Raw genomic sequence first — 288358 nt, forward strand, 5'->3', positions numbered from 1 at the left:
ATGATAATACGTATCAATAATCATTAGGGCGTGGTATGGAGCTAAATTATCATCTGAAATTGGAGGAAGCTTTTTGGAACGTAGGGATACTGTGTGATAGGAAGAAAAAGACTACTATTTTTAGGGTTATTTTTATTTTATTATTTAAAAAAAGGATATTTCCAATATGAACATTTAATGTACCTGTAACACTCATCAGGTCCAGCTTAGAGTGAGAATATGCTCATGATGATGATGCCCTGCTCAACCATACTTTGACAGGAGGTGTTAAAAAGCAGGTGAGAAAGGTGAGAAATAGAATCTGCTTAATTTGTGCACAAATGTAATTTAATTTCATTTATTAGGATGTCCATTAGCTTTGTCGAAAACAAGGCAATTCTCACTGAGATCTAATCACACACCTCATTTAAAATCACATTCCAATACACTATACGGCATAACAGACTGGAAAATAGTAAATTAACAACACAACAAAAGCTGCTCCATAGATAGGTAATATAATATTGCTAACTGCCTTGGATCTCTGCAAGTGTCTATAAATAGACTGAATTTGTGTCCACTAGCTGCCAGCTACAGTGATCATGTTCACCCTGGCTGAAAGGAAGTTGAATGAGGATTGCAACAACAGTCACACAAATGCAGGCACCAAGGGACAAAAGGTAAAATTAGCATCAAGTCAGCAGAGCAGAAGCAGCCGCAGCTTCAGGAGATAGACGACGGAAAAACTTTGCTGAGTCGCTTCCTGTGTCGTCTGTGTACGTAGCATTGAGCTAATATTAGGTAGTTGGCTCTTAGTCATTAGTTGTGCATGTATTTGGTCATAAACCGTACTGGACAAATTAAGAGTGTGGCCTGATGGTGATGCTACAGAGAAAGTCATTGCAACTCATGTTAAGGGAGGAGGTAAATTCATCCTATAGTTGTTATATTTCACTAAAAAACAAAACAGATTCCAAACTCATGATTGCTCTGGAGTTTAGGTCAAGTGTTCACCAAGTCATTAGAATACATGATGTGCAAACATGGACTGTTTGACCTGTTATAGCATGGCTAAACACTACTTTTGTTAAGAGTTTAAGGTCAGTCTACCCCAACATTATAACAAGTACTAAGCTCTTCTGCTGTCCAAGGGTAAGACAGGATGTGCATCTCAGTTACAGCTAAAGTCCATTTCCACTGGGACAGAGTAAGCTTCAGTTCGTACGTGGCCTGCCAATATTATAAGCAACTAATTTTTAGGGTCATAGATCAGAGGTCAGGGCACACATCATAAGAACATTTTTTGGCTAACAAGACAGGATTATGAACATTTTCAAGGAATTTAAGAAAGTCAAGAGGAAAAGAAGTGTAATTTAGGGGAGAGTGGGACATTTTCCAGGTCTCCATATTAACAGTGGAACGTCCTCATGCATGAGCTTACAACACCGAGTAGACAGGGGTTCAGTGTGTTTTTGCTGGAGGACACTGCACCAGAGCACATGGCTGTTGATGTACATGGTAACCGCCACGGGAAAAGACATGAAAGGCAGCGAGAAGAGAAAAAAAACATTACCGCATTAAGCCATGCATTATCTGAGACAATTAGCTAGTTTCATAATTTGTCAGTTATTTCTCTTTGAGTTCATTTCACTACAAATGACATCCTAATTAATTGCAGGCGAGCTGATAATCACAATTTGTCTCTTTCAAGATTGCCATTGTTTGAAATGTCTCTGGACAAACGTTTGATGCCTTATCAAGATCTAAGCTTTAAGGCTGAAAATAATCCATTGTGCTGTGATGAAAGAGCGGCTAAATCTGGGGACTAAATAAATGGTGAGAAAGTGGCATTAAAGGGAATTGGGTCTTTAATTGAGGGATTTTATACTAAAATCACTGTAATTGTGTTGGAGGAAAATAATCATTACTTTAAGTTGAACTTGGTACTTCATCATATTTTATTTCTTTTGCTGACCTTAAAAGACCTGATTATTAAGTCTTTTTTGGAAATATTAAGTCTTTCTCTTCTTATATAAACCTTGTCCTCCTCTCCACACTGCATCACATTCCCTCATCTTCTACTTGTACTCACTCTAATATACTCTTATCTGGATAGAAAAACTCCTTTACCTTTCTCAGTGCTTCAGTTTTCTTTTTTCTCACTAATTTCTTCCTGGACCTTCTGCTTCACATGGTCATTCACTGGCCTGGTGCTCTACATTAATGGGATATGTTAAGACATTATATGTCCCTGATTATTACAGTAATGTTCTTGATGTAGAAATGAAGCCCTCACTTTCTATCTCACTCAACCACTTTAGATAAGAGTCAAATATATATCGACCAAAGATGAGCACTTCAGTCATGCACAGACAGTCTTTCAAAGATTGGTATGGCACAGACAGGCGTTCTGACTTTGACAAACCTTCCTTGCCCACATTTCATTGTATTTCTATCAGACAGGTGTGTGACCCTGAATCAACAAACACAGCAAACTGAGCTGGTCTCAGAGGAGCTTCCATGGGATCTGTACCACACAGTGACTCTAAAACCCTTGAGCTAAAGTAAACAGAAGAAGTGAATTGTAGCCGGTATACAGAAGGTGGAGAAACAAAGAGCTCAGACTAAGAGTTAGGGCAGGACCAGGGCAGGACCAGAGTCCGAATGATAATATAATATATTAATTTCACAGTTAAAAATACTTTTAAAATATCTGGGTTGAATGATTGTGTTTTGCCTAGTCGTGAAAGCAATCTAAAGTAAGCATACTTGTGAAATCAATAGGCCCATCATCATATAATATATATATAATATGATATATATAATATATATTTACCTTTAACCCATTTTAAAGACTAGACCTGATGTTAACTCTTGACTTGACATTTGGCTGCATTCTGTGAGAATCTGCCTCCTGCACCACAGCATGTACAAAGAGAACAGAGGTTTCCAAAACCTTGACACAAATGTCAAGAAATGGCAAAATTTCTTGTATTTCTCCACTTCTTGCTTGTCGTAGTGCAAGCACTAATGAAATGTCAACAATGTAAATGAAATCAGTCTCTAAGTGATGCTTCTCCAGCAACATCCTGTAGAAAAAAAAAATCTAATTTGGATGATGATGATGATCAAATCATAGCATACTACCTCCAAGCTGACAGATATATAAAAAAAAAAATGAAAATAATAATTTCACTATTATCTTTATTGCTTACGTCTAAAAACAAGAAATGGTTTGAGAAACTCCACAGTTAAACACTGGCTTCATCAGCGGTCACAGCAGTAGATTTATGAATTAAGCATGGTAGGGTTAGCGACCCTCATTTCCATGACTACTGTTCCTACTGGCAGCGGTTGCCCTCACTGGGTGGCAAGGCTGGAAGTATGTGTGTGTGAGTGTGTTTGTGACAGAGTCATTCATCTCACTGACGCCTGTCAGAACCCAGCTGACCTACTCCCATACAAAGGTTTTAATGAGCGAATCCATAATGTGGCCAACCTCTGCCAAGGGCTTCTGAATACCCGTCACCGGTTGGATGACCTCTCAGGTCTCCCGTCATGTGACTCCGTGGATCACAGCCGTAATCAGGTTGTAGCTGTGGTCAAAGAAGCCTAGATGTAAACAAAATAAAGATGAGATTGAGATTGAGATTAAGACATCACGTGTTTGGTTTAATTTTCAAAAATGCATTTTACAGCAAAGCCCAGATGTTCTTTATTTATCACACAGCAAAACGCAGTATACAAGTAATGTGATGTGTGTTCAGTCAGCCTGAAATAAAAATGGCTGTATGTGTGACTACATAAAGGCAGCCATCAATGACTGTAAAATCCCACTGTTGTAGAGTCAACAGTAAGTCACATTTCTACCTTATTATGTGTTTTGTCACAAACATTCCCACTTGTGTTACTTGCTCTCTCTCTCTCTCTCTCTCTCCCCCTCTCTCTCTCTCTCTCTCTCTCTCTCTTTTTGCTCCTATCATGATGAAATCTTTGAGGTGAGGAAATTCAGTCAACTATTTCAGCCCAGCCAAAAAGGGTTCAGGGGGTCTGAGAGACATGCTGCCGCTTTGAGCTTTGGGTTGAAGTCATTTCAGAACGGTAATTTCCACCCTTTCTCTGTGAGCAGGTTACCTATAACCACTCTTTCAGCTTTCTGAAAAATCCTCAGCAGGGGATTGCCAGCTATAAAGTGTGCATTAAACAGATCTATCACGGAGCCAGATCATTGGCTGGGACTGGCACTGGTGTCCAATAATACAGTCTGCTCTCTCCAATTTCAAATGACAGACAGGGAGATGGGGACAATAAACACATTTTACCTCCTCACACACACACTCTCTCTTTCTCTCCGTCTCTCTCAGACCAAGGCTTTCTCTTGTTACGGTTTGATCATCGGATCCATCTCTTTCACAATGAACACTGAAGGTTTTCAATTTAGCCAAGCTATGATTATGTTTCCTATTTCTATTGTCATGTGAAGAAAAAAAATCACAAGTGTTGATGGCCTGTTTTGTTCTTTCATTGTATCTCTGCACTCGCTCTAACCTCACCACTGGGACTGATTTGCGTATGAATGTGTTTCCCTGTTTCACCATTTTAATTTTGCAGCAGGACAACCTTGGACTATCTGAAATGGGCCCATGGAACATTCATATGTGTGCTTCTCCAACAAAATAATGGATTTGCACGGGCGGGGAGGAAATAAAGGCCTCTTCGTTTCAGGTGAAAGGAGGTAGGCTGTTTGAGACAGGCTGCTTCGAGAGGTTTGGGATTATTCCACTGTTTCATGTTGAACGTTATCATGGGCAGGCAGACTGATGTGGGCTAAAACCAGCAATGCATCACAACACCTAACCAAGGTCAAGCACTTTCTCTCTGTCTACCTGCCATTCTCTCTGCCTGTCTCCTCTAGTCGTAGGGAGATTTGTTCAGGAAAAAGTGAGATGAAATGTCAAGAGCAGAGTGATTGCCTGGGAAAGGAGATCCTAATTAACTCTCTCTGGTGGAGATCTCCCTCTACCTCTCTCACACTGCGTGTGCCTGTATGAATCTTTCATCTCGCCTTGCCTCCGAGGACATGGCTCTGTTCGCAAAGCCAACCAAAGGACAGATGGATACGACGAATGCAAAGGTCAAAAAATAAACAGTTCAGCTATGAATGACAGACTCTCTCTTGGGGACACAGGCAGACAACAAACCAATCCCTGCAGGAATAAATCTGAAACAACAAGCAAGTGGCGCAGAAGAAGTGGCATCAACTAGTGGCCTGTCATCAGGGGCTCAGACTGGAAATTTGACTCCATCACAGGCTCATGTAAAGGCTAATCTTATTCGTTGATGTAACAGGTACCAGAATTGACCACTTTGTTCATGTGGGAAAAAAGTTATCCCCTTTAGAAAATAGAAACATTTAATTTAATTTGATCACCATGGGCAAGACCCATAGGTTTAAGGCCTTTCCAATAAGAGGAATCTTCCCCTGGAGTCTAGACACTGCTGGTGGTGATGAGGAATGGAGCTCGAGAATAGGAACGTTTTCATGAGGGAAACTTCTGACAGGATGGTTTGATTGGAGATGGTCTGGTGTCCATGGTTGAGGTGGAGAAGGGGTGGAGGTGGTTCGCAGATTCTTCACGGTGCTGAATTGACAGCTGGATGACAACAGAGAGAGAGATCATTTTTAAAGTTTGACTGCTTACAGGTGATTGGCTGAAGGCCACTGTGTAAGGTTGTGATTGGGTGAAGATGTGAATGAGCGGGTGGAGCTTATAGATAGCGGGAAACTTTGCTTGTGACTTAGAAGGCGTGCATAAGGAGATAGTATTCCTGACTGAACTTTCGCACTAAGCTTCATTTGTGACTGACCAACCAAAAAATATGTTCTTTATAATATACGTTTATATAATATATATATATATTTAGAAATTGCATGTTCTTACAGGAGAAAGTGGAGGCCAAATTTGTACTATAGTCATAGCAGCAAAACCCATGTAGACTATAATTATATTATGTCAATAAGTTAATAAACAGTAGGTGGAGGTCAGAAGTTTTCAAGTGTGCTCTCTCTCTCTCTCTCTGTCTCTTGTGCTGGTAAACAAGGTGAACAAAAATCAAAAACTGCTTTCTGGTTACTGACTGCTCATCAACAATGGATAATTATTATTATTGATGGCCATTACCAAAGGCAAACTCAAAGTAGAAAGAGAGGGCTGGCAGTAGCAACACTGCAGCAGCAGTGTGTGGACACACACTGCGAGCCGCAGCACTTCAGGTAGCCGTCATACACAGGTGAGGTGATGCAAGACATCCGTCAACTCGCTCCTGCTCAACTGTTCACGGCGCAGACCAAAAGGAGCCTCAGGCGACGGGGAAATGTCCTGGTGCTCCCGGTGGGTTCCCAACAACGACCTGTCATTCTAAAACATTATATCGACCAATCAGTGGTTTCCATGGTGAACACTAGGGATGTCATGTGGTTTGTTTGGGGGAAACAAAAAAAAAATTACTTTGGAAAAGGAGCACAACCAGAATTGATTTATGCTCAAGTGGTTTTGCTTATTAAAGTGACAGTTTGGATTATTTTTTGCGGGGTTGTGTGAGGTACTTATACATAGTCAGTGTATTACCTGCAGGACATTCGGATCGACATGCTCCCAGTTTGGAGAGGCGTCCGAGGAGTACAGGGCCAGCTGCAAATATGTGTTTTGGCCACCAAATGCCCTTTGTCTTGACACTATAGTTTGTGAACCATTGAAATAGCATATACCTATGCATAATCACAGCTATGCACCTATTGCACTGTATTACACTGCAGATCTGCAATTTGAGTCATCAAGAGCTTGGCATAAGTGTGAAAGTGGAAAGCACTGTTTGACAGCAAGATGAATCTGTGAGAATATTACCTTAGTTACAAGCATTACTTATAGGTCCCCACATTCACATTACGAAAAAATTAGGGACATTTTATTAAAACATTTTATATCTAAATCTCAATTTAAAAGGGCGCAAATTCCAAGTTGTAAGAGGTGTGAGTTTACTGCAGTACAGATATTATCTGCTTCTTTTCATTCAGAAACATGATAAATGCCCATTCTTGGTACAAATGTATCTCTGAAACAAGACTCAGATGCAGATAAACTCACTAGATGCAAGGCTGAGTTCAAAAAGGCAAAGTCTTTACTGATGGTCCAAAAGGTCATACATAGGTAGGCAGTCCAAAAAAGTCAAACAAAGCAGACAGAGAGTTGGCAAAAATCCATGACCTGGTGAAACTATAGCAAAGTCAAACAGGACTAGGCCAAAAACTACTATAAGGCTGGACAGTGTCTCATATTTGCATTCTGCCTAGTGTTTGTCAGATTCAGCCCTGGTTTTTCTCCCATTATCTGTGCTGACATAAAGTATTTTAATACAGCCCATTTTCAAATAAAGCTTTTTCTCTTTTACATATTTTTCTGTTTTTGTTTAGACTATGGAACACATATGAAAAAATTAAGATACATGTTAACCAGCAGTCACATTTCAAGGCTGCTGCTCTGCACTGCCAAAATCCAGATTTTATAACTGCGATGTCTGACAAAATCACCATAAGAACATACGCATAAGTTAAAGAGGGAAGAGGGAAAACCCTACCTCAGGTTCTTGGAGTAATAAAGGCTCTCTTCTATGGAAAGTTGCTAAGGTTTGTCCAAAATTATGCTAAGTTCGTTTGTAAGTTCTTCTTAGAAAAAAAGTCAGTCATAAGGTCTGAAAAGTCTTTGATCATCCATTACAATCTTGTATTTAGCCCGGTTGTTTTCAAAAACCTAAATATACATTTTCTCCTCTCCATCAAGCACATCTTTAATCCTGATCTCCACTCATCCGAGTCTCTGTAGCCGTGTTATCATTGTCCTTCTCTCCTCTTCCTGTTTCCTGCATGAAATCAGGACTGCAGTACTGCTTGTTTGTGCTAAATCATAATGAAAGAGCAACGATCAATGAGGAAATTCCAACACTCGACCAGCTGTAGCAGTCCAGCCAAAAACTACAGAAGAAAATGCCAGGAAAAAAGAAAGCAGTGAACACATAAGGGGACAAAGACAATCTGGCAAGGGGGCATGGGAAACAGGAAGTATATATACACAGGGATGACTGTGAGGATAATATGGGGCAGATGATTAATTGGCAACAGGTGTGGCTGATGAAGGGCGGGAAGCACATGAGGACAGGAAACTGTCCTTTGACAAGAGAGGTGAGTACTACAAAATAAAACAGGAAATGCATAAAAAAATGCAGAATGTTAGAGTCTCATTTAAAACTATGTGGACTTCAACCACTTATGCCCCTGGCTATTTTATAGAGAATAATTCCAGAAATTGGCAATTACAAACAGATTTCCTCTAAATGTTCGGTCTTTGCTTCGACCCTAGACAGTAGGCAAAATATAATGAAAATATAATTTGGGAAAAAAAAATGGATTAAAACGTTCTAGTCCTAGCATGGAGGTCCCACTTCGGATCATCAAGAGAGAAATTGAATTCCGGTGCAAAATATCAGCTAGTGGAAGCTTCAGGCTGAAAAGACAGTTGTTGACCTTCAAATATCAGTGAAATCCTTACATCAGAATAAGCTACTGGGTGTGTTGTCTTCGATTCTGGAAAACGATGAGAACCAGGAGGTTTCAGATCCGTCGGAGGCCCACAGAGGGGGTTCCTCCGGGGACGGATCATAAGCAGCCTCCTGCAGAGAGCAGAGATCAAAGACAACCAATTATAAAAGAACTTAACACCTCTCTGACTGTAACTCCACCATTGCTAGTGGCTGCTGTATCCCAGGTATTGTTATTACAGCGTCTTTCACCTCTCACAGTCTGTGTACAAATTCTATATGTGTACATTTGCTTGGTAAAAAGAGGGATCTCGGTCCCATTTAGATGTACCAGCTAGATTGTCTGATAGTGGAAACAAGCATTTGTCTAAATAATTGCATGGGTTAAAATCATTGACCTGCATTTATTGTAGGCGTACACGCTAATCTTTTATTCATTCTTCTACTGTTTAACATTCCATTCATCTTAAGAGTTCTTTTAATTTCATTCATTTAGCAACACGGTAGCCACATAAATCTAAACAGATCTTCACTCATGACCAGCGCAGGCTTTTGATGAAACCAATCATGTATTAAATTGAAGGAGCCCCTCATTGCTTAGTATATTGAAGTGGGTCGTATCGATAAAGGTCAAGTGCTTCACTGATATGTACTGAGGTGCCAAGAAGTTATCCATCAAACTAGACATGGATGTGACATGCATAGTTAATGAAGGCAGGGCAGCCATCACATGTATTATCTGGGCTTTGTGTGTTGATGGATGGGAGCTGCACAGATTCCTGTAAAAAGCATCTCTATTATTATCATTCATTTAAGTACAGTGGAGATTATTTCACAGGAGACAAAGGATTTGGAATAAAAAAGTCTTATTTATATAAACGATTAAATTGAGTTTCCTTATCTATCTATTATTTGGAGGGTTTATGTTACTGACTGTACCTGCGTGGATTGACAAAGTCATTTTTCTAAAAACATGCAGAGATGAGTCAAATGAGCGGGTTTTTCCTTCTGCTTGTTGCTCCATGCACATTAAGACAAAATAAACGGTAAAAACCCAGTAAATTACTGCCCAGTCTCTGGTCTAAGGTAGCACTTGATTGAATGAGATTCTGTCTGGAAAGCAAAGAGTCTTCCACTGATGTTTATCGAGGATATTGAAATGGGAATGGGCTCCGTATTATTTGATTTTCTGACTGAACCACATTTTCTCCCTCATTGTGAAATTGTATTTCCTGCAACTGGGTATACTTCATCAAAATCTTGGCTTTCAATTTGCGTCAATGTCCATTGTAGGCAAAGTCTGTACATATACAATAACTGAAATGAAATGTTACATTTACATTTTCCTTGACTTTATTTCCTGTTAAGTCGGTTTGGTTATGGATGCCTCATAAAATCATACAGAAAAGCAGCACAGACCAAATGTGCAGTTGATATACACTGTATTATATAACAATATATTTCATGTTATATTTTTATGATTTTTGCTGAAAGCATTCTAATACATTACAATGTTTGCTTATATTGTCTTTCTACACATCTACAGCTATCTGTAATTTCAATCTACAACGTACAAGCATCTTTTACTTTGTTGCCTTCCATACAAGCCTACTGATTATTAGCATAAACCCTGTGTTTTCACACTTGTGGTGAGCGGTGCTGCGTGTGAGCAACACACTTTTGTAGTGATGTTAAAGTGACTTTGACTTCTGTGTCCTGTCATTCGTGTGGAGCGGTTCCCACGCATCTGCAGGACTTCAGGAGCTGCCACTATCAGCATCAGCCTAGCAGGGGATCTGCTTTTGCGTATGTATTTTCCAGAATTCAATGCCAGCGAACAAACAACTTATGGAAAGAAAAAGAGAATAAAATAGTACCTGGCCTAGTCTTGTAGGCTTTGTTCACCACTGGATATGCCTTTAGATTAGAGACTGCATATGCTGAAAGAAATAAAAGAAATGCAAACATATTTATTATCTGCTAACACAGTGCATTATCCTTGAGAAAACACGGCTTTTATTTTTTACTAAAAAGGATCAATCTAGGCCAATCCTTACTGTGGTTAGCTTTTAATTTGGGGGTTCCCAATTCTCTGGGTGTCTGTATTCATTTATCTTAGTGAAATACCATCTTCAGTCGGGACTAACTGCAGATGTAGTTGTTTTGGCACTGTGCCTCACACTTCATCATGCTGGTAGAGCCCAGTTTAATTTAACTCGACTGTGGTATATTTGGCCTGTTGGTGGTTTTTTTAGATTAGAGAGCTGGGCTGGTGAGAATGTTGCCAATTAGAGTCCACAGACCAGCTTGATAAATGGAAGTAGAGAAGGCAAATTTTCCCTCTGCTTTTCCTCACATACTGTCGGAGTCCTTTAATACGAGGCATCTGCTGATGCTGAGACCGATATGAGGAGAAGATACGCAGTGCTAAATAAATATGTATCTGACTCGGTGAAGTGACAGATGTAGAATGCTAAATTTGGCACAAGCTCCTCCATCAAAATACTGATGGTTGTAGTTCAAAATGATCATGTTTATAACCTTAAATTATTGATATGAGAACTACAACATTCAATACACTTGCACTTGCACTTGTACAGTGGTTGGTACCTTATAAATATCAAATCCTACACATGTAGTGGCGTTAACCATTAGAAAAAATGCATCAATTGCCTAATGATATCAATTTTTAAAAAGCTGTTCTGTCTGATCAGTTGTGTAAAGGAATAGTTTAACATTTTATTCACCTGCTTGCTCCAGTAGGTATGCAGCATCGTTCCCCTAAACTGTGCTATTGCAAAAAAAAGTTGCATATGAAAATAATTCTTGGGAAATAAGGATTGAATGGAGGAAGCAACAACGCAGTGCTGCTGAAACACTCAGGCCCTGTTCAGACCTGGCGTTAACATGCCTCTTCAGTGATCTGAGCAAGTACACTGATCTAAGTTCATCAGTTCAAACCTGGATTTAAAATGCGTCTCCACATGCGTCTCGACTGACCACTTGTGTGTGTGTGTGTGTGTGTGTGTGTGTGTGTGTGTGTGTGTGTGAGTGAGTGAGAAAGAGTGAGAGAGACAGAATGAGTGAGCGAGAGAGAGCAAGCAGGGCAAAGAGGGGTTGAGTGAATTAATGCTTTGGGCACAGGTCTTACAGTGAAATTAAGTTTGATCCATTTGAAATAGTAAAATATTTTCTGTTCATTATGAAACTGTGTTGGGACTAATCAGACTGTGTCAGAGGACGTCAGTAGAGTAGGCGGTCCTTCAATGTGGCCCAGGACACAATTGTATTCACACTACTGAAAGAATGTGGTCACCTGTGGTCCAGACCACCTCTGAATGCGGGGTGATGGTCGGATCTCAAATGTGTCCTCAATGCATCTTGCTCACCAAATTTACACTAGAGCTGACCACTTGAGACGGATGTTAATACCAGGTTTGAACAGGGCCTCATGTCTGCAATCATCAGCGTGCCCTAACATTGACAAACTGACAAACATGAAGTTCATACCTTTCCTTGGTTCATTTTATGAAATGTAGAAAATAGCCAAATGACGCAGAAGTCTTTTGAGAACAGGTTGGTACACAGAAAATGTCATACAACACCAAGAATGCACTCTGAGGTCTGAAACGTGACTCTGAGGCTGGGACTGTCCTTAAAGGACCCATATTGTATGAAGTGAGATGTCCATGTGTTGTTTGATTATGAAGCAGGTCTAGGTTCTATATTATTACTGTGACAGTATCAAATGCACACAGATTGTATTCAGAAACTGAGCCTTAAAACGAGCCGTCAGGACTTCTGTTACTTTGTGATGTCACAACAAAGCAGTTATTGCCCCATGCCCCAAGCCCCGCCCACCTGGACCCACCATCCAACCTTGCAGGATTTGGTTTACCTGAAATCTGCTATATTTTTATTAGATCACTCAGAAAACAGGCTGACTGACCTGTTGTTACAAGAGCTTCAAAGAGAAGCCTGCGAGAGAACTTAGTATATCTTCTTATGGATCAACACTTCAAATAAAACACAGGAAAATTGTAAAATATGGGACCTTATCTGTCCGGCTTAATTAACTTTTTCAGAGGTGTGAGGCTAACAGAAGAAAAGACTGAAATGCAGACTGTGGTAGTCTAACCAGAGTTAACCCCCTCAGTAGTTTCTGCCCTCACCAGGGAGTACTGTTAAGAAACTGCAACTACGTATGTTTCCTCTCATCTCCCTTCCCCTCTTTAATCTCTACCTGAGTGTTTGGTTTTCCAGTGAGTGAATTGTGTCTCCTAAGGCTTGGTGAAGGAGAGACAAGGTTCTTAAAGTCCCAGCAGACCTGAAATCTCTCTGACGAGACCCCTTAACAACCTACACCCTTATTTTAAGCTCCACATGAAGTGAGATACTGACGTCTGCAGGAAACGATAGCAACACGCTTCTCAGTGAACTTTTTGTGAAAGTTTTCTGTGTTCATTATGATTATTTATTATCCAGGATGATAAAGGACATAAGGACAAAAAATGGGCAAACAGGAAACTGAGAAAGATTGTTTAAAAAAATATCTTTAAATATGTTTAGATGTCATCACATATGTTTTGTTTGATTTCTTTGGAATTGATTTTCTAACACCTGTTATAAGCATTTCGATCACAAATATTGATTAAGTACAGAGACAGAGTGATGCATCTCCCTGTTGGATAGCTGTATACCCAGTATCTCATTGCTTTCCTTTACGAGAGAAGAAGTCTTACATTAATGAGGCCTCTGTAACCAGGATGCTTCAGGCCAGCTTTGACTTTTAGCTGTTTACTTGATCGTCTTCCATGGAAAGCGGTCGGGCCAGACAAGACTTTATCATGTCATTAAACACTAGCATCAGACCGCTGAAGGACCTAGTCACTTTAACTGAAGGCAAATTGGCAGCGAAGCAGACAATGAAAATGCTCCAGGGCTTCCAGCAGTGTCAGACGTTGAGGGATCGGACCTTGCTTCTGTGGTTCCATGCTTTACAGTGTTGCCTTAATAAAGAAAAGAAGAAAGAAAAGAAAGATTCAGGCACTTAATTGAGGTCGTTCAGGTGACCTACGCACTGGCCATTGTAAAGGTTAATGCTCTTGGGAATAGGGGTCTCAATACAAAAAGGTTCACTTAATGTTGTTTTCCACCAGGAACTGGGATCCGCAAAAAAAAAAAAATAGGATTCAGCAGAGCAAGAAGATTAAATTAGACAATGTGATTTTGGAAGACACACAGTCAGTCATGTTGAAGCTATTGCTCCTGGTAGTCGCACAATGATGCCCTTATGAACAGAAAGTTACCTCAGCGAGTAACAAGCCCAGAGCTGTTCTTAAATCCAGTTATGTCATAAAGTAGGACACATTAATAAACAAACACAGAGAATACTGTCCACACTCATTGTGATGTGTGAAATCATTAAGGGCAAGAGCTCACACTTGTCCTCTTTTGGTTGTCCTTTCTTTTCCTCTCTCTCTCTCTTGTGTTGCATTACAGTCCTGCATTTTTCATAGTTTCCACATAACTGAGACAAAGGGGAAAAAAGCCCAGTAGACTATGCCTTAGAATTACAGTCATATTAAGAGACTTTGCACCTCACAATTTTCATCCAGTGCCAGCGTTCAGTGCTAACACAGGACATAGTACTCTATGTTTTAACATGGAAAATAATGGTGTGGCAGTCAGAATGGCAGATAGGTATGCATATCAACTTGTTGGAGACTGGTGTTCATGTCCAATCACAGCAAATTTGTCTTTTCCATTAACCATAAACATAATCTTGTCCTAAGTGTTTTAATTATGTAACCCTAGCCATACCTTAACAATATTTGCCATTACCATAATCTCTTCCTAACCTGTTGTTGCCATGTGCAACAACAGGTAATTGTAGAAATAGAGAATTTGTTATTTTTATTTTCATTTTTTTAATCAACATCTCATGTTATAACACATATAAACATATAAATATCAGAATAGTATACTATTCTGAGCCTATATAACATTATATTCATTAGAACTGATTTCACAATGGTATATTGAAGGGAAATACAGCAGATCAATGACCTTGCAGCAAGACCCAACCCAGCCAGGCCCTGCTGCGTGTGTGTGTGTGTGTGTGTGTGTGTGTGTGTGTGTGTGTGTATGTGTGTGTGTTTTCCCCAGGCATTTTGATTTCTTCTCACAGTCGAGTTAATGAACGCTCTGTATGTTGAACAGTTAACTGAACTTTTAAATAACAATATGTGTTTGCCTGCAATAGCCTTCTGACCTATCCAGCATGCTTTGCTGCCCCTTTGCCTGTTACCCAGTGCATGCTGGGATAAACTTCTGACCACTGCCATCCCACACATAAAGCTTAAAGGTCCACAGAACTTGAAGTTCAGTACCCAGAAAGAATGAGAGACTTAAAAAAAAAACCCAGCCAGTGGGTGATGCTTTAAACCAAAACATAAAGAAAAAGAAAAAGAATGAAAAGGAACAGCACCACTGTTACACTTAGTGCTCTCTCTGAGCGAGTAACTCACTCACAGCTGATGCAAATAATGTTTGCATTTCACTCTTAATTATTGAATGTCACTTCCTGTGGGGAATAGATTTGCTGCTGTATCAGTGTCCATACCTGACTCTAATTTAGGCAAACAAGGTAAATCAATAGCATCTAGTCAGAGGTATTGAAATGCTTTTCTCTGTTAGAGCCCAAACCTTTGATTTAACAAGACGGGTGCTTCTTTACATACAAATTTGCCTCTGTGCAGCTTTAAATGCTACAGATGAAAACAGTCAGTATTCGGCCATGGTCAGACAGCATGTCATTGAGAACATGTTTTCTTGGTTGATCTGTTAGCGGACAATCCCTCGGGCCTCTTCTGATGTCCCTCCGACACTATCTGCTATACTGCAGTCAGACAAGCAGACTACATGACTAGGAAATCAACCAGGAGAGACTATTTTTTACCCCCGATAATATCTCCCTGTTGCTTTGCTAGCCGCCATACCATTCAGCAGCTGCTATTCAGCACTCCATCCTATTCATACACAACCCACGGAGGATAAGAGACGGACAGTGTGTGCCACATGCATGTGAAAGCAGCTGAGTGTGAGACTCATCTGATATTCTGCTCGAAATGGTGTAGGAGGGGCTATGTTTGGTAATAAGCTACTATACCAGCTAATACTGTGTATGTGGATAAAGACAGACAACCAAGCTAACATGAAGCAGCAGTGAGATGAATAGCAGTGATACAGAATTAGCCATCTGCAGGTTCACCTCTCAAAAGTTTTTATTTTTTCAGATTCTGTTATTTAAAACAAAAACAGTTCTCATTTCTAATCGGAGCCAGTTGATTTTGCCATCTGTAATAGGCGAATGCTGGCAGATTTTATTAACAGTAGGCAGTGAGCTACTTAAGCTAACATGAGCTTCATGATTGGTCCCAAGCCGTTATTACCAGCTGGTCCATGTAAAAGATGTTGAAGTAAGGAAACGGCTTTGTTTTGTATTGCAGTGTAGAGCTAGCTAGTGTTAGTAATATGTAAAATGTTAGATCAAGATGTTACTTCATTATAACATGATCCTGTTTAGCTGCTTGTCTTACATACTTAGACAGGACAGGTCATTTAGATTTTCTTTTTTGTAATATTAAACAATATGTTTCAGCTTTCATTTTACAAGACAAAACTTTGTTTGGTGAAAGTAACACTATCAAAGGTAACAATTGGCTAGGGTGAATTGCTGAGGCGTAAACTTCCCTAAATCCATAAATTGGAAAACCTTGTCATTTCCTAAATATAAATATAAAGAACAAAACAAATCTAAATAAATAACTAAATAAACGTTGGCACATTGTAAATAACCCACAGCAGAGCTAATCAACACATGACGCTTAATTTTGCTATTGAAGTTTGATTTTATTTTGTCAAAACAGACAGGGGTAACAATATTAATTAAGTCCAGTGCTTTATTCATGAACTTCAGTTACACCGTCTGAACAGCAGCCTGAATAAAACAATTTTTTTTTGAGTGTTAGATTTAGATGAGATCCTTGAAAACAATAGCTAATTATATAAAGAGTTACAGTCAGTTTAGTTTAATTATCTTTAAATTTAAAAAACAAATCTTTTACGTATGTGCGGCTTTACTGAAAGTAGTTCCAGGAAATGACATGGGGCCCCTTTAGGGAGGTTACTTCTGATATGTCATTGAAAATCATCCATTGGGTGTTTAAAGGGGAAGGAACTGCATTTTGAGACATTATTGTGGAGTTAAAATTTGCCAGCCTTTGGGCCCCCCAAACAGCCTGGGGCCCCAAGCAGTTGCCTGCCTTGTTCACAAGCTGTGCCTGGGGTGCTGTTGGGAACACAGCTTCTTAAAAATAACCCACAAAATACTGTTAACTAATTAAATGCTTCACTGCCTTCAAAGTAATGCTGGCTTAGGTTACTTTTGTAGGTAGTAACCTTGTTATTTTTCATCATTCATCATTTCCATCTTGCGTTTATCTATTACACTTTTTTTCTTGTGTTTTTGGATTTTGAAAATATAAAAAAGAGTGAGGTTGCTGTAATATGACTGAGGCAGAGGTTTAGTGAATGGTCAGTTACAAAGTGCACACATGCTCAGCCATTTCCCAGAAAGAAAAAAGAAAAAGAAAAAAACCCACTGAGAGAGAAGAATTGGGATGATATTTAATTGGGCGTGTTGTTTTATGTCTGTGGTGCTTAATCCCGTCAACTCACCAACACTTGGCTGAAGTCTAAGTCTCAACTTCGTGTGCTATATCCAAGTGTCCATTGTCCTGAGGACTTCTGGCCCAGATGAGACAGCTTAGGTCTTTGGCCTTGTAGTCTGACATTGGATGAGTTTTATTTTTGTCAAGCAGCATGAGCCCTCCAGGAGCCTCTCCAATGAAAACACCAGCCACGTTTTTTTATATTATTTCCCAACTTGAGAAGGTATTGTTGAAGCGTGTCTTTACCACTCGGAGCAGCCCTGTTCTAAAAGTTAATATATTATAACTAAAAACAGGATTTCAGTGATCGCTGAGCAACAGCAGGAGCCACAGCCACTTTCTCACACACATGTCTCAACCTTTGCTAGACATTCAAATAAAAAACAGATCTTGGTGGATGCAGCATGGTTTTTTATTTGGGTTCCATGACTCTGTCACTTCCCTTTGCAGACCCTCCCTTTCAAACACATGTAAACTGTCTATCTCATCTCTAACCAACACTCATCCCTTTGTACATCAGCATGTTTATTCATGACATGACTCTCACTGTGGCACATCAAGAGGTTGCTGGAGGAAGAGTGGCAGGTTGCTGTGAATTTCCACGCTGACAACATGTCAAAGGCAGACAGACACAAAGGAATAAAAAATACCCAAATTCAATTGCTGTACAACGCTTGGGATTGTGATACGAAATGAACACTCTAGGCATTATACTTGATATGTGCAGTGGCGGTACATACAAATCATCAACCAGGTGATGGCTGGTGCACTACACATTTCAGAGAAATAAACACACTGTGTTCTCCATGGCTGATTCACAGAGACAAGCCAACATAAAAAGACAAGGCAGATCAAAAGCAAGCAGAGCAACAGTGTCACATCCTGTAGACAAATATGACGAACCTTGGGACTCTACTGCCTGTGGCAGTGCATGCTATCTGTAGCTCACAGCTATGAAATCGTGCCTTAATTTGCCAAAAGAGGGCAGAGCAAAAGATAGAACAGAGAGAGGGGGAGGCCATGTGACTCATAGTGGGTTTCCACCTTCTGCATCTATGTTGGATCTGTGTTTGAACATGAAGAGCTGAGGAAATAGCTCTACTTCTCCAATGCTAATGGGGCCTAAGGTTAGACATGCTGAATAAGTAATATGGGGAAAGTAACACCACTGTGGCCAGGGAGTGTTTTCTAAGCCGCTATACATAATTCAATCCAAAATGGGAAAAGAGGCTCTTTTCTACAGCAGAAGGTGCTGTCAGGTTGTTGTTATTCAGCTAAGTTTGGCAGTGGCAGAAAGCAGTATTCTCTTTCCTAACAAAGGGAAAGTTGGATTGTAAATTTCAATCTCTGAAAGAAGAGGGCAGTTGAGGATAAAAGATAAAGAATCTGTCTGAGTGTGTGTGTGTGTGTGTGTGTGTGTGTGTGTGTGTGTGTCAGTGGCGGGGGGTGTTTTGGCTCTGAGGAGGACAGTACTGTATCGCTACTGAAGGATTTACAATAATGTCACAGTCAAGTCTGAGAGTCGCAGGAGAAAGGGAAATTTATAGTTAATGCAAAATCTTATTATTACACTGACATAAACATATGTGCATGTGCACGGCCACACACACACACACACACACACATGCATGCATGGATGCACGCATGCACACACACACACACACACACACACACACACACACACACACACAAGTGATTGTGGTTAAGACGCTGGAATTACTGAGCTGTGAGGCTATTTGAATTTAGAGCATGTCTAATCTGTATATCACCCAAAATATGAACCAGCGCCTTCACATCCATACAGAGTGGGCAGTTTGCAGCACACAAACATGCACATACACACACTCATGCACACTTTTGTTCACAAACACACACACACACACACACACACACACACACACACACACACACACACACAGCAGGAAGGGCAGAATATCTACCAAATGCCTGTGGGCTGTCTGAGAAATGATTTGTTGAAAATCCTACTGTTAATAGACTATAGATCTTTAAAATATTTGCACTAAGGCATCGGTGCTCCACTCCAAAGAGGCCGAAGAAAGAGAAGGAAAGTTTTCAAACATCATCATCATTCACAGCCCTCAAGTTAATTGGGTCTTAATCCTACCATCACACATCCATAATCCCAGATCAAAATGCCTTTACAGGTTGAAGGCCTGGACTTCTGCACAGCAATAAATTTGTGTGGACATTTAAGACCAGTGTGGTTAGACTCCAAACTTTATGGTCTGGTGCAGGTAAATATATTAGAAGACCAAAATAAAGAGAACAATCTCTTGACATAACTCTACAGGACTGTACAGTCTACAAGAGTGACATTCAATCTCCTGAAAGGCCTGAGCTGACGACTAATATTCACAGTAAACCCTTCTCATTAGTCACCACTAGACAATATCCCGCATGATCCAACAGAGGAACACATGCTCCATCAAACTTTGAGTACCTTTAGCACGAAGTGGGTTCAGTGTTGCTAGGGTCATTTAGTATAAAACTTCCACTGCATGTCTTTCACAGCGTGAGCAAATTCAGTAAATTTAACTTTGTTGCAAATTTGAATTTGAGGTGCATCTAGTGGCCGTAGTAATCATGACAGTAGCAAAGGAAAAAGGCGAGGGATGTAGTATATAGAGCAGAGTAACAAAAGCTGTCTCCCAGTTCAGGGGCCGCATCCTTCGGAGGACGCAATCTACGTCATCTAAGGTGTGGCCCTTCGTGGTCTACGACGGCACCACGTAACTTTTTTTCACAAAAACTTGAGGTTTTAAGGCTCTTGGTTTTAACAGTTGTACTGTTAGCTGTTCAACTGAGCTGAAACCCAATATTTACATCCAACAGTGTAATCCTCAGGCTCTCTGTCGGCGTTGTGACTGCCGTATCATATTCATTACCAGCTCCCAATGAATTTTTTGATAGGTTGGAAAAGGCAGGAAAAGAAGGCTGCAGTTGAAGGAGCCTTGGAAATGGCACAGCCTAGTCACGCCTCTGTGACACAGTCAGTCTTCAAATTCAGCCTCAGAAAGATGTGGCCCCTGAACTGGGACACAGCTGAAGTAAAGGATATCACACAGGAGAGCGCCGTTTGATTCCCATGTGAAAGTAGTAGTTTATGTCGTTTTTATATCCGTGACTGTTCAACAAATTTGACCATGTTGTTAAGTTTGTAACCATGTTCACAAAGATTGTTTAATGTTAAGGAAGCACTTATTTTAACCCAAACTACAATCTTTTCCTAAACCTAACCAAGCCATGACCGTTGTAACGATGAAGGTGCGGTACGCAGCTGTCGGTACAGTCCGACAACAACCTATGGTTCCGGTTGGAGGACTTGTTAGAGTACAGAAATGTTTAAAAATAACAGGACTATATAGTGGGACACAAACAGCTTTCAGACAATGTCTTTATGTTGGAAAATTGAGCGTTGGGCATCAAATATATGATGATCTCATGTTAGCTCAAATCTCCCTGCAAATCATCACCCCATGTCTCCACTGACTCTGCTGTAACTGTACAAGCCATTTCTGCACCTCTCTCAGGGCAGGCTGAGGAGCCAGTCACTGTGCCTGTGGTACTTTGGCACAATATCATTTACATTCAGCTGACTAATCAGAGTTCAGTCAGCATAGTTGCAGAGCGCTCGCTGCTCACACACGCCTCAGTGAGTGCACCAGTAAAAAAAACAAAACAAAACAAGTATAGTTTCATTTTAGCATTTACTGATACTGGTTGGCCTAACAGTGTCACTGCCAAGAGGAATGTAATTAAATGCCTTCTAATACTGATAATACTGATGCGTTCAGTATGTATTAATGTGTATAAATGTATGGCGTGTTTTTTTAACCTCAGATATTTGAAACAACATTCAAAACCTCTCCTTTCAGTCACAGCACCACCAAACACCTCGATCTGACGCAGCTGGCTGTTTCCAGATGTTTGCTTGAAAGAGTTTGTTGAATTGTTGCTAGATGTTTTTTAAAAAATTGAATGACACGACTGAGATCATGTATGATCTGGACATATGCACACAACTGATATGAGGGAAATATGACAGATACAAGGTCTATAAAACATTTTAACACTTAAACTGGATGTAGTCAAATGTTTGGAGAAATTATATCTGAGGCCCTTTCTACACTGATCAATACACAGAATATCAGATAATGTAAGGGTTTTTTTTTTTTTTTTTGATGAAAACTGAGCTTTTCCAAACTTTCTCCAGCGTCCACCAGAGCAATTTTTTCAAAAATCTGGACGGTAACTTCAGTGTTTTCTGAGCAAATCCACCATAATAAATACATGACAAGTGAGAGACAAATCAACCTGGAGACATTTTGAGTCTTTGATTTGAAGTTACTGCTCACCACCTTAGCAACAGTTCACTTGTTGGTTGATTAGTGATTAGTGGAACAGCATGGAACCAAAGGCAGAATGTGTTTGGTGGTGTGTGCTGTGTGGTGATGAGACACACTTGTAAAAACATGTTCAACTATAGCAATACAATTGATCAAAAACCTTCACTGGGTAGCTTAAAAAAAAAACAACTTTAGTACAATGAAATAAATTTGTGTGAAATTGTGTGAGGAGTTGGGACTTTTTTAATCCAGAATGGTGCTTATTGGCTACTCCGGTGATCTGTTATTGCACCATTAAGTTTAGGGATTCAAGATGAAAAAATAAGAATGGTGAAAGTCGAAGCAGTAGAGGACGATATACCCTGACTTTTAGACTTTACTATGGGTCAACATTGGCTCCTTTATTCCCCATATTGCAACCAGTAACATCATTCTGTCAGACCCTCCCTGCCTTGTAAATGCCCATGGCTTTCAAATTCAATGCCCCCAGTTTAACATGGACAAGGAGAGGACTTTTCAGAGCTTTAGAGCTCAAAGAGTTGTTGTATTCTCTGGCTTTGATGGACAGCTTAGATTGTAAAAGGTGGTTGTGCAACGCGTCTAAGAGCTAGACACATGTATCTGTCGATGCATATGAAAAAAATTATGTGGTCAGTGGGGTTAGGATTTAAAAAATCCTGTAATCTGAGCCTGGATTTATACCCGGAGATTGTGTGCGTGTGTTGACTCTCAGCTATTGAAACTGTATTCTTTTCCCAGTTTAAGCCGACAGAGCTGTTTTAATCAAAAACACACAAAAATATGTTTATCACTCTCTCACAAGTAGCATTTGTTCTCAACTTTGATTCATCCTCATGTAGAAGGACAGAATGTATATTGTTACCCGTACTTATCAGGAATCATCAACATCCCTATCCCAAATGCCATTTTCTGAGTTGCTATGGCAACAGGTTGTGCAACTTCCACTGTGGAACTTATGCGTACCAGAGAATATTAATTCAGTTTCGCAAGTTAACATGCGTGCCATCAGCTGTAGGAAAGTGGTGTTTGGTTTCAGGTGTATGGGTTAATGAACAGACATATGGTTGTACTATGGGTAAAACAAAACAAAGCTGATAGTCTCCATGGAAATGTCAGACATGTTGCTCAATAAGCTCATCACAGCTGTGGGTGAGAGCTACAGAGAGGGCTCCACGTCTGCCTGCACTGTCATACAGTTTTCAGTCATGTGTTTCTGCTCAAGAACCGTGATGAAATGAGGGAAGAAATCATTTTTACCTCCGCTTATATTTGTTTTGATGCCATCTTTTTGTTAATAATTATTTGTATCCTACACTATATCTGTTGTAATCCATAATAATATTATTGCCCATACTTGTGCATTACCTGTTGTGCAGTATTGTCAGTAGTCTGCAGTAAAGCTCCTACTACAATACCAAGTCTTCAAGTAAATGCATATCTTTGGTTTTCATAGACCTGGGATCATATTACACTAACCTGGTACCAGACTAGATCACTGCCCATAAACAGTGTCCCCAGTTTTTTCCGTGTTTGAAACAGAATGAATAAAGAGGTGATAAAATGGAAATTCAGTAGGATTATCAGGCTTATGTTACCTCCCTTCGCATTCATTCAGCCCTGAACTCCCAGCTATTCCTCCAAATATTCATTTTTTAGCCACACTGGAAGTGTGGTTTTAGGGAAAACAGTTTCCATCTGGTGGTTAGTCACTTGGTCTACCACTTCGGTCCAGAGTGAAATATGGATGCATGAACATGAAAAATGAAACAGACATATATATTGTTCCTTACAAGATGAGTTGTAATAATTTTGGTGGGTTTTTTTCAAGGCCAAAATCTTTTGTTGTTTGTTCAATATTTTGGATTACGACGAAATACCTTTGAAACTACTGACACTTCCATCAGCCTGAGCTGTACTGTTTTCAGTGCTAATGCGCTAATGTTAGCATGTGACTACGTTAGGTTGACAGAAGACTTTTCAACAGTTGGCAGGTAACTGCCAGTGAAAGCAGGTATCATCATGCTGACCTGCTTGGGGACACTGTTGTGTTGTTGATACTACAGGGATGAAGAAGTTTGTTTGAGGTAGCTTCCTGTCAGAGTAACACGATGGCACGGAGCCAGTGTGTCATGCACTCTGCAGAGCAGCACCTTCTTTGAAATTGGAAATTGGATGACAGTAACTTTGAAAATGAAAATGTGTCTGAAGCAACTAGTGATGAGGATTATATGGTAGGTGGCAGCCATTAAAGCACACAGCAGCCTGTGTAATGCTTTTCAGTGTAAAAATAAAATACAATAGGCTACACTGAAAAAGAAAGAGGCATTTATGGCGTCTATAAATAGCTCAAAAACATATATTTTGTTGTTATTTGTTATTTTGCAAGTTCTCAAAAGGTTACAAGCAATATTTGTATTCGTAGTTGAATCTGCGTTATGTAAGTGATGGGATCAGAACGTGAGGTACAGCGTAATGCTTGTATGTGATTCATACTGAGTTTACCTTGTGGCGTTGCTCTCTCGAGAATGAGCCGGATAAGCTCCTGTAGGAGCAGTCAAGGTAATATGAATTAGGGGGGGACTCAGTCATTGTTGGGTTAAAAGTCCCAGTCAGCTTCCAAGCTTCCCACGTCCCTGCAGCAATGCTCTGATGACCCTTTGATTGACAGGCCAGCAGATGAGGGGCAGTACCTTGGCGCTTTAGAAGCCAGGGATTGGATATGAGCTCTCAGTGTGCATTCTAATAAGACACTGCCTTCCAGAGGAATTGGACTCACAGCAGTCCAAGGTTAATCTAGATGTCAACACCTGCTGAGTGTGCAGCAGATTGCTGTGGGGTGACATCCCCCATCTTCCCATCCACTGTGGAAACTTAATGCGGCAGCTGATTCCTCTCTTCCTGCAGGGGGAAGCGTAGAGGTCGGTATTTCAGCGCTGCTGTGCATGACTGTTCCTCCTGGCTCTTTGGCGCTCTTTGGCTGCTGACCTGCTTACTTGCTTGCTTGATTGCTTCATATCCACTATGGCCATACTGCCAACTTCTTCTATGACTTTCCCAAAAGCAATTGATGAGTTCATGTTTTAGGGTGGTGTAAATCAGGGGGTTTCAACTGATTGGGGACCAGGGACCACCATTCTCACTGAGAAGCAACCTGGACCACCGTGATGGAGGTTTTCTGTTACTTTTCACAGAAATTGCAAAAAGTCTTTTTCATTGACAATGTCAAGTAGCATTTCTTTTAGATGCTGGTCTGTAAACTATTATTTCTGTGTGCAAATCTGAACATTATGCATTCGAATGTGACATTAGGGACGCATTTCAACACTAGCAAAGCAAAAGCTACCAAGAATAATGGGCACTGTTTTAATCCTGATAGTCACATTGGCTTTTTCTACATTTGCATGGAAATGAGTAAAAAAAAAAAAAAAAAAAAAAAGAAATAAAAAATTGTGATTCCCACACTGAAACTATGTTATTGAATGCATTGTCAGAGACGACCTGCTATGTCTTCACAGACCACCAGGGGGACGTGGACCACTGGTTGAAAACCCCTGGTGTAAATTAATTTGGAGAAAAGACAAAAACATCATCACCAACCTTTGTTGATAGTTTTAATTTACAGTTGTTATATATCATAAGAAAGTAGACTGAGCTCTGTCCTCTTTTCAAGCAGGTTTATAATCCTTAAGATTACAGTTCTGGTTGATTTGGTGACACCTGTGGTGACTGGAGGTAACGCTAAGAACGTCTTCACACCAGTCACCAACTGTCATTTGAAATCATACATTTATCGATCACTGAAGGGAGGAAATTCACTTTGAGCTGTTTTCTTTTCTGTAAACGTGTGGCTGTGAGTTTTTTTTCTTTTAAAATTGTTGTGGTCATACTACTTCAGACACTACTATGTTTCCTTTTCAAAATGCGTGGGATTGGCTGCTCTGCTCTTCTGGGTTACATCATTACGTGAAAGATGCACATGTGCCGATCTTGTCTTCCAAATTTCATCCTGTACATGCAGCTTTTTTATGGATCTCTTGAGCGTTTGTGAACCACTTAAATGGTGGATTCTGTCACTGACAGAGAAGTAGAGAAGACAGAGAAGGAACAAATGAGTGTAAATACATTTAATTTGCCATAGCAAAGTGAATGGCATCAAAAACCATTGAGATTGAAGGATTATAACTTTGATAAATGAACTAACTCTAATCAAGGAAATAAATACAGTCATTACCACAGGACAGCCATTTGGTCATGGTGTGGCCAATGTCCATACAGATATTTAAAAAAATAATTGTGTCAGCTACAGCACTTTCACAGTAAAAGACAAACTGGAACAAAATGCTTTCTTGAGCCAGAGTCCATGAAATTACATGAAAATTACAGCCTGATTTTCAGTAAATTGTTTCTTAATTGCTGTCCTCTTCCTTACAGGGAGTGACTTTTAAAGAGCTTTAAAATACTCTGAAATGGTTCTGAAAAACAACTTAATGCAGCAAATTATCAATTATCATCCCTCTTTGCTCAACGGCTGCATCTTGCAGCGTTTTTATTCTAATCAGCATTGGCACTTGCCCTCTAGACTGCGAACACCCTTTAGTTTTCAGTTATAATGAGGGAATTCCTTTGTATGATACACCAGCACTTCATGTGCAGCCTGGAAAAAAAAGTAGCAGATACCCTTTTTAATACTGTGCACATGATAGTTTGTTTGAAGTGCAGGGGATCAAGAGAAGCAAAGTCATCCAAAGCATCATCAGTGAGTACCACCCACCAGACTGTGGACAATTACGTTGACCAAACGCCATATTTAGGAGGCACCTGAAGTCACAAAATCTCATTTCAGTGGTAATTGTCACCCATTCCCCAACAGTGGAGTCACTTAACCCCCAGAAACCTTCAGAACCCCCCCCCCCTCCTTTCTCACTCCCTTGTCTAATTCTCCCAGCACACCACCTCTTTTGCATTTTGTCAAAATTCATTTATTTTCTCCGCAGATCAACCTAATTAGAAGGAAGGCTTGTGGTGAAAATACGTCTTTATTGCTGTCATCATCAATATCACACTCCTTATCTGGGTCACTGCGCACGGATTGGCTGCATGGCAAATGGAGTGGAAATTTCCCATTTTGTTCGGAGCCTTTCATGTTTCAAACACACGCCCACCGGGGAAACGACGTGCATACTGGAGGGGGTAAACAGTTAGCAGGTCTCCTTTCCCCACAAACACCTTGTTGTGGAAGAGAAAAAAAGAAAGAGATGCAGAAATAGAAAATAGGCAAGATAAAGGTTAGCCCCGTCTTCTGGGGACTGAAGGCTCTATTCAATCACACTTGATAAGAAAGCCTTAGGGATTAGTCAAAGGCGTTCTCCCTGGGTGGTGAGAAAGCAGCTCCGGGTTCAGGTACTCAACAAAAACACTGTTTACAGTGCGATAGCTCCGCAGACGGCTTTGAGGCACAACAGAAGATTCTGATTTCTCAACTTATCATATGGAGGGAACCATTTTTGATCAAATAGCGGTGGGCAGTTTTGCATTCAAGGTCAGTTCATTTGCCTGCGTGTCTGCGGGTAAGAAAATAGCAAGGTATTGGATTAAATAATGAGCTTCAGTGTAGCTTCTCTTTTTGTTTGTACAAGCTCTTCCTGCACAAATGAGCTCACCTCCTCATCTTTGCACCACAGAGCAGATGGAGAGAATCTTCAGCCCTCATTTCCTGTCATGGGGTTTTCTATAAAAGCCGCCGCAGTTATCGATGAAGTTCAATGCAATGACCTGCTTATCCAAGACGGGCTGACACAACTGAATACAGCCCAGAATTATTTTGACGAAAGCAGATAGACAATCTCCAGCGAGGAGAGTGAATCATTTCCTTGTGGTTGTTTTGTGTGTTTTTTTTTTTAAAAGACACTAGATTGAGTCAGATACTGTGAATGAAAGACTTGAGAGTGAATGCACTTTTAAAAGCAATTTAGAAGTGACGTGAACATTTGGATTGTGCCACAAATGGCTTGGTTGTGTTGCAGCACTTGACAATGACAAGCAGTACTGGAGTACCAAGACGCAATTTGCCGAAAAAGAAACACAATATCCTGTATTTAAATACATTCTCAACAGCAGCTTTCATGTCACAAGCATGAGTGAGGCTCTTCAGTGCCGAGGCCAGATGGCTCGTATGAGAGGGAAATACTAATCACCACAAAGTTCAGCATATAGATACTGCTTGGCAACTGACTAACCAGCAGTAGCTGAAGAGATTCATCCGTCAAACGTCAAAGTAGGAAACAGCTGGAGTTGCCCCCCCCCCCCCGCCCTCTGTTGAATTAGCTATTAGTTCTTCCTGTTTGCAGTGGATGAACGACTGGATCTGTATTACATTGTTATTATAAATGATCGCAGGTATTGTGATTGATTTTCATACAGCAGGAAACACCCACTGCTCTGTGACTCCTATGCACAGTCATGATCTGATCTGTACTTTAAGAAGCTACAACAACAGCAGCAATGACAACAACACATTTCTCATCAGTGGTCGACACCAACATCACTGGGTCTTTTCATGTCGTTTCTGCACCTCCTACAGTAATAAGGGATTTTTCAACCACTTGAAACAGCATTAAACTCCAACAACAATGAAACTTACACAGGAAGAAGTCAACCAACAGTCACTGTGATGGATCATCTAATGCTGTACTGAAGTAACTGGAAGCCGACAGCTACAGTCCTATAATGTGCTGTGGATAATTATGAGGAAGTATATGGAATATGATTTGTATTCAGTTGTCTAAAACTGTCTTTAAAGCTCCACCTCATTTGCCAAAAACATTGCACCTGACTGTGTTTGAACTAAAACACCCACAACAGACAAAAAGGTAGACTACAAATGCACTTTGGATCTTCTTTCAGTGCCATGAAACATTTTCCTCTAAGTCTGCTTACACCAGTAGTTTTGTGCTGTTCATTGGTAATACATTTCACTATGACAGAAAACTGTGATTTTATTTTCAGTCATTAATCTGTGGGGCATGAAAATAAAACCAAAAAACAATTTGTGATCAACTAAAAGGTCTATAACTCAATACTTAGGATAAATAATAGTTACCAGCAAGTCAGACTGTATGATGCCTAGTATACTGTAACATATAGATCATGAGTACAGACTGTATGCATTGCATGTCTCTGTGTGTTTACTTGCATTTGATGCCATTAGTTGTCAGTTAGAGCTCAGTTAGTTGTCTAGTATTGAACATTTGAGCTCTTGGATATCTTCCAGAATACAGTCATTAGCATTTTAGTTAGCTGTGTGTGTAACTGACTTGTAGTTAAAATGCTTTACCTTCCACCACTTCCATGTGGTGTATATCTGTCAAGCTGATATTACAGGCTGCAGTCAGAGCACAGAAGTTGAAACTGGACACTTGAGACATTCAAGACTAAACCACAAATATGAGCACACACACGCACGCACGCACGCACGCACACACAGAGAGAGAGAGAGAGAGAGAGAGAAACCTAAACACACAAAACACTATGTAATTGTAAATCAATAAACAATTACAGTACCATCATAACACACTGCTTACTGACCTCAGGTCCCTCGGCGCTGACTGCGTCTCCATTTTCCTGCTGTTTGTAAGAGTGGGCAACTGAAACAATAAAGGGTCGGCTGTCGTCTCATGTCTGGACACTCGTCAATTCTTGGACTGGCGGACTGCAGAGTTGTTTACACTTCATGTTACTGCACAACAACAGTACGTTCATACAGATGGACACAAATTACACAAAGTTCTCAAGTGAAGGCTCTCCAATGGTTTCATGTGATTTCACATCTCTTCCCTTGAGAGGGGCAGGTCATGCAGCTCAGAGTTAGGCACCTCATGTAGGTAGTGAGTTTAGCTATTGCAGATTATCTTGTAGCATGTACCAAGTCTCATTGTGCTAATTCTCAAGGGGTGTTGGTTTGGTTTCGGAAAGTTGGAAGAGACACAATAAAGTAAAAATAAAGACAAAAGAGCTAATGGCATATTAGGATTATTGGCGATTGTGCTTTTCATAATCATGGTAGTATAACCGATAATGCAGTATGTAATCCTCTGTATTGTAACTCTACAACCATTGTGGCCTTTATAGATACTTTGAGACAATGTTTACAATAAACTTTGCAGCAAAGAACACTGTGCTATGGACTAATGTGCAATTCTAGCATACTTGTAGTAAAATAACTGCAAACTGCAATGATTGCAAAATTGGTTAAATGATTCAAAAAGAATAAGCCCAGGATTTTGAAAGAAAAGAATAAGAACTCTCCCGTTTGACCAACAAGTGTTCAGACAGAGGGATTTCTCATTTCTTTGCTTGCATTCACTACTGAAGTATTTTTAGTATTGTGTTGATTTAGTGTTTGGCTACAGGTTTACGGTACACCATAACTATCTGTACATGAACAGATAAAGAGAGAGTGAGGGGAGAGGGGAATATGTGGGACATTCTGAGCTTTACAAAATAAATAAATAAAAAAAAATCATATCACTCTTACTTTGATACTTTTCCTTATTTCTGTTTTAGAAAAACACAAAACATGTTGTGTTTTGGGATGACAGTTGGGTGATGTAAGCTGGAGGTATCCCGTTGCCATGGAGTCAGTGAGTCAAAGTAATTGTGGGCTGCACCTTGAGCCCACCTGTTTTTATCCTACATTTGCTCCTGTTTGCACTGTTACCATGGATGCACAGACATAATGAACTGGAACTTAAAGCTATAGGGAGTGTTTCTTTTTTTTTTCATCATGTAGAAGCTGATCTATAATGGACAGAAGAGGAGGAAAAATGACTTGTGCTGATTTTGGCCTTATGTGGTTAACTTCTGTGTTTCAGAATTGGCGGCCCACAGTTATTATAAGACACACAATGACTGGGCCACAGACACAAACAAAAGATGGTCTTTCAAAGTGTGGCGTTATATTAAGAAAGTTTGTCCTGCTGGAGTAAAAATAAACACTAAATCCATACAAACTCCACAGTGACTGTTCTGCAGCCAGTCCTGACCTCTGCCAGAGAAGAAAAGACATGTTTCTAACCACTTGAGGAGTGGATAGATGAAAAGCAGATAACACAGGTGCACACTGAATGCATGCCGTTCAGCTGTCTGAGAGATTTAGATGAAGACAAGATTTAGTCAAATTCACACATCTTTATAAGACAGGACAAAATGGAAAAGGAGATCGTCTGATTGTTTGAAGACATTTTCTTAAGAGAGTCACATTAATACAAAGATCTATCATGGAATACCAGTATTTTATATACTGCAGTTGTTATACCACATTTTTATATTCTGTAACATGTGTACATGGTAATACTTTGCTTCAATACTTTGCAACTTTGCTTCAAAAAGTGATCAGTTAGTTCATCCAAGAAAAGAAAAAAGAACAAAAAAGAAAAACTTTTTAAAACAATATTCAACTCACCATGAAAGGATTACAATACCCTGCAAATGCTCACAGTCTGTGTCATAATGTCTTTAAGCGTTTATCTTTACCACAAGAGAATACACAAAAACTGAATGCTTTGGGTAACTCATTGGATTTGATCCTGCCTTTCATATAAAACACTTGAAATAACCGAATGCTCATTAATGATTTACATAGTCCCGAGGGGAACAGAGACAACACTGTGATACTGTGAGAATTCATGTCAAGATAATAAGGAAAAGATGTGAAGAGTTCCACTCCAAAACGTTACGTATCCAGATACAACATAAAATAAAATCGTTGCCTGAGGTTTTTCATTCATGTCGCAGAAATCTACAGGACCCCCCCCCCCCACGTAAAAATAAACTAATTCTGTCAACTGAGCATTTCATCATGAATGATTCTTGTAATATCATTTGGTTTGAGTTTCTTTTTTTTTTTTTTTTTGCTGTTAAGCTGTTTTTGGGGTGGGGGTCAGGGGGTCATGCTTTTTGGTCACATTTTGGAACAAAACTCTTCATGTTTTTCATGTTCATTAATACTGTAATTATCAAACATATGGAACGCATACCACAGAGTTAGCTGATCCATGTCCTTGATTCTTATTTTTGATGTACCGTCCATGAACGAACACAAGTTTCAGTGGCTCCTCTCTGGTGTAGAACCTCGGCAGCGCTAAACATGCAAAGGCCACGAGTGCGAGGAAGAAAAGAGTGACTGTGAGTCAAGTACAGTTGATGGAAAACAAATCAGAATAGTAAAGAGGAAATGTTTTCATTTTGTTTTTCCAAATGGAACTGTGAGGGAGGAAGCCATCGCGTTTCTTTTCATGGCTTGTGAAGTGGCAGGATGCTGATGGTATCCTCCTAGAATACTTTAAAGCAATCGTTCAGCATGGTGGAAAATACAATTATTTGCTCTCTTGTCAAGAGTTAGATGAGAAGAACGACACCACTCTCGTGCCTACAGGGTAAATATGAAGCTCAAGCAGCTGCTTAGCTTAGCTGAGGACATAAACTGGAAACAAGAGGAAACTAAAGCCGCTTTCATACAGAGATCCTGCTATATTGGCATTTAGAAAACCTTTGTGTGTTTTACATATCCTGCCAGCGTTCAGGAATCAGAGGCGTGACCTGTAACATAACTAATTTAAAACATAAACATAATAATTTTCCAATCCATGGACTCTTTTGTTGAACCTCTTATTGTCTTATTGGACTTTTTGGGAACGCTGTTTGTTAATGGCAGATAAAAAATATTCAACAAACAATGAAATTAGATCTTTCTTTTCTTTTTCAATATTTACCATATCTTAAATGTCAATGTGAATTTGAAAGATGTTTTCTTAGCCCAGAAGCCTTGATTTCACTTCAGCTCACTAAAGCATATTACTAAAAACCTATTAAAACATATTGATTTCACAGGAGCTTTCGAGGTGTTTGGTGGGTGGATTTTGTTTGCTTTAGGCAGAGCTAGCTGATTTCCTGTTCCAGGTCTTTATGCTCAGCTAAGCTAATTGTCTCTTGGCTTTAGCTTCATTCTGAGCTGACAGATGATGAGAGTGGCATCAAACTCTTAGCAAGAAAATAAATAAGTGCATTTTCCCAGAACATCAAACCATTTCCTTATGTTACAGATTTCCTTAGCCTGTCTATGTTAGCCACACTCGTGTGCGAAACAAATGATTTATACTCTCAGTTACAAAAATGTTTTCTTTAGAGTGGAAAAGCAGTTTTACACCAAAAAGCCTGAAGATGACAGAACAGTTTCTCAAAGCATGTGTATGTGTCTGAGGGCTGTGGCGTAAGATATTACTCATCAACACATTGTTCTCACCATCAAAAGCAAATGAACTGGGAAGTGAATGTGAGGCTTCATCACCTCTTTGGAAACGTGTTGTGTTGACCCATGGCTCCGAGTCCCCCCGTTCTCCAAAGTCTGTGATGCAGTGTCAGTGGGCTTTTCAAACTGCATTCGCTGCCGTTCACCTTCAACACATAAGACAACTTACCAGCACTGACACAGGTAATTCCCAAGAGAAATCCCCTCTGGATTAGGATGAAAACAAATACCATAGCTTTAAACTTTAGCCACCCAGATCACAGTCAGAAAAGGAACCAAAATAACATCCGAAAAAATAAGTTAACATAATTTTGACACATAGAATTTTACAATATGTACATTATTTTTTAAATTAAAATAGATTTGTCAGTTGTCTGATTGGGTAGGTTCTCTCCAGAGCGCTCCTTTGTTTTGTTTTTTTTTTGTTGTTTTTTTTTCAACCATCCAGTGTTCTTCCACAGAAGCAGAATTCCCATAAAAGCTGAGTGCCGGCCAATCAGAGTGCAAGTAAGGCTTCCTTCGTTAAGTCCCTGCCAATAGTTTGTCGGTGATGTCTTCGGACAGGGCCGAGCCCTTAGCAACACACATGGCAGAGCCTCCAACACCTTGACAAAAAGAAATAAATATAAAATATATGTAATATTTCTATATATATTCATAAAACCAAACCCAGGATAGATTTTAACTCTGACGTGTTCTCTCTATAATATAATCAAACTATGGCCATTTTCCAATTGCCAGTCCACATACTTCTGTTTTCGTCTCCATTTTTGTGTATTTTTGCAGTTTTTTTCGAGGGAAAAAAAAGTCTTCAAACCTGTACATCTTATACGCAAGTAAACAAAATGTAAAAGTGCGTGTTTTTTGAATACGTTTTATCCACTATATCCAAAAGTGTTGCAGGCACTTAAGTCCTTCCCAAACATTTGTAGATGTTTTTCGACAGTGGAGCAGGTTGGTTTGGTTATTCCTGGATTCATGTGGGTCGGTCTGTCTGTATGTCTCTGTCGATCTGTCCGTCTGGCGAGGAATGGGCCATCCGGGGCTGCTGCTAGCCCAGGATGTCCAGGTAGACCGGCGTGGCTTTTCCCATGGCAAACAGAACCTTCTGAATGTCCTTAATGTTCAGTCGCTGCTGCGGTTCCCTCTGCCAGCAGCCCAGCATGATGTCATACACCTCCTTAGGACAAATCCGTGGCCTCTCCAGAACCCGACCCTGGGTTATGCACTCAATAACCTGCAAAGGAGAGAGGGCAGTGGAGTGAGACAGACGATTTTCATTGACTGATTGCTTTGGTTTGCTCATAATGAGAAACCAGTGACACTGAGCAGACTGTCCTTTGAGCTTTGAACTAATGAAACCGAGATGAAAGAAATAAACCGAGTGTATTCAGTCTTAAATTTGTTCCATATTAGGGGGTAAACAAGATTTTCTTTTCTGCCCCACAGCACAAAATAACAATAACACTGTGATATGTGATTGATCATTTCTTTGGACTTGTGCACTAATTAGCCAGATGACTTGCTGCTGCTGTGACAGGTTGACTTTATTATTTGTGTCAATTCCAGGACACTGTAACTTGTCTATTTGTATGTAATCACTATGGCTGCACTAAAAAATTGCATTTAGAAAGTGTTGTTTTGAGTTTTTTTGTTTGCTTTAAACATTGTCACCACATAATATTCCACACTCAGACACTGATGCCGGCTCAAATATGTTGTTCTTTGTTAGCTTTTTTATCTTTTACAGGTGTAGAATAATTACCGGCACAGCTGAAAAGGAAAAGCAGCGACATATTATGATGTCATGCAATTTCATGCTTTTACAAGCAGGCAGCACAACAGCACGGTGTCAGAACAAAGCATTTCATATTCTGCTGCTATCTGAAGCCTAATTTTCTTGAAAGAGTGTACAACAAACCTAATCTGTGTTTAAATAAATATAATTTTCTATGGTTTTACACGCAAGAGTGTCAACAAAAGGGAAACAACACAAAATATTAAAGCAAACCATGTGGGAAGACCCTGTTCTGTTGTTCTACCTGTTACATCTGTTTACTGAGGTAAGGTCTACGCTTTTTTTTTTCTCCCTGTTACTTTCAGTCATATCTCCTCACCAAAGGAGAGCAGACCTGGCAGACAGGCTGCCATGAGACTGAGATGATGAAGCATCAGCTCCTGCAAAGACATATGGAGCCTCTTTGCATAAATTCCCAGATTACAAACTTTACAATGAACCAATAATAAAGGGTGCAGTGGCCATGGCAACAGTAGCAGATGAAACACATGTGAGAAAATAATCATGTTACGCCATGAATGACACTGAACCCAGCTCAAGCTTAATTCAGAGCTGGTTTTGTAACATGTGGAAACTTTTCTGATAATTTTACGACCTACCAAGTGACAAGGTTGTGGTTATAGATTATGGTGGCAATTTATTTTCCTGCACTTCCTATTACAGACTTACCGAACCGCAATATTATAATTATGTCCTCTACCTACCATTTCCAGTCAGTCATCAAATTAAAATATGGCGACAGGTTTAGGGTTGAGATTAACACAAATAATGAACATTTCCAATGATTATATTAGCAGCACATTCAGAGTTCAATGCTGTTTTCTGAAATGTTCCACACACAATGATCTATCTTTTTTCTCTCTTAAGCTTTTTCTTTTGTTGGCGTTGACTGTACTGTACTTCCCCTTTCTTTGGTTGCCCCTTGGCTCTATATGTGAAAATAATGTAAGAATAACTTTTTTTTCCTTTTCTTTTAAAACTTATTAAATCCCAATAATTAGAGAGAGACTCAAGTGGGTACCCTTCCCTTAAACACATGCTGAGCTGAAGGTGACAAAATACAGACAATAGATTTCATCAAAAGGGGACATATGCCTTGTTTTTTATGTTTGATTTCGGTTATGAATGAGCAAATATGTTTCTTTTGTTTTCTTTTGATTGCCAAAACTCATTCACAGACACAATAGTTGACCTACAAAGTAACACTGATTATATCTGGGGTCAGTTACACCCCAGAAAGGTCGAACTCCTCGTCCCAAGAATAGTGCTGCATAAAGTATTGTAAGTACCAATCACAGATATAGAGCATTTGGAAATCCTTAGTATTTACAGTTAGGGTCTGTGCGACTCTAAACATTATTTTCTGTAGCAGACTTCTTAATATGTCATCAGTTCTGCTTTTTGAGCTGTTACAGGGGGCCCACAGTCTCAAACAGAACATCAGGAACTTAGGTCTTCATTAGAAGTCAATATGGCTTCATTTGTGGTTTGATTTTGTCCCCAGCTGTGAGACTTCTGCTGACTGTGATCATGGAGAACAAGCCAGCAGTTCACAAACTAATATGACTGCAGGATAAACTTTGTGGCATTTTAACATGTGCAAATGAAAATCTAAGACTGTCACTGTGCTTTAACTGTCCAGCAGATTATTTTTCATCAAGGATGACTCTATGACCAGACGTGCCGGTGCTGGAGGGTACTTAATAAAGAGCTTTAGTGTGTCGTGCGTATCCTTTGTAGAAACAATATATAACTGCAAATATCATTACTTTTGCTCTTAGCCAAGGTAGAGGGAAAACAAGGTTGTGATTTGTCACCCTTAGCTCTGTGATCGCAGCTGGAGCCTATGATCATAGTACAAGGCCTGAGCGCAGCCCCTTTTAAATTAACAAGCCCCTCAGATGGACAGATAATCGGCGGGATGCTCAGCTACAGGCTGATGTCACAGACTGGACTGGGAGGCAGGAGGAGCAGTGTTAAACAGAGGAGGTGGAGATGCAACATCCTTGAAGTGCATTATTATATCAAAATGTGAAGACACAATATAGTTACCATATCAGCTTCAGGGTTGTTAAATATCATCTTACTCCACCTGTCTTACAGTGTCTTGTATATATTCTGTACATATCTCTGTTTGAAATGCACAAACCTTGGCAACATCTTTTTATGGCTGCGCTGCTACGTTCTCCACGTCTCGTACATCGTTTTATACACGTTTCCCCATAAATTACACATATTTTATATCTTTGGAAGCTCCTCTAGAACTGAATAACGTTTTGTTGGTTTGAGCACTTGTAAACATCAGTCGTGCAGCTCCACACAGGAACGTGGTGGAGCCTGCAGGGCCTGTTTGAAAACATGGCCTGTTTGAGACAAGTTCCTATAGCACGCAGGTAATAATTTATCATTGTCACTGATGCCCAATTATAATTGTTGGAGTAATGTATCACTGTGTAATGTGTTAGACGAATATGGATAACTGAATAATAAGTACAATATTCCAATCTAACACCACCTGAAGACTTTTAGCTATGACAAAATACTGTACTCATCTGATTACATTGTGATAGACTTTGGCAATGTAGTTTAATCAGCTGAGTGTTTCATTTAGAGTGTCTCAAAACTCCTTATGCTCAAGATACATAGAAAAGTGTCAAGCCCAAGAACATATTGATGTTTCAATTGAAATACTTATAAGTGCTGCGCACGCAACATGCCAGGTTATTCTTTTAGGTCAATTTAATTTTCTCAATATGCTCGCTTTACAAGAGTAATCCTAATTGAATTTTATTGATTCAAAGCAGAGCCTCCAATGAAAAAACAAACCAATCATGGGTGTTATGTAATGCAGCATCTTGTCTGGTGGCAAAGCGGCATCAATTTATCACCTCGTTGGGCCAGTGTGAGTCTCAGAAAGAAAGAAAAGAAAACAACATGAGGCAGTAGATTAAAATCCAAAATGGCAATGTTCATTTAAATCTACTGTTTGAGAGCTCATGCTTTCACTTTGACTAAAGCAAAGTGGAGTATTTTCTCACCCGATATGCTCAGTGAGGGTAGGGCCAATCTATTCAAGATCATCCTACTTCTCTCCTCGTTAATAGCACAAGATCAATTAGGTTTACTGTTTTTATGTTTTTGCAATAAACGCCTTTAGTTTGTGTTTCGAAATGGATAAATAGATTTCAACATTTACCACCAGATAACCTACAATTTTCAATGTGTACACGAATGCCTGCGGCACAGTCTTTGCCAATATATACGTATTGTATCTTGTTGAGGTTTATCTACAAGCTTCAGGCTCTTTGTACCTCATTGTTACCCAGCTGAAACCAAGGCTGCTTCCCATAGGTAAAGATCTCCCACAGGATGACTCCAAAGCTCCAGACGTCGCTTTCCGTGGAGAATTTCCTGTACATGATGCTCTCGGGGGGCATCCAGCGAATAGGTAGCATGGTATGTCCTCCAACCTGAGGAGAAGACACGAGAAGAGATGTTTTAATGCAAATGGAAATGTTGTCGCTAAAACACAGATTAGAAAATTCAGTCATCAACACAACTCCCAGGCGCCCGGGGATTAACTGTCCTTGTATGTAACTGATACGACGGGCTTAACATCTCATGAATGTGTGCTGTGCTGCTGGATGTTGACAGTGATGCGATACAGGAAAATGCTGACTTATCTGCCACCTGCTCTGTATGCATTGAATCATTGGATGTGAAATTCTTGAGGTTTAAATCGCCCCTTTGTTCTTGATGAAAAATAGCAATCTGCAGTCCCTTCTCTGCAGAAGTACCGGCATTAAGCAGAGAATGAAAAGCTCTCAAAGCTGGAAACTCAATGTATTCTAATCATTTTTAATAAAAGACCGTCTCAATCAAAGGGTTAAGAAAATTACTGGAAGTCTGCTCATTTGGACTCTGCTAGTAAAGAAGTTCATATGGCTGGAAATGTGAATAGCTGAATTTAGTTTTCTCTGCTCAAAGTAGATGCTAAATATCAAAATACAAACCTTCTGTATTCACGAGGTTTGCATGAAGCAAGGTAACAGCTGAGGCGCAGGAAATATCAGCTGTAAGGGAGTTAATGTCTGCAAACCAGTAGAACGTGAAATGAAGTCTCCCTTACTGTAAACCCTCTGAGGCTGGATATTAATCAATTAAACAATCATCCATTAATCATCCTTGCTCTCAGCTTCCATTAGCAGGCATTGTTTTAAAATCTATTTCCCATTCATGTCACTGGCTGTGCTTTAATCATGGCGGAGATGAGCTGGACAAGACCGATGTGGGAATGAGTGGGTGCGTGTGTGTGTGTGTGTGTGTGTGTGTGTGTGTGTGTGTGTGTGTGTGTGTGTGTGTGTGTGTGTTATTGGAATGAGTATTGCAAGTTTCAGCTCAGAATCCTCGGACAGCATTAATTACAGTGATTACTGTGAAGATCAGGAGTCCAAGTACACTTCGACAGATGACGTTATTAACATGCTGCTGTGATTTCATGCGAAGGCTGCCGGAGCTGGAGCCAACGTACACTTCCCTTTGTTACTGCGCGCTGAACTGTTGCTGTGCATTATGTCTCTTCCTGAGAGAATCACACAAAAAGAATCTTCATTTACAGGCCATTTAACGTTTCCAGAACTTTCAACTGCGCAACTGTCATAACCGTATACGACCACCTGTTATTAATGAGAGCAAAGTTCTTAGATGACACGATGACAATTGAGCTGTTTCCATGAACATTGAGAAAATTCCATCTGCTGACAGAGACCATGAGATGTGTTTTAAAGCCCCAAGGAAAAGAAAAAAAGCCAGTGGGCCTTTAGTTTTTTTTTTTTTTTTTGTCAAGGTTGCACTAAAAATTAAATCACTTTTACTTTTGCATATATAAGAAATCTGATGGGTGGTCATTCACATTAAAACCACACAAAGTCCCAAAAAACAAAGCACATGCAGTATATAGTATATTAAAAAAAATGGATTGGTAGTTCAAAAACTAGACACAGATAATGAAATGTGGAGAGTACTAATTGAATACAATGAACAAGATAAAAACTGTGAAACAGAATTGATAGACTTGAATGAACACTAATAACTCTCTCACTGTATGTATATGGGTAAAAGCGTGATTTAATAATGAGTAAATGTAGATGTTAAAATATGGAAAATGGATTTGCACTTATATAGTCTTACTGACCACTCAAAGCGCTCTACAATACTTGCCACATTCACCGATTCAGTCACACATTCATACATTGATGGAACAGTGATCAGGGGCAATGTGGGGGTCAGTATCTTGCCCAAGGATACTTCGTCATGCGGCCTGGGGGAGCCGGGATCGAACCACTGACCTTCTAATTAGTGGACCACCCACTCGACCTCCTGAGCCACAGTCAATAGCATGTTTACTTTGCCAAATAGAACCTAATACATATGAGACTACATACTGATAACATAGTAGCAGATACAAGTGACCTGCGGGTTGAGCGGGTTTGGTAAGCTGACTAGAAAATATCTCACACGAGTTGGGTCAAAAAGGGACAAAGTGGCGTTCCAACTAGATTACTTTTAAGATGTGAAGAACGCATCGTTTTTGTGTATCTGTGTGTGTGTGTGCGTGTGCGTGTGTGTGTGTGTGTGTATGAGAGAGCGAGAGAGAGAGAGAGAGAGAGAGAGCTACAAGCTGGTGGTTTGGTTTGGGTTTAGGTCAGTTTTGGACATTTTTACAGGCTGGACGGTGAGGATTGTCTCTCTTAATGGCTCGGGTGTCTGTGGGATTAAAAAACACTGACATATCACTACTCGCCATTAATTGCCACTAGTGTAGACTGCACACAAGATAAAAATATAATTATTGTTCTAGTGTATGTACTAATCCTACCTGATAATGCAAACAAATTAAGAAATGATAGACTTTTAATTCCAAATGTGATTTTATAACACCGCAGACTTATTGTATAGAATTTGTTGTCCTCTCACTTCCTGCTGTCATTTTGTTTTTATCTGGTTCAGCTTTTAGTCTTTGCTCTTGTTATCTTGATAAAAATGTCAAGATAACAACAATCTTTTTTGTCAAGACAACAAGGTGGTTTTTTATGCCTCTTTGACATATTTTGTCCCTAAGTCAGTGGAAGTACGCTTGCAGCATATCAGACACACCTCTACCATCCATCCATCCATTCATCTGAGCTCATTTTCTATGCATAAGGACAAGACCAAATCAAATGCAGTCATACATACCATAAACTCTGAAGTCATCATTAGGACAACCTCTTAGCTTGTAGCTGTATTTACCCTCACATGGCTCTATACGTCTTGGTTACAGCACAATCACGTTCATTTTATTCATTCTCTCATAAAAAGTTCTATTCCCAACTCCATTTATCAGCTCCAACATCTGTGTGCCTTCAGCTGTGAGCACTGTGTGGCGTTTTAAATATGGAAAAGACAAAACAGAATAAAACAAAAAAAACTCAAGTCTTACTAATTACCTCCTGGTTCCGTAGTGCAGTCATGCTCATTTCATTTGAAAGTCAGCAGATGAATCTCATTTTATTGGTTATTTTAAAGGCTCTGTAAATGTGATTTTAACATTATAATAATATATTTTAATAATATAGCAGCAAACAACTATTTTCTATGTAAGGAAGTCACACACCCGCTTTGTATTGCAATCTGTTCTCAATTCTCTGTTCTTTGTTTTGTAGTTGGTCTGGCCGTGTGTGTGTGATCGTGAGTCCAACACATGTGGGCCACCCACATACGAGATGGCACAGTGCCGTACGCAACGTTCAGATGAAAGTGACCTCCCAGAATTTCCTCCTCTGAGCAAACCACATTTTCCAACTATACAGATCTTCAACAAAGAAAAAGGCAAGACCAGAACACAGGCGGACTAGCCATGGGCTCAAACCCCCACATTAAAACATCCATACATTTTTTAAGTTTTTACCGACCACATCAGTATCTTTACTGGCTCCGTCATTCAGTGTTGACTGTTTTCATTAGTGACCGGCAACAGTTGGCATGATAACATTAGCTAACTTGCTGTTACCAGTAAGCCTGTTATGAATGTTGCTATCGCTAGTTGGCTTAATACCAGCACTGCTGTGCAGCATATCATATAGGCAATGCCAACGTGGGCTAATGGCTGTCACTACATTGTTTTTTGTTGGCTTTCATACACAGGGTAACTCTATTCAGTTGTGCTTCTTGTTGTGTGTTTGGTGGCTGAGAACATGTTCAGAGGGGAGGGGGAGTTGTGGCTAAAGGGAGGCCTATTTAGCATTTGTTTTGATCTGACTTCAGATAAGTGTTGGTGTGTAAATGACATTTCTGCATCAGTTTGCTGACTTGTGGGTCTTCCCTATTTGTGCTACAGTGACACAGCATTTTAGTCAGGTAATGTCACTTCTAGGGCTGAACAATTATTCTCATTTAATGATAAAATCACAATATGATAAAACAAGATTTTCTATCCATAAAAGGCTGCAGTTACACTCCGGTCATGTGGCATGCAAGTGAGAGTAGAGCAGTCGGCTAAAAGAGGGAGCGACAACTTGGCACGCTACACTTTGACCTGTTGTATAATGGCTTCAGGCTCGACAGAACCTGGCACTGCGGAAACTTTAGTCTCTAAGAGGAGCAGTACATCGGTTGTGCGGAACTATTTTCATGGTTAAAATGCCGACTACCAGTGTGTCAGGTAAGCCAAATACCACGCGACAAGGATCACTGACCGAGATGTTTGAAAGCATAACTCCATGTGAACGCATTTAAAATGGCACGGGGAAATTACTCGGGCAATAACAGAGTTCATAGGGAAAGATACAATGCCTCTCAGCATGGTGACCAAGCCTGGGTTTACGGCTTTGATAAATACACTGGATAAGCGGTACAACATGCCCTCCTGACATATTTTAGCCAGGCTGCCATACCAGAGCTATATAAAAATGCAAGCTGAGAGTCGCAGTGGAGTTTTTCGCTACTACAACTGACCTGTGGTCAAGCCGTACAGCAGAGCCCTGTCAGAGTCTTACGGTGCATTTCATTAATGAAGACTTGATGGATAATTTTACACGCTTACAAGGCTGTAAACAAATCAGTCAATATACTACTGTGACTGAAGTAGTTAAATAAAAATGTCATCCATATCTATTCATGCATCATCTATTTTCATCATGATGTGATGAAATATGGAATATGCCTGGCCTGCAGGAAAGAACAGTTTATGTTATATCTAATATTGCATTAGTCATAATATAGAATGATTTATTGCTTGTTGTTGTTTGTTGAATAATACAAATTGGTATATAAAAAAAAGAAAATTACAATTACATAATTTTTTATTACATTACTTTAAAAAAGACACAGCTTTAAATAACTATTCTACAGTGGTGTTACTACAAAACTCAGAGAACCCAGGACATTGCCTTGAAGAACTAAATGGTTCATAACCCTTGGTAGTACTTTGACCAAGCAATCATTCTTTATGGAAAGCTGGCCACTCACAAAAGAAAACCTCAAGATATTTTATATCTTGCCTCTTCACTGTGTTTCTGGGTATTTTGTGCCATGTTGGACCTTGGAGCTCCTCATGTAAAGCCTTGAGTGCCTTGAATAAGTCGATAACTGGTGAGTAGTGTAGAGTGTTTACTGCACAGTGATATCATGATGCTGTATGCCTCCCGTACATTAAAACCAAATCGATATTGTACACATGGCCTGGAGGTCAACAAGACTGTTAGAGGCAGTTTTCTACAATAATACCTAAATGCTGACTGTGAATCAAAATCACACATCATTAACTTCCTGAATATCCAGCTTTTGGTCTTTTTGGTGTTTCAGCAAAAACAAATGGAGGGCATCCTTTCACTTCCCTCCGTCTCCCGTCACTGAAGAAGTGTAATTTCATACTGTAGTCAGTCTTTAACTATTTTGTCTCTTTGAACAAGTCACTGGATGTAAGTGGAACTACGAAAATGACCTCAAAACAGTCTTTAAACATATATCAAAATAAGTTTACTTCACAGACAGACTTTGATTCCCTATTTGTTCTGACAGATTTGCAAAATGTCATTATGTTGACTTCTTTTACTCCTCAGCACACTGTGTTTTAAAAACTTTTGTTTTCTATCTTTTTCCATTTATCTAAAAGTCCAGAATTGGGATGCTCAGCCCACACTTATTTTTCAGCCCCATCCTGCTTCACATTAATACATTTACACACATTTACACCTCAGAGCTGCCCAGTACAACCACAGTCTAACGCTAATCCCACGAGGGGTTAAGTGCTCTTCTCAACTGCATCTCAGTGTAGAGTTGTAAAGTGAGGAGAGAACACTTTTATGTCATTTTACCCGGATCCTCCAGTCATAATTCTGCCTCACGATAACTTGCCCAAGGGCATCTGTGGTATTAGCAGAATCTCAAAGAGAGAAACATCCTTTAGCTCCTAATTTTTCTGCGCTCCTCCCTGCCAGATCGCTCTCTGGCTGAGTCCCAGCCTAAACAAGTATTATCCACCGCCACAGCCCTCGAAGAACAATTGAAGCCGTTGGTGTTTTTCTTCAATGATGGGACAGATAAAACAGTAATTAAGGTAAACATAAATTTGAGAATGGTTTCGAGTAAGGTGCCCTTTCTCTATATCTTGAACACACACAGTATTTATTGACAGTCCCAGAGTAAATTTTGTGGCATTGAGGAGGGTTGGCAGTAGTTTTCTCTTTCGCGTTCACCCCCAACCTCATTTGCCAGGGTTCTACTGCAAGCTAATGGCCAAATGAATACTGACTTATGCACCACCTGTTCTCATTAGACATGACACGTTTTAGTACAGTACACAACATTAAGCCAATATTGATGCCGAGACCAGTTGCCCCTGTTGTGTAAAACCTCTGGGCCGAGCCAAGCTAGGTGGGCTGAAAGTGAGGTGAAGGAGTTGGCGAGGGGCTGTATACCAATCTGTCCCCCTGTGGAGCTTTATAAAGATTAAACAGAATTAATTAAGTTCCTGTTAGCCTAAATGACTTATCTGAGGTCCACCCTGCCCATTGCACGCAAGGCTAAACCTCATCAGATGCATACTAATGATTTAACCGCCGCTGCAGTGGCGAGGGGCATTAAAACTGGCTGACTCTCTACTTCCCAAATGACTGCATGCTATCACCTTGGGTTTTTGTGACAAGGCCATAGCAATTAGTTTGGAACATGGGGGAAAAAGAAAAAAAAGGCTGAACACATAATAAAAATAAAATAATTGCCCCTGTAATTATCCTCATCTTTCTCACTCAATGTCATATCGAGAAGCTGGCAATGCTCTGCGGGGAGTGAGGAATGAGTCTGGGGCTTTTTTTTTTTGTTGCTGTGTAAACTGGATTAGTGCTCTGCCTGTCCCACCGTGGCAGGGGAGTGATTGGATTAATGGCGTGGAGAGCACAGCAGCATGGCAGGGGGATAGATTACTGGCCCAGTTGGGCTCTTCGATGGGCGCTCTGTGGCCTGCAGGGAGCCCTGGGAGGCCCCAGACATCTTAAAGGGCCCTGATAACCATCTAGACACACTTTCTCTCCCTGCTCTAACCACGCTGATATCTCTGCTCTCCCAGCTCAAACAGCAGCGAACACAAGTTCACTTTTAGAGGCTATGATGTCCATTAGGTTTCTACCTGCTGCGCTGCTGCCAAGTGGAGATAAAGTGGTATCTACTCTGGCTGCTGCATGCCGGTGGGTGGTGAAAGTTTCTGAGGGTTTTCAAAACACGTACATACACGCATATACGCAAACACACACACACACACACACACACACACACACACACACACACACACACACACACACACACACAACACTGCGTAGTTGCTATCATGCAATTTTACATTCACATTTTTAGTATTTAGCTCACAGTACAATACCATGTGTACGTAGGTAGCTTCTTAGTGTTGCTGCTGACTTTGTAATTGCGGTCTGAATATGAGATTATTTGCAGTAGCGCCTGTGTCATGCTGTTATGTGTCAGTGGAGAGCTTTTGTACATATTGTTAATATAAAAGTCATTATGTAAACAAAATCAGAGCAATAGTTGACATTTTGGGAAATACACTTATTGCTTTCTTGTCAAGAGTTAGATGAGAAAACTGATACTCTGATATCTGTTCATTAAATATAGGGCTAAAACCAGCAGCCCATTAGCTTATCTTAGCATAAAGCTAGGCTCTCTCCAGACATAACAAAATCTGCCTAAAGCCAACTAGTTAACATGTTAAATGTAATTTTCTACTGTAATATTGTTAACCTCTGTTGGCTAAACGAAAGCAACAACAATCGCAATCATATTACCCTTAATATAATAATGCACTTTTGCATTACTGACTAATGGCTGTTTCTTCACTGGTTTCCTGGCAACAAGACGAAAAGAGTTTCAGAAGTTACTGCTTGTAACTAGGAAACACTCCAACACATAACCTCCAGTAAAACTGCAACCTGTTGATTTTATACATTTTTTGATATTGTACAGATTAAACAATTAAACAAACAAGATAATTAATGAGCTTTTGAGATGCTGGTAAACAGGTTTTGATACCTCTGGAAAGAGCGAGGCTAGCTGTTTCCCCTCTGCACCCAGTCTTTATGCTACGCTAAGATGCAGGTGGTAACATTTACCAGACAGTCATGAAAGCGGTAACAATCTTCACATGAAACTCTCCTCAGGAAAGCAACTAAGCATTTTCCCAAAATGTTGAATTAGCTCCAAAGAATGCAGGAACAGCATTTCCTGGACTCACTAAAGCCACAGAAGTCCTCTAAGGTCAACAGCAGCATATCCTTCATTTCTTAGATTTATTACTCCATAAGAGTGATCATGTAAGACAGCAGTGCTAGGCTAAGAGAGAAAAAAAACAAGACCAAAGGGGAGGGGCAAAACAGACTTTTTTTCCTACAGCAGTAATAAATATGGCCTGTGTACTCATTAGCACCAAGCTGCATACAGTTTTGAGGAGCTTGTGCTTGATAAATAATGCAGCAGAGGAGCGTCTGTTTGATCCTTGAAACAGTACAAACCTGGGGACCATTTTTCTTCAAAGCAAAGCAATGCAGGTAAGCACAGGCTTCCTGGCAGAGACACAAAGAACATCAAGTCCTTGAAACCGAGTCATTGGATTATAACATTGTTACAGCATTTGATAGTCATTAGTCTGGGATTCAAAATTATTTCTATTCTATATCCAAATATTAAGGATAGGATTGCAATTGTTGTTGCCCTTTTTTTTTTTTTAAAACTAAGGTTAACCAGACACATGTTTTTTGTCAGCGCGATCCTGCTTTACATTCAGACAGTGTTGCACTCATTGACGAAGAACAGAACAATCCCGTTGCTAAATGAAAACACTCAGGCTGCAGGCAAACCTCTGGAGAAAAGTCTGAAGAGCGTTTAATTTTCTCTAGCAAAAGAGTAGAAACTGTAAACTTCTACATCTCATCCTTTGACAAGAACATATACAGTATACGTCAGTGCTCATATTTTGTATATTTTGTATTTTGGCTTAAATGAGCTGCTTTGAAGCCACTATCACAGTGGACCTGCAGCTTTAACAAAACCGAACAAAAAACTTTTCTAGAATGCTTTTCATGACACCAGAAATTAAATTTACCACTAACCAATGAATACTATAAAAAATGTAACTGTTTTTTATGAGAAAAATGACAGAAGGAATTTATCTGTCAAGGGCCATTAACTTTACTGCAATGCATATTGTCCTGATACTACTCTTTTTTTCTGTATTAAAGAGGACATGCAATACAAAGAAACCTGTTATTACACTGTGAGAAAATAATACATCTAATATTGATATTTGAGACCGGGTTGACGGAGCTCCCTTCTGTTCGCTGTTCGTGAAACATTTCTGGTAAAAACAGTTCTTCACTCCATCTGCCTTATACCGCCTTTAATGCATAGGAACCTTTAGAGCATTCACTGTCATTTATACCTACCCAAACATGCATAATTCAGTGTTTCACTCTCTGAACTCGGGAAAATATTGCCTGATGTTCCGTGAGGCAGTGGTATAAGACACCTACACAACAGGCAGAGGTGCTACCATCGGCCTGTGCAGGCTCTCCAGTTGTCTCTTTTGAAACAACACAAAGGCGTATTCATCACAGGTGGAGCAGAAGGATATGACAGATAGATGTGATTTGGGACAATATTCGTCTCTTTCTTGAAGTTGTTCCCTTCTGCTGCAAAGTGTCTTGGGAGTCCCAGAGGGCAACAAGCGTCAATACAAGTAGTCAGCGATGGGAGGATTGTGTTCTTGGAAGGGTGCTGCTATTTATAATCACTCGACACAAGGAAAGTGTCCAATACTGTTAGGAGCTTCTCATCTCTGGGCTCTGTCAATATTCCTCTGTGCAGGCGGGCAGTGATGCTATCACAACGCACCAAACAGCAGCTTCTCACACTCACACGCACACACGCACGCGCGCGCACACGCACGCACGCGCGCGCACACACACACACACACACACACACACACACACACATAAACACACACACACACGCGCGCACACGCACACACACACACACATATACATAAACACGACACCCCAAATTCAAACTGACACTGTCTCTATTTACAAACCATTTCTCTAGTTTATGCTTAATCCAACATACAGATTTGCAAGAACTATTCTCCCTTTCTCACTGCAGTGTGTTAGTGTGTGTGTGTGTGTTTGTGTGTGTGTGTGTGTGTGAGCTGAATCAGTAAATTATTCAATAAATTATTCAACCGTCTAAAATTTCCTCAATAAATTCAGCACTGAGTTTGATAGAAGGAACCAACATTTGACTGAAAAAGCTCCCTCAGACTGCTCCCTAGTACACTATTACTGCAAGGTCTATTCACGCTTCTTCTTCACATGTATTTAGCTCCTTGTAATCACAGAATTTGTTTAGGTTTTTGGACACATACACACAAATACAGGTACCCAATTTGCTGAGTAAATAAAGCAATTTTAAGTTATTGTTATTTTTTTATACATATTTTTACAGTTAATGATTTTAGATTTTTCTCTGTCCTTTCTCCTGGCCATTTCCTTTTAAACTGATTCTTTTCAGTGCGGACTCCATTGTTAGCAGAACATGTGGTCACCAGCTGTTTCTTTTCACCTCTCAGTGAGTAGCATAATGTGGTCGGAGGTTTACCCATGGACTGTATATAAAGATGGACGTAGCCTCTGTTACATGAATCACAGGTTTCTGAAGAGGGGTTTTGAAGCTCAGAGCGGGCTGTTCCGCTGTCACCATCTTGGCTGTGTCTGACTCCACCTCACACCCAGCTAATCCAAAAACTTGCATTGTTAACACAGCTGGGCATTTTTCTTAAAGGCTAACCTAAGGCTAATTCATTCACTGGCTAATTAGCTGGTTAATGAGCTAAGCTAAACAACTAGGCATGATGAGCGCACACATCAATACCTGCTTATTAGTGCTAACATCCATCCATCCATCCTTCCATCCATCCATCTTCTTCCACTTATCTGTGGCCGGGTCATATGGCAGCAGGCTTAGCAGGGCATTCTAGTCGCCTTCTCTCCAGCGAAACTTTCCAGCTCCTCCTGGGGGATCCCAAGGCGTTCCCAGGCCAGATGGAATATGTAATCCCTCCAGCGAGTTCTGGGGACCCTGGGGACTTCTACCAGTTGGACGTGCCCAGAGAACCTCAGAACCTCCAAAGGAAGGCATCCAGGAGGTATGGTAATCAGATGCCCGAACAACTTCAACTGGCTCCTTTCGACATGAAGGAGCAGCGGCTTTACTTCAAGCTCCCTTCGTTATTTACATGAAAAATCCTCCAAAGGGCACCAACACAAACATTCAGTGATTCATATTACCTAAGGTGATGTCTGGCAGACAGCTAGTGGCTAGACACCCAGTGGCCAGCCAACTGTGACTGCATCCATCTGTCAATCAGAGCGGCCACACCTTCAACCATGCATAACTTTAAGACTTAATAAAATTCAAACACGTGAGCTATATAAAAACACCTGCCGTACAGTTTTCATAAATATGGGAAATTACCTATAGAGACTAAAATTGGCTTTTGTAAACATGTTTATTTCTGCTGCAAAGTTGGGCATTTTAACATTGGAATCTATGGCGATTGACTCGCTTTTGTAGCCAGCATCAAGCTGCCGTTTGCAGAACCTGCAGTTTTTGGCACTTCCATGTTGGCTTCTTTTTTCAGGTTGCTGCTTGAGTTTATGTGTCTCTAGGCCCACCCCTCTCTGCACAGACAGTATGACCAACCAGCAGGAGTCTGTAGCATAATGTCAAGGACATGATCCTTCACTGGCTTCCCACTCATGAATGTTGCTTGTGGGGCACTGCGGTGGTAGGTAAGTAGTTTTACCCCTCAGCACCCTGTCACTCCCTTATTAATAAACTCATAACATCAGAGTGTATACACATGTGAATACAGTACAATACCCAGCTTACACTGCTCCTAGGTGCCCTATTCTTAAACCGAAGCAAGTGAGTGTCTGTCCTTTGACTGAGGAGTTAACTCTTACTGCGCTTATATATTAGGCTTATAATTGTTCAGAGAACAACAATCAACTGAACCATTTATTCTTCCAGCTGAGCAGCATCTGCTAAATCGGCTGTGACTAGGTCGTAAGAGTCAATTAGAAAAACAAGGAAGCACACTAAGTTTTATCCTTTATTTATCCAGAGAGGCCCATGTGAAACTGCCCAGCACACCCACAGTCATACTGGTTGTCAAACTGGCAGTAGATCAAAAAGGACAAGAACTGTCAGCCGCATCATTCTGAGGATCCAACTCTCCAGTATGATCCAGTGATTTCACTGGGTTATGTGCACAGGCTTTCCCATCGTCCAATGATCATCTTGGAGAATGTTGAAACCACCTTACCTATGTTGGTTCTCTGCTGCCACTGCAGTTCATGCCGCTCGCAGCTTCACCCCTCCAACACCCCACCGCAGCCAGTGTCAAGGCCCCATCTAAAGCTCCCTCTGGCAATCTCAGATGGATGATATTTATAGGGCTCTATCTCTACGCATCTCCTTAATGGACAACAGCAAAGTTCTATGAAATAAAGTTTCTGCATTCATGTTAATTTGCTCCTCTCCTGATTGAAACAAAATTACAGAAAATTCTGCTCCAAAAACTAACCCTGTCTCCAAATAGCTAAACACCCACTAGTATACCTGAAGCTGTGTGAATTTTACTGGCATGAAATATATTAGTTGGCTGCATTTTTCCAAAGCAAACATAATGTGAATCATAATTATGCTGAACAGCAGAGAGGACATGAATCGAAATTTGAAGAGGGAGGGCAATGCCAATGTATGTATAATTGGCATTATAGAAACTGCTGCCCCAACCTAAATATGTTTTCTAGACTAACTTTCCCTTAGCAGAGGAAGTTTGTTAATAGTTTCCATGTTTCACAGAATTTAAAGAGAATGTCAGAGTTCTATTGTAAACTGTCTTTAAGCTAAGCTGTCTTTGGACATTAGAACAAAATCATTTGCAATGAAATGACATTTCACTACTGCAAATATCAAAATGTCATGATAAACAGGGATTACACTCATGTAGCACTGTAACTGCGATATTCACCTCAACATAAACACTCACTTGATAAAGCCAATTCAAAAAGTAAAGACTAGAATGAAATCATATTCAGGCTACAGTGAGCACAAACTGCCGTGGGATGATAACGAGATGACAAACTTAAAATAGAAATCACACACACAAAATCCATACATTCATTTTCGCATTACAGACACAGGGAGACTCGATGTTGCAAATTTTGCACAACCTATGTGGAAGATTTTTAGTACAAGATCTGACATGGTTACCAAGAAACGGGCCTGCTTGAAGCTGCCAGTGTCTAAACGTCCAATTATTCTCCACCACAAAGAGCTTTTAATGAGTATTCCAGACTGTAAGTAGAGTATTTATATACCCTTTATGCTAATCCCACAATAAGCTTTGAATATTATGTTTCACAAGTGTCATGTCATTAAAATATGTCACAGAGCATGAAGAAGATCTGTGATATTCTTTAATTTAAATATTTTCACAAAATCTAATTCAGTGTGAAACTGACTTCAGACAAAGACAATGTTGGAAAATGTATGAAATGTACAAATGTTTGTTGTTATAAGTGTTATGTCGGTTTTAAAAGCCTCCAACTGCAGCTTCTCTGCTGTGATCATAGATCTTTAAACAGAATTATGCATGACTGTTTTTAATAAAGTCAGAGTAATGATCTTCTGTTCCCACTGAAACACCCTCACCTCATTACCAACCTGACACTTCTATATCCACTGAGGGCCAAAACAGTTAGTAGGCTTGATTATACTGATACGCACTCAACCACATCGCAGACATGCACTGAACAATACATATTCAAAGCTTAAATAATATACGAGCCGCACATATGGTGTGCACGGAGGAGCCTCGCTCAAAACACTAAAGAGATCTCGCTCAAATGTCCTAACTAATTATTTTATGTGTGCAGAGATGTTCACCCAGCAGGCAAGTGCTTCATAACTGCTGGCGTTGCCCCCAGCAAACTCTGAACTTGCCCGGCTGTTACGTTGGGAAAACAGAATTAGGCGCACCTGAAGTCTTTTCACAAGACCTACCAGCCAGATCTATACAGCCATCACTCCATAATATCCACTTATTTATTCAGCAAAATGCTAAATTCTTCAGCCCAACAGTTTGGAGCCTGTTTTGCAGCATTCAGAGTTGCTAATCGTGTTAAACAGTAGAGACGACATGAATCGAAAGCTATATAAACAAGCCTCTAAGCATCAAGCTGGAGGCTCAGCAGGCTCATCTCCTACCACACTGCTAAACCTCTCCATCCTCGCCTCAACGTATGAGGTCTGGTGTGGGGGCTTGGGGCTGCACTGGGGAGGGAGGGAGAGCTGCTATAAGTCTCCTTAGGAAAAAAAGATAAAAACAAAAATAACAACAACAAAAAAAAAAAAAGGTCACAGGAGAGAGCAGCAGTCGTCACTCCTTCTCTTTCTCACTCACTTTTTTCGTTAGCAGCATCAGAGGATTTATTTAGGGCTGTTTTGGACCGAGTTGCAAACCAGGACAAAAGAATTGTGAACGTCCATAAGTAAAATTTACTTTTTGTGATCTGTCACACAGGATAGTCCCAGGTCTGATATACAGGAAGCAGCGTGGTAAACAAAGTGTGGGGACAATGCAATAATTATTTGAGAAGTTATATGTATGTATATATATGGCACTTGTCTAGCTCTCAGCACTGAGAGACACAAAATGGCAGATAATCCTGGTGGCATTTGACAAACAAAATAAGGATCTTACCCTGTAGTAGTCGCTGCTGTAGATGTCCCTGGACATGCCGAAGTCTCCAATCTTGACCAGCAGGCCATTGCCCACCAGGCAATTGCGGGTTGCCAGATCTCTGTGGACAAAGTGCTGGGAGGCCAGGTAGACCATGCCCGAGGCAATCTGGGTGGCGATGTGCAGCATCTGGGAAAGACCCAGCTCTCCGTTGGACTGCAGCGGCTGGCCGTCTACCAGGATCATGGCGTCTGGGCCGTGGGCTCTGGGTCACAAAGTGAATAATATTGCTCAATTCGTGGAACTGACATTGATGATAGACAGAGGTTTCTGTTTTAAAGGGTGATGATGTCTTTTTTTTTTTGGTGACCAGCAGCCACTGTGACACCAAGAGGTAATTACAGGATAATAAAATGTTTATTTAACAATGATCATTTTACGACCACACAGGTAAAGAAGAGTCAAAAAGTCCATGATCCAACATTAGGAATCAACAGCTAGCGGTCATACCAGACCAACTAAGGCTGTGGCAGTAAATCTCGAGAGTGGACTGAATTAAGCAAGAGCTTGTTTTATCGCTCTTGAATTCACCTTTTCATTTGTAAGGAGAAGATTGTGTTGTGTCTTCTTTTGTAAGTTTCACAGTCTTGCTTCAACAACTGGATGTAGTAACCTTTAATACTTTTTCAGCATGGCAGACTATAACCTGACCGACCCTTTAATAACCCTTACAGTACTAATAAACCCTTACCATTACCTAATGAGAATAATTAGCATAATAAAGAAACACTCTTAGAAAAATTAACAAATTAACTACAACTTACAAGTACTCAGGCAGCTTTAATAGCAGCGTTAAAGTGCTAAGTGTCTGGGCTGTTTATTTTTTATTAATTCTGTGACTGTTACATGACTCTTTGGTTTTAAAGCAGCTTTTTGCAACATTTTTATGTTTTCAATCCTGTCAGTTTTAACCAAGGCTCAGGTCATCATCAAGGTATTGTAAGTCGCACATTTACCAAAACAAGTTGACTATGGGCTGTGAGCTCTTTCCCTGCTTAGCATATCTGGGTGACGCTGAAGAACTCATTTCCTGTGAGACGTTCCCGCTGTTCTCATCACCCTCTCGTCACTGTGATTACAGGCACTGTGCAGGGATGACTACAGCTATCTCACTCTCTCTTAGGCTGCCTTTCTTTTTCCACCTCTTACTTTTAGTGCAATTCAATGTTCTTTGCTTTATGTGTGTATGTAATAATTTTCTTAGACTGTACCTTTTAGTCTCTCTACTTCACACACATGTGGCGGTGGCCAACTGAGTGCAGGCCACACACAGTTTATCTGAAGGTTGAGATGGACCTGCACGTCAAATCCTCTATTCACTCCTGTTGATTCCCTACACAGCTCATCTGTTAAATGTGACCAACAGGACCAATAGACCAAAAATCAGCCACATCTTGCACCTTGCATGAAAGAATTTCATCATTCGCGACATTGCCTTTCATTTCAGGAATGATTTCCCAACAGAAAGTCTTCACGCACTCTTGAATCCACATGCACACACTCACACACACACACTCACACACACACACACACACACACACACACACACACACACACACACACACACACACACACACACACACACACACACACACACACACACACACACACACACACTCACACTCACACACACACACTCAATTGCAACATGTCATTTTTTCAACTATTGCTCAAGCTTCAAAAACAAAGTAGACCACACACACACACACACACACTGGTGCTGTCAACGCGTTTGAAATAGCACACTTCTATCCCTGACTCCTCCTTTGCACACTGACATCAACCAGTGAAGCTTCCCATTACCAAAGTGCTCGCTGTACCGGCATCGTGTCGCTTTTGTTGAGGCTTATCAGAGGTCACTTCCCCCGGTACAGTCTGACATTACAGCACAAAAGCACTAAAGCACTCATGTTTGCTAAACCAGAAAGCTGTGAAGTTTGCTAGATATTGTATCAGCAGCAGGATTTTCACGAAAGAAATGTACTTTTCTCCAACTCTTGAAGTTTACATTTACATACTGGTTGGTGGCCACTTCCATCTAAAAGCTCTGACCAGTACCTCGAGTGAAAAAGCTCCTAGGTAGCACACATACATATTCACACTGCAATATGCTTTCACCCACTGTAGTTTGCTTCTTTCTGTTCATATGATCACTATCTAATTTGCTCAGCCAGCACTATCCAGGTGTATCAAGGTTAAACTGACTGAACCTTCAGTGAAAAACTGACCTGAGGAATTTGTTGAGGTCTCCATGCTTCATGTATTCGAACACCATGATGAGTGGGTCTCCGTCTACACACACGCCGTAGAATTTAACAATGTGGTCGTGCTGCAGGTTGGTCAGCAGCTCTGCCTCCCTCTGGAAGTCCTTCCTCGCTGACAGGTTGGGATCTTTCAGCGTCTGAAAGGGGAAACGGTGATCCAGATTTACACAATGCTATGTGTTCATTTGTTGATGCAAAAAGTTTACTACTTTGGTGACCATATGAGGGCAACATCCTTGACACAAGGAGCTCTTGAACACAACATTATTCTTGGCCTCTGCGAGGCAATGGTCTAAAAATGTTTCTCCTCGGGCTAGACCTCCGTCATTGTGTCCAGCCCCTGAATTGCACTGGCTTGTCTCACATCTTCTACTCTCTCTCTCTGTCTCTCTCTCTCTCTCTCTCTCTCTCACACCACTCCCTCTAACAGTAATCTAAGTTACTCACTGCGCTCCTCCTTCTCCTGCGCTCCTCTATAATCCAATTAGTAAAGTCCCTTTTGGTTTCAGACATCCACTCAGTGTGCCCATTTGTCCTTCAAGTTTTAACATTGCTCCAGGAATGGCAGTGCTGTTCAGCTGTTCGGTCAGTCCACCACTGAAATATTTTAATAAATCTTGGATGGATTGCCATGAAATTTTGTAAAGACATCCATGGTCCCCAGAGGATGGCTACTGACTTGTTGATCACCTGACTTTTCCTCTACCTCCATCATGACTTTGACAGTTTGGGTTGTGAGTGACATGGCTCGACAGCTGTTGGTTTTTCCACTAAATCGTGGTGCTGGGATGATCAAGTGTGTTGATGCTCCAAATACGTTGTATCAGCATTAGAAAATAACAAAATACAATGTGGAAACAATAAAACTTTACAACTATTAATACTAACTCAGTCTCTCTCCAAAGTCTGTGGATAATAGCCACAGGCTAACACGCTAACAGGCACTGCATCTACTGTCTGACTTTGTTATATGAATGAATCCGCCAAGCGCCAAAATTCCTAAGCAGTCTCTACGGCATTCTCCGGCACACGGGCTGCAGCTCAGCATGTACATGAAGGACAGAGTCGAGTTGAGTACACAGGTTTGAACAGGGCTGCATGAAAAACGAGTGGATGGAAACACACTTCTAGTCTAGTCTTACGCTCAGAAAACTGTGACTTTTTTGTCACTGCCTCCAGCCGGTCCACACCTGCACCAGGACTCCATAGGAAGGAATGGAGGAAATGACAAGAGGAATCTGTTGCTGTTCAGGTACTGAGTTATTGTGGTAAACACAACACCGAATCTACACAAAGTTTACTCATATTTCCTTTATCTTTAACAACATAGCTTTGAAACTGTGAACGAGTCCGTCCAGATTCAATGGCATCTTGGTATAGTGATACAGTATACAGCATCTATGCATTATATCCACCTAGTAATCCTGTGCATTGCTTTTAAGGCAGTGATGACTACAGCTGTAAAGCTCAGGCAGAACAGGTGCAGCCAGCTGGAACAATAACTGTACACACAACAAATTGATCTGATTGGTAATAGCATCAAGTAGCGAGTCCCTCGAACTCTTTTCAAGTGAAGGACACATGAAATATCAAATCTTGATGGGATGTCAGTTGAAGCCGCCGGTATTAGAAAAAAAGGTGGGAAAGAAAATCAAATAACAGCAATAAGGCGCATTATTGCAGCCTCAACTGGAGGAAAAAAAAGACTCTTGACACTTCATCAGCAACAGGAAAATAAAGCAACTTGCTCCTCTTGATCTTCTCGGCCTTGAGTCCTGCTTTCCCAGCCTGCTGCTGACATACAGATGGAAAGACCTTGGGATAGAAATACATTTACCCGTATGTGCTCTTCCTGCAGTGAAATGCTGGAGGTGGTTGAGATGTACGGCAGAGTAGGTAAAATGGCCATAAAATTCTATTACCAAATCAAACCGCACTCTTAAGGAAATGTTTCTTGTCTGGGCATCCCTCCAAAACAATACCTTCAAGTGCTCGACTACAATAAATTGAGGGAAAGGGCTGCAGTGAATTTTCCCTTTGTTGACCTTTAAGAGTATTCAGAGAGCCTCTTCCTGTTTTATCACAGACAGGAACATGTTCAGATGAAAATGCACATTGCATTGTGTTTTAAAGCAAAGAGATAATTGTGGAGGAGGCTTATTATGAAACAGCTTTTTGTTAATCCTGTAATACTAAGGAAAGGAAGTGACAGCCAGACACTCCATCATCTTCATCTAACCTCTTAGGCGAGGGTGGGTTTTTTCTTTTTCTTTTTCAGCTGTTTCTGACTTTCTCTCCTGGGGAGGTTTGCTGAGTCTGCAACCTCTTAGTCGGTCTCACCCTGCTTCACATTCATACCGTTTCTCATATTCACACTGGGAGCTGCCAAGCACAACTTAATGGTGAGCGCTGTAAAAGCACTGAGAGCTGCCACACAAGGACAATTGCTTTAGTGCCTTAAAGTCTTTAAAAGAAAAAAGGAAGTTCACTTGTATTAACTTTGTTTGACAGTAAATGCTGGTTCCTGCCACTTCAACAGGTGTTGGGTGGATACAAAGACAGGTACAGCTCGGAGCACCCAGTGGCTATTCATAAGTCTAGTGGAACCAGGTATTCAGTGATGGTGGTCGGACACCTCAGTGGGCCATGGCGTGGCATTCAAATGAAGTTGCCTATTCAGTCACGTGGACCAGCCAGTAGTGCACCTGGGTCAGGATCAGCTTTGTTTAGGTGAGGATAGGAATCAGTGATCCTTTAAAGATGCATCAGGTCAGTGAATGGTGATTTCTGATGTACACTAAGTAGTTACTATTTGTAAGACTAGTGGAGCTACACAAGCAGGAATGATGGTTATACCAGTGCCATGGCATTCAGAGGAAACTCCCTGTCAAGCCAGAGGGGCCAGACCTGGTAGTTCAGCCGTAGCTGTCATGAGCCGCCAAGTTACTTGAGCTCATGGTTCCTTGTGTTTAATGTTTCCCTGTTTTATTTTGGTAACCACTGTCTTGTCAAGTTTCCCTCCTGTCTTTCAACTGTGTCTCATTGTCTCCCCTGCCTTATTTAAGTCCTTGTCTTCCCCTCATGTGTTGCCAGATCGTCTTTACCCCCCTGTGAGCGTTCCAGCATTTTCTTGTGTTGTCCCTCGTGTTTGTGTGATTTTGCCTCTTTTTTGACCAGCGAGTTTTGCCTGATGATTTTGATAATTTTGCCATATTGACTGATCACCTGTGTACCGATTTTTGGACTGATTAAAACTTTGAACTTGACCTTCGTCTTAGTCTGCTTTGTGGGTCTACAGCCAGTGTGCTTGACAGTAGCAGACACAATGATACACTCACCAGGCACTTCCTAGGTCCACCAATCAGCCAATCACATGGCAGCAGTGCAGTGCATAATATCATGCAGATACGGTTCAGGAGCTTCAGTTAATGTTCAGATTAACTACTGCAATGCCGTTCTGGTGGGCCTCCCTTAACGCACAGGGAAACCCTTACAGATGGCCCAGAATGCAGCGGTGCATCTGGTCTTCGATCAGCCTAAAAGGGCACATGTCGCTCCGCTGCTCATTGACCTCCACTGGCTACTCATGGTCGCCCGCATCAAATTCAAGTCACTAATGTTTTCCTTCAGAGTGACTTCTGTGAACTCAGTCATACAGGCTCATGCTCCTTCTTGGCCACAGCGTTCCTGGTCTCGTTTATAGTTCCACCATTGAGGAAGTCTTGTGATGACCACAGGGGTAGTACTATCTGGTCCTTCTTTCTTGCCTGGCTGTGTCTCATTGTTTCAGGAAATTGATGGGTGGAGCTGAGATCTTGTCAGGGACGCAACACACCTGAGTGGGCTGGAGGCTGGATTGCAGACCAATCCTCTCCATCTCTTCACCTGGCCTCCTCACCACTCACTCACACAGACACTGCATAGATACTGAGCTGCTGACAGACACACCCTGCTCCATTTTTGTCATTTACACAATTCAAACATTTATCATTTTTACGGACTATATGTGGTCTCTCTCTCTTTGTCACACACTGTTGAACTAGATTGTGACAATCTCTTGAAGACTCATCTCTTCTGAGAACCCCTCCTCCCCTAACACCTCTAACAACCTAACATACCTAACAAGCACTTAATATGCATTATGCACTTTCAATGCACCTCTTTACCTCATCTCCTTGCACTTCACCTTATTGAATAGATTTAGTACTTACACCGAGGTCTCCGACCGCACTGGAGCTTTAGTGATGGCTCTTGCTTGTAAGTGGCCAAATGAGTAAATGTAAATGTAAACATCAGAATCTCAGTCACTTTGAATGTGGCGTGATTGTTGGTGTGAGACGGCTGGTTTGAGTATTTCTGAAACTGCTGATCACCTGGGATTTTCACACAAAGGAGTCTCCAGAGTTTAAATTAAAAAAAAAAAAACAACAGCAGCTCTGCAGACGGAATCACCTTGTTGACGAGAAAGGTCAAAGGTGAATGGCCAGACTGACAGAAAGGCTACGGTGACTTATATAACCACTTTTTACAACTTGTGGTGAGCAGAAAAACATACATGCAAACATTTACACAGTGAAGATGTACCTTGACAGCCACCAGCATCTTGTCCTTGGTGGGGCTCAGGTTGTAACACTCTGCCAGGAAGACTTTCCCGAACGCTCCCTCACCCAACTCTCTCTTCAGGATGATGTCTCTCCGCTTTATATGCTGGACAACTGAAACACAGAGAGACAGGGAGAGAAAGGGGGCGGAAAGAGAAATATAAAGTCATTTTTTAAAACTTTCTGAGATATTAAACTCTGTCTTTTACTTGCAGAAACTCCCCTATCTCTAAAACATGGAAAATACAGAAAAAGGATAGAAAGAGAATATGAAGCAAGGACAGAGTACAGAGTTCATGCATGTGCTACACTATGTGGGTGCTGCTAATTTGCAGTATTTTAAATTCTGGTCATGATCTCAAGGTTTCTGAAGTTACAGCTTCTCTAAAGATGTCATGGTAAAATGCAACAAAGTGTGTACAAAATGATGCACAAAACATGTAAAATTCTCCGTTTGATGTAATGATGAATATATAATAAAAAAAAAAGCTGTTTGAATATTTCTCTCAATATCAGTGTGATTCAGCTGCAGTGAAGTGCTGAAAAAAGCAGTTACAGAAACATGTGATGTCAAACTGCAAAAAAAAAAAAAAAAATGTTTTATCTAACTTCAAAGCTACTTAAGAGAGAATGCTGGGAACATTCGGGTTCAAGTGGTTTTAAATCTGTGAAGCGCAAACGGCAAGATGACACTGGACCTGCAGAGCTACAAATCTCTTATCTGGATTCCTTGGTTTTACTGTTGGTATTGAGACAACTCCAGGGGATATTTTCTAATGAGGACAGAATTGTAAAATGTCTATTTCTGAAAAGTCTGTGTGAGTAAAATAAAATAACCGTCCCGCTGTCTCTCCCCATGCTTCTTATTCTATTCTTTCCTAATAACTCACTCTAACAGGATCATTTACAGGGTTGGAAAATCCAACCATTGTTTTCCCCTCTTGTGATTGTTTGCAGTGTTTGTGATCACAGAACTGAAGCTTACTCCTCTTTTGATGAGCATAACAAAACTGTCCAGGCTTGCAGGCTGACCACATTCATGAGAGCAAAAGACGAAATATGTGAGAAAGACAGAGATACAGGGAAAAAAAAAAAATTAGAAATAGTGAGACAAAAAGTATGGAAGCTGGTGGGTGTTGCTGGTAACATTTTACCCCGATTCCTGCCAGGTTCAGTATGAGTATGAGAGATGGGGAGGGTGCAGGAGTTGTTGGCTTCGGAGCAGAACAAGACAGGTTGTAGGTTTACCATAAAAACTGTACCATGTACTGCTTCTTTAAATGCAGGCATTATGTGAATGTACGAGGTGGGGCGTCATCGAGCGGCTCTCTCCGCTTTAGAATATGAATGAAATGAAGTGAGCATGGTTAATGCTTAGGAACAGAGAACTGTATAAATAGGTGAAGGGCCACAACAATGTTTTAAATGTTAAATTAAATGCTTTGTTAAGGGTTTAATTAAATGCAAACCTTTAGAATTAAATTCAATTTAATATTTGTAATCAGTGTGCCATATTTATCTAACAACAACTACAATATACAGTAAAGGCTAATGACACCAACTGAAAAACAGTCACCTTATTTTTCTTAATCTGTCCAAAACCTTTATGAACTCATGATTTCACTGCAAAGTAAATAAATAGACAATAAATAAACGGGGCACAATGAAATAATAATGAATTATTAAAAGAAAGAGGCAGAAATTAAATCAAGTTGAACTGATCAATGTCAGATTTGCATATTTTCCTTTTAGGAAAGAGAATGTCCTTGTACAAATACTGTTGTGTATAAAAGTTTATTTTTACAGCTTTTTCTTCTGTCTCTTGACCATGATGCTGCTGAGACATAATGCATTAGTCTTACTATGCACTTCATATTCAGGCTTCCAATACATTCTTGTTAGCCAAGCCACCAAGACTAATGCATTCTTCTTGGTAGACATGACAACATGTTGTTGAGGATGGAAGATATTTATTATCCTCCATCTGTACGTTCTTTGAGTTTTTCACAATCACATATGTCTCGTATATGTATCAGAGAAAATATGTTATTGAGGCCTCAGGAGCACATAGGTCAGTGTACACTGAGGAAACACTGATGTGTCTGCAGCAAGAGCTCATCAATCCGAGGTCATCAGCAACCACAACACAGACAAGTCAGTGTCGCTTCAGCTTCTCTCACCACCTGATGCTATTTGATCTCTATCTGTGGATGTGCTAACCATGTGACACTTTCAGTTCTCACACTGCACATTTGTGCAGGTATATGACGGTGTGATAAGGGTCTCAGATTTACCACCACTCAAAATTAGGCATCCCACATTTCTAGCAGGAGACTGACAATTTTTTTTTACTGAAACGTCAACTGTCGCCAGCAGGTTTAATCAGCTGTAGATTTTATCAAGCTAATTGAGCTAATGCTAGTTTGTTGAGAGACTGTCTCGGGCTAAGTTTTAAATGTTTCCACCTGATTTGTTTGAAAACAAGATCCCTATGATGGTATCTTAGAGGTCCCATACTGTATTAAGTGAGATTTCTTGTCTTTTTTGATTATAAAGCAGGTCTAGGTTCTATATTAATGAAAGTATAGATGAGTGAAAGTATAGTAGTGCTCAGTCCACAGAGAAATGCACATAGTCTGTATTGAGAAACTGAGCCCTCAAACGAGTTCTGTAACTTTTTGATGTCACAACATAGCAGTCACTGCTCTCAGCCGTGCCCCAAGCCTTGAGTGTTTACCTGAAGTCTACTATATTTTTATTAGATCACTCAGGAAACACCCAATCAGAAGAGAGGCTCTGAGCCTCCTCACTTCTGATTGGCTCACCGACCAATTATGTTACTAGAGCTCCAGAAAGAAGCCTGAGAGAGGAGATGTAAAACTACATTGTTTATACATGTTTTTTGGTTCTTCAAACCACAAATATATCTTCTTAAGGATCACCACTTCAAATAAAACAAAGGAAAAGTGTAAAGTACCCTCAGCATCCTCACCAGTAACTGAACAACGTGAAAGACATTCTTCTATGGCAGTGAAGAATGTAAGAGAGTCAGTATTATGACAAGGAAAAATGTGAAATCAGATTCATTTCATTCTAACTCAACAGTAATTGGCTGCTCAGCTTAAACACTTGGACAACCAAGACTGAGGTTAGATTAATGCTTTAATGTTATTGTTCATATTTAAGTCAAGTTGTATGTTTCACTTAAAATTGCAAAAGAAAGGACTGTAACCCTTGCTACCTGTTTTTCTGTTACGCAGCTTGTATATGATCTGCTACTCCTCAGTGTTTTTTGTGGCTTTACCTACCACCACCAAATAGTTCAATCTCTGAAATGTTCCATGAGTCATAGTCACAGATTACTGGTTCAGTCTGACTATTCCTCTTGAGTTTTGTAATTTCTCCAGAATCACCAGACCACCAGTGTCACCTGCTCCTCTGGTGTTTCCGCCAGACGGTATCTACCAACATTTCTGAAATCAGTGTTGAATATGAAGAAATGTCCCAGTTTTAAAGTAGATCAGAACAGAGGTGTCTGCAGAAACTGGCAGCCAGTTTGCAGGGTGAGAGCCCCACCAGGGACACTAACACATCAATGCTGTCAAATCTTCATCCTCCAAAAATCTGCTTTCCAAGACTTGAGAAAAACATCCTTAAGTCGATACACATACATTTTAATTCAAAATGTGTTATGACTGGCTTTTGTAGGCCAAATGTCTCTGAGACTTTCTCAGGTGACAAAGAAGCGGCGAGTCTGAAGAGTTTCCAGACTTACCGAACATCTTTCCACAGCTGAATTCTTCTCTACTACTGTACTGTCTTTAAGAAATATGAATAATATTTATCTTTATCCCTCACTTTAATTCTTTTCCCTGCAATCCCCCATCATTCATGATCACTGCAGGATCAGTGTTGGCCTTACTAGCGGTTGCCTGTCACGCTGATGATCCATCCACTGATGCTTATTCAGTGGCTGCACCCGTCATTAAGCTTCTATGGGTGAGATAGTTGGTGAATTGCCAAAAATATAAAAGAATGTGAAGGTTGTCATCCATCAGCAGGTGGAGGCCTAGAAAAAAAAGTTTTAACTCCCTAAAGCTGGAGCAACAACAGATTTATTTCTCTAACTTTTCCTCAGAAGTTAGTGTTTGATTGTTATCTTGACTTTTACTTTATTTATTTTCTCCTTTACAGTGATGTGAGGTGAGGTCTTATAGGATATGGATTTCTTATCTCACATGTGCAAATTGGAAATTAGCATCTGTTTTAATCATATTTAATCACTTTTATCAGAATATCTTCACTTTTATCTTTGTCATTATGTAAATTAACTAAACTGAAGCACACTAATTGTGAAATTAACTCCACCATTTTAACAATTCACCTCTCTGTCTGTCATTTTGCCTGCTACTTCTCACATAGTCTGCCTTCACTACATGAACTCGTCCTGCACTTTCACTCTGGGAAATTTTTTGTAAACATTCCTTTTAGCCCTCTTTAAGGCATCAAAAGTAACAAGCCGCTGTATATTATAGGTTAGATTTCAGTCAGGAAGGATTCAAAACCTGCCTTTAGCTGTCAAAATGTGTCAAGAGAAAGAATAATTAAATGTCACTGAGTAGAATAACTGATGAGCCGGTCTGAACTCCCTCATGCTCAACAAGCTATGTAGACTCTACATCAGGCAGCAGAACAGCGGTGACACTGTTCCTCCCGTAAGACGAACATCGCTGTCAACTTCACAGCTTTGTCAACAGGTTTTGGCAAATTTTCAAACCCATTTAGAGACTTTGTTTCCAAAAAGAGACTCGAGCATAAACAGACTGATACACAGAACCACACTGACATGCACTATATTACCTACAACAGGGATGTATTGTTGTATTGTAAGAGTAAGAAGGGTGTTGTGATATAAAAGTGACCACATCCATCATCACATCGTGACTGTGCCTACAGTCACCTCCAAAGTAACAAGTGTTATTTCATTTTTACACCTGCACCACTATTACTTATAGGAGAATCCAAGAAATAGTTCCTGTAGAACACATGATGAAAACATAGTCACTGAAATGCTATTCAAAAAAGGTTACGTTATGAGGAAAAATCCACAAGCATCTAATACTGAAATTACGCTTACTTAACTTCATCTTCTTGTTTCCCTCTGTGTCTGATGTACTTCATTGTTCATCATACTGATCACACTGAAAACCCTGCGCATCGATCTGTCCAAAGGGTGAGCGTAACCACTATAATCAACAGAACATCTCTGCTTTCGGTTCACATTTGACACCGCAGTAATTGTGGAGAGCACAATACAAGAATTTCACATCTATCTCAATGTTTATATTGCACTTAACGCAGAAGAAAAAGGCATTTTATTTCCATTTTCATTAAACTACAGTAGACACAGTGTTTACTGTAACCAGTCATTTCTTTAAAAGAAGACTCTACTGATTTAGCTTTGCACTCCAGGTGCCTGCATTAACTGGAATGCAACTTGACCGCTGACAGTTTAGTAATAGTTGCAGGTTTGGGTCCGTTGTACTAGTAGTGGCTAATGTAGCTACAGAGGTCTGGTAACATCACTTCTGTCATCCCCACATTTTTTTCACTCTCTAACTTGTAATCTTTTAGCCCCAACCAACGCTGACTCAAGTGACATCATATGAGGAAATTTATCAGACTTCATGCAGCCACAAAGAGCTTTATACACAGCTATTTCACATATGCAGTGGAATTCCCCTATAATAGAAGATTAGCGATTGTTGTTGATAGTTGAAACAAACTTGTTTAACTTATTTTGCCTATAATGGCATTACTACTTAAATGTATGCAGTGTGTTGTCATTACAGCCGGGTGGGTGGGGGTTTTGAAGAGATTCCAGACTTGTATTACAACCAGAGGTGATCCTAGACTCTGGAGGACCCCAGGCAAAGAGGACAATCGAAGACTATTGGCAGACGCCACAGTTTACAATTTGGGTAGATGCTATCTACATCACACATCATCAGGGCCATTATATAGTGTCTTTAAGGCTGTGCCAATATTAGAGGCTGTCGGGGGTCCATTTTCCCCTTGGGGGCCCTAAACATTCGCCTTGTTTGCCTCTCCTCACGGTGCACCTGAGATTACAACTAACAGATACTTGACTGTAGAACAGTTAAATAATATCTACATAACTGCAGCAAATTAATGAAGGAAAATGGGGGGCTCCTCAGAGAATATCACTGTGTCCACTGCTAAGACGCAAAATCGAACACCTGTTTAACTTTCCATTTGTGCCAGGTGCCCTTTCTTCCTTATTTCCTGGATGTAAATATTTTATCTCAGTTTGTTTCATTCAGCTGCTAAATAACCACTGACCACCTCATTCTCCTCACTTATGGGAATAAAGCAGCTATTATGTAGCATGCCTGACGATGGTGGCGAGGACAAGTTACTTTAACCTTCAGTTTCCTCTGCAGGCGGACTACGGCAGCGTCCTGCAGCCTATTTACCCAGATTGGCACGCTGAAAAGCCCTGAGATTAAATCTCTATCCCGCAGCTCAGCATCATTCATTTGTCCTGGCTCACCTGAGGCCTCGACGCCAGCAAACATTCTCCCTGGAGGCTGAGAGACAACGCAGCACCTAGATTTACTCAGCTAGTCAGGTCAGGCTTCTGGGGGAGCACAGATGTTTGGAGGGCTTTGTTCTGTACCTGTGTGTGTGCGCATTTGTGTGTAGGTGTGTGTGTGTGTGTGTGTGCATCTCACCACAGCTACCTGCCAACTTTTTCCAGTGTAAGTATGTGTGTGTATGTGTGTGTTTATGTGGATGTGTGAGGCTGTGTTTTTCTCCATCTACCTGCCAACTTTGAGCTTTCATGTGCGTGTGTGTCAGCCTCACGGGTGTGTCTGTGTGTGTGTGTGTGTCTGTGTGTGTGTTAATACTCCTCTGCCTCACAGCTTCCCTGAGTGTGCGCGATGGGTGGATCGATGTGTGTCTCCTGGTCATTGACAACATGTCTTTTGCAGGGCAGATGCTTTAATGGTGAGATGCACCGGCTCAGTCAGAAATGCTGAAGACATCCTCACTAATTCTTATTTCCTGCATCAGCTCTATGTTTAGCTACTTTGCACATAAAGTTATTATAAATCAATCATACATTTTTTATGAGGGACAATCAAGAACAAAAAAAAAAACACTTCTACATTAGCTCAGCGCTCATAAAATATTACTTCTATAACTTTAGATTAAAACTCAAGCATGTCATGAATCTTTACAACTGGTTACTTATCACACATTCTCTGATTAATGGTGCAAACACAGAGACAAAGAATTACAAGAGAAATGTGTTGATACTAAGAGCAATTAACATTATACTCAGACTAACTTGCAAAAAAATTGACAAAGTTTCTGGTGACTTACCAAGGAATCCAAAGGAAAATAAAAACTATACTTATAGTTTAGCCCGTCTACATAAAGAGCCCTGCAGGGTGTTAATAGTTGGGTGAGAGGTACTCATCCAGCAGCTAATAGCATACAAAATGCTCTCCACCATTAAATTCACTGCAGCGCAGGGGCTCTGTGTCAGTTGGCATCGTTGGGCAACTGTGACATGAACACCAGCATTTACTGTTGACTCTCAGCGGGAATCTCCTCCTAACCTGCGGCGGCTGGCTGACTGCCGGCCTGCGTCTCTGCTGCTGCTGCCTGGCCTCGGTGCACACTCCGGCCTGTGTGACTTACCCCCAATGCCTGGCTAAGATGTAAAATCATCCTGATGATACTTTATGGTCAGAAATGTCTGGAAATGAAGACAAGGAATAAGCTGGCTGCAAGGATAAAAGGGCAGGCAGCAGACGGACAGACGGACTTCCATAATCTTCCACATTAAATATATAAATAAATATGATGTGATATGATTAAATCTTATGAAATCATCATGTAATCATATAAACAAGTTATGTAAAATGAATAAATGAACCAACAAATTGTGAAATAACTGAATTCATAAATAACAGCCACCTCTTTATTATGAAATCCTATTGCATCATTCTTATTTTTATCTAGTTTATTTCATTATAGCGGTCCTTTATAATGGTATTTTTCTTAATGACACCTTTATTTCATAATGACAAACCTACTAAATAAAGTTACTTCAATGACAGTGGAGTTGTCACCAATCATCGCCCCCCTCACCTTTCAACCAAACACGTAGCAGCCCATTTTCAGAAGGACTGGGTTTTGCTCAAAAAGAACTAGAAATAGTTGTGTCAGGTATGAAAAAAAAAAAAAAAGTTTAAACTCCTGCCTTTGTCGCCTCCACAACAATCATTGTGTGAAATGGGCGTGAATGTTGAATTGTTGGTTTTGGAAAGTGAGAGGCACTAGCCTAACCCTCCTCACAATCTCACAAACAAGTGCAGCCAGTAATATGAGCAGCTAGCTACAGCAGCATGTGTAACCTTGTTAAGCAAAACAAGAGGAAATGTTAGATTCTGTCCCTGTACACTGTATTTATTATGGTCATGATGAAAAAACAATGTCTTATAATTTCTTTCTTTACTCATTTATTGGTTTATTTAATATTTACACAATTTATTCAAGTGGATATTTATTTCATTATGTCTTGTATATTTAGTGGCTCCATAGCATATATATACAGATAAAATTGTGATTGATTTCCTTTTAACAATAGCTTCTCTCTGGGCACAACCTTGGTGTTATTGCTGGATTAAAGTTTAAGCATTAAGTACACTTAAGCACTAAGTACTTTACACTTGCTGCTCAGGGGAAGTTCTTTAAATGTCTTGACTGCCTGCATAGAATAGTTGTATTTGACGTCTGAGAGGAGAGGCGTGATATCCACCCTGAGCTATTAGTCCCCACAGATACAGTAGAAACTTTGTCTGGGTGTGTTTTACTCTGCTGCCTCAGTGATGGGAATGAGCTGTTCATTACGGCGCTGACCTGTCAACACTCATGACGATGTTATTTTAACATCCACCTTTGTTCTCATGTTAATGACCAAATTGGTCATGTGTTGTTGTAAGTTGTTATAGCAACTGTTTTTTTTTTAGTTTACAGTGTCAGGAGCCAAAGACGTGGAGAGATTGTTTAGTATTTTCATTGATTCATTGAGCATCTTCACACCTCCAATTAAATGCGTTTGCAGAAGCAAGCATTTTCAATTTACTCTTTAACTTATTTAATTACATACTGCTTAGTCTGTGTAGCTGTACTGTATGTAGACTAAAAAAATGGCACTTCTGGAAGTTTGTCTGGTGGAATCATTTCAATGTGAATGGAGTCTAAATACAGTTTTCACAGGATTGCACCTGGCATCATCATGCATCTTTTTAGAGAAGAAGCTCTTCTGTTTAGCTCTTTTTTGAGCTGAGCTGAGGGAACATATCTTGGACTTCTACAAATTAAAGTAGGTTGTTTGAATCCACAACTGGCCCGAATGTGGGGCTGTTCTCTTTCAAAATATAATTCATGGAATAATAGTCTTGGAGGATTACTGCCTCTCAATCAATCTGCTCTCTATTTCCATTCATTTGCTGAACTTTAAAGCTACGAAATTAGTTACTCCTTGTCTCTGCTGGAAACATGTTAATCTTCAAAAACATCACCTTAAGCATAATTATGTCTCTGTTACTCCAAAAGCAGAGGGGACAGAGTATGGGTTTGTCCGAGCTGTGCCCACATGTGATATCCCTAATAACATGGATATAATGAAAGGATACGCGCTATACTCCAACATCAAAAGCTATTGTCTAATTTTGGCCAGCGGGATGTGACAAATCCGTAATTAAAATAGCAAGTTGAGTGATAAAACAAAGCCACTTGCTGGGAGACAGCGAGTCCCGCTAGATATGGATCTGTCATTAGACTAAAGAATTGTCCTCTGCCTTTTCAGCCTTTATCTCCCTAATGCGGCTACGTTTCCCCAGGATTGGCCTTTTTCAGCTGGAAAAAAACGGCTGATCTCAACGAACGTCCTAATCAGTCACGGCTCGGCTGTTTACCGCATTGAAAATTCGAGGCCACTGGTTCATGCGGAAGATGAACCAATTGCATGACAGCGCTTCATGTTTTTAAATTGGCATCAGAATGACAACACATTTGCTAACGCTTTTTTTCGTAATGCCCTCAATCTCTCGAGCTTCTTTACAACGGTATGCTTACAGGTCACTGGTTCAACTAGAGGACGACTACAATTGGATGATTTTTATGTCATTTTTTTCATGTTTCTTCCTGCAGTGAGGAAGTGACAGCAGCACTTTTCTATTCTTCTACTTCTACTGTTCAGGTGCTACAGCCTAACAGCAAAGATACAAACAACACAACAAAGATATTGTATATATATATTTTTATATATATATATGATATGATATGATATGTATATATATATATATATGACTATGCGACTTGTGCAGCAGGTGATTTCCGATCAAATGAAGCTGTTTTAATAGAAGCCAGTCAACAGCAATAGACTGCCCCCCCCTCCTCACTATTATTGTTGGAGATGATTTTGAAATGCACATAGCCCAACAGTGAGGAACACTATAAATTACCCAGAGGACTGTTGGGGGAAACAGGCTGGGACTGACCTGAACTCTTGATTGACATAGGTAAGAAGAAGTGTGGGTGTGTTGAAATTTATGTGTGCTGGTGTGACTATGGAGAGGTCTCTCTCTCTCTGTGTGGATGTGTGCGTATGTGTGTGTGTGTGTGTTTGTGTGTGTGAGACAGAGAGGGAGGGAGGGAGGGAGAGAGAGAGAGAGAGCGAGAGAGAGACACCCTAGCAGCAAGCTATTCTCCTGGATAAGAAGCTTTCAAGTAAATGAATGAATACATTATGGATTGGTGGCTACGACCATCAATAAAGCAGCCATACTGTGTGTGAGCTGAGTGAAGCTCTTTGGTTGACACGTGACGCTGCAAAACAATCAGACTGAGCAAGGCCAGCAGGACAATGGAGACCCAAGGGAGACCTGGCTGAAGACACTTATCAAACCACAGAGCAGTTGGAGGAAAGTGAGGTGACATATCGGCAGATTCGCTCTACCTACGAGCCACGCTAACAAAACGCCTACATCCACATGCATGCACAGCTTCAGTTCCACTGTTGTACACCTACACACATACGGATATACACATGGATACACAGACTTTTCCTTTCCCTGTGTGTGTATCCTGAGGGTAAAGAATACATTCATATTCAGGGAATGAGCTGCAGAGGCAGAAGCCATTCAGAGCCATTTTGTTTTTCCAGCCGATGGCAGAAAGCAGTGGCCATTATGACCTTGTGATGAATTCAGGGTTCATTTCTCACAGTTTCCTTTTTCATGCATGTACAGAGAATTAAATTAGAAAAAAAAAGACAAGGGATGCTGTAGTCTGAGAAAAAGAACATTGGGTAAAGCGTACGTCAAAGCTGCCATCATGCACATGTATGGGCTGACTTTCAATTCCAGGTGCACAGTAATCGAGAGAAAGTTTCATTTGTGTGCACTGTCATTTATTCATTAGCTCACAATCAGATCTCCTGTGCAAGGCATGAGATGTTATAAATCAGTCACCGGCTGGCCATTAACAATTCATGTAATTCATAATACATAAGATTCGTCATTTATTTATCACCTCTAAATGGGATTTCCTTCCTTCTCATTGGCTCCAACTCAGAAGTCAACTTATCCCAGCCTGACCAACGGCCATGTTGAGAGTGAGCCAAGATGTAAACAATGCAATTTGAAGTTGAACAGGACCAGGATAGCCTGATCTGGTGTGCTGCCATCCAGAAAGGAGGAGAGTCGTTTCTCTGACTAAATCCAGTTGGTTTGACTAGTATCATCTGGAAGGGAAGCAGCAGGCGCAGGCTGCGGCTGGCTGCTGGCACAGTTGTTTTCTGCTGATTCTCTTGAGCAGTTGATGTAATTGTGAGTAATTAGGCCTTAAAGTGGTCTTTTCTTTCCCCAACCTGGAACATGAGTCCCGAGGGAGAGTGGGGGTGGTGGTGGTGGTGGGCTGTTTGAACACCACTACCTAGTACAGAGAAGGCAGCTTTTTGTCTAAACAGATCCTATGTAAAGTGCCTGGAACTGTGCCACCATATGCTAACACCATACAATCACAATGACTCTGTAGATGACACTGAAATTATGCTATTACCCCAAGGGCCCTAGCACATCTAATTGTAAAGATAAACAGCAAATTACACTGGAGATGCAATGGTTGGAATGAGTCTCATAAAAACTTCCTATTTGGTATCTGGCTCTCTGACCAGATGTTGCTATTTTCAATGGAGGTTTATGTTTGTTAAATGCCTTACAAGTTCAGTATACTGAGCCTCATATGAGGGACACACTGCTGTGATAAAGGGGTGCCAACAAAGAGAAACTTTAAAGAGACTTACGGGTGGTTGGCTTGTTGCAGTTGTGTCCATGTCTGAAGTATTGAGGATTCTCCACCACGGGAATACGAGTCATCCCTATGACAACCGCATCAGGACCCGCATCTAGAGTGCAGGGGGTAATAATCCCATGGTTGACGTGATGAAGGGGGCTGGCAGAGTCTTCCTCACCACTGATCACAGCTACTGGACCTGGAGGAAGAGCAGAAAAATGATGTCTTACTTAACAGTTTAAAGCTTCACTCAAAAATATATTTTGCTTATTTTCCCTTCACTTGGATGTTTTCAGCTTCACTGTACTAAAGGATGTGCTGTATGTGTGGAGTCTCAGTTTGACACGTGTTAAAATACCTTCATGTATCAAACCAATCACAGAAGAAACTCTAGTGTGAAAACAGGAAAGTTTACCTGTTGTTCACCCGGTTCAGACAAAGAAGACATATAAAGAGCCGCACATGAAGTTGCACAGACTGAAAGGAAGTAATTGATTGGACAGATTTCTGTCTGTCATTCTGCATCTTGTGCAGTGATATTACGGGAGGACACTGTGTTCTGGTACTCCGTATTGAAGAACTGCCAAAACAACACAAGCACAAAACATTTGACCAAGGGAAAATCTTCGCACTCATGTGGATGACACAGAAACATGTTACCGTGGTTACCAAATTATTTGCATAAATATATATGTTGCTCAAACAGATTTCACTTTCTGTTGTTGAGTTCATACTCAACAGATGTATTTAACAGTAATTTATGCTAAAATCATCACATATCTCCTATTATGAAATATGTTTTGCTTTCACACCACAAACAAACTGCACTTTTCAGTCTTGGTGTGGTTGTCTAGTCCACAGTCCCGAGTCTGACTGATTGCTCTCACACCAGCCCAAACCAAGCCAAGCAAACACACACACACACACACCAAATATAAAAGGTGTTAAAACACCCTTAGTTTTAATTAAAACTAAAAAGTGATGTCAAAAGGACTTGTCAAATGTGCACTCACACACAATCATCATTTATATTCATTACTCTATAAATACACCCATTCATTTATTCTCTAATGCCAAATCTGCAAAATCACTTACCATATCAAAATACTAATATGTGTTTAAATCATTATCAGTACAGAGCAGCAAGGCTGGAGTTTATGCTGGTTGAATTTATGGTGTCATACAACACATTCCTCATTACTAATAATGTCCTGCCTTTAATCAAAATTCAAAAAGTCAAGATTTGTTGTCAGCCAGTGTGATCCAGTTTGCTGTTCTATCACTGTCGTGTCAAAAGCAACACAGAGCTGTGACAACTGCAATCTTCAGGGAGGAGTGAGAAAGGAAAGAAAGAGGGAGGAGATGGGAGACAGCGAGTGAATGTAAAGTCAACACTAGCTGATTCAGTGGAGCGGTGACAGTGAATCTGTTTACCCACAAAGTTGAGTCTCTCTCTCACCTTGACAACACAGTAAATAGTAATCAAGACTCAGTCGTGTCAAATTATAGACCCTCAGCTGCAAGGGGGTGGGGCAGAGGTGGGGTGTGATGAAGTGACACATGTAAGCAGTGATTTATTTACAACATTCTCTTATGCTGGGTTTTCATACCTGAGCACCCACTTTATTGGAGAGATGCGCACAGCGGGGCACAGGTCTTCACCGGGTGACTACCTGCCCAACCAGTGGGGACAAGCCGCAAGCCACAGCTCTTAATCTCTGCTGATGCCTCTGACCCTCCACTGCACCGCGCAGGCAGAGAGACATATGCAGTATTCTGTTTCGAACATAACTACACTTGAAATAAAATCATAGAACGTCGTGATGAGTCACGGGTAAAAGTCTTTAAAACGTGAAAAGATATCTCAAAAGGATCCTAGTCTTAAGCTCTACTTTTTAATACAATATGAAATGGAATGAAAACCAATCTGATCAGACTGCAGCACCAGATGGATGAGGCCTTGGGGAACGCCTGGCCTCACTCCAAACTACAGCACTCCAAACTACACAAAAACCTCTCACTTGATTTCTTCGGATATGAAGGTTTTCTGAGGAGTGAAGGGGAAACTATACTTCTTGACTTGAGAACATCCTAAAATTGCATTTATGTTACCTCAGTGATGAAAAGGCCCAACGGTCTCTGAGAGGGTTTTTATCATCTGAGATGTTGCCTGTGCACAGAATGGAATTCAGCACTGGACAGTTCCCCTCCAAACATATATCTGAGAGTAAAGTTCCTCTCACCAGCTGTGATTTATTCAGGAGAAATGGAAAATGAAATGAGCTAACTTTTGACTATTTTCCATTCTTTTCATGTCTCTTTCCTCTCACAACTTTTATTAGTGGTTTTATGGTTCATGCAGAAGGTGAATTTAGTCAGACCTGGTTTTTCAGCCCTAATTTTTCTATTACTGAAGTTACTGCAGTATTAAGATATGAGAGGTGTGATGATAAATATATCTACATCTACCTTAAATCAACATGAATAAATACACACTGACACTGACTTAAGTCCATTGGTCTCCAAGCATCTCAATCATATAAATCACCTGGCACTTGGATCATTTTTGGGATGTAAAGCACAAAATCTGCATATTTCAGGAATAGTTTCAACATTTTGGGAATCAGAGTAAGATGCAGAGATTGATGCCACTTATGAAGGGAAATCTCCCTTTAGTTCTAAAGTATGGTAAAAATACTTTGCACCATGATTGCCTTTGATTTTATTAAACCTAACAAACTGAACAGTGAAGCGTATATTGCATGCGTAACCAAAACTATTATTCTTAACATATTACACTGCCTGTGTCCCCCAGAGTCTATGCGCTCATTCATGTGTTTCATACATGTTTTGATATGTCTTGGGTGTTAAGAATTGTCCTTAGACCTTTATCTAAAGACATAAAACTCGTTTATGATCCAACCCACCTGTCTATAAAACATTGTGATAAGCTGTAGCTGCTGGGTCATTTTCAATTCATTCATTCATTTTTAAAAGGCAGAATATTTGTAGTAGCACAGAACATAACAGTGACGGACCACGGACTAGTACTGTCTGGCAGGAAGAAATGTGGCTTATCAAAATAAAACTGCTAATAAAGACAGGAGAGCTGTACTCTGTTCACGATGCCCTTTGAAAATAATGCTAATCCCAGCATCGACAGTAATAGAAATTGTTTGCAGTCTTGTTACCATCAGAATGTTTTATCGAGCTATACAGCAGTAGTGGTATACAAACACATTTCTACTAGTGGTATTGATCTTCTGATCTAACTCACAGTAAGAAAGCAACTAAGTGCACTAACCAAAAAGTCAAACCTTTGTGAATACAACACAAACTGTCAGATTGTCTAAATAATTCAATGCAATCATCTTTATCGCAAAAATGATGAAGTCAGACAAGACATTCAAGATCTATAGTTCATGGTTCCCTCTCACCTTATAACCAGCCTCACACACAACTGCATCTCTTACACAAGTTGGGGAGAATTCATCATCAAAGGACACAGCACTACAAGCGAAAAACCAAAATTATTCATTTAACATGTTTAGACCTACAGACAGGATTCCTTCTGGAAAAGTCTTAGGTCGCTGTGGCGTGCTGTTATTTGGTCATTAGTTAAATTGCTCACATCCGTCAGTGTTTTGCCTGCCAATCTGTTTCCCCAGCCAACATCCATCAATTTTTTTTTTTTTTTCTGAAAAATATGTCACTATCGCTAAGATTTCTCCATGATTCTCCAGGAGAGATGTCACTCCAATCGGCATTACTCAAAGTTCCTTCACGGTAACCTTCGGGAATCCAGGAAGTGTTTTATGTTTATGTAAGGTGCAGTTCGCAGGTGCATTAGCTAATTCAGCCAAATCAATTGATCAAGTGTGACATTTGCATCATCTGTTTCCCAGAGTTTAGAAGTCAATCTAATTTACTTTACAGGAGCAGAGACAGCGTGGCCTTCCCCTCCTGGGTTTTAAAATGGACCCCTTCGTTAAGGTATTGTTGAAGTGCTGGGCCAGCCGGTCTATTTGTGGACCAGGTCTGAATGATGAATTAAAGTAAAACTCCAACCTTTGAACCAGCCACACAAGCGACTTTTGTCTCCAGGCTTTGTCACCTTGTGAGCATAGTCACACTGAACTAAAACCAGAATAGTTTCAACAAGGAAAATAAAAGTCCCAGAAAAACTTCACACTCTAACTCTTGACTCTGATCTACTGGGCTTCAGATTATCCATGAGCAGGAGATTTCTGCCACTGCAGACACATTAACCTGCACCTCCTACAGGAAAGGAAAGTAATAGCAGCTGCAATTTTTCCAGACATTCGACTATAGACATTTTCTCTTTGCCACCTAGAGGCAAAGAAAGCTGCTGAAAAATTAACACTTGTAACAGGAAAGAAATAAGAACAATGACTGCAGTGTTTTTTTTTCCTTTTTCATTTTGAGTATCTGAGTGTGTGCTGTGTCATGTGTAAGTCTAACTTCCAGAAGTAAGTAGTAAAATAACTATCACCAAACAAAAATGATTGTATTGTATTGTACCCATTCTCTCTATAATGTAACCAGGAGGACGTAGAATACAGTCACCAACAACCAAAGGTGTAATTTCCAGGATGAGGATGGGAGAGACATGTCACCCTCCCTTTTAACTTTAGTTTTCTAACCTTAGTCTCTCCGAGCTTAGTTCTTAAAAAGAAATGTTGATATGCTTCAGGTATTACTGTGCACTCAGCAGTGAGTGGACTGGAGCGGCAAGTCAGCTTTGTGTACTTTTATTGCCCTGGGTTTCGCCTCTCAGGCCACATACAGCAGCTTATTGGTGAAGGGTGTTCAGCTTTTACCGTGTGCAGCCTGAAAGGGATTACCTGCAGACACGACTCTGGGCCGGAGAAAGTTCTGGTACTGGCGCAGCAGTGTGTGCTCTTCAGCTTATTCAGCAGAAAATATGCTTCAGTTAACAAAACTTCTAAATTTAAAATGTACAATACAGTATAAAACATTAAACAGGCCCACACTTCACAAACAGCAGATACATACAAGAACAAAATGCTCAGTGTCTGCAGGCGGCTGAAGTGTCCAAAACCTGTAGATGGCACACATCAACTCATCCACGTCTAACCTGTTGAAAGGATACGTTTTCTTATCTAACTTATTCCACTAACAAGTATTGCTTGTGTAGCCATAACCTAACATATATCTTGTATCATATATGTATCAAACACACTGTAGATTATTTTAAATCAATCCCACACACGCTGGGCTGTGCCTGGAAATAGTCACCAGAGCACCAAATATGTGTTAATCCTTAAATGAAAATAGTCCCCAACAAATAGCTTACCACTGTTTTATCAAAGCTCCAGTATCCAGCTGTTTTATGAAGTAGCTTAGTGCTTTTGTTTTTTAAAATCAAACTATATTTTTAAAGGCTGGCACAGATTGGAATAGAGCTGTAGGTCTTAAACTGCTGGTGTCTCTGGAACTGGATGATATTGGCCAGGGTCTAATTTTGGGTACTTTGCATCAGTGACATGTGTACTCGTTCATGTTCTACTCACCTGAATATTAGATATTATTAATATGTCAGTTCCTCATTTTTTCATCCTGGTTCTCTGCTGTGGGAACTTCACTTACCTAGTTTATTTATTTCAGCTCTCATTTGTAAATTTATGGTGTTTTTGTTTCATAATTCTTTATGTAAATATGCTAGACCAGACTAAAAAGCAGCAGGGGTGTTTGTCTGAGAAGCCACCTAATTGTCTGTGTCCCTGTTCCTCTACAGAGGAGTGAGTGCTGAAGGTGATCTTTCGGACAAAAAAAAAAAAGAAAAGGCAGTGGGTGACTCTTTAGGGTTTTCCCTGTGGTGGGGAATAAATTGTGCAAAGTGTGATTGCTTCCGTTCCACCTCCTTGTGGTAATTATCGCACAGATTTCTTTCAAAGGTAGTTAATTAGAACTGGAATTAACTTGAGGACATGTAAAATGAACAAGAGAACACAGGAAGGATAACTTACTGAGGCACGGCCCCTCTTCTGGTTAACAATGGATTTGAAGCGAGGTAAGAGCCAAAAACAGTGGAATCAAGGCAAATATTGTGGTGGTGGTGGTGAAGTAAAGACAATGGGTTGGCAGGACTCAAATATCAACCAAGTGTCATAATGCTTATATCATTTTACATAAATCTTTCAAATGTAATCATTTGCTATTCAGTACAGCAGATTCATCTACTGATATATTGCTGCCAAATGTCTTAGATCTTCCGAAATCCTCAGAATCACTCAGCCAACATTTCCAAACAGTAACCTTAAGCTTCACGTCCACCCACATTTTTTACATCATATAAACCAGTTAGTCACCTCAAATAACAACTGGAAAGGATTGAGATTGAGGCAGCTAGCTTAGTGGCAGCCACTGTGTAAATCTGCGCAGTGAGTGCAGCATTAGTGCTATAAAAAGGCCAGTTAATTGCCAAATGCCACTGTTGTGTGAAGAAGCCTTGCGGTTATGTGCAAAGCTCAGATGACAACTCCCCTCGCTGCACTGACGAAGACATGTAAATAGCTCTTCTGACAAATGGCCTCAACCTGCTCACTCAACCTCCCACTCACAGACGAGCATGGTGAACAAGTAACAGCCGCGCAGGCCGGCAGCAAACCCACGCTCGCCGCATTTCTCACCATATCCAAACAGCAGCGTCTCATACAGTCAAACACCTCTGGAACGCACGCCGTTTACGGTCCAGCTGATGGTGACCAACTGTGGAAAATACTCCGCACTTGGACAGCTGATATTTATGGTCCTCTGCAACGTAGGTTACCGACAATTTACAATTGCCTCGCACAGCTCAATAAGCTATCTCCTTATTGTGGTATAAACAATGGTGAACAGTGAGCGAAGGACAGGCAGAGCTGAGATAGAAATAAACATGCATTTCAAATGTTCTGTAAACCTATCAGTCACTGTATCTGAAGCCACTTGTATGTCCTCTAAAATCAAGTGTCTACACCGCGCTGAACATTATCTGCAATGACACAGCACTGAACCAATTACAGTTTGTGTTGCTGTATATCTGTGGCATTGATGCTCAGAACGATAATAAAACAAAACACTGAGATTGTTATTCTGACTCGGTTCCCACAGTGCCCTATCAGCTTTTATATCTTTGACAACACATTACCCTTTAAGCTCCCCGAAGACAGACGAAGCAATTTTACACAAGTCTGAAAAGTGATGGAAAATGACATCATCCAACAGCTGAGCTTTCCCGGGGCTGTTCCTTGATTTATGACTACGACAGAGGAAGGATCTTTACCAAAACCAGGACCTATATTTTATTACCTGTTATGTGCCTAAACAGAAATTGAAAACAAAACATGCAGCAATCTGAGAAGATATTCAGAGCCATACGAGTTTCCACTCTGTTGGGGATTTCATTCCTCTCTCATGGCAATATAATCAGAAAAGGGCCAAATGAAAAGCTTGCGGTGGCATTGTTATAGAAGCTAGTTTGCATCATAAACACAGCAGTAAAGGCAACAGTGCACGCAGTACAAACATATGCACGGTAGCAACTGCAAACTCAACGGCTATATTTCTTGTCAGGGCATTAGAATGTGAAACGATTCCCCAACCTCGAGCATCTGGCAGAGTTTGCATGTAAATCAAAAAGGAGACTGAAAGTCACATTCAGCCACTGCAGCCCACAAAAACCATCCACACACACGCTCCAGCACCGCCAACATGGTGGTGTGTGTGTGTGTGTGTGTGTGTGAGCGGGTGGGTTGGTGGGTTGGTGGGGGCATTGGCTGAAGCCTGGAACAAATATATTGGATAACTAATAATCACACTGGGCTCAGTGTTCAGCATTCCCTCATGTGTTTTCTTAAGTTTCTAGTTTTCCTCTGATTTGCTAATAGCACCAGTCACTGCGCCTCCTCAGGACGAGCCCTTTACAGTCTGAAAATATTTTTCAATTTCAAATCATGTGGACTAAGGGAGCGTCAGAGTTAAAGAATTATCATTAGTTATTCCCTTCCACAAGCAGCCCATATTGACTAGCAGGTATATACAGCCGTATTCTCTGAGGGGAAAAGACAACAACAATCCTTCCTCCCTCTCCTGATCATGTTTTCATTCAGAATGTGCACACAGAGGAGGGGCCATGACAGACAGGTCTGTTGTCAATGTGTTTGCGAGAGAAAAAGAGAGAAAGAGAGAGAGCGAGAGAGCGAGCGAGAGAGAGAGAGAGAGAGAGAGAGAGAGAGCAAGCAACATCTGACTGGCCAAGTGTTTCAACTGCACCATTTTCACAATAACAGCGGGGGGCGGGGTATCAGATGACAAGTTGAAATGTGTTTTCAGCACATTTTTATATGTAAATACATATAAGGGATCACGGATATAAGTCAGTAATTACATTTTTACAATTTTTATAATTACATCCCACTTAAGGGGCCAACCATAGTCCTTTGGATGCCCCCCCCCCCATCTGTACCATTTGCCCCCCCCCTGCTGTGGGTGACTCCTCCATATGTTAATACGTCCCACCATCCTACTGGGAGGCAACAAGTGTTTCAGTGGTGGGGAGGGTTAGTGGAGAGGTTCATTCTTAGTCAAAGGGGTTGATTGTGATAACTTTAAGGAAAATATGGACAGAGGTTCACTTAACAGATATATATCAGCAAAACGAATCAGCTCAATGGCAGCACTGAACCTGAATGATTCTCTATTTATAAATATTTATAGCTGGCTGGGTAGCTAGACAGACAGCTACTTCATTGTGCTCCCAGGAGAAAACAATGTTTTCACAGTCTGCACATGGAACATGAACAGTTCACTGCTCACAGACTCACACTATAGATGTGTGTGGCTCAGTGGGTAAAAAGGTAGCTGAGAACCCAAGGACAAAAATTACAGTGTTCTGATTGGAGGAGGAACAGTGTACCCATTACTGTATGTGCATCACTACCATGGGACAACAAGGCTAAAGGGCAGCGCACGTCAAGAAAGATCACTATAACTATAGCTATAATGATAACAATGTGAGCATCCTCACTGATGAAAGATGAAGTTCTGTGAGGACATGCTGCGAGCTCCAGCCCTGTCACAACCCCAAAATGATTATTGATTATTGTTACGCTGCAGCTAAAAGTGTTTCCTATACCATCAATTAGCTTACATAAAAGAGGTAGCAGAAATGGCAGATACAACACTGATAAAGCACTTGATTTAACTTTTATTTATCATTTATTCATATTCTTATTAATGAGAATATGAATAATAAGAATAAGACTGCTGTGCTGCACAAACATGATGCTGTGCAGAGATGCTGTTTATTTCAATAAGTTCACTTTACTGCTGATAGATATGATAAATATGTTCAAAGATCATTTTACTGATCCACTCTTATGTGGAACAAAGACACCTTCGTATTCCTCAGTGCTACAGTTCATACGGTTCATTAGTATTATTTTTATTTTGAGAAGGTATTGAATGTGACACCCTGAAATTTGGATGTATTTTGAGACTATGCTTATAAAACAGGGCTTCGAGCTAAATTCAAACATCAGCATGCTAACATGCTGACAAAGATGCTGCTAACATGCTGATGTTTAGAAGCTTGTTCTCCATCTAAGTTTAGCATACTAACATTTGCTAATTAACACTAAAATTCATTTTCTTCGCATCCTTGATCTGTACCAAATTCCATGGTATTCCATGCAACAGTTGTCCAGCTCAAAATCCAGGCTGTCAAACTCATGGTGGCACTAGAAGAAAATCAGGTGTCCAACACCTTAGGGGACATATAGTCTGAAGTGGTGGAGTAGATTCCCAATGACGTGGCAGAGATGCTGCTGTTTTGCAGGTATGACATTTACCATATGCACCACCTTAATTTAGCATGTTAGCATACTAACATTTACTAATTAGCGCTAAATGCAGAGCAGAGGAAGGGAAAATTTTTAGTTTTGCAAAAACAATTGGACAAAATTCGGCATGATGATAGTACTAGTTAAAAAGTTAGGGTTGCTACAAGAAATTTGATTCAACAAATGTCAACCTCATTGTGGCACTAGAGGAAAAGTCAAGGGATCATCAAAGTCGTTAAGATACATCATCTGTCAGCCATGACTGTAGTACACAATTAGCTATGGACTCGCTAAAAAACTAGCTTTAATATTGATCATTTAGGTACTACATTTCATGACAATCCTTGTGATGACATCAGAGGAAATGGCAGGGATCACTAAAGTCTGTAGGATTCATCCTCTGGGAAACATTAAATGTAAGTTCAAAATAACCATAACGATCCATCTCATCATTATTGTGATATTTCAGATTGGACCAAAGTGTTGACTGACGGACAGCTATCCTGCCGGCGGGGAAAAGCCACTGTCCCAAGATTAGACATTATGTTAATGTTAAAGTGAACGAGGAGATGGAAGTCTAGAACGAACCAGTAAAAAGCTGATTAGTCTTTCAGAGGTTTCTCAGCATGTTAAGGTAAAAGAGGGAAGCACTCTTTGTGACTACTCTGGGTTTAAAATGAAATTGAGGAAGCACATTAAGGTCATTGTTAACCACATTCTCTGCACTTCGGTGCATTCAGGTTCCATTTCCAAAGCATTCATTCAGGTCTAGTTACGGACACAGGCTTGCAAAATTAAATCCTGACCCACTGTGGGTGTCTCACTTTAACAGGTATTAATGCCAATGTTCTCCTTTTTTCTCCCATAGATCTCCTCTCTTTCATGCACTCGCTTTCCTTTGTTTTCTCTCCACCATTTCCCTGAAAACTTTATTTTCATTCACTGGCCTTTGTTATCAGGATGTTGCCAAAGTGAGTCGAGATACTAGCAATCATACTAATAATGATTACAAAATAAATTCCTCCTGAATGACAGCAACAGAAATTGATCAAAACCTATATTCCTCTATCAGCACGTTTTACGTGAGCAACTGCTGTTTCATCTTAAATCAAAAGCAGTTTTTGAAAAGACTCCCATCATTCATTTCATCTCTGTCTATTGTCTCTTTCAGCCCCTGCCTCTTTCTTGTCTCTAGTCCCTGGGGTTTTGATTCCTGCCTCAGTTCTTTCACAACTGCCTCCCTTCGTTGGAGGGATCAGGACCAAACACATTTGTTCACCTGGGAGGTGGAGGAGTAAGAGAAGGGGGAATAGGAGGTGGCGACAGGGAACTCAGTGTGTGTGTGTGTGTCTGTGTGCATGTATGCGGCAGGAGGGATTCTAATTACATATTTAACTGAGACACATGGATGAAAATCAACCTTCACACTTCACTGCCTAATGTCATGTATTGCATACTTACTGAGTACCATATCTGCTCTGTACTGTAGCTGCTGTGACAGAGAGCTCAAAGAGACTGGAGTGTGAATCAGCTGTGAGGGGCCGTTGGAGACTGATCATAAAAGATGACTGTGTGAACTTTGGTACAAAAAGATTATATAAGTCCATTATGGAATGAACATGATTGACTGAAATACATTACAACAAACCTAATGAAGTTATATACTAATATGCAACAGCAAATACATTTTGAAAGAAAGGTGAGACCACCTGAGTTGTGTTTTCTATCAACATAATGAGGAAACATTGTTAATTAAGGTATTTGCTATTTACTTACTCATTTTGATGAGGCCAGTCCAGCAACACAGTCGGGTTGCCACTGCAGAGGACTCGGGACAAAATAATGCTGACAGCAAAGTTTAACCTGATTCCCCTTTTTGGATTACCTTGTAACATGAATGGCATCTTTACACTGGTCACCATATGGTTTTTGCAGAGCTATATTCAGCTGAACCCCGGCTAAATCTGTCCAAGTATAAACAGGTGGGACTTGGCATTGATGCAGCATTGTTGAGTCGTCGTACTACAGGCCACCTATCAACCAAGACGTGTAAACCTGCATGTGTGTAGCAGCGTGAACAAAATGAGAGCTGGAACGTACAACATGGAGACTTCCGTCTTCTCTTCACTGCTGCGAGGAAGTCCTTTCATACTAACAGGATGTATTTATACAGTAACAGCTGTTCAGTTAAGGCCTCCACCAGCCACAAAATGCCTGCAGGCAGGTCACATCCGGCATGAATGTACAGATAGACAGTTAAATAGACAAAAAGACTGATTTTAATATGAGAATAAATAATATGAGAGTAGTCTCTGAGCCTTCTCATTTCACCTTGCTCTCCATCCATTACATATCTACTGTACCTTTGACATATACTACTCACGGGTTGCTCAGTGGTGAGGTGCTACAGCGGGCAAGCAGACAGGCTCTTTAATATTTCAGTCAGACTCCCAGCAGACTGATGGCTTACAGGGGCAGCCATGCAGGGAGCACAGCCAAGGTTAGGTGTAACATCAAACTCCCTCCATTTGAACCTGAACACTGTACTACTACTACTACTACTTTTGCTGGCAAATTTAGGATTAAGTAGTCTGTGTGGTTCTTAGCAAAACTTCTTTTACTGTTGATCTTTTTCTAAGCTGTTAAATGACTCTTTATGGCACCACGAGGGTTATATGTAGCAGCTTAGTGCTATAGCATGTGTGACAAACTGCAATTAAGAGGATTACAGAAAGTATTAATTTAAGTGTTACCTCTTTTGTAATTGGCTCAATACTTATTTTCTCCCCATAGACTGTACATAATGTGGTAACTTTCTAAAAATGTTCTTCACAGCACCATAGACTCTATATGTTAATGTATTTCATTCACAGCACATGTCATGCAAAGGCTCAGTACAGAATTTGGAGCACAGTCAAAAAAAACAAAAAACAAAGGTGAATTTAAAGATAAAGTTTGACATAATTCTGGGGCCAATCAACAGTTTGTTCCCCAAAGATTTCAAGCCCTTTAAAATGATTGATTTGACTGACTTCCTCCACATGGAAGCTTCATCCAGCCCAAACATAATGCAAGAGATGTCATGCTGGATATACAGTATAGGCATTTCAAACAAAACAAACATCAAAACTTCTCCAAGGGCGACTGCTGTGGGCGACACATTGTAAAACAAAACACATCATTACCCACAGCGGGCTGTCAATCAGTGTCATGTGCATAGGGATAAAGTTGCTAAATTTAACTTTCCCTGTAGTCCGTGGGAACACATTCATGTCAATGTAAACACAGGGGTGGGACTGTGGACTCGAGCTTGGGGACGTCTCATTGTCTTTTTAATCAAACACCGAAAACTCATTTAGAGACGATCTGGTGGAGATGAACTACGATCCTTCAAAGAAACCTAAATAAGACATGAGGAAGACTCGTAGCTCAAGATAGAGGATTGGGGGGAAAAAAAGCAAAACTAAAATGTAGGTCGCCTAATCCGACTCACTGTGACTGGGGGGCACCATGAAAGAGGAAGAGAAGCAAACCAGCTAATGCAGCCAATTAAACTTCCCCTTCCCCCCACACAGCCCCCCCACCTCCCACCCCCACCCCCACCATCCCTTAGCAAACACTTCAAAGTGCTGCCATCAGCGAACAGCAATAAAGTGAATGAGCTGGCTGTAAATGGGCTTGGATGCTGAGGATGCTGAGACAGGGGACTGTCAAATGATGCTTGTCACACTGAGAAAAGTGTTCCCATGTTGTAAGAACAAAATGGGTGTCCAACACACTCCACGCAGAGGCAACAAACCCCACTAAGTCTGCAGGAATATATCAACAAATATAGCAGAATGCAGAAGCTTATTCCGTGAATGGACATTTCTATTGATGGCCAATAGGGTCGCTGGCTGTGTTTGTGAGTGCTATGAAAAGAAAGCTACATTATTAACGCTCTGTGTCAGAATGTCCTAGCACAAAGAGCAATCTCCCAGCAGGGGCTCAGAAATGACACCCTCCTCTGACGATCAGCCTGACGACTAAATCTGAGAAAATACAGTGCTGGAGTGTTTTTTGTGAAATGGAGGATATGCCCAGTGTAAGCCGAGAACAGCTGGTTCAGTGGGGGACAGGCAAAAGGAGAGATTTTTATTTTCCAGCTCCAGGTAACGCTATTTCAAAGAGCAGAATTGGGGCGTCTCATTACACAAAATACATTTCACACAAATCCCTTCCTTTACATAAAACCCTCAAGTTTTCTCTCTCTTCTTTTTCTTCCTGGGTCCTATTCCTATCTTTCTCTCTTTCTCTGTTTCCCTTCCAGAGCCCAGCTGTTTTGTGTCCTGCTGGGCATTCGCAACGGGATGATTTCCACACCGATCTGAGCGCCATTTAAATAAACATCAACAGAGGATGTCAGAGGGAGCTTGTGAATAACACCAGAGGCTTATCCACTTCTACAGCTTTAAAGAGGGAAGAGGAGCCATCCAGTTCCTTCATTTCTCTCTTTCTGTATGCTATTTGAATCACCAGCATCCAACCATCACAGCTTTGGCTGCGTCCACTTTATGTAAGCCAGAAAGGCCAGACTTCAGCTCCCAGTAGGGCCGGCTTTCTGCTCTTCTGGAAGGGTTTCTTATAATAACGAAACTTTTTTCAATGTTCACTCGGGGGCTCGGTGCCATGCCGGGCTCTTGGTTAATTGTTATTCCAAAATATAGACACAAAAGGGAGGCTGGACCTGGAGTATGTTTGCTTAAATGCAGTATGTGTGGAGATGCGCGATGTAACTCCCCGTGTCTCTACTTCAAAAGCATGGTCTTGTGGATTACCACATTAAAAAAATGATGTATATAAATGAAGATATTTGTCTCATATCTGTAAATTAATCAAAAGCATCTGAGCTGCATGTTGAGGACCTCCACACAGCCGACGCTGACTGCGTCAACTCTTCTTCATAGACCTCTATCCCCACTTCTCTGCTCTCTCTTCTTTTGTATTTGCATTGCTAAGCTGTTGGCAGGGCTTGTCATTTTGTTTCATAAGTGATAGCAATTACTATTCCAGTGCCTGGGATCAAAGACACCAAAAGGAGGTTTTTAGACAGGGGAAAACACCAAACACTGCTTTCTCCTCTTCTGTTTACACTGATAGAGGCTGAAGCCTAGGAGGCAGAGTGAAAGTGACTGACAGAATGGGAATACACCTCCTGTTTTTAATCCCAGAGAAGGGGGAGGAGAAGAGAGGAGAGGAGAGGAGAGGAGAGGAGAGGAGAGGAGAGGAGAGGAGAGGAGAAGGAAAGGAGAAGGAAAGGAGAGGAGAGGAGAGGAGAGAAGAGGAGAAGGAGAGGAGAAGGAGAGGAGAGGAGAAGGAGAGGAGAAGGAGAGGACAAGGAGAGGAGAGGAGAGGAGAGAAGAGGAGAAGGAGAGGAGAAGGAGAGGAGAGGAGAAGGAGAGGAGAAGGAGAGGACAAGGAGAGGAGAGGAGAGGAGAGAAGAGGAGAAGGAAAGGAGATAGAAAGGAGAGGAGAGGAGAGGAGAGGAGAGGAGAGAAGAGGAGAAGGAGAGGAGAAGGAGAGGAGAGGAGAAGGAGAGGAGAGGACAAGGAGAGGAGAGGAGAGGAGAGAAGAGGAGAAGGAGAGGAGAAGGAGAGGAGACGAGAGGATTCTACAAAGGGCAAACTATACAATTAACCAGAAGGTTCCTTCCTGCTTCTAGTGGATTAGTCACATTACTGATTCTTTTTCAGGTGTGGGAAAGCTGGAAGCATTGAACCGAGCAACAATTACACTTCTCGTAATGAGTCGGTGGGGCCTTGACTTCAAATAACGCGCTTGTTGAGACATTCTCTTTGCTTAAACGCAAATAGACCAACATTTAATCTGTCCATGTCATCTACAGTACATGTTCCCACATGCCAGCAGCTTTGTGGACTTCTTGATTAATGGCATGAAGAGAGGGGTGTTCTGAAACCAAAAGCCAAAAGCCTCAACGGTACACAGGTGAGCTTGTGACTGAAAGGCTGTCAGTTTAAATTCCAGACAAACAAAGAAGCCGAGGCAGGGAATGTTTGGATGGAGAAAAAATGGGAATCATTCACCCATTTGTCGAAGAATACTGCTAAGGGTCCAGTGGGAAAAGCAGTTAGAGTAACCTGTTGTTGTTCTCAACGGCTAATGTTACACTTAAACTGATCAACTCTGCTGTAAAGTGTTTGTATTAGAGCCTCACCTGAACATCAGTCAGGCTGATATATCAGATGGTATTGGCTCATTACAGGTATATTGCTATTTGTGTATGTGTCAGTCAATAAATGACAAGAAAATGAAATACAGCAATGCTAGATATGTTTTTAACCATCACCATTCTATAGTGAGTCCACCACAGAGCAGTGACCAGTTTCCTGCCCCTTACATTTCTGTTAAATATAAAGGGAGCCTTTCATTTTATTTACACTGTGTCATAAGATTTTTTTAACTCTCAAATATCAATTGGCCTCAAGAATCTATTTTGTATACATTTGAAAGAAAGAGAAGAGTTTAATGAAATTTAAAAATAATTAAAAAAAAAAAACAAGAGTTATAATGGCTTCAAGCCATTATGTACAGAATGTTTATATTTCTACATACGGCAACAAAAAAAACTAAGAGTCTACAGCTATGCAGCTGTGTGAGGCTACTGTGTTTACAGCTAAATGCCCATGACAGCAAGTTAACAAGCTCCAAATGACAATGCTAGCATACTAATGTTTAGTAGGTAGAATGTTCTCCATCATAGTTTAGCCTGTTAGCATGCTTACATTTGCTAATTAGCACTAAATAGGAAGTATGGGTGAGGCTGATGGGAATGCCATGAGGTCTGCAGGTCATAAACCAAAGTATTGGACAAATAGAAAAACTGTCCTGATAACAATCAACCCTGAGGAGGATATGAATCTCTGTACAGTTACACTGTACTACTGCACACATTTTACAGCAATCCAGGAAACAGCTGTCAAGAGGTTTCGCTTAAAACTGTACATACCTCACGGTGACACTAAAGGAACAGACAGGAGGATCATCAAAGAGAGAGGAATTCATAGTCATAGTCAGACACTTTGGTAAACAGCAAAGCAAGGTGCTACCCTTATTATAAAGATTTTATAGCAACAGATAACAATTCTGCACAGACTTATCTAGTTTGCTTAAATTAGCATTATTTTACTTCAGTTCAGGATCTGCTGCTGGAGTCTTAAAACAATCAGTCAAACCTTTAACCTTTAACCTTTATACACTATTGTTATTTTCTGTTTCCACACTACTTTACTAGATTCATTAAACGAGGGAACTTGCAGGCTGCAAATAATAAGTTGTTTCTGATTTTTTAAAAAGCTCATTTTCACACTCTGTACATCATCTCATGTGTTTGGGGAAGATTTTCAACCAGTAACAACATCTGACACCAACAATAATTTGTGGTAATGTGCAATGAAAGTGATGATCTGTTCTTGTGCACACAGCCTTTTAATTTAATCTGACAAGATGTATTTTCCAAAAGCCTAACTTGAGCTGTTTGCTATTCTGATGATGAAGGAGTTGGAACGTATTCTGCTGTTGGAATACAAGTGAGTGTAAATAATGGCATCAGTTAATAGTCTGAAATGTAAATGAAAATGTTGTTGCCCTGGTCTTGATACATGTACTTGTATTGTGGGATTAATCCACAGCATGGTGACAAGCCCAGTCCAACAATGTGCATCGCCTCCCCTCTCCTCCCTGGACAATTCTCCCTGACACGAGGAGGACAGCTTCCTGGCCCTCCTCCTCTCACTGTAATGGAGGTCGGATGCTGCTTTTCCGCGTTTCTGCCCACATTAGCATCTCTACTTAATTGGCACCATTTGCTCAATGGCATCGCTTGAGTTTGTAAATTACTTTTACAATTGTCACTAATTATCAAGCTCGGTGAGTGGAATTGGCGCGATTGGTCCCCAGTGGAGCAGAAACACAACAGGAGGAGGAAGGATTAAGACTCTGGGGGCAACAAGACGAGCTGGCTATCTGAGAAATACAGTAGTGCTACATGCTAATCAGCAGAGGATTACATACAGATGGTGCTACTGTAGCACTGCCTCTGCCTGCTGCATGCTTGAACTACTGATGGCTGCAATCCGAAAGAGACGCAGCCAAAGTGCATCAGCATAACGGTCGGCTCTCATTTGTAAGTTACATGGAATTATTTGTTAAGAAGCTGAGAGAGTTTTATTCAACACATCCGTGCCAACTAATGCATAAAAGAGAAAATCAAAGCACACAATAGAGTTTATGTAAAATGACCTCTACTCCACAACTCCTACACTGTCTTTATAACAAACCTACATAACTAATGACCTTTTCACTGAACCCCTTAGTTAATAGATGAAAGATAATGTGATAGTTACCTTTTTTTTTTTTTTTTATTAGCTCACAAAATCAAAAAAGGAAAAACAAAAGTTACATAATGCTAGTATTACATCAGCAAACAAGTGAGCCTATCATTATTAACCCTTCCAATCCAAACCAATTTAAACTCTAAACCAACCCTTAACCCATGTATCCCTCAAACAATATCAGCCAAAAGCTTTTGATCATTTTTTTTCTATGTCTGGTTTTTACAGGGTTAACATCCTTGAATGTTGACTGTACTCTTTTGTTACAACACAAATAGCATTCAGTGTTCATACAGCACTGACAGAGAATTATACAACCATTTTATATATATATATATATATTTTTTTTTTTTCCAGTTAAATTCTTAGTAAATTTTGAAACATTGTGTCCTTGATGTCAAACAGAGACAGTTTCTCATTTTTAGCCAACTTGTTGTTTATTCATCTAAAATGACACCTGTCACTAGCTGAATTTATTATAGCTAGCAAGCTAATTAAGCTAATATTAGTGTTATTAGTAAAATGGTTGAAATGCCATCTCTGGCTAACTTTCTGAATAAAGTTCTCAGCTGACTTGAATCAAGCACCTTGGAGAGGGTCTTATGTGCACTTGATGGCTAAAGGCTAATGTTAAATGTCCCAAATACAAAGTAAGAATCCTCATCTCAATAGAAGATGTGGGAATAAAGAAACACAATGTTCTTTTATTGCAGTGCAGAGCTAGTCAGTCCCGTTGCAGGTATGATAGGGAACAATATAAGATTAGGCTGTTATATAACCCTGTTTAGCTGCTCAGTTTACAGCCCAGGACATGGAGTACAGAAGTTTTAAGATCTATCATTTGCTTTTTCAAGCAGCATGTTTCACTTTTATTGTTACAAAAGAAAAGAGATGAGTACCAGTGTTTGGCAAATGTAACTTTATCTTGGGTTAATTCCCCAAATCCAGAAGAGCAGGACAGAGTTAGTAATGTTACTCTACTCTCTGATATAGCAGCATCCAGGGAAGTGGCTCCCACACAGCATCTAAATACACAACAGATGTATAAGTCATAAACTGGGCATTTTTATTTGACATAACCATTTACCTCATAAAATACCATAGGTAGTGAGCTATTTAGCTGGACATTTGTATCATAGAGCGTAAAAACACATTCCTTATTCTTTTAGTTTTGTATTTTTTGTTTTGGAGAAACCATCTTCAAAACTCTTTTTGTATATAGAGCCTCACTCTTACTACACTACAGCTTCATGCACAATATGAAATACAAAATCCAAAGACCCACAGGCCAGCTGTGCGTAGTTACAGTGGCTGAGCTGTGATTGGACAATCACTGTTCAGAGAAGATGTTAGCAAACGGTCAGTTCTTCTTGTCAGTACGTCCCGATGTTTTGGTTTGATAGTCTCATGCTGACCTATGAGTAAGTGCTTCTCCCCACCCTGAGTGGCACAGTGACAAAGTCCAGTAGCAAATCAACACCAGAGCTGTTGCTGCACTGTGGGCAACCCTGCTTATCGCTAGGAGATGACAGACATGCACAGAGTAGGGAACATTCAGTTCAAAGAAGTCTAATAATTGAGGACGGAGCAGTTATCTCAGAAGCTGTTTTGTCTGTCTTGTCAGTATGAGCTAGACAGTCCAGTCTTCTGAAAGGCCAGACAATTTGCGCTCCAAATGTCATGTTGTGAGAAGGCAAACATGGTCTGGTGGAAGAAGGCCAGGGAGACACAAAAGCTCAGGTTAAAGACGTGCCAGGCCTTATCATACAATTATTCTGCCAAAAGCCTACTGCGAGTACAGACAACATATTAGCGGCTACACTTTAGCCTACTGAAATATACAAAAGATAAATAGAAATCTCCTGCAAAGCATTAATCATTGATTAAAAAAAATGTTTTGCTTTTCTTGTTTTGCATTTTTTTTTTTTTTGTCACAGTGTGGAGGAAATTGGATTTTGCCCTGTGGCACAGAAGCAGGATCAGATTGTGGGCTGCAGTAGCGTGGATTTTATCTTAGCTACAGCATTGGTCCAAAACATATTGCTGCTCCTCTCTCAGTGGAAATAGGCTTCAACTGTGTTATACTGTTAACAGAGCAAAGGTAGTGGACAAGCACGCACACACGCACACTCACTCACACACGCACACACACACAATATCCTGTCTGTCTTTCTCCATTCCTCTCTTTCTGTGCACACGTACTGAATCTATCCACATTCAAATAGGTGCATGCATGCGCATCAACTCGTCTGTGTGTGTGTGTGTGTGTGCGGAGTGGTTGGGGGTTGAGATATAAATCTAAAGGATGCCATCTCTCACATGACCCAGAAAGTGCCTATTGCCGTGGTCGCCATGAAGACGCTCTTAAATCAGGCCTCAGTCCCTGGAGATGGTATTAAATCAAGTGTTCACACACACACACACACACACACACACACACACACACACACACACACACACACACACACACACACACATGCTCAAATGCTTCACAACAAACGTCTAGTCCTATACATATGTAATATTTTGTTGACATGATGTAAATGAAAGTGCACTTTTGTACATCATACATATGATATGGGTCATTTTCAGTTTATTGCCTCCTGTGATGGTGTAGCGTTGCAGTGAGCTAATGACATTGTAAGCTTGGCGTCTTTATTTCAACTTTAGTTTTACTCACTCATGTGTATTTCTTTGCTGTAAAAATGCAGTAATTATAAAGATCTTAGCTGCTCTATATGAACCTATAGCCGACTTTACGTCTGTCAGGACGGGAGAGGTTTGTTTTAGAACCCCTCAGCTGCTTCTGGGTAAAAGCAATTGAACAGCGATGAAAAGCTCATTCCGACGGTCACAGAGGAGAGTCAGCAGAGTAGCCATTTCACCCATTAGCTAAGACACAGCTGAGCCAGCCTGTCAGAGCTCCCTGAACACCCCCCCCCCCACCACTTCTCTTCATTTTGCTTTCTCCTCCATCGTCCCTCCTGTCTCTACCTACCTCTACCTCCTCCTCTGTCCTCCCTCTCCATGTGTAAAGAACATGCTGTGTTCAGCAGACTCTGTTGTGCCGTGGTGCTGTAGCACTGTTAGCCTGTTTGTTTAGCTCATCATCACCATGCTCCCCTGGGCTACATGGAGTTTATCTCCCTGCCAGTTAGCTGCCATGAAGCCCAGACGCTGAAATAAAGGCACTTTGCCTAGCAGCTGAAATGCAATATTACAGCTACAATGCAATATTACAGCACCTATTGAATTTTCATAAAGTTTTCAAAAGCATTGTAAAAGGAATAGAAAGAAAGAAGCTCCTCTGCAAATGTGTTTTTTTTAAAGGATGACTGCTGAACAGGAAGTGCTTAATGCAGGAGGGAAAATATGTTTCTGTAAGAGAAAGGTCGAGGTTTCAGGTTTGTGCATGAAAATGGATGCAAGTGCAATCAACTGCAGAACTGTGGTATATGTGTGTTTGATTAGGGAGTTTCTGTCAAGTTTTTGAGACCAGACGTGCGCACACATCTTTGGTGCAGCATTGCTGGAGGAATGCAGTATCATGAGGTAGAGTTAAAACATGCTCCACCACTTCCTGAGGCACTGGGATATCAGATCTGAACACTGCTTATTCCTAATGTGTGATGTGATGTTTGTGTTCTCTGGCTGAATGTGTTTCGTTAGGTCTGTGATACAGTGAAGTGAAATGAAATCAAAATCAAATTAAGAAAACATGTCGGAGGATGCCACCAATAATCCAAATTACTTGGCTTATAAACGCTGAATTTTAAAACTATAAACCAGCGACTGCAGAAAGAAAGCCTCTCTGGTGACTGCAGGGAGGATTTGATATCACCCGATTAGGAAATAAGAGGAAAACATCCATCCTACAAGTAGTTGTCGATGACACTGCAGATAAAATGACCGGCTAATCCAGGACGGTTTGCTTCTACTTGCAGTAGCAAAAATGATTTGATGTGCTTCAAACATGCATCAATAAAACATTTACAACAATGCAAGTGAGGTAAAATTAAACCTGTATGAAAGGGGTTTATGCATTTAGCACACGTTTGTGCATGCTTCACCAAACTATAGTCTTGAACTGAACTGTATAATCACAACCTTACAGTTTGTAGGAATTACACCTGCGTTTGAGCTCCGCCTTGCCTTGCGCTTACAAAGAAATAATCATTAGAGTGCAGTCTGGCCACTGACAGTTCTGTCAAGGCCCTGCGCGCTTACTGACTAACTCACTATTATTACACGGCTCCCTGCAGGGAAATCCTGTTATCTCAACAGAGACGTCAGAGGTCAGGCTCAGCAATAGAACGGGGCACGAGCTGAGTATGGCTTTAGTGTCATCCTCAACAGGGCAACATAAAGTAGAACCTCTTCAACTATGTAACCGCTCCAGATCACACACACACACACACACACACACACACCACACACACACACACACACACACACACACACACACACACACACACACACACAGTCTAGTCAAATGAAAGTGGCTCTGTTGAGCTAGCAAGATGTACAACCTGCGGTGTGTATTCAGTCATTACGCCACATATAAACACATAAAGTGACAATCTGCCAGGAGAGAGAGAGTGATTGTCGCAGTCACTCCGAGCACGAGAAGCAACATCTTGATGCCATCTGGCTGCATCTAATCACCAGCCAGCGACACCGGCTTAGCTGCTGCTCCTGAGCATCACAGCTCCTAATGCACATTTGAACTGGAGACACTTCTGGACTCATTACCAAGTGTTGAGGTGTTGCGGAAGACGAAGGGGGTAAAAAAATGTAGTGACCCACAAGACTGTGACCTGTAAAATTGACATAATCTGCTGCCTTTGAGGAGCCAGTAATGACCTCTCATCGCAGTGTGACATACCCTCCATCTTCATTTCACACCCTCTTAGAGCAGCACAGATGGCATTGGCATTTCCCTAACAACCTCAGAAGTCTTTCGTAAGCCAGGCTGCAAGTGTTTCTCCTGTTTCTGCTCACTGGAAAATATTGGAAAATGCATCGATGTGACTGGGAGATGTGACCGGAAGGTGACTTTTCATTCAGCACTACAGCGTTTGGCGGCTCACAGGTAACAGCTGTACGCTACTTGACCAAATCCAACGCTGTCCGTTAACTGTTTCATTTACCCCCCCCAGTCTATTTTGCATTGGTGTGTACTAACAATGCATTTCCACGGGTTACTACACAGGTTAATGAGATAAGACAAGGCCACTATTAGTAAACCAGCCATGCAGGATAATTTGTCTTGCCTCAGAAGTGTCAGCTACTGCAGCTCCCTGCTCTTTAATTCATTCAAATGAATTTTGTTTTAATTGTTTTATCCTCGATGCTCACCAACTTCATTAGTGTAGAAAGAGAGATGGAGACAGAGAGAGAAGGAGATGAGATGATAGAGAGACATATGGAGAGAAAGGTTCAGGGAGAGAGACGCAAATAGAGGAAGAGAGCAGGGAGACACTAAGACTCTGAGATGCAGAGAGGAGATTCCAGGAGATTTGCTTTGTGTGAATGTGTGTGTGTGCTTCTATGAATAATTAATCCCCTAGTTGTGATTACACAACAATTACTCTCTAGAGCTAAAACTTTAACCACCTTTATGAAAGATGGAGGCTCGTTCTCTATCTATATCACAGAGGCTGCGGTCTGCTGGTCCCAGAGGTGTGTTAATGCAAACTGGAGAGAAGCTGATGGGAACATGGCCCAATGGGAATATGGAGAGATGGGAAGTGCAGCTGATGGAATGATGGCTCCATATTTAACAGAGGGAAAGCTGCCTGATGAATTCAGGAAGACTGGGCTGCTGGATGAGATTTAGACAGGGAGTCCCTGTAGCTAGAAATGCTGTGCGTGGATCATATGTACTGTAACTGCAGTTCATGCTGAAGACTGAACACTTTTGGCTTTGGACCCTTAAAGTACAACAAAAGAGTGGTGTTTCTCTTCCCAGATTGTTTGATTTTAAGAGTCTTAAGAGGAGCTAGTAGGTGAAATCACACAGCATTTCACAAGAAAAAAGCAACAATCAGAGAAAAAATGGGGAAAAAAGTACAATATTTTTTTCCAACAGAAATATATATACAGTATATATATATATATATATATATATATTGTATGTATGTATGTATGTATGTATATGTATATATATATGTATGTATGTATGTACATATATGAGTGTGTGTGTGTGTGTATGTAGAATGTTGCTATTATTAAACATACTATCACTTTGATTTAGCAAGGCAATTAATTTCTGTGTAATATCTTGTGCTTTTTTTTTTATCTGTTAGAATAAAATAATCACAATCCTATCCAACGTAGGAGTGAGCCTGCAGAACCCCACATTTGGCTGTTACATAATATGATCCGTCTGCAGAGCCGGTGGCTAAAATTCACACTGAATTAACCAGTGGCTTCAGTGGGGGTTAAAACCTACACAGCATGCTTCTCTTTCTCAGTCTTGTAAAAGCCAAAAAAGTAAATAAATAAGTATCAAGTCAGACCCTGAAAATCACCTTCCCACGTCTCAGTGGACGTTCTCTGTTGTGGTATCATAAACAAAGCATCCTCCACAAGTAGAAAACCCAAACTGGAGTCATGCCAAAGGTGTCAGGAGGGGCACAAAGGGCTGAAATGTTGAGCTGCACAGGCTGGAGGTTTATGACTGAGCTACACCTCCTAATTCAAACCTTTCTATAAGGCTAGTTTTACAGTGCAGGTTACTGTCTCTCCGGTCAGTTGGCTGGTGGCTGAGTTGCTGTTATAGCCCACAGGAGCTGAGGAAGCAAAGTTTCTCTGGTTCTACATGGCTTCCATAGCTCTTTTTTAGCCACGACCAGCCTTTAACACAACTTGTTTAATGGTTAAAACAAGGGCAGCACTTAGAAACACCTCCTGCTGACACTGTGCAGCTAACAGGGAACAAGCAGTGCTGTATTATGAGACGTGAGGAGTGCTATCCAAGCAGACTTCACTGCTCTCCAGCAGAGTTGTCCGGTGAGACTCAGTCCCCTAATGTTCATTAACTTGGAAGAAACTCATCAGCACTATACAGCAGCAAGTCTATTTAAAGACCTCATGTAAATTGCAGAAAATGTGAGCACAAATAATCATTAGCAAAGTCCTCCAGGACAGGGTATATACTGTATGGCTGGGGGTTTGAATTCAGGTTCAAGGCACAGATAAATATGTCTACGATTACTTGCCAAGCTGATTCTCTCACCTCTCGCAAAAATAGCTACCTACTACCCACTCTCTATGTGAATTTAGGCAAAACACAGGTCCTTCAAAGAAATATGGGTAACAGTAAATGTCTGACTAAGACTGTGGGTGTAGTGTGTGCAGGATAAATATGAAGAAATGTGATGCTACCACGGGCTAAATAAAGGTTTAATAAAAGATGTGAAAAAAGACTTTTGCTCACTTCAACAGTGTCAATATACTTGATTGGACTGACATCAGAACAAAAGCACTGACATGCACTGTTTAGATTCACACTACAATTTTTCTCAATTTAAGATAGAGCACACAATAAAAACGGTAGCTATGAAGCAGCAGCTGAGGAAATTTCCAGATCAATACTAATTGAAACATGGAAATGTAGAAGTGGTCCCTGATGCATTTTCACGGACCTATTGTTCAGCTGCACTGAAGCCAGTCCTTCCTCTTAAACGGTTTACAGTGTAACTGCATTTGTATTCATTATGAAACAAAATGCCTGTGTCTCTAACACAGCTAGCTCTCGTAACTTTCCATGGCTGTAGAAAGGAGCAAGCATGATATTTTCTGAACATTTCCCCCTGGGGATGGAGCCAAATTGCTGCAGCCTTTCAGAAAGCCTGCAGTAAAGAAGCGAGGCTTCTTCTCCCACTCCTACATCTGTATCCTGCCGTATTCTGACATTTTAAGGTGCTATATTAAGCTATTGTTAAACTCAGAAGACTTAGGATAACCTTCTGAACTATTGATAGCAAAGACTTAAAAGGGAAGAAGCTTCCAAACACACAGTCAAAGTGCATTCGACAAGACCGCTCAGCAAGCCTGGCCTTTTACTGGGTGTTACTTTACAATGCGTGGCCGGGCAGAGCAGTGTAAAGCTCTGCAGAAAGACACTGAGAGGACAGAAGGCACTTAGCTATTAGCAGTCTAGTGCTGACAGTCCAAAGTCCAAAATAAAATAAAACAAAAAATAGCAATCCTATTTGTACCAGGAACATCATGTCCACAGCAGCAACCCCAGGTCAGCATGCACTCAAATGCATCCAGGGACACACAGCACCACAACCAAACTCCAAGGGAAGGCTCTCATGCAACTTTGAAGTGAGATAAATAAGTAAACATACCTTTTTTGTATTTTCATTTTCTACACAAGGTGCAAAAAGAACTAAGGGAGGACACGTGAGATCGGGCTGCGGCTGAGAGTTTGCCGGCAGCATCCAAATCCTTTTTCACTAAAAGCTCACAGATAGTCCGAAAAACAACATAATATGATGACAGATGATGGAAGATGAACTTTATTTCCTACTTCTTTTCTGGGAAAACATATAATAAGAAACACTTAAAAAAAAAAGAGAAAAGCTCTTCCCGTTGTGCCTGTTCTTGCCTGTTGCTGTTTTCTTGGCAGTCCCCATCTGTCGCATGCATTCAGAAGAATGAATTACAGCCAATTAAGATGGCTGGTGCTGTGGCAACTGAGCAAAGGGTAAACACCATTTGTGCAGGAAAGACAAGAGGCTTGTGATCTGCATCTCTCTGCCTATGTTGATGACGCAGAGTATGTTTATATGTGATTTGATGTTTTGAATGAGAAAAGCTGAATGAAGCTGTTTTAAATATTTATGTTTGCTTGAAAGGCTTTTATGAAAAAGCTAATTATGTTTTGAACAACAAAGGAAAAACTTTAGAAAACTTATTTCCACTGTTTCACTGTTAACTGTTATTTTCAACCGTTATGTAGCAGCAGAAAAAAGTCTGTCAGTCTGTACACCATCGTTCAACAGAGGCTCCTGAAATGTCCATAAAACATCTGCCCACAAAAAGTCCCCATCTGTACACGATTAGTGAGAGTGTTAATGTGTTACATTTTTCTGCCCTCTGTGATTTAGCTTGAAGCTTAAATTTCAGTTCACTTCAGTAAGATGGCTGTTATTACATAAAACCTTTTTTGTGGAAATATATGCTTAAATAAATTATAATAGAAAGTTAATTTGATTTTAAAGGTCCCATATTTTACACTTGAAGTGTTGATCCATAAGAAGATATATTTGTGGTTTAATAATCAACACCTAGAAATCTATCTTTATACAATATGGGACCTTTAAATATCTTTACTGGCTTATGAAGCCAGTATGATGAATATATATGAATTAATGAATATGGACTAATTGGTACATGCTACTTTATGAAGGGATTTGAAATTCAGTAATTACATGAGAGTTACTAATCCTAGTAATGCTCAGTCTTCTTGTCTGCTGTTTTTGATATTTCTTTCAAAGGTAGAGGATACATGTCTTCAAGTTAAGCTAACACAGGCTAGCTGCTCATATGTCTTGATTACTATTTCTCCATGGGTTAAATATAAAAGAGTTGGGGTTGTTTAGAAGCTACTTGTTAGAAGATACTGGTCAAATAATCTTGCCTTACCTTAATTTCGTGTAATGCTGTGTAAAACTATGAACTGAAAGTAATAGTAAAAGTAGTGGAGTTCAAAGTAGAAACAATATTTCCCATCTGGAATGGTGAGGAAGCATAAAGTAGCCTAAGTGCTGCAATGAGCATACGACGACAGTTGAAGGGACTGCCTTTAACAGCAGGTCCAAATTCAGGAAGGCATATAAATCACATTTAATTGAGAGATTTCTTGCTGAACATTTACTTGACATTTGTCCAGACACACACAGAGTATCTGCCTGTCTGCCTGATGGACATGTCTCACTGCTTGGCAGCACAGCTCACTCTGGCCACTGGAGGCCAAGCAAGGCAGTGATGCAGTAAATGCTGCAGTGTGAGTAAGTGTGTGTCTGTGTGTGTGGGCTGATCATCCCCAGGCCTGGTTCAGGTAATGTAGCGGAGAGGAGGCTAAGCTTCCCTGACACACACGCCTGGATCACAGAGGCTAGCAGGCCGCCGCGGGGTACAGTTTGTGTGTGTGTGTCAGTGTAGCTATGTCACTGTGTATATCACTGTGTTGGTGGGCATCTCCGTGATTTACCTACATATCCATCTACATCTAAAATGTCTATGCTGATTAAATCAAAAATTCTCATGGGGGAGGACTGGCCAACGTCTTAAAAATGTCACAAGTTCACTCCCACAACATGTGCTACTGATCACTGAGAAAGACCCCAACCTCTGCACTCTGAGTACCAGTGTTAACCAAGTGGCTGGATAGCTAAATTAGATTTAATGTAAACAGTGCCAGTGCTCACCTTGACTCACAGGTACTAATCCGTCTAACTCCACTTCATCTCACCATGACTTTGTGGTGTCTCAGCATTTATGGGTCAGTCATTTGCTTGGTTCAGCATTTCCAGTCTCATAGTATTAATAGGGTTAAAGACTCAGGGCCAGATTTGTTTCAGATACATTCTGCACCCACAGACTTTTGTGTCATTTATCCAACAGGCACAATGGAAAACCCTGAAAGTCTGTCTTTCGTATGAGGCTGGTATGAGTGCTAAAAGTGGAATTTAATAAGGGATCAGGTAAGTCGTAGGTATGATTTTACAGCAGTCAATTCTTTTCTTTATTCATTTTTTCGTCTACAAAATGTCAGTAAACTGTGAAAAATGGTTGTCACAATTGCCCAAGTCCCAAGTTACATCTTCAAATTGCCAGTCCAAAACCCAACCATATTCAGTTTAGAAAAATTCACATTTGAGAAGTAGTTTTATGGCATTTTGGGTGAAAATTAACTTACATATAAATTGATCATGACAATTATTTTTTGTTGATTAATCGTCTAATTGTTCTAAGCTCTGGTTGAATGCAATTTACACTTGATTAACTAAGACTCACCCAGTTTGTGGCGTCAGTTGTAAAGAGCAACTTAACACCCTCTTTTTGAGGAATCGTGTTTTGTCCGTCAATCTTGCATTTCGGACAGGTCTAAAAACTACAATACCCATGAGCCTCAGGCACCATTTGTATTGAGAAGAAGTCAGTCAGAGGCAGGAATCAGAATTGTTTGGAATTCAAGTCACTTCATCGTTGCAGTTATCAACAAAATGTGGAGCCAAAGCTGCTGAATCAAGACTCACCCATAATTTAAAAGTGAACGGATTTAAGCTGCAGATTGTGTTTTCAGTTTTCTCAGTAGTATAATCTTTGTGACAGTGATTGGATGTTTGCTGTCAAAATGCACCTTGGAGCCGTGGTCAACAGCTAGTGTTTTATTCACACTCTGCAAAGCATTAATCACCAAATCTGAAAGCAGTACCAGGAACTTTTGCACCTCTGAAAATTAAAGGAGGGTGAAAAGAAACTTTTTCACTGAACTCTGCTCTACAGAAATCTAAATGAAAACCCCAGTAAGTAGCTGTGTTGATGAACTCCGGGTCATAAACTATAACTGACTGAGCAATACGAGGAACAACGAAGTTTCAACGTGCATCTTTGAACTGCTGATTCATAATCATGGGTGTCTTGCCTTCCTACTGTTACTGTCATTCACTGCTGTTCTTTCCATCATCTGTCAGTTCCTCTGGACACGTTACTTCTGCCTCTCTTTGTTTACTATATATTTTCAGTCAATTCTTAAGTGAAATGTAGACATGCAAATAGCGCCCGTGTCATCTGCTCCTTAGGGAAACACACAGCAACTGCCAGCAACTATTGTGGATGAGCCCCAGAAATACCCAGAATGCAACACAATGTGGCAATGATTCCCAAGCCCTACTGGGACCCTCAGAATGACTTCAAAATGGTTTTATTTCCAAAAAATCAGATCTAGGTTAGTTACTGTATTGTAATGATGAAATTATTTGTGAGAACTTTCTATGTGTTCATGACTCTTGCGAAGTTTTGTATTTTCACAGTCAGTTACAGTTTTAAAAGTCAGGTCTACTGCACCCACTCTGGAAATAAATGGGGCAACAAATAGGTTTTAACACAAAATGTATGGAAACGTCAGGCCTGGAGGTTTTATTGAGAAGGTTGGGAAGGTAACAAAATGATGATGGTCCAAATCATTTCGGTCTGAGACCACAAAGTCATGATCACAGACTTCTGGACCCAACTATATATCTGCTGCACTTCCAGCAGCAGGGGTGAGGTAATTTTCTATCAGAACATAAGAAAAAATGTCAGCAGAGCATAATACTTATCACTGACATGCTGAGTGTCTTTTTCTAAAGAAGCATTATTGATTCCCTGCTGACAAAGATCTGTGTGAAAGATACTTCAAAACCCACTGGTGTGAATCACAATGTGAAATATGAGACTGCTGCTTATGCTGCAAGATGTTTTAGCTGAGAGGTAAGTTGGCAACATACTGATCAACAGGTTATCTACAGTATGAGTCCATTTCTATGTGCACACACCTGCAGACAGGCAAAAGTATCCTTCATAAAACCCCAATTACAACAACATAAACTGAGCAGCAGTGTATCAGTCAGAGTTGTAAATGCAAGGCTGTCTGTGGACAGACCTGGCAGTGGGCCTTGAAATGCTAGCAAATCAATTGTGGCTCACACACACTCACACACAAACATACAAACTCCATCCACATAAAAAAAAAACAAAAAAAAAACCAGAATTTTTATTGGATGCCCAGAAACGGTCGGTGATCAAACTCCAACAACCAAAAGAGCCACAGTGATTTAGTGGAGCGAAAATCCATTATGGCTCCATCCAAAGGTAATGACTTCTTCAGGCCTTCCAGCTGATTCTCCAGAACAAGAGTGGGAGGAGAAAACACACACACTCTCTCTCTCTCTCTCTCTCTCACGCACACACACACACACGCACACACACACACATACGAGGGACAAATCAGCCGTTTGTTCAGAACAGCGTGAGGTCTTCAAAGAGTCCACACTGACATCACCTTTCTTTTATTCCTTCAATCACTCAGAGTGGCAGCGGAGACAGATGCATCTCTGTTCAAACTGAACTGGATCACGTATACCTACAGTCTGCTGATACGAATCTGATCTCTCTTATTTGTTAATCATGACGTGAAGACATAAAGCTAAGCATTATTGCAGCAATAAGGCAGAACATAGCAGAAGCAGTATTGACTTTTCATTCTGCATACTATAGGCTGCAGTAAATCCTCTCCACATAACACTGACCTTTATGTAAAAACTCGAAAAGAACTAGAATTACCAGCACTGATAATGGCTCAACCTGGTGATTTCCTCAACCTTCAATATGTTTCTTTTTCCTGTTTTATTACAGTAATCTTTTACACCAGCTAGTTACCATGAGGAAAGCAGCCAATCTCTAACCACTCTAGGAAAAAATTCAGAGCAAAGAAAAAATGTATGAAAAATGTTTTCAGTCTCGCAACAAGAAAACACTAAGGTGCCCTTGAGCAACACAGGTAATCTTAACATATTATATGGAGCAGTGAGCGTTGCTGGAGAACCACACCCCTCTCAGTGTAGATAGCCCTGCAATGTAATTTAAAAAAAAAAAAAAACGCCCTACGGTGTCCAAGAGAACTTTGGACCTTGCCATTACGGAGATAAATTACCTTCTTCACTGCTCCTGCTTGGAGAGTACTGAAACTGCATTTGAAGCACCCTTCTGCTAAGAGTTGACTCCTACAGTAACAGTGAGTGCTCTGAGCATTAAAACATGCTAAGCTCTCAATGCTGCCAGCGCTATGAAGCAGTGCCTCCTTTTATTTGATAGTAAGTATAAAACTAAAGCAGTGCTGTAACACAGATTCCTGGCAGAGTTTTACCCCCTGAATCATATTGATTTTCTGATGCTGCATTTACTGGACTGTGAACTAAATAAAAATCACAAAAACAACTCACAGTTTTGGGTGGATGATATAGATATGAAAATACTTGTGTACTGGCACCTTCCTGATAATGGTGCTTTACACCACTAAGTAAGTTACAGTAAAGTAGATGCATCATTAGCAAGCAGCTGTGACACCAATTAAATCTTCCTGTATTTATACACACAGGGTTAAACTGCCTTCTGTTCTCTATGTGGTCTCCTGTTTACAACATCTTGCTATTATTATCTTTACTATTCATTTTTTTTTTGCAGGATTTGTAACTTTTGTTTTCTTTGGGTCTTACCAGTTTGTTAGCACAGCTTAAATTCATATGACATTACAAACATGTTTGTAAAGCCTCATTAACTGTAAGACTCATTGCTGATTAGAGCCAGCTTTAGGCCAATGCAACTGGCTAATTGCCAGCCCCTAAATAAGAGTTCTTCACCAAGGTAAGTAACAAAGTCTAATCCTGTAAAGTAGCTAATTAAGAGGTGGCAGGAGCTAATGCTACTTTATACCATGCTAACGGTATGAAATGAAAAACACAGTCTGAGGTGATGGGTCACGGTAACATGTTATTAGAACATATTTTGATTAAAGAGAACAATATGCTTGGTATTGACAGAAACAAGCAGAGGATGTATGTTTTGTGCCTGCCTGCCACCCGAATCAAACACTTGAACCTGAACCACAGGAAGAGAACCGCTCATCGTCCTCTCCTCTTTGCTCAGCTCTCTGTTCCTAGATCAGTGCTACAACAGCCTTTTCCTTTTCCACAACGCCAACGCAACAGAGATAAGCAAAACCTGGAGCTGACCCAAAATGAAAGCTCAGCATGCACAAAAGCCATATTAATCCTATTGAATTCCTCAGCATGATCGACAGTGCCGAGTCCGCTAATTAATTCAGGATCCCCTCTGCAATCGCTCTGCACAGCAGACAAATATATGAGGTGTGTGTACAGTGCATAGACCTCGTTTGCATGCATGCTGTCCTTGAGTATTGATCTAGTTGTCTATATATGTGCATGTGTATGGATGATTGCAAATGTATAGCCTGTGGCAGGACTTAACTCCATGCAGCATAAGGAGGAAAGAAAAGGGAAAAGAAACTCTTGGGAATAAGACTCAAGTGTGTTAGCGGTTCAGTAAGCATGCAGTAAAAAGTAGGACTTCTCGAGTAGCTGCATATGTACATTTTCTAGTGAACAAAGGTTTTGAAGAGAAGATTAACTGGGGGGGAATGGATTCTACACAATGACGCAACTGGCAGAAAGGCAAAAAACAAAGCTGTCTGTCTTCCTATCTGCTCGTCAGATTATCTGTGTAGTCTTACCTTTCATACCGAATTTGGAGCGCCGGCCATATTTGTTGATGAGAACAAAAAGGACGAGGAGGAGGACGCAAGCGAAGCCCGCCAAACCAACAGCGATGGAAACCTGGGAGAAAACGAAATGCTGTGTCAGACTCAGGCAGCGATCAAAGGAGTGTGTTCACATCATAATCTTTTCCAGATTTTTGATCACCTTAAATACTGCAAATCAGACTTTAATCCACTAGATTGTGACTACTGCTTTCTCATAGATTACAGCAGTGTGGAAAATAGTTAAACAGCTGTCTGGCTGTGATGTATTCAAGTTGACAGAATGTAATTTAAATGTGATCCTCATCTACAGCCAGATTTACTCTCAGTGCAGTTTGGAAAAAAGTGCAGTTACTACTTTAAAGTCTTGTGTATGGCGTGACTCTAAAGAAGCTGCTGTATCTGAAAGGCCTGTTTTAGCATCGTCATTTCAACCAGTTATTTCTGCTCTAAACTGTACTAATCTGGATGTGTAAGAATAAATATTGTGAGTAGTAAAAATATTGACAGCTGTTTTTTATCCACAGTTATACAGCACAGTTTGCTACTCATCATCACCTACAGGATTTAGTGCTCTCATGTTTAATGCCACATTTAATAAGCCAATAAATAACTGTTTACTCATAAAATTAAAAAGGAAATAAAGTAAGAAAAGAAAGATCATCCAGCAACACCACAGAGCTATATTTTTCACAGCATGTATCTTGACTTGTCATCGCAAGAACAGCACAGACATAAACAATAACATTAAAGGGGCTGTGGTCTCTCTGAACGTTGTTTATTGGTGGGAGTGGGAGGTTGTGATGGTCACTTGCCAAGAGCTGCATTTATACAATACAAAAGATGAATATAAATTCTGAGAAGTGCTACATCTTTGGGGCAGACTGGACGCCCAGCTGGGCCGGGGCTAGCTTAAATTTGATGCTGGACATGCAACCTTTTCTTCTAGACTGGTAAGTAAACAGCTGTAAATGCTAACTTTGTCTATGTAGCAACAGCAAAAACTCACATATAGCACCTTTAAAAACGACTGTGTTACATCTAGGTGAACTTGTTCCTGGGTGGTGTTATTGTGTTTCACTGTCATGGCTTACTGGAAATATTTGATCGTTAATTAAATTTGTTTTCCTGCTATGACAAGTAAAAATGTCTGCCATGAAAAAGATCTATCGGCACGGCAAGCCTCTGGGGAGCTTCGGATCTCTCCACATGTTGAAGTGACGTGCATCAGGCAGAGATACAATGCATTTTTAAGAGTTTGGAAAATTGTGTCTTTTCTTTAGTCTTTCTAATATCAGAAACACAATAGCCACAGCTTAAGGTATTAATTGTGTCTATCTGTTGTAACGCTGCAGTTTTTAGCATGTCCAGCTAACTTGCTTCCTACAGTAGTACCAGAGCACTACTTCTAAAGCTAAAGAGCATTTCATTAACCAACTACTTGGTTTGTTTGGTAGTTTGTGAGTAAAGTAAAAGTAAAAAAAAAACAGAAACAAATGTTCACAACTAGCACATCTGTTGTGTAGTATTTCCACGTGGTGTGGAAACTGGTCCTGGATGATATCAGACTTTAGCATTATCGGCTCTCTCCTGTTCTTTACTGGATTTGGTGAGGTTATACTTCAGCAACCCCAGTAACCTTTCCAGAGATGGCGTTATGTCTAGCAAACACATTCATTTTCATCTTAAAAGTATTTTCTCTTGTATTGCTAAAAATGAAAAACTGCAATAGAAGAACAATACTGTGTCTTTAGGTTCATGTTAAGGTATATAAAGGTCCGTCCACAGCCCATTACAGTGACGTAAGTGTTTAAATATTCAGTGTGGCTGCTCCTGCACAACGGCTGTTACTGTAAAACATGGACCTTTTAGACTCGTCAGAACAGGAAAAGCACATAGGTGTAATTAATATCACTAACGATGGCTGAGTTCCATTTATGTGTAAGTTATGCCTCTGATGGAGCATGCATATAATCAGTGAACTGGAACTGTCACATCTCAAAGACTGCAAAGACTGTGCTTGTACTGTTATGACACGTCAAAATATCTACCAGTAAAAAAAAGCCCATTAACTGCAATAGTAGGAGTTAGTATCGCTGTCTAACTCACCAGCACTGGTTTCAAAAACTGTAAAGAAGCCGCATATTACATAATATTTCTAAACAGCATCAGCCACTGTAGGAATGTGTTACCATCATCAACATTATTAGTGTCCAAACATACAACTTTGAAAAATGACTTTAACGTCTTCTGGTGTGTTATAGTCTTTGTGCCGCCAGTACAAATCCCTACGAGGGGCTTTGACAAATAAAAAGCAGTTCAGCTTTGCATTGAAACGCACAGCAGCTCTGTGCTGAGTCCAGGGGCAACATCTTTAGCATCTGTTTCATCAACATCATTAAGGAGAAAACTCACCCCGAATGTATCTTCATCTGGTCGGCCTGATTCACCATCTGATGGCGTCGAAGTAACTGCAACATAAAAACACAAAACGGGCATCAGTTGCTGTGAGTAAGAATAAACCCTTAATGGCCGCGGTTTACTTTCACATGCAATTACAGTAATTAAGGAGTAAACTGAGAAGGTTTCATACTTTTTTGTTATAACAGTGCACCGTTATGCACTGTGCTATGCAAAATATGCTTTAAGCACACGTCACAGTGGTTACATTAGAATAAGGTATTTTTCGGTCTATTATGGAATGAACCTGTTTATGCAGAGTGAGCGTAACACTTACACGGGTTAATGCACAGCTTAAAAGGCTAGAATAAGGTGACCTGATGTGCTCTCTAGTGTATATAATTGAAAGCATATTTTCAGTATCTCCACATAGCCAAATAGGTTCATTTATGTTTTTGTGATAGCTCTCGCTGTTATTTGAACATATCCTTTTGTGCTTTCCTCATTTGTGTGTCTCTCCTCCTGTATAAACTCTTGAGTATTTGCTGCTCATGTTTTTCTGAGTATCGAATAAATGTTAAATCTCTCAAAGTGGATTAAACAGGAAGAACTATGCCTTGCCGCTGTTTTGTGCCTTAACAGCTAGAGACAATGTTGATGAACTATGCATTTTTATGTTTAGAGGCTGATAAAAGGCTTTCGGTTAGAAGTCTGCACAGCCTTGAATACACTCACGTCTGACACCTGTCACAAGGTTCCTACCAAGACCTGAAATTTGCCATCCAGAGTTACAGCCAGACTCAAGAGTGACAGAAAACACATTTTATCATAATTTCACAAAGGCACACTCATGCTTGTTCACACACAACAACAAAGAATAATGAAAACAAGCTGTTTTAGAGCAAAACACAATCAGAAAAAACAGAAAAGAAGCTCATACAGCCCTGAGCACCAAATGCTAAATTAGGTGAAATTAAATCAGCTCAAAAATGCACTGAAACAAATCAAACTTGACATCTTTATCTGAAAAATGTCACGTGAATTTTCGACTCAGGTCAGGTAGAAGAACTCCTACAGTCACCAGTAGTCGTATTAATGTCTGAAAATCCACTCTGACTAATTTCTTCATGTTAAAATGCATGTCACATCCCTGCAAACAAGAGGTTTTGGCAAAGAGCAGAGGTGTGAGAAGTTTAAGGAGAAGAGGACAGAGAGAAGGCCATGAAACCAAATGAACTGGTGTCAGGGAAACTCCATTCTGAGGCCTCCAGCCAGGACATCAGAGACTAATTGTGGGCAAATTAATGGCCACATGGTAGACTGGCTGCCACTGGCTCAGACACACACAGTACACTAAAGTGCACTGCTCTGTGTGTGAGTGTGTGTGCCCTAACTACCCTCTCTCTGTCCCTTCTTCCCAGCCTCCATCCCTGTCTTCTCTCCTCCCTCTGCCCTCCTCTCTCCTCAGCAGCATTAGTTTCAGTCAACCCGTCAGTCTCTCTTCGACTGCTGGACTCCCTCACACACCGCTGCTATAATGTTTCACACTCTTGTCACCTTAACACCTCTCCCTCACCTGCCTCGCTCCCAGAAACGATGTGTATGTGTGGCAACATAAAGTCGTTGCCTGCCTAATGCAGCTCACCAGCACCGTCAGTATCCATCCGTCTCTATCCCTGGCCACTCTGCAGCTTTATAATCCGTGGCTTATTAGAAAGAATGGCCTCATATGGAGATGGAAGAAGACTCTGATGACGGTCAAAGATCAGACCAGCCCACTTTGTTTAAGCTGTCAACAGTGAGTCTGCCACAACAGCCTGAGGCCAAGCCACACATCACACACAGGAGATTTACGATGCAGTGTGAGAGTGGGCCAAAGCATCGCTCCCACAAGATGACAGCACTTACCACTTCACAAACATTCACACATCACCAGCTAACGGGGTGAGAAACTAGCTTGTTTACACAGAGAGTGGTTAGTTAGGGGTTAGAGAAGCGGCATACTTATGCAACCTGAGTCGCTGATACAATCCTCAATAAACAGAATGAGAAAAATCTGGCATGTGATTTCTGATGCTGATTCCAGCCGTGGACTTTGTCCAATGCTGTGCACCCCTCTCTTTCTCACCGCCCCTTTTTGCTGTCTACTCGCAAATAAAGGCGTTCAAATCAAAAAATATCTTTGAAAAAAAGAGCGCATGAAAGAATGACAAAAACTTGACCCTTCCTCAACAAATGACTGTTCCCTAAACCCCTCCCTCATTAGCAATCCTAGTTAAACAACAAAGTACAGCAAGTCTGTCTGGTTGCAGCAAACCAGCGTTATGTCTAAGACACATCCACTGTGTAATATTTCCCCTCAGCGTGGGAGCTGGTCCTGGGTGCTATTACATCAGAGTTTGGGCTAACATTAGCAGCTGTGTCTTTCTCTTTATTAGATTTGGGGAATAATGAAGAATTTTTTCCTTTTCTCTTGTTACATTAAAAATGTATGACATTGAAATATACCAACATTACCAACAATAAAGCTGTCTGTCTCGTCTGAGTATGTAAGGTAAGAAGCCAAACAGGGCTATGTTAAAAAGAAATAAATATATATTTTCTACCATCATATATTCCAACTGTGATACTTTAATGTCACGTACAGCCATCAAGTGGATATTGAAGACCCCACTTTACATAGCTCTTGTTTTAAAATGAGTCGGCTTGAAACACTAAAAAGTCAGCTGGAGATGACATTTTTAATCAACTCATGGAGATACTGTTAGCTCAAATGGCTAGCTAATATTACCTTATTAGCTCTAGCTGATAAAATCTGCTGTCATTTCAGCTGGCAAAATTGATGGTTGCATATTATAAAGAGAAATAATTTTCGTCTTTCATCATTCTGTCTCAAAAACTACTAAGCATTTCGAGTGGTACGTCTGCCAACATAATCAACAGGTACAGAATGGAACAAGTCTGAAAGGGTAAAAACTGCAACAACAGTTGCATTACCCCCCAACAACCTCAAAAAAAGGGGGTTTTGACTAAAAGGTTGTTAGTTTGAATCCCTTGATTACAGGGCGTAATCCAAGCAGAGAAGGTGAACACTGTTCCCTCTCTCTCAACAGCCTGGGCGTCACTGAGCAAAGCACAGAGTATACTATACACTCAGTATGTGTAGCAAAGCAGTGCTAACTGCTGTTTATGAAATGCAACACAATGGTGAATACATTTCACCATGGTTACTGTCTTAACTGTCCTAACTAGCGTACCATTAAGTGAAGCGTTTGTCTCCGTGTGTATGATTACGCCAAACAACAAGCACTAAAAGAGCAAAAAAAAAAAAAATCAGGTTTAAATTTGAAAATTGAAACACTCACCTAGTTCCATTATTTCTGCAAAAGAGAAGACAGAGAAAGTCACACTATGTCAATAAATTGACACAAGGTATTAACCTTGGAATATTGACCATAGGGAAAAATTCGCCAGCCTTCGTGGGTTTATTCTCCCTCCCTGTGAACTCAGGATGAACTGCAGGCGAACAATCTACCTGACTGAACTGTGGATGAACCCTGGCTGCTATCCAGCCAACAGGGATCAGCTCCACAACCTGCAACCTGTGAAGCGAGATTTTAATAAGAACTAAAAGCCCCCAATAGAGCGGAACCTCTAATTCATACAACAGGTAGTGAAAACAAGAACTGTTTGAAGTGGGCCTCTTGTGGAAATCAGTGAGTTATGTGATGTTCCAGGCAGTAAAAGTGTGTTAGTTACCCTCATATAAATGACATTTGACCTTAAGTGTACTCTCTATTGTGATTATGGGGACATCAGTGCTGCCGACTGTGCATCACTCATTAACCACACACACACTGGGGAATAACTACCAAGCAGAAATGGTCCGCTCACCTTCATCAATGATGCCCGGTTTCATGAGGAAGTGGGCATACACCGTCTTGGTGACTGTTCCCAAGGGGTTGCTGGCCTCCAGAGTGTAGTTGCCGTTGTTGATGTGTGTGGGGTTCTGGAAGGTCAGACACCCCTCCAGATAGTCCTGGTAGAAGTCCATCTCAGTTCGGATGTAGTCGTTCTGGAGAATCTCCTTCTGCTTGTACAACCAACGCAGCTTGGGGTGGGGGTAACCCCGAACCGTGAACTCGATGCAGGTGTGCAGGCGCTGCTCAGGCTCAGCCAGTCTCAGGATGACAGGAGGAACTGGCGTGAGGAATTGAAAGAAACTATGTCATTTAAAAGACAGAGAAACATTATAGGCATTCAGATCATGGGGGACAGAGCTAAGTGAGTAGTTCTTTGACCACCTTCTTTCCTTCTATCCTCTTTAAACCTTTTGTTCGCCTGATTTTTAAGCTGGAGACCTTTATGTGCTTAGAAAGTTCCTTGGGCTGTTGAAAACCTTTCCTAATTCTTTGAATAACCTAAACTGCAGCAGACTAAACACTGAGCTGTTGTGATATGTTCTGGGAAAGATGACATTTGGAATTTGGTTTCTTGCCTGGGCGTGGCAATGAGCCTCTCACTGTGTGTTACATATTGCAGCATTACACTGGAAGGTGAAGAAAACAAACAGATAGAGGGACGGCTCTTGCTTGAAATAGACGGAGGAATCTCCTCTGCATAAACAAGCACAGGACCTCTCTTTCCTGACATGCAGCAACACACCTCCGAATCCACAACACCGCCAAGCTGAGAGGCAATTTATCACTTTAATACCATCAGATACATTTCATAAACAATTCATCCACTGATTTGTCTTTGCAATGAGTCACTCTTGCAGCTACATCATCAAAAGGAAATATTTGGCAGACGGCATTACCTGGCAGTCTCTCGCTCTGTGTCTGTTCTACATACCAGCCACCATCAGACCTACCCAGCCACCTCCACAGCGTGCACACATCCTCATGATACACCATCCCTTTGTCTCTTGCTGGGTCTGAATGGAGCCTGCATTTTCTATAGGCATGTGTGAGAAATCCTATTTATATAACTAGATCAGAGTTGTATGTGTGTGGTTGTATTGTCATTCAGACAGTCCTGCAGCTGTCCCAATGAATCCCCGCCTGCAGTTGCATGAAGTGTGCTACTTAATACTACATGTTTCCTAGTTAGAATTTTAATCATAAAATAGGGTTGGGGTTAGTCAAGTAATTTATTAATTAAAAATATAAAATACTTGATGATCACAATCACTGAATGAGGGATTTGCATAGTCAGATTAATCTGTTTGGAGGCCCAAAGGCAAAAATCTGTGGTTGGGTGCCGATTATCTCCCTCCATCATCTGTGAATTGTATCTGTGCCCTATCGCCTCCAAGTTCCCATTAGTGTAAGAACAATAAACAAAGCAGGCTATATAGAAGCTTTATTGTTTGCCTAAGCATCCCACCAGTGCTCCCATTCTGGGCCCAGGGTTTCTATATGTCAGTTTGTTTGAGGGATTTTGATTAAACAGCTTGATTTGAGAAAATGTACAATACAATACAACAATACAGCCATGTTAGCAGCTCTGTGAAGCTCTATTTATGCTGAGCCGTGATGAGTCCTTGATATGTCCAGCTGGCGTAATGTTAACCATCTTAGTTTAGCATCCCGGCTGAGGCTGATGGAAATGTGGGAATTTGGTCCAAACTTTAGTATTGGACAATTTAAAAGTTTGACCTGATGATGGCACTAATATGAAAAGTTGGTGTTGTGATATCTCATCCCGAAGATGTCTGAAGCAAACTACAGTTGATCACTGACGTCAGTAGGATTCATGCTCTGGGGACCACATGTCTGTACGGAGTTTGGTTCCAACCCATCTGGTAGATGTTCCAATGCCAATTCAGTTAATAGTTGTAGAGATATTTTAGTCTAGACTAATGGATGGACGGTGGACCGACCCACCAACACACTCACATTGTCATACCACTAGCATTGCTAAAAATGGTCTTTACAAGACAGGGTCAAAATGAGATTGTAATGCAGGGTCTGTCTTCGCCTCTACTGTACTGTGCAGCGTCCTGACCAAATTAGCAGTTAATAATATTACATCTTCCTTTTTTGCCCACTTTACCCAGTTGATAATCCAGTCTGGGTGGTTTGTCACTGCTGATCAAACAGTAATCATAAAGCCACCTTCTCCTTCAGCTTTCAAAGATCAGAATTGAATTTTACAATGTCTGCAAACAACAACCTGACATTCACACCCACTTCACACTGTGACTGGCCAGGTGTGTGGAGGTGAATAAGTAACCGGGGCTTGAACCTCTCTCTCAAGGTCTCTTTTTAAATTATTTATACATCTACTTCTGTCACTTTCAACAACCAGGGCTACACTATGATTGCCATCCAGGAGAGACTGTCTGAAAATGTGCACTGTCATCCCCGTATTCTAATGATTATTGTGTCTCCCCCATCTCTATGACAACCGGCTGTTGACTTGGCTGTTTGGATTTGGTACAAACACTTTTAGATTTACTATGTGGTTGGACAACAAGTTATACAAACCTACTTTATTCTACAACAACACGGTCCTGATTGCAAATGCTGAAATTGTGTTTCATGATTAACAGCCAGTAATAGACTATGATTGAGTGATTTAAAATGACTGTCAGATAAAGTGAATATAAATGTTAACGTCAGTTATATATACCTGTCATCGAATGGATGCTGATGTTTTCAAACTAAATAATCATCCAGTAAGGACATGAATGAACTATTTATTGGTGTTCGAAAGCTGTCATTTCATAAATTGCTCTGGTGATATTGTTTCTGCCAGACAATAGTGACAATAAAGTCATTCAACTGAACTAAAGGCTAAGGCATGTGTATGTGTGAACATGTTGGTGTGTGGGCGTGCGCAGAGCTGTGGTTTTGAGCGCAGGAAGAAAGAGAAAAGATAGAGATGAGAGAGAAGAAGAGAGAGGAGGGAGGAAGAAGTGAGGGCGGTATATAGCTGTGCAGCCTAAAGACAGACAGAGAGAAAAGCGAGAAGAAAAACAAAAATTCTCCTGTTGATGGACAGTTAGGGACCGATCCATTTTCCCCTCAGCAAGGCTGTCAGCCCAGTCTCAGTCAATACAATGCAAGTCATTACAGCGCTCCATACTGGTCTATAACAACATGGTGTCCTCGTGGAGCTCATACAGATGACAAGCTTTGATAACTACATGCCTTTGATCAGCGAGAACCCTGAATTCATGTCGAGTTGTGCAATGTTATCTATTGGTAACACTGGTGGCATATTTCAAATGCCATGTTCCAGCCAGACTACAGATAGACCATCATGGTTGGCAGTGACAGGGGAGGCAACAGTTTCATGAGACATGTATTGCCACATATCCCCTCAGGGCTGAACCACTTTGTGATTAACACTTTAACCTATGAAGCAGCACACTTACATACAGAGTCTCAGGAGGGATTCAAGTCATCTCATTTGCTCATTAATTAGTCATAATTAGAGTTAATGCCTTGCTCAGAGCTACTCAGGAAACAGAACTACTAACCTAGGTGTTAGTGCCATGTTCTTAATAGAGAGCTACACTTTGCCTATAGGAGTGATGGAAAAACCATGGAACGTATATTAGTCCACAATGCTGTAGAGCTGCTATTGTTCCAGACAGCAGCAGAACAATGGGTCTGCAGAATTTGCATTGTGGCTAATTACAGTTTCGCTAAAATTGGGAACTCATCTTTGAATGCAGAGAATGTTATTTGACGGCTGGTAATTTTGCTGTCAATCAGATTACTCCCTAATCAGAGCAGCAGTTTTAGCTATTTTATGACATTTCCAGAGACAATAGGCTGCACAGGGGAGGAAATGTAATTACCATCAGAGCATGTGGTGAAAAATTAATAAGTCAATTTGCAGCACCAGCAGAGAGTGTCAACAGGGGGAAAAAAAATGCCTGGAGATGTACATCCATAGAGTGTCCGTGTGGAGGAAGCCCTGAAGACTAGATGTTGCAAAGTCAATCAGTCATTGTAGCATGGTCCTTAGCAGCTCTGCTCCAGTAGGGGAGTGTTTGAATTGGTGACAAATCTTCCCTGTCCTGTAGCGTGATGCATTGCAAACAGCCACAACAGATTGTGCGCTACAACAGCAAGCTTGCTACAGAGAGAAAAATGTCAGCTCACGTTGATAAATATTAGCTTTGAATACAGTCATTCCCAAATCTGCCCAGGGCCAATCCACTGGTCAAAGTTATGAGTTATGCAAGAGCTGATACTGTAATTCATGGTCTGGATACTTACATGGTTACCAAATCATTGCTTTATCATTGCTGAGGGTTATATATTTTTTCCTTTTCTTTTTCCGATCAAGGCTGAGCTTTGATGTGGGCTGCGGGGTATATTCTTGCTAATTGGCTGCATCAATTTCACTTGGTTTGTAACTGTATAACACCTCATTGCATTCTAAATGTACCTGCATAATTTGGCTGCTCTGCTTGATAAAGGAGAATTTTTTTCCTGTTGTAAATTATTCTCTTAGACTGTCGGCGTCATTAATACAAGATATATTTTCCGTCTTCAACATAAGTCCATCAAAGACAGCCATCTTATGCAAAATAAAAACCACCAGGTGTTCTTGACCTCATGTAACCATATATTATATATAATAAGTATTTTATAGAGTTTTTTTTTCTTTTTTTTTGATTTGTTTTCTTACTGTCTGCCTGATTGCGTCTCTGCAAAGTCAGTGGCAACCATTCATGTCATGACTGATAAGAATCATGCTACAGGACCTATATTAAAAGCAGAACCAAAATCATAAATGAACAATATCTTCATACAACCAAATCTATTCACAATTCATAATCCTCAATAATCCTAATCTATCATAAAGCTGGTACAAATACATGGTGATGAGAGTGGCAGGAGTGAGCAACAACAGTAAAATTGCAGGCCACAAAACCAAAACAATGAGCTGAAAGACACTACGACACTCCGTACAGATAAGTTGATGGCCTCTAATATGGATAAGCCGCTAGCTCAGCAGTCGGCCACAAGATTTCATTCCAAGCAATCACTTCACCAGAAGGGCTCACTGATTAACGCGTTCAACAACAGAGCAACATAATTTCACATTTTAAGCATTAAAATTTATTCAGAGCATCCATGAAGAGTCGGCACAGAGGATCCAACACCAATACACACTACTGTTAATGGACAGAATACGCTACATTCATCCCTGGGCTAACCCTTACTGATCCCACACTTAATCTTGACCAAACATTAAAGACTAGCATTAGCAGGATGTTAGCAGCGTGGCTCTAGGGGAGGCGATATTGGTCACCAGTTTGGTCCAGACTGTCTGACTCTTCCTGTAGCGCCACCATGAGGTTGACATTTTTGCTAATTAGTGAGGTGTCTCGACAACTGTTGGATGGTCTGCCATGAAATGGCATGACATTCATGCCCCCTCACACTGTGATAACCTTGTGCCATCATCAGTTCAAAATTCTAAACCTGTCCTAATGATATACTCATGCACGCAGAAGTTAGTGTTTAGCTGAAAGCACCACTGCACCTTCACACAGCCTCACAGAGCCTGTGGGTTAATAAAGTCTGCCCTGTAGCAACCCTTGCGTTAAAGGTAACAGTGTAAAATATTGAGGTTATAAAATGTCACAGTCATTTTACATACAAACATATTCTAATGACCATATTCAGATGACCTATTTAAATAAACCTACTTTGAATTGTAGCATTAGACAAAGCAGGTGTAAAAAGTATAAAAAGTCCAATATTCTACTATGTTGTCAAACAAACTATGATACTTTTTGGTTTTTTTAATTTGTCATTGTTGTCTGGTGGTATTAACCTTTATGAAAATAAACATAAACAGCTACACCTAATTAGGAGATTCATTAAACAAATCAGTCATAATAAGCAAATATTTTATGTCAACATACTCACCGTCACATAAAATGGTCAGCATTAATATCAACTCTGAATCTTTGAGCATTTTATGAGAATGTAAAAATGTTTTTCTTATTAATGTGCAAATTTAAACATGACAGAAGTGGGCAATCAAAGGGAGCCTCTAGTGTTAAGTTTGAAATGTTTGTGTCTGGTTGTGAGTTAATGTGTCCACTACTGATCTAAATGTAGATTCCCCACCACCACCAACTCTACAGTGATTGGCCAGTTTCCCCCAAACATTTCACTCACACTGTACGTTGAGCTGGATGGAGGAGTTGGTCATCCCCACAACGTTCTCCGCGATGCACGTCAGCTGGAAGTTGTTGTCATCTCGGCTGATGTTGAAGAGAGTCAGGTTGATAGAGTGGATATTGGGCCAGTACACATTGGACTAAGGACAGAGAATGAAAAACAGACAGAGAGAGATGTTTAGGTATACGAAGGATATACTGTGCAGCACATACAATCATATTACAGGGTTTCAATCTTTAATTACTTAATTAAAACTTAAGTTAATTATTAATCTGTTGAATTCCTATGGAAAGAAACAGAATACAGTGAGGAAGTACACACTACCAATGGGAATTAATTACTTCAAAGATTTAGTCTTGTCTTACTACTAGGGCATGAAGTGCAGGAATGTAAAGAGCGATAAATTGTCAATTCTGGCATTAATTAGACTAACTGATTCACAGAGTAACACCTTTAGGTAGCCAAACACAATGCTTATGTTTCCCTCCTTGCCTTCAGTTGGCCAGGCTCCTCAACACTTCACTCATCTCAATGCGCCACAGTATCCGTCTACCCGAAACCATCAAGCCTGAGGCTGAGGTAACTTTCATCTGTAAAGTCACTGCAAGCATTAAAGACACAGATGCCAAACACAGCCACATGGCAATTTCAGAAACTGCTGTTCTCCTCTTCTTGGTGTTTATCTCTGCTCTTGTTATTGCTGTGACGTCCCCGGGGCCTGACTCAGGGAGTGAGATTAGTGTGTTAGCAGGCTCACTGTGGGTTCAACCCATGCCTCCCACTCTCACAAAGCTGGCCTATTTTGAACAGGGGCAGGTCACCATGGTAACCTATGCAGCAAAGCCACTCAGCAAAGCTGCTTGTTTGTTCATGAATAAGTGATTTAACTATTGCTGATTTTTTTTTTTTTTTGTCTTTAGTTGGCTTAAGATTTATGTGGAGCTGTTACAGAGCAACAAGTCAAAAAGCCCAAACATGCAAAAATGCAGGTAAATTCAAAGTCAATGTCAATGAATGGCAATGAGTCTGTTGATCATTATCTGGATCATAACCAAGAGTTTTATTGTTAGACCGTTTGTGAACAGATTTTCAGATACAAATGGCTTCACTCAGAGGCAAAATGAATAATTGTTAATATAATGATGATTTTTGATGAGCATATGCAGGTCATTGAGAATCATAATGACAAGTTTGTACACTAAAAAACACCAATAAAAATCTGAAAAATGTTCAGTAAAGCTGCTTTTTGATGCCAATACTTGTCATAGTGCTTATAGAGGCTAGGGTTACATTTAGGTTTAGGTTATGGTTAGGGGTAGTGTGTGTGTGTGTGTGTGTGTCTGACCAGGTGTGTGTTGATGGAGTGCAGGCCGCTGACAGTCCAGTCCACTTCAGGAAGTGGCGATCCAGATCCATTGCAGCACACTGTCACATTGTCACCCTCCATCACCAACACACTGCTGTGGCTCACACTGATCTCTGGTAAGTCTGAAAACACACATGCAAAAATAATATACACACACACACACACACACACACACACACACACAGTTTATGTTCATGTTAATACATGCCTGTCACTGCTTGTGTCTACATATTTTCACACCAAATCAATTAATCACTTTTCATTACTGTAATAAAATTAGTACAAAGGAAGCAATGGGACAGATACACACAGACAGACACACACACACACACACAGACACACACACACACACACACACACACACACACACACACACACACACACACACACACACTTTAGATGTCACAGGGATGAGTCACCAACAGGAGATAATACTGCAGTCTACAGCCTCTGTCAGAATTAACACACAGCTCCTCACATCAGATTCACCCACTGAACTCTGTCACACCTCCTCTTTCCGCCTCATTCTACTCCCTGCTCCTCTTCACGTCCCTCTATTTCACCTTTAACCCCTTCCGTCTTCCTCCTGCTTTTCCCGTCTCCTTCCGTCAGCCATTCCCCGCTTCACCTTTCACTTTTTTCCCCCACTCCTTCGCTCTCCTCCTCTCTAGCCCTCCCCCCTCCCCCCCTCTGCTGTTTCCTCTTCCTTTATTCTTTTCATCCTTTTTAAACACAGATCATATCCTCCTCCTCCTCCTCTTACCACAGTTGTGGATGTACATGTTGTGCAGTCGTATTTTGGAGGCGCCGTTCCTGCAGTAGAGCTGCTGCGTGTGGAGCCCAGCTTCTCCTTTCTGCTGCCATAGCTGGATCCAGCGGATATCACAACCACAGTCGAACACCACACCATCCAGACGCCTTGAAACAAAAGAAAGGAACAATACAATCAACAACAATAACAACAACCAGACTGTGCAGCTACCTTAGGATACAAGCAGTAACGGCACACACCACGATCTGGAGAAAGCACGCAAGCAGCACAGGCAGTGACACTCTTATAGTCATTTATACATACACATATATTCAGCAACATGAACAGCCTCAATAACAACACAGAAAAAAAACAGCAGCCTACTGAAGGCAACAATCATTATATCAACTGAATCCATGTAAGTTTTTTAAGCAACACCAACAAAATTAAAAGAGTACTGCATCAACACTGAACTATGACTCATACGCACCGCTTTAGGCTTTATATAATATTTTTCACATATGCGGTAGTACTTACACTCAAGACGTGTAAACAATATTCACAGAGGCAACAAGTGTTTGGTATCATTAAATACCAGGAATTTATATCTCAGTGATTCCTGAAATTATTGTCAAAATCTGCTCCGGTTTCCTGAGGAAAACAGGAACCCAGAATATTTGGCAGGTTTCTACCAAATAAATACTAAGACATATCATGAAATAAACACACCTTCTTCAAAGCTCAGAAACACCACCCTGCAACTGCCATAGTTATAGTTTGACAAATGCCATTATTTCCGAACTGTGTAACTGAATTACCTTGCAGTTTCTTCCAGTTATTTCTCAGGGTAAAATGGCAGCCTGCTCTTCAACGCTATGGAAAAATATTTCTTAAAAACCAATGCAGGCACCATCAACTCATCATCCTCAAACCAGCTACACATCACGCTGAAATAGTCACAGTACATGATCCTCCACACTTGCCCTTGACACTTGATCCTTTCAGCCATTCAATATGGGAATAGCAATACAATTAATAATAATCGAATGCTACATAATCAAGTCAGTCAAATGTTAGTATCACATAGTGTGTAGTGAAAGTGTAAGCTTCTCAGAGGAACTGCTCGTAGAAATGGAAATATATATTTCCTGGAAAAAACTTCAGTCCTAGTGTTTGGTGGTGAAATGAACTGCAGTCAGCTGCGACCTCCAAGCTGTGCACACATTCAACCATCTACATTAGCAACGGAGACAACCTACTTAGCAACATTCTTCACAGTATCAGCAATAACAATATCATTAACAGTGTCAATAACAAAAAGCTGCAATTTAATGGCAGTGACTGCCAATACAAAACATTGTATACATGGTATGACAGTCGCCACAGACGTGTGCTTAATAATATTTTTGTAACACTCAATCAACAGACGAGGAAAAAAAAAAGAATGTCTGCATTCAAATGTGAGGAGGTCAGAGGTCAAAGCAGTGCTCAGGCTATCAGTCTCAGGCAATATTAGCAGCAGGCAGGTATCATTAGGCTCCTCTGTGCATACATTTCATTCTCACAGTAGTATGCACCACAGAGTCACATTATTCAACGTGGTACGCCACCTCGGCATTTTGCATATGTCCAATTTGGAGGCTGTGATTGACCAATTTTGTTAAGATGAATGCCTGTCCAAATGTCCTTGACAGAGGTCAATAAGATATTCCAGACAGCATGAATAATGTATGGGGCAAGTCCACTGTGCTGTATGAAGTAATGAGAATAGATTCCCGCAGGTGGATCTCGCTTATTATCAGGTGCTCTCTGGATCTGATACTGTAGTTAGAGCTGGGCCTGTTCACATTCACTATATGACAGCTTACTCATTGAGCTAACTCACACTGCTACAAGGAAAGGACACAACATCATACCAATCCATTATCAACTCATTTTCTCTTTAATTACTGCACAAAACTGATTCACTTTATTAATGATTAAGAGCAATTATCTTATACAGAAGCCTTCTAATTGCAGTCAGTTTTGACACCAGTTTTATCTCTTATACCAAAGTATCAAAATCTAACTCCTAACAAATATCCTCCGTTTTCCATTTTAGTCAAATTCAATATCCTGCTTTCATTTCCACCGGTTAAGAAAAAATCCACTGTTCAGCTCATTTTTAAATGGTGTAATGATTTCTTTAAGTACTTTGTGTATTATAATTTATTAAAAAAAAACTCTGGTTGTGTGATTTTTATGTGCAGCAAGTTTGTTTCTCAAGCTTTTTAATCATCTCTGGGAAAAATGCAGTGTCTTGTGTTCTTTAGAAAGAAACTCAGTGTCCAAGGACAGAATGTAGAAACTGCTAGAAACTGGCAATGTGTCAGTACATGTATCTATTAGAAAGGAGCAAAGATGGCCTTTTTGAGGGGTGTGAACACTCTGAAACACAGATGTACCAGGGACGATTGAATGCTACAGACAGGGCCAGACTTGTGGTGTTGTATATTGTGGCATCTTTCCTCCTATTGCACAATATAACTTAACTCAAGAGCAAAAATAAAGCCCTCTGTCTATGTATTATTTTTCCATTATTATTAATTTATAAAATCTAAAAGTGAACAAATTCATCGTGTCCTTGTGTCTTCAGTTACAGCAATTTGTGTTTTGAAAAGAAAGCACAATATTTCCCTCTGAAATGCGATGGCACTTACTTAGCCTTCAGCAAACAGATTTTAATATTGTTTAATTATTATATTAGTAATGAAATGTCATCCGCATGACATTCATCCGTAGATACTTGACACAGTCTAAATCAGAAAAAATAAATAGATAAATAAAAAAATAAAAAAAAGGGGGGGGGGGGCGACACACCCTGGTCACAAGTTGGAAGTCAAATATCCCACAGTGACGAAGTGTAAGTTACATGAATATTGAGCAACGACCTATGATCCTTACATGGACTATGAGAACTATACTGTACATAGCACAGAGCAGCTCACTCCAGAGACAGGTGGCTCCCTACATGCCTGTTTGGAGAACACTTTCCCTGTTTAAGATTTTCATTTAATGCTGAGCAAGTTAAACCACAAGGGATTAAAGCTCACCAGAGCAGGGCAGCTCAGGCTTTCTCCCATTTGTATTGTAATTATGGTAATTGTTAAGAGGCACAACCTCCATACATTACCCAGTGTTCCTCTGGGCAGAGCTCATCAGGGGCAACATGCTGCTGTATGGATACAGACAAAAGTTGAAAAAAAAAAAAAAAGCACTCAAATAGGGGAGCTGCAACCCTGTGTTTCAAACATGTGCCCAGTTTGTACGGCACAGTAACATAGTCGTGATTTTACAGCTCTACCATCTAAACAAGGTATAAGACAAAAGGAAAAAAAAAACTGACAGCTGGAAGTTGATAAATGTCTGGAGGAGAGCAGATTAGATTTATAAAAAAAGAACAAAAGCAAACAGCAATGTGACCCCAGACACGGAGAGCTAACAGCGTGATGTTTCCTTGAAGCTGGCTAACGATCCACCCTGCTACTCCAGAGGAGAGGTAATGATCACCACCGGAGGCTGTTTTTCTGGGAAATGTACACACAGGTGCTTTGGCTCAGGAGACGTGGATCACAAGCAACGATAAGCTATATACTGCATTGTTGCTGGCGTGCTTTGATCTCAGCTTGAATGCACTGCTTCCTCTACTTATACTGTTGTCAGGAATTATTTTAGGTTTTTAAATCCTGTGTGTTTAATAAATCGCCTTATTTGGCATATTTCTTTCACTGATCTTGGGTGTGACTGTGGGTTGTATTCCCTGCGATGCCTGGCTTTGTGGTTATTCAGCAGAAACGTGGAGTTGCTCTGCTTGTCACGTCACCTCTGCAACAATCCAGTGCCTCCAGATGTTAGTGCATATTAATAAGAGAAAATGTGAATCTACTGTTGATCATTAGTGTGAATTTTGAGTGATATATCTTATCATTGGAAAGTGAGCATGTCTCTTTCTTTTTTTCCTCTTCTTCTATTTTTTGCCTCCATCTTATTGCTGCTGCGTTTCTGCACTGCTCTTCCCATAGATCACTTGTCAATCAAACAGTGTGGCCACTGCTCTCATTATTATCATAGCGTAGGTATGGTCGTGCCCTTCTACAGTCTTGAATCAGCTGATTGACTGATTGTCAGGCTGAATAATAAGAGACAGCCATGAACTGCTCTCATTTTATCCTGCTTGGTTGCTGCAACACTGCTGCACTGTTGCTCTGTCCCTGTCACGAACATCAAAGTACGCTCACTTTTCATTGTACAGCAGGAGTCGAGAGATTAGAGTGTTAAGAAAGAATATTATAAATCAATCAGAGGGAATAAATGCAGGAAAAAACGGAGAGTTGACTCAACCAATGTCAAATTCAATTCTCTCCTCGTCAGCGCGGAGAGCTTTTACAACATAAGCCTTTTCCCCTGATCCTGCTAAATTTGCTAAACAGTTGCTTTTACCACACTGCACAAACTCTGTATCATTGCTTTACCACACTCCTGGTTGCTGCTGGACTGGTTCCATCATTGTCACGCCATATCTTCTGCTTATGTCATGAATAAAGCGGCACACTGTGAATAAATAAATCACCGTTTTGTCCCATCATTGCTTTTCTGTAAGGTTGCAGCCACTTGGCCAGTTAGCGTCCCAGCAGGCTCTCTCACTGCCTGACTCTTTTTTCTTTTTTTTTTTTTTTTTCAAACCACTACGGCATAATTTGACTTTGGCTTATCGACAACACCACCTGTGCTGCAATCATGTAGAGGAGTGGGGGCACCGTAGTCAGGTCAGGGAAGGCTCCAGGTAGCAAAAACTGACAAAGTGAGCAGCAGCTTAAGGCACATTTTTCTTCAAAGACTGTGGCGGGGGACCCTTCATATATTTTGGCAGTTATTTTTAGCAGATAGGTGCTTTGAAAGGTGCTTTATGTATGTGTTCATAGTATATATTCAGGATGGATGATAATGATACTGTGACATGTGTCCTATCTATTTATAGTTTGATGTATAGTGTACTCACTTGTGCTATGAATTCTGTTTCATGGATGGCTTTCACTGTACTGCTTTCAGCAAGATAAATCCTATTTTTAATTAACTATTATCTAATGTCTATTGTGTCATACAGTTATTGTATTTTGTATCATTTTCACGACATCAACAGGACCGTTGTGGGATTACACCTATACAGAAATGACAGATATGACATATGTGACATATAATAATATGACATATACAGTATGTGCCTATATCAACAAGTGATGTTGCCATATATGTCACCTGATAGGGGATATATTATTATCAGATATATACATACTCCGGATATATGAAGATATAAGTTTATAACATATATAAAATACCCAGAGTAAAATGTGAATATGTACATAAATTAAAAATATCTATGATGAATTTTTATATGGTATAACATGTTGCAACTATGTATGTTGACAATATATATTAAATTTATATACGCTATGTTTATCAAAACATCATATATATAAAAATTATATATGCTTATATATGTTTTTCTTATTACTCCCTCATTGATTTTAAAACTGTTTATCTTCCCATTCCAGGAAGGTGGTCTCAGACTTCTGGACCCTCTGTATATAATATCAACATATACTGGCAGGCTTTGGGATGGATATATATTTATGTAACATATGTCTACAATATAAGCATACATACATGAACATATATATTTGTATGGGCTGGACATGTCAATATATGAAATTGTTCCAATTTCAAATAGGTTTTATATATAATTTTTACATATATTTTATTCTATATGTACATATATTTCATACATAGAAAACCAATATATGTACATACATCACATTTGCATATTGGCAGAGTTGATTGTGTGAGGATTAAAATTCTGTGTATTGACTATGTAACACCTAATTTGGTTTTTATTACATTGAACAATGGCTCGGATGATATAAGGCTCCATATTTGCTTGCTTTTCAGGAGCTTCTGTATTATTATTAAGTGTCGAGTCAGAGTAGAGTTTCCTAGTCATAATTAAGACTTGGAAACGAACATTATTTATAAGTTGTAAATTCGATTAGAACACATCGTTGGTGTCCTTTAGCTAAATGTTTAGGTTTTATGACCTGAAAATTTACTGTCCTGATACCATCTCACTGCTCTCATTTATATACAGAGCAGGCAGCTGTTTTCAGCAAAAAGCTCCAATATCAGCTCCAATAAACCATTTCTTGGGATCAGAACCAAACATACGATACAGTTGGCAAAAAGCTGGTGAACATATCGGCGCATTTAGCAGCAGAACAGCCAGACATTTTTCCAAAACAGAGCTAAAAGGAAAGTAAATACTGGACTGACTTTTATCAGGTCGTATGCACCAAATAAATGCTGTGGAAGTTTAAATAGGCAACTAGTTGATAACACACACAACAATGTTATCAGTTATCAGTGTTTCAGTGTTATGTCTTCAGCCTGTTCTGCTGCTCCCAAAAATGACTGAAGTTCTAACTGACTGCTGACCAGTTATTCTACAATAGATCCAATTCACATGGAAGGAAAACGTTGATTATCTTTGTCTGCCTTCACTTTCGCTGTTATTCTTCAAAGGCATCTGACTCAGCAAAATCCTATTGACACATATCCAGACCCAGGAGCTGCCCAGTGCAACAACAGCCTTCTAACCAAACTTGTAGTTTAGTTATGTGCAAAACACTTTGCTCCAAGGCTCTTTGATAATCAGGGCTCTATTTTCATGCCAGTTGAAATCCGGCTGAGGCACAGACACGGCCAAGTGCATGGCCATTTTGTACTGTACTGTTTGGTAATTTCATGGCTTCAGTCGAAGCCTTGCTGAGTGTGAGGTGGTGAACTGGTGGTTGTGTTATTACAGTTCCGGTGGGAATGTGGAACTTTGGTATCCATTTTTTGTCCATTGTCTGTTTTTTGTCTGCTGAGGCAATGTCTTGTGACAAGTAGAGATTTTTCTTTTTTGTATTTACAGAACTGAGATATGATATATTCTCAAATGGTGGACGGGGCCTTCATTTATCTCAGTGGCCTTTTATTTGGGACAGGGTTATATTAGAGACAGGCCTTTATTTGTAATTTCTCCTGTCCAAACCATGTTCACTTGTTGTCCTGATGAATTCAGTATAATGTCTATTTCCACAGCGTTGCTTCATCTCTGTACAGCAAGAGTCATCTAAGGCGTTCACTTGAATTGTTTCCCCAAACGATATTAAGTTACCACGAACGAAACGCAACATAATGCTTTAAAGTCTTTCAGCCTTTCTGTCATAGGTCGGCTTTAATGTGAAAGAAGAGGACATTTTGAGTGCTGATGGTAGCTTAACATCAGTCAGGAGTATAGCAAATTAGTTGTACTGTTGGAATGAGTTCTGTGGAAATGTACGTCATACTGACTTTACAATGTAAGCTTCTGTTGTAGGTGATTCCTTTTATTAAGAAGTCGTTTTTATTTGTTCATTCTAATGACACCCCCAGGCCCTACTTTTCACCTGATTAAATCTTTGTTGCCATTATGTTGTAACACAAATTGTTGCATCTGTAGTCTTTACCTCAGCCCTGCACATTTACTCCAAATACCATTTTCTCTGGATAATCTAATAATGTCTGTCAAGTGAATGGGGTTGTTATGGTGAGCTGTCATGCTCCCTTGTAGATAACTACTGCTTTTTTTTCCACAGTATTTGAAGTAGTGTCATTTCTGTGCAAGTAAATATACGCACATTTGACTAAAAATGTGTCACTATCTTGAATGCATGTTCATAATGCAGTTAGTTTATTTGCATATTAAATAATAAGCTACAGTGAGAGATGACTAGGAAACCAGACTGACATCAAGCAACACTTCAACTTAAAAGGACCCATATTTTATACTTTACTGGTGTTTTATTTTAAGCTTTATTATCCATAAGAGGATTTATTTTTGATTTAAAAAAACAAACGCTGGGTCCAGATCGGCCGGGCTTGGGGTATATAACTGAATGTTTTGAGTTGTTCACTGTGACATCACAAAGTTAAAGAAGTCCTGACGGCTCATTTTAAGGCTCAGTTTCTGAATACGGGCTGCATGCAATTTGTCTGTTGAGTGCGCACGTTGATTCTTAAACACTATTTATATAGAATCTAAACTTGTTTCATAAAAGACATGGGAACCTCGCTTTCTAATATGCTTTTTAAAAGCATTTCTGGTGTTTTATGTATTTGGGTGTTGGGAGGACTCATCCAAAGTTTTTTCTGAGGGGTGGTGTCTAGGAATTTTACTTTCAAAGAGAAAGACCTTGTATTTGCATTTGTACTTGTGGCTGCTTTCACAAAAACAGTGCTGACAGGTGAAGCATTCTTCTTCATTTTACACACATGTATTCTGCTCGGCCGTCTGGGTTTTAATCTGTGACCTCTTCAATGTTTAGACCACTGCTGCCCCCAGTCTAGTCTTTTCTTCCATTTTGAATCCTCCCTTTTCCTCTTGCAAGTCGGTCTTTGATGATTTTGAAGAGTCAGTGTAAATGTATTTCAGTGAGAGTTTGCCCTGAGTGAAATTGGACTCTAATGAAATGAAGGTTAAAATGTAGTAATTTACCTGTTCATAGAGCCCTTGGAAATTTAATGTTTAATTCATCCTAATCCACTAGCAGTCATTTCAGAAGATTACAGGTTTGATCTATTCATATTTCATCCATATTCAAAGAAAAATCCATTTTGCAGTGAGAGGCGTAAATGTTTGACTTTGCGTCGGCCCCTGCTTCCCAGAGAGCCGGGATTAAAGAAGCGCTAACAGAATAAAGGGATTCGGGATGCACATTGCCTAAGGCAGATCGCTTCAGTTTCTAAAGAAGGAGAATATTTTCCTCTTTTTTGTGGACCAGACAGAATGAGCTTCCTCGAAGACGACGTTACTGGCGACTGCCGCTAACTCTGCTTCAAATAATCTCCAATAATATCACCCTGGAAGCCACAGCGGCAGATTTAGCATTTAGCCGCCCCCTTCACCCTGCTGCTGTTCTCAGGCATTTGATTGGCTGGCCTGCGAAGCACACTGCAGTAGCTCTGGTCCTTTGGCTAAAGGGCACACAGACAAAGAGGCAAAGCCGATTATCTGTGTCTCATCCAGAGGCAGCACACAGCAGACGCCTATTGTAAGGCTTCAATGTGATGTTGGGGCCTTTTCACAGGAGCCACAAAAGACTTGAGATTATTGAGATTTCACCGATAGTATTGCCATTGTTACTGATATTAAGATGTTGCAGGGAGGGTGAAATATCTGTGCAATCAACCTGCAAAACAAAGCAACTGTTTTGCAGTTACACTTTACTAGGCTTGATAAGGAGCGTCTGATAAGGGAAAAACAGACTTGATGTACGTTAACTGATAGAAACAACTTTTTCTTCTTCACCTTTATCATACAGGTTGACTTTTGTTCCCAAGTCTGTTTTTACTTGTGGAATTAGGTGAAAGAATCAACCCCTCAAAACCATAGGAAACTACACATAAAGAGTGAGTGCTGGGCTCCATGTTCAGTGCTTGTTTGAGGTAGGGATGGGTACGAGTACTCGAGAACTCGCTGTTGACGTCATTATTAGAGTAGCATTTCACTGCTTGCGCACCTGCGCATATGTTGTTTTTGGCTACAGTAGTTCAACTCACTTGGCGTTACATACACCATGGCAGCCGTGACCAGAAAAAGTGATGTCTGGAAATATTATCCAAATATAATCCACGTGTGTTTCCAGTCGGACACAGACCTCCTGTATTTCTTTTTTTCCGTAAAAGAAAAAAAAAAATACATATAATATATATATATATATTGTATATATATTTTGCGAGTAATTAATAAGTGATTACTCCAATAATGAAATTACTCAAAATGCCCATCCCTAGTTTGAGGGATCCCGCCTTCACATTAAAGTAGCTGTTTATTCAGCTACTTTAACATGTTTTGCACTTAATTAATTAGATGTGCAGGAGCATTAACAAGAGAGAAATGTAGCATCTAATTCCAAACTTGGCCATCACAAACAATCTGATAGAGAATCTTTAAGTGCCTGTGTAATAAAAGAATAGACCTGAATGAAATATACAACAAATTGATAGATTAGAATGTTTGTGAAGGATCCAGAGTGAAATTCTACGGTTAAAACAAAACATTTGTACATTTTGTATTCATTTTCATCGATGTGTTGCAGCTTCAGAACTGGTGGTCTTTCATTGTAAAAACAAAAAGATGAAATTCAACAACAATGGCAGTGCCTAGAGTGATTGAGATAACACGGTGTAGCAACAGCATCATGGCAAAGGGCCATGCTCTCCTTTCCTCACATAAAACGGAAATTATTTCAGCTGGTTTGATCTTCCTCTATTTACATAATATCAGTGTGGTTCAGCAGCACGGGTGGGCACTTATCATTGATACTGCATTGTGTATTATTCTAATAATTAAAGGAAATAGCCGCCCGGTGAGCATGCTTCATTTGGCATGATTGAATGATTGGCACTTACCAAGCTAATATGGTTTGGGTGAGCACATAGACACAGTGAGGAGAGTAATGATGTCAGGGCCACGTCGCAGACTCTGCCTATGATAGAGTGACTCATTTCCTATTAGCGAGGCCTGATTCCACATGGCTTCCTTCTTGCATAACGCCTCGGCCCACGTCTGTGCCGCCACGCCACTCCAACTGACACCTCTTAACTAAACACACCAAATGGAATAGACATAAACCCTCACTCCTCATCAGCATTCACCAGGAAACACGGGCATCACCCTGCCCTGCTTTTCATGTAGAACAACAAAGACACCATTTGTACGCATCTAAAATGGTTGCTTAAGAAGAAATAGGATTTGCACATCGGACCAAATCATGCTCTCGGAGATGTAATGGTGATTTGGTTAAGGATGGGTCTGCACTAGTTATTTTGCTTTGCTGCCTGTAATGTGGTCTGTCGAGGAATTTAAGGTGATTTAACTGAACTACATTAATACTTCAGTGTCTCTGTAGGCAAATTGGCCCTGATCTTGTCTTTTATTCAAGTGTAAAACTCTACACTACACTACTCATTTGAGGTTCTTGTATTTTACTTGAGAACTTCTATTTCATGCTAGAGAGAAATTATCATTTCTATCTCACTACTCACTACTATTCCTGTTTTGCACTTATATGTTTTAGTTGTTTATATGTTTTTATTATTATTATTATTTGCAAGTCACTTTGCATATTCAAATGTTTCATATTTTTCCTATAATAATAATAATAATAAACTTTATTTATAGCACTTTTGAAAACAGCAGTTACAAAGTGCTTCACAATTAGAAATAAAAATCCAAAAACCTTAACAATAAAAAACAATATAGTAAACTAAACAAAACCTCAAGACAGATAGAACCAACAGGAATAAACAACAATCTTATAAAAACACCAGCCTTTACAAGTGGGTCTATAAAAGTTTTTTAAAAAGTGCTACAGAATTAGCTGACCTAACAGTGACGGGGCTAAAACAGCAAAAGTACAGTCCCCCTTTGTTTTGAGCCTGGACCGTGGGACACTCAAGAGCAACTGGTCAGACGCTGTGAGTGATCTGAGAGTGCAGTGATTGAAGTTCAAAAATACTTCAACTTATTATTATTATTATTATATTATTATCCCAGAGAAATTGCAGCAGGCATCATGAACACATCAAAGACATTAAAATACATTGGAAATGATAAACATCACATACGGAACGCAATGATTCCAGGAGTGGTCAGCTCAAGAAAAAACATTACTACCACCTTGAACCAACAACATCAGAATGGTAAGCAATACCAGATCAATCCAATTTATGCAGTAGGTTAGACATAAATACTGCATCAAGTCACATAAAATGTTGTGCAAGAAATAAAATGTGTTAGGCAGGTGAGCAGGACTAGGCCTAGCCTAGCAGATTGAGCTTGTCAATAGCAACAGGGTTAAAGGAGACTCAAGCGTGCCGTGTCTTTGTTTTTGGCATCCTAAAACGGCGTCCAGATGGAGGGAGGTCAAAGTCCTTGTAAAGTGGATGGTCAGGACAGTTGAGAGTAAGTTGGGCCTTATTTATCACTCGCTTAAAATATATGTGCTGAAGCTGGGCTTGCTGCACCCTGATCACCTCACTAGCCAAAAAACCAAACCAAGCCACAAAATAGTAAGTAAGAGCAGATTCAATAAAGCATTGATAGAACAAGAGGGTGCCGTGCCATGGACAGCTTTGAATGCGATCAGGAGGATCTTAAACTGAGTTCTGGCACGTACAAGAAGCCAGTGAAGTTGGGCCAGAATGGAGGTGATGTGCTCTCTTCGTTTAGTGTTTGTCAAGAGCCTGACTGCTGCTTTCTGAACAAATTGCAGTCATGAAATTGCAGACTCACTTAGACAGGAAACTAAGGAGTTACAATAATTCAGATAAGGAGAGATAAAGGCATGGATGATTTGCTCTATGATGTTCTTGGGCAATGCTGAACTGATTTTTAGCAATATTTCTGAGCTGCAAAAAACAAGATTAAACCGATTTCTCAATGTGATGGTCAAAAGTCAAACAAACACAACACCAAGATTCCTCGCAGATGGCTTTGTATTCCCTGCTAAATGTCTGAAGTGTGGAGTAATGTTCTGTGCATGGTTTGATCACATCCGATTGACAACGACCAAATTGAAACACTGCTAAATCTTGATTAGCTGACGGAAGTGTGTGACTTCACCTTTTTCTAAATGAGCCCTGCCTCCTTCAAACCAGTGAGAGGAACGCACAGAAAAACCCAAATACAGAAATGTCTCATGTAAGATAACTAAAACTCTCCAACACTGGTGTGTACTCATGTAGAAATCCATCACTTATAGTAAGAAGCTGATGAAGAAAATATGTTTTCAGGGGCTTTCAGTTTAATTTGGAGCGCTTTATACATATATACATATGAAAGTATGGGGTTTGAAACTGAGACATTGCGGCAGCAGCCAGAAGAGCTCACACATAAGCTGAATTGGACAGCTGGTAAGACAACACAAGTACAGAACTTCTACAATCCAGCGAAGAATGAAATTCACAACCCTATAAAAGACATTTTGAGGGATTCAGAGTCCCATCTGCCTCTGGTGAGGACCCACAGCGAGATGACACTCGTGTAGCGCTGGTATGGGGTATGGTGTCAATTGCTTCCTACACAGGACAGATAAGAAAAAGTGTTCTGTAATATCAGTGGGTCCTGCGAGTGTGAGGGATAAGTTTTTGCTCAGGATGGCAGGGTAAGCTAAAAGCTACAGAGTCAATGTAAACGGGATTTTCCCTCCACTCGGCTGACTGTGCAGCAGCAGCAGCAGCAGCAGGACTACCCCAGATCAGCATTGTGCCGTGTTCTCAGAGGAGCTGCCCTGCTTCTACCTCTGAAAATAGCACAATAAGGAGGCCTGATTGAAGTAGTCTTGTATCACATCCTGCCATACCTCGGCTCTATACGCAAGAAGGCGCAGGAAGCAGCGCCAGTGTTCGAGCACAGCGAAGGTTCAAATGATGGACAGCGCTGACAGGGGTAATGATGTGTAAATTACAAGCGGGTCGACACTGCAATGTTTTCCCCGGTGGTGAAAGAGCAAACTCATTTCATAAACACAATGATCGCTAAAATATTCATAACAAACAAGAAAATGGGGTCAGACTCCCTCCTCCTACCAGGCCATTACATTTCCTTTGTGTGTGTTAATTAAGTCAACAAATGACTTATAAGATCATAGTGCCACTACATCGCCTATAGATTCAGTCTTCAACATGTGCTCAGACAAATTAGAGGTTTTGTACAACAAAGACAGGAATTATAATAGTATGCAGTGAAGACAATTTGTATTGAGGCAGATAGAGCGCAGGGAGCGGTGATAAATTGCTCTAATAAAATACAAACAAAAGCCAATGAGAGAGATCAGACGAGGGAAGAAGACTTACAGCTCGGAGAGTTGGAGGTGCTGGAAGAGCTGCCATGACAGAGTGGTGAGAGGATTCTTTGACAAGTTTCTGCAGAGGAAAAAAACAAAAGACAAAGAGAAAGTTAAATTCAATTATTTTATGTCTCATCCTTGATGTTATGTCTGTTCCGTTTGTGTACCATTTTCTCAATTCTAGTTTGATGTACTTGCAGAAACACAATTACGAAATTGTTTTCAGGGGTCATTCTGGTGCTTTTTTCCCCTCCTCCTTCTGAGGTGAAATACTTTTTTTCGGTCACTTTGGGTTTTGTTTTTGTCTCAACACATCACTCTGTACCTCTATCTACAGTATTTTGGTGTATTTCAGCAAGTAAAGCAAATTTTACTAAATAAAATAAATAAAATTAAAAAATAAAAATAAAAATAAAAATAAAAATAAAATAAAATGAATAGACAATTAGATATACAGGCCTGCATTAAAAGCTGAAAATAAGGCAAAGTACTATTGACACGGAAAGGGAAACAGGCATGTCTGTGTGGAGCTTCAGGGCTCAGCCAACTCAATAAAAGAAAGTTGACCGCTTTCGAACCAAGTAATGCAGTTGACTTAAGGAACCCCTGCAGCTCAGGAAGCCACTAAATTCAATAGCAAATATCCAGAGACTTACAAGTGATTTGACCAGAACCTTTAATCAGTTTAAATATGAACAACAGGCATCTGTCTATACAGTTATTAAGAAATACAGCATCTCTGTGCGGGCATTAACACAGCAGTTTGTCATAAAGTATGCTATCAAATCCAATTATCAGCCCCTGCTCCATCGATGTGCTGCATTACATCATGAGAGGAAAAAGAACAAGCAGCATTCAATCTCATCTGATGTTTCCTTTGATGTGAACAGTCGTTCAATGACTCACACATTTTTCATGTTTTTGTCACTTTGAACACAACACAGCTCACAGTGTGTATCCAGCCAATGACAGAGGATATAACATAATGTATATACAGAGACCAGAGGACGAGACTGAATTTTGATGGAGACGCTGGGTCAGTAGAAAAAGCAACAGAATACAGCAACTGAAAAACAAGATTTAAATATGAAATACAGCAAATTAAACACGACAGATAATTGTACAAAACTATTTTTACAATATAATGTGGGATGTGTTAAAAATCAATGTTTCAATGTTTTAAAGTAAGACCTTCTAAAGCATCAGACAAAAATGCAATTATAACACAGATCTTAAAATACACAGTGACAGAGTGAATTGTGAACTTTTTTATGTATTTTTTTTTTACATTTCCAGTTGTGTACATTGAGTTCACACGCACACACAAATATTCCATAACAGGTCATTTGTATAGAAGACTTAATAGATGCTCCTGTAACCAGAAGTGTCACTATGGCAACAGGGAGCTATGGATGTTGCAGGACTTTCTATCCATCATGCACACATACAATGACATATGCACATACACACACATGCGCGCACACACACACACACACACGTGCACGCCCACACACACACACTCTCACACACACACACACACACACACACACACACACACACACACACACAAAGTTAGAACCCATAGTTTTAGTACATTTGCATCAAGTCACACACACACACTGGTTAAATACTGTCACCTTGAAATGTGTGCTAGTGTGATGCAGTGCTCTCAATACAGGGAATGTGTGTGAGAATATGTAAAGATGCTGCATGAAATTTCCCCTCCCAGAGAAAAGCTGTGTTCCCACAGGGCCTGTATTATACGCTGAAAGAATGCATTGCAGGGAGGGGGAGAGCGAGAGCGAGAGAGTGAAAAGGTGGGCGAGCAAACAGCAGCTCATTAGGTGATGTAGAGCAGGTCTGTTCAACATTTACGTCAAATCACACATACTCAAAATAGACATGCAGATCACACAGAGCACAGATCTCCAAATAGACACACGTCAAATGATGAAACCCTAAAATAGACACACGTCAGACCACAGATCTCCAGATGTACATACGTTAGATCGCAGGACTTCAAAGAAACATTCAAATCGACACACATCGATTTTAAATTTTATAACAAAAGAGTATATTTCTGAATTGCGCAGAATTCTTCAGATGGGATGGAATCATTTCTGGTGAGTGAATCACAAAAATTAAACTCTGGGACCCTTTAGAGAGCCCTGGAGCCACCTTGAAGACTTTGAGGAACTGCCTCAAGGGTCCATGAACTATGGACCAAGAGCAGGCACCCAAACAGCAGCTGAGTAATAAATCTACTTGTAAAAACGACACAAGTAAATGTTACTGAGGTTCAATTAAAGGACACCTTTTTGTTTTTAAAAAAAATGGAAGGTATACCATGCCTAGCATAACAAAAGTTATGCCAGTTCTACAAACTATATGTGTATCCTACCCTACGAGTCAATGTCCAATTTATGACAGTGTTTAATATGTGATAAAAAAAATGGTGAAAATCCGCTTTATCCAGTAATGTTACTACTTTGATGGTTTGTTGTGTGTTTGCTATCCAGCTAAGCAGAATCTATACTCACCAAACAGTAGTTAGAAAACAACAGAGAATACTAATAACACTGTTGAGGAGAAGAGAAGAGAGGAGAGGAGAGGAGAGAAGAGAAGAGAAGAGAAGAGAAGAGAAGAGAAGAGAAGAGAAGAGAAGAGAAGAGAAGAGAAGAGAAGAGAGAGAAGAGAAGAGAAGAGAGAGAGAAGAGAAGAGAAGAGAAGAGAAGAGAAGAGAAGAGAAGAGAAGAGAAGAGAAGAGAGGAGAGGAGAGGAGAAGAGAAGAGAGGAGAGGAGAGGAGAGGAGAGGACGAGTGTTTTCTGAGCACAGAGTGAGACCTCCTTCACGTCTCTGGCAGGAAGTGTTCTGTTTTCAAAGGTCATCCTTCGCATCTCGACAAGAAATGTCAGCTAAAATTGGATTTTGGTCGGAAGGGGGGGGGTAAATGAATTAATAAATAAATAAACAAATCAACAAATAAGCCATCAAAGCTGACGGAATGCCAAAAGACAGGAGGTGAGGAGGGGGGCCAATGATTATTAAATTAAAAAATTAGCGGAGTAGAAAATTAATCTATTTATAAGCTAGGCAGCTCAGTTTCCAGAACTGCAAGGACATACTGTATACCGCCACCCGACAAGCACGCACGCACACACACACACACACACACACACACACACACACACACACACACACACACACACACACACACACACACACACACACACACACACTTACTTCCATTACTTTGACTGAAGTGTAAAACAGACACAGTGTCAGTATCCACACAACACTTATTCAGTCACCGAGCCACAAATCATCTCTGCTCCTCAGACGACGCTCATTTGAATATAGAATTATAATTATGTGATTCACATGAAATTTTCATCAGGTTGAGGTAAAAAAAAAATATGCGTTACAGCGACGGATGTATCTAGGGTGTTAATATTGATGACAGCATAGGCTCCCCAGCCAGAGGGCGACGAAGTGGATGCTAAACTCAACCTGGGTATTTGCTCCTCTGCAGAGGAGGCACAGCTCCTCCTCCCTCCTTCTTTAATAATTCTGTTTGGCACAGATGCCATTGGGAGGGCTTGGCTACTCGAGAGGGTTGGTTAATTAGTGCAGCATCTACTGTCTGAGTGTGGGGGAGCTCTGCACATTGACATTCAGGACCACGCAGAGGAGAACCAGACAGCCACTGAGCAAGATGTCACAAATGATCAGCAGCTCGGACGTCGTGAAATCTAGTCGTCATCTGTCAGGCTGAGGGGAAGCTGCTAATACCACAAACTAATTGCTTCTTTTTTTGTGTGTTCATTTTTGCAGCATTGTGTTACTTAAAAACTGATTTTTGTTTCCTTGAAATGTCACAGAGCCCTTTATGTTATGAGTAATGTCAATGACTGGAAGCTGCGAAAACACACCTCTCAAAAACAGAATGTCTAACTTTAAAATATCAGAGATGTCAATCTTAAAAGAAAGTTGTTTTCCCCCAGTCCTGCAAGGCTGACATTTTAGAGGAGGGAGGTTTTTTTCTGTACAGCAGCCATTTGCAGTTTATGAAATAATGTTGCATTAATAATATAACGGGAATAGTAATGGGATCCAGGTCATCTTTTGTCTCGAGCATGACACTAACAATGCAATGCAAAAGGTAATTGCAGTCAGCAATTACATAAAATGTAATGTAATGTAAATGTAAAATACATAAAAAACATTATAATGAAAATACACCTTCATTCTGCTTCTCTCTGCCACTGACTGTGGCAACACAAAAATTATTCAGCCTGCAGTCAAGTTCTCATTCAAGCTTGTATTCATCCAAACACCCAGGAAAACATCCTTTTGGAAACACTCTCCAAGAAGACTGAATGAATGTCAGCATGCAGTTCCAAAGATAAAATGTGCCATGCCAGGTATTATTCTGCAATTTCTGCATTTATTATGTTGATGCAGTGCTTAAGACATCAAAGCCATAACCCCTTATCACCAAAGGTATTCCCAAAATAAATCGTTCCCCCTCATTTGCAAAGGTTGAACTTCCCATAACCCCAAGATCGTCCTTTAGCTGGAAGGTGACAAATAAAAAGTAAACTGCACAGTGAAGAATTCAGCTTTAATCTGCTAATGATGTCTGCATGAGTCTACGCCACTGCAGCCTTCTGCGTGTCTCTGCCTGATAAGAACGCTCAGAACGTATTTCATGCTTTTCATCCCAACCAGTGTAACTATGCATATCATGGTCCATCGGTCCATCCCCTCTACAGCTGAAGCCGCATGCATCCTGCCTGAATGTACACAGTGATAGAGTACTGAATGTATATGGATATGCATATTCAGCCAGACCAGCCATGCCTCCTTCACAGAATGAAAATGCAAATTTCATATATCCTAGGCCTCTTAAGCCCCAGTCGGACAGAATTTATTTCTCCAGGGGAGGTGAGGTGATTTTAACATTACCTGCACTGGTCAGGGATTTTTAATCCCATACAGAGCATATATGACTAATTTTTCACTCCAACCACAGTGATAATTACAGCCGCAAATGCCTAATGTTTTTTCAGCCAACTTGCTACTCCTCCTGTAATTTATATTCTGTCTTTCTGTCCAGCACTTTGTATTTTTGGCCAATACTTGTTTAAACTCTGTCAAACTACTACCATTAAAAGCATGCTGGATTAGCTATTAGCTATGTTTGCAACGTATCCATGGACGTACAGACAACCATATCACTCTGATACCAAAGCAAACTGTAAATATGATAATTCTCAGACAAATTCTGAAGCATCTTTTCTTCTCTGATTTGTAATTCTTTTATTCACACTGGACATCAGAGATAATATATGTTTCATCTCTCCGCCGGCCCCTTGGCCTCCTCTTTGGGCATTGTCCTGTGGAATGTCTGTGTTTATTACAGGCCATATCATGTAATTGAGATGGTTAAAATGCCATCTGGAATGATGAGTTTAATTACAGAGGAGCACAGTCAATATTTTATTTCCCACCTGCCTTTTTATGTTAATCACATTTGAATGGGGCTTTAGTTCACCTTCTTAAGTCTAAGGTGATATTATCTGTGGTGTGCGACCTTTGACTCTGATCTCATTGGACTTTAATTTACATTTAGGTGTAAATAACTGAGAAAAAACATTTATTGGTTTTTTTGTCAGTTGTTGCCATTCCAAGTTGCAGTACTCTTCCAAATCCATACCATTAAATATACAGTATATCACATAAGCCGTAAAATACACCTCATCTAATCTTGTTAAAACACCTTGTCGGCTCTATAGCCTAACATCCACATTCCTGCATTTCTTCAGAATTGCTGGCTAAGAGATCTATTTTCAGGGCTTCCTCTGTGAAAACACACACACACACACACACACACACACACAAACACACAGTCTAAACACAAGACTAAAGAGACGACAGTCCAGCGCTGCACAAACCCAGATCTCTGGTTTTAATGCTCACCCTCCACCTCGACCGTCACAACACTACTTTTTTGTTGAGCTATACAAGAACGTCACACTGCATTTCAGATATGCATTTGCATATGCACACATTGGCATTGAACAAAGAATGTGTAGACCCTATATAAGCCATATGACAATCCCTAATGTTACATAACAGTGAATTATCTGCAGGTCACCCCTGTTTTCAACTGCTGTGGATCACTCATTGCTCTCAAACATGTTTCCAAGGCACGCAGCTGTTTACAGCCAAAAAGTTGTAATAAACCCACTGTGTGTTACTCGCCCAGCACAACAGCTGACTAGTAGAGTTTCACAGGTAAAGACTAAGGTATTCCCCTCAGTTGGTGGAAACCAAACAAACAAAACAGAGCAAACAGGGTATTGAATATGTTCATTAATTCAGCAGCTGGCCAGAAACTAGATCTCCTACTAAAATTGAATATTAGTCATTTCAATAAATCCAAATAACGTCTCTAACAGCTCCAAATAAATGCTAATGTTGCTCCTGTTAATTCAGGAAGAAAGCAACTGTTTGCTAACATGTTGTGTTTACAGCTTGTTGCTCTGCACCCAAGTAGCAAAGAAAAAAAAATAAATAAATCAATGACTGCAGGTTCAACTAGTAAGATGAACTGCTGTTGTGCTTAACAAATGGTGGAAATGACTTCGACCAGATAACAATCAAAAGAGTTTGCATGACTTGCTGCTGTAGAATAATTGTTTTCACATCAAATCAATCTCTTGTTTTCTTGGTCTGTTTTGTGATTCCTGGACTAATTATATTTAGCTCTAATTGTTAATTGTCTTTAACCTTGTAGAGTTGCTTGATATTTGTTTTTAATGTATTTCTTTAATGTATTCATTTAGTGCTTTGATTGTTAAATTTCTCAGTGTGGCATTTTTAAACATCAGTATACAGTGACTTTTTTAAATGAATTACATTTGTGGTATAATTACCATAAACAATGGCGTCGATGTGATAGAAAATTCTCCTCAGGTTTCTCCAAATCATGTTTTGCCTTACAGGAGAGGCTTAGCTTAACAATTGCACTTTTTCTGATTTGTGTCATTAAACAATGTTCTATGTTTTATAGAAATCCAGATGATTTCGGCTCATCCTAACCTGAGGACGCTTCATTGTAAAATGCCATGCAGAAGCTGAAGGCCACTGAGTGACTGTCTCATTTGTTTACAGTAATTACCAGGATGTCTCAAAATCAATGAGCTAATGATCTATTAATGACAAAAGTGAAGCCTTAATTAAAGATAGAATCATTTGCATGAAGCAAATGAAATTTATCTTTTTACATATTCAGCCGTGGTTGTATATTCAATACATGTACTATAGTTCCCACACTAGAAGCAAGTGCAGTGTCAGCCACAGTGCAGATCCTCTTGAGAAGATTTTGGAAGCTCGTTCACATGTAAAAACAATCACCTGAAATAGCTGGAAAACAGTTAGTGGCTGTCATCTTAAGGTTTGATTTCCCTCTGGGGAAGCTCATAAATTTAGGAAGCAGTATACTTATCTTCAGTTTTAAACATCTTGTTCTATCAAAGCATCAAGCCAAAATCCAGCATGAAGACAAAGTGTAAATCATTTACAACAAAGAATCAAATACACCATGGGATGTGCTCAGGGATGTGCTTCAGTGAGACGGCGCTTGTATAGTATTATTGGTAAAGGCATATGAATGAATGTGCTTAAAAACTCCCTCCTTAGGCAGTTCAATCACTGCAGTTCCTTAAATTGTGTTGGAGATACCGTATGGAATTCATTTAATCAAAACAGCCAAGGAGAAAACTTCAAACAGCCACCACTTCATTATAATAGAGAATATTATTCGCCCCAAATCTGCATCAAGCATAGGTAAGGTTGGCTCTGGGGAAGAGGGATAAAAATAGCGGATTCTTTAATCTCAGAAAAATCCTCCGGTTGTGGTATATGAGTGCATGTGTCGTGCTAATCTCACAGCACAATTCCTCTCATCTGCTTTTAAACCTGTTTATTCCTCCACATCCAATGAGGTTAAATAACATGAAACTGGAACTACTATCAAAGTACAATTGAGAAAGCTACATAACCCTCAGCTGTTTTAATGAGCCCAACTGCTTGTCAAAAGTATAATAGCAGCTACTATATAGTGTCAGCACTATGGTTGTACTGGGCAGCTTCTTCAGAAGCTGTTTACGACGTATAGTGTGAAGTAAAGCGGTTCAGAAAAACACCCATGGAGTTCAGTGGAACATCCGTGGCATGTTTCTCACAAAACTAAGGGTGTGCACACCAGCAGCTCTGTGAGGCTGTACTTTTAGCATAGTAGAGCTTTCAGCTAAATGCTATCATGCAAACAATAACAATGTTAACATGCTAATGATTAGGAACTAACGGTTATATGTTAGTTACTTCTGGCATGTGAGCGTTCTAACATTTGCTAATTAACACAATGACACAATATACAGCTGAGGCTGTTGGGTTTGTCATGACTCACTGTTGGATTGGACAAATTGAAATTTGGGAACTTTATTAATGATCATTCCTGTGTGTATCATCTGCAGGCTACTTCGTGACTGCTCCCAAAATTAAAGTCATCATCAAAGTCATTAGGATTCATTATCTGTCTCAGATTTCACGGCAATCCATCCAATACCTGTTGAGCCGTTTCCCTAAAATTAAAAAATGTCAGCCTCTTGGTGGCAAACAATGAAACATCAGGGGATCATGAAAGTAAGAGGGCATCATCCTCTGGGGAGAATTATTGCCTGTACATAATTTCATACCAATCAATACTAAAGTTTTTGAGATATTTCAGTGTGAAAAGACCGACTGCCACATAGCATGACTGTAAATGTACACAAACATGCGTATTAACTCCATTCACCTACCTGAATCAATCAGTAAAGATTACTTTATCTTCAGCCCACTAACTATGCTGTAAACAAAGGCCTTATGGCGACTCATAACATTAATAACAGCCTGTAATGTCTGTAACCGTCACTCCAGGAAAAGCTGAGACTGACAAGGAATGATTGCTTTTAATAAGGGCTTAATCCTGCCTATTCAGTATCTTTTTATGAATCCCGCTATCAGTATAATAACACCAACAAATTAGTCTCTGTGTAGCAGCATTGTTTGATTGATTTTAATCACTAAAAAGCATTTTTGTGCTGTTTCTGCATTAGCTGATAGGAAAGGGTAGAAAGATGAATGGAAAAGATGACGCAAAAAAGAGCTGCGAGTCAGTTTGAAAGGCATGACACCTTACACCCCGGCTCACTGAGCCATTAAGTCAGGTTAGCACTATTATGGTAAAGACATTAGTAACTGGAATATATCCCTGCAATATCATTTGAGGTTTCAGTTTGTCAGTGTAATTAATGCAAGACAATATTGTGCACAGTCATCCGTCTACACTGCTGATTGCAAGGGAGAGATGTGAGTCAATGTTCCAAGACACAAGAGAACGAAGCCTTTAAGCCATGATTCTGATTATTTTTCCAGATAGGGATGGAGATGTTAATATAGACTGAGTAATGTAATGGAAATTGTCATCAATCTAATGGGACAAGCAGAGACAGAACCGCCACTGGGCTGACAGTATTGCCACAGGCAGACTCGAACCTTTTAGCCATAATTCTGATTGCGTTTGTTAATTATGGAGATGAAATATGCACTGAGCCTCAGAAATGCATTGCGAAAGCGACTTTGTTGCGGGAGACAAACAGTGAGCAGAGAAGCTGTGGTGTGGTTTTCCAATGGTGGACCAATGGCTCATAGTTCCCATGGACAAAAGTTTGCTGCTTGTTCAGCTGAAGGTACACACTGCCAACCAGTTCTGGCCTGCTGCTTTATGAAATGCCTCTTGCTGAAATCAATAAAATGTTAGAGTTGATTAAAACACCAATAACGACACCTGGGAGTATTTTTCTTCCAGACGACTGCAAGAAACATTTTCAGCCTCTCTTCCAGCTGTATTTCTCAGAGTGCTTTTCCAGCCTGCAAGCAGCTCAGGGTTCAAACTATTGGGGTGGGGGGTCTGAAGGTCTGACTCCCATGGTTAAGTATTGTACTTGAGTACAATTTTGAGGTACTTTACTTGAGTATCCCATTTTATGCTAAGCTAGATTTCCAGTCCACTACACCTGTAAATATTGCACAATACTCCACTACATTTAAACAAGCTACGAGAACTGTGTAGCGTACATACCTGGCCTGGCATCAGTCGCATGCCATTAAAGAAGTTCATTGTAAGGACATGCAATGTTATGGACCCGAAATTGACACTTTGCTACTCTTCCCACCATCAAACTAACCATGCATGAACACACACACGCACCAACCTCCCTTCCTCTGTCCCTCTCTAGATGAGAGTCATAAACTACAACCCACAACCCAATCCTGAGCAGTGACCAGCAGAACTCTCTGCACAAACACAGATCTAAGGAGGAATGTAAAATTAAATATCTAGCTGTTCTGTAACTCATGAGATGTTCCTATGCAATAGTTTAATCCCAAACTTCTATCCCATAGAATGTTTGAAATGTAACATGTAGATTTTAAGACAATGTGACAATGCACAATTTAGAGCAAATTCTAAATTGTGGTGTTAAAGCTTCAACTGTAACACTCCAGTTCACTGAACCAAGCTGTAACCACACGTGCCCGCACTGAACTGGGTTCCCTTTCACCCTGGAGAAAAAGTTGACCTCCCAGATTGTCATTGTATAATTAGCACTCTGCAGCAACTCGACATGATTACAGTAAATACATTCCATTTTTATATTTTTTTTGTTACACTCCGTAATGCAAAAGCACATGTGTTCAGACAGAAGTAATAATGAACCTCAAGACTCTGACATGGTAATTTTGGTTTTTGGGTTCAAACAGTATGGGTTTTCCAATAATTTCCATCCAGAAAATAAAGACATGAAGTAAGTCAAGGGGAAGGAATTGAAGATGACTGTGTGTCTTTGGCACCTTTCCCCAAAGCACGACTCCATAAATCCCATGCCGTGAGCCTGACCAGCTGAGTGGTTTTTAGTCATAATCCAGAGGTTTCAGAGAAGTGATCAAGGCATTCATATGAGACGGACCTGCATCCAAATCCGCTACAGCCTGGAGCAGGCAGCCAGACCAGAGTACAACACTGGGCTTCTGCTGTGCCCATTTGTTCTTCCACTGTCCCAAGGACTGGATTAAACATTGTTTAAGTCAATTAAAACATTTCTACTAAGCCACAGGCCAGGCCCAGTTTCTGTCTCTGCCACAATGAATGTTTCTCCTCACCAATAACAGAGACAACAGCCATGGGAGCTGCAAGAAAATGAACACAACTCTTCAGAGCACTGAAGGCTTGTGCAATCAAAGCTCTTATCATCTAGATGTGGCAGGGGAATCCTGTGCCACTGTCAGAAGCTGCAGGGTGAACTATTGTAGAAATCCCAGTTTTTACTGCAGACTTGTTGAAGTCCTAATACACTTCCCCAAGAGAAATGGTTTAGAAAAATCTAATTTTGTTCACCTTTGCCTTCAGGGGTTACTGGAAGTGGTCTGGAAATTGTGTCTGTAGAACATTAAAAACACAATTTGCAGTTTGTAAACATTAACATCAAACATTAAATTAGAAAAATTACTAGAAATGCATTAATTTGTAAGCAACAATTGATTTTAGTGGAGCTAATTTTAAATATACTTTATATTTTAATCTACAACGATGCATCATATTGTACATGTTGATCATATGATTTGTATGTAAAATCTTAGTCTGCAAAATAACACATAACTGTAGCCATCAAATAGCTAGTGGAGTTGAAGTATAAATGGAAGAAAATGAACTCACTTACTTTCCATCACTGCTGTATACCATCCAGAAGTACAAGTTTGCTACATGTTTTGCTTCTGTAGTAGCCAGCATACTCCACATCTCTACAAATAACAGCCAGACACTAATATTCAGCAGTAGGTTACAAATTATCCACTTTTCCAGAGTCTGTCATGTTGAAAAATGTGCCATCTTTTGTAAATGGGACATCAAAGCCAGTGAGGATTGCTTTTCATTTCATGATTTGTTTACATTATCAGTACACTAACAGCAACTTTATCTCTGGTAATTTTAATGCACTTTGTAAAGATGAATGCGTGCATCAACCACTGAGGCCTGTATTCGGTTGCCTCTGTCAGGAATGTAATGCCAGTGCCACAAAAGCATAACTCATTGCCAACATAATATACTGCCAGCACTCTGTAGTAATGGAGAAGCTTTCATTAATTTCAAAGGAAAGCTGCCTTCTATGGCTGTAGTGTAGCTTAGCCTCTCCCTGTGTATCTCAAGACACTGTGAGAGTATTGGTTACTGTGGAAACCAAGAGACCAACTGCAGCAAATACTGAAACACAGTTAAATTTGTCTATGCAGTTCTAGGTGGCAGAACACTGACTCCTGCCTGAGAGAAATAAACAGATGTAACATAAATATGATGTTACACATCACATAAAGGGCTAGGTCACTAAGTACACTTTATTGCAGGCTCACGCTGGTTTCTGTATTAGATTGTTCCTATGGTGATGCCGCAAAGCTTGTGTCATTGCCCACTTCCTATATGGACCAAACAGCTTGTTAACTGAATAAAAAAGATGCAAGAGCAAGACAGCTAAGAAAACACTGACCCGGGGTGTCAAGTGAGTACGCTTTACCGCCTTCAAGTATTTTAACAATCTGATGCATGAAATGAGGACTGCCTGTGCTTCTTCCTGTTTCATCAAAAAAAAGAAGACAGAGGAAAAAATCTGAAGAGCAGGTTTCTCCTTGACAGCTCAAAAACACTGGTCTCAAGGACACTCAACTTTCCGATGCCCCATTTACTAACGCAACAACGATGCAAATTTATGGAAATGTAGGTAAGGGTGTGGGGGGAATGAAGATTTACTGTCTAAGCATCTTCACATAATGTGTTGTTATCTCAAATGGATGGCCTGCCACCCACACCTTGACAGCTGCTGCATACGCATAACATGGAGACATGTGGGGAGAGCTCAGTTGCAAAAGCACTGAGGTTAAAGGTCACACATACGTGACAGAAATCAATAACAAACGTGATAACGCTTGTCAAAACTGAGTTAAAAACCTGAATCGATTGGTTGTACTACAAACATGTATTATGCTATAGAAATGTGTGATTTCTGTGAAAGCAGTACAAATACATTTATAGTACGTACAAAACTGAGCTACAAACTACAACACTGGTTTGGTCATCTCTGAACTCTGTTAGCCAACTAGACGGCTAAAGCAACAGAGCTATTTCAAATTAAAGCTGGATAGAGATGTAGCCACAGGTAAATATTAATCTTAGCTGTTAATATAAAATATGTCAATTTTGGTGAACTGACATATTGGTAATTCAGTTTGTTATTCCACATAATTAACAGCAGCTCAATCCTGTCATGAAGAGGAAAAAACTCAACTCCAGCTAAAGGGTGCTAGCTTAGCAGCTACCTAGCAGCTAGCTTCACAAAAGCTGCCACCTTGTTTGACTCCAGTGATGTGGTGGTTCAACTACCTTTAAATCACATACTCAAACATAACCTATTAAATCTTGAATTAATTTTATAGGCTACATGAATTTCAATATTAATATAGCCGATCATTCATTCATTCATTCATTAGCCATACCACTTATCCTTTAAGGGTCAAGAAGGGGGGGGTAGAGCCAATCCCAGCTGACATTGGGTGAGGACAAGGTACACCATGTCTATCACAGGGCTGACATATAGAGACAAACAACCAATCACGCTCACAGTCACGGGCAATTTTGACTCGCCAATTAACTGAACCGGCATGTCTTTGAATTGAGGGAGGGAGTACCCGGAGGAAACCCTCACAGGCACCGGGAGAACATGCAAACTCCATGCAAACTGGCCTGAAGGTCGGAAACCCAGAACTTTCTTGCTGTGAGGCGACAGTGCTAACCACTGCACCTCTGTGCAGACAAGGCAGTTTATAATGGAAAAGATTTACTGAAAAGAACACATTTTGTAAATGGATACTGTGTTTTCCCTCTTTGGCTTCCCTGAAGATTTTCACAGTGTAGTACCTGCAATCTCTAAAATGAAACTTTACAATGTGTGATAGGAAGCAGTAGTGACAGATAGCCTGTTATCATACTCCAATGTAACAGTAAAACACCGGCCTGCAAATGAGGTACTGTAAATTATTCCTAGTGAGGCAGCACTGCTGGAATTCTATTTAAAAGAAATAATCATATTAATCCAACATTCACCAAGGAACTGCATCAAAATGAATAATATTCCAGAGGCAGTCAATTGGAAGTAATTACTTGACCAACTCACACAATAATGCTGAGAATTGCTCATAAAAGCATAATAAGAGCAGATTAAAGTGGTGGAAATAACTTTGCATTTTAGTCAAGTCGCAGCTTGCCTGATGCCAAAAGAAATTTAAATAAGAGGTGTTTAAAGGACTTTAGTAGCACACAGTGAAAACAATAATACTGATTATTTGAAGGATGGCAGGTAATACTAACATCAAGTGCTTCTCCACTGCAGCAAGTCAATTTATCAACCAAATAAAAATAGGGTTTCCTTCTTAATGGTCAGTAAATATAAGCAGAGGTTTAGTAAACAGCAGCTGTTTGTCAGCTCAACCCAAGTTGTCATGTCTAACATCTGCAGCCTCTCTGTAGAGGGAGTGAAGCACAGAGGCTGTGAGCTGAATGACAATGATACATTCAGATGGTCGGACATAGAAACATAACCCTAGCAGGTGACATCCAAATCATTCCCGCTCTCACTGGCAGAAATGAGCAGGGCGACATTCAGAACATGAAAAACAGCTCTGCCGCTCAGCCAGAGAGATTCCTCCCAGCTTGGTTACAGCTGGCTCCACTCAGTAGGCTGCCGGTTGGGCCGCCTTCCTCCATTAGCCTGGAGGATCCATTTATCTTTTCATCACACTGCACCCCTTTAACAATAACACCATCACCTTGCCATGCATTACACATCGGGGCGGCTTTGGCCAAGTGGAGTCTCCTCAGTGTTCCCAGTAATGAGCAATGGTTTAAAGAAGAAGGGAAGTAGAGCTAATCACATTGACTCAGGTGCGCAAGGTTTAAACTCCTCCTGAGCACGATGGGAGCAAAGACGGGTGAGGGATGTGAGATGAAAAGAGTAGACAATGATCACATCACCTGTGAGGAAATTCAGCGTTTAGGGCAGCAGCTCAGCCTTTTCAACTTCTCACCCCGCCTAAAGCTGCAGAGTAGAAAACTATCACACCACATAAGGCTCTTGTTTGAATTATTTTTACATTCAACTATTTTGTGTTTACTAATGACTGGAAGTTGATTAAAACCAGAAAAAGTACAATTTAATACTAGCAGTGACCCTTTTCATTCTCTACTATTTTATGTCATCTGTTCCCAAAATGCAAAAGATGAACAATGAAGCTGCAAAGTGATTTGTCAAACAGCGATATATTATTATATCCACAGCACAAAAATGGTCATTAGGAAGCAAGTTGTAGCTATATCCAATTCCACTTTGTCTTCTGTACTTAAGTAATGGTCACTGGATTAAGTTTTACTTGAAGCTTCAGAACAGTGGTGCTTATACTATTTAGGAATAAACACAATATGAAAAAAATTCAAATGAAGGGGAAGTTTCTTTCTTTCAGTTGCCTTGCCACTGTTCACATCACAACACGTAACTGTAATCTAAGTGACAAAACACTGCTGGCAAATTAATATGTTTGAGCAATGTCAAGAAGATTTGGGTAAAAAAAAAATCACAGCAGTGTAATTGATTTACTCTTTGTGTGTGATGCATTGGAGAGACAAGGGTGAAGGCCAACTTCTCCAAAATCTTTCATTTAGCCTATTTGACTTTTATTTTACAAAGGAAAACAGAATGTCCTTTCTGTTTTTTTTTTTTATTAAAAAACTTCTAACAGGATTGATATGTAGAGTGTGCACTAAGTTGTGCAGAATGCTTTTACTGTACTATACAAAAATGATTTGTTGTGTCAGTTAAACTTGTGCTGTAGAGTAATAATTGCAGGGACCACACTGATTTCCACTTCCAGCAAACACATGTACTGTGGAGGAATATTATCTAACCTCGTCAGCACATTATATCTCTGTTTTTCTCACCACATTTATATAGCTTTGAATCATTTAATTTAGATTATATTACTTCTCTAATTTGCATGAGTTAAAACTGATATAATAAATTACTTACTGCTTTCATTTACCTCTTCCTCTTAATTCCATTTGTCTGATTCAGTGGCTCACAGTGGTCAACATGGCCCAAACACACAGTATAAATGAAAGAACACCACCGCTAGTCTATTCTCACTCCAGATAATTATGTGAAATGTAATTTGAATGCAGTCTTAGTAAATCAGTCGCTCAACTGGAGCCAGCTGTGCTGCTTAAAGTTTAGCACATGGTAAATGTTTAGCATGCGTCTTATCAAATATTCTCCATCAGGAGCAATCAACTATTTAACAGCTGCATATAGAGAATAACCAGTTTACAGCACAGTGGCGTTTTTCTATAGCCACTGTGGGATGCCATAAAAATTAGTTTGAGAACAACATATTGAGGTGTATATTCCAAACTTAGAGTCATAGAGTCAGGGTCTGTTAGATCTCCAGAATTATGAAAGTTGCCAAGACCAGAGACCCCAGAAGTTTCAGCAGAACTTAATACTTAAAGAAAAGCACACAGAAAGAGTAACAGAAAAACCGCAGCTTAGAACTCAAACTGCGGAAGGCCCCATGTTGCAGAGTGCAGGCAGTCTGCCAGTCCTTTGAGCTGATCCAGAGCTAACTTGTAATCCCCGACCAGGGGTCTGTCTGGTGGAGGGGGCAACAGGCTGCTACATCGCTGTCTCGCAGCTGAGAAGGTGTTGAGGTGGTTATATGGTATAACACCAGCACAGGCCTGCTTGGATGATTGCCACTACCGCACAGCAGCTCTCAGCATGTCCCAGCATCCTCTCTACCAACGCTGTCATACACAGCCACCTGGGGCTGCCATCTTGACTTGTTTTGACGAGGCTGGCTGAGCAGAAGGAGGAGCAGGGGCAGATGGTACAGTTAAACTGGCAGGGGTGACGTGGTTGGCATTGAGCCGGGCATCCCTGTGAGTGTCAGACAGCGGGAAGCTACCTTAACCCAGCCGGGGCTGCCAGATCGTAATTCCCATCAACCCACTGGAGACACAGGGCTGCAGGCCATGCAGATCCAGGCCCGGTGAAGACAGCTCAGACAGCCCGGCCTCCCAGCAGCCCCTAGGTCATTGGCTAGCACTCTGCCACTCTATTAGGGATAATTTTGAGCGTCTTGGCTAAGTTCAGTTTCTGTGCATCTAAATTCAACAGCCTGATGACTATGGGAATACTAATGAGATTTTTGATGAAGAGGAAGTGGAGAGCAAGAAAGGGAGAGAGAGAGAAAGAGAGAGCTAGAGAGGGCCATGTTGAGAAATTTAAGAAAATTAGTAAACATTTGTATTGAAATGACAATATTACATAAATCTGGAAAACAAGTATGACAGTCTACAGCTACACTAACATCTATGTGAGGATGTGTTTAGGTACAGCAGTGCTTTGAGCTAAATACTGAATGGCAACATGCTCACAATGAAAATACTAACATGTTAATGCTTAGTTAGTAGGTAATATGTTTGCCATGTTCAATATTAAGCACTATAAAATAAATAAGTAAAATCGAATGTTCACCTTGCCATTGGTGCTAGATGAAAAGACAGAATAATTAGGATCCCCGATCACCATGAATGCCACTGCAAAATTTTGGCAATCCATCAAACAGTTTTTGAGTACGGCAACCGTACAAGATGTTTACCCACGCACTGGCCTTACAGTGACCTACAGATCCAGTCATATGATGCTGTGGTGTTTCATTTTCATTCTGTCTTTTCCTTTGGGGCGGACTGTAAGCCATAGCAGCGTCTTCATGGTCACAAACAGAGGACGGGTAAGAAAAAAAAACGGATTAATGAATTCAGCATCTATAGGATTAGTAGAAAGAGCAGGAAAGCAAGCAGCCTCAAGCTGTGTAGGAGGAAGTGTGAAGCTGGTGTGTATTATCACACAGGAACACCATTCAAACCAGAGGCCAGAGCAATCCTCTCCAGTCTGAGTTAGCCAGTAAGTCAACTGTGAAGCCAAGAAAGGCTATGCCAATGTTTTGCTCTCTGCTGACATGAGTTAATTAAAGTGCCATAGCCTTTCTTTAACTTTTTCAGATTTAATTGAATCATTAGCAGAACAGATTTAATTACAGCGAGGGCCAAATGTGTTGCATTAAATCTGCACCTGGAAAACTTGGTTGAATATCAAAAGCTAAACAAAGACGGAGTAGTTTGTCAGAGGGAGGAGGTGCGATGGACTGGTCCTCACACTCAAGTCCAGAGTGAGTTTGTTTGGAATTGCCAATAAAAGAAATATACTCCAAACTAAAAAAAAAAAACAGTGTGCTGTACAATGTGGTCTGAAATCTGTACATTATGCAGTCTAAAAATACACACAAAAACAAATCTTGCTGTAGTCAACACAAGATAAATTAAGCATTAAATGTTAGCATACAATGGTAACTGTATTTGCAGATCTAGCCTCAACTTGTCCTGGTTGCTGAAGCCATGTGCTGTTTTAATTATAGGGACATACATTATCTGCTGTATCACTGACCATGTACAGGCCTACTACTGTTTGTGTAGCAGCTGACGTCATTTGTGGAGGCTTTATTGATTCCATTTGAAAGTAAGAATATTAAATATTTAATTACAAATAAATTAGGGATGAATAGATTTGTATTGAGCTTTGAATCAAAGTGGATCGTATGTTAAATTTTTTTCTGTATAGTTTTTATATTGAATTGTGCACTGTGAAAAAAAGGATTAAAAAAAGGAAGCCCAAGTAAATAACATTAAATTAAGAAAAATATGATATGGACAGTGATAATGAGAGCAGTGTGTGTGTGCGTGCATGGGCGTGGGTGTGCGCGTGTGCGTGCGCGCAATGCACTCATGGTGACATTTATGAGAGAAGGTTCTACTGATTATCAAAGGGTTCAGTGAGTCTTAAGCTGTGATTGCTAACATCACTTCAGAGTCTTTTAAACATTTGGAGAGAGGCAGGGCATTACCACCTCTGAAAATTATCACTCACTCGAGCTGTCTCATCTCAGTGACTGGGAGATGAGGCTCAAATACACTTTTACTTTTTTTTACTGTGAAATGTAAAAGCTATTTTTAAGATCAATAGCCATCTGGACTGTAAAACCATTTAATGTGGAGTCTCAATAATCCATACACACTCTACTGGCTTTTTGAGGGCACACGTATTAAATTTTGTAAAGATAATAACATACACACATGCTTCTCATCAATGTCAAAATGTCAAAGCAGCCCTTTGAAATTATATGTTACACTGCTGTATTCCATAGCACAAATTGGAGTTGTACTTTTTTCAACCGGTTTTCCAACCAGATGTTCTCAGTTTTCACCAAAAATGAGAACATCCATGTAAACCTGCTTAGTTTTCTATAAAGCAGTTGACTAATTTACCCCACATGTAATGAGATATTACATTAGTTGAACACTTGACATCAGTAAATACTATTCCAGCACAGTCATGACATTCATAAGTGGTGTTATAATCAATTACAGCACCTGCATCGTTTTCCATTTTTGATGATAATAAACTGTTGGTGGGTCACGTAACACAATGTTCTGCTACATGACAACCCATAATGATACAGCTGACAGCTCTGTGCTGTAGCTGCTCTGTGCTGTAGCTGCTCAAGCTAACGTTAATGTTGGATTCGCAGACTGAAAGGATGCATCACAGATCTGACTCTTAATTTGGAGCTTTTACAGCAGATAAGCTTTAAATGATGGCATGAAAAGTTTGAAAGGAAGATTCTGTTTACTCAGTGCACCTGTTATTAACACTTGCTAAATTGTTCTTGCCACTTAGGAACCTCTAAATGGTTTATGTAAAAAAGGACTTGTTATTCTGTTGGTCTTTAATGAACAGCAAATAAAGATTTTCCACCACTTATTCGCCAGTAAACAGCCAAGAGTTTATTTTTTGTTATTTTGACTAAAGCTGAGTGAATTTGTCGCAAAAGTTGTTGTCATGTGCATCTGCTTGTTTAGACACTGTCGATTATGAAGGTTTCTCTCTGGAGCTCGGGTAACAACAGGGGGGTGAGCCAATCAGAAGAGAGGATTTGAGCCACTCTTCTGATTGGCTGACTGGGTGATTAAATAAAAATGTAGCACATTTCAGGTTAACACTCAGAGAAACGTAATCCTGCAAGGTTGGATGGTGACTCCAGGTGGGCGGAGCTTGGGACGTGGCTGAGAGCAGTGACTGCTTTGTTGTGACATCACAAAGTAACAGAAGTCCTGATGGCTCGGTTTAAGGCTCAGTTTCTGAATACAGGCCGTGTGCATTTCTCTTTGGACTGAGCGCTTTGATATTTTCACAATATTAATATAGAACCTAGACCCGCTGTATAATCAATAAAAGACATGGACATCTTCTTCTTCTTGTCATCTACAAATAAGATGATTATAGCCAAACCTGTATCACTACATTGCAACTGTTATTCAGGATTGTATTTGAGAAAATGTTTTTTCCACAATTTGTTATTAAAGCCGGGATCTAGAAGTCTGTGAATTTTCTTAAGCAGAGAACTGTGGAGACGGAAACAGACTCAAACCCCTGCGCTCGAAACAGCCATCTTATCAGCTTTCCTGGATACACATGGGGAAAAAAGCTTATTTCCCTTTTCACATTATCAAAGTCAGTCTCCTCTATCTGTCTCTGTCACAGGGAAATCAGCTCACTGCCACACTCTCACGGCACCACACAGCATCAGTGTGCGAGAGACCGGAGGCTCCATCCAGAGGCCAGGCGGCGGAGCCACAGGGCTGGGGAGAAAAGGCCCGATCCTCTGGCCCCCCGTGACACAGTAAATAGCAATCTGCTCGGCTGAAATCCTCATCCTCTTGTCCAAACACATTTGAGGCTTCCTTGCCAGTGTTGTTTGATTGACAGCGCCTGTGTCAGAGGGCTTGGTGCTGTGTACACCGAATGTCAGGCCTCAGCCAGACAACTGTCAGTGGACAGGTTGTAGAGTGAGTGGCGAGTGATGTGGGAGGATGGAAGAGGGTCGAAGTGAGCAGAGTGGTGGAGGGGCCGAGACAAAGTGCTGCCTCAGGACCCTCATCTGGCCTACAGGATTTGGCTGCCTCAGAGAAGCGCTGCTGATGCTGCTGCAGTGCTCTCAGGCACTGACAGACACACAGCTAGCTACCACTGTGAGAGAGGAGCATGATGACACTGCATGTTCAACCCCTACACCGCAACTTGAAAGCACTCCAGCATCTTGGCTAAGAGGACGGAGCACCACAGACAAGCTCCTGCACACCGCCTAAAACCAATCCTTCACCGAGATGAAAGCAACTATTTTTAGCTGCTCTGTCAGCTAAGGTAAAGAAAATGTTGTCTCGCCTTGATCATTTTTTTCCCCTTTGGTTGTTCAACACTCAAGAGATCAAAAGCGACGCCAGGAAAGCGAAAGCAGCAAGGTGAGGATGCAGCGAACTGTCGGTGGGAGGTTTGAACTTGAGGCAGCAGGTGAAAGCTCGGTGTTGCAGACGCTATCGATCCAGTCACGCCAGTTGACATGGAGTCCCTTGAGACTGAATGTCCTGTACTGCAGATTAACTGAAGCCATTATTCCTGTGGCTCACCACGACCCACAGCCGCCCACCACAGTCTCAGGACCAGCAAAGCCATCATAAGGCATTAGGATCCGTTAGAGTGCTGTGATTATGGATGTAAAGATCGCCTGCACAGCCTGGCCACTCTTCTGAATGGGCCTCGAGGTGAAGGCCTCCTTCTCCCTTAGTAGTGCTTTCATGCCTAATTTCTCTGTCTCTTCCTCCCTCTTCCCCCATCGTTATCTACTGTAGCCTATGTCTCACAGTTTCTATTTCTGAATCTCTCTTTCTGTCTGTCTTCTTTCACAGCCAATTTCTCTTTTTCACTCAGTTTCCAGGCTTGGTTTGAGCCACTTTTTTTAAATCTCTGCCTTTCCTTTGACCACACGTCTTTTTTCATTTTCTCTCACTAACTCAGTTCTGCGATCTCCTCTATCTTTAGTGTCAAATAACCATTTGTCAAATCACAGGACACTGCTTCATGACTATTATTATACAATGTGCATGCAAAATATGGCAAGGTATAACATAGCCATGCATCACTCCCACGTCAATTTGTTGGGACATTGACTGAGTGAAGCAAGAAAAGTAATTAAGAAAGTGTTTAATAAAGAAACACTGAGCAACACACACACACACACACACACACACACACACACACACACACACACACACACACACACACACACACACACACACACACACTGAATGAAAGACAGAGTGTCAGCTTACTTCCATCTATTAACTGAGCCTTGAAGATGAGTTTTGTGAATTTGGGCCACTTTGAGGTATAGAGACTCAAAAACAAGCCCTTAGCAAATGGATCTTTTGGACATAATTTCTGTTGGCACTTACCAAAGTTAACTGTTGAGATCTGAGAATGCTAAAACATAGTCAGACATGTAAGAAACAAAAGTGGTCACTTTCAAAATGAGTTCAATTCTATGGCTTTACTGCTGGATAGTTTACAGCCTTATTTCCTGAAAAACACTAAAGCAATGTTGCGTTTCCAGATCCTGTCATATACTTTGGTGAATACAACGCCAAAACCAATAGAAAGAAAACCAAGATTCAAGCTTTATCCATTAACAGTGGAAATAGTTGAAACAGAGAAAACTTGTTGGGGTTGTCTTTTAGACTTAACAACTACAGGGAAAACATTTTAGTCTCTTTAGCCTGATAGATATTTGACCTCATTTAACATATGATCAGCCTAAGTTAGATGTATATGGTGTATATAAGAGTACAAAATTCCTTCATCTAAATGAGAAGTTATCAGTTTCTTTTAACTTCATTTGGTTAAAAAAGCTAAATCCTGAAGTGTCTGAGAGTGGAACTCAACCACAACACTACAAGAATGCAGGAGTGACTGTGAAACAAATGGTGACAATGTCAATGTCAAAACAGGAAGAAACGTAACTTTAAGATGCTACAATTTCTACTAAGAGGACTAATATGTCAAGTCAAAGCAAGCTAAGTAATTTCCAAATGCCACCACAAACAACATTTCTTAAATAGGAGTAAATAATGCATTTGTTGGGAACTATTTTTAGCTGTGGATGAATCCACATTCAGTTCTCTAATATGTATTTAAGGCAGCAGGACAGTGAAAATGGGATCGACTCAAAATTAACAGAACACATCCAAATAAAGACATGTCACTCTGTACAACAGTGTGGCTCGCTGGTGCCTCTTTAGTAGTTTTTGGACAACTAGTAAAATATAGAATATTATCATTCTTATGCTCTAAGGCCCTGATATATACCAAAATGGATTCAGACAGCACAGACAGCAGAGCAGACAGCAGAGATTCGTCATGCTGACCCTCATGGCTATACAGACACAAAGCAGAATTTGAGCTTTATGGATTGGAGTGGGCATGTCTTTTAGTGAGTCAACAGCCTGTAGACAGGCCCTTTGACTCATCTGACATGCCTTTCTGTTTGACAGAGCACACAGTTACTTGTCTATATGTTGTATTCTGAACTGTACTCCGTCAACATCAGCCTATCTAATCTAAGCCTGACCACAGAGCTCATTCTATAAATAAATACAGCCAGTATAGACAGAGAGGGTGGACTTATGCACTCCATTCACAAGCGGCGAGTGTCCCAGTGGTTGTGCCGTGGCAGATAGTCAGCCGGTGAGCAGTGGAGCGTTTTTCCCTGCAGTCCACACAGCCAGCAGATACCATGCTCCATGACACCACTATCAGAGGGTGGCAAGCCTCCGTGTTTGTGTTTACAGTGAGATTAACCACATGCACATCCAAGCAACCAAGCATGAGGACGGAATGTAAATTTGAACTCACTATGAATTTATGAATGTGCTGATTCAATTTGAACTGCTTGTTTGCTCTCCCAAACCTCCACATCTGGGAAATGCCTTACTATATGCCCTGTTTAACTCGCGCGTCTAATGTGTTATTCCCTGTTGTTGAGCTGAGCCTTTTTTATTTATTTATTTTTTTTTTTTTTTTTTTTTTTTTTATGACAAAGTCCCTCTCCATACTGAACATTACCCCCACTCCTCCAGAATGCCAAGTGGAGAAACCAAGCAGTCTGCCTTATCAAACACCAGTTTAGTTCACCTACTGTAGCAACACAGCAGCTGGCACAGTAACAATGCAACCCATGGTCTGTTTCCCACACCGAGGAGTGATTTCATGTGGTGCATTGTGGGTGGTGAGGTTTTGAAAAATGGCGGGGGCGGTCTACTACTAAATCTAATGTTAGAGGGAGATCCTGAAGTACCCTTCACCTCCCCATCAGCTATCTCCCACAGTCACAGGGCTTCAACCCCAGCCGAGCAGAGCGGCAGGCCGGTCTGTGGGAGGGAATCAGGTCCATGCAACCTTGAGCCACAGAGCAACGCCAACTTCCAATTTAACACACTCAGAAAGCAGGAATGCGCCCACACAGAGCACAGTGGGCAGGAACCGTTAGAGTCGGATCTCAGCTGAATTACTGTTGATTCAATGATGGATTCTAGGAGGAGGTCCTCCTCCAGAGCCATGCTAAATTAAGAAAGGACAGGAAAGGGAGAAATAAACAGCATGTGCATTTCTTAGAGATCAAAAGTCATGCAATGACTCCCACAGAAGCAGAACATTTTAGGTAGCCCACAATAATGGCTTCATTATTATAGCTCTGCAAACAGCTGAATAGCTATTTTAATGTACTCTGTATTGCTATAATATTAGAAATCCAAAAGCAGATAGAAATGTTTTCCTCTTGGTAGATTAGTCATAGATTTCATAGTGAAGTAAACGTAGTTGTAGGGCTGGGCGATATGGCCAAAACTGTTATCACGATAAAAATGTCCATATTAATCGATATCGATATTTATGCCCTACGTAGTACTAGATATATTTCAATTACATACTTCTGCTTTTTCTGTTCCCTAACATTTACATGGTTGGCATTAATTAATCACACAGATTCTGATTCTGATTTCAGGAAGTGTAATTACCTTCTTCAAAGAGCTGTTAATGTGTGATATGCATCAAAAAAGACCATCACTTTAAACTGTCAGCTGCTGTTTGCAGCTCTACATGTGTACCCCAAAAGGTCTTTATCATAAAATGGCCAAACAAGCCTTTGTTCATATCTACACTCACATATTGTGAATGAAAGTAAACACTGCAACATATGCAGAGCTAGATTGAAACAGCTCCAGTAATGGCAGGTAAGTTACGTGTTAATAAAGCCTCTAAAGCTGTCACTTTATCTTTTTAGAAACTATAACTTCAGCACTGACTGCACCTTGCATCATATTCATACTATTAAATACACTCACCCTCATACCTCCTCAGCACAACTGAGCATCTCCAACGATGTACTTGCGTAGGTTAAGAGAAAATCTGTCTCTTTACTTCCTCCATAATTTCACCAGCTTGTCTAGGTTTGAAAATGGCAACTCTCCAGACAGTCCACTTCTCTGACTACCAGGCAACTGCTACCTTCATTTTGTTTCATACAACAATCAAGGGCTACGTTATTATCAGACCATTTTTAACAATGATTTGACAGGGGTTAACTAAGCTTGCTTTTCTTTGAGGCCTGGTAAAAGGAAACATTGCATTAACACATGACAATTCACCTGTCTACATTAGTCAGGCTAACATCATAATTGCAGATCTTGTGTCATTGAAAAAAGATCACAAGTTCAGTCAAGACAGCGCTCTTTTTGGATGAGATGACCCACAGCATTACTGTGCAACCTACCTGCTCTCTCTGGGTAAGAGCAACAGCTAACCGCCTTCAGTGAGAATGTTCGGTGCTCGACACAGACAGTATATCAGGGTTTAGCATTCATTTACACCTTGGAGATCACTGCTCTATTTTTATACGCCCAAGGAAGCGCCAGGTGGAACATTACAGAGACTGCAGGTGTCATCTGCGTAACTGCTTCATCTCCCAGTCAGCCACCGCCTGAAGTGAATAGGCTACCTGAAAACCTAGCTATAAAAAAAGACAGAGGGAAAAAGTAAGTCTATTTTAAAAAAGAAGAGAAAGCTGGGAGATTAAACCTTGACAAGGTAAACAGAGAATAATCAGACTTCTAATTAAAGGTGGTCTCAGGCTAGCTGGCCAGCTGACCCGAGTATAAAAATGACATTTAAGAAAAAAACAAAAAAAACAAAAAACGTAGCTGGGAAGATTTAATGAGAGAGTCTCTCTCCACTTCCCTCTCCCTGTGGGGAGTGACCTTTCAGAGTCCCCGGTGACAACGTTCCCTCCAGATTTATTGGGCCTCTCCCTCGGCTGCACTGGAATGAAGAGGAGAGTTGCCTCACTATCCAGACGCTGACCTTTAATTTGACACAGGCGGGGACAAGCATGGCGCACAACGCCGGGCCGACCAGCAGCATCAAATAGAAAACTGGACCCAGCGGTGGCAGGAATGAGTTGAAAGCCGAAGACCTTGTAGTGGAGCCTTTGTTGATAGATTTCATTTGCATACGGTGCTTTGTGTGCCAGTTAAATGTGTGTGAGATTAACTCATGGAGGGATCAAAGGAAGTAGCAGAACAGGAAGTGATTGTCGAAATCACACTAACAGGTCTCAACCTAGCAAGCAGTCAACTATTGTTGTAAGTGTTAATCAGAGGTACAAGTCAAATGTGAGTTGCAAGTGTTATGGAATAGTTCGGTATTTTGGTTAAATATAGTTTTTTGGTTTATTTCATAGATTAGATGGCAACATTGATAAACAGAGCCATCGGCCAGTTAGCTTAGCTCAGTAAAGACTGGAAAAAGGGGTAAACTGCTAGCTAGAAAAAAATACAACTCCACAACTCTAAAGCTCACTAATTAACATTTTAGAACTTGCTTGTGAAAAGAAAGAAAAGAAAGAAAGAAAGAAAGAAAGAAAGAAAGAAAGAAAGAAAGAAAGAAATAAAGAAAGAAAGAAAGAAAGAAAGAAGGAAAGAAAGAAAGTTTGTTTAAATTTATAAGATATAGCATGTTTATCAGTGAGCTTTAAAGGTGCTGTTAAACAGCGAGCAGCAACCTCCATGACTGAAAAATAAAGCCGACAGAAACGTTCCAAACACTGCACATCCTTGAATGACCACTTGAGGCTGGCTCCAAAAGCGAGTCAATCCCCACAGCCTTTCATGTTAAAATGCCTAACTTTACAGCAGAAATGAACATGTTTACAGCCTGGTACAAAAAAAAACTGTTTTAGTCATAAAGCAAATTTCTTCCCTTTATGACAACTGTTCGGGCTGTGGATTTTTATTTAACTCAGCCATTTAAATTTTATTAAGTCTTCGAGTTACGAATAATTGTGTCCTTTTTGAGTGACAGGTGGGTGAGGGTATGCCGGCATGCACCGAAGTCTCTGCTCCAGAAACCTATGGGTGATGTGACAGAGGCTACGTGCAGTCTATAGTCTTTACAGTCTATGGCAGACAGATTTTCTTTAATCTTTGGACAGAGACAGGCTTATTATTTCAACCCTCCTCCTAATCTTTATGCTATGCTAATCTAATCACCAGATCATCTGTCAATCAGCCAAGAGTTACCACTGTCACAGAATGTCATGATAAAGAGAATGATGAAGCCTATTGTTTTACTTCCACTTGATAACAGCAGCCAATACTCCAAAACTCAAAATACTTAATATGCACAATACATTTACAGGTCACAACCAGTATATACTGAAAATAACACTGGAACCTCGAGAGGTAAAGCAGTTGTCTAGTAATAGGAAGGTTCCTGGTTTGATCCTCAGCTCCTCCAGAGAGCATGTCAACGTGTCCGTGAGCACGACAGTGGACCCCCCACCTGCTTCTAATGCCGCACCAACAATGTGTGAATGAGGCATACATCGTACAGTGCTTTGAGTGGTTGACAGACTAGAAAAACGGTATATAAATGCAGTCCATTTTGCAGTCCATTTACGTCCGTGTACTATTTCGGGTATGAAGATTCTTTCTTCATCTTATATACGAGCCTTATATTCAATGTGGTACACCTTTAAGGTCCAAGCCACACGCACAGGCATCAAGTTCCCAGTGAAGTGGGTCAGGTTACATAAAGGGTGAAAGGTAAAGTGCACACATGGTTATCACAGTGAAAATACTTTATATGTGGATGTTCACACCTACAGCAAATGAAAGTGGTGCATTTTAACCTGCTGTGACACAATCCTGCTTGGTGTGGCCAAATGTCCTCTGCCTGTCTGACCAAGTACAGCAATGTCAACTGTGTAAGTGTAAGTGTTACACAGTAACAGTTTGAACAGAGCCACAATGGGTAATAAACAATAATCATTTAGTTTGGTGGAAATGCAGGATGTAAGAGCTGTGTGTGTGTGTGTGTGTGTGTGTGTCTGTGTGTGTGTGTGTGTGTGTGTGTGTGTGTGTGTGTGTGTGTGTGTGATTAAAGCCTTCACATTACTATTGTCTAAATGCATTTCACAATAGCTCTTGTCCACCATCACATTCACCAGGTAAGATTAAAACTCCTATTGCCAATCAGAAAAAATGAGTCTATTTCCAACACAATGACAGTTGAGGCTACCAAAGATCTTCAGAGGTTCTCCACCATAGCAAAAATTGAAGGAGACTTTCAAAGGTTTAACAAATTATTTGGTCTGGTTGTTTTACCTTTCTATGATGTTTGACACACAGTTCACGTCAGATTTTTTGATCATTTAACTGAGTATAATTTCGTCTAATGTAATATTTATCTATTTATTTTTCTGTGACTGAAAGCCATCTGAAAACCAATTTCCAATCCAAGTTTCCAATCGGCAGCCGATCAATTGGTGCATCTCTACTTTGCTAAACAGCCACATTAAGAAGATATTACAACCACTCACTCAGATACACTAAAATGAGTTGCTTCTACTTGGCACATGGGCCAAGCCTGAAGCCACAGCGAAGTAATAAGGCCACAACCAGTGTATCCAGTCCAAACTCCCTCTAATAGTTAGTTCAGTTGCAAAAATTACACTGTCTGCTATACTGTAGTCTTAATAAAATCATTCCTTGTATTGCAGATGTTACTTTCTGTCCACATACATGCATTTCCTATACTGGTTCTTTGAGGTAAAAATACAGCACACAGCATTATATACTGAAGTACATATTGCATTACAAAATATCCATTGTGTCAATGGAAAAAACTGCAACATGGCAAACTTGTTTCCTCCTCCAGCCTAATGTCTCTGACCAAACTGCTTCACCATCCCATTAGTGCCACAGCAAATACTGGAAAACAGCCCACAAAAATGTAAATTATTTTATTTTGAGGTCTAAAATTAAGATATAGCTAGAACTACCAAGGGAACTATTTCTCCTTGTTGTCTGACCACTGTATGTTCTTCCACACATGAGCAAATAAAACTGATCATATTTTGGTGGCACACATTCAGGGTTGTCCAGGGAGCAGAGGTTGGACATGCATGAAATGAAACATGGACTCAAGACAAGAACGTTTAGTCTTTAAAGTCTTGAAAGTCTTGAAATCACAGCAGCCACTGATGTTACTGTAGACGTATTGTATGGTCATTTTCTGCAGCGACAGTGCAAAATATTACTGATTGTTCCTTTAATGTCCCCTAATGGTACTTAAGAGGTTCAAGGCTGTTTCATCAGTTTCTCCATGCAGCCATAACAACTGCTGAGATGGGATTTGCTGCTGAGGCTCCGGCGCCACTGAGACAAACACAGTAATATGTTTACTTGATGAGTGGTCTTTTTTAAGCCAGATATCCCACAGAGATATTTTTCAATTGGTCCACTAGAAAAAAGTTTTCACATGAATGTTGATAATTTGGTTGCAAACTTGTGCCAGTAATTTACACTTAAAGTGAGCAAACATATTTTCCTGACCCTACATAGGCAAAGCGATTGGACAGATTTCTAATGTTTGAACAACTGAACAGCATGACAGCAATGTATGGTGAAGATGAGGCGGTGAGATAATTAATGATGCCAGAGAAATAATTCAATCCATCCAGCCTCATTTTCCCTGTCCTTTCCTTTCCTTCCTCTTTTTACTTTCCTTTAAACTGTTATTTTCCTCACAAACTCTTATTTCCTACTCAGTCACGTTGCTACCATCCATCATCCATTTTGGCATCATGTGTAGTTTACTGTCTTGGTGCAGTGACCTCTGACTCTGACCCCTAGCTGCTGCACTGGCATTCACTGTTAGTGTGGTTCACTTTACTGTTACACTAATTGAAAATGACTTCGCATTCGCTAAATGTTTAAAATGTAAATATTATGACAATTTGTTGATGTCCTGTTTACATCTTGCAAGTATATTAATTTAAAGTGTTTTCTAAATATTTGTGTCATGTGTGATACATGGATTTACTGAAGAGTTAATCACAGTCTGGAGCTTTGAACTGCATTTGACTTTAATTCAGCTGATATTCTCATCTGAGAAGTTCTGCGTCTTACTCAAGGAGCAGCAGGACACACGGTTATTGAACATATTGGATTAAATCTGCTGATCAGAATAAAGTACTGTGTCAGGCTATTGTACGTAGTAATTAGGTTTATTTTAGGCTCAAATAAAATATAGTGGGCCCATAAGGGTCACCTCATGGTGACAGCACTGATGCTTTGATAAGAGTTTCTAGGAAAATAAACAGGGCTACACAAAAAGGATATTAAATATAGCTGGATCTATTTCTCATGAACCAGGCAGATGTTTTAGTCAGAAATCCAGCCTGGTAGAGCTGTGAGCTGCACTTTTGTTTGTACTTTGGGTGTTTGATGTTAGACAGACGTAGAAAATAACAGGCTTCTCGTTTCAAGCCGGGGACTGTTGATTTTGGCGGTTGAAATGACAACTGTCGCCAATAGATTTTATCAGCTGTTGCTAGCTATGTAATGTAGCTAATATTATCTTCATGAGTGAGTTAAACGGCTGCCTGTAGCTGACTTTTTCACGTTTCAAGCTGACTCGCTATGAAATGAAAATCCTGTATATGGCTCTAAATATGCAGTTGATGGCTACATGATATCACACTAAAAGATTAAAACTGTTTGTTCCAAAGAAAGCGTCATTGTTTCGTGCTGAGAGCATGACAATAAAGTAACAATATTGTTTGTGGATTGCAATTACTTAGTCCTGGTATTTTAAGTAGATAAGAAAAAATCTGACTGTTATTTCATTTTAGCCTAGCTTCTTTTAGCTGCCTTGCTTACTTGGAAAAGCTAAAGGTTAGATTCATGCTTTATTCTTCGTGTTTTATGTTTTAATTTTAATGTTACAACAGAAAAGCTTTAAAGGAGGAGGACTAACTGATGTTTTTAGCGCAAGTAACGCTGTATCAGACAGTGAATTTGGTTGGGTTTGCTGGTAAAAATGTCCCCAAATCTAGAGCAGGCAGAGCTGCTAATGTTAGCCATACCTTAACATAAACATGTACTGCATGTCGTTATCAAGGCTGTGACAGTGTTTCCCATTAATTACCTAGATCGATGAGATTTGTTTCATAATGAGCCAAAAAACTTTACATTTCTCATATTTACATAAAAGACCTCTAATATTTTTTTTTTTGTTGCTTAAGAGCTGTGTGCAGCGCATTGACTGCTCAGCCCCTCCTTGCCCCGTTGTTTCTCTCTTTGACAACGGACCATGTGTCATAGTCAGACTGGCCATCGGGAGCACTGGGAGAAATCTTGCCAGATCAGTGGCCGGGTGGACCTTCAAAAGATCCATAAAGTTTCTGGCAGGCAAAAGAAACACCAGCCCTCTCTGTCAATCCAGGTGCCAGGAGTGGGCTCACTGGCCAATTACAATAACCAACCCTCACTGACCTGAGCCAGTATAGCTGGAGGGAAACAAACACTGGGAAACACTGCCGTTCCTAAAAAACTATGTTTTGGTTTTTTTCCTTGAATAAACAATCAGAGACTCTTTTGTTGAGACACCATGGTGGTCCATGGTGTGAAAAGGAAGACAACTATTGTGCATGTATACCTGTGCACAGAAGTGTGCATGAACATAGTGTAGGGTTTTTAAAATATGGTCACACTATTGTTATACAGAGTATCACTGTCACTTAAGTCCCATGCAGAGAATCTAAAGACTGACAGGCCTGCTGTGCATAGTTACAGTTGCTAACCTGCGATCGGACAATCACTGGGGAGGCTTTAAGTGAATTGTGAAGTCAAGTTATGTAACACAATATGTAATGTGATACATACAGTTCCATGCCTGATATGTATTTAACACAGAGCAGAGGAACGTTAATTGAAAAGAGAGTATAACCACCGTTGGTGTTAATTACAGTTATCAGGTTTACAGCACTTGGGATTGGGTGATATATTTATAGTGTGTGATTGAGCCTGTGTCGGCCTGAACGTGTGATCAGTAGAACAGCTTCAATTCTCCACACAAAGGAGCAACCGGTTGAGCGACTGATGGGCCAGTCTTTGAGCAGACCTGTCTGACATAGCCATCAATGAGGTCAGCCTCCTGAGGCTAAGCTTAGGCATAATAATTAATCTTCTTTGACAACATCATCATCCTCAGTGTCACCTAGCAACCATCCACTTGCATTAACGCGACCACAAAAGAGGCCTGTCATGGAACGTCTGAGGTGGAGCTCTCACTGGCTAAATCCACTAAAACTCACTCAATGGATCTTTTCTATTTGTAAAGCTGCATTTTTTGCTGAATCTAAACTTAATGTCAGTGTGCACTGTATGGGACCTTTAAAGAGAGAAAACATTGCCCATCCATGTGATCTTTTCTTACATCTTTGATATGTTTTGTACCATTTTAAGTTCCCTACCTCTGCACAGCAATTATGTTTAGTAATAGGATGGGAAGAAGAGGTGAGAGGGTTACAATCATTTATTTGTTTTCAGTCTTGTGAAAGCAAAACATCTTCTGGAGACAAAATTAAAGGGAAGGCAGTTTTAAAGTAACTTTCAAATAATGTTGTTGAACTCAATTAGTTAATCTTAATCAACCAACTAAATGAAGAGACAAGCAATACCAACCTGTTTTTAAAGTGTGTGCACCCAGGGACGTGCACAAATACTCAGACAGCCAAAAGGAAGCTTATAACAACATACATTTGACAATGAGAGCATCTTTTGTCTCACTAACAAGCAAGATTAAGCTCTCAGATGACAAACACTGCATGTTACTGTTGCATTCGCATTATGAACTACTACTTATTCTCTCTCTTTCCCTCACACATACACACACACAAACACACACAAGCGCACGCACGGTTCAAGGTGCACAGATTTAAGCCCAACAGCAGTCATCCGCAGAAGAAAAGAGAGACCAAGCTGCCTTTCAGTCGAGAACTGGAAATTGCAAATGGCAGTGTGTTCAGGTAAAAGACTGTCACTGAGTTCCTCACCATGTTTACTCCTGGAAAATTGGGGAATAACAGGCTGTCATATGGTGACACATCAGCCTTTGTTAAAGAAATTACTTTGGTCTTCACCCAGCTCTCTGATGCTCGGCCTCCTGCACAAATTGTCCATTTGGCGAGTGCAGAGTAAATGGAAGTGCGTCTTCTGCATGTTGCTCTACTGAAGCACAAAGAAGCGGGGCAGGTAGGAATCCAATTATCCAAGGCAAATAATGGATGTCTCATTTAAGATGTGCGGCTGTTGCGACAGTAATAGCGACGCCACAATTTCCCAGAAGTCACCCTCTATCAACTGCATCAACTTGTGCTCAACACTAACTTACCTTTAGCCATATACTACAAGCTGTCAAGCATCACAGATTATAAGAAATTTTTTGAAGGCGCAGGAAACATGGTTGTCAAAGATAGAATATTTACTCACATGTAGCGTAGGTGTGGGTTCTGAGCGAACGCTCGAGCCTGGATCACCCGCAGGTTGCAATTCATGATAGTCCTGAAACGGAAAAATGATAAAATACAGATGAAACGGTGAAGAAACCACCAAAACAAAAACATTTATTTTCTTCATAGCCGGGGCACGTACAAATATGTGCACACAGTATCACAGTGAAATGATCACGTAACAGCATCAAGGCCATGTTGAATATTTTTCTCTGTCACTTCTTTTTTCTTGGTGCATTTCATTCTGCTTGGTCTTCTCTGCTCCTTTGAAAATGTTTTGTCATTTGGGATAAACTGCAGATAAACTAGTTTAAATAAAAGTGGTGCTCTTGTAGAATGAGTCACAATTATCTGTCCACTCAATCTTTCATGGAAGTTGATGAAATATTTGTGAACTTGCATGTCTGTAAAGTGAGAGTGCATTCTCGCATGTTCCCTCGTCATGTTAACTTGTACAGGGTGAAATAACTGTGAAATTAAACAAATCCTCATTTTGTTGGGGACCCCATGGAATCCACTAAAGGAGTCCGGGAATTCCCAATGCCCCAGCTTGGGAACCTCTGTTCTGGGCTACAATGGTAATGACTTCTAATCTTGTAATCACAGATGTCTCTCTCCAAAGAAGTCATTGACATCATCAGCGAGCGCCTCATAACGCAGTGTGCTGATTATAGCCAGCTGTTGGTGCCAATTACCTTCTAGATGTCAGATCACACTACTGTGGTGTTTGACTGGGATGTGGCATTTCATCACCAAGAAGTTCCCAGAGTGGGGCTCTGGGGCCTCCAAGGGTCCTTGAGAGGGTTTTTTGGGGTCCTTTGGAACCTTCTAATGGCTTCCCCAGAAAAATGAACAACGATAATTTCACTCCCCAGAAATTATCACAACAACAGTCGAGGATGACATTGAAATTTGCTTATAATCCTCCCAGCAGTGATGACAACAGTAATGACAATTATCCACACAATCATCTCTGCAAACAGCAGTGATTTAATTGTTGCTGAATTTAATGTGAGGCCTTAAACAAGTATTGGAGACACATTTGGCAAAAGGAGATGGAACAATAATTATTTTTGATCTATTAGCAACATATCTAAAAATTTGTTTTCGTAAAAAAAGAACCAACTGAAAGGCCACAGTTATTGACCAGAACCACCACATATCCACCGCATGAAAGACATCTACTATCTACTTGAACATGTCGATGTTCAAAATGTGGTAGATTTTAGCTTTATAATAAAAGGTACAAATTTTATCACGTTAGCACAGTGATGCACATAAATAATGTCATGTCATGGTTATATACGGAATTTTCCTTGTCAAAAAGAACATTAAGAGACCAAAACAGGCAATTATATGATCAAATCTTATTGCCATAGAGTTCCATTGCTCCATACCCCGTTCCCTTGTTGCCATGAACACACGTCATGTATTTTGATTTAATCCCACATACAGCATCCGGCTGCTGTAAAAGCTCCCAATACATTAACACAATAAATGTGTATTAAGCCGCAGCTGAAAAAAGTCCCAAATTAATGCTCCAAAGTAAAAATATAATAATAATAAGAAGAAGAAGAAGAAGAAGAATAAGATAATACATAAGATAATAAAGAATGTATATGTGACCTGCTTTTAAAGATGTATGTTCTCAGTAGGAACCAGTGGGGCCCCAGAATTTTTATTATTATTGAATTATTATATATTATTGGACATTTTACATATTTGTATTATGTATATATTTATATTTTTTATAATATTTTTTTTGTAAATATTTTATTGTAAGATGTTTCTATTTATATTCAGGCTGACATGTAGTACTTGCTTTGCTTTATCTTTCTTACCATTTCTTCTTCTTATGCACCAAAACATCAGAGCAAATCCCTCATATGTGAAAACCTACTTGGCCACTTCTGATTCTGATTCTGAAAGGCTGGGGACATACTGAGTCATGGACAATGCACTGTGGGTACTGGTCTCCCCGTGGTATTTGTTAAGAAGAAGAAAAAATACAATATCACCAGCTTTACCTTTGAAGGTAGCTGAATACAGTAAAAGTCATGAAACTGCAGCATGTGTGGACAGCAAAGTGATGCAGCGGTTAGTGCTGTCGCCTCACAGCAAAAAGGTTCAGGTTTAAACCACAGTTTGGCCGGGGTGAGGTCTTTCTGTGTTCAGTTTGCATGTTGTTGTCTCCCACTGTCCAAACCCATGCAGGTTTAGGTTACTCTAAATTCCCCATAGATGTGAATATGAGCGTGAATGGTTGGTTGAGTCTATATGCCAGCCCTGTGATAGACTGACAACCTGTCCGGGTGGATGGATGGCTGGATGGATATTTCATGCAGTATGTTACAAGAATATAACAATAAACAGGTGAGGGATGCAGTCAGCTTCTTATTCTGGAGATGTAGAGTTATATAACACATTTAATAAGTCCATTTTGTTTTTCATTTCATTCAAATTCAGATGGAAGGGGGGAAAACTGTAAAATGAGGTTATGTAAAGTATCCTAGAGTAACTTTTTCTCACTCATCCCTCCATACCGCTAACAGCCCCACAAGACAGCATCACACGAGGTAACAGCCTTTCCTGGGAAGAGGTGGTGGTAATGAGAAAAATGCTAATTTAGTGGTGGAGATATTGCACTTGGCCTCCCTGATGAGGGATCAAGGGGATCAGGGGAGAGGCCAGCTCTGACTTTGGAGGGCAAAGGAGAATATGGTTGTCTGCAGAGAGAAAAAAAACAAGTGAGGAGGAAGAGGGGGTCATAGGCAGCGCCTGAGGGAGGAGCAGCAGGGGCGAGAGGAATGTAAAGGATGTGGCCTCATCGTGCTGGGTAGCAAAGCAGGAAAGGAGCGTAACATTGCTTTAAGAAGTGAAGAAATGAGAATTAAAAAAAAGTCACAAAGCTACAGCAGGGGCCTAATTCAATTTTCCCTGCTGCTTTTTAGCATTATTTGATCAGCGGCTAAGCAAAGCGAAGAGGATGTTCCACCGGTGTGTGACTTTCAAGAATTAAAAGCTTGTTTAAACATCAGCTTGTTTTAGGATCAGAAACACAACCTTCACTCGCGCTTCTATATTCTCCTCTGAGAATTAGTCTGGATTGAGTCACATTCAGACAAGTATAGACATTAGCTCCCAGTACGTTACTGGTAATGCTGCAGCTGCAGTCACTTGTGTTCTCGTCTGGGAGAAAACCATCGGCCTCTCTGCATTGAGGAGACAGGCAACCTGATGGAAAACTGGGATTAACAGCGGTACAGGTTCCACTGTCCTTGTCCAAATCTGAAACACAGCAGGCCTGAAAAACAGCGAAGTGTCTGTGACTGCGTCTGTCTCCCCTCACTCCCCGCCAGATAACAGCATCAACACTCACAGTCTCTGTAGTCCAGTGTAGAGCCCCATATCAACGTCTCTCAGAGTCTGCAATCCTGTCCAGTTCTCTATGTGTCTGTAAACAGAAAGAAAGAGAATAGTAAATAAGAGATTCCTGTTAATCCGAGGAGAAAGGAAAACAAAAACCAGGAGACATGACGGGAGAAAACTTTTTTTTTTTTTTCAGTCCCAAATTCGAAAATAACTGGCTGTGTGTTGTCAAAGTTTTTGAATCCATATTCATTTAAACTGCAATTATTGGAACAGTTCTGACAGAGCGCTCTCTGCTGCCCTCTGATAGATTTAATTGCCAAGAGGCAGCTTCTGAAGCTTAATCTATGTGAAGGGAAGTTTGAGGGGACAGAGCAAATAAATACTGCAGATGACTTTACTTCTACTAATACTATCAGACTCCTAGGGAAAACTCTTTCTGTGTGATGGGATAAAAGAAGTAAAGCTGGCATCTTTAAATTAGCTTTAGGAAAAAGAGCATCTGTAAATGATTTGTTTGTTATGGTTTAGAAATGAAATAGTTCGACACACACATACACACACACACACAGGGCACACCCGTTTCAATTAAGCCAGGGAAATGAGAAGATGTAGCAGAGGACATGGCAAAGGCTTTATTGCTTTGTTTTGGAAAAGTAAAATATGATTGAATGCTAAAGGGAACTTCATCCTAAATGTCAAATTTCAAACCATGAACACAATAATCAGTGAGATACATGCAGAGGTTTTCCTACATGGCAGGGTGACAACTGTTCGTTTGAAAGGTGCTGTAATGCAAACCTATGCATTTATATACAGTTTAGACATGCAGTACATAGAGACACATGCGCACATATCCTTTCATTTAAAGGCCAGTCCTGCAGTCTCAGCCTAGTATTGGAATTGCACTCAGATTTCATCACTTAGTATGAGTTCTGTGACCAGATAACGGTTTGTGATTTATGGCAACAGCAGGAAAAACAATTCTGCAATTGTTTTCTTTTTTTTCATCCTTTGGCTCTTGTGCATCTGGTGTACAGAAATGAGGCAGCACCTGAGACATTTTGTTTATTTGAGCGCTGCACTCTGGGTGCATCATCTGCTTCCGGTGGAGAGGAGGAGATAGGTCTGCCAATTGTAACCAGCACAACCAGAACCCTGCCGTGCATGACTTTATTAAAGGCTGCTGAGTTACCCTTTTTTTTCTGAAGGCTGGCAGGTGGGAGAACATGAGTGGAGCTGTCTATGGATGTTTTTTCCAGAAAATGAATTTTAAAATTCTGATTACATTGAGAATACCATCAGCGGTTTTGATTGTAATGTGAGCTGAAGCACAGGAAACTCAGCTTGGATTTGCCAAATGGTTTGGGAGATCCAAACTAAGTGCAAACAACATTTGTGCAGGGGCACCCAGTTTTTGCATTGGGTTTGTTTGCTTTAATCCAAACCAGATTCGATTGTTCCCTCCCTCCTGCTGGCCTGCTTTCATATTAGTTTACTGCTGCTCTGATACACTTTCGCTTGCATAGTCATCTTGTCAACAAAAAGCTTCAGTTTCTAGGAAACAATGTTGGCACCCAATTAACAATTGTCATTTCAAGTGTGTCCAGACAAATAAATACATACAGTGCACATATGAGTATTTCCATTAAAAATCTCATTGCAGCCTGTCTTTGTTTCACCAGGATACATGCAAATCATGGTCTGCTCCCCTCCAGTTAAGACAGTGGTGGTAGTGCACCTGCACTTTTAAAACTGCCAAAAACACCAGAAGAAGAATAGCTTATGCACTTTAACAGTTTAGTTACAATAATTACTAGTTAGCCAGAAACTAACACTAACACATGGACGAAAGGTTTTCATGATGAGAGAGACAAGTTTTATCATCTCCATAGAATGGCTTTCACAGCAACACAGATCATTCAATGCTCAAACTGATCAGTTATCAGATAAATGCAACATCTCAGTGCGTAACCCTAACAAAATTTTTAACAGCCAGGTTTGGTGTAATTTCTGTTGCTTAATCCATTAGCACATGTGACAGAGCCTGAGGATGGTGTCACAACTGAAGTGTAAAGCCTATGTTTGCATCTGGAAGGGACAGAGGCATTTACACATTTGCAGCATCTAGCTGTCTTCAATGCCTGGATGAGTTAAACTTAGCTTTTTGATCCTGGACAACCCAACATACATGAAGTAGTTAAGCACATACAAGGGATATTAAATGTACAGTATGCAGGAAAAAATGGGGAACGAGCAAGCTGAGGTACAGGAATACAACGGTGAACAACATTTAAATAAGTGGAATTATAAAATATCAATAGTGCGAAATTATGGGATTTAATAAACACTGCAAGTGTTAAAACTCGCTCATACGGAGGACAGCCACTTATTCATATATCGAGTCATTCATACTATCACTGTGCAGGCGCTACAAGCTGAAAACTGCACGCGAGCAATATGCATGTTTATGTGCGCAAATGTGGAAGTGTTGCCGGAAAACACATGGCAGCTGTAACTGCTGATGTTGAGATTAGTGTTGAACTGAAAGCAGCTGATTGTGAAGGCAGCGAGCTGAGTCATTAATATGACCTGCGAGCAGACATGACGGATTCCCCTCACTCGGCTAGTTCACAGTGCTGCTGCGCTGCCCCAGTGACGGGCAGAAAGGGCAAGCTCACAGGAAGTCAGAGCCACACACTAGGGTCTCATGCGCTGTGAGGTTGGGGTCTTCGGGGCAAACGTGTGTGATTATTGTCAGTAAAAAGTCAAATAATTTAGGCTATAATGCAGTGACTTTTACAGGCAAGCAAATCCCCCCACCCAACAGCTGTTTACTACACCAGTGTCATGAATAAGGACTGCACTAAAACATACCTTTTCGTGGCGGTATTAGCAACATATCTAAAAATCACTTCCATCAAATATTTACCATGAACTGACAATGACTCACTTCAGTGACAATGCAGTGTCCCGCATTTTCCAACCTCTGGGTTGTTAATCTTTCCAGGTGTACTTTGTCGGGACTGTAGTTGGCGGGACCTTCGGTCTTGAGCAGTCCCAAGCATGTTTCTACTGACGAACAGCCGGAAGTGCACAGTCATTACACTGTGTTCACGGTCACACCGCTAACTAGCTTACTCTTCTTCTCTGGCCGTCAGTATCACCGCGCACAACCTACGTACTGAGCTATTCCTCAAGGCAGCTGCACTACTCCTGTAACAATACTCTGTGTCAAACTTCACAACTTACTGCAGATATTACACATAGATGATGATTCGGAGTAATTAGCTCATTTACTTGCTACTGCTGCCTCTTAACACGTTGCAGGTTTAGTTTCCACACACGCCTGCGTGTACGTGTAATGCGTGCGATTTCATAGCTAGACTGCGCTCGAAAAGTAAAAAATGACCTCCTTTTCTAACCACTTTTCCTGGACCTCGATGGAAAACGTAATGAGGTTAAGAAAAGATGTGAAGTACATTTCATATGGGGAAAAGACAACCATCGTGCTGAGAGAATCAGACTCCTTTTTTTCTCTCTTTTTTTAACTAACTTTATTTATAACATTTGGATCGATACTCATTTTCTAACCACAAGGAACTGAGAAAAAGGCCAGAATAAATTATATTCTGACTTAAGTATATAGTTTCCTGGCATAGGCGCTTTTGACATTTCTATACAATTGTTAAATGGAAAAAAAATTATTCCTAGCCATTATTCGTTGTATATTCCAAAATTGTCGGGGATTTAGTGAAACGACATTTACGTAGGCCTATAGGCTAAAGCATTTTACTATGATGATGATATTAACTATAAATTCAATATGCATTTTCTTTAAGATGACTCCTAACTGGACAGATATTGAAAGAGAAGAAATCTATATTCATGGATTTTGGTTTAGTCAATCATATTACTTCCAGGTCACTTCCGGGTCATTTCACTCAGTTAGGAACCGTCCTAAGCAAAATTGACTTTTCAACCGCAGCCAAGGAAAGCCCGCCAAGCACACTTTAGCCATCGTCACTCGTCATTATCGGATTATCCGCAATGCGCATGTGCAAACTCCCACAAAAAGGCTGATGTCCTCTCCATTTAACAAGCCCAAGCGTTTGTCAATGGGACACAGGTCTCACCCTTAAAAATTACAGAAATTATAAATTCAATGGCTGGAAGTCAAACTAGCTTCAGAGACAATAGCCTGCCTCCACCACAAGAGGGCAGTAAATTACATGATGAATGCAAACAGGCATTCGATTCTTTATGGGTCCGAACCTTGTTCTGAGATTAGATGTAAGGACAGATATCACTTCCCCTTCATTATCGTTCTAATTCATATCTATTTTTAGCTTTAACTGGGCAAGCACTGATGCCACCTGTACAAACCATGACCAAGAACAAGAGACAGTTAACATTAAACCTTCAGAAGAGAGGTCAGCTGTGATTAAAATCCAGTCAGTAAACCTGAACTTTCATTGGCCATGTAACAATGGCATTGTTCTCCCTGCAGATACATTTAAGTTTAAATTACTAAATTACTAATTGAACATCTTCTATTTTGAAAATTTAAATTTTATTTTGGTAATGTTTTATTAGTTATTGTGAACTTCTTGGTTTGGTAGTTTCACTTTCAAAAAGTCTCACTTGAAACTGTTGTAACTGTAAGTGACATGTAAATTAAATAAGACTGAGGTCACCTGAAAGGTGAAAAATAACAGTGACAGTGACAAGAGCTGAGTTACTGTGCGATTCTGCACAAAGACTTCCAAGACAGAAATTTCAAAATAAAGGTATACATATGCATTTAAAAGTTAGATTAAAACATCCAAACAAGAGCAAAAGCTAAATAACTTTTATTTAATAACTGTGAAATCCTCATTCATCCCTCTTGGAGGTATCGTACTGCACCCTCAGTCCCAGACTGACCTTAACATCATAGGTCAATCTGGAGCTGGGGAGGTGATATTATCTTTCTCTGCAAATGGAAAGAGGTTTTCCACATCTATAATTCCTGAAGCTTGATTCTAAACGAAATATTTGTGAATTTTTAGCATTGGAGAATGTTTTTGTTATTCAATAAAGAGAATATTGTAGTTTTGGCATGAAAGAAAAGAAAAGAAAAGAAAAGAAAAGAAAAGAAAAGAAAAAAAACAATGCCGTCCTTGTCACAATCAAGTGATTTCTTTACAAGTTACAACATCTTGGTAGGGGGCTGCTTGACAGACACCCTGCAGCTTCAGTATTAAACATAACATCACTACCTCTGCTACTTGGATGATGAAGCGACGACACGATGGAAAGACTGTTTGAATCAAGATGTTTGGCAGATTGCGAGAGGTTTAGGGAAAAGGGTGGGAGTATATTTATTTAAATTTTAAAGTTAAGTTTTCCTCAGCCACAAAAATGACTGTCAGGTAAGAATCACTTCACCTTTTTGCAGGAATATTAAAAGAGCTAATGTAATGAGGTGAAACTTGTAATCGTAAGAGCTTAAGAGTTTTTTATTCATTCAGTGAACTAAACAAGATTTAAACTGTTTCTATCTCCATTAGTAAAGTTTTTACAGGAATTTGTCATCTATAGTGATTAAATACACTATATATATATATATATATATAATATGACTGGCTTATATCAATGGAACAAAATTTCAAGAAAATGTATGCTTCATGCTTTGTGATATAATTTAGCTATATCGCCATTTTCATCAAGCTTCTGCCAACAAAGAGCACAGAAGTAGCAGGCGACACCTCCCTGCGGACCTGAGCGCGTTGTCTGCTCAGACCCTCTGATTGTCCGTACCACATTCAATATGCATGTGGATTAGACCGCTGTGGAAATATGGATATGAATAACAAAGGTGCTATGATAATACAGGGGCATTCAATCTCTGTCCTGTTATTCCCAAATCCTCGGAGGATGCACGAATGAAAAAAATAAAACCAACATAATTTGAAAAGTAATGGAGACACTAACATTTTACATTTCAGGCATTCAAGCAGACACTCTCATCCACACTCACAATGAGTGAGACAGTGCAATAATTTAAATTGCTGCTTTGTCAAAATGAATATTACACAGAAGAAAGGAGATCTGAGCAACAGAAGAGCAGGGATGGGAATTTTTTTCTTTCTTGACAGCATGATTAGAATGAAACCGTCTCCCCTATTCTTGTATCCTCTCTTTTTATCTGCCTTTAAATTATTTGTTCTCTTTACAGTATTTTATGACAATCCTGTCCAAAGCGCTTTCTAAATAATTTGTTATGATGTTATTAATAACTGGTAACTACAAAGGACGTGAGCAGGATACAATCAGTGACAAATTGTACAGGCAGACCTAGCAGCTTGCTTTCTAACATACAAGCCCATGAAATTACAGCCACCTTCCATCTGCTTTAGAAAATGACCGCCAACAAAGTACAATCTAAACTGGGTGGCAGGGTGGCTCGGTGCTTGAGGAGAACACCCTGGAACCAAACAGTAACAGATTTGATCCCAGCTACAGCCATCTGTTGTGTGGAGCTGGCCCTGGGCTTTGCACTGAACCCCTACCTGCTACTGTATCTTCATCTGAGCTTCTGTAAATATGAGCAATTTTCTTTGGATGAAAAAAAAAACAAACAAAAAAAAATGTCTTAATAGGTGAACACAACAATTAACAGAACAGAGGCAGCTTCAAAACCCCCTTTATATGCTGGGCAGAACTGCAGAAAAAAACCCAGACAATTACTTATAAGCCTACATATGTATACTGTATGTGTGTATATGTATGTTTGTGATGTAGCAATATTTAGAGGCATAGATGTTTAGAACTCTAACCAATGGCTTTTCTGCACTTCCCATGAAACAAGCTCTCAGTTGTATGAAACAACTTGAACTTTGAATAATCTAAGTGATGAAGGGTGAAGAATAGGGACAGGGGGGTTGGCTTTTTTTGTATGTGTGCTTATGTTTTGTTATTGATTTTTCTTTATCTTCTTAATGTTACTATTTTTTATTATTTAGTCATTTTCCTTTATTCTGTGCTGATGTCTTCATTGCCTACCTGTGCTTGGAGCTGGGAGGGCTCCCGATATGTTAGCATACTTGTCGTTTTATACTTTGCATATGTTTCATCCTCCAGTTTTATTTAATGTTGTGTTGCATTTTGTATTTCCTTATTTATACAATAAATAATTGATCACAAAAAAACAGAACAGTACAGATGCAGAATCTGAATGTGGAGAGAGAAACCGAACATCAAACTGGGATAAAAGCCAATGAGAAACTCTCTGCTCTCCTTTTGTAATTGCTAATGATGTATGGAAGTTTATTAATTAATGACAAACTTATTCATTATACACAGAACAAATCTGAGCAGTCATCATGTGCTGTTCAGGTTTTCAGAACATGGCTGCGTGAGACGTGTTAGTTCAAATCAGCTATTTTTTTCCAAAAAAAAAAGAAATTATTGTAAAAAGAATGATATTTGGAAGACTAGTAGGACATAATGCCAGGCTGCAGTGTGCTCCATCAGCTTTCTCATTTCTCTAAAAGACTGTAATGTTACCCCAACATCAGTATATGGGTGTGAGCTGTAAAAGCATTGATTTTTTTTTCCACTTCCAGCAGAACAAGCCGTACACACAACACTGACATATTAATACCCTATAAAATTGATATGGCTAGCATGTTACCAAACAGTAGCTTATTTACACATCCAACAGACACAGAGCAACATAGGCTTTCATTTGAAGTTGTGTTTCTAGACACTCTTTGAATGTTAGTAATATTTATTCATCTTTTAGTTCTTTTTTAGCCTCCGCCAACTCCTGAGGCCAATATCTGAATCTTAAGCGAGTGAGCGAATGCTTAACTATATGTGCTGGTGTAGAGTGTGGTTAGACTAAAACCAAAACAATGACCTTAAAGACACTAAAATGCTATGTAGAGCTATATATATATATGTTCATGTTTCTGTTTTAACTCTTACGCACCTTGAATGTAACAAAAGGTGTGCCAAAGTATAAAGCTTGATTTGATCTGCTAGCATAATAAAATAGAGTAATACATAGAGAGTTTATAATGCAAGTACCTCGCAAGATACTATGTAGTATCTTGCGAGGTACTTCAGTCAGTCTTTGTTAATGAATGAAGATTAGCCATGCCTTTATCATGAAGATGTGATGAACATGATATGATTTTGATCCTACACTATCACTGAAGCGTTTCCTCAGCTGAAATGTGAGCTAATATAAGAACAAGATACACGAGGCTCCCAGTATCACAAACACCAAATATCTCCTGTTTCTCACTAATCTCAACTGATTCTGCCCATTGTTTCCAGTACTGCTGTCTGTCTGTGATTTACGACTTTGTTGGGATGAGCTACAACGCTCGCGCCACCGCCTTAATGGGAAAATGTTTAATAAAATAGAATGTCTCTGGTGTGTTCCTGGGATATTGATCTATATTCTGCCGCCCTCTCTGTTTTCATAAAGGCAGAGCAGCACTCTTCCACAGCCCAAACACTTCAGAGTGGGGACACAGTGGTGAAGTAGCTCTCCTCTAGATTAAAGCGCACGCCTAACATCAATCAGATAACCTGTTTTTCTTTCTCTCGCTCTCTCTCTCTCTCTGTGTGTGTGCATCTGTGTGCTTTTTATGCTTGACTCATAAGTGTTTGCAAGCTGCATTGTAAAGCTGAGGCCGGGAGATGCATGAAAAAGGACACAGAGGAAGTGGCAATGATGAAAAACAGAGGAAAGTAAGCTATTTTGCTCAACATTTACTGCAACTGGTAGGCTGGAACAAGTCATCCTCCAAACCAATCATGGGGGACATTTGGCATTCAAAGCTTGTAAATGGGAATCAAGTATTACAATCTCTCTGGTTTCGCTCACTGAGACAAACCCACGCCTGTTACCTCTATGCAAATGCAATCACACGCACAGAGAGACAGATGTACCAGCTTCTTTCCTAATGTATGAGGCTATGAAATTATATCTGCCTTCCATCTGGTGGTCAGAATTTGATTTACAAAAATGGCCTCCAACATCAGTATTAACATACAAAGCCAACGGCGGCGTGCGGTGTACTGTTTTTTCAGCATTATTTCTCCAGAGAGTGTGTCGTTGGACGCTCCACCCTGCTTCGTGTCCGAACAGCTACACACGCTGATGGACACAAGAGGCTTGGAAGGGAATCTACACCCCCCCCCCCTCCTATTTCATCACAGGACACGAAATGAGCAGGTATGCTCAGCATGTCTTCCTTTGATGAATAAAGGTTGAAATAAAAAAAATAAAAAAAGATTCAGATTTCATATTGGCAGATAGAAACACCATGGAAACAAATGGGCTCGCCACTCCGCTCTGCCGCACTTTCACTGGAAAAATATGAAAACCGGGCAAATTGTGACAATTTGTCTCAATTACATTAACAGCAGAGACTATGAGCTGGAGAATATGATATCGATATAAAAGTGACAGGCAAAATTGACCAAATTACAGCTGTATTAAAAATGATTCGCCCTGCATAGAAACAATGGATTCAGCACTAAGGATAAAGCCCAATTTTACCAGCAACTGCAACTGAAAATCCATAGGGACAGACAAATGGAGGGGGGGGGGGGGGGGGGGCAAAGGGATTTCAGTTCAATACAAAGCAAAATGGAAAAATGACACGAATGAAATTTCAGTTGATTTCTTTAGTTATCTGTGGTTTCCCAGGGATGGATCCTCTAGGGGAGAGATGGCCCAAATTATGGGCCGATCAGCCCAGCAGCTACTTCTGCTAAGTGCTGTTCTCAGTGGACCTGGCCATTATTTAGGCTACAACACTATACAGTCCTCTTTAAGGAGCACTACAAAGACTGTGTGGGTAGTTAATGTATATTGATCATACCTGCACACTCTCAATTGCCTTTAAATCCCTTAAACTGTACCTGTCAATAACAATCACACTGAGAACAACTTTTTTTAGCAACACAATGTTATAGCTCTTTTTTTTCACATCGATTAGTATCTTTCTGCAATTTTAGTGCTTATTTTGCTTATTCTTATTTTAAGCAACTTATTATTATTATTATTATTATTACTATTACTATTTTTATTATTATTATGTTCTTAGAGAACAGTACAGTATTCTTCATGATTATTAATCAAGTTGTTAAGCCATAACACGTACAGTCTCTCTCTCTCTCTCTCACACACAGACACACACACACACAGACACACACACACACACACACACACACACACACACAGACACACACACACACACAGACACACACATAAGAAGTCTCAGAATGTTTTGATCATTCATTTTGTTAAGAGGGTGTGTGTGTGTGTGTGTGCATGTGTGTGTGTGTGTGTGTGTATGTGTGTGTGTGTGGACAAGCAAGCATTGAGAGATCCATTTTCAGAAATCAGCATCAGCTAATCAACAGTATCTTGACTCCATTGTGTGAAAATAATGAACTGCAAAACTCGGATGCTCAATCATTTATATTAGAGACTCTGGTGATTTCATTGTTTTATTCTGTCTCTAAAACTAAACTCTAAACATCTGAAACTATCCGTCAGCCACTTTACCATTCACTTCACTTATGTGTCTCTGTGTGTGTGTGTGTGTGTGTGTGTGTGTGTGTGTGTGTGTGTGTGAGAGAGAGAGAGAGCTGTGCTGCTCTGAAGCTACGCCAGAGCCATCAGCTCAGAGTGTTTTAACACTGTTAATATTCCCAGCCAGTATGCTGTCCCACGGCTGCCCCCAGACTGTTCTGTGTCACCAGTTTGCCGATCCAGCCCTGGGTGGAAACTACCTAAGCCTCTGAGTGTCACTGCTCGCTACAGGCTCAGCCAATCCGCAGCAGAGATTTGGCAGGGCTAAACGTCGTGGGAGCATTGGTCCGTGCTCTGAAAGGTATCAACGCTTCGCACATGACTGAGCTCCAGCATTTCTGCCCAAAATGAAAATGACTATAATTAGTATGCCATTTTGCCAAGTGTCATCAAGCTATGATCCTCTCCGGATTCAGCTGACTATATACTGGAGTTACTCAGCAGTAGCTCAGTCGGCAGAGGATCTGCAAATCAGCGGATGTCATTTTCAACACTGTACACCTCCATCTGCACGGCATAATAAGCAGAGTACATCAACACTGTCAAACCACAGTTATCATTACACCATTAAATGCACTGAATCTTAAATAGGGGCCATTTTCACAGTGCGGTGGCGCCCTGTAAGTGCCTCATTCATTCATTCAATTCTAAAAAATTTTATATAACATTTAAAGGAGTCAGTCCGCCTTGTTTTCATGGCAACCAAAGCAAAAACTTAAAGGGGCAATAACTGATATTTGCACCACTCAAGTGACAAGTGGACAAGCTGTAAACACAACCTTGACAAATGATTCGATTTTAAAGCTGCTACAGCAAACATGTTAGCACTTGTCTATATATACACACTGAACAACATTTAGTTTGGACTTGCCTCTCTGACCAATTAAAGTCCAATATCCACTCCGCTTTTAGCTTTGTTTCATCTCCACCAGTGCCTGATGAAAATAATGTTGCTCTCTAACAGCTAAATGTGCCAATTTGCACTCCAGCTAGCAGCTAATGTTATGTATGTCAGGCTTTGGTGCTGAGCAGGTAGCGTAGTGGGGCTTATCAAAGCCTTTCAACTGGATACAGCTTCCTATTGCATCTGAAAACATAGTCAGAATAAAGAGCGAGTGACTCCGACCAGTGAAGCTGCAGCTGTAAAACTAAAACAATGAGTTAAATGATTCTGGGATGTTCTAAATTACTCCATGTAATCTTGTTGAATACGAAAATATAACTTTCTGCAGCTTGAAATGAAAAACAATTTTTATTAAACTATTAAAATAATTGCAGTTTCAACCAGAGGATACGTTGTTTTGAAACTGGTGAAACTCAATAACACAGCTTACGAGCGTGTCAGTCAAAACTTGAGTCAAAATAAAATATTCTAAACGATTTCAGGGACTGTCTGTTATCGGTGTGAACAAGGAGAATCCTAGATGAAACAAGTCCACAGCAAAGCTTTTTCTTTTCTTTTTTATTTTTTTACATTCACATCTGTTAGAAAAAGGAAGCTTGAAAGAATGAAGACATTAATAAATGAACAAAACAACAAGAGAGAGGAGATACCTAAATTAGAGCAAAGATAGGAAATTACTTACAGGAAAAAAAATCACAACAATCATAATCACAGGTAGGTTTGATGAGGTTCAAGCCTCGTGAGAAACTAGATAATGGAGGGGAGAGCTGAGCTTTCCATTCACGACCACAACACAACCTGAGCGTGATCCAAAAGGCTTTCTGCTGCTGTCAGCAAGTTACGCCTCAACTCTTCTTAGGTCCACTGTCCTGCTGAGCATGATACTGTTTAATCAAATAAGTGATAGCACTGGATCTCTGCCAGAAATACAATACTGCATGCAAATGTGGCAGACCTTTAGCACAAAGATATGCAGTGTACTTAAAATACGTACCATCTGGAGGCATTCATACTCACTGGAATGATTTGTATCGGATTTTGTTCAAACTTCCCAACCATACGACTATGACGATACAATATATATATGGGGTATATTTCTAATCATTCTATGGGTGGCATTGTACAGTGAGGAAAAGAAGGACAGGATAAGACAAGATCGTATAGGATAGAATAGAATAGGCTTGTGGATGGGATCCTACATTAAGACAGGATAGGATAGGATAGGATATAGGATATAGGATAAGGGATATAGGATATAGGATATAGGATATAGGATATAGGATATAGGATATAGGATATAGGATATAGGATAGGATAGAAGAGGCTGGTGGATGAGATACTACACTGAGATGGGATATAGGGTGTAGGATTTGACAGGATAGATGAGAATAAAAGACAGAATAGGCTTTGAATAGGTGAGGAAATGAAGTTGGAGAAGATAGGATACAGAACAGAATAAGATGGGATACAGTGTGATACACTATGTAACACTAGGGCAGGTAAAACAAACAAAAAAAAGCAGCACAGATCAGGACAGGAGAGGACAGGATTTGAATGCCATTGAGCTAAATAATGAGAGACGCTTTCTTGTGTTGTTAGGCTGACAATGGATGACGTGGGTCTGCCAGTGTAACATGATGCTCAGCTATGTAAATTGTCCCCTGCAGAATACCAGTGTGTGCAACTGTCCTCCACAACCGTCTCCTCTTTATGCCTCGCCTGCTTATCAGCACTCAATCTTTATGTTAACAAGACACTGTGTCCTATATTTGGCCCTTTTCCTGATGAAGATGTTTGGAAAAAAATCCTCCCAGTTAGGAGGAAAGGAAAGGAAAGGTAAGGAAAGGTCAGGACAGGGAAGGAAATTAAAGGAATTAGGAAAGGAAAGGAAAGGAAAGGAAAGGAAAGGTTAAGACGGGGAAGGAAATTAAAGGAAAGGAAAGGAAAGGAAAGGAAGAGAAGAGAAAGGTTAAATGTCTACCACTGCAAGGAGAGAGGAAGTTAGTGGTGGAGCGAAAGAAAGAGCTGAAGTAGAGGGAGACATATTGTGCACTGAGCTGCATTTACAGGACTTTGATTATACATTATGATGCCATCTGTTGTGAATGGTGGTCATCCTGTGCATGACAGGCAGCATATTTGATACGGGACGCGTGCACCTCCTGCTGCTGTGCCTGTTAATCTTGGTCAGCGCTGAATAAAAACACCTATCTGAAGGCCAGCGGTCCACAGTGGGATAACTCGAGCCCTGGCACAGACCACAGCGCGAGGAGGAGTAGATTAAATGTTCTGCGCACGTCCTTCATGGAGCTAGTCTCCTCCAATTTCAGGATATGATAAATGTGCAGCTGAGGGGCATCTCCCCTGGAGAATTCAATTAGGTAAGAAAAGAGAAGAGGATCACAGTGATATTAGAGAGCTGATCGGAGAGCTCCTCAGCCCTCCCAGTAATGAAGCGCTCCCATTCCTCCACCATGACTAGATTGATTTGACTACCTGTGCTCAGAGTTCATCCTCCTCTTAAAGTTCCTCTCAAAAGGCTGGGTGTCATTATGGAGGAGAGAAGTTTGAAATTTGGAATTGGAGTGAAATGTGGGTGAAGGTTTAGATTGAGGGCCGGGGAGTGACGTGCCTGCATGCTGCAGCCACCTGCCAACACACACAGATAACCTTAAAAGGAACTTTGTTATCTCTTCAAACCTTGGCGGATCCTTTGGACCACACCCCTGATCGATAACTCCGCTCTGTAATTACTTCACTTCCCGATTAGCAGTTAATTGTGCTCAGAATGACCTGTCTGTGATTTCTGTCTGTGCCAATGGAATTTAATCATGAATACACAACACATATCAATTTGCAGCTAAACAAACTTTAGTGTAAAGGGACACTTGTGAAAATTGTGCATCTTGTAATGAACCAGGAGTGACGCGGGAACGTATGTATTCTGCTCATGTCCACGTTCTTCATCTAAAGTTGAGATCAGTACACGGCCCTGAAAGTGAGTCTGAAGGATGTACCTAATCGTGCCGGCATAAACACTATAATTAGATTTAATAGCATCTGATAAGCATCTCTATTATAAGATTACGTGACAAAGGCACAACCATTATCACAATTATGAAACACAGAAATTACCTAGGTTAAATATGTCTACGTTTAACACTTCTGATGTTTATCTCCACTCACTTAGTGATACGTATATATACGTTCAGTTGTATGTCAGCTTGTTTAACCAAGTTAGATCTAGATAAGATCCACTTAGGGTTTTCCATTTAGACTCTGCTCAACACAGGGACGTCATCACAGTTAAAGTGATAGTTCGGGTTATTTGACGTGGGGTTGTGTGAGGTACTTATCAATAGGTCACTGTGTTACCTGCAGTAGATTCAGATAAGTGCACTGCCAGTTTAGAGAAGCAGTCAGGAGCACCAGCACAGAGGCGGAGCAATGTGCTACTGTGGACAGGGTCAGCAAAAAAAAAAAAAAAAACATCTTTTAGCCACTTAAAAATCTTACGTCAGTTTACGTGAACGCTTTATTTTGAATATTTTAACTGCTTTATCTTACCATCAAACAGGTCCTGTCCTTTGGAACGACAGTCTGTGAACCATTGAGTAAGACAGAGCTAAGTGCAGGTGCAGTTGTGCGTTGGAATACGGTAGTTGAAAAATGTCGTTCCAAACGAAAGGGCTATATGACAGTAAGATAAAATGGAAAAAATATTCAACATATGGGCATATTTTTTATTGGCCACAACATGTTTTTGTGGATGTCCCCGTCCACTGCAGCATATCGCTCTGCTTCTGTGATGGTGCTCCTCCTACAGGCAGCACTCTGATCTAAAGGCAATACCTCACACAACCCCACAACACATAACCCATACTATCACTTCGAGTTGTAACACTGCAACTAATGTCCAACATGCACTTACATTTTAGCATTCAAGCCACTGTCATTATCTTTACTGCGCAGTTAAAATTATTCTTAGAGGTTCTACTAATTTTAACCATTCTTATTTGACTCCAGTGCTCCAATCTTGATTTAACTTCTGGAAATTGAGGGGCTTAAAAGCCACAAACAGTCTCTCAGCTTCCTTATCCAAGCAGTCCCATTACCTGAGCTAAAAAAAACTGTAATTACTAGGTTTGGCTTGGGTTACACTCCACTGCACTCCATCACAGCCTCCTAGTCTGAAACAAGTCTGTCTCTGTCTTCTTCCAGTTTACAGTGAAAATGGACATTTAGAGATCCTTTCACTTGAGTGTTCATGTTTCATTTCTTTATCTAGCAGTTCTTTATCACCCATTTTGTTTTCGCTCTGACCTTTGACCTTTTTGTAACAGGTTGGGTTTGTGATCTAGAAAATAATGCTCGTTGCCCTTGTCATTACCTCAGCATAGAGCACTGGCTCGATGTTTGAGATGGAAAAACATAAACACGACTCTGACTTTGTACCAGAATACTAGAATAAGACATTTCAGAAATATTCCAGATGAATCATATTATTTTTCCATCAAAAGTTTATGTTCAGTGGCTTCTTTTGTCGATGATTGATTCATTACTCTATCAATATGGCCTGGATCCTAGGTCATGAGTAATTCAGGGATACAGGGCTGGTACTATCAGATGTGTAAATTTTCCCACAATGTAAAAACCCTATCTATATTAAACATATCTATACCAGAATTTTTCATAGACGTCAACCACAGATTTCTGAAGAGCGGTTTTGAAGCTCAGAGAGAGCTGCTCTTGATTCTGCCTAACTCCCGGCTAATCAAAAAATGGGCAAAGAGGTTGGGCCGAAATTTCGGCGCATGCCAGTTTGTGGCAAACATACACTCACCCACCTGTCAGTCAAAGCGGCACGCCCTCAATCATGCAGAACTTTAAGCCTTACAGTTGTCATTAGCTATAGAGTTCAAACTGTTTTTGTACCAGCTTGTAAACATGTTTATTTCTGTTGTAAAGTTGGACATTTTAAGATGGAAGTCTATGAGGATTGACTCGCTTTTGGAGCCAACCTCAAGTGGTCATTTGAAGAAGTACAGTTTTTAGCACTTCTGTGTTGGCTTCATTTTTCAGCCCCTGGATGTTCCCGCTTGGTATTTTCAAGTCAGTGTGAGAATCAATGGAACTGTATTTTTTTATACCAGCCCACCACTGTCCTGATGGTAAAACGAGTTGTGAAATTGCATCATTTAAGTAATGCAAGGATGTTTTCAAACACATCAAAATCAGTATACAAGAGTTCTGTGCGATACAGCTTTTTCAGATAGTGGAAAAAATTAAGGGTTTCGTTCTATTTCAACCTCTCCTTCCCTTTCCTCTGAAAGCAGCTCAGTCATCTTGGTGCATTATTCTCAGAGCCCAACAATCACCGCCTTTTTTATTATATTATTATCATACATTATAATTATTATTATTTTCAAAATTAAGGTGAAAATGGAGAACAGAGTTTAGGGGAGGTTTGTATAAGTTCAATTGATCATTGAGCGGAAGGAGGGAAAGATGGTGGTAATGCTGAGAAAGAAGTGTCGGGATGCTTCAACCACACAATAATCTGGCAAGCATCCGAGTTTAAATGTGTGCGTGTGTGCAAGTGTATTAACTCACACATGAATAATGGAGAACACAGCTCCAAAATGATACACAGCAACCTGACATAGGTTCAGAACCACGAGGGCAAACAGATCTGTTTGCTGTGAATACCAGAAATCAGCCATGAGGGAAATCAAAGCAAAAGGTTAAGCTGAATCATGTGTGTGTGTGTGAGACGCTTCTCCACCTGAGTCCTCTTGCTAATTAGAGCTCCTGGTAAATTAGCATTTCCAGGTTGACGAAGGACTCCGACAGGAGGAATTTACACTTGCAGCAAGAGAACGAGGCTCGCAGCTGGATTTAGATTCAGCCAAGGTGATATTTAGCCAGGTGTCAAAATAACAGAGCGCCATTTCTGTTAACAGGGTTGAGAGTGACTGAAGGTGTCCTGTTTCAGGGAACAAAACACACCGAGGTGATGGAGGAGAGGTGCAAGAGACAAAAGAGCACTATCATCTCCTCAAAACAAAGGATCAAAGACTGCTTGTGTTCAAAGGTTTCATTTATTTAAAAATTCACCTCAATGATTAGAGGTGCATCCACACCATATTTGCCACACTAAGCACAGGTAGTAGTTTTAAAGGAGAGTGTGCAAACATAACTAATTCACAGTGTATATAACCACACGTTCTTCAACTAGACAATATTAAATCGATCAATGGACAGCCTCTTAATTTTTTACCTCCTGCTGCTCACCAGCAACATCCTGCAGCTGTAATACAGATTTCATGTCAAAACTTACATGAATAAAAACATCTAATATGTGTTTTTATAATGTTGTCTTTTTGGGTTTAACTTCTAAAAGAACACCCTGGTGTTAAAATAATTCAAGTAAAATGCCCATCAGCAAATGCAACCAAAAGCCAAAAAACATGGTTTCTCCCTTCAAACCAAAGTGTAATACCGTCTTTAGTAGCTACTTTGTTTCGAAATTCATCGCTCAGGGTCTAACAATATAAAATGATCAATCAGTTTTGAAGGAATAATTCAACGAAAAGATAAATGTAGCGTTAGCATAAACAGCTGTTTACTTACCAGTCTAGAAGAAAAGTTGTGAGGTCAGCATCAAACTTCATTCCTTTATTCGCAGGGGGGGATGGGCAGAAAGGAACTTTTGTAGGGAAAAACACTTTCTCAGTTTACTCTCTGACTGTCTACAGTGGTGGAAAGCAACACCAGTATTGTTTTGCTCCTATTTCTATCAGCTCTTATCTTCTTCTGGAGTTAGCACACTAACCAGCTAGCCTCGGCTCAGTCGGATTGTCTGAAGCTCTTGGGAAGACTGGTAAGTAAACAGCTTTTATTGCTAATGTTGACTATGTAGCAATAGCAAAACATACAAATAGTTCTTCTAAAGAAATGAGTTAGAACAGGCTAATTTGTGAGCATTAGAGGTGCTGCTGGATGGATTTCTGGACTTTGGAGTGAACCAGACCATTTCCAGTCTTTACACTAATTGGTAACAGCTTCTTATTTACCTTACAGATGAGAATGGTATTAACCTTCCCATCAAACTTCTTGGCAAGAAAGCCAATAAGTGTATTTACCAACATTTTTAACTCTTCCTTTAATTGAGGTAGACCAAGGGTTAAAACATTTGTGTTTTTTTAAATTATTTATTTAATTATTATTATAATTCAAAAATTCATATATTTTATTCTTTATTCACAGCAAAACACTCTCAAACACTGCATTCACAGACCAGACTCCACTCAGTGCAGGTGTGCAGGAAACCACGGGTATCAGATCTCTTGGAAGTATCTTAACGATCATGGGCACTTATAAATTTCAGGCTGGTACATGTACTGGTTGCAGTCTTAATAATTACCCAAAAAGGTGGACTACAGAATAGATACAGTCGATACTGTCAGTGTTTTGACAGAACAATCCTTTCATTACAAAGCTACAACTCTACATTTCTACCTCTCTGGGCGAATCAATAAACATCAACTTGGTCAGATTTAGCGAGAATGAGCAGAAAGGGAATTCGAAGAAGCTTCTTGTTGAATACCTTTGAAATGTGTCTTGTTTTCTGAAGAGATCTGAAATATAATAACATCTAGTCGTCACATACCACAGTTCTAATACATGTCTACGGTGTCAACCAATTACCTCCGGTGGGAAGGATGGAACCAGGGGGAGCTAGAGCTCAGGGTTGAATATTTGATTTGTTTGCTATTTTTCTTCGAGCTTCCATTTAAAAAGGCTTACTCTCTCTCTCTCTCTCTTTCTCTCTCTCTCTCTCTCTCTCTCTCTCTCTCTCCCTCCCTCTCTGCCTTACACACATACATACTCAGTATTTTGTCAAAGTGATGGTATGATAGCCCACTCCTAATCTGCCCAACCAGACAGGGTAACCTCAGGACATGTCTCATCGGTCTACAAGTACATAAAGCCTTGGCAGTTGGCTGTGACCCCTCTGTGCATGTTTTACAAGTGCTACAGAACATATCATGAGTGATAACTGTAAACATATGGATGGATTACCTATGGGCCTACTGGACATTGGACCACAGGCCCAAGGGGGGGGGGCCTAGAAAGTCAATCAAATAAACATAAAAGAGACACAAAATAACTAAATTGATTAAAAACAACTACAAAAAGAGACAAAATGATCATGTCATGCTCCTATGGTGGAGGGGTGGGGAGCCTTTTACATGTTTGTGCCCAAAGGCCTTTTGTCTCAGAATCCGTACAGTCATATAACGTCTATATATCAGACTGTATTAAGAGTGGAATAATTATTCAGGGAAAATATCTTAAGGCCCCAAAACAATGCATTTTAACAGAGCAGTGATCTGCACAGCACCAAACATTCAGTCACTGACACTCCGACTGTCTCCTCTCTAAAATAACCAGAGGGGAACAAGTTGATCTTTCCAGTAACAATAAACACATTAGTGATGCTTGACAGGTGATGGCTTCCTGTGGAAATAAGAAGCATCTACAGTTCACAGTGTCAAATGCAGACAGCTGCCGCCGCGAGTCACTTCTCTTGACAGACGTGGCAGCCAGTTTCTCCATCAAAGTCCTGTCAAAAGTTGAGATACCAGTTTCCCTCATGGAGGCTAATTTAACCGAAGCACTTAATTAGTTTGACTCCCAAAGGTGCCACCACTCGCAGTAATGTATGCGCCCAAAGTTGTTGTTGTTGTTTAGCCCTGTTGACTCTGTTGACATTGACTCATATAACGTGGGGACCTTGTGTTATTAATAAATTATACACCAAGCCCTGTGCTTCATGAAGTGCATGAAATATGGGATGATGAAATTTGCAGAAATATTCTTTGTCCCGATCACCGCTGAATAAGGTCAAAATGTGTCCGATGTTTGTCTGTTACTGATTTAGCGATGCAAAATTGTGAACTGAAAATATTAAACTGAGCCTTTTTGCATTATAATCAATATTAATTCTTCAAAAGGAATAAAAAAGAAAGCGAAACATATCATGATGGTTCAGTTTGCACCTCATTAAAGACCTTTGTGTGATAATTTGTTCCGGGGTTTCTACTAACTCTTTTCTCTTTTTTAGTTTATGTATTTATTGAATAAGGACGATGCAATTTAACATAGTTCCAATACAGAGCATAAAACTGATGTGTTGCACAGAATGTTTATAGCCATCGTTAATTTGCTCTTGTCCCTAATTGGGCTTTACAATACTTTACTTTAAAATATATGTATTAGAATCATCAACAATCTCAGCTGTTAAATCAATTGTTTCATGTCCCTTAATATTAATCTTGTGAAACGCAAACTTAGCCTAACTATTTTGACAAACATCCTTTGGTTGAAACTTCTGCCAGCCTTCAAAGTCCCTAAAGCATGTTTCCATTCAGCTTCATCTCACTCTCCCAGATTTCTAACCAAAAATTAAAAACAGCAAACAACAAAGTGAAAATTTGCAACCTTTAAATAATTTGTATGTTGCAAATATCAAACGTAAGACATAAGCAAAAAACCATCAATATCACAAGATCAGTCACACAAGAGATAGACAAGTTTTCCATGTCGTCTACAAGGCCGTCAGAAAGAGCTAAAAGCAACAGAACATTTCCCGATGAAAATATAGTTCACAGAGATTCTGCATCACAAGCGTGCTTTTTGTCCTCAACAGCCTGACTGTGAGTTAATTTTACTTTTGACAATCTTAGAACAAAAGGAGTACATTTAAGTCATAAGAATCTCAATTTTTTCTTTGTTTGCTTTAAAGCAAGTGTTTGTAAGTTTTCTCTGCCACCGAAGTGATTATCGTTTGACAAGAGCTTCAGTTTACAAGACAAGAGGTTGTAACACTCCCTCTGAACAGTGGTATCTACACGGCAGATTAGAGGCTACAGTGAGTTGCTAATGGAAAATGACAAGATGGGCCGGGACTAGCTGGTTAGCGTGCTAACTTCAGTAGAAGAAAAGACGTGATAGAGAGGAGTTCATGCTAACCCTGGCTACATAGCGACAGCAAAACTACAAACAGCTACTTTAAAGCAATAGTTCAACAGGAATCCACTGATTTGTTTTCTTGGTAAAAGTAAGATGAGAAGATTGACACCACTCTCATATCTGTTAGCCTAACATGAAGCTACCAGCAGGTGGTTAGCCTAGCTTACCAAGACTTGAAACAAAAAAAGGTTTTAAAAAGTCTGGGAACTAAAGAGTCAAAATTGTAGAAATAGAATATGGGAAATAAAAGCTATAGGTTTTTTTTTTTTTTTACTTTAAGAAGAAAGCACATTAGAGGAGGTAAATATGAGAGAGAAGGTGTGATTCAGCAGAGGGGAAATCAGGCACTTTTGGAGATTTTTAGCCAATGACGGAAGATGGAGAGTGACTGTGATTCTGACTGGGGTAGCAAGGTCATTGCACCAACAGGGAGCCAGTAGGAATGAGAGCTGAGTCCCAGTGGACCGTTTACTATTAATGTGTTCTCATCTGCCTCACAAAGCTCTGTCAGGGTCTTAAAAACCCTCCTGGTGCTCCCCACTCCTGTACGGCCACAGAGAGTCATCGGTTAGCTGAGAATGATTGGTGAGTAACGGCTGAATGGCCTGCCGTGTCCATAATGTTTTGATGTAGTGTAATACGCACCAATAGTCCACAGAACAGAGCAAATACAGATATCAGACCATCAGAGGTAATCAATAAATAGAGGCTGCTATAGCACTCAGGGTTAATATATATTTCTTTCTGCTTTCCGGGAAATATGGAGGTATATTTCTGCTGCGATGCTTCATCCTGTCCTCACCACTGATGATGTTGGTGGTCAAAGCTAAACAGCCAGGAATTTAGAGCCATTTATTCATTATGAGTGTTTACCACCCAAACATCAGTGCACATATTGCCTCGAACAGATCTCACTTGTTTGTACAGATGGAAAACGGATGGATGGACGAGGGCGGGAGAGGGCAGCTCACTGCTCTTATCTGAGTAATGTACTGCTATTCTGCCTCCGAACAAAGAAATGCCAAAAAAACATAGAGCAACTATTTTTCAGTCATGAAAGCGAATGTTTTTTTTTCTAGTTCAGAGCTTAGCAAGTGTCTGTGGCCTTAAAAATAATAAAATGAAAAAAAAAGTAATAGTCCAGTGCTAGGCTGGAACAAACTCAAAATGACCCCAAACAAAAGCCATGTGAGGTCACACTGAGACACGCTGAAGTGAGATTTTAATGCGAGCAGTTACAAACAATGCAGAGCTGCAGATGAATGGAAAAAGCACAGAAATGAACAATGAAGCAGAACTTTGGACTTCATAATAAGAGTTTCCTTTTTCACTAAATAGAACGGAGAACGCAGCTGAATAGCATCCATCATCACAGCGTACCGAGGAGCGAGGAGGAACATGGCTGAAGCTCAGCGAGGACTAAGAGATCTGCATTATTCACACAGCCCTGCCAGTCATAACTGACATGAAGGGCGGTGAGGGTGACTCATCCTACTTGATAATACATGATGATTGATGTTTTTTGAAACACAAAACATCCCACATGAATAATAAGCAGGAGCTTTATTAGGGGCCCCGGAGAGGAAGGAGGAAGGTGGGGTTTTCAGTGACGTCTGGCGGTGGAGTTGACACACGGTGATGGACACTGTGAGGGTCAAACATACATCCTGACCTGGGAAAAGGTTATCGCTGAGGAAATTAACGACTTGTTTGCATGACAAGAGATGGACCAACGGAGAGAAACGAAACGCACGGAGCGAGAGAGAAAGAGATCAAGAGAAAAAAAGAGTTTCCAAGTCACCACCATCACACAAAATGCCTCACACTATGAATCATCCATCAGTATCATGCATAAGAAGGAATTAGCTATAATGCTGCTTTCAGTGTGGCTCCACTAAGCCTGGAGATACCATGTTTAAACATGATTAACTGTAATAAACCCTCAGTAAAGCTCATGCTACCTGATTAGACATAAAAGTGTCTGCCTCGTAGATATCTCACAGCAGCAGGTACTTGATAATTGTTGCTTATTACTGAGCAATCACATGGCACATTATAAATAAAAAATTCAGGCAAAAGGCAATGCATGTAAATAGATGTAAATTGATTGACTATGCACAAGGGAAACATTTCAGTCGGGTCTATTTTATGTGTTTTCATGCCACCATGGAACGAATGGCAGTTTAAATAGGTAGATTCATGATTTTTTTCAGCCCCCTTCAATCTCCCAAATTTGACATGATAAACTGTTGCCCACAGTAGCGACACTGACTCATAATCTGGTGTATAAAAGCAGAAGCTCAACTAAATGTCAACAGAAAGCCCCTGGAATGCTGCTGCAAGGCTTTAAAGGGTTTTTCTAATCCTGGCTGAAACAGCAGAGCCTTCAGTATTTTTCACCCCTCGAGCCTCAATGCATCTTTTGATTGTTAAAGGGTGGTGGTGGTGGGGGTGCTTCATTAGTATGCATCTTTTAAGGCGCAAGGGCTGCCTGCAGATGCGGGAGTTGAGGTGGTGGGGGCGTGGGAGAAGCTGGGTCAGTCACATGGCCGAGACTTCTCACAGCATCCTTGCATGTGGAGGATCTGAACAAAAAAAACCAAAAAAAAACGCCGCTCTCTCCTCCTAATTCTCAGATGGCAGCCGTGACCTACTTTCCACAAAGACAGGCTCATGCAAACTTGATGATATGCTTATAACGGAGGAGCCCGTCGTGCACTGCCTGAGGTGTGCCTCGCAATGCGGAGGCAGCAGGGGGTCTGTATGGTGAGGACCGACTGGCAGGACGAGTGTTAGCAACTCCGTCCTGGGTGGTTAAAAGACATTAGCAGCAATGACACTGACACAGCATGAGACAGGAAGTGACACGGGGAGTTTGAAGGTTGCCAAGATCACCTGAGAACTTTTGGCAAATCATTTCATTGCTAAGTCATTGTATAGCCTAAGACAGGCCATTAATTAATTAATCAATCAGAATAGCTCTTCTAAAACTACACTGTTTCTGTATTAGCCAGTACTGCAGGTATTTTAGTAGCTGTTTAAGCTAATTGTGACACTGTCTGCTGTCGATCTAAGATCCTGCTGCTTCTCACCAAACCAATTTAAAAGTCTAAAACACAGGGCTACTTATCAAACCACTGTCTGTAAAAATATTGAGAGGAATCCGTCAAATAGGGAAAGATGTGTCTTGATGGATTCCATCTTTCATTTCTAATCCAGATTTTGTTGGTTTCTGACTGTTTTATTCAAATGAACGTCATGTACAGTCTCCTGTGGTTAGACATTTTATTTCTGAGAAGTTTGAATCTTTGTTAAATGATAAAAAAAGGGAAGTTGGAGAAATACAAGTAGATTTTAGATTTCATCTTTTTTCTTTGGAATCGGCACCAAAACTCGGGTATTGACATATGAAGGAAATCACGTGTTGATCAGTCCTGTTACTAAATGAACCTGTTTCCAAATATTTTTCCACAGTGCAATAGTGCAGTAGGATTATAACTCAGTGTGATCTTCTTCTTTTTTTTGCTTCATATCTGCTTAGATATAAAGCAGAAATCCAAGGCTAATGTCAGCTAGGTGTAAAGCTCTGAGCTACATTTTTCATGAGCAGTTAACAGGGTGAGTGAGGTTTGGGTATAATTTATTTGTGCCTTCAAATGATACTAACACACCAAAAACTGCAGATCACACAAAGAAACCCCTGAAGGCTTGTAAAAACATCTCACCTGGAGAGAGTAAAAAAATAAAAAATAAAACTAAAAAAACTCAACAAAATGGAAATGACACAGAGAAATATCAAGGTTACAAAGGAAAATAAATCAAGATGACAGAGAGATACGGGTGAGCTGGGCATCAGAAACCCAGACATCAAAACTTCACACAGCAAAGAAGAGAACAAAGACAGAGAAATTGATACAGAGCAGGGGGGGAGGTGGAGGGGAAATAAATAAATATACTGGCAGCAAGGAGGGGGAGGTGGGAGTGTTTCAGTGGGAATGAAGGTGTGTGAGTGCACGTAGATTTGGGGGGGGGGGGAGGGGTACATCCATCTGACATCCCAGATTAGGGGGCAAAACAAAACCCTTTGACTTTGTTCCAGCTCACTGGGCCTGAGAAAATCTGGAAGTTGCCAGTTATTCTCCAGAGAAATCCAGAGATCTCCAAAGATATTAATCAAATCATTACTCCAAGTATCTGAATTTCAGACTGTCTGGCTGCAAGTGTGTTATTACCAATTAAACCGCATTGTATTATAAATATGTCCAAAAATAGTCTATTGATTTTCTGTTCTGTCTCACGTTGAGGAGGTAGAGTATATCACTTTCTTTTTTCCAGTCATGGTATCTCTCTCATCCTTTATGTCTCCGCTAATGCTGCCAAATCCAGCACCTCTACTGAGCAATTTAAGCTTGGATATGATGAATGCTCCTTTAAACAGGGCCCCGAGGCTGAGAAATAAATATATTTAACAGTACATTGAGCAAAAAAAGATATTTTACACAATCGGATCAGTGCATTTTACATTAATTAGTCCAATCCTTTGCTTTTATTTGAACATATATTGCTGCCTCCAGGTGTCAAAGGGCCACTCCACTGATTTTACCCATCACGAGGAGAACGACTCAGCATGTGGAAGTCGAGACAAATTTGGGACAGTTGTATAATGTCTTCCAGAGTTGACAGAGTATAATGTCAGACAGAGCTCTCAAAAGTCTTAGATTAAGTCTTAAAGCGAGTGTTACAAAGACAAGGACATTTAGCAGTCAAGAAGGGTCCCACAAGAAATGCTTCATTAGGGTTGCATTAGCAGAATTGTGGGTGCCAGCTTTTTTGGAGCTTGACCAGCACAAGGGACCTAAAATTTAGGAGATCTCAGCCTGCACTGCTTAATTTCACCCATTTGTTTTCTAAATGTGTCTCTTGCAAGTTCCTCACCTTTATGGAAATGCAGCACTAAATTGCCGGAGTGGCCCCTTTAAATACGTCCAAACGTGCACAAGATCGTTTCCATTGTGGGTTCAACTAGTACTCCAGCACTTTAGCAAAGACTCTCACTTGAACAGGAAATACTCCACTTCTGTTTCAGTGAAATTCTATAAAAGTTCACTCGTCTATTCCCATGCAGGAGCCTTATGCAAGAATTATATAGCAGATATTTGGAGCTGAAGTTGCTACTGGCCACAGTCACACACACATACAGTATGTGGGCTGCACAGGAGTTTAAAGAGGGAGAGAAAACACTGACTTTATGTAACGCAGCAATGCTCGGTGTCTGAACTGGGGGACACTTACAGCCCACACAAGTCACCTAAGCTGACCTTGGAAACATTCCTGTGTGAAACAGGCTTCAGCATCAGAAAGCTGGCAGGTTTCATATAAAAATTTCTAGTTGAAGGTGTCCAAAGATCGATAGATTCAAGCAGAGCTGTGCTGTTTAAAAATTTAAAAAAAAAGAAAAAGGAGAGGAAAAAAAAACACTTTTTTAAGGAATCATATTGACCCAAAGTTTTTAGGTAATTGTTGAATGTGATGGCAGGTGAAGTACACAATACAGCATATTATGCAATCGATGGATGGTTGTGACAGCTTTCGTTTTGCTCTTTTTCTCTCCTGCTAGATCCTGTTTTCTTTCCTTTTCCACACCTAGATCAGAGATCACGTGTGTTACAGGACACTACTAATTTTTTCTTTAAAAACGGTCTTTGATTCAGTGTTACCGCAATAAAACCTCAACCTGTTTTGGCTTCATTCCAGTGTGTTTGACTTCTAACATTTGAAAGTGACATTTCCTGTAAGTAAAACATTAATCAGGATGAATGTGACATTATTGTGCATTTTGAGGGAAAGCTTAAGTCCTTGGAAATGAGAAAATAAAAGACTTTTATTGATTGGATCATCGAGATTTTAAAGATATTACACGATAAACCTCAAGCCATATTTAGGCAAAGTAGATAAAGAGTGTGGAACTCTGTTTGTTTGCAGATAAACAGATGGTAATTTTACAAGTCCTCATTAATCTCTTTGATTGAAGAAAGGGTTGACATTAAAGACGCCAAAATGGCACAACTTTTGGAAGAGCATGCTCATTTCAAATGACAACGGAGGACTTCTACATATACTTTTAAAAAGAACAGTCTGGCCTAATGACTCACCATAGTGAGAACAAACACCATACATGATGAGATAAAAAAAGATGGATGGATGGATGGATGAACAGAGCCTGTCAACGCCCCCAAATCTTTAAACGTCCTCATGTCTGCGTGTTTGAGACTCATCTGAGAACGGTGTTGAGACGTGGAGATTTCAGGGAGCCTCTGGTGCTATAACTAAATCATGGATTTAATCTTTTAAGCCCCCTTCTACTAAAAATGTGTTTCTTTTTTTTTGTCGTTTGTATGTTTTTTATTAATGGTGCAGAATGACATACATGCAGAGATTGAAACTAGAAGGATGTTTTACATTCATCTGCTGAAGGGGGAAAGTTTCTCTGTTCTCATCTTAAATCTGAGTTTCACATATGTTTGAACAATCATCATTCTGTGACATCACAACTGGACAGCCAATCATTGTCCAGCAAGCATTTTACAGAGGTGTGATGTGGAAAAATAGAAACTGTAGAGACATCTATAGTTAAACTTTTGAAACCAAAAATATTTACATGTTCATAGAATCCGGATTTTTAAATGAGGTAGGAGTAGATGTACAAGGTCACTGAACTTTTTGTTTTTAGGAATAAACCGTGATATAAAGCAGAGTATTTTAATGTCTTCAAACACATCCAGAGGGGAGCTTTAAATAGAACTGACAAACGATAAATCCCTGTGAGATTATGATAGGCATTACACTACAGTGAATACCGTACGGTGCCATTAAATGTCATAATGTCCTCACTATAAAAGTGGTGCAGTTTTCCTGGGAAATTGAGGGACTTAACCTCATTTTTTTGGTGGAAGAGCAAATTGCATAATGTTATATTTCCAAGAAAATCTCCATATTATGTGGAGAAGTACAGGAAACCCTGTAAAAATAGAAAAATTCTACTTGCTGATGCTGATGTTTCTGAAAGATTCAGAACGTAAGGGGCTCCATAGTTTCCATTTTTGATATGTTGATGAAATGTTTGTGAGCTCAGGCCAGTCCCTGTAGGATTATTGTAGGAAATTTAAATCATACTACCATTTTATTGTAATGTTACCATTGGAATTAAAGCAAAGTTATAGACTTATTGCTACCACAGATTCAGCAATGCAGCTTTTGCACTTTGACTTTGTCTAACTCTCACAAATTGATTTAATAGTTGAGTGCTCTGCAGCAGTTTCAGCAGTGAACGCATGGATGCTGGTGAATACATATACAATTAGATAAGAGTGAAATGGGGGGATGAAGGAATGAAGCAGAGGAGATGAAGGGTTTTTTTCTGGTTTTTCTCTAAATACATTTTGCAGGCACTTAGCAACCGACGCCACAGTGATGACTGTACAGATTGGTCTGATACTTCAGCCTCTCCTCGTAAAACCAGCCTCTCGACAGCACAAAAAAAAAAAAAAAAGGAAAAGAAGAGAAAAACAAAATGAGGCCAAACGTCATGCCAATGCCAGAGGTGGAAGCACTGATTGGATTCTGCAAACAAACGTGCACCTGCGGTCAGAGCGCATTCACATAGACATGTCAAATGCTTCAGCTGCTCTCAGAAAACAGTCCTTTCTTCAAGTATCACAGCAAGGCCTTATCTTATCCACTTCAAACACTGATGCTGCTTGTGATGAATCTCTAATGTGAGAGAAATGGAAAACTATTATCTGGACTTGGCAGGTTTCTTTGGCTGCCCAATCCTCCCACACTTCCTGCTTGGAGCCCACGATCTACTTTCTATCTTCGTAAATTTTCCCCATCTCTCCGTTTCCCTCGTGATGAATGAAATGGACTTCTTGTTAGCGAAATTCATTCATCTAACACCTCACAAAGAGATGCAGGAACAAGGACAATTTGTACTGTATGGCTCAATCACTGACTGCTCTGTATTGCTGGTTATTATTTTTAAAGAGCTTGTTTTCTGGCCAGATAATAAATTAGCATCAAGCAATTAACCTCTGTTGTTATTAGACTTGTTTATTATGTCTCAGTTAGCACGACACATATTTATAGATATATGCTGTAAACGTTTGTGTGCCATTGTTTTAAGCCAGATAATTATTAATGCAGCATATTTATACTTAATCACTATATACTGATGTGAACATATAGTTTCAGATTTTACGCAATCTCTTCCATCGACTCTCTCAGTGTGGTTTGAATTCCCATCAGATATGGAAGCTGATGAGACTTTGGGCGGCACGGCCTCTGATGAGCTGTCACTGAGCGGCGGCGCTGGGTGGAGGTTGCCGTCCATGCTGAGCGCCGAGAAAACAAGCAGCCTGCTGCATGGCCAGGGACCATGAAATGCACAATTAGTCCTGGGTCAATTGCATTAGGGTTTCTCAAAGGCAAAAAGGCAATTAACACGGGACTCTGCGCTCATTATAAACTGAATTTTGGCATTTTAAAGTGAAAATACACGAGCTAGACAATCCCACTGTTGATCCCAGTGGATAAGAGAATAGATAAATGAGTGTAAAGTGAACAGAGCAGGTTTTACAAAGAGGAAATCCTTATCTCAGGGTCACTCTCGGGTCATACTAATCACTAATAGCGTGCTTTGACCTCTCACCCTTCATATCTTTATTATTCTTTGCTTTTAATGTTGCTGAGCTTTAAAAAATGACTTATACTGAGCATGATTTGACTAAAAAAAAGTCTCTCTGATAAAACAGTCACGTAAATGACTCCAGTGTTGTAAAGAGCACTTGATTCCCGGTGCATAGAGGGTACCAGGCTACCCTCTAGTGGCACAGCTAAGCGATGGACCGTGTCACAAAATAAGTTGTTGTCTCCCTCAAACGGATAAAGGGTAAACGGTCTACCAAAAACTGATGGGAGGAAAAGTCCTTTGTGGCGTGAAGGCGACGCGGGGGAAGCCGTGCGGGGAATTCCAGTGCGTGAACGGGGGGGGGGGGGGGTGTTTACTTTATATGCAAATCACCCCCATCGACACCAGAGGTCTTATTTTAAAGCCCGGGCTCCGCTTTTCTTTTTTCTTTTTTTTTTTTTACTGACTTTTCAAGAAAGGAAGCTTTGATGTTGGCAGGAAGGATCGATGCCAGAGCGAGAGAGAGAGAGAGAGAGAGAGAGAGAGGGAGGGTTGAGAGAGGATGCAGAATGAAAATGTACTTCTGGGGGTGTGTGGGTGAGTGGTGGGGGTGGGGGGTTCTGCCGTCATCATTGCTCCACTGTTTTAAGCAAACACTTCATGGATCCCGTGAAACAGAAGCATCCTGGTTTTATCTCTGAAGCGAGGGGTGGGGGGTGGAGAGAGAGAGAGAGAGAGAGAGAGAGAGAGAAAAAAAAGCCACAAGTGACGTTTCCAGCACCCTAGTCTAGACCCTCCGCATCATCTGCACATAATAAAGTTTGTCGGGTCGCATCGGCCTCGGAGGACTCAGGCTCAAATGTAACTGGTTGACCTTACTGCACCATTTCTTTCTCTTTCATTTAGCACAATCTGTCGGAGCAGTTGCTGTACACGAGGACGGGAATCAAGTGAATGGGTGATCTGAGGTTCTCCGCAACGTCCTTCTGTCATTTGGCCATGTAGGCCTGCGGTGCCGCTGCGGAGGAGCAACTTTATGGGGACACACACACGCACGCGCGCACACACACAGAAGAAGAAGAAGAAAGAAAAAAAAAAAAAAAAAACCTCTACCAATTTTCAAGCTCAATGACGAGGTTGTGAAGGATTTGTCTTATTGTGCCAGAATAAGCGCATTTCCCCTCCACACAAAACCGATGGTTACAGATGGGTTGATCATAAAAGGCCAATGAACACTGACTGAGAGAAGTGCAAAAAGTCTGAGGATAAAAAGAAATGATCAGCCAACAAGTCAGATCAGTGCAAAAGAAAAAGCAACAGACACTCTAGGAGCACAGACGCCTCGCCGAGGATGCGATCAATTAATGATTGAAAAACGCACGGAATAATCCGCATCTACTTACATAGAGGTGATGTTTTTGAATAAGTCTGCTATGTCAACACTGGTCCCATTGTTCCCAGTATCTTGCGTGGCGAGTAAAGGGAAAAACCTGCCGCTGTCGGACTTATTGCAATAGATCTCTGTTTGAGAGCAGCTGCAGGTCGGCGGGCAGTCCAGCATGGAGCTCAAATAGTCCTGGAAAATACTCATCAGAAACAAAACCCTCCACCAGCAAATCCGGATCGAATGAAACCATAGATCCATGTCTCCGGGTAAATCGGGGGGGAGAAGAGGTCCCGATGTCCTCTGTGTTAGAACAGAACAGGAGAGAGGAGAGGAGGAGAGTAGGAGGAAGGAAGGAAGGAGGAGGATGGTGGTGCGTCTGTACAGAGGATGCTCTATGTGAGCGTTTCTGCCGTGGATGGATGCTGTGGTGTCCTTGCGCGTCAGAGATTGCGTGAAAAGGAGGAAAGAAGAAAGAAAAAGGCGCAACAAAAAAGAAAAAAAAAAACGTAAATCAAAAATAAGAAAGCGAAATAATGCGAGGCTCCGGTCGTCTTTTCAGCTGAAGATACATGGTGTTTCCCCTGAATACCGTGCTGCTATGTCGTCGTCTCTTTCCAAGCAGGACCAGGACGACTGGTTGGAGAGCAGAGAGACAAAATGAGAAGTTGGAGCATCAAGTCCCTCCTACCGGCTACAGTCATACTGACACCTGCAGAAACTGCATGCAATCAACAGTGGCAACAACCACACTTATCATACAAGGGTTTCTGCACTATACAGCACAACGACTGTATTATAAGGTCAAAATAAAAAGGAAAACATGAAATATCAATATAGAATAATAGGATCATTCAAATGTATTATTATGCTATTCAAAACCAGGATAACCATATATTTGAAAAATAAATATATTTTATCATTGGAAATAAACAGAAATCATCTACAAGGATGTTGATTCAGCATCACTGAGTCCTTACAGAGGGAAATAAAAACATACAGTAAGTTTGTTACAAATACATGTTTGCATTAGTTTTCACGCCTCTTAGGTCAAAGCTGGTGCAGCCAGTTGGTTTTAGAAGTCGCATAAATAGTTCAATGGAGATCACCAGTAGCCTATGTAGAACAGAGATTTCACCTGACTGCAGTGATACATGTAATTTGGAAGGTCCAACTATTAGTGAGTCAGTATCTCCACCATGAAGACAAAACAGCTCTCCACAAAAAGGTGACTGCAAGAACATTTCTAATGTGCTGGCGAAAACCCAACCGTGTTTTTGTATCTAATGAACGCAGATCACTCTGAGATCTGTTTTCACTTTTACATGAAAGAGTCTGAGTCAAAGAAGCCACAATAAAACTACTTTGATTCAATATTGTAAATCAGTAAAATATGAAAACTTCAAAGGGTGGTAACACTGCATTTCATAGGCTCTATAAGTGTAAGACCCTGCAGTACATATAAAGGTCCTATAGCAGTGGACCATTTCCAACTCATGGCCCACTTGAAAATCTCTAAAACGTTGGCAGCCCACATCTGACCCTGTAACAATACAGGGCCGAATAAATGCCTTCTCAGAGCACTTTTTATTTGAATGATAATGACCGAACATTCAGGACTGAACTGAAAGCAGGAGAAACATGCAGGAAGCTCAATTTTTTCACCATCTGTCTCTTGACTCTTGACTTTTAATTCTTCCTGCTGCTATCCATTTTGATACTCCAGTTTTTGGCACGGATGTGATCATGGATATCTGACTGAGATATAAACAAGTAGCCTACAGGATGTGGTTACTATCATTGATTTATCACAGTGATAGGCTTTAATACAAGAAAAAAAATGAAAGAAGAAAGAAAGAAGAAAGAACATTATTTCTATTTTAATTATATATACAAACAATTAAATTTAATTTGTTTTCCTACTTGCAATACCTTCACAGTTCCCACAGGTTGGGAACCACTGATCTTTAGTTTTGACAGTATTATAAAAAATTATATAGGAATTTAATGTAGAGTGTTAAATATGAATTTTATTGCTGTGATTTTACTCACTGATTTCATCGATTCTTATTTTACATAATCTGGGACTATAAACTTCTACGTCAGAACCATCCTCTACACTCGCTGGTTAAGATGTGAAGTCAAAAATCACATGCTGTAACAGTCTGGCCATGTTGACATCTCAAGTGGCAAAATTAACATGTCTGTTTCCCAAATTTGGGAATGAAAAGTAATCCTGGGCTGATTAGAGACTGGATTAAGTCTAGAGACGATACAACATCTGTTTGGTTGTGTCTTGATTTGATTCTATAAAGTTCTGACAGTGAGGAAGCTTTCATTTCAGTGGGAGGCTGCACGAAAATAATTTAATGTTCAAATGTAATTATCAAGGTAGTTTTGAGACTAGATGGCATCAAATTAAATTGATGCTGCTCTGCATTGTTTATCTGAGAGCCCCAGCAAAGCACCACTGTGGAAAATTGTGCTGATGCTTCTTTATGCTGATGCAGTTTGTTTAACACAACTTATTTTAATTTTAACAACACCCCCTCCATTAAAATAATGTACAATATTTACATCAATTTACTGGTCATTTACTGATGGTGTTTGCCTCTATGCACAATAATCAGACTAATTCTGCACTTGCTGTTTTAATCTTACAAAACTCTAAGTTAGTATATTGGAAAACATTATCCCACTGTTTATTTCCTCTTCGTATTGACTGTGAGAAACTATAATTTTAATGACAAATTTTCTTAACTGAAACTAGGGCATTATACTATTTCCCCAAGCATGTTCATTCAACTTCTAAATAGAAATAAAGCTAATGAAATCTGAAAGCCAAATATGAATCACCTGAAGAGCAACTCAGTGGAGTGGATACCTGAGTTTTCAGGATATACCACTTCAACATGCTGCATGTTTCCACTAAAGGTTCTTTTTTTTGTTCCTTGTATAACAGCTGTTTTTTCAAGCTCTTCTCATACCTGACTGATTTGCCAAATCAATGTTTTTGTCCCAATGTGTGTAAGGGTGTCATGATACACTGGTACTGACGATTACTGTGATCTTTAAAAAAAATGAAATATTGATATTGTGTTAATAATACACATATGATAATATCATGATGGCAGATGTTGGGCCTTGTGGATCTTTTGTTTATTAGTTCATCTCGTTGCGTTTTCACTCTACATTAACTGTTCCCTTTTACAGTTGTGGTTACAGATTCTTGCTCCACCTCCCTACACTAATATTTCAGTCTAATTCTTTTTTTCAAAAAAGAGACAAAACACACAATAAACAATTGTAAGGAGGAATTTGACTGATAGCAGTATTTATTTATTCATTTTTTCAAATTCACTAGATATTACACAGTAACCGTGCAGTGGAAATCTGATATCAGTCCGAGTAATGGGTACAGAGAGATAAATACAGTCTGAGCCACGATGAAAACATAATCAGAAAAGGAAGGTTTCTGTTGTAATAGCAGCATAGTTTATACTGTAATTATATTTATTCATACTATAGATGGTAAAATCAAACGGCAAAATATATATTTATACACACGTGTGTGTTGCAATTTTGTTAAAATGATTTCACAGTGCTAAATCGTTGGCTTATTTTATATTACTATTTTGTATTTATTTCATTGCTTTCATTACATTTAAATATTGTAATTGATCACTCCAATATTTAAATAATGATTATTAATGATAATCATTATGAAATAATTCTGTCACATTTAATCTACTGTAAATCTCGTCTGAAAGTCCCATATGAAGTATCTGTCTTTTTGGACAGAGGGCTGGTAACAACCACTTGTCAACCTTCTGACCTGAAGTTTCTTTTTTTCTTTTTTTTTTCTTAAATCAAACAGATATGAAAGTCTCTGATCCTATGAGCCTATGAAAGTGTCATCCAGAGTTCTATCAAAATGCGATTGGTTCCTCAGATGCCACGCAGTCCCTTGATCCCATCCTGGAGTTCTATTTGTCTTTGTCTTTGAAATATTTCCATTAATGAAGTTTGAAAAACCCATGAAAGACCTTATCGAGCACATGACAGTTCCAACTCCAATCAAATGAGAGCGGAGCGGCGCCATCACTCTCTTGTTCCATTTAACTTCTAGGAGCCATCGCTGGGTTTCAAAATGTCCCAGGCTATCGGACAATCTCCCACACTATCTGCACTTCTCCCGTCAAACAGGCTGCTGTCACCCATCAGTACACCTGTCTGTGGGAAGGCCAACCTGAAGCCAGACCAGCTGCAGCCTGACACCAAGCCTCCATCTAACTCCTTCCAGCTCAATCAGTTATCATCCTTCGTTGATCGTCAACCGTGAACCCTATCTTATTTAAAATGTCTGTTTGCTGTGACATCCAGCTCCCTTCACTTCTTCAGCAGCTTAGCTGGTCTGCTAGAATCAATCAGGAACACCCAATAAAACTGTACAGCCTTCAAAGGGGCTAGCTGAAGATGAAGAGCTGCATGAGCAGAGCATGAAGTTGTTGAGGACTAATTAAGAGGAGGGAGTGTTCTGCCATCTCTCCAAACTGAGCAACTTAAAAGACGACACACTCTCAGATCTCTTGCACCCCAAAGAAAGAAGCGATAGGCAAGTCCGCGCTACAGAACCAGAGCAAAGTAGCACCACTGTTTAACAGAACATTCAGCTTCTGCAGACACAAGTTTGTTTATGCACATAGTTTATGTTCAAAGACCTCACGTACCATAATTCAACAGAGAATCAACAGAACAACATGTGGGAAATCAATAATCGAAACCTGTATATCTTAAGATTCATTTAATACTTGTCCAAAAAAACATGTTCTACTGCCCTCTCTGGATGAAAGATTCAGGCGTGTTGCACCTCCACCCTGGTCTCACTACATGGTATATGAAGAATGTGGCATTTTGTGAGGTATCACTGAACATTTTTTGCTTTTCACGTCCTTTCTCTACAGCACAGGGAGAGCCATTGTGATAGTTTCCTACCCCTAAACAAAGCGGTGTAAAATGACACGTGGAATGTCTCTGAAAGTGGCGTTTCTATTTAAGAGCCTTGAGGTCATCAGCATCACTGATGATTGGGTGTGGTTACCAGTGATGTCACAGTGTACTGACACACTCTGGAGTCTACTTTGTGTTGTAATGTGAGACGTTAAAACAGATGTTCTGGGAAACAATAAGAAAATGTGTTTTGTTTGTTGTTACTTCACTTTGATGTTATTTTCCAGGTTTGATATCTCCAAAAAAGAACCTGGATAGAAGATGACATTTTACTAATAATAACTTGGCATGTTGGCTGGAAAAGTTTTACAGCATGTTCTGATCATAGGCGATGTAGCTGAAGATGAAGATGATTAGTGCTTCCAGTGTTTCCAAGAGGGAGCCCTGTAATGACAGTATGTAGTACTTACAACACAGGAAATGAAAAAGCTTCAGTAAGACTTTAAGTGGTCACCAAAGTAGCTTCAACATGGGTTTTTATATTACAGTTTTTACAGCAGTACTTTCTTACTACTTACTTTCTTTTGCTCTTATTCCAGATGTAATATTTTTAATCTAGACTTGAGGATTCTGGTTGGTGTTAACGCCTAATGAGAGTGGCTGGAAAACAATTACCATACCTCTGTAAAGTTAAAGATTGTTTTCCTGCAGTGCAACAATTAAAGCAATCGCTCCTCCACTGCCAAGAAGTGCGTTGTAATATCGAGTGGTGTGTCTATGGAGAAGGGACAACACACTATTTGGACTGGTCTCTGTGGATTTTCTAAAAAGGATTTCTAAGACCTGAAACTCTGTGGCTCACCCTGTCTGTTGGCAAAGTAAACTACAGACTCAAAAATGAGTTTGACTCAAAAAACGGTTGACTTGGCATCTGACCCTGGTGGCTGACTGCTGGACTGAAGCCTTTCCATCATTCACACAATTTTTTGTTGCTGTTGTTGTAGTTTTTCTTTCTTTGGACATTGAACTTTATTTCGCCACAATGCTTTACTGGAATTGCCTTTTTGAAAGAGGCTGGTTAACAAAATAATATTGTGGTATCTTTTTCAATTCCTGTAAATAAAGATGGACGTTGCCTCTGTGACGTCACCCACAGGTTTGTGAAGAGCAGTTTTGAACCTCTTGGCAGTGCCTGACTACACCTATCCAAAAATGAACAAAGAGGTGGGGATTGTGTGGAGCCAAGACTTCAGTGCATGCTGGTCTGTCACTCAAAGCGGCCCCACCCTCAATTATGCAGAACTTTAAGCCTTAATAAAATTCAAACAGGTGAATTACATAAAATAATCACCCCCTGTACAGTTGTCATTAAGGGGGAAATTAGCTGTAGAGACCAAAACAATTTTTTGTACCGGGCTGTAAACATGTTAATTTCTGCAGTATAGTTGGACGTTTTAACATGGGAGTCTATGGAGACTGACCCACTTTTGGAGCCCGTCTCAAGTGCCCATTCAAACAACTGCAGTTTTTAGCACTCCTGTGTGGGCTTCGTTTTTCAGCCCTGGAGGTTGCGGTTTATTTAAAAAAAAAAAAAAAAAAAAATTGCTGAAGAGATTGATCTTCATGGAATGATGCTTGCTCAAGTGGCCAAACTGTCTGCGCCCAACTGTGAGTACAATGCCCCGAAAAGTCAAAAGTGTTTTAATAATAACAAATTCAACATGTGAAAGCTCCTGTCCTTAACGTTGTGGTTCTTGTTTTGTCTTCCCTCTCTGTTCATGATGCTGTAACACCAAACTGCGTCTCTGTATTACTTGCAGGTAATTATAATGCTCCTTAGCACTTTCACTTTCACTTTCACTCTCTGCTGTTGAACGCTGCACAGACGTCAATGGGAGCCAAGAAAAAGCTTTTATGGAACTTTATGGAACTTTCTTCCAAACTTACATTAAATATTGGACAAGCTATCAAAAACATTCCTCTATGATTTTTTCCCTTTTTGTCAGTTCCTCAACTACTGCATGCGACTTAGTTCATTAAGAATACATCCCGCAGTGTTATTTGCCATTTACTATGCATACTAACGATCCACTAAAGATGTCATGAAGTACTCGTGGTATTTCTCAGTTTGATGAATTCGCAGATGTCTTTGGAGACGATATAATGGGACCAGTTGTCAAATCACTGCTGGTTTCACTATATCAGGAGCAAGGATGAGAAGAACAGGCACACTTGCATGATGTCTATCACTGGGGTTATATCAACCTAAGATGTCAATACTGAGAATCTCCATATTTTGCGCAGGTCAACAAAATTTCTTGTATTCTCTTTCATTAACTATAAACCAGCAAGGTTTATAACCTCCAGCTGCTCTGTGGACACCAGCAGAAGATGCTTATTGTAACAGTGGCCAAAAGCTCAAGACTGATTGGCATCGTGGAGCTGAAATGTCTTCGAACTTCCTTAGATTATCACATGAAAGAACTCCAAATCATACTTAGACAAACACAAGGTATAGAGCGTATTCCTGCATCATTACTCAAACTCCTGCTGATCAAGGAAGTAGGTCATGGTCCCATCTGGTCAAGATCAAATTTCCATCAAAGATATAGTCAATTTAGATATTATATTATCAAGATCATAATATGTTTAAAGAGATTAAGGAACCCATTTTCCTGTGTGCGAGTCAAGACTAATGGAGGAACTCATCACATTCAATCAGTACCAAGTCTAATCTATGGATACGGAGGAGAAGCATTCACTTTTACGTTTCAGTTCCGAGAACGTTCTCACTGCCTCGCTTTTCAGTTAAGTGATCTGTCACAGACGTCCCGCATTGAGTTGTTTTCCTGTAATGTGTCACCTCAGTGAATCACAGTATAGAAAGGAAGCATGTCCAGATAGAGTATACTGTGAAGCAGATGTCTATGTACAATGTGTTCTGTAAAGGAGTTCTTTCTTTACAGCCAGGGGTATGAAACTTGTCACACAATACAAATTTTATATTCATTTATTATCTTTTTTTGAAGGAAAAATTGTGTCCACAATTGTCAGATCTCTGCCCACCTCTATTAGGTACATTTTCAATGCACTGTTTCAGGGAATCTGTAAAAATAGGAATGTATGCCTTTTACAGTATACTTGTCTATATGGCATAATTTTAATATTTTGTAAAGAAAGATGGAAGGTGAAAATTAGAGAAAATAAAAGAAAGAAGGAAAAAAGAGGAAAGATGACAGATGAGAATTGAAAAGGAACAGAGTGGGAGGAAAGAGGAGATGAATAAGACAGGACAAATAGGAGGATTTGGAACGAAAGGCTTCACAGTGACAGGATGGGAGGGATGTTTTTTATCCCCGACTCATCCAGCAATGTGATTCTCCGGCTCTGCCAAGGATGGAGCCAGCACGCCCAGCAGTCCAGAAACTACACTAAAGACACCCCACCTCCCTCCACAACAGCTCCTATAGTTTCTCTGTTTTCACATCCATTCAGCTCCTGCCATTGAAAATGCTACAGACAATTAGTCAAGGTGCATTACACATTGTCATCCTGACCTGAGATTTACACCCCTCAGTGCCTCTGTCGTGCCGGAGACGAAGAATGTAATTCCCTCAGAGTGATGACGGTACATGTTTCTCAGCGGAAATGGTGGGTTTTACAATTTTTCTCGATGTGGATTTATATCACTGAGTACTATTGCTCTATAATATGTGAACTCACATAGACCAGCTTGAAATCACCAGCCACACATGGCTCATCTGCACTCTTCTTCAAAAGGCAGGGTCACAGAGAAACACACACGGTTATATAATCAGCAGCTGATAATAGTCAATTGCAGTTTAGTCAGGATGTTTATCATATTTATTAAGCAGCACATTAATAACTAAAATTAGTTTGGAAGGTAACAGATTCTGTTTTTAGCATATTCACTGTGTGCTGGACCTTACACGGTCTGGTATGACCAGTACCTTGTGGTGGCTAATGTTAGCCAGTGTTAGCAAATCTTAGATGCTGTGTATGCAGACTGAGAAAAGGCCTTATGACTCTTCTCCACTGTTACAATCATTTTACATTACATCACATTACATTTACTCTTTTTTGCTGATGAGTAAATGTAATGTAATAAAGTTGGAGATGTGTGAGGCGGGCTTCTTCGCGGGTGACGCATCAAGAGTCTGACGGGAGCGAGCGTTCACCCTGAGTCACCTTTACAAGACCATGCAATTCCGAACAGACTTCCTTTGGGTTATTTGGCACGTTTCCTCGGCTGTGTGTGAATGTCCAGCCAGTATGTTATATGTTCTTATTTTCATATTGAGACGGAGAATGGACTTGTTTTAAAACTATGGACGTTTCTCTGGGTTAATTGACAAAATCCAAAGGGAACAAACATATGCACTTATCATGTGTAAATCTGGTTTGCCGTACCCATATTTGATTAACACTGTTTATAGTAAATAGACAATCGATCACCTGTATGCTGTTATTCTGTTCCTGCTTGGTGGATATCTCATGGTGTGGTTAATAGGACTACTGAACATATACTGATAGTAGCAGTTGTATGTAACAGGACTACTAGTTTGATTTTCATTTTATTCACATTGTTGGTGTCAGAAGTGGGATCACCATCACTGCTAAGTTCTGTATTTTATCAGCAAAGCCTGCTGAAATTGGTGGTAGTTATTACTAACTCTTATTATATATCTGTTTTTATTGATTTTTTATGTCTTTTAATTTATCTTGTGTTTATAATTTTATCATGTACAGCACTTTGGTACCTTCTGGTTGTTTTTTAAAGTGCTTTATAAATAAAGCTGGATTGGATTGGATAACCTGATGCATACATATTTCATTTACCCATCTGTTTCAGACCACACACCTACTTTTGATACATGCCATATACTGTTGTATTGTATTATAGAGGAATCATTCATCAAACAGGTCAGGCTCCTCCTGTCTCCTATGTTCTGGCCGACACCCCAGGGTGAGTGTGATCCTAAATCTTTCTCAACCAGTTCCCCGTATTTTTGAAGTAATGTAATGTAATTTACTGATTTTGTTCAGGAAAGATGCATCGTATTTTCTTTGGCCATTGTATGTACAACCTTAATTTGTAAAACAAATCAAATAAATCTCCCTTTAAACTTAAAGGTATAAAGTACCAATAACAGGAAATACTCCAGTAAAGTACAAGTATCTCAAATTTGTACAGTGCTTGAGTAAATGTACTAGGTTGCATCCTACCACAAGCTCACCACAAAAGCAAAGCAACTGTCTCTACATTCTGAACATACTATATCAGTGGACCTTGTATTTTATTTAGCTTCTCAATTTGCAACATGAAAGGCCAAAGGTTCCTTTATATAAAAGTGTTTTTCTTCCCAGCACAGCCACTGGGAGGAGGAAGATGCCGGGGGAATGAGTCTGCGTCTGTCATCTATAATTAGAAGCACTTCCACTTAGCTTGACTGTTATCTCACACACTCACTGTACAGCGAGCGAAGGGAGGAGGCTGCTGTATAGTGGTCATTCTTTAAGTTCTGCAGGGTGGACATCCCACCTCCTGCACGTGGAAACAAATACACCACCACCATTAAGATACCTATAAGCATGCAGTGTATGCAGACAGAAAACACTTGGTGTCTCCAACCTGTGGTCTCAAGGTTGAGCAGGACTCATCTGACAAAGGCATGACTGTCTCAGCCGTCAGCCTCGGTTAAATGAAACATCAAGGCTCCTCTCTGCCACCAACTGATTAAAAATGGATTAATCAAGTTTGGTTAGGGGCAGAACAGTATAGAGATTCAATTTATCACCAAAGCCTATTTAAAATGTAATTACATCACAGGCATTGATAGATTTGAACAAGGCACAAAGGTTTTTAGATGTTTCAAATTAGCAGAGCCCTGACACTGCAGCTTCATTCACTCTGTTTAAGCTGGTGACAGCAGCGACGTCATTGCCAGGCCTGTAGCCTGACAGCCTTGGGGGGATGAAAATGATTTCCAGGGGTTTCCAAAAAGGAAATATATGAAATATATTTACAAATACGCTATTTTCTGTCAGTCAATTTGAAAGTGACAGCGCGTTCCAGTCCTGTGTTTTGAATTTTGATGGTGGTGTTATATTTGGATTACCAATGGCATGATTTATAAATGTGACCATGAACAGCACTGTGAAACACTGCAGGCCTGAAAATGGATTGGTGATAAAGAAAGGAGCTTTTGAAATCTTTTAGACAATAAGGTTCAGAACATTTGAATGGTTCAGCTTTTGTTCAATTTAAAAAACAGAAAGTGCACATTGTTCCAAAATCCTCATTTTTCCAAAGCAACATTGGGGATTTTTTAAAAATTTCTATCCTGATATTTAATTCTGATCCCGATATCTTTCTGATATTTGGAGGTATATAGTGGCGGAGTGGCCTTCCACACCTGACAAACTCTCTTTGTATTAAACCAACATAGCTTAACTCTCACTGAGCACAGTCAAGTTCTCCACCTTCACCTCCTTCCTCTGCAGGATTTGCGCTGCTCTTTATGCGTCCTTGAGGCAACTGCAGAAAGAAATAAAATTAAACAATGAATAATAAGTGATTTCTTGATGGCTCACAATTAGATCTCTGTCTGTGTGATTGGAGTAGAGAGCTTGCTGTAATGGTTTAGAGATGTGGGTTTGTGAGCATAAGGTTGTGTTCAAAATCAAATCTGTGATCTCCTAGGATCATTTAGGCTGCACATCTTAATGCCTCAACTAGCAGCTAAAAAATGGGAACTTCCTCACAAATAACAACAACTGTGGTGACGCTGGGCAGATCCAGATGTGAAATGATGTAAAAAGGATACAATTGAAAAAGAGCATGGAGCTTAAACCACCTGTAAAGGTAAGATTAAAATCAAAAACTGGTTTGCTAGTTTTTAAGTCGGCATTACATCATGTATAAAGCCCATGTTAAGTCCAGTACATTAATCAGCCTGTTCATTGGTGCACTGCAACTTATGCTGGCCTTACACCAAACACCTTTTCAAGTGATTTCACCGTCAGAAAAATTTCCAATGAGTTTTGATAGAGCTGCTGTGTGCTCCCATCATCGTCTTGACCTTCCAATAAAATCAAACATGTTCGATATCATCATACGTTTTTTTGCCTTGGCTAATGCAAATAGTTATGTTCAATGATGTGAGCACTGTCAACTTCTCCAGCACCAAACAGGAAGCAGCAATCCTAGCTGATAATGAGCATGGGGGCAATTCCAGGGAGGTACGAACAAGGGACGCAACGGCACTTTGACACAAGAAAAATAATTTCAAAATAAAACAGGAAGTTATAAATACAAGGTCCAAACACAGTCATTTTAGGGGGGACATGATGACAATTGCAATGTTGAGTTAGTAAGTTAACAGTATATAATAGTAATAATAATAATAATGATAATAATAATGATAATGTAGAATATCAAACAGCATAAAAGTTTGGGAAAAAAATAGTTTTTCCTCCTGTAAATTTCCACAAGGAGCATGATGGGAAATAGTCGCAAAGGAATTTAGTCTTGCAAGTGACCCTACAAGATCCCCAGTCTTTACAAAATACTGTAAGACTAAAAAACCTCACATGACACAATATCTTAAGATGTGAGAGGGTGTCACACTTTTTTTAAAACTCTTGTAGTGTCTGGTTGACATTAGGTTTTATCTACCAAACAAGTCGCTTATAAAGCACAGAATGGTTTGTCAAATTGTTTTTGAAGGGAATATAATTGCTTCCTGGATCATTTCCATTGCCAATACTTTCCCTAAGTAGTACAATCATGAACCACATAAAAGTTGGAGGGATGAGGTCAGGGTGGAGAGTGGGTGTATGAAACACTGGACATTCAATTCAATTCCATTCAACTTTATTCATATCGCGCCAAATCATAACAGAAGTTATCTGAGGGCACTTTTCATATACGAGCAGGTCTAGAGCAGGTTTATACCGTACTCTTTATAATATAATTTACAGAGACCCAACATTACCCCGTGAGCAAACACTTGGTGACAGTTGCAAGGAGAAACTCCTTTCTAACAGGTTGAAACCTTGAACAGAACCGGGCTCATGGTGGGCGGCCGTCTGCCTCAACGGAGAGAGAGACAGACAGAGAGAGAGAGAGAGAGCGGAGGGTAGGGAGGGGGAGAGAAAGAGATAGAGACAGAAGAAAGAGAACATAATGCATGTTCCACAGAATAACAATAATAGAACAGGTAATAGGACTAATAATAGAACTAATCATACTAATAATAAGGTGACTAATAATGAGACTAATAATAATTGCAGCAGTAGGTGACTTGTAATCACAGATCCAGACCCCAGAGGCTGAAACACCAGCAGAAAATTACAGGAGGAGAGACAACAAAACATAAAACTACGACAGAGAGAAGAAGCCAAGTTAGTAACATGTCTTAATGGGGCATGAATGTATACAGACAGAGAGGGAGAGGAGGAGAGAGGAGCTCAGTGCATCATGGGAAGCCCCTTGGCAGTATAGGCTTATAGCAGCATAACTAGGAGATGGTTCCAGGCAAGCTTTACCCGGCCCTAACTATAAGCTTTATCAAAAAGTTTTAGAGCTATTCTTAAACATGGAGAGGGTGTCTGCCTCCCAGACCCAAACTGGAGGATGGTTCCACAGTAGAGGAGCTGACAACTGAGGCGCCCTGCGTCCCCTTCTACTGGTGGAAACCACGAGTCAGCCTGCATTCTGGGTACTAGGAGCTCTTTAAAATATGATGGTGCCTCACCATTAAGCTATTTGTGCTGCAAGTTTTGATATTGCTACTTTTTTTCAACTGAAGTTAGCATGCTAACCAGCTAGCCACAGCCAATCTCCTCACTTTTCAATAGCGACTCACTGTAGCCTCAAATCTGCCCTGAAGATGTAGCATACAGTTTGATGCTGAACTTGAAACAGTTCTTCTAGACTGGTAAGTAAACAGCTGTTAATGTTATTGTTGGCTATGTAGCAATAGCAAAACTTACAAATATTTCCTAGGTCTAGGTTCTATGTTAATGCTGTGAAAGTATCAAAGAAACTGAGGCTTAAAATCAGCCGTCAGGACTTCTGTAACTTTGTGATGTCACAACAAAGCAGTCACCGCTCTCAACCATGCCCCAAGAGGCTCAGAGCCTCCTCTCTACTGATTGGCTCACTGATTGGTTGTTACTAGAGAGGAGATGTAAAACTACATTGAGATGGTTTTTGGCTCTTAAAACCACAACTATATCTTCTTACGGATCAACACTTCACATAAAACACAGCAGAAGTGTAAAATATGTGACCTTTAAATATTGAAAAAGTTAACATGTCCTGTCTTGTTCCACTTCCAAAATTCAAACACAACCTCTATGTTTCCCAAACCTTAAGAGAATGCTTGAAGTGCCTAAACATGACCATAACCATAAAAACATTAATCATGCTTTAGTTTCTACGAGAGGATGTAGAGCAGGGAAAGCATTCAGTTTACCTTTTAGAAGAGGCTTGTATCTACACATTCCCACAGTTTCTTCAGGACATTAAAGGTGGCACAGTGGCCTGAAAAGCACTTCCCTCCCTCCACTTCTCTCTCGTGTGTTCAGTACTTTCTACAACCTGCAGCCATGTATCATGTCAAAGTGTCCTTGAGCACTCAGGCCCCTGTCTGTGAATCAGATACTGGCTTGATGAAACACCATTATGTGTTTTGATGTCAGTATTCTCAGTACTGACAATGCACCTAACATTGCGTCTCACTCTCTAACTGGGTTTTAAACATACGGAATAGATGAGCAGGATCTGTGCTGTATCACCCTGCGGGGAGTGTGTGTTAGACATGAGTGTGTTTGTGCATGTGTACATACATTACATCATGTGCATATTTGCATGAACATGAAGAAACCATGTTGGAAGCTCTACCTGTAACATCTCTCTCTCTCTCTCTCTCTCTCAGCCTCTGGATCATCAACACAATGCTGAATTCAGACTTAATGCTCTGACGTGTTGAGATGGAAATCCTGTATTCATCTGCCAGAATCAGCTATCCAGTTGCTGAGATGCAGCCGTGTGGTAAACTGGTAGCCAAACTCTGTTAACTCCCAGCCAAATGGGCTGAGGCTGCTGGCAGCCACACTGCAGACAGATAGTATTCTTATTATGTACACATTCCCACTGCGGAATGATTAGATAAATGCGAGTGCATGTGCTCTGCTACTGTTGCATTAATTATTCACTGGCTATTTTTAATTCTCTGTGAATATCCGTTTTATCCTTCAGTATCTCACATCTTTCTTGGAGCAGGCCTGTATGTCCACAGCTTGGCGACCGAGGGCAAGCACACGAGTCATCACCGCCTGCACAGCCACACAAGTCGATGCCTGCCGACTTCTATTGACCAATTACTCACTGGGTCACGGTGGTGTGAGCAGGCCGACTGAGTTGTCAGCAATGCCACAGAGCGGGCTGTGCTGTGATGTGTGGCTGCGATTGAATAGGAATGAGGGAGAGGAGGGCGGAAGGGGGTCTCCATTGTATCAGAATGACAGACCACTGGACAGTTCTTCGGCCAGGTGGCGAACATCAGCACTCCAGTCCATGTTCCGCAGCAACGGCAGGTCACTTCCAGGACCTTGAGAGAATAAAGGAGTCAGACTCCATTTGTTTTCCATCTCTGTTCCCTGGGGAATCAAAGGGGAAGACATTACCAGCTGTCCTGCCTGACTGGGTCCGACTCACTTAAGAGGTCCGTTTTCACCTCGCTCCCTTCGAGCTTTGTTCACACATCCAGCAGACATGGCATGTGGGACAGTTGTGGCTTAGCTTGGCCAGAATAGCAGGAGGAGCAGGGGAGTGGAAGAGGCAGCGCTGGCTGGCAGGGCAGCAGCTGAGGGGACAAACAGTACAGTGGAGAAATGAGAGGGGGCATTGTAAAGGCCAGAGACCCAGAATCTGCTTCATCCTTTTTCAGGCGCCAAGAAAATTGGCCACATGAGTTGTTTAGAGTTGTGATTTGTACATTTGTACATGCAGAGATGCTCCTTCATAGTTTGCACAAACACAGCAGAGATTTTCCAGTGGATATGTAAATACTGAATATTGTTAATCTCTCAAACAACAGGTTACCGATGACAGTTTTTTCCAAATTTCCACTATTGAAAAGTGAATGAAATCTTGTTTTTTCTCTCGGGGGGATAGAGGCAAAGTGGAGTAGAAATCAGCAAACATCAAGTTAAAAGTGGCACTTCTGTGGTGATTACAGGCTGCATGCCACTCCTGGAAACTAGAGGCAGGAAGAACAACTGGAGTCACAGCAAAGAACAAGGCTGTGGGGTGGCGGCTGCAGAGTCGTTAGGGAGACAGGTGTAGAGCTAAGAACGTGGTTTCTGTCACCTTCACTACACTTCAACACAGCAAGCGAAAGGACAAATGGTGAGCGTAGGCAGCTTTGCTTTTAAGGCTCTTTCCAAAATGAGATGTCCATCATTTTTAGAAATATGATACCTGCTCTCAGAAAATAAGTGTTGTCATCTAAGTAAGATTTTTTTTCAAACTCTCCTTTTAAAGACACATGCTTCATACATGGTCGGCTTGGAGCCGTGAAAGATTTTCTCAAATATACATGACAGAATGAAATGATTCTTTTTTATGTCTTGTAATAAGACAAGATCAAAACCATGAACACACTGAGAATAATTAACTATATTTATTATCTGGGCTGTGATGAAAAATAAAATATTATTAACATTTCAGCATTTAAGAGCTGTTCACATTATAAACATTCAGTCGCGTATGATAAAATATTTCCACTGCTGCTAAGCCTCAGCTGTCAGTTTGTCAACAGCTGAGCACCACTCACCACAAAGAGTCAATATGGTCTGACTTCAAAGAATGGGCTTACCAGGCACAGGCTCAGGGGCCAAAGGGGCCAGGAGGGACCCTAACTCAGAGCCTCTGTATATATATTACAAAGTAAAGGGGGAAAAGTGTAAATAAATAAATTAGTCAAAAGAAAAAAGCGATTGTGATACTTTATGTTCAGGTCCAGCTCAGTATCAACATTGTGCAATATGGGCGCTCCAAATTTTCTGAAGGAATCTGTAAACTGTACATCTGCATGGTCACCTGACCACCAAGGATGATGCATATATAATCAGGGGAGCATTATCTCATAATCCGTCCATTAAAGAACGCAGGGTTTTTAATAGAGGGAGCACTGGGACTGGCCCCGGATCCTGATGCTGTAACTGTGTAGTGAAGGCAGCACATCAGTAGCTGCAGCGTCACTCCTCCATCTGTACATGCAGTTCCATGCACCGGCTTATAGACCAAGATATATTGTACATGAAGCATCTGACATGAACATAAGTCGTCACTATCGAGGCAAAAAATGGCATCAGGCAAAAACATCAGACCTGTGTCATGAGGACTGAGGATGTGAAGTTGCTCAAATGTGTAAATAAAATAAACATAAATACAAGATTTTCATCTTCCACACAGTTTTTTTATCGTTTGAAATAAGATACGTCATCCCGATGGGCCTTCTTCTTCTGCAATGGTTTAATTAGCAAGCTCTTTATCTCCAGGCACCCACCTGCTAACATTTGCAATCATTGATGGAAACATGCATTCATTTCAATTTCTTTTCTTTCAGATTTTCTAGAAATTCATTTAAAAATTTGTGCTAAGTTTGCCTGAAAATTTGGATCATGTAAAAACATGTTTGTTGTTTGTTTGGCACAGCACTGTATGTAGGTCACCTGTGTTTCAGCAGCGCCCAGAGAGGACACAAAATCACTGCTGTTACCTGCACAGAAGAAGAAACAGCTGTATGTTGGATGTTCTGTCAGACATCCATGAAACGTGACTGAAATGCCTCATGTGTAGACAAGCCGTAACATCTAGTTACGGTGAACACACAAACACTCGACATGAGACTGTCTCCCCAAGAGGAACAATCAGAATCTGTCATTTCAGTAAATGCCCCGTGTTTGCGTTAAGCTCTCTAGTAGCTGTAGTAATTACGTCGGGGGTGAAGGATGAAATAAGGTGAGGGTATTGCAGAGCGACTACAGCTGTGCAGAGAGAATGTCAGGGTGAGATGCATCATTTGACAAAATCCCAGACTTAAACTCACTGCGAATTTCTGTTGTAACAAATAATCAGACTGAAAATGTTAATATTAATAACAGTAATAAGTTTCAAATCTCAAATCTTTAACAACTAAAGAACATTTAGTGAAGATCTTGAGGAAGAATCTTAAGAAAAAGTTTAAAACAAGAGTGAAATGATTTTAATATTAGTCTAATATTACTTAACATTATTCAGTCTTTTGGCCTATGTGCAGCTCCATCATAAAATATCAGCATTCACAGCGCTGCTTGTCTAACCCCTGGGCTACCACACCACTACTAATTTACTTTATGTTTGTGGTTTGTTTCGCTTGAGGGTGAAATGAAGTTCTAATGTGAGGATCTTTTATTGGTCTCGTATGTGAGATGTCTCACCTCCCTGATTAACATGTTCTTCTTCTTCGTTTTCCCAGCTCGCGATCACACCAGTAATATAGAATTTTTTTTTTACATCTAATTAAAGGTTTCTGCTGCTTGCCTGTGACCCGAAAGCCTCATAATATTTGCTTTCTTTTAGAGGTGATGATCAGAGTGAAGCGTATTCTTGTCTTTACTGTTGCACTTGTTGGCCTCTTGAAATAGAGATCAAATAATTAATGTCCACATTTAAAACTTAAATGTTTTCTTGCACCTTCAGATCAAAGAACTACCTAGTAATAGAGGGGCTGTGTTAAAGGAGAATTTTGCATGTTGAAAAATAAAGCAGTGACCCGTTTTTCTCTCAGCTAGTATCCTCAGTACTCTGGTATCTGGCACTTCTGTATACTTACTTAACAGCGGGCGGTGTCGCACAACGTTCCACCAGGCTGCCCTGCAATTAGCCCCCTGTGCATCAAGGTGCATGTTGGCAACATACAGCCTCTGTCAAGTAGATGTTTCATCAAGTAATGGCCTGTCAGTCTAAAACTGTGAACTATTATTTGACTAAAGGTGATTCTGAATAAATGTTTCTTTTCTCTTTGTTTTTTTTCTTGTTTTATCTCCACGAACAAGAGAGTTTCTGCAGATTCCAATCAGAAAGTACCAAGAAGAAAAAAATATGTAAATCACAAAGGAGACTGATTTCATATCAGACAGTCCACCATTATCCCAGCTATATCAGCTACTGATCAATTATACAGCGTAGATGGGCTACATGTGTAGTAATGATCACAAAATGAGCCTGACCAGAAGCAAATGGAATGAGGAGAATAAATTGAAATTACAGCTTTGAAAATGAAAAAAGTCATCACCTTACTCATTCAGAGGTGACATGACTTCTTCTTACAAGATAACTGAAATTAGAATCTAATAGAGGATCGTCTCAGTCTGTTTGTAAAGTATTTAACCAACAGTTAAAAGATACACACCACCATGCAGACGGAGGAATAGCAACATCAAATACTAAAATGCAACTGACCATTCCTTGATGTGCTATTTGCAAAATGAAGCAAGTCATGTAACTCTTCCTCAATTAGTCTGCAAATGTCAGCAATCCTCCCTTCATGAGGGAGATTACTTTTCAGTTCAATTTTGATGGTTTTTTATTGAAACCCAGCTGGTCTACACCTCATGTGTGTGTTCTCATAATTAGATTTTTTTTTGTCATTCATCGAACAGAATTCATGTTCGTCAAAATCCCTGGCAACTCCCAGCCACAAAACTCAGATGAGGGTGGCGGCAGGGCAGAGAATCTACAACAGACACTGTGGATGAGATGAGGAGAATTTCCTGTATGTTGTACTTTTTTTTTTTTGCTAGTAGGAATGACAAAGAACGTTGCAGTATTGGTTTAAGTTTTGCTAAGATAGTATTATCACTCTAGTAACACAAATATTGGTCAGTTTGTGATAACGTTGCTGTTTCCTAAACTTTCTACCTCGCCCCATTATCAGGGCAAAAGTTTAATTTGTCCAATACTTTGTCCTTGGGTCAAATATCTGCAAACCTATGAGATTCCCATTATCCTCAGCTTTACTTGGTGCATTAGTGTCACTCATTTCAGACTACAATGGTTGTCAACCCTTTCTAATTGGCTGGGACACTCCAGAGTTCATCCCCAGTCTCTCAGGAGAAGAAAGAAAAAAAGATTTGTTCAACAAACCAAGTTCATATCTAGGGCGATTAATAATGAATAAAGAGGTGCGGGTTGATTTTTTGCTTAAGGGCACTTTTTGGACACAGTTCCAGGAACTGAACTGTGGCCAGACAAGAAGGCCTGCAAAACCCTGGATTACATTCAAAGCCAATGTTTATAAAGTTCTCACTTTCTACAATATTTCTATATGGCAGCTACAGGGTGTAAGGTTGGGGAAAGATTGTGGTTATGGTAAATGAAGTTTGGTGAAGGTATGGTTAGGGTTAGGCATCTAAAACACTTGGTCACGGTTAGTGAGAAGGGAAATATAAAGAATGGAGTCATCTAAAATGGACATAATTCCTTGAAATACTCTATTATAGATTAGAGCACAGCCACTTCAAGTGACAAGTCAACTCGCCTCCCTAATCTATACACTGCAGAAGGAGCAACATATACTTTTCCATGACACACATTTCAATTTCCATCTTAAAAGAAGAGGTTTGACATAATACCAATTTCTGGGAACACAGTTATATTTTTAGAAAAAAAGAAGAAAAAAAAAAGGGACGAAATCCAAAACACCTTTCATAAATCCTGTTTGGTGCAAAAATATGCTGTTTCCTCATTTGCACCACAGTGCCCATCCAAGAGAGATGCTTGTTCAGCAAGAAGCTGAAGCAGCAATTGGAGTGCGACATGCAGACAAGCAGACAAGGTGTAATCCATAGATAAACACTGACAAGGAGCAGGCAAACAGGAAGCCTGCAGGAGTAAAAGATGGCCGTACCTACAATACACACGGCCGGCCAGCCAAGTCAAACAAGCCAGCTGGAGGTTGCTGCCACAGCCCCATTTACATTACATTTTATATTCACTGGTTGATTGACAGAGGAGCTCTGGCAAGGATGAAATAACAGCTCACACTGCGTGATGAGCAAGGGCATGTTTCATAGCAACAAACATGATGCATTATGGATTATTATACATTAAACATCAATTGACTACTTCCCATTCATGCATAGATAGATAGATAGATAGATAGATAGATAGATAGATAGATAGATAGTACCTCATAAATGTCATTAACATCTCATCCAATCGGTGAGCATGTGGGTTAAACTCAGTGAAGAGTCCCAGCTGGACTCTGCTGGTCAAATCCTCTTTGAGCTGCACTGTTTATAAACCTCAACATAAAACTTGATGACATTCAATAAAGGAAACCAATCACATATTGGCAGGTAGGAATCTGCTCTGCTTTAGAAGGGAAACCAGATAAGAGTCACTACGGGCAATAATAATTAATAATAAATAATTATCATTCAGCTGAGCTCTATCTGCCTCTCACTATGCCTCTTTCTATATGGCCCTGAAAACAAAATACATTTTTTTTGTCAAGGCTTTAAATAACTGACTTTTTTCCCAAGACGGCAGCCATTTTCATTCTGCACTAGCTGTGACTCTGACTGGATAAGCTAATCAGCTCTCGCCTCAGGGATTACATTCCTTATCATATCTCTGCCACCAGTCAGGTTAAGCATGCTGCCACATTGTAACTCTTTTTAATAAAGCTCCATTTTAAATCAAGATTTGGGTAAAGCCACCCACTCAGTTAATTGGTTTCTATTATATTAGGAAGGATTGTATGGCAGCCAACTCAGTAGGACTGGCTTGGGCTAAAGTGCGTGCAGCACTGCTGACTCACACACAGAGACCTCGCAACTCCAATTTGCACCATCATTGAAAAGTACTTGGAAACTATTTTAATTCATGTCTGATAAGTGCGTGGAGAGAGCAAAGGGCTTGACTTTTTTGTGAATGTCACTATTTGGGTCATGGTGACTGTGTTGATGGATGTTATCAGCTCAGCTGCTAATATCCAGCCCAGAGGATTGCAGTACTATCAGATGCCATCTGTCTAAAAGCATCAATGGTTTGATGTAGTTGATGAAGTTGTTTTGCATTTGTGATTTGTGAACGCAGCTATTAAAAACCCCTCCAATGAAAATCAAGTTTTTGACCTTTTTAATGTGTCCATATGATGTTTTTTACATAATACAAGAAATATCATGAGTGAAATAAACAGTCAACGCCATGACTGAGTATTTCCACCTTGGAACCTGAGTGAACCAGTGACAGTCTCATGAAAAGACAGCCAGGGTTTCATTCATCATATAACTAAGGAACCAATCATGTCAAACCCAAAACCTTATATGTATAGAGAGCGAAAGTTTGCATCAGCACAACCACTAACACTATGTCAGATACTACTAGTTACAAGCTAACAAACAACATAAACAAATAAAAGATGCTAACTACGCTAACCACCGCACAATACACCTCATCCTTCCTAATCTGAGTCTGGGTTTGACCAAGGCTCAAACGTGGCTGAGTTTCTCTGAGTGACTCTCCGCTCTTTCACCTGTCAACCTAGTGCAAGCAGCGGTTGTAGGTGGGGCACAAGTTCTGATCCAGTATTTCTCAATGAGGAAGTAAGAGAAGATTTGCTTCCAGCCTCAGATTCACATTTTCTAATACTTTTTATGTCGGAAAACCATGTTAAACAAAATATTAATCATAGCAGAGTATTTTTACATACTGTATCTGGAGAGGAACTTTAATGAGGGAATAGACTGAACAGACATGTGGCTCCAACACATGATCTGATTTCAATACAATATGATTGAAAGTGCAAATGAAGGTTCTTCTGGAGGCCAAACTCAACATGTATAGACCTGTACGCACATATGCACATGTATACACATTTCTGAGCCCCACCAAATAACTAGAATAGTAGGATGAAGGGGGCTATCTGCACATGTATGGCTTGCACAGCCATGAGGTTAAATCTGGGACAACATAAACCAAATCTGTAGCTGGAGAGACTAAAGGACACAAGACTTGAATATTGCAATCTTTATTACTTTCATAAAATGAAACCCTGTTTTCGAAACTATTTATGGACAGCATTTTTTTTCAGCTGTAGCCATTCAATGTATTTGCATTCTGCATCTATATAGTAGTTTTTATTGTTTATGACAGTGTCTGCCATTCCCTTACTGGATTCAAATTGCTTTCAAATGCAAGAGAGATTTCATAGAAAATAAGCCACAGTGTCATTGTTTGTGAATTTCTCTTATCAATATTAGAGCTGTATTAATTTGGTGCTAATGCTAAAGCAAAAATACAAAACTTTAACTACCTGTTACTTCACATTAAAAGCTTTAAAGTGGCTTTTATTGTGAAACAGACACAGGAAGATAATAAAAAAGAGGAAATCTCTGCTACTGCTGCATCAGTTTGTCCCTGTTCATCATTAGCGCAGCAATGTTAAATTGGGGTAATCCCTCTAAGAGATAACCAGAGCATTGTGTAGTGTAAGTGTCTGTGGATAGGAGAACATTTAATCTTTAAAAGTGAAATCTGGGATATTATCACGGTTTTGTCTTAAATTAACAAAGATGGTGGATATAGTGTTTCTTTTATAGTGTGGTCTAACATCTCTGTTGTTCAACTACATGTGTTGAATGCACCCCAAAGATGATCGTATTGGTCGACCTCACATAAAAATCATAGGTATTGGTGAAGAAAAAACATGATCGCATCATCCCTACTACTGTTGGCAAATAGCTCCTTTAAATAGAACATAAAATCTGAGTTACCAAGTGCTGGTGATTTATGTCAAGCAAGTATCAAGTTTCAAGTTTTAACATTTGATCACACAGTTGCACAGGTACGAGGTGCCATTGTGCTACTACTGTGTGCAGTTACTTGCTTGATTATGCCGTTCCTCTGAGATGTGAGGTGGGAGGAATAATCCAAACATTAAGAAGCCCAAACACAAATTAAAAGAGGCCTGTCACTGAGTGCTCACTGAATAATTTTTTACTGGTTAGACAAGAAGAATGGCAATAAATGAAACTCTTTAATATCAGCTTTATTACACAAAACAAAGGAAATATATCATTTCGGTGCAGTGCTGTTTTCTCTACTACAATAAATCTTCATGAGACGATCATTTCATCATCTCCATTCATTTAAAAGAGTGCAAGGATAGCTCTTGTTAGGTTTAAGGTAGTATTGCTGTGGTCTGCTGCAGTCCTTTAAAGTGGCTCTGTGTGATTGATCTCACCTCATGGCTCTCAGGAAATGCCGTGAAGCCACCTATCACTGGCAACCTTCACCACCTTCAACTCCTTCTGTATTGGGTTGAGATGCAGTCATACCAGGCCAGAGCAACCAGACTCAGACAGTGACCTGGGCCGTGACATTGACCATGATAGTAGCGACAGCCTCTAGTGGGCAGTGAATATTTCAGACTTCCTTGAGCTGAGGGCAGAGAGGGTTTTCATCTTTCTTATCTCTTGAAATGACAGTGTAAAGGTTGATTTAACCACTTCACTTCATTATTACAAACATTAACAAACACAAAATCTTTATATATATATATATATATATATATATATATATATATGTCAGGGCCACTCCAAAAAACCAAGCTGTGGGCATGAGTCTGTGGTAGCTACAGCATAGCGCTGTGAGTATTTAGCTGATAATCAAGCAAAACCATTTCCACTGCAACCTTCTCTCTGTGATCAGCACTCTGTATCCCAATGTAATTACAAGAATGTGAACTTGACTTGAAATTCAATGAGGTAAATCTCACACTGAACACTAAATCAATTAACTAAAACTATAAATCAAAATCAACACAGGACATTTCTGTGCGTGTGTGCGTGTGTGTTTGTGTGTGGAGTCTACTGCTACTGTAGTCTGTGGACCATTTTTTATTAGGAACAATGTCTTACTAGAGGAAAGCTGGAGTGAGCAAAGCTGGACAAGATCGTCATTGTCAGTCATCCAGTGGGTGGTATGGAGGCATTTTCTTTTGTCAGAGGGTGGTAGGGACGGTCCTGGATGCATACAAGGTCACCACTATCACGGTGTTCCAAGTGCAGCTCCAGGGAGTAACCAAAATATCTGTAACATTGCCGAAACCCCTCTTTAGAAAGAGTTTGATATTGAAGCACTTGAAGCACATGTGCCAGCACACCAGAGGATGACCAAGAGACAAAGCTGTCCTTGACCAAATTTGTGTTTCTGCACGTGAGGAAAAGTGGGAACAGGAATAGGGGTGTTATTACAGAGATAATAACAATATTATGAGAAGAAAAAGTCCACCCAGGACATTCACTCATACCTTAAAGCTGCATTCGTTCATATATCTGTATTAAAAATTGGTCAAATTACGTGTCAAATAAAAGAGGAGAACAAAAACCAGCAGTTCCCCTCAGCCTTACTGAGTGCTTTAGTTAACTGTTCAATTTTACAGCTAGTAATCACAGTGTTTTGGTCCAGTTCCCTGCTCTCATCACCTCCTCCTCAGCAGAGCCAAACAGCTCTGATCAAACCACTGTTCACTACCTGCCCAAAGACCCAACAGCAGACAAAGCTAGCAACCAGCTGGTGAGTAGTGGCACATTCAGCTGCCAGATACTTCCCTCAGCAGGTGGTCAAGACTAAAGCAGCTCAAAGTAGAGTTATTATTGGACTGAATATTCGCCAGTGCGACACAAACTTAAGACTTTCTGTGGAATGTGCAATGTGCAAGATGTTCACCATATGAACTTTGTAAGTTCATAATAGGTCATATTTGTGTTTAGCACGTTGCACTGACCCAAATGGTCAAAGAATTAGTGAAGGTTTGACCTAAGCAAAATATACAATAACCATCTCTGACAGAATATATATAAGTACAACAATTTGTACTCTGTACATATATATGGATAACCTTTTCTGTGTGTACTCTAAAATCACATTGTTGCTTGAAAAAGTTATCTGTGTTGTAGTGGGCGGCTGTGGCTCAGTGGGTACAGTGAGTCGTCCACTAATTGGAAAATGGGTGGTTTGATTCCCGGCTCCTCCAGTCTGCATGTCAAAGTGCCCTTGGCCAAGATGCTGCACTTCGAATTGCCCCAGATGTATCAACAGTGTATGCATGTATGAGTGCATGGGTGAATGCGTCTTGTAGTGTAAAGTACTTTGAGTGGTCGATATGACTAGAAAAAACTAAAAAGCGCTATACAAGTGCAGTCCATCTAACATAAACAAAAAGCTGCTTTATTAGCTTGCTAACTACCTATGAAGCTAATTTAGCAATTAGCGACTGACATGAATGGAAACAAGACAGGTTCTCCCTCTAATTTGACTTAGTCACCACTTCATGACTCCTCATGGTGGCGCCTGTCAAATGAATGACTGTAAACTTGCAGTGAAGAAGTAGAAACTTAGATGGGGTCAAACAGCGTGGAGAGTTGGAGAAAACAGATCAGAGAGGTACCATCTCCTTTCAGGTCTAAAGTCTGGCCTGACTTCAGCTTTTACAACACTCATGGCACAAATAAAATATATAAACACTGTGTTACATTAACGCTCCACACACACACATACACTGCCAGACCTAGCAGACCAGAGACGCTGTCCTGCACACAAACACACATGCTTACATTTTAACTACTCAGCACTGTGTCAACAGCCAGGCTCTATTTCCTCTGATGGAGAGAGCAGGTCCTTCACTCTCACACACCAACACACACCTGGACACAAACACACACAGGCTGCGAGTGGACCGTCAGCAGTCTGCTGCTAAATGCACATGTAAATACACACACCTACACACTGGCCTTTTTTCTGTCATTTTAAACACTTTGACTCCAGAACTGTTCTGCTTTCTGGCAGTTCAGCCTTTTGCCAGTTTAAAGCTATTATACACTGGAGTCATGGCACACGTGGACATGGACAAGTTGCTGTCATTGTGTGTGTGTGTGTGTGTGTGTGTGTGTGTGTGTGTGTGTGTGTGTGTGTGTGTGTGTGTGTGTGTGTCATCTAAGTTCTCAAATTCTGTGAAAGTGACACCACAGTGCAGTGAATTAATACGATTCCTGCTTTTTGCCTTTTTAGGGATATTCTTCCTCTTCACATACACAGACATCGTGATGTGTAGATGATCCCCTTGCAGTGTATTGAGTATCACAGAATCACTGTATCATAATACCAACGTATCTTGATAGTATCATAGAGTTACTCTGTGATCAGTCACAAACAGCACAGTATTAGTAACAAAAGGCATCAAATTTCTATTGTATTTACTTTGTAATTCATAAGATTTGTACTAGATCAGGACTAGAACAGTTCTGATGTGGATATTTCGGTCCCACCGGACCATCTGGTTGCGAACATGTTGGAAAGGTGATTCATGGAAAATGCCATCTGCCCCTCTGGCGCGTTAGTCAGACGGTATATTATTGCTATTTCTGAAATAAGCACTAAGCATGACAGATTCCTTAGGAACATGTGAGTTTCCCACCACCTCCTCACTTAAAGTCTCTGCTGATGACAATTCTGACAGCTGTCATATCCAAAACCCACAAGCCGACACAGAAACCGGCACAGTAAGTGTTACATATGCCATACCAAGTTAGAAGAAATCATTCTATCAGATCAGCATTAATTTAGACGCAAATCAAAGTCAGTGTAGGTAGGATCGTGACCAGCAGGGCCACCTTTGAGTTAATGTTTCATGTGTTTAGTGATCGAGCTGAGCACGATCAGACGGTCGCAGGCTCAGTGAGAGCCACATCTTCAGTCCCTTTTCATTTTTTAAGTGCTTTTCATCTTGGAAAGGCAATCCCAATGTTATAGTTTGGGCTTTGAAACAGTCACATCCTCATTTAGCATGCGTGATTTCCTCCCCATCCATTACTTTTTCCTTGAGTTTCTACTTCTCTTTCCTTTATGAAGCTATGTGGACGGGGGGGGGGGGTTTAAGTATCTGTTCAGAGACAAGTAGAACAGCAGAGACAAATCTTTTTGGTGGGTAGAAAAATAAAAATAATATATTAGTAAGAAAATGTCACAGATTAAAACTTTAAGCTAGTCAAGAACAAAATAGCTGAGATTTTTAGGGGCTTAGTAAATAAGGCATCAAAACACTGAACCCTCGAAAATTTGAGTGGGTGTGAAAATTTTTGATGTCTCCCTCATGTATATTCACACTGTCCTTGGTTCTTAAGATTCCTAGTAGCAATGTGATAAAAGTAAAAGTTCTTCCTCAACAGGGACACATTTTCATAAACCAGCAGACACAACAACAACCTTAGTTTACAACTTGACCTCTGACTTTTTACTTTTTATTTGCTAAGCCTCTAGCAATCTTTGCACGCCGTCTTAATCGCGGCTGAGGACCTCTCCCCTGTCAGGAAGGAGGACACTGAGCTGAGGAACTCCCAGGTTCTGTAGCTGAAGCCTGAGGCAGAGCTGGAATAACAGGGCGGTAAGCCTAGTCTTCATCACAGCAACAGTCAAGGTTCCTCCTAAGTTCTTTGATGTGGGCGGCTCTGAATAAGCATGTGGGTGGACTGGAATATGTTCATTAAACAGTGCTGGAATGACTACAGCAGCTACTTTGATCTGGAAAGAGAGAGAGAGGGGCATAGAACGAGTGGGACAGAGGGAAGAGGATCTTCTTAATCATTAAAAAAAAGTTCACTTTGTTTTGTTTTTCGTAGTTTTAGTTATTACTTGTATTTTATTTTTGATTGAAGGTCATTATCTTATTGCAGTTTATTTTGTATGTGTTGCCAATGCCCTTTTTATGTTTCACTGTGAAGATCTGCAATCATGACACAGAATAAAAAGTGACTTTGATATAAAGTTGTTGGACTGCACTGACATCGCAGGTTCAATAAGGTCTCTGTAGCTTCAAACAGTGACTGTAATGCTCCTAGGGTTCATATTTGACCAGGTTTGATACACACTGTAATTTGAATTAAGTGAGCATCGGTCACTTCACATGTTGGCCAAGTGTTTAAACTGTCTGCTTAAATAGCTGTCCCTAATAGGTGTAGCTGAACAAGACACTGAACTCCTACCTGATCACTTATTTAAGTGTGGCGGCACGTGTGAAACCAAAGACTGAAACGTGACCGTCAACAAAGCTTTGAAAGTTTTATTCAGAGGATTTTAGCAAGCCAGAGCTAAACGGTCGACTTCAAGTATGAGTGTAAGGTTAACCGTAAGAAAAGCCTGAGAAAAGTAAGAGCAAGTGGTTGTAGGTTCAAACACTCACTTAGTTTCTACATTGCAGCTTCTGAACCGTGTCTGTGTCTACGCATGATGCATCCAAGCATTATATCAAGTGTAGGTCATCAGTGCTGGCCCAAAATGAGTGACCAAATACTTTACGCTGTTTTAGCATATTCAATACGAATTGAGTTTACACTGATATGTACTGCTTCCAAGAATTAGCCATATACCATGAGGAAAGATTTCACCCTCTCAGCTTTCAGTGCCTGTTAGTAGCACATTTATTGTTTCTGATCACTTCTACTGTCATAATACAACTTACACACACAGTGGTGGATTTTTGTTTATTATTGTAAAAGTAACACATTTAGCATCAACACAATTATCATAATAAGTGAAGTAAAAATACTTATTTATTTTTAGCGTTAACGCCATATTTTAGAATTTACTCTCGTTGAAATGGGGCACCAGTCCTCTGGGAGGACAACAATGAATTACTTCATTCCCAAGCAACAACTGGGTGTAAATAAAAGAGTTTATTTAACTAAACTACTATCTACAGAGTAAATGCAAGGTGTAATAATCATAAAGATGAAAATAATAATGAAATGAGCAGTGTGATGAGTTGGCAATGGTGGGAGAGAATATGTTATGGCTATACACTATGGCTATACAGCTAATGATACTACGTCTACGAATCAGGTTTGATGATTAAATATTGCTATATTTCAACATCAACCCAGTCACGTGCAGTGTTAAGACCGGCCTACTGTGAGTTGCGCTGTAGCTGAAGACCCTCGGCTGGAACCCAGGTGGCTGTGGTTGCCGTGGTAACCCTGGAGACGCGGGATCGAGGTGGATTCTCCTGGAGGCCGTGTCCCGTTATCACGATGACGGATTCTGCCGGTGTCTCAGCGGTTCAGCTCTGGTGGAGTTTGCCAGGAGACTTTCTGTCTCGGACACTCTTGATTTCTGCTCGGCTTCTCTGCAGGCGGTCGTGCAGATGTGTCTCTGCTGGCGTCTCTTGCGGGTTGATGCGAAATAAACTCTAATGCTCTTCACTTTGGCTGGCTAACTTTAGAGGAGGCTGGCGTTGACCAGATGACTCTAAAGTTGTCAAAATCTTCAAAAAGGAAAACTTGATGATGATTTAAAAGTTACAAAATTACTCTGAGGCACTTCTGTTGCTTTGGTTCAGTTGGTCTTGACTTGGCTTATAAAAATAAAAGATTGCGCATGTAGACAAAAATGATGGGGGCGGGTGCATGTGTTACGACCCGTTGCCGGGGAAAATGATAAAGTAAAAAGGTGGAAAAACTACACGAGCACGACACGTTAGCATTTAGTGTGTATTCTCTTCAGTCAGCCATGCTGCTTCCCGCTCAACACAAGAACAGGCATCAACAATCAATCGCTGCACAGCACATTTGCCACATACTTGATAAAGAAGATAAAAACAATTGAAGTTCAAAAAAATAACTTATGCAAGTGAATGTTGATAAAAGGTAAGTAAAAGGTTGTAAACAAAAAGTGATATAAAATAAACTATTTTTTATCTATAAGTGTTGTTACTGTCTCTGTTGTCGTCTTCTATACCTGTGCAGGCAAAAGCAGTTGAACACAGAATAGATGATCAATCATCATTTTTACATTTTTACCTCAAGACACATGAAAATAATGAATTATTATTCTTTTTTAACTCACTCTTTCTAATGAATTGCTATATTAACATATGAAAATCATGAACAACCTTTAAATCAGGTCTTGCCATGAATTATTATTATGTTCAGCCATAAGCTCTTAGTTAAACGTAACCTTTTATCATGTTCAATATTATAACCATGACACATGTTTCGGGGCGTCCAATCTTCTCCTGTGTTTCCACTTGGAGAAGAGAGTAATTTTCCACTGAACTTTGGAATAATTTAAATCTAGAGTTTACTTATAAACTTGCACATCTGTCTTCCACCATGACCACAAAACATTAAGTGAAATAACATATAAACTACTTGCACTAATAATAGCAGAGAGGAGTAATAGGAGTGTTGATTTCATATTACATCCTTCAAACCTGGAATTAATCATGATACAAGTGGTTAATTGATCAAACAACAATATAAACATTTCCCAAAGCTAATAGTTTATAAATGTGGATTACACAGCAGTTCTTTGACTGTAATAATAATAATATGGACATGCTGGATGTCATGTAGTGTGTGTTACCTTGTGTGAAGGATGCTGACAGTATGGTCACATGAAGGACCTTGTCTTAAAATCTCCATGTTAAATTTCAAACATTCTATGGGATAGAAGTTCGGGATTAAACTATTACATAGGAACATCTCATGAGTTAGAGAACAGTTGGATATTTAATTTTACATTCTTCCTTTGATCTGTGTCTGTGAAGAGAGTTCTGCTGGTCACTACCCAGGATTGGGATGTGGGTTGTAGTTTATGACTCTTATCTAAAGAGGGGCAGAGGAAGGGAGGTTGGTGTGTGTGTTCATGCATGGCACAGAGAGGCCAGGATTCACACTTTAGTGTTAATCAGTCCTTTTGTTGTTACTTGTCCTATACAAGAAACAATCAAATATCATTAGACAAAGTCTTATTGTTACAAACTGGAGATTTTGCCTATATTCTCCAGTTGTCTGATGTCCATTGGTTGATCCTCTGGAGCTGACCCTTTGACCTTTGGTCTGGTTCTGTGTCGTTCGGACATGCTAAAAGCATGGTCTGTTTGTGGAAGAGGGGTCCTTTGTCTCTGTTTCCTATCAATCTGATAGTTTGATGGTGGAAAGAGTCGCAAAGTGTCAATTGTGGGTCCGTAACACTGCATGTCCTTATAATGAACTTCCTTAATGGCTTGTGATTGATGCCAGGTCACGTATGTACGCTACATATTTTATAAATTATCTTTATGTGGCTGACAGCTTCATATTTTGAGAGGATAATGATGCATATTGTTTAATTTCCACTTATCAGTCATTCGACTCATCAAAGTGTGTTTGTTCTGTGAGACACGTAGGAGAGACGCACAACTGAAAAAGACGACTGTGTGTAGAGACTCCGTCAGACTGACTTGGACAATCTGGATGAAAAAAGAAGCGTTAATCACAGCTACAGTTTCAACAGGCCTCACATGTTTCATTACAGTACATGAAAGTCAACAAGTTAAGTAAGAGTTATCATTGGTGTTGCTTTCCAACTCTGGAGACAGCTGTTTGTGAGGAGAGGAATGAAGTTTGATGCTGAACTTGGAAAGTTTCCTCTAGGTAAGTAAACAGCTGTTAATGCTAACACTGGCTATGTAGCATAGCAAAACAAAAAATAAATAGCTCTTTTAAAGTGTAGGCCTACACCAAATATGTCATATTAAAACAAAGCAGTCTGACATTGGATGGGAACCGCTTCTGTTCACCTCCAACGGACCTACTATTACTTCCTATTACCTTGTGCTGATGCAGCTGATTTACCTTTATGAGACACAACTGCTGCTCAAGCCAATGAGCTCCTGGTGTGTGATGGAAAAGTTTGAGAACGTCTTAGTAAAGACACTGGTAAACCTAGAGCAGTTAAGGTCCATCTGACGATGATGACTGGTTGAAGAGCAGCATTAGGGCCGATAGGTCTGAAAGTTTTACTGACTCGCTCCTTGTTGTTGAAACATGCAGTGAGATGTTTCCTGAGCAAAGCAAATGCTTAACAAATTGCTCTTGATTTAGTGTTGGATGAGAGAAGCCTTTTGACTCCTTTCTTCAGCTTTCCATCTGGAAACGAGTAATGTGTTGACGCATTCAGAACTGAACTTGTGAAATGGTGTGTTTATTCCAATAGGTGCACGCTTAATGATTCTCACGGTGGAAGAAGTATATAGTAGTTTCCATAAATAATGTTCCTGATAATATTCTCGTGTTTGTAGATTGTGCAGTGAGGGTGAGTGGGAGTATGGAGCCGCTGTGGAAGGAAGGTTTGTACTCAGTGTGGTGTGTATGTGTAGTGCTGGAGAGAACCGCTTGCTTGACTTGGATTTTCATTCATCAGCGATCAAGGACACTCACAAAAAGTGTAGTTGCTGACAATATACTGATAGTTTGGAGGACGGATATGCATCTGGTTGACTTACAGTAGGGAAACTTGTGTGAAAATAGGGTCCAGTGCCATTTTTTGACAGAAAGTTGTGCTGCAGAGGTTTCCGTTTTTGACTTGGTCCCTCAGTTCCTCTGCCTTGAGTCAACAAGAAAATATCCACTACAAACTGCAGCAAATACCCTCCTCAAAATCCTACAAAAATATCCAACAAACTGCTTGATAAAACTGCTACTTATGTTGAATTCAATTCAGCGGAAAACTGACAGACGGAGAGAGAAAGATACGTGACAGAGAGACAGAAATGTGACTTTGACAAGGAAGCAGGGAGAGAGTGATAGAGACACAGACAGGGAGAGAAGGGGGTGTCTGGCAAAGGCTGCATACCCTGAGCTCCAATTAGAGTAATGCAGAACAGAGGCGGAGGTGCATACGTACGTATGTGTGTGTGTGTGTGTGTGTGTGTGTGTGCGCGCGCGCGTGCGTGTGTGTTTGTGGGAGATCAGGTGGAAACGAGGTCACAGTCTCCTCCCTGAGATATTTACTACCCAGCATGAATGCTCTGACCGAAAAATGGACGGCAGTATCGGCCCAGAAAAAAAAAAAAAAAAAAACATCTTCCTCATTTGGGACCTGCTGACTTGACAAAGTGAAAAAGTCTGTCTTGGTCCATTCTCGGTCTCAGAGAACATCAGAGCCTGGATCCATCATCACCTGAGCGGGGGAGATAATAAGAAGCCTCATCTGCCCTTTCCCCATCCTCCAGACCATTATCATAATTCTGTATTAATTAGCACCGCCTCCACTACTCAGCAGAAGAGATCTAAAAATGACCCAAAACTTTGCCTTTGCCTTCTCCTGCTCTCAGAGACATGAGACGTGAAGGTTTGGGGATGGAGTAGGTGCTGAAATATCCCAAGGATTGTGATCCCACTCCTGGTGTAAAAAGGGAAGCCTTTGATGTGGCGATGGAGTTGTGTTCTAATGAGGCTCGTTACACAGCGATCTGTCCCTGCCAGACTAGAGGTGGCATCACAGAGTGGCAGCCAGCCTGCTAAAACACTCCTGCTGTTCTCGGTTTGTTCAGCCAGGCTCTATCACAGCCGGCCCAGTGCTACACTTTGTGGCTGTACATCCACAGTCTCAATTATTCATCGGCCTACAGCACCTTGCAAACAGAGACAGGATGAACATCAGCTGCTGTATGCGCTCATCATCGCCCCTTTTTAAAACAATTTTAAGTTTAACCCAACAGTTATCCTGTGTGCAGGTGCAAACAGCTTGAAAATCTACCTTTAAATCCACTTAGTGACTTGCTACTGCTATGCACTGTTCTATTTTACACTGTTATATATTTTCCATTATGGCACTGTGGCAGATGTCCAAGTACTGTCTAGTTATATAAACAGCATCAATGATACCTTACCACAGAAAACACTATAATTTATAATAAACTAGAATTACCGCCTCGCTGTTATATTCCTTTGCCAAACAGCAGAGTTGCAGGAAATATTTTCACAATGTCTCCTTCTTGAGTTACAGCATGAGTGTTTTTGCAGAACATTATGATGTCAGTGATCTTGACCTTTGAACTTTTAACACCAAATTCTAATCAGTTCATCCTTGAGTCCAAGTGAATGTTTCTGCCAAATCTGAAGGAAGTCCCTCAATGTGTTCTTGAGATAACACATTCAAGGGGCCAAAAACATGTTTTGTGAGGTCACCATGACCTTGATCTTTGACCTTTGATCAACAAAATCTAATCAGTCCAAGTGAAGAAATTTCCTCTCTGTGTTACTAAGATATTGCGTTCACAAGAATGGGATGGACGGATGGACAGACAACCTGAAAACATAATGCCTCCTGGCTGCCGCCGGCGCAGAGACATAAAACCTGATGACTTGTGTCTTTCGAATGAACACACAAAGAAACGAGAAAGTTTTATAGCACTTGTCCATTTTAGGTTTTATTTATAGCCCAAAGCCAAGGTTTATGGAACTTACACTAATCCCTTTTAAACCTTAGGTAACATTTTATTGGTTTATTGATTTTATAGAGAAGTCATGTGGAGTTCTTCCATTTACTTGTACTGGTGTAAATTATATACAGTCAGATTTTCATTCTTGTGCTAAAAGTCCACCATTTGAGATATTCATATGAAGTGACTGAAAGAGGCAGAATATTAATGTGTCTTATAAATGTCTTTATGATCCAAACTGCCACAAGTCAATGATTGAGACATGTCAGTGTTTGCTATTCATAGGATATGTCGCATTGTAGTTATATGTGGATATGTCAGAGAAATAAGGCGCACTGCATCTGTCATGCCATATATTTTCTTATGCAAATACCTCTTTATAGCACTTTTCAGATATGTAATATCTGTTGGCTTCAGTTGTCTCTTAAAGTGATGGCTTTTTGTCACTCAGACATAGGTGTCTCTGTCCTAAATGTTTCTTGCTGTCATTAGACAGTCATTAGATTAGTCATTAGACATTTGTTATTTGGCATGTGGTGTGTGAGAAGGACTGCTAGCTTTGCTGGAGAACAGCCATGAGTTGGAGACAAGTTATATTAAGAAAGAGAATAGTACTTACTTCTCTAGCACAATGAATTAGTGATGATTTTTTGTGATTGAAGCCTTAATTATTGCCACCGCTTCTCTGGTAATTTTTTTAATTAATCTGCTGCTATTTTACTGTATAACATCCAAGAGTGCAAAAGCAATGGTCTGATGATTGTTGTATATTTTTCTTCCTTTTAACCTGCTCCATAAGGGGAATCAATCATTTCTAAAACTGATAAGACATGAAAAGAATTTCCTCTAAAATGTTGCAAATGTGTTATGGGGGTGTAAAAGAATTCAAAGTGTTTGTTAGACCATAAAGATAAACACAAGAACAACTCCCATGATTTGTTCTTGTGTGGCACATAAAAGTCACTTAAGAGGATTTGTGGCATTCACCAGTTTTTCCATACTTGTGAGGTACAACACGTGTACTCCAGACCTGTTGTATGAGTCACGCACAGTTTGTCTCCCTCTTCAAACACTCATTTGACCTGAACTCATAATGTCATAATATGAATCAATTTGGATCTTGAATTTTATACCAAGATGCACAACTAAACTAACAAAAATACTATTCTGTTGACCATATCATCATCATGGCTTTCTGATTTACTCAGATGTCTTTTTTTTTTTTTTATATTTTAACATTTTTACCATTTTATTTCGGCACAGAAACTTGTCTCAAACTCATCCTCTGTTGCACCTACAGTGTAAATATCACCTACTGTGGGCACTAATATTTCCTCATCTAATAAATCTAATAAATGAGTCATGGGCCACTTACTTCACTTTTAGTGAAGCTTCTATATGAAACCCTTCATTCTTAATTTCTGACACCGTACTACTGACACTGTTAAACTTCAGTTTTTATCCTCTGATTTCCATCAGCTCTACAGTGTGAGCTACTCTCTTTGGTCATATTTTTGTGAATGAAACTGGAGTGGAGTGGTAGCCTTGTAGGGTAATAATGATAATACAAAATAATAATAGCAAGAAAATGTTCTTGGGTGAGTTTCATTGTGTTTTAATGAGGAACAGAGAATGTAATGTTTTGTTTGTTTACAAGACAACTCCATAGGGTGTCTTTAAGATTGTTTCTGTGATCTGAAACTAATTTTGCTTTACTTTGTACATAAGAGATGATAACTAAGTGATACATTCATTACTAAGCTGTTAGTAAGTCAACAGCAGTTATGTTTAACTTTCCTCTGTGCATATTTAATCTTATGCTGCTAAAGAGTTCAATCAAATCCATGCAGACTTGTTCAGCGTTTCACCTGTTACCAGATCAGACCTAGTAAGATTTCCATGATTACTTTTATAGAAGTGGATGTGTTCACACCTGGTGTCATTAACATGTGTATGGGGCCATTTGATCACAGGTAGAAGTACGTCACTTCACATCTGGCATTAGACTGTGTCTTCACATCTCACGTCAACACTTGTGATCGGATCTCTAAACACATGCATCATCATTTCTGTTTGCAAAGACCGAATGTGTTGTTGTTTGTAACTGGCGAGAGGCAGCAATGCACTTCCCAGGATTAGTCAGCTAGAAATGAAAAGAATAAGGAAACAAAACAGTACAGACTGTGTCTAATCCTTGGTGTGTTATAGGCAAACCATATCATCCAAGATGTTTGATGCACTCATAATATATCTCTATGGGCATTTTGAAATTTTTCAGACAGTGTTTTTCACATGTACTCAGTGTGCTCAGAGACTAATTCAGACATGAGCCCAATGTGTAAAATTGCCATTACATTTATGTTAAAAGATGCATTTCTGAAAGGAGCCTCTTTTCTGTTGTATACTGTCTGGCATTGAAGATACATATCCTCACATGTAACACACCCCTCACCATGTGGCTGCTTACCGAAGAAAAGTCTGAAGCTTTGTCTGAATACATTTTACTATACCAGAGTTCCATTCATACTACAACTGGTGTCCATGTCGCATTTCCCGACGCTCCAGTTAGTAGCAGTAATGCATCACAATGTTGTTTGTCAACAGCTATAAAAGTGAAGAAGTAGAAGAAGAGAAAAAGAGGAAGGCAAAAAGAGAGAGAATATAATGTGCGACCACTTATATATAAAATAGGAGTCCAACACCATTTGGCTGTCTTAGTATTTTGTATTATGTTTGAAAGAAGAATCATGTAAACGTGGATAATGCCAAATCGCCTTGCACAACCTCACCTCAAGGCAAGAATCAATTTTGTTATCTGGAGCATGCACAGTCGGTGCGCTTGCTATGCACACACACTCAAAACATTTGGGCTGCACACAGACGGCCCTATAAGGGTCCGTTTGGACCTTCATGGACATGATGATGACATTTATGTCACACGGACCCTCGCGCACACGTGGATGCTTAATCTGGAATATTATAAAAACCTTTGTTAGTCTCTATTTTACCTAGTGTGCATCAACAACAATTAGGTTACGTCCTAGAAATGACCCACACTTCTTAACTGTGATATGCTTTCAGTGTCCAATCAAAATGTAGTAGTAGTAAAGTATTTAACAGACTGCAACAAACATGGACATTGACCTGCTGTGTAGCTCTTGATTTTTAGTCTCTAACTTCTGCAGTTTCTAATTCAGAATTGATTGGTTGTAGCTGTAAGCCTGTTTGAGCTGCAGTTCTGGTTTTTCACAACTCCACCACCCCAGACAACTGAGGTTAGTTTACAGCGTTTTCTACAAGAGAAACTGTGTTAATAACACCTCATTAACCCCGATGGGCAAAACCACCAACTATGCAGTAGGGAATATCTTAACTGATCAACTCCATCACTTCATTAAGCTCAGGGGTCCATGTAGGGGTGTTGCTAGAAACACTCGGTCCCCTGACAACAGGTGAATTGGGGCCATGGAACAGTAAATGTGTTAGATGTTTGGTCCATGGCCCGTGTCTAGCTCTGGGGCCCCTGAATCATTTAGTTTCCATAATCCACAGTTTGCCCCTGGGTCCTGATTCAACTCCAAACTCGAACAACTAAAGTGAAGAAGCTGGAGGTTCAGGACTTTGAATACAATACAATAGTTCAAAGGTGTGCATGCATGCCAAATACAGCCAACCCAATGTGAAAACAGATTTGTGTTACACACACGAAGATACTTCCAGCAATAATAGACTGTCACTAATGTAATGTGAACATTTTTGTATAGATGGAGAATATTAGAAACTTAATTTTAATAAATTACTTACTGTTTGTTTTCTGTTGCCGCATTGAACACCTGATATGCTTGGAAACATGTTATCATGCAATATTTTAAAAAGTGTTGACCAGCACATCCATCACAAACATGAAGTCACTGTGTTTATTTGCTTGTTTTTTTATCATCATACTGATGAGTAATAACACCAATTTTGTTACATTAAAGTTCTACGAAACATCTCTATTGTATGTATAAGATGAATAGAATGAAGATCCTGTCAGAGAGTTATAAGTAATTTGGTAAGACATGATGAAACATGATTACAGCAGGAACTGACTGTTCCTTTCAGAGTTCAAAAAGGCCAAGAAGAATAGAACTGCTGCTGTGTAGCAGCGATTTTCAAACCAGTAACTGTTGTGTATTATATGTCACAGATAATTCATATTTCCTGTACAGGCTCTGTCACAAAAATAAACAGTGAGATTTGATTGCCACTTATTTCCTGGACATGCCTTTATAAATAATTGAATCACTTCTAACAATAAGGTTGGGACTCTTAAAGATGTTTTGAATAAAAATTAGCAAAGAAAATGTGAGCAACACTTCCTAAATGGCTGGTATGATGGTTAAAATATTTCATCACCTCTGAGCACAGCACTGTTTCAATCTACATTTGATCATGCCAATAACAGGCTCACATTTTCAAAATATATTTTATTTAATTTACAGAATATGGCATTACTTCTTCTATGATTTACAGAATTTTTGTTTCGAGTACTTAAACCATAGTCCCCACAGATGCAACTTTCTGCAAACATTTCATCTTTGAGAAATAACACCCTCCCAAAATGTTGAATCAAGCAACACTATCAAATGATTCGACCCCATTTCAGCAAGGACTCTGCTACTTGGTGTTTGCAGCATTATTTTGTTTACTCTCTTTGTGAAGGGAGAAGGTATTGAGCCTTAAAGTGGGTCTAGATATTTAGTTTTAAGGAGACTGATATATACAATGCAACACATACCCATACTGGGAAAAAGCTCAGCTCATACATACATGCAGAACAAAAACATCCATTCAAATGGTTTGCATGCTGTTTATCTGACTCTTAATAACGTCTAGTTTGTTAGTTTCTAGTTTCTAGTTGTTATTTCTTCTGTTATCTCTATGGAGATACAATATGCTGCATGTGTGTGACATTTTATTAACACTGTAAAACACATACATGTACACACTCAGCTGGAAGCTGAGAGGTGATGATATAGGTGGAAGTGAGAGGTTATAGAGGACAGGATTTACCAGCAGGCTGACAATTACCTTCACTATCACCTCTCTAACACATACACACACACACCTCATTAAATCACTCCTACATCCCAATCTGTACTGAGAACACAGGACTAGATGCCAGCTCTGTGTGTCTTAGTGTGCCTGGATTTTTGCACGTACCATATGTGAATGTGTATTTGTGTGTTAGGCCGGATTTATACATTTGCGTCAGGGTGTTTGCAGAAGCTACATGCAGAGGCTCCGGCACTGACATGCAGCTTCTCAAAAATCTAACTACATGTCAGGACCACAGAGATGCCATGTGGAGACCGCAAGACCTGCAAATGGTCTGCTCAGGCTGCTGCAGTGCTGGGCTGGTAACATTTTAGGCTGTGATTAAGTGGTAAAAATCCTACCTTGACTACACTACACTGGTCAGGTTTAGCAGGTGGTGGCAATAAGATATGGATGAAAAGAACTTAATACCTGGAGCAGGATACGGTTGAGTGTATTAAAACACTAAGAGTCTAGAGCTACGCTAGCAGCTCTGAGTCCTATGCAGCATTCATTTTAACTAAATGGTAACTTCAGCTGGCTAGCATCCTCATAATGACAAATTATATATACTAATGTTTAGCAGTATTGTTTACTGTGTTCACCATCTTAGTTTTGCATGATAGCATGCTAGTGTCTGCTAATTAGCACTAAACTTAATACAGCCAAGGCTGATGGGAATGTATTTTGCAGGTATTTGGTCATAAATCGAAAAACCACAGTTAAAAATGTTGACCTGATGATGAGATGATGAAACGTAAAGGAAATGCCAAAGTGTACCAATAAAATAGCAATTTGTCCCATAGTTGTTAAGATATATCAAAATAATAAATCTCAGCCTCATGGTGGCACTTAAGGAAGAGTCAGGATCACCAGAGCCATTATAGGTTTGATATTGTGGGTGCCATAAATGTCTGTATAAAATGGTATGGCAATCCATCTGATAGTTGTTGAGATAAGTCTGAACCAAAGCTATCCCTGCTATCATTGCTATGCATTGCTATCCCTGGAGCAATGCTGTAAACATGGCTAGTAACATTTATCCTATGTAGCTGAAAAGGGTAAATGGTAAATGCTGATTTAATTGTCATAATTCTGTGCAATAGTTGTCCACTGTAAGGTTTGGATGATGGTGAATCCTTACAATCAGGATGAAGGCCAGCAGGATTGGAGTGCAAGCATGAGAGAGGACAGAATCAGTCACACAAAAGTTGGTTGCAGAGCTCTTAGTTTACTAGTGAGCTGAGGCAAATGACACAAACAAAGTCATACAGTTGTTACATAGAGGTCACAGGATGGCTGGACAACCAAAGCAGTCTGACTGGTGTAGCAGGTTACATTGGATAGCAGCGGCAGCAGCGGTGCCATCCAACCTGACCCCCATTCTTTGACACACTACCCTGCTTTCCCACCTGGTATAAGTACCCCTAGCCTCTACCAAACATCACCTAGTGCAGGGACCCTAGACACTAGCACAACACATATCGAATACCTTTACAATTTAACCACACTGATATTTACATAAACTAACCTTTGGCCTAACAGATCAAAATAGAATACATAATAAACTAAAGAAATACCCAACAAAAGCCAAACTTAAGTAAAACCCCTCTACCCACTCCCCTCTCTCCTTCCTGCCCACTTGGTACAGCCTGATGAGGTAATTGACACCTGCTGAGTCTGGCAGCATTCCCATGTGTGCACTCCATGAAAACACGCCCCCCGGAACCAGACCTCAAACAGAGAGAGTGGTTAGTAGGGGTTCCCAAAATAAAAGCACAACAAAAAATAAACTTCCTGTTTTAGCCAATGTGTATTGTTTTTTCACCTTAGTGAGGGGGGATGCTTGCCAGCTCCCTCACATCCACATACAGAGACTTATTTAGTGCAGATGTGTTAATATAGCCTTTTGCAGTTGCTCCCGTTCATTTTCTTATTTTTCCAAATTTTTAGCTTCTTTTGTCATCCTTGTATAAAGTGTTACTAATTTATTTAAGCTGTGTCCTATCTAAACCTTCTAGTAGAGAGTTTTAGTCTGTTTCTTTTTCATGTGGAGTTACTTTTTTCATTCAGCTACTTTTTGAATGCTATTATCCTGTAACGCTACTGTTGCGCTGCCACTCCACAGTCGCATTGTTTACATCGAGAACCAGCTGATTGCGTCGAAGCCGGCTGGCATGATGACCATAACAATGGACATCCTTGCAGAAATCAGGAGGAGGACACGTAGAGGATGCAGAGGAGCAATGAAAGAAGAGAGCTTGGTCCAGACAACAGAGACCGAGATATAAGTCTCCCTTCTAGCATCATGGGCAATGTCAGAACTATACATGACTCTGACATTCATTCAGATTGTGGCTGGACTACTAGAGGAAATACAACTCTGACCTGCTGTATGGTGATGTTAGAGAGCCGTGCAGCGCCACTGCCCTCCCCCCACTTGGAAGATCAAACCACAACCCAGTCCACCTTCAGTGCAAGAACAGACCACCTGTCATGTGTCAAACCACCCCAATCAATACTATGAGGTGGTGACCCGAGGAGACAAAGGATACTCTATTAGTCTGCTTTCAGTGCAAGACGTGTCTCGTGGAAAATGGTGAGGACAAAGACAAACTGTGGTTGACCGAGGACATTAAATCTGATCCAGTCAAAAATGTCCACTTTTTTCCCAACAAAAGCCCTGGGTTACCAAGGACATCAAAGCACTCCTGATCGACAAGGAGAGGGTACTCAGGTCAGAGGACAGAGAGTCAGTACAGAAGGTCGAGAACCAGCTGTCAGTGAATATCAGAGAAGGAGAGGAGGCCTATAGGAGGCAGCTGGAGCAGAGGCTGCAGCTGAATGACACCAAGGAGATCTGGAGAGGTATGAGAACCACCATTGGTTTAGAGCCCAGCAGTCAAAGGATAGATGGGAACAGTGACAGAGCAACAAGGTGAACCGTTTCACTCCTACTCCTTCCCCATCTCCACTCCACCTGCTTTCTACCTAGGTCCCTTCTTACTTCTTCTTCTTTGTGTTGTCCTACTGTAGTATTGTATGTACATATCCAATGTCTTGTAATGTCTATCTATGTTGAATCACTCATGTTTGACTTGCTTCACTAATAAAATATATACAGTGGGGTACAAGAGTCTGAAACTACTTTCCCATTGAAGTGATGCGATATGAAACGATACTATTACGATACAATGTCCGCGATAACGATGGTATCACAATACAGCGATTGTCCGATACTCGATACATTGCAAGACAGTCATCTAGGATACATCACGATATCTGTGTAAGTGGACAGGAAAAATATCTCTGAAAGGCAAAAAGCAGAAATCATGTATTAATTCACTGCACTGTGGTGTCAGTTTCACAGAATTTGAGAACTGAGATGAAACAGTGTGCAATAAAGTACATAGAGTCCTTAGTGCCTCTTTAACACACACACACACACACAGACTGAGTTCAGTGTCTTCTTTCTCAAAAAATAATAAAAAAAAAAAAAAAATACACATTCTTTGCTTAACAAATATAATCAACTTGTTTTATATAAAACTGTGTTGGTGTATGAGAGTGAAGGACCTGCTCTCTCCATCAGATGAAATAGAGCCTGGCTGTTGACACAGTGCTGAGTAGTTAAAATGTAAGCATGTGTGTTTGTGTGCAGGACAGCGTCTCTGGTCTGCTAGGTCTGGCAGTGTATGTGTGTGTGTGGAGCATTAATGTAACACAGTCTTTATCTATTTTATTTGTGCCATGAGTGTTGTAAAAGCTGAAGTCAGGCCAGACTTTAGACGTGAAAGGAGATGGTACCTCTGTGATTTGTTTTCTCTTTCTTCCTCTTCACTGCAAGTTTACAGTCATTCATTTGACAGGCGCCACCATGAGGAGTCATGAAGTGGTGACTCTGGTAAGTCAAATTAGTGGGAGAATCCATTTAGAGCACCTACATGTTTTAATAAAAATATCAATATTGGCTCCAGTGTATTGATAACGTTGCGCAAGAGGAAGTAATACAATATATTCCTGTATCAATAGTTTGTCACATCCCTATACATATATATATATATATATATATATATATATATATATATATACTGCATATACCCTCCACCCCAGCAGCAAAAGCTGCTCAAGGCCTGCACCCTCTGGCTGTGTTTCACCTCTTTCACCTCAGTTTACATCTGGAGAAAGTCCCTGTGTTGTGGAAGACATCCTGCCTGGTTCCTGTACTGAAGAAGGTCCGTCTGATTGACTGCAGGCCGGTACTATTGACCTCACTCATCATGAAGGCTTTGGAGAGATTGTTCCTGGATTTCCTCCACCCATTGGTCAAGCTTTCATTGGACCTACCAACCGGATGTCGGAGTGGACAATGCCTTCATATACCACCATCGATACATCCACCTGGACAGGCCAGGGGGCGCAGCCAGAATCAGGGTCTTTGATTTTTCCAGGCCTGCCCTGCTGGGGAAGAAGATGACTGCCAGGTGGATACACCTCTGGTGTCCTGGATCAGGGTCTGGCTTAACGGACGTCCTCAGTGTGTGAGCAGTACTAGAGCTCCACATGGGACTGTCCTGTCCCCTTTTCTCCTTACCCTGTACACCTCGGACTTCAGGTTCAACACAGAGACCAGCCACCTTAAGAAGTTCTTTGATGACTCTGCAGTAGTTGGATGCATCAAGGGGTGGATGTGTCAGAGTACCAGAGGGTGGTGAACGGTTTTGTGGTCTGGTGTGAGCTAACCACCTGCAGCTCAACATCAGCAAAACAAAGAAGCTGGTGGTGGACCTGAGGAGATCGAATCGAAGACTCCTGCTACTCTTCTTTCCATTTGGGGAATGATGGTGGAGATGGCACAGGAGCACAAATATCAGGGTGTGCTCTTGGACAATAAATTGGACTGGACCAGGCACACTCTCTATAGGAAGGGCCAGAGCAGAGTCTCAGGTCCTTCAGTGTCTGTGCCACTATGATGCGGATGTCTTATGAGTTTGTGGTGGCCAACGCCATCAGTGTCTTCAGCATCAGGCTTCAGCCAGGAATGTTTTTTGACTATCCCTAAATCTTTCTAACACAAAATCTATAATCATCACGAAATGTAAATAACTGAATTCCCAACCACCCCAAACAAGACTGACAGAGTGGACGGGGCTTGGTGACGTCCTGTCGTACACGAGCCCAGTCAGTCCTCTGGTGTCAATGCTGCTTTTGCCATTTTAGCAATTGCATCCACAGGAAGTGGAGGCGAAATGTGCACTATATAGTCATAGCAAAAATGCAATGTAATTATACAATGTCAATAAGTTAACAGAACATCAGGTGAGGGGGCTCATTTCACTCTTCGGACCACTTATTATTATTGATGGCCATTATCAAAGGCTAACGCGGTATAGAAAGATGGGGCTGGCAGTAGCAGCGCTGCAGCATTAACAATGCTGGCAGTCTGGACACACACGTGAGCGAGCTGCAGCAGTTCACCGAGGCAGCCGTCACACACAGGTGATGTAGGTAGTGTAACCACAGTGAGCGTGGATTAGAACCACTGGTTTATTGACTTAAAGCAAAGCAAAACCTTACTACTGTGATATCCGCTGCTGGTGTATTCAGACATTAAGAGCCATCCTTAATGTTTAACACCTGTGTCCTTTCTACTATGACACGTTGCAATGTCTGCTGGGAAAAAGGCCTATGGAATGAAAAAGCAGCATCAACTGCCTGGCCTTTCTGCTAACAGTCCCACAATATGATCCATCAGATTCTAAAGACGCACAGATGTTTTGTAGATTTACAGGTGTGCTACATTATACCTTTCTGTGATTATGCATAATCAAAGATAAGTGGCTGAAATCACAATTTACTGTTCGTTTACTACTCACTCACTCACTCACTCACTCACTCACTTACTTACTTAGTTACTTACTACTGACTGTCTGTTATACAGGGAGTAATGAATGAACGAGCAGGTGAGTGATTTCAGACACATCTTATATAAGATTGAAAAGCAACATCAAAGTTTGTTCTTTGACCCCTGTCATTTCTGTGAATGAAACGTCCATTGTTTTCAAACATGGATTATAACAGCTCAAACATACACTCCCCTCCAAAAGTATTTGAACAGTGAGGCCAATTCCTTTATTTTTGCTGTAGACTGAAAACATTTGGGTTTGACATCAAAAGATGAATATGAGACAACAGATCAACATTTCAGCTTTTATTTCCAGGTATTTACATCTGGATTTGATACACAACTTAGAAGATAGCATTATTTGTAACGGAACACCAAATTTTTAGGTGCGCAAAAGTATTCGAACAGATAGAGTTAAAATAAATTAAAGTGTATAAGACTTAATATTTATTTGCAAATCCTTTGCTTGCAATAACTGCATCAAGCCTGTGACCCATTGACATCACCAAACTTTTGCATTCTTCTTTTGTGATGTTTTTCCAGACTTTCACTGCAGCCTCTTTCAGATGTTGTTTGTTTTGGGGGGTTTCTCCCTTCAGTCTCTTCTTTAGCAGGTAAAATGCTCTATAGGCTTTAAGTCTGGAGATTGACTTGGCCAGACTAAAACCTTCCACTTCTTGCCCCTGATGAACTCCTTTGTTGTTTTTGCAGTGTGTTTTGGGTCATTATCTTGCTGCGTGATGAATGATCTCCCAGTCAGTTTGGTTGCATCTTTCTTTAAATTGGAAGACAAAATGTTTCTGTAGACTTCTGAGTTCATTTTGCTGCTGCCATCATGTGTTACATCATCAATGAAGATTAATGAGCCCGTTCCAGAAGAAGCCATGCAAGCCCAAGCCATGACGTTACCTCCACCGTGTTTCACAGATGAGCTTGAATGTTTGGGATCAGCAGATCCTTTCTTTCTCCAAACTTTAGCCTTTCCATCACTTTGGTGAAGGTTAATCTTTGTTAATCATCAGTCCATAAAACTTTGTCCCAGAATTTTTGAGGCTCGTCTCTGTACTTTTTTGGCAAATTCCAGCCTGGCCTTCTTATTCTTCTTGCTAATGAGTGGTTTGCATCTTCTGGTCTAGCCTCTGTTCTTTAGTTCATGAAGTCTTCTGCGATCAGTAGATTCTGATTCCTTCACTCCTGCCCTCTGGAGGTTGTTGCTGATGTCACTAACAGTTGTTTTAGGGTCTTTCTTTTACAGCTCTCACAATGTTTCTTTCGTCAACTGCTGCTGTTTTCTTCTGTCTACCCATTCGATGTCCGTTACTTAGTACACCAGTGGTTTCTTTCTTCTTCAGGACATTCAAAATGGTTGTACTGGCTATGGCCAATGTTTGTGCAATGGCTCTAATTGATTTTCCATCTTCTCTCAGCTTCACAATTGCTTTTTTTTCACCCATAGGCAGCTCTCTGGTTTTCATGTTAGTTACACCGCTAACTATAAATGCTATATATAAAAACTATAAAATCCAAATCTGAAACTGAGCGTAGACATTCAGTGCTATTTATTGTTTGAATAATCAATGTAATAGGACACACCTGGGCAACAATACACACCTGTCAGTCACACGTTCCAATACTTTTGCTCGCATGGAAAATGGGTGTGTTCAAAATAAAAGCTGCTATCTTCTAAGTTGTGTATCAGATCCAGATGTAAATACCTGGAAATAAAAGCTGAAATGTTGATCTGTCATATTCATATTTTGATGTCAAACCCAAATGTTTTCAGTCTACAGCAAAAATAAAGGGATTGGCCTCATTGTTCCAATACTTTTGGAGGGGAGTGTATAATAGTGCTGCCATCAATACACATGAAACAACATAACATGACGTAGTACCACCTTAAAGTTTGGCCTTAAGTTTAATTATGCTTCTTTACTGTAGATGTGAGAGCAGACATGAAGTACAGCAAGTCCAGAAGTTGTAATGTTAAAGTGTGTTTGGCCATGAGTGTGTCTTCACCACCCACACACTGTAGTGTTCCTATAAATTTAGAGATATCGTAGAAAAGCTTGACTGTGGGTTCACGCAGCTGCCCGGTGCTCAGGAGTCAGGTCAGGGCGTTTCTTCTTCTCACATCCAGACAACAGGAACAAAGCAGCAGAAGCATTTTCCTCCTCTGCTGAGGAGTGTGCCATACAGCTGCCATATTTCATATGCAGTGTGAAGGGCCTGATTGCTATATAACTTACTCTAAATTTGTTATTATAAACTATTAAAGGTCTTCATCTGTCAGTTTTACTGTTTTTTGTCCTTGATGATTGATGCTGCAAGTTAAACTTGAAACACAGTGTTAAACTTTTAATTTAAATGTCTCTGGAAAGATGCTTCAGAGAAATTTGACAAGACTTAAAATGAAATGAGTCTGTGAAAGTCTGTAAGTTCTGAAATTCACTACAGTATGGATGTAGTGTTTGGATGATTTTGAAAAGGATAATAGCCTACTGAAGCTGGACTCTCAAAACTTTAATCCACTGATTTTTCAAACAGCTCTCAACACATAAGTGTTCAAAAACTATTTACAGGCTAATATGACAAAGCAAATCAAGCAGCATACAAGCAGAGATTCCTCTTTCAAGTGAAACTTAAAAGATGCAAGGATTTCGATGCCATTCCATCTGCTACACACGAGCACTCAAGGCTCTTCAAAAAAAAAAGAAAAAAAGAATTCAGTGCGTGCTCTGCACATGTGCACACACGCTGGCTTCAGGCCCAGATGGTCTGGGCTTTGTCGCAAACCTTGTCAACCACTAGAAATGCCCCTGGCCAACGGCATTACCTACACTGTGGTCTGCTGGGGCAGCAGCCTGAGGGTGGTCGACACCAACAGACTCCACAAACTGATTCAGAAGGCCAGCTCAGTCCTTCGGGTGGAGTTGGACCCCCCTGCTTGTAGTCGCAGAGAGGAAGATGTTGTCAAAATCGTCATGGACAACATCTCCCACCCTCCGCACAGAGTTCTGGTTAACTAAAGGAGCACGTTCAGCCAGAGACTCCACAGTGCTCCACTGAACGCCACAGGACGTCCCTCCTTCCTGCGGTCATCCTTTTATACAATTCCTCCCCTTCATGCACATTTCCATCAGTACTCTATTGTTAAACTCGTGTTAATTTACCACATGTTAATGAACCACATTACACATTGAGTTCACTTTACCATTGCACATTACGGTCAATTTACCGTTAATCTAATTAACAAGTTTTTGCACTTTCGTCAGTACTATGGTTCTACCTTGAACATTACTTTTTTACTTTTTTCACATTTGCATTCACTTATTCTGTATTTATTATTATTATTATTATTTTATAGTAGTTATTATGGTATTTTTTACTTGTTTTCTTTTTCACTTCCTCTTTTCTAACAGAGTGTTGAGCAATCGTAACAAAGCAATTTCCCTGCGGGGATCATTAAAGTTTTTTTTCTGATTCTCAGCTTGTAATATTCAAGCCACCAGAGGCTCAGTGAAACAGCTAAGAACAGTTTTTGTTTGTTTGTTTGTTTGTTTGTCTGGTTGGTTGTTGTTTTGTTTTTCTTTACAGGAGTCCATGATCAGATCTGTAAAGGTTCAGGCTTTTACTCTGCAAACTCACGCAGAAACACAGTAAACCAACAGCTGCTCAGAGGTGTAGTATCTCCCTCTGAATACATGAGCAATCAATGCTGTGCAAGCTGCCCCCCTTTTATACCTGTATTAAATTTCATCTTTATTCATGGGATTTTCTGGCAACAAACAATGGCTTTTACTTTTCTTTTTTTGCATCTCAAATCTGTGAATCACACTTTTCAAAACCAGAGAGGCCACTTCCACAAAGAGTACATAAGTGATCAAAAGGCAATCTTTGGATGTGAGTTTTCCATTTCTAAGATGCCAAAACTTTCACATTTATGATATTCTATTTCCTGGCAACACAAACCTGCACTACACTACTCCATGGCAGGAAATTTAAGCTCTCTCTTTCAGTTTGATGAGTCTGATTGGACCATCACTATGGATGGAAGACATCGGTGACACTGTTGCAAGATAGTTAGCAGGCAAAATGACTGCTGCAGGTGAGAAGTTTAGGTATCTTACTGTTGGATTAAACACAACATATTTTGGTTGGTTGTTAAAGCTCCCAGAGGTGGAGACAGTGATACGAATACATTACATCCAATATTATTTATCCAACATTCTGCTCTGTTGTATTTTCTCTTATAAGTAGCTGGAAGTCTCCGTTGTAGCTCAAACCCAATTGCTGTTCTATTTATTTAAGATCTATTCCTTCTTGTTCACCTGCTTCTCAAGGCCATCTTCTCCCGCTCGGCCTGTTAAAGTTTTCTTCTTTTAAATACTGTATTCTTGTTGTCTCTGTGGTTCTGAGTTTAGGAGTCCATGAAGACCATGGCCAAGTTTCAGAAGCCTTGTTGTGTATTTTTAATAGATTATGTCTTGTACCTTGGTTTTGTAAAGACGTTTCCTTTTTTATTACAGAATTTGAGATGTGTATGGCAAGAGGTTTAAAGGTGCTACTTGTAAGTTTTCTCTGTGGCGAACGTCGCCAGATGCTCGCACTCCAAAGTCTAACATGACAAAAATTCTTGCCTTCTCCCACCTGCTTAGCTTTTAGATATAACCAAACTACCACGACCGCCAGCCATACAAATGGAAGCATAACAACGTCAAATAGTGTAACAAACTCACTTGGAAACTGTGTGACAAAGTTGAGCTTCCCTTAAGCAGTGTGCGTGTCTGACTGATACATGTTTTCCCCTAGGGGCTTGTGTGCGCTCCCTGCTGAGACCAGTACAACAAACCTGTGTGCTCGACTCGACCTGGTGCAGCTGCTCTTGTGCAGACTTGCTGCCCTCAGCGCTTCCCCTACAGGTACATTCAAACTGCAGCATGTACACCCAGGACCAAAAAAACAGAAGTACTGTGAAAATACAGACAAGTGACAAAAGAATATTTTGTGTACATATTTCCACTTGCGTATCATGTTAGTGTGCCTTGCATTCGTGCATTGTGGCCTGATGTGTAGGGATGGGTTCTGGAACCCGGTATTAAACGGGCCCCGGGCTAAATATTAATAAATCAATAAACTCCAATGATATTGGTTCCGCTGTTGTTACTTGAGAAATTATTATTATTATCTGTTTATTATTGCGACATGAAAGTTCTCTCACACATTTATCTCACCAACTCTGTTTCTGATTAAGACATTCATCTATGATGCATTTATCTATTCTCAACACTGACGTGCATCTGCGTTGCTCTTGAAACGTGTGTGTGTGAGAGACGAGAGCAACTCCGTTTCACATGCTGGAGCACCATGCAGCACACACACACACACACACACACACACACACACACACACACACACCCGCACACGCACACGCACACGCACGCACACACACACACACACACACAGACACTGCTATATGTGACAATGGCAATGAAAACTCAGTGTGTGTACGTCTTTGTCATGTAATGGCGGTAACATGGGTTAATGATGAAAAGTAACCATTAGCCAGTTGATTGTTCTGGGTGTGTTCTTAAATTCAATCTGAAATGGACAGAGCATCATCTGAACTGCTGGTCAGAAATTCAGTTCCAATTTCAGACCACTCAGAGCAGGGGATGTAGTGATGTGGGGGCTGCTGGTGAACGAGTGTAGAGTAAAAACTCTCGTCAAAAAGTCCTGTCATAACACATTGTGTATTACATTTCTTTTATATTTCCATCATTACAAAATCAGTCTATAATAGTGATTTGTTCAAAACAATGCTGTTGAAGTTTGGTACTAAAGAATATTAATTGAGTACATATGAGAAAATAAAGCAATGTCAATTCTGTTTTTGATTTAATTAAATTTTTTCTCTTTCGAAATAACACCGATAAGAGTAATGCTAATGTACCGGATTGATGAGAGCACTGTTAAAGCAGCGTCAGTGTCAGTAAAAGTGCCGTTAAAATCTTAACGATACCCATCCCTACTGATGTGAGATCCAGACCTGGGTATACCAAGGTAAAATAACACTCAAGCTCTAGAAACAGCTGTAAACACTTTTACTTTCAGACACGATTGAACGACACGTCATACAAATACTGACACCTTTAGGCTAAAGGGACCATTTAGGGCTTGTACACACAGGCAGGGTGACAGACAGGCACAGAGTTGACACAGCATAAAGATATACATTATTTATTCATTGTTACTTTACTGTGGAAAAGTTAGTTATTGTAGCTTTTAAGCAGTGTCCCTTTAGAATTTCACTATTATACTGAATTCACCGCGTCTAATAAAAAAACAAGTCCCTGAACAACCTTTAAGCTTTTAACCCATTCTGAATATAAAGCTGTTCTCTGCTCATAAATAATGCAGGATGTGTAAAGCAGATGCATTACGTAGAGCTCTATTGTTCAGACACTCTGTTTAATGAATAAGCGTCACTAAGAGCCATTACCTGAAAGCAAAGCCTTCCCCGATGTCTTCTCCTCCCCTGTGCATTAGTTGACCAGAGTTGTTGTGTTGGGAAGGCAGGGGCTCTGGCCTGGTTCTGACAGTCTAATGTTCATGCTCAGTAAATTGTGTTGGAATTGCTCCCCTGGGAGACATGAATGTGACAATGGTCTGTGGGTTATAAGTACTCGTTCATAGACAATATTGTGAGCCTGCTTGCCCTTTTCCTTTGAATAAGGAATTAATTATTCATCTGCCACTGTGAAATAAGGAGTATGGAGGAGAAAAGAAGGGGTGTTATAGTACACAATAGATTGTGAAATCTTTTTTAGGTGTCAGGAAACCTGAAATTAAGGCATCAGGATAAATGGGAAGGTGGAGACAGACAGTGGAGCATATTTATTCCATTTGAACATGTCCTTGTAATACTGAATCCAGGAACCACATCAAAGCCATGCCACGGAAATTAAAACTATAGTGTGTGAGCATCGTTTCCCCCAATCTCCCCTCTGTAACAATAATCAATAGCAGATCAGCCTCCGTGTCACCTGTTAGCTGTTGACAACATGAGTTATTTCAGTAGAAGCCTAAGAAGCCACCGGCAGTCCTTTTTTTCTTTTTTTTTTGCTATGGCACCACAGAGCTATATAAATCTTTACACGATTAAAACACATCACCCTCCTGGTCCAAGACAGAGAGCTGTTACTCACATGTTGAAACTTAAAATGCACTTTACTGTCATACAGGGCTGTAATGGTTGTGTTGGGATGTGGGGAGATTTCATTGTTTCCCCACTTATGAAGGGAGATGGGAGATCATTTGAGTTAATTTGAGTTGTCTGACAATCCAACAAACGAGAAACAGTAAGAATTCATTTGGAGTCATGTTTCAGTGTAATTTAACAAATGTAGGTGCAATATTCACTCTTCTTTTAGCTCCGTTTTTGGTCTCCACCAACTCCTGAGGGAAATATCTGGCTCTACAGCTGCTAAATGCACCACTGTGTTAACCAGCTAGACGCTAACTGTGACTGTCTGCTGTCCGGTGCTGAGCAGGTAGTGTGCAGTGGCCTTTTAAAGCTCTTTCACTGCAACACAATGGCCCTGTTCAGACCTGGTATTAACATCCGTCTCAGGTGATCTGATCACAAGTGTACAGCTCTAAGTTCAGGTGTGAACACATCCAAGACACATTGAGGATGCATTTGAGATCCAATCACTCAGACCACATTCAGAGGTGGTCTGGACCACATGAGGACACATTCTTTTAGCCGTCCTGGGCCACATTACAGGACCGACTACTCTACTGATGTTCTCTGCAACAGTCTGATTAGTCCCAACACAGTTTCATAGTGAACCAAACATATTTCATTATTCAAAATGATTAAAACCTTATTTAATTGCAGAACATAGGTTCGCTCAGGCCCTCTCTCTCTCTCTCTCTCTCTGACACACATACAACACATTGACAATGCATATGTGTTTATTTGCATATAAAGCAGGGAAGTGAGATCCGATCACATGTGTTCACAAGTGGAGACGCATTTTAATGGCAGATGTGAGCTGATGTGCTTACAGCTGTCCACTTGTGATCAGATCACTGAAGATCATGTTAATGCCAGGTCTGAACAGGGGCCTATGAGAACAGTGAGAGTCAACCAAAACACTAAACCTGAAGCTGGAAAGCTGAGGAGAGCTGCAGATTCAGCTGATAATTCTCTGTAGGTTCAGCACTAAGCCTGACCCCTTTTACATTGTCACACTGTTGTCATTTGATACACTATTATACAAAAATTGATTATAGTCACTTTAAAAGCAGATGATTGTCCAAGAAATCGATGCAGAGATCACAATCTGATAACTAATCACTAACTAATAATCATATACACTAGTAAAATGCTCAGTAATTATGCCTGTTACGGCCACAAATTTGCCATAGCTCCAAACACAATCGTGACTTGTTTGATCATCACCCTCCATGACTGCTCCTCCCCTCTGGTGCTCCCTGGGCAACACTTAGTGCACCAGCAGGTCAGTTCTTGAGCTGACAGGAAGTGGTGAGTCTCCAACAGCGCCACCCTGGAACACGATGGATGCCAGGAACTGGTGTGCAGGAGAGGAAGGGAAGCTGGGTATATGGGTGGCAGGATATCAAATGTAGGATCAGTGAAACCAAGGGAGGTGAAGGATGGAAAAGACAAGGCTGAAGAGCAGGAGGAGGCGGTGGTGTTATACGTGTGTGTGTGTATGCGATGGTGGTGGGTAGGGTGTCGGAGAAATTGCACAGCGAGGTGCAGGAGAGGACTATAAATACAAACCTGCTGCCAGCACGGTGGGCAACCTCCAGCCAGGTTGGAGTCGTTTCCATAGCAGTAAATGCCATTTATCTAATGTATTGGCCTATTATGACCTCTCCTTTATGTGTTCCTGCTGAGGGATCCCCTGCAGTCTCACAGCAGGGCCACCAACGCACAATTGATTGGGGAGTCATTCTATTTCTGCAAGCAGACCCTCACTCATGCTTCTGCCTTTTGCTCTTCCTTTATCCGAACCCTCCCTCTATCTGCCTATTCTTCTACTTCCCTCCCTCCCTCCTTCCCTCTATCTGTCTTCCTCTGCCTGTTCCTCTTTATCTCCTTCCCTGCCTCCCTCTGTCCCTTCGCCTTTTTCTGTCTCTGTCTCTTCACTCTCTGAGGACTGGCTACAGGCGCATTTTCAGGCCGCTCTTGCAAAAATCAATAATATCATTCTAATTCAAACTGATATCAAAAGGCACAGGGCCAACAACCCATTTCTCTGTAGACTTATCATAAGCCCATGTTTTTCCACGCCGTTTATTTTCTGCCGTTTGGTCCCTTCAATCTCCTCTTTAGAAGGCTCCTCTGGGTTTCACTTGCCCAGCATGTCTGAACAGAGTTTAGATGTTACATTTGACGCTGACAAATTTGGCAGAGTAGCCATGAGTATCCACAAGCACCCGTTTATAAGATATCCCATTCTGTGATAAGTACCCCAGATATTGGCATACAAAAGCACTCCTGCAACAACACAGTGATAAGCCTGCCTTAAACGTAATTTTAATCTTTCATAAGCTAGGCCAAGAATAAAACAAGTAATTATGAATTCTCAGAAGCCCAATTTCTTAAGAACAATGCAGGGGGGATGGGGAGCATAATGTAGGGGTGCATTAAGCACTCATGTTTATTTCATTTTAAGTCAGCCAGTATCACTTTCTTAATGTAATTATTGCAAATTACCAATCTCTCTCCCCCTCTGGCTTTACCAAACCACTAATGGTATTCCACGCTACCCCCAAAAAATGCACATCAGCATGTTTTGTCTAATAACAGGGTCATTTGTGAAGCTAAAATGCAGTCCGGTTGTATGAGGAGATGTTTAAGGCCTCAAGGTGCTGTTACAGTTCAATATTAATGAGATAATATGATCAAGTTAGCACCAGTGCAGACATTTTGTGGTTGGATGATTTACAGTCCATATGGCTTGTAGTTGGTTTACCAGAAGCTGAAATGCAGGAAGTTGTTATGTAGTTTGTAATGGGCAACACAGTGAAAAAGAACTCTTAACTATCTATTGTTGTGTTACATGGCAAAAATGTTCTTTTGTAAAAGCATTTCAAAGAAAAAACTTGCAAATTGAAAGAGACAGTTTAATATTTACCTAAATTTCTGCCGTTTTGTGCAGTTTCACGGTTTATTTTCAGTAGTAGAGGCACAGTCTTTACATAAAGCACATTACTCAACCTGTTTCGAGACACTGTCCTGTTTATCTTGAAAGCAGTGAACTCTGCCACTAGATGATTTGCAGTTAACTGCTGCAGCTATTTAAAGGGTATAGCTGTATGGTTCACATGCAGTCACATATAATTAATTTTATGTATGTGGGCGCAGTAAGAGTGTGCCACCTATTTGTCATGGTTTCTATGCACCAAGTCAGCCTGAGAGTCGGTCACTACCGATTTGTCACACTGAGGGTGGCGAACTTCAGTTCATTCAGGATGGAACAGTTTACTTATATAAAATGTTCCTGATAAAATGAAGATTAGATTTTGGCACAGACTCCATCTGCGTATAACGATCAGTTTGTTCCCCATAATTGGTGAGCAACATAACTACCACCACTGTGATTCAGCCAGAACAGACTCTTGATGCTGGTGCATCAGGATTTTGCACAGGTGCAGCTAATTTGATTAAGAGGATTGCTGCTTAAAGGAGCTATTTGTAAGTTTTGCTATTGCTACACAGCCAACAGCTGTTTACTTACCAGTCTAGAAGAAACTTCATTCCTTTACCCACCAAGAGCTGACTAAGCAACCCTCTTGTTTTGCTGCTATTTCTATCACTTCTCTCTTCTACCTGAAGTTAGCATGCTAACCTGCTGGTCAGAGTCAATGTAACATCCAGGTTGCCCTGAGGTAGTAGCCCTGCTCATAGGACATATTATAACCTTCTGTATTGTAATCACAACAATGGTTGAAGCTCTTGCCAGGTAAGTAAACAGCTTTAAATTCTAACTTTGACTATGTAGCAATAAGAAAATGTAAAAATAGCTCATTCCTGTCTCCAGCTGTGGAGAGCAACATCAATGTAAACTCCTGTCTCTATCACGTCTTTTCTCCTACCTAAGTTAGGATGTTAACCAGCCAGCCCCGGCCCATCTCATCACTTTCAGATAGTGACGCACTGCGGCCTCCAATCTGCCCTGAAGATATAGTGCTGCTCAGAAGACGTATTATAACCTCATGTATTATGAAAGCAACAATGGCTGAAGCTCTTGTCAACTAATGTCAAACTAATCTTGATCATTATCACAAAGAATTTTCCACAATAATGGTGAGAAATGAATCTGTAATTTATGATAAATGTGTCTGTTCTGCATTTGGTTCAGAATTGATCTGCAGACTCTGTCAAGCTACAAGCCATAGTAACAGCTGAGAGGTGTAGGACTAAACCTAGGGAAAAAAACAAAAGGCATCAAGAGTCATTGTCTTGTTGTAGAAGAGCCAATAGGAACATGCTCCCTTTACAAACATCTAGTTTACCATCAGACCACTTGAATTACAATATGCTGAAAGGTGATTATGGAATCTTTGCCCATTGACAGCAAAAAAATACTGCCTACCCCAGTTTTGGGTCCTGGATCAAAAAAATCAAGCACCTCAAAGGCCAATTCATGGTTTGGTTCAGAAACAAGTAAAGACAAGTAAACCGGACTCTGGTTTCATGCACTATGTACAGTATGTATGTTACTTCTTTTTTTTTTTTTACTTCTTCATGTTGTTCTGCCAAATACAACAAACAAGCGCTTTTTCTTGCTGTCAGGAAGTCAGCATCATGTTCCCTAGTGTGCATGTGTCACACGTGCATGTGTGACATGAGTGACACATGTAGTGTGCATGTACTGTATGTCACGTGCTTTACAGTATATGTCATTCAGGGACAGCATGTTTTATATCATCTAAAATATAGTATGTGTCATTGTGTTATATTGTATTATAAGTTATAATATCAGTGTAAACCATAGCAAGCTTTTTTTTTTTTTTTTTTTAAAGATGTGCATTGTGTGAGATTTTATTTAAATTAAGCTAAATGCAGTCCGTTCTATTACCACCATTTCCTCTAATGAGCACTCAGCAGTAAAAGGTTGAATAAGAAGTGAGGGAGCATTTACTCAGGAGGAAAACAACTAATCAACTCATCATTTCACTTACCGGATCATCATATCTGTATATACTGCAGGAAAGTAATCACTGTTTCTTTATTTACCACTTCTGAGAATATTAACACACATGCATCTCATGAGACTTTAGAGGTTACAGCACTTGGTTTAATTCAACCAACCAACCTTCGTCTGAGTTTCCCATTTGATAAGACCAATAGGAAAACTGCTTCCCTTGCTTTTAACATAAAAGCCAAGTTTCAACAGACATTCACTCTAGTCTACTTTTGAAGTAAAAGTGATAGTTACATAGCTTCATGTAGATCACTAAAATGACTGTTTTTCAAAAGAACTTGTCTAGAAAGTGAGCAGTCAGAAAAGAAATAATAAATCAAGAACCTAGAGCCTGTCTCTTCCTTAGAGGGGCCCCGGAGAGACTTGATGCAAATGAAAAACAGGTTGCCAATTATCCTGGAATATGAAGGGAGAAATATGTCAGAGAAAACCAGGGAAATGACGAGTGAAAAGTAAAACAATAGATAAACAAGTTGTCTGGTTGTTTTTCTAAGGGTCATCTACAGGAAGAAGAACGGCAGCCTGTGTGTCATTTTCTGTTAAGAACTGCTGATCATCATTTCTGAGCCAAACTAATGGCACGGGCGAGTGATTGAGGAAAAACAGGAGCATCATTAACATTTGAATTTACTATATATACTCTCAGGAATAATTAACGGCGGCTACATGTCAGACTTAAATGCTCCTGAAACATGCAGGGACTCTTTGATCATCAATATGAAGACAGAGCCACATCAACAGAGTGGACCAATGATTCAATATTCACAGACAGCTCTTCAATTCCATCAAACAAAGTGGAACTGTAAATAAACACTTTATTTTGACATCTGAAAAAAAGCCATTTCTTTACTAATAGTCACTACTTTGAACTTTCTCATTCATGATTTCATTTCAAGTTTACAGTGAAAAACATTCAAAAAAAAATCAAGCAAGTAACTGCTAAACAATTTTTCCAATGTGGTCAAACTTCTCAATCAACTTCCAATCATAAGAGAAAGGATTTAGTTTACTTGAGAGTTGGTCACCCCCTGATGTGGTTGCCAAAAGATGTGTGAATATATATGTTTTAAAAGTTATATGAAATGTTAAAAAGAGATCTGTGCATGTTGCTTTTTCCCCTGGCAATGGGAGGAAGGGGACAAATCAGCAGGACCTTGAACACAACATACAGGTTGTAGAGGGAATAGAAGATATCCCTGTACACAAAGCCACCGCAGTCACTCCCTGTGGGTGACAAACATGCATAAGTCTTCCAAAATATTGGACACTATTGGTGGCTACATGTTGTTTTCATTTGATTTTCAAAACAACAGATATGAGATTGTTCCAGCTGGGTTGCCAGAAAACGATCTAGATATTGGATGATTCTGCAAAACCCCAAAATATGTTGAATGACATTTGTTGTTTTTAAGACCATAACCATTATTATTTTTCTTTCCATGACATCTGTATATGGTCACAACGGTGTCCTTAATTGATACAATTGATATTTTTATAATAGTGTATCAAATGACAATATGGAAATAATGTGACAATGTGAAAGAGGATTCTAATAGTGATGAATCTACGAAAGATTATCACTTGAATCCACTGCTCTCCTTGGCTTTACGGAGCTTCACAGTGAGGTTCAGCTCATTGTTTAGTTGTCCGGCCCCCTGGTTCTGGTTCATTCTCACCGCTTCCATTGCATTATTTTCGCCCACAGCAGGCAGCTCTAAAAACCCACTGTACACTGTCTGCTCAGCACCAGATGGCAGAAAGGCACAGTTAGTGACTAGCTGCACATGGAGAAGCATTTAGCAGCTAAAAAGCCAAATATTTAGTTGGTAGAGACCAAAAAGAGAGCTAAAAGAGAGTGAATGTTGGACTTAAAATAGCTGGGTGGACAGAAACATGACTCCAAACGAATAATAATTCCACTCTATAACTGTATGCTAAATTTGCCATATCAACTTAAAAGGTGATGATATGTCATGACGGCCAAATTTCTGGTATCGTGACATCCCTAACAGCCGTAAATCAAGAGCTGTGCAATATGAACACAATTCCTAATATTACCTTATCCTTACCTGACAGTTATCGAGCTCTGATCGACCGGTCAACAATATTTGTTCGTACCTTCCAAAAGATTTAAAAAGATGATTCACATGATTTGTAGATTAAGGCGCAAAAACTACTTGGGTAAAGTCGGGAAAAGAAACGAATGATGACTTATGGTAGGAAACAGAATTCAAGTCCCACTGACCCATCAAACCACCGAGACATCATCCCCACCCTCAGATAGAGGAGAGTCATAATTCACATGGCCACTTGATGTCCTTCTCCGGTAAACATAAACATTACTTAAACCTACACATAGGTAGTTTTCTATATTTTAGCAATGACAAATGCTGTCTTTTTTTGTCTTGTGGGGGCAGTCAACACACAGCAGTCAGCATCATTCTGCATTTACAAATCCTGCTTTTAAAACAAGACCAGATGTCTGCCTGAAGGCACATACCTGCCTTCTGGCTTTGTTAAGTCAAAGATCCTCTATACAGAAGATACCGCATTACAGGCAGCGCCAATGGTATGAAATGGGACACAGTTCCGGTCTCCTAAGCGGGCGGTGTCCCTCAACCCCTCCCTCAAGCAAAGGCAGCTGGCATGAAATGTGACAGTAGCTAATATTAAAATCTATCCCTGTATAGACCCACCACTCTGCATCCTTTGGGAAAGAAAAGACAGATCCATTTTTCTTGTTATTACAGCCTGTTGCTGCACAAAGCTCAGGCATTTTTAACACTAAGGGATTATTTGTCCCTGCCAAAAGAATGCAACAATAAACGATACAACATTTAATATAATAATGACATCTGATCAGCCCAGTACAAAGTCATGTCAGTTTAATAGGCTCAGTTTTAGAAATTTTTAAGCAATGAAAGAAGTTTTAGTTAAGTTTTAAAGTTTAATCCCTGGTTTAAGTAAATCAATCCAAAAATAACTCTGGTCCATCTAAACATCTGGTTATCGGTTGGCAAACGATGTCGGCAGTTGACAGATCTCACGAGAATATGGCGCTGACACAGAGGCAGGTCTCCAATAAAGTTCATTTTCTCCGGATCTGTTCGTCTGAAAAATGTCATTTTGACGTCAGAATGTTCTGAAGACCTGCGGCTTGTGAGAACTGGGTCCGATGTTTATTTCGGTGCCTAAGGAGCAAAAGAATCTGTGATAATCTGTGATCTCGTTCACTTCGCCCATTGGAATGAATACACTCAGACCTGCTTCCGGTCTCCGAAAGTGGCGGGGAGGCGGAAAAACCCACGTCACACAGACAGTCTCGGTTTCTCTACTGTCTCTGGTTTAGTGTTGCGCTGCATATACCGTATACACACATACTGTGCGGTACATATGACAGCTGTCTTAATTTGTTGCCACATTGCAATGTCCACAGATCATTGAGGATCCTGTACATCATATGGATCATTGTCAAGTCTTTTTATTTTTTTTATTTCCCCTCAGTCTCTCCTTTCAGAGCAGACACCTGCTGGTTTGTGTGGACAGTTGGTGATGGTGAGGAGGGTGGTGTCTTCTGAGAAAAATAACATGAACACACGCCTGAACCCTCCATGCATCTACACAGTACCTGTTGGATTATCTCTGCTTGAAGCCACCTCACATCACTGTTAATACAGAGTTCAGCAAATGCATATTTCTTCTGAGCCATTCTCTTCCCTTTCATGAATGACAGCATTAGTTTGTCAGTATTTGATACTCTCTTCAGGCTGGGATTAAACCAAGGGATTAGATATTACATTGACTCGCTGCGACTTCAACTCCGTCTCACCTTTAGGTTAAAATGAAGTGCTTCATCACGTGTTGCACCACAGTCCCATTTCACAACATTACCGTCTATGCCATGAAGTGTACACATGTGATATAGACAAAAATTTACATTTACATGACTTTTTAGGTAAATGCAGGGATGACTAGTGCATTACAAGCTTGTTGCTACTGCCTCCAAAATATTAAATACGCTTTCATTTTTTAGCCGCAGAAAGGTGCTTACAGTCAGAGATTACAAGAAGCAGTTTGAGATATTTGAGTTTAATGTTTAATGAAAATTTAATTCAGGCTACAAAACCTGATCCAGAACAGGCTGATGTGACGGATGTCTGTCTCTCCCAGTATTGGAGTACCCCGCCGCCCCTATCAGCAATATGAAGAGCATTAACATGATAAAAGACTCCCATCTGCACAACAAAGTGCGCTGCTGTGATACAACATTGTGATCTACACATTGTCATGCCAAATACCTCCAAAGACGGCCTCTTGAAACAGACTCAGCCCATCTGGGAAGATTTTCGCTTTTTATTTAGAGTTGATGTATAGATCTGTCCTGTTTCTTAACACATGTTTCTCAACACCCTCTCTAGATCAATCATATCTGTGCTATGAGCGGCTAAAGGTGTTGTTCAGGGACAGCAGCCTCTGCAGTTACCATCTGTTTGGTTTCATCTTAACCCCTCTGCAATTTATTCAGTGAAATAAGCCGGTGCCCTTTATAGAGGCAGTGTAATATTTATCCATGTAGAACTCTACTTACAGATTAACACAGATCGCTTAAAGCTGTAAACAAAAAAAGAACACAATCTTTGTTTCTTTGGCTGAATAAAACAAAAGGTGTTGCTTTGAGAACCATCTGGCTGATTGGAGGCGGCTGCTGATGATGACTAAGCAATAAATGACACTAACCAATCATCCAGCATTGATTGTTTGCCTAATGTCGCGCCTGTCAATGAAAACTTAGACAAATGAAGCCGGGGCTCCTCCTTGCATCACTGTTGATTTATCGAGAACAGCTTTTAAATTGGTGTGATCATAGCCAAAAATCATCCAGCAGCAGTTTGTCAACGTTTTAGCCGCTCTAATGGCAACAAATGTCCGAGTCTAACTGTGTGTTCCCGCAAGCTGTATTATCTGTACACACGGAGAAATGGGTATGAGCCCACAATGTATGTGCTGCTGATGAGCTGTCTTTAATGGGTCCAACAGCAGCCATATGCTGCTTCATCTATCATCTGCAGCCCTGCCTGACTGTCCTGACAGCCTCCAGAATGAGTCTGCTGTTTAACCTGCAGACCTGCTGTTTAAAGCCTCGAGTGGACGTAATTAGCAGCTATGACTGCCTATTCTTCTTCTCCTTCACCTCTCTTCCTCCTGTTTCAATCCCCAACCCTTCCTCGAACATCCATTAACGTATAAGCCTGGCATTAATCTATAGTTTCGTTATTGTTAACAAATCCAATAGACCACGGCTGTGTTCACTCATTCACTGCTCTCTCTATAATAGATATTCAGGAAAAAAACACAAGGAGTAAATTGAGATTTTGGACACTCATGAATCATTACTATTTTGTGACATCACTAAGAGGAGTGGAGTTGAACCACTGTTCATTTTTGCGTCTACAAAATGTGACACGTGCATTGTGGAATTGTTAGCAGAAAGTAGGGTACATGCCATTTCGTATCACAAATGAAGGCAGTCGGCATCATGATGTGTGATGGGAGAGTGACTCCGATGTCATGATCAGTGTGCAAGTTCCTGCTTCAGTTCACCCACATTAAAATAAACAAAAATTTTGAACTAAGTTCATGGTCCAAAAAATGAGCTAGTTCACATTCATTTCATCCGTTTTTTCCTTTTTCTAATGAGCTGCTCTGAGCTTTACTTTTCAGTAAAACCTCCTCCTATCCATCCATCCATCCATCCATGCATCCATCCATCCATCCATCCATCCATGCATCCATCCATCCCCAGCCCACATTATTGTCACATCACTGTACAGAACTATAGAATCACAGACAAAGGTTACTTTTAGAAGCCAAGAAAACAATGTGAGTATATGTTTTGTGTGTATATGCTGTGAGTTTTACTCACGTGGAGGAACCTTGCAGCTATTGGGTCATGTTCTTAACCTTCCTTATGATTTCATGTGATCATGATTCACTCAGATAATTCAAAAGACTGGTCAGACGCTTCAAATCCATGTGTCGTCTCAAATTAGTTGTCGATGTGGCTGACTACTAGAGTTGTTTCTTCAGACCCCGCGGGAACAATTTTTATAAAAATATGAGATTTTTTCCATCGGAATCGGCACCGATTTGTTCATTAGAGTCCTTCAAATGATGACATGAACTGGCTTCAGCAGGACCAGCAGCTGCGTTGTTTGGATCGCAAGAACCAGACACTGAACCGTAAACTGAACATAAAGTGTGTTAATGCTGTAAATCCACAGGTCGTGGATGTAAAGCATTCTTCTTCTTCTTCTACTGATGTTTTTTGGAGGCAAACAGCGTTACTGTCACCTTCTGGTGCATGCTCATGTTCATGAGTTCACAAACACATACGCTCAATTCACCAAAAAATCAGCGCATTCAATGTTGTTGCCAAATGTCTTAGTGTTCATCAGCTGTGAAATAGTTGGTACCAGATTCTAACTCTGCCGTCACTCAGTGAGCACAACGCGCACTGCCTGTGCTAGCTCATCATATCACATGATGTACATGACGTATCTACTGCTAAGTCGTGGAATCTAATGCCGAGCAATTTTACATCCATTGAGGGAATTTCTGAGGGCCGGATATAGTGAACAATAGGGAGTGATTTTGGACACAGCCCAAACCTACAGTGTTTAAATCTCAGTAGTTTCCTGCTTTTTCTTGTTGTTCTTGTTCATCTGATGAACTGGTCTTAAATACAATATTTCATTTTTTAAAGAAAAAGGCTCAATAGTTTCCTAAAACCACTTCAGTTTTTAGAAAACGTACGAATTTGTTGAGGACTATTTTCAGCTATACATTAGTTGCACTGGGACACTATTTGGATTTGACTCAAAACAATCTACAGTGCCCTTGTTCATAAAGGAAGATGTCCCCCAGTATGGTGGCTCATTAATGTGTAATACTGTTGTAGCTTTTAGTTTTCATTGTTGGTTTTGGTCTTTTCATGGGATGTTTGTATTACAAATATTACCCAACGTATCATGGAAGACCTGGCATGCTTTCAGCTGTGCTAAGGATTAAAAGACAAGCCGATATTCTGTAACGTTTTTGCATGAAATGTCTTCAGTGTTGCTCCTCTCTCACCTAATCAAGGTAACACAGGAGCAAGCGTGTCACCTACAGAAATCCATCAAAACAAAATCCACTGATTAAGGCCTCACAAAACTGCCCACACTGTTTGTTTGGCAAATGATCTCTGGGATGTGCAGTGCAAAACACTACAATAATGACTTCTTAACATCAAAGTATCCGGTTGAAAAGGAAGAGAAAGCATCTTTAGGAAACAACACAACAGGAGAAAGAGGATTAAAAAACATTTGAAATGAAAGTAAGCGGAAAACAAAAAACCCTTTGAGCTTCTAAGAAAGACTCAGACTTAGGAGAGAAAAGTAAATGACAAAGATTCAAATTAGCAATTAAGGAGGAATTTAGTGTCAAAACAATCAAGCAAATTAATTAAAACCTCGTCCTCGTCCTCTGGGCTGCTCAGTGTCATCCCGTTGCCCCTGGTAATTCATATAATCAATTACTTTGATCTGGAACCTATGTTTGTCACTTCTAATACACATAAATGCTAAATCACTGTCACAGCACTATGGATCCAGGTCTCTGACCATCTTTATTTCACTTGCTAGCATTGTGCAGGGTCCAGGAGTCTATGCTACTGCAGCGCTGTTGCTCTGGTTGAGGAATTCAGCTAAATGCTTGAACTGCGAATGAAAAAAAAATGGGGGAACGCAGCAAAGCCACGGCATGGAGGGGCCCGAAACCAAAACAAGCGACATGCTCAGTGGATTTTAATGCAAGCCAGAATCTAGTGTGCATGTAATTGCTGTGATTATGTGGTGATTGCGTTATGTAGATTACACACCTGTTACACCCCCACCAGGCAATTTGACAGAGAGATGGAAATTATTGTCTGACTTTGATTCACGTTTAGTTAAACTTTCTTTGTAAGACACCCAGGGATGGGCATTCAGAGCTCACATGGTGTTTGAAAACTACAGAACAAAAACGTTTAGCGGAGGGATCACTCCTCCTGATTCTGCTTCTCCTGTTTTTAAAGGATGTTTGTATTTAGATTTTTATGCAATTAGCTGTTAGCGAGAATGAATTACAATGAGTGCAAAACAGAATAATCATCAAATCTAAAATCACAGACATTACAAGTGGTAACAAATGCAGGACATTAAGTAGCCTGACAATATTCCTGGGATGGATGCTGTACAAATATATGAAGAACAGAGCAAAGGAGAAAGGTAGTTAGGCTATTTCTTCAGCGAGTTAAAACAAGGAGGAAGATGTGGGTGGGGGTATGAGATGCAGTGTGGTGATTCACTGGTTTGCTGACCCAGTTTGGAGGAACTTTAGCATGTGTTTCAACAATTCACCCTGACAACCAACAATATAACTGGCTCCAAACTGGTCATGATGTAGAGCTTGTTATCAGGGTTGTAAGTGGAATAATGTGTGTGTGTTATGATGGATGGAGGAAAGTGGAGTTTTGGCACAGAAACACACACACTCAATCACACAATATTTTATTAGCAGGTTAGTTACAAGGTTAAATGATCGCAAAGGGAAAAACTAAAGGTCCAGTTTCCAATCAGTATCACTGTCAACTGAGTCACTCATTCCTTCCGGTCCATAGCTACCACCTTACAGGCTAATAAATGTAATGGTGAGTATGAAGCTCTGGTCAGACCAGAAAGTGTCAAGATTTATTCATTAGTCCTTATGAAATAGATGGAGCTGGAATTTCGCTGATGTACTAACTGGCTTGGGATTAGCTAGTTCTGTCACTGATGGATAGATGAATGGATGGATACCAACCAGGCAGAGTGGTAGCCCCAGCAGGGGCCCTAACATTTCTTGGTAGAAAGTCAATTAAAAGAGTTAAAGACATACATTGCTTTTGCATATATACATATATATATATATATATATATATATATATATATATATATATATACACACACATAATTTACATTATTGATGTAAATGAATGTTCGCATAGAGAGGACACTGAGTCTAGTTGTAACTGGACAGTGGTTAAGCAGGTTAAGCAGAATTAAAGGGATAGTTCAGGTTACTTGACGGGGGGGTTGTCTGAGGTAGTAGCATAGTCAATGTATTACCTGCACTTTTTTAAAGTGCGAAGGAATAGAGCATTGTTTTGACGAGAGGATAAAGCGCTGAAAATATTCTAAATGAAGCGGACATTTAAACGGATATTGGATTGTTTCGGTGGCCATTTAAAAGTGTCTAAAACATGTTTTTTCTGGGGCCCCGTGCACAGCAACACATCGCTCTGCTAGTGGGCTGGTGTTCCCTGCTGCCTCTCCTAACTAGCAGCATGCTGATCTGAATCTTCTGCAGGTAATACACTGATTGTGCATGACTACCTCATATAACCCCACGTCAAATAACCCGAACTATCCCTTTAACATGACTTGGTAACAGCTGTTACCACTTTTGCCACTTTTAAATGTTAGTGTTACACAGCTTTTAGTGCAACGTTCCCTCTGACAATTTTCAAACTGAATGCGATCCATTGCTTCTGTTGTGACTAAGAGGATCTGCATCAGTGTGTAGAACTACTCAAGGCAAACAAGAAAGATGAGGGTCTCATCAAAAGGGGAAAGTTGTGAGACTGAATGAGTGATGAGTGAGTTCTTTTCTAGCCACCATTAAGAGACGCATAAATATTAACTGTTAGATAATGTAACTCCCCCATTTTACTGATAAATCTGTGTGGGTAGCTGAAGTCCAGCTCATGTTATGAACAAAACTCGTACTCATTGATATTTCAAGATAAATATACGGTATCAAAATGTGAAAAAGGAGCAGCCCAGCGCTGTACATTTACTGGGAAAGCTCCCGTCCCTAAGGACCTCAGAACTACCCTCAGTGCGGTCTGTGGTGCACTTGGTTAACATTATTTGATCTAGAAAGCAAGAAAAACAGCCAGAAGAAAGGCGTACAATAAAAAAGGAAATAAATGAACAATAGGAAGAGAAAATGGATATTAGAAAGATTGGACTGAACCAAATGGGACAAAATACAGATACGTGAGCATAGACAAAGAAAAAGGAATCGAATATGGGTGATCTGGGGATTTGCAGAGCGCTGTTTACTCTCTCTGCCGTAAGGGCATGATGAAATATTGAAATATTGAACCAGATATTTTGCATGGCCAACAGGCTTTCATCAGTGCGGAATCTGTTCCCTGTAATGAGGCCAGATTTAGTCCTCCTATGGTGCGAGAAGACAGGAGCACAAGACGGATAGAACAACACCGAGCACGGTGCTCTTACACCATATGTTGTAAGGTATTCTGCTGCTGCTCTTTGCTGGTGTGTTCACCCAGGGGTCTTGTTGCTGATTTTGTCGATGGAGGAAATTGTTCTCTGCACTGTTGAGAGATCTTTCCACTTATAGCAAGTTAAGTTTTTCTCCAAAATGGAAGCATTTTTTTATCAAAATTTTTTCATGACTATAATCAAACCCGCTCATTAGCTTAATTCCTTCACTTGACATTTTCCCTGCCACAAACAGAACACCATCAGAGGTAATGTGCATCGTTGTATATACTACACCTTTCCACCCCCTGCACTCACCTCATCCCACCAGGTCTGAGTATGATAATGGTCATTGTGAATTTATTTGCTGAAGTTCGGTTTGCAGCCAACACTGCATAACCACGCCTGATTACAGGCAGAGAGCAGAGGGGTCTGCTGGCAAGGGGTTGGGGCATTTGCATAATGTCCTAGAGCATGTAGCACAGGTGAAGAAGCCAGTCATTTAAAATGGACAGAGCTGCAGCTCACACCTTTGGACTGCTGGATGCTGTGGTTGCAGGCTGCATAACAAGAAAGATGGATGGGACCTCATTAAGACGTCGCCTGCTATATGTCAGCTACCACAATAAATGAACCATTTTCTGTCATAATACAAATAATATTGCTTTGTCCCTATTCTCCCCCTTAAACCCTCCCTCTTGTTTCAGCTGGCTTCAGTTCAGAGTACCCCTATAGAAAAAAGAGTTACAACTGATAGTGGTGAAATTGCTCCACTATGGAATGGGACTTGTGCGAATCATCATAAGCCAGCAGAAAAACAGACACCATGTCTAATAAAGTCTGATGTCGAGCGTGTGGAGAGCCGTCTCTTTCCCTTTCAGTGGATTGCATGTAGTCTAATGTGATGTCCCTCACTTGTAAGTCGCTTTGGATAAAAGCGTCTGCCAAATGAGTATATGTAAATGTAAATGTAATGTTGCATATCTGCAGTTCATTTTTTTGAGCTATTCACCAAGTGTTACAATTAGTCTCAATGCCCGACGCAGTGGTGAGAAATCTCCTCTAATCTCAATAAAACGCAGGACAAAAAGAATAAAAACTGACATTTTTGCATTAACTTGTTTCTTACAGTGAGAGCTGTTCTCAGTAAAAATCTGGTCTAAAGCTCCACTGAGGAGAGGCTGAAAACAGGAATATGCTCACAATCTCTTTAAAGTTTGTTAGAAGCCTTGCGTCTTGCCTACATTTTGGACTCACTGCAGCATGGGGAGCAATCTTTGATTTTATCCAGACTGCAGTTTGTTGCAGTATAAAAAAAGTGTGGATAACTGTCTTATGGTTCAGCTGCAGAAACAACACTGAAAAAGCCTATTTATTGAGACAGAGGTTAGATGTGTATGTTTATCAGCTCAGCATAGGGTATTACCAAAAGTGTCCTAATGTGTGTTATAAGAGCAAACAAAGCTGGCTTGTTGAGTTGCTAGTTTTAAAGTGCTTATATATACAGTGCAAAGCAATTGATGGCATGTTTACAGATAATGTTGCCACAGAAAGCATGTTTTACAATTGAGAAAGAAATGGGGCCAAAATTGTTTCTCAGGAAATAGTTTTTACAAGGTAAAGATGAGCAGCCATTTTCCACAGCTGTGGAGGAAGTTATGTTTTGCAAGGTAACAGTGTTTGGTAGAACTGTAGAGCTCCAAGAACTGCCTGAAATATCTGAACATCTATGTTGAAATGGGAACACTATCATTTTTCTCCAAACCTTTGATTGATGGGAATTTGGACAAACTTTCATTTTGACCGGATGATCACAAGGAAATTCATGTCAATTGGTCCAACATTTGTCAATCTCATGGTGGCGCCACATGAAACGTGAAGGAGTTAATCGAGGTCATTAGATTTCATCATCTGGGCACCGAGTATGTGTGGAAGCTCATAGAAATTCATTCAGTTCCTCATTGCGGTTCTTCAGGAATAGTCATGGGACCACTAATGTCAACAGGCTTTATCCTCTTGGGACCATATACAAAATATCATGGCAGTCCATCTAATAGCTCTTCTAATGGTGTGGACCAAATTACCAACACACAGAATGACATTACCACCCCTAGAATCAATTCCAATAGCATGGCTAAAAAGCAGAGGACATCAGCAAAGGTCAGTTTAATGGGGATAAAGTATTTTATTTTTAAGATGTTTTCTGTGTGACATACCCAAAGGCATTGTTTGCTGTTATTTACAGGATAAATAATATATATAATAATTAAAGATGAGATAGTGCAATGTTTGTGTATAACTTACAAAGTCTACATACCGTGCAGTATCAGCAAGATGTCAAAAAAGTGAAATAAAAGAAAAGTAAGTTAGATGATAGTAAGGAAAACTTCTGGTTTAATAGTACTATACAATGATTGATGGTTTGATATATCAACTGAATCAAAAAAAAAAAAAAAAAAAAACACACAAGCATCATGGGGCCATTAGTATACAATCTTCCCCTCTGTTCTTCAGCCCTGTGGCACTAACAACTTTCAGGATTTGTGAGTGCAATAAAGAGACCATAGATTCAAGGTAATTTGCTCCACAATGAGGTGAGACCCAGAGCACTCGCGGAAGGCTTGCTACAATGCCAGAGCAGTTAACCTATTCATCGGTCAAAACAAACAAGCCTCACCGTCAACTTTCATCAGCCCTTTATTTCATAACCTTGGTGCAGAAATGAGAGCCTCTCTGAGTGGTTTATAGGGGCTGTGTTGAATGCTGGGAGATGGTAGCCCGCCTGAGCAGCAATCGCTCTGATCTACAGCAATCTATTGATCCGGCGAGCTTGTCCAATCAATACAAAAGAAGAGAAGAGGGGAAACAACATTAGAGGAGAAAATAGCCTATTTAAAGAGCTTGAAGAGTTGGAGAGGGGGGCTGCATACACATTTCGATAAGGCAGGTACTGTATGTGAATTCGGCACACACACATAGGGCTAGATGAAAGGAAATGCATTTTTCCACTGAGACCAATAGAAAAGCTCTGTATTATTTCCTTGGGAGTGCCAGGAATGTAATGAGAAAACTAGGGGAGAGAAAAAGAAGCAGTGGAGCTGCTGGTTGGTATGAGATATGAGATGAGGCAATGAAGCCCGCACACTGCGATTGAGTCGTCTGTGTGAGGTGGACGTTCAGAAGTACATTACTGCACCAGCTAGAACAAATGTCAGCTCTGCATACGGATCTCTTCATACTAGGCAACAGGATGATCAAGTGGATAAAAACGTCCCTGCTTTGACCTGCACCGACGGCGTAGGTTTGCATATGAATGGGAGGGACATGTCCCTATCAATATTTGAGTGAGCTCATTCGTATTATGTTTGGAGTGAAATCATATGAGATAATTCCGACATGCGCCTCCCAGAGGCTATGTCTCCAAGATGACCGATTTTGGGGTGTTGGCATTTGATTGGCTGAAAGGGCGGGGACTATCTGGAGGCTCACGTCATGTATAAATATCGCACTTACTGCCAGACACAGAGGAGGCGAGAGCGGATCAGTGTGCTGACAACCGTAAGTTATCAGTGCTGTCAGTCCACACCTCCAGCATGGGTGAAAATGTTGTATTTCAGATGACTCCTTTTCCTCTATTGCCTGAACTGCACAACACACAAACCTTTGTAGATATCACGCCACCAAAAAAGAGACATCAGAGACATTTTTTCACCACCCAGAGTGTCAGTAATAGGTGGTTAACTAACTAGCCAGTAGCCTCATTGATTTAAAATGAAAAGCCGCTACCTACCACCACCAGCCTTACATTATTAGATTGTTAAAACTGATGCATCACTGGATTAGCAGCATTTTTACTGTTGTAGCTGTTCAAAGTGGAGCCAGTTTCAAATGGTAATTCAAGGAAGAAAGGGTTGAACTGCAACACTGAATATAAAAATGTTGATGTTAGATGCAAAAATGCAAAGATATTGTTTGTTTTTTCTCTCTTTCCCGTTACCAGATAATTCCCTAATGTTTACTTTCTTTTAGTCTTTGATCTGTTACTGTGTATAGTTTTTATTTAAGGGTGATACAGATCTTTTACGTCGATAAACCTTTCGTTTGACAGCATTAAAAAGTCTTATTTGTATGGGAAGGGTGGTGGGGTTGTGGAGATCAAACCTAAGCCCTTGACCTGCACAGCAACCAGTGTTTCCATAAATAGCCATGTGCTCTGTGAGTATAACTCTGAGCTAGAAACACATCCCACTCCTCTTCATTCAACATCCGTCTCTCTGGAAAAAGGAGCGTTGTCTCATGTCTAAAGTGTAATAGACAGATGCTGAAGATGGACGAGATATTAAACCAGTCTGAAGAAACAAGTAGTGAGATTTCCGTGCATCCACAGACAGGGCCAGTCAGATACTGAAGGGACGAGCTGAGGAACACAAGCTCACAAATAAAGCTTTTAATATGTACAACTAATGTTACCATGTGCATTGTCAGTATTGTTTGATATTAGATATAAAGGGCAGAGGCAAAAGAAAACTCACATAACACCATATAGCTGTAATACAGTGAATATTTAAAATTCATAGAGAAAACACCTCATTAAAGGCCAATAAACAATTTCTCCACATATGAGATAAGACAATGTTTTAAGTTTATTCTGTTTACGTATAAAACCTTGAGCAATATTAAGAACATCAGACTTGTCACCATGGCAGTAAAAGCTGGATTTCTTTTTCTCTAGACCACGTAGCGCTTTAATTTGTTTTTGTTCAACTTCAGCATACAGCAGTTTTAAAAAAACCCGAACCCAACCTTATTTTGCTAATTGGCTGTAGATGACAATTGTCTGGTTCAAATTAGAAGAGGTAAAACTTTGTTTAAAAAGGAGACATCTTTCTATAACCACACACTGGCACTCCTGTCATTGTAATTTCCCATCACACAATTGTCACATGATGAGAAAATTAAGTTTAACAAAGAAATTGTTTAAGGCGCTAAAGTCTGAAAAAAATGTGACAGCCTGTATTTTTAGTCTAAAGGAGGGGTAGCTCCCGGGGGCCAAAGTCTGACACTGTGGACCTCCCCTCTGACAAAAAACAAGACAAGATAACTTCACCCTGTTTTTTTAGCCTATATTTGATTCGATTTTGACAAATTGGCACCATTGAAAGTATTCAAAATTAGCTATTAACAGTCCCTGCTTGCAATGTGTCCATGGATGCTCAGACAACACTGGATGGATTACTTTGATAGTGAAGAAAAACATGATGATCTCAAGCAAGTGACGTTATGATCATTTATTTGCAATTGACAGTGGAAATAATACTTATAACTGCTGGACCAAAAAGTGTTGGGCAGAATCATTCCCCTACAAATGCTGTTTACATATATATATATTTATATATATATGTGTGTATGTGTGTGTGTGTGTGTGTGTGTGTGTGTGGTTGCTGTGCGCACTCGTGCCCTAAGTCATATCTTTTACGCCATGGTTCAGTGAGTTATTTTGTCCTCCTGTTCCTGCTCTGCTCACGTTTTGGGACTTTTACAGTGCGTAATTATCGCTGTCTCACAGCAGCAGTGTGTTACGTGAGTGGAGTGTAATGCTTTCACCCTGACCATTCAGACGAGGCTTGGAGCAGGAGAGCGCCACGGCGCAGTATATGTTATTTATCCATATATATATATATATATATATATATATATATATATATATATATATACACAACAAATGATAATTAGATGGTAATCTGCATGAGAAATAAAAGAAACGGAAAACAAATCGGTTTTAATAATGATAATCCGCTTATAGTGATCAATTTGACCCAGACAGACGTGATCACCGTAAGCGGTTTACATTGCATCTTAATTGCCTTTCAACTCTTTTAAATCTTTGCCCCTTGTGACGTCTCCCCTCGCAGCCCCACCCCCACCCCAACCCCACTGAAGAATGCTGTTGTCAGTGTGACCTTTATGTCTTCTGTCCAAATGAATACACCAGAGCTGGTCAGGTATGTGGTAACACCAGGTTTATTCCACAACAGCTTTCATCTGCATTTAAAACAGAACAATACAGTCGAAACCAGCGCATGTTCTGTCTGGTGGCAAATCCTCCGTTGCTTTTTAGGATTACCTACAATGTTGACATTTCTGAAAATCTATACTCTGTACAATACAATGATGTATGACGCAGTGATTATATAATGTGTTTAAATTCATGTAAATAAAATCGATGTGACAGGACTGAAACTATCCACAAAGAAAAAGTACAAAAAAAACACAAAAGAAAATATAAACAAAAGAATATCCATACAGACCTCTCACACCAGACAGATTTTCTTTTTGTTTTTTTAGTATTTTACCTTTCCATAACAACATGACTTCACATGCTACAGTATTATAAAACACAGAAAGATAATTAATCCATGTTCAAAATATTACCACACTCTGTAGAGCAACATACTGCAGTATACCTGTGCTAATGACAGAACAATAGAGTAGAATATTCATCTCCCGGGTAAAAACAGTTCATGCTGTCTGGAAAGACGCCAGCTGTGTTCAAATTCAGGGGCCACATCCTTCGGAGGATGCGTTTGAAGACCGACTGTGCCACAGCGACGTGACTAGACTGTTCCATTTCGAAGGCTGCTTCAAATACAGCCCAGAAACGCGGCCTTCTTCGTCCGGGCAACGAAGGCTCCGACAGGTGGATCATTCGTGGCCCAACCTGTCCTAAGATTTGTTGCGTAATGAAAATAATATACTGACTGAGAGCTTCGAAAAACGTCAAGTTTTTGCAAAAAAATGTTGTTGTCAAGGTTGCTAGGCAACAGCAGAGGCACTTTGTGTTTAATGTTACTCATTAGCTCGTCAGCTACAGTAATTCACCAACTAGCCCTGTGAATATTCACTAAGTCACTAAAATGTCACTGAGCTTAAAGCACTGTCTATTTTGCAAGGTAACACAAACTTCAGTGACCTATATGATGTGACCAGGCCGTGTGTCTGTTCTTACTGTATAGAGTGCTGTAGGAATGGGGGGCTGGAACGCTAACCTACCTCCTTGAACATCCCTCCTCATCTGTCACTGGCCAGAACCTGACCCTCCTGTGAGATGCACTTATGAACTGTTGCATGCTATTTAAACATCCCAACAACCAATGCCTCATCTGACTCTAAAGATAGCTCACATGTTGAAACATTAGGTGCCCCCATTACTAAAAGCTTTATTCACAACAGTACGTTTTATCCTCCTACAGTTGAAGAAAATCATTAGTTACTGTACGTGGGAGAAGAAATGCTACTCCTGCTGATTCACTTCCTGTTCCTTAACATGGCAGACTGTTTTCTCGCTATTCCCCTGCTGTTTTCGATAGTCATGAAGCTCAGTAGCACAAATAACAAGTTTAAAAAGAGCACTCTTGCAAGACATTGTGAGTTGTCCCCTTTAAAGCCTGAATAATTGAAGTTGATATATAATTAATACAGTCATGCTTAAAATCATAACAAAGGCTCCTCTCTACACGTCACACCGATGCTGAGAATCTGTGGAGCTGGCACACTGAGGCAATGCTCTATAAAATCCTATCCAACATGCTTTCTGTCTAGGAGGTCAGTCAGTTTCAATTTTTTTTAATTTTCCTCTCTCTGTAGCGAGCAGCAGTGTGTGTGTGTCTGCATTCAGCTATAGTGCAGCAGTCTCAGAGTCAGACGGTAGTGAGTTCAGGGCCAAAAAATTATTAGAAGAATATATTTCAAACTGCATTGTTTGAAACATAAATCAACACTAATTAAAAAGCAGGAAAACTATAATGAACTACTTTGTTGGATAATAGTTATCTTGGTTGGCAAAATTAAAATAACATTATGTTCATCACACTGAGAGGATCCAGAGAGAAATCAATGCATAGCATTTTAGAAAACTTTTAATATGAACACCTACAATAATAAACATTTAGTTTGTTGTTTTTTTATACTGGTAAGGCTGTAATATGCACTTAAATGTTAATTTTCAAGTGAAGTCTTAAATTTGTACACTCAAAGCCCACTGATGTCTTTGCAAATGAAACGTGTTTTACTATTTAAATAAAGTTATACCTGTCATGGACTTTAATGAAAACTCACATCCAGTACAACATGGTAAGAGCAGGTAGTGAGTGTTAGTGCTTACCTCAGCGACGCACTGCTGTTAATTGATTCACATTAGCCCTGAGGTAGACTTTCTGGTTTAAAAATGGTCTGTCTCACCAAACACTGCTGCAACAATTCAATTTACTTGCCATCCTGGTAGCTCCACGGTAAAACCCACAATAACGTTCCAATTTTACCTTGCCTAACAGTGTTACAGTCATTTTTCAGAATTCACTAAATGTCTAAATGCTCTAAAACCTTCTCTATTTGACATGTTTACACAAAATAATACAGAGCCTGAAAATGTCTCCCATAAAATCTTATCTTGCATATGAATCTACAGCAATTAGCTTTCATTCTGTGATGAGGGCCTCCATATTTTACATTGACTAGGATGGTGAAGATGCAAAACAGGCCATTGTATGAGGATCTCATTACCCTACTAAGGGTTTCTCCTCATCTAAATCATGTCACTGACGCATCTAATAGGGTCCGAACAAAGTCAGCTCATTCATGAAGCAGTTAATGTGCTCAGTAGAACTCCACTTGTAGGCCTTGTGTTTAGAGCCATTATGATATTCAAGACAATGTTTCTCATTTTTCAACATGCTACAGGGAAAATCCTCTTCACTGCAGTTAGCTGAAGTCTGTGGAATAAAGTGGAGCTGTGGCTCCGAGCACATCTCAACACGAGTTGGGAAAAATATTGATGGCAACAATTTATTTAGAGGATAAGGCATTAAAGACATTTGCATAATCTGAGCAGTGCTGCAGCTGGCCCGCAACAACATCAACTCATACGGCCCTAATTTCACTCTCATCATTTCTCTGCTAACATAGGAGCAGCAAAAATCAACTATTCATCTCTTTCACATTTATTAGAATGACTGCATCCACTGAGCTACCACTGTTCATTTAGAGAGCGTGTCTTCGGAGAGACATATCATATGTTGTTTTATGAGTGTGTTAAAAACAATAGGCCATGAAAAACCACCGACACACTGAAAAGGCTACCTTTTAGATAAGGTGGGACAAGGCCCTCAGGAGTGCTAGTGTTTCCACCAGAGTGTCTTAATGTCATAAAGACATAAAACAAGATCTTCCAGAGATACACGGTGTACGGGGGCACAAAAGAAAGTGATCTTGGTGACCAGTGGACTGCATATGTTGTATAAAAAATTGTCAGAAAAAAAAGTAGGAGCAGTCAAAACAAACAACTTATGATCACCTGGTGATATAAAGACAGAGCAAACTCACAGTAATGCAGCCCTAAGATACTGTCGCTCTACCAAGTGCTAATGGCTTACACAAAAAACATAAAAAAAGATAACATATTTGTAAAACCAGCAGACACAACATGAGAATCCCACTGAGGTAGAAATGGCTTCTGGAGCCATTATGGGTATTTTAAAAGAGTACTCCACTGATTTAGCATTGCACTCCAATAACACTGTTGGTCTCATGATGGATAGTTTCAAAAAAAAAAAAAAAGGATCAAAATCAATACTTACAATTACCCACAATCCAACTTTACAGCCAACAGTTCAGTTGGAGATTCTGGTTGTTTGTGGTAGAAGTACCTAATGTAGCATTGTGTAGCATCTGGCTGCTAACCTCAAGCAGAGATTAGGAGCAGACTGGAGTGTAAATTTATCCACTATATATTGCCTAAAAATTACACAATGGAGTGAAAAAAGCTTTGTCAATGCCATGTAGATGGGAAAATAAATCCGGCCCATACTTGGGCCACATGTTTGTTTTTTTCTTGTCTTCTTCAGATGCTACTTCCACATCTGGCGCACACACATAAAATCTTCCGGCTGTCAGCTGATACAGGAGGATAACAGCTGGATTCTGCCCATATGTAAAAGTATATGGGCCAGGCACGGGCCAAGGACCCAGGCATATGTTGGGCCAGAAGTTTTGCATTAATAAGTGTCTGACATCTCAATTTACTGCTTAATGTTGAGTAAAATATTGAGTAGCTGTTATATAGGAATTAGTGAATGAGCTTTACATAACTTTTATTCACTTGTGCAGTATTACTCCCCAATACCTGCAAATTTGATGGTGTTCCCTCAGTGTTTGGTGAAGTAAGCCTATGGACAATATAATGCATCTTCGGACATAGTTGGTATGTGGTTGGTGGGAGGCACAACAGTTCTTTCAAGACTCCACTACAAGTCTAACTTTACGTCCATGGCACTTCAAGCCCACTGCAACCATGTGCTTCAGTTTAGTGTTTGTCACATAGAAGAACAACCTCAAGCCATACATTTACAGTGCCAGTTGGCTCACTTGGCAGCTAAATCTTTGGAGTTTCTGTTGCCAGTTAAATTAAATGATTTTAGGACTCTTGCGCTTCAGCCCTTCCACTAATGGAGGTCGGTGCTCTCAGAGTAGGACGGGACACAAATAGTTCAATGGGCCACTTCTGAACGACTGAACCCAAATGAAATACTGGAGCACATGATTCACTTTAACAGTTTAAGGATCGGGTGCAAACAACTAACGTTTCAACGTGCACTACATCTTCATTGAAGTCAAACCTAGAAATATCTGGAGCTTTATCTTGCTAGATGTTCAGCTTTAACTTGTTTACATCAGCTTTTTGCCATTTCATTCTAAGTGGGAAGTTTTAGTAAGATTTGTACAACCTTACGCGACGTGCAGCATTAAAACCCAGGGCAGAAAGGCTAAAAGAGGCTAATCCTGCTAACAGCTCTACCGAGTTGCAGAGCTGTTTGTACTTTCTTCTGGGATTTGACACGAAAAAAATGACACCTGTCACTTTACAGGTCATCATTCATTTTGATCAAGGCCTAATCTCAATGATGTCTATTTGCCGATTCTAAATATATTAATTATCCTCTTAGCTGGTCATCATAGTGCTCTCACCAACTGTTTTGCTTTACTAGTGTTTTGCATTCATGGCTAACAACTAAACTGGAAGTGTAAGTGTCAGAAGTTGTGAGTGGCAATGTCAGAATTACAAAGTAGCAAAAGAGGCGGACCAGCAACTGAAAGGACTGTTAACGGACAAGTGTTAGTGTGTCCATCAGCTGTCATTATGGCCTGTAAAAGTGCCCTTCAGTAATCCACTGAACTCCTCCCTGCTCAATTTAAGTCTCTAGACACAATTTTCCACCACATATTCAAACTTTATACAAGTCAGACTTTGACTTGTTGTAAAACATTTTTAGTGCTGCAGTAACAGGGGAAGGATGCAGGACTGTTTAGTTTTTATTTGGGTTTCCTATAATATAACAGCAACAACAACAACAAAAACAACAATAATAATAATAATAATGATAATAATAATAAATAGTTTATTTTTAGATTTTTTTTTATTCTGTCCCTATGTTTAACTGCACAGCTGAGTATTTTTAAAGTGTTCAGCTGCACTTTGTGTTTAGTGCTAATTAACAAATGATAGCATGTTGACGAGCACGTTAGTGTTGTCATTTTGAGTATGTTAGCATGCTGAAGTGACAACAATGAGAATTCAAGTCACTGTTATAATCACAGTATATGCAAAAACATACATCACACAACATGTTGTCCACATGTTATATACATATGTGTGGTTTGGCTCTGTCCACACAAAATTTCTTGATAGCTCTTTCAAGAAATTGATGTTATATAATAGTTTTTCTTTGTCTGTTTCTGTTTCTTGTAATTGAAAGTCAAACAAGAAATGGCCTTGTAGTGTGTCACGATAAAAGATACCACAGTACCGTTTCATTATTTGGCTCAGCTTGGTAACATTTAAAAACAAACCTTTGATTCAAGAAAGCTTCAGTATATATGTAGTACACCATGGTGTGCCACAGTGGTTATTACTGTTCTGTTATCACCATCACGTTGGAGATCAAACAGCAGACTCATTGTCAGAGGCACGTCTCATCAGACACATCGCTTTGAGAAGAGACCTTTCTCCTCCGTCATCCTCACTTATAAACCCTCATGATACATAAACAGTCCAAAGAAAGAAAGAAGTAATTTCATCTCACATTGTCTCGTCTCATTTCATTTTTCCTCAGATAAGTGAAATAAAGCTGACATGAGATGTAATGATTTGTCTTCTTTCTACTAATATCAAGAAAGTTGGGGTCACTTGACAATCGTGTGAGATTTCTGTGTCACCCAGTTGAAGAAAGTTATCGAAATGGGTTCATGTGTCCTGGAGGGAGGTGGAATCATTACACTCCTAGGCTCGACATTTTTCACTTATAAGAAAAAATATGATTTTCAAGACTTACAATAAGACTCAATTTGTTCTTTAGTAACTTCTCCCTAGGTTGCCCCCTCCCCTACCTCCGTGAAGCTTCACACTCCATAGAGCCCCAGCCCTTGGGGCCCAGCGCTCCATCCTCATCCATCATCCTGAAAGGGGGGGGAAAGGGAGATTCACGTTTCCGTAGGGCAGGAGCCATGGCTGCGGCTGTCAGCCAATGGTGATTGATGGGCGGGGTTACGACAGGGCTACTGGGCCAATGCACACGGCTCGTCCTGGGAGCATGTTGGCTCCTCGACACCAGCTGGGCACCGCTATTCCCTCTACTGTACCGACAAGTCTGGAGCAGCAGAATATGTAGCAAGGCGGTTGAATCACCTATAGGAACAGCTCGGGGTGAAAGATCCCTGTCACAGACCGACTCTTGTTAACAGCGGTTTCAAGGCAGCAGACGTGGCGGCAGGAGGGGAAGTCGTGCAGACACCCACCACTGGGAAGATGACACATACAAACACAGACACTGACGCTGCTGTTGCAATACAGTAACTAAGCAACAGGAAACCTCACACACTGACCACTGACACATAGTAATAGAAATATGGGTTAGCATCTCTCTCTCTCTCTCTCTCTCTCTCTCTCTCTCTCTTTCTCTCACCGTTCCCTCTTCCTCTCCTTCTCCCTGTTTTTCATGTCAGACGCTGCAGACGTGACTCTATTTCAGACTCAAAAACAGCTGAAGAGAGCCTCCTCTGCAGTTTACTCTTCCTCCACCTACTCCTCTGCAACAGTAGTACACCTCCTCTTTCTTCTGGATCCTTTACCTCCCTCTCCTCTTTTCTCTTTGGTGCTCTACACCCCATCTTCCTTCTCCCCCCAGCTCTTCAAATCTCCTGTTTCTACAGTCCTCTGCACCTCCTCTTCTGTTTTGTACCTCCTTCTTTAATATACCCCCCTCTTCTCTTGCATCATTCACCATCTATTTGTTGTCCTCCTCCTCCTCCTCCTTTGGTCTCTACAGCACTCCTCTCACTCCCTCCATCTCTGCAAGGCCTCGCACCTCCTCGTCCATCTTCATACTGCTCACCTTCTCCTTCACCTCCTCCTCCTCCAAGACTCCTGCTACTGCAGCAGACAGGTGTGCATTTCACACACTATTTGTTTCCCTGTTTTGTCATTCTACTGAGCTCCAGCGGTCATCATTAATAACCCCAGTCCCTCTCGCTGCCTGTTTCTGTGTCTCCAGGCTGCTGTTTCCTCCAGCCTGTTGGCAGTGCTGACAGGCTCAGAGCCTCAGAGAGATGGAGGAGTTAGATCAGTCCAGACACACAGGTAGCTAAATCCAGAGAGCGAGCTGCACACAGCAACACAACAAAGTGAGCCCTCAGAATCCAAAAGGAGATGACAATTGTCTTGCATGCAGCACACAACAAATTAAAAATACATGTATCATATAGGGGTGCAACAATAGATTAAATTGTATCTACAAAAGGCTGGTGGCTACATGATGTAACTTGTTTGGCAGGTGTTTTGTCAAAATTTGTTGAACAATGTGGTGTGTGATGATGTAGAGTGTTTGGTTGGTGCTTTAAACGTTGCTTTCGTTGTGTGTTATTATGTGCTGTCTCTAATAAACCAGACTGAATCAGGCAACTTTATCTAGAAGTTATATTGCACTTTTATGAAGCTGAAAGTTATGAAGTAATAAAGAAAATTTAGAGCACATTCTCTTGTTTTCCTTATTTTTGCTGCATCAGTTTTGTAACTTTATTAAACTGACATCTGTTACACCTAAATATCACCAGTATAATGTCAGGTGACACACTGGCTTGGCCACAGTGGGGGAGCCACAATAGGTAGGTTGGTTTCATGGTGTGTTCTGTTGGGTTTGACAATATTCATCTGCTGCAAGGGGAAAGTCTCTGTGTGTTCACATGGAATCTCACTTAAAGACATCTACTGTACATACACTATTCTGCTAATGCCGTTTCATCCATTGGCCTTGGCCTATGGCCATGGCAACAAATACAATCAGCAGCCCTGGCAGTTTATTTAAGGTACCGTGTATTCACTTGTGGCAATTCTCTACCTTGCACACAAGGACATTAGTTTCCTTTCAAGAGAGGCTTTTATGATGCCCTGGACTATTACATCATTACATTTTCAAGTTTAAAAGGAAGGAAAAGGGCTTATCTGATTGGTCATGACTGAAGCCAGATCCACAGATAATGGATTTCTAAAAAATCCAACCTAATTTCCAGCTGCACTGTTTTGCCTCTGGCCTTGAAATGACCAAAACTCAGTTGCCACACCCCGTGCACTCACATCCTGATTCACAGATACAGAGCCCACAGACAGATATGGAGGAAATATGTTCCCTTCTTTTATCATCTGTTTTATGACAGCAGTCTTTCTTCACGGTTAAACTGCACTCAAACAGGGTCATATGTTCTCCCCTCCTTCCTTTCTTTTTTTCCTTCATCCCTCCCTGAAGCTTTCCTCCTGTTCCTCCCCCTCCCAAGTCTGCTTTCTTCTTTCCTTTCTCTTTTCTTTCACTTGTCTTTTCCCACTCCATCCCCCTCTTTATCCACTCCTTCCTTCCTCACTATAAGCTCACAGTGTGGTTCAGTGAGGTCACGGAAGGATCTGTGTCCCTTGACCTCTGTGAGACAGTGTCCAGTTGGTGTAATTATGATGGATGGAGTAATTTCCAGAGGCGCCTTTTGCCAACAGGGTTGAGCCCACCATGCTTCCTCTCTGCTTTAATGACTTTTTAATAGAGCTCTCTCCCAAACCTACATCATAGTGAGTGCCAGTGAGAGTCACCGACAAATCACTGCTGTTAAAGCAGATAATGGCACAGCAGGACATGGGTGGTCCGGGCTCTTTAAAAGCAACTGCCCCCTTAGGTAATAGCAGCTCTGTTGATGTGTGTTTGTGTGGCGATGCGAGGGCTCAGAATGTTATACTACGATTATTAAATTTAGGACAAAGAAACCAACAACGCCACCCTGGGAATTGCACCCAGGGAATTGTAAATAAATATAACTATAAAGGAAGGCACACAGGTAAGTAATACAAGGAAGGGCAGGAGACGTGGTTCACGGTAGCAAAAATAATGAACACGTTTATTGGAAGTTGGTCTCACAAGTTAAAAAGGGTAGTTCACGACCGAACTAATAATTAACACCCTGCTCCAATAGCTGAGGCTCACCAACGGTGAGGGACAATGTGGGGGGAAGGAGTCCAAAACAAGAAAAGGCACCCCACGCTCACGTGACACACACAAAGGTGAAGTGCAAAGCAACCAAATCCAGAATCACAGCACACAAAGAGGAACCACCACCCTGGACACCGCCACCACCGTCGGC

At 40.4% G+C, this 288358-nt stretch overlaps 1 protein-coding gene across 4 annotated transcripts; it reads right to left on the minus strand.

Annotated features, from left to right (window-relative positions):
- Positions 1–30860: 30860 nt before the first annotated feature.
- ntrk3b (neurotrophic tyrosine kinase, receptor, type 3b) lies at positions 30861–207019 on the minus strand. 4 transcript variants are annotated; one of them, XM_056371538.1, is made up of 17 exons: positions 203777–207019; positions 172153–172227; positions 168754–168825; positions 134715–134783; positions 120753–120907; positions 119969–120111; positions 118621–118762; positions 112358–112663; positions 111829–111843; positions 108479–108534; positions 106046–106139; positions 72481–72669; positions 60058–60188; positions 55438–55610; positions 53171–53414; positions 38109–38267; positions 30861–34236 (listed from the first exon to the last, which is right to left on the minus strand). In XM_056371538.1, the coding sequence occupies exons 1-17, from the start codon at positions 204016–204018 to the stop codon at positions 34051–34053; spliced, it is 2451 nt and encodes an 816-aa protein (XP_056227513.1). In that variant the 5' UTR covers positions 204019–207019; the 3' UTR covers positions 30861–34050. The 4 variants fall into 4 exon arrangements, with proteins under 4 accessions (XP_056227513.1, XP_056227504.1, XP_056227530.1 ...); XM_056371529.1 differs by having other exon boundaries at positions 106037–106139; positions 203777–207018; XM_056371555.1 differs by lacking the exon at positions 203777–207019 and adding an exon at positions 175096–175260 and having other exon boundaries at positions 106037–106139.
- Between the last annotated feature and the right edge of the window lie 81339 nt (positions 207020–288358).

Source organism: Seriola aureovittata, chromosome 1 (assembly GCF_021018895.1).
Source record: "Seriola aureovittata isolate HTS-2021-v1 ecotype China chromosome 1, ASM2101889v1, whole genome shotgun sequence".
NCBI classification, from domain to species: domain Eukaryota; kingdom Metazoa; phylum Chordata; class Actinopteri; order Carangiformes; family Carangidae; genus Seriola; species Seriola aureovittata.

What these genes read in the sequence shown, in the direction of transcription:
- ntrk3b (XM_056371529.1), bottom strand. Translation starts at nt 204,018, where the DNA reads ATGGATCTATGGTTTCATTCGATCCGGATTTGCTGGTGGAGGGTTTTG. An exon ending in TACACTGGACTACAGAGACT is followed by an intron (nt 168,826 to 172,152) that starts GTGAGTGTTGAT and finishes TTTCCGTTTCAG; the next exon opens with GACTATCATGAATTGCAACC. An exon ending in CATCCAGCTCAACGTACAGT is followed by an intron (nt 112,664 to 118,620) that starts GTGAGTGAAATG and finishes TCCTCACGCCAG; the next exon opens with TTCCTCCTGTCATCCTGAGA.